Below are 288,358 nucleotides of genomic sequence, written 5' to 3' on the forward strand. Positions count from 1 at the left end.
GACCCCAGCTGAATCCTGGAATAATTCTCTGCTTAACTCTACTTGATCCCTAGGTTATCTCATTCTGTCACCCCAAACTAAAATCCTAGGTTTATCTCCCGTAAATACCAAGTCTGCTCTTTGTATCATCTTTACTTGATAAATGATGACGTTATAGTTTTTGATTTCTCAGTCACAAACTTATATTGCTGATACAAGCCCAAAAGTAAACCCTACCAGATTCAGCTCTTGAATATTTAAAATCCAAACATCCCCTGTTTTTGTTTTTCTTTTCTGTCTATTTTCCAGTCCAAGCTACTTCTGTTTCCCAGAAATTCTTTTTGCCTACTCTGTTCCTAGTCTCTTTTCCTCACACTTAGCTGAAAGACTCTTGGAAGTGGACTATGCTACACCTTAGCTCAGGGTCTTCCTTCTGTCTCTTTTAGTTAGAACAAAATAAAACAAAAAGACCAACCAATCAAAAACAAAAAACAAAATCAACAACAACCACAAACTCCCTGTGGGGCCACATGATTTTCCCAACCACTAATCACTTTGTCTCTGACAGTTTTTAAAGCGATTCTACCCTTCTCGAGTTCTCTGAATCAGGTTTCTGTCTTCATTCTTTAAATGTGCTCCGTGGGCTTTGCATCTGTGTTTTTTTTTCCTGAGTGTGTGTCCAGAGTTGATACCCTGGACAACTTCTTTGTTTTCTTTAGGCCTTTGCTCAAATCTATTATCAGAGTCGCTCCCCTGTTCCATCTATCCTAACCATGACTCTTCCACAGCATTCTCTTCTCAATTCCTATCAGCCTCTCTGCAAAGCAGCTGTTTTTAATGTTTTAAAATATTTGTGATTATAATATCATTAAGACATTTCTTCCCGAAACCTGGGAGGACAGCTATACCCCAGGCCACTAGTAGCCAGAGATCATCTTGAAGTCTATGGTGCTGGGCTGTCAGCCACCTTTATGGGGGTATACAGTGGTGAAGTTGGAGAGAGAAAAGCCGAAAGGTTTATATGTTGGGGAGAGAGGCAGGTCTTCAGAGTCCATGGCTGTGATGAAACCGCTGATGTGGTTGGCTTGCTTGCAACCCAGGGCCTGTGCTGCTATCAGGATCCAAGGTAATGTCTGGCTCAGACTATGTTTGGGTCCATTGCCCTGCTAAACCTGGACTCCGTGTTAATGTCAGTGGCTCCTGTCGCCACTGAGGGCTGTGCAGAGACCCACAGTCTAGGCTGACACCTGAGGCCATGTTGGTGTTTGAGGGTCATGCTGCCCCCCCCCCCCCAGGACCCTACAGATCTGAGTGGCCTGTGCTGTCACCCAGGGTCATGATGTCTTCTGGGTCTGTGGCCCTGCCACAGCTTGGGTCTGTGTTGATGTCCATGACTCTTATTATCACTGAAAACAGAGAGGATAGGGCTATACAGAGATGTCCCTGCAATCACCCCACACTTGGCTTCAGCTGTAGGCAGAACTGACTCTACCCATCACTAACCATAGCACTCTGGAGACCAGGCCCTGTACCTCACCTGGGCAGCACAGTCAAGCTGACTTTGTTTGCAGGGGTGCAGGTGACTGGTCCTGCAGGTGGGTGTGAGAGCAGGAGACCCGACCTTATGACCTTATGACCCTACCCCTTTCCCTGCACTCTGCCTTCTTCCCTGTGGTAGCTTGGGTGAGAGAAAAATGCACTCCCTGCTTGCTGCCTGCTGAGGTTGGGAGAGCTGACCTGGGGTCCACATGAACCAAGATCTGGTCCTATACCCCATCAACTGCAGCATTCAGAACAATGGTCCCTGGGCCTCACCTGGACAAAACAGTAGAGTTGGCCCTGGGGGCTTGGAAGCAGGAGAACTGGTTCCTCTCCTTGCTGCCTGCTGTAGCGGGTGTGCTAGCCAGGACAAGGCTGGAGAGCTGGCCCTTGTGCTGTAGATGAAGGAAAGCTGGCAGGGTGACCACCCCCATGCAATAATCAGGGCTACAAGTTGGCTCACCCCAACATTCACCTCATACATGAACTGCTGGAGCGTGTGGAGGAGCCGGATCTGCACATCCAGAACTGCAGGCTCTCCATGACACAGGGCAACAACAAGATGAGAGCCCAGCAACAAGGGTGGAGCAGAAGCCAGAGGCCAATGACTCTGCAACGAACACTAAAAAGCAGCGTTCTTTGGGCCAAAGTGTGTACTGTGTGGTCCGCCATGTCACACCGCAACTGCCACATTGAGACTTTTTTCTCTCTTTCTCATTTTTCATATTTTTAGTTTGTTTTGATTTTAAATTTTATTTTATTGGGAGGGAGACATTGCCAGGTAACAGGATAGATATGAAGGGAGTATCAAATGAGATAAGGATGTATGATGTAAAATTCACAAAGATTCAATAAAAAATATGAAATAAAAGCAAATGCTTACATATAAAAATATTTAATTAATGTAAATATAACAAAAATGGTAGATTAGTAATTAGGAAAAAAGACATTTCTTCCCTGTCTACAGACCCTCTCTTCTCTCTTGCAAATTCATGGCCTCTTTTACATTGTTATTGTATGTATATATATATATATATATATATATATATATATATATGTGTGTGTGTGTGTGTGTGTGTGTGTGTGTATTTATAGATCAATGTAACCTGCTCAGTCTGTGTAATTAATGTTACTAGTATGTGTGTATTCAGGGCCGAACATTTGGTATTGGATAGCTAGTTGGTTTGATCTTCCCTGGGGACTATTATTTCTCAGGCTCTCAGCATTAGCTGCCTGCAGTTCTTTGTGTAGGGCATGATCAGTTCTCGGGTTTTGATTGTATAGGACCCCAGAAGGTGGCTTGCCTCTATCTTTTTTGACTTAGATATGAATGCATTGCCTTGGTAAGATCTTTTTGAATTATTGGTGAGATTATTATTGCTAATTATTTAATCACAGTCACTAATAGAAATAGACATTTTATTCCTACATGTGATGGTCCAAAAAAGTACTTTCCTCTTCCTTCTATTGATTTTAAAAACTATGTATTCTGAGAGGGGTTCAACACTCGGTAGGGTTACATGAGTTAGCATATGTGTGTGAAGGCCACACACATAAATCATATGTCTGCCTCAATTACTCTCTACCTGATTTTTACGCTCAGAGTCTCTCACTTAATTTATATTTCACTGGTTTGGTTATATAAGGCTCATGGATCTGCCTGCCTTCACTGCCTCAGCACTGAGATGACAGACATATACTACCACCCTAGGTTCTTTCTGTGTGGTTACTGGAGATCAAACTCAGGTCCTCATGCTTGCATGGCAGGTACTTTTCTGACTAAGACACCCCACTAGCTGTCTTCTACACAATAAAAATTTTCCTTACCTTGTAGTCTAGCCTTGTCTCAAAATAACAATCTTCTCAGACTGGCCTCAAACTTTGCTTATAGGCATGTACCACCAGGCTTGTATAGAAAAAATACTTTCCTTGACTTGAAGAGGCTGAATCACGTATATATTGAAGATTAATGGGGTTCACAAGCTTTCTATGTAGAAATGCCTGATATCAGCTTACTTTTCCAATACCACTCTATTCCCGAATATAACCATTTCTAGTCACCTTGCCATGCTGGGCTTATTCAGTGCCTCCTTGCTTCACATGGCTATGATGGGCTCCATCATTTGAAGCAGTTTGCCTAATAGATGTCCATACATGAGTCTGGGAATTGCTGTGCTATCCTGGGGAAGGCAATGAATTAATAGTTCATGGACTCAAGCATCAGCTCTTCCACATACTCTGTGACTTTAGGCAGCTTCTTAAGTCAGTCTAGACTCAGTTCCTTCATTCATAAGACAAACAGAGCAACGTGGGTCAAGATCAAAAGATGGATGGAAACGACTGGTCTATAAAATTCTTGAAAACTTCCAGAGATCACACCTTACTTTTCTTTTCTTCAACCACACGCCAATTACAGTCCTTCTTGCTCACTCTTTCAGGGAATTGTTGCAGGAGTATTCCCTGAAGGATAACCTTTCCTATTTAACTTTAGAGACCATATAAGTTGTTTAGGCCAAGGAAATGAGGACAAAGAAATAAGTTAATGAATCGAAAAAATCTGGTTTATCATATCATTCTGAACCAAGGGGTCATGGCAACCAAAGGAAAGTGCCTATTATCATTGATCCAAGAGCAAAGACTACACAGAGCAGACTACACCTGACCCACGAAGGGCATGCACTATGAGAGAACAATGTGCTTCCAGTTTTTTAGGTCACAGGGGCTTGTGGGATGTTTATTATCACAGCTTGATCTCACGTACTTTGACTGATATTCACCATCTACCCTCTTCCACTTACAAACAGAAAAGAACCATCTAGCCTATTTCGGTGAAAGAAAAGATTAAAAAACCATGCTTACTTAGAACCTATTACGGAAAAGGCTCTTTGTGAGTTATTAAAATTATTTATAGGTGCTATCTGCCCTAGAAGAGATCACAGTCCATTATCTCAGCATATGTTGTGATAAATTATCTTTGTCCTACTCACACAAGGGAAGCTGTTCTCTGACCCGGAACCATGCAGGAGATGTCACAAAATGTCCTTGTGCCTAAAGGGTGGGGAGTGAAGAGGAAATTTCTCATTGCTTCCCCACCATATTCTGCATACGTCCCAGAGTGACTAGCTCACAGCAGTGCCTGTTATTGTGGAAGGAAAAAAAGCAATCCCACAGCTATTTTAGTTTTCCTAATGGAAAAAACTATATGTGCAGATGAAAGAGTCATTAGAGAAATAAGTCTTAGCTTTTCTATAAAAGCATCCAAAATGGGCCGCATGTCTTGGCCAGTCCATCAGCCTGTGAAGGTGTACATTAACCCACAGCACCTCTAATGAAAATATACCTTACGTTCAAAGGCTTTTCCCTAGGAAGTAGCCAAAGCAAAAGATGGTGAGCCAGAAAAGACTCCTGAACTTGAGTGAATGTTTTGGCTCCATTTCTACTGTAGTTGGTTCCAATGACAGGTAAAGGTCCTGAGGCTCAAGGTCCCTGGGTACTTTATACAACCTCTGCTTTCTCACCTCCTTGTCTCAGTAATCTAGTTCCGGGTCCGTCTCAGGTTCTCCCCCACTACTTTCTCTTTCATTTCTGGTATTATATTATAATTGCACCATTTCTTCCTCCAAACCCTCCTATGGACACTTCCTTGTTCTCTTGCAAATTTTTGGCCTCTTTGTCATTGTTACATGCGTATGCATATGAATTCCTGGTTCTGTTTTATTATGTACCTTTCTGTCTCTAATCATTCCCACTTAACATTTTTTTCCAAATAAAATTTTAAATCACAGTGATATATATACATACATACGTATGTATACACAATATAATAGAACTTACCATAATAATAATTTTTAAATATATAGATCAGTGCTATAATATTTGTATTGTTGTGATGCCAGTTTCCCAACCCTTTTTCATCTTGAGAAACAAGAACTCTGTATCTCTTAATCAAAAATATTCCATCTATTCCCCCCCCCCCAGTTCCTGAAAACTGCCATTTTTACTGTTTGTTTCTATAAGTTAGACTGAACCCGATACATCATAGATGTGAACTTATGCAGTATTTGACCTTTGGTGGCAGGGTTATTCCACTGAACCACATGTCTTCGAAGACTGTGTCTTCTTGTAGTGTTTGGCTGAATTTCCCTTTTGGCTGAATGCTATTCCAGTCTACAAATATACAATGCCTTGTTGCTCCAGTTATGGGTTTGAATATCTTCTACCTTTCAGATTCTGAGCATAATGACACTATAGAAATGAATATGCTATTCTCAATATTGACTATGTTTAAAATCTCAACCCAAGATCAAATGGTTGCAACTGGGCTGGAATCCAGCTGCAGAGAATGGAAGGAGGCTGAAACACTTGCTCAGTACTAGAATTTAGGTGGATCTCCCAAATTCAGAACTCAAATCAAAAACATTTTAATAGCTGTTTAAAATGCCATAAACACATACAAAAATTTAATCATATGTAAAATATTAAAAATTTAAAGATATAGTGCATAGTATCATGTGAAGAGGTATATTTGAAATGGATGGAAAATAAATGAAATCAGAGATACTAATCCTGCCTTTATATAAAATTTGCCATTTTTGCTTTTCAAAACGATTTCAAAACAATAAACTGAAAAGTTATTATTTTTCTTGATAACTGAGCCTGGATATCTTCCTAGGGATTAAACTCAAGATTTAGAAATGGTAAGTAAGATTGCCACCACTGCTCTAAGCTCAAAATCCCATGATTCTTGAGCTTTCGGATAACTCACCAAAGGAAGCAACACTTGATTTTAGTTCTTTGCTCCCCTCTCTCCAGTACCTCCTCTATCAACAGGATCCCTATTTTGTGTTTGCACTCCCCACTGGCTTTTTAAAATCAGATCAGACCAAGTTGTACTGCTACCAGTATCATCTTTCTAAAGAGGGAGCAAGAAAACTTCAACCCCAATTCTCATCAACACATCCCGCAACTCAGCCAAATATATCAATCATTCTTTGGAATGCCCCCTCCCAACTTTTGTGCAAATCAACATTTGGCCAAATTAGTTTTGTAGGTCTTCAGCAGAACACATTTAAAAGACATGACTTGAGAATGCCTAGGGAAATGTACAGCGTGAACTGTTGTATACTGATATTACAATATATAGCATGGATGTCTGAAGTAGATAGAGCATGCATTATTTTCGTATTTGAGAAAGAAATCATCTTTTCACATAAGTGTGCCAGGGTAGCATCTCACGCAGTGCATCCAGGGAAATGCCTAGACAGTGTTGGGGAAAGAGGTCTCGATAAAGGCTGTTACAGAAGATGCACACAGTTTGTGAAGAGGTAAATTGATACTAGGCATGCTGACACAACCTAAAAAAATGGTGTCACAACAGCAAGTTGAAAATAGCTCACTTGCCACTCTAAGGGAGGAAAGTTTACGTTGCATGGTTTATCATTCCCCTGTTGTTTCATGCTAACATGAAGCTTCACGTAGGAAAAATGGGAGCTCTTGTTCACTACCTTAATATAGTTGCTAGACTGCTATTGACAGAAAAAATAGCATTTTGCTAATTTCATTTTAACTTTCATGAAATCATCATTCTGAGCTGAAAGGTAGGGTCAAAGTTGGCTTAACAAGAAGGTAGGGTAAATGAATTGGAATTGATTAACTCGAAGACAAGGGAAAAGGCTTCTCTCTTAGAATATAATGGTGAAATCCATTTCTCTGGCGGAGGCAAAGCAGGAGTTTCTTTTTATTAGATATTGACAGCTCAACAGTCTTAAAGACATCCCATTACGCAAAGTAGACAACGTTTATTGGTTGCTTTCTGTCTGCCAGAGTCTGTGCTAAGCACTTATGTGGATTATCATTTTTAATACTTAAGTTAGTTTCATTAGACAGGAACTATAATTACTCCTATTTTCTACAAAAGGAAACTAGGTTCAGAAAGGTTAAGTCACTTACCAACTAACAGATAGAGTTGAGGGTCTAAAGTCAGGCAACCTGGATTCAAAGTCAACTAGTGGCTCAGCTTGAAGAGAAAGAAGGGAAGAAAGGAAGATAAGAACCTAGGGAGGGATAGGAGAGAGAGGAATGAATGATAGTCAGAACATAGGAAGTAAGATTAATCTGCTTGTTAATTATTTTATGTTATAAAATAAGCCTTCCCTGGATAGCCCAGGCTGGATATAAGATTAGAGCACTGGACTGAAATCTCAAGGTCCAAATCAGGAGCAGGAGAGAGAGCACGAGCAAGGAACTCATGACCGCGAGGGGTGCACCCACACACTGAGACAATGGGGAAGTTCTATTGGGAACTCACCAAGGCCAGCTGGCCTGGGTCTGAAAAAGCATGGGATAAAACCGGACTCGCTGAACACAGCGGACAATGAGGACTGCTGAGAACTCAAGAACAGTGGCACTGGGTTTTGATCCTACTGCACGTACTGGCTTTGTGGGAGCCTAGGCTGTTTGGATGCTCACCTTACTAGACCTGGAAGGAGGTGGGAGATCCTTGGACATCCCACTGGGCAGGGAACCCTGATTGCTCTTAGGGCTGATGAGGGAGGGAGACTTGATTGGGGGAGGAGGAGGGAAATGGGAGGCGGTGGCGGGGAGGAAGCAGAAATCTTTAATAAATAAATAAATAAATAAATTTTTTTAAAAAAGGGAAAAAAAGGAATAAGGGAATTCTAGGCATGCTGGCTGTGACAATCTTACATCATTCCAACTCCAAGGGATGAAATATCATCCAGAAATGTTTGCATCCACAGTCACTTTGTGCTTCCCACGCCAACTTTGTATCTTATTAATAAAAGAAAGAGTAAGCAATGCAGCAAGATGGAAAATATTTTAGTGTCTAAGCCAAAGAAGAATTTCTCAGATTGCTCCTGCAAAGGAGACACCTTCTATGAGACTGATCTACCAGAGCTATAAGACAGAAGAAAGTTTGATGGGTTTGGTTTCGGATATTTTGCTGCTAGTTTGTGGCCATGCTTGGCAAAACCTATTGTGATACTATGTAGCAACTATCAGAGTGACTAAGGAACAGGCAAAAATTTTGAGTTGATGAAGTTTCACACCAGTCTGCTATGTTAAAATAGGGGTATGAACCCCAACTCTAACCAAGTTAGTATATTCTAATGATGGGAAGTTCTGAAAATCATGTTGGTTGTCAGCTTTATTTCATCAGCCTTTTAATCTGCTTCACCCCTTCGTGTGTGTGTATGTCTGTGTATCTTCATTCATGTGTCTGTATATGTATCTCTGTGTGTACATCTTTCTCTGTTTATGTGTGTGTGTGTGATCATGTGTGTATTGTGTGTGTGTATGTGTGAGTCCAGGCATGTGTGTGTAAACCCATGCATGTGTATATATGTATGTACATGTGTCAGTGTATGTAGTTCACAGGTTTTTTTTTTTAAGACTTTTTATTCCTGATACAGTGTAGCTGTGAAGTGAGTTTTGAGTTCTAGCTCTGTTATGTATTACTGGCGAAACATTAATAAAATTATCTAGCTTTTCTGGAATCTACTTGAAATTAGTGCCGAATATAATATTAATGATGAATACACACACACACACACACACACACACATTGGTTTTTAGAGATAGGGTTTCTCTGTAGCTTTGAAGTCTATCCTGAAACTAGCTCTTGCAGGCCAGGCTGGCCTCGAATTCACAGAAATCTGGCTGCCTCTGCCTCCTGACTGCTGGGATTAATGGCATGAACCACCTCCACCTGATTAGTTATCACATATTTCTAAGTGAAGAAATGTTCTCAAGGCTGTCAGAACTTAAGAAGTGATAGAGTTGAGATGGGTGCATCTTACTTAATTTCTTCCTTTAAGGCTGAGTCTTGCCGTGTAGCCTTGGAAGACCTTGCGCTCTCAATCTGATGTCTCGGCCTACTGAGGGTTGAGATTACAGGTCTGCACTGCCATGCCAGTTTGAAGGTTTTACCTTAATAATTATGATGATGGTGAAGAAGATGATGATAAAGAGCACATGCTTTACAAAGACATTGGGAGAATTCAATCAGGTAAACATGGAGATCACTTAGTGTAATGTCTCGTTAAAGATAGTCTTGAAGTAGAAACTTTTCCTATACTGTATGCTAACCATCATTTCTTATGTATAATTACAAGAATACAATATGAAATTACAAACATATGAATGCAGATTAGAAAAGCTTGGGGGAACTCAGATTACTCTAAATTGCCTTTTAGACGCATTTCTTTTTATCTTAAGCACATAGAATCTCATTGTCAAAGGCATTTCAAAAATAAATTTATATTTATTCCAAGGGATTCTCATAAAATATTTGGGTTGATACTCCAGCTTACCCATGAATCATATTTTTACATTTTACAAATAGTGCATGCTCCAATACACACTTTTATGCCAATGCTGTAATTAATCAGGCAAAAAATGAGTATTCTATTTCCTAATGATGAATTTCTGCCTGGAAAAAAAAAAACCTTGCCAAGATTTTAGCATATCTATACGGCTGATTTTGTCAAAATGTACAATCCTGAACTCTAACTTTAAGCTTTATTTGCTACAAAAAATAATAGTAAAATGTTTAAGTTTTTTTAAAATTTGCTTTAGGAAGTTTTATTTTTATGTAAGCACCATGGAATAATGATGGGTGACACAGAAACAAAAGGGCAGGGAATGCCAAGCATTGCAAATGTGTTTGGGAAAGACAGGTTAAGCTGCTACGAATTTTAATTTACTACAATCTGAGAAATGCATTTAACTTAAGACTTTAGAAGAAGGTAAATGATTTTGTTATGTGAAATGTGTGAAATAAAATACAGACCTCATGCAATAATGAAATGCTTATAAAGTCTGTGTTGTATGTGCTTTGTTCTGTGCTCAGAATTTTCAGGATGTATACATTAGGAAACACACAGTTTTTTCTTGATTTTGTGTTTGCTCTGTTGGGATTTTAATAAGTTGTTATTGTTTTGCCTTCGGAACTAAGAATAAGAACAACAATCTGTGAAACTATAGACCATAAAATTAGTGACAGATACCAAACATCAGCTAAAAGGGAAGGTCAGCTTTTCTGCAAAGAACAGGTTTGGCTATAGCAAATTTGCATCTCTTCAGATATTTAAAGAACAATGTGGCTATGAAAATAGGGAAGAAGACACTGAGATTTCCAACTGTATGACATGGCTTATGTAGAGCATTCCCCATTTGGCAGAACAAAATCTTAGGGGGAGATGTTCCAAAGTCTGCATAGCTGAGGCCTTGAAACCTCAGTACTAGAAGCCTCTGCATCATAGCTGATTTTTCCTTATTGTGAAGCTTCTCAAACCTGTCATTAGAACAAGTATTGCCATGGAATTACCAACACATAAACACACACAAGCTGCTATACACACACACATACATATGCATACACATACACCCATAGAGCACGCCTATACACAGCTACACACACAGACAGACGGACAGACTGACACACATGCACACACATGCGCACACACACACACACACACACACACACACACACACACGGCTATCTCACTGTCATTAAATCCACACAGTAAGCTCCTTATGAGTAGTCATTATGTTTGTTTTAATATAAGCAGAGAGTAAATACACGTGGAATACCGTGTTGTTTCAACAATATCCTTTTGTTTAATTGCTTCAACAATTCTAATAGTTATAACCTCTCCCTCCTCATCATCACATAAATATATACAGCCCAAGTGTCTTCTCTTCCTTACATTTTTTTTTCGGTTTTACAAAAACAACTCCAAGCCGGGCGGTGGTGGCGCACGCCTTTAATCCCAGCACTCGGGAGGCAGAGGCAGGCGGATCTCTGTGAGTTCGAGACCAGCCTGGTCTACAAGAGCTAGTTCCAGGACAGGCTCCAAAACCACAGAGAAACCCTGTCTCGAACCCCCCCCCCCAAAAAAAAAAAACAACTCCATCTATGATAATTTAGGTTCACAATTCAGCCCATCTGTAAATATCTCATCCCCTCAAACCCAAGGAACATTATCAAACCTGACAAAGTTTAATTACACTAGTCAGCAGGAAAATAGAGGAGCAGCTTGACACTAGGTCTTTATGGAAGTGTTCCGTCTTAGAGAGCATTCCTTTTCTAATCACTTTCCAGACAGCATATTAATAGAATCTCTCTGAAGTTGTTCTGCAGAACATTCTAGCTCCTGGAGCTTGGACCTTTCACAACTCTGCCGATCTAGTTCCTATCCTCACAGTACTGGAATGAAGGCAAGTCTTTTAGATCTATGATTTGCCTGAGATAATAGTTTAGAATCCATCTTTCTCTCCATGAGCATTTTCTTAATACTCTTAATAGTTTCTTAATACCTACTGCGCATATTACTTATTTCTTCACATAATCAAGTGGGGTTTTCTTAGACTGTCTGGTGCGAGAATGTCTTCATTGCCATTCAGTTAATTAGACAGTGAGTATCTGTGTTGTCCAGATCACTTTTTCTCATTATTAGGAGAACTCAAGGAGTAGAAAAAATGCAGTCACTGAGCAAGGTAATCACTTCTTCAACTTAAGCAAGGCTGAGTTATTGGATATGTAAAATTGAAGTATAGATATTAAAATTCACTGTATTTTCCCAGAAGTATAGTTAAGCCTCTGATGGACACTTCCATAGGAACTGCAACCCATCGCATACACTTCTTCCCACCTATATGGGCTGTGGGGTGGAAATCCAACAGCATTTCATTCAGTTTCTAAATGAATTTCCATGGATAACTTCCCCGGGAGCTTGAGCAAGAAGCAGGGGAAGCAGAGAAAGAAGAAAGAGCTTCACAGTGATGTTAGATCTTGAGGGAAAATGGGCAGAGGATATGCAATGTAAAGGGGCTATCTTTCTTGGAAAGTTAGGCACAGGCACTTTTGACATGCTTCCTAGACACTTTCTCAATTGTCTAAATGAGCTTACCTAACTTGGATTTTTAAATCTTTGTGTTCAAGCATTTTCTTTCTTCCATATTTCCCCCATTCTTCCTCCCTCCTTCCCCTTTTCTTCCTTCCTCCTTTCCTTTCTTCCTTTCTCCCTTCCTTTCTTTTATATTTTCTTTTATATTTTTAGTTTTGAGACTAGCTAATTTCATTATTTTTGTATACTGATGTTATCTCCAAATCGTCTTTCTATGTTTTCATAACCAATTATTTCACAAGTCCTACAATTTATCCAACTTAAGCCTCTCCTGATTTCTCATGGGGAAAATTATATTGCCATACCAAAAAAAATTGATTTGGCACCATGTATTTGTGAAATTCTTTCTTTGATGATGAAATGGTTATATCAGAGAAAGACTCAAACAAATAAGTCTCTCATCATTAATTAACACCTATCCAATTATTTATCTATTAGTGTGATAAGCAAGAAACTGGCTCATTTTGCTAGCCAAATTCTATCTTTTCTCAGATTCTTATTTCTTGTCTCTCTCCCTTTCTTTCCCTCCCATCTCCTCCTCTTTTACTTTTCTATTATTTCCCATTGCCCTTTCTAAAACAATAATAGAATTTATGTTTTCATTAAAAACATATGCGTTTTGAAGCAGGTGACTTCTCCTCCAATAGTCTCAGTTCCCCACAGTAACAGAATGAGATTTGTACTATCAACTATGCAAGTTGTGGTGCTGGTTACAGTACATGGCCTTTACAAAATAAAAATTATCAAAAAGAAAGTTTAAACATCTGGTACATAGTCACTACTCTGAAAGCTTTCTATTCCATGATTTTTAAGTGTTTAACTATAGTAGTGGTGGCCATATAGGAACATTAAGTAGGAAAGGAAAAGATCTTTTCTGTAAGCCTATACTCTCAAGGTATGCTTGCTACAATTCCCAATAAAACCTATACATAGAAGGCATGGCTGTCCTTTAGTGATTTCTCTGCTTTAAAGCAGATGTCCACTGTGAAGTATGATGTACATATCAAGTGGACATGCAGTCTGAGTCCAAGTAATGAAAGCAAAATTAAACAGCGCATTCCCAAGAGCACATTCCCTGCAGCAGAGACACAACTTCCCAGGCTCCCAGCTTAGCTTGTCCAGAGTGCTCCCTTTCTGAAGATTCCATCCGTAAGTCCCAGCGTTTTTCCCCCTGGGGTGGAGAAAAATGAATAGAATCACTCTTGTTCAGCCTTTAGGCATTTGAACAAAGTGAGCTTATCTCCCTAGTGCAATCACTTCTGCAAACTCTACCACCTAAAACAATTTTCCATGTGATTCACATTCTAGAAACTTCTCTATTGTGAATTTCAACATGATTCCAGGATTGCAAACTTTAACACATACCATGGAAAATGAAAAGAGCATTGAGTAAAGACCAGAATTGTATATTTATCAATGAGTCAAACCATCTAATAGTTTGTCTTGAAAGTAACCAGGTTACTTGGTATATGAGTTAGTAAAATATCAAGAAATATAATGCATATGTGTAAATTATGCATGTCTCTTTCTCCCTCTCTTCCTCTTTATGTGTGTTGTGTTTGTGTCTGTCAGTATCTCTGTCCGTCTCTTCCTATTCCTCCTTTCCTCTCTCCTGCAACACAAGGCCTTTGACCATAGTTCCTGATTTATATTTTTGTTTGGAAAATCAAATTAACCTACATATAGCCTGATTTGTACCATGCCTGGCCAGTGTAGGAATTAAAAATATTAGCTATTATTATTTTATCACAACACATCTTGTTTCATGGCTATGATAGATACTATATATATATATATATATATATATATATATATATATATCAATAAATAGCCCTTACCCTTCAAGAAGTAAGAATTTGGGAAGAAAAAAAATGTTGAAAATGATGGCTCAGGGTCTCTATCTCTAAAGTATAGGGTGTTTAAAGCACATAGAACAGATTTTAAATCTGTACTGGTGCCCTAAGAAGGGGAACAGAAAAGAATAACAGGTCAATATTTCTTGAGGCTAAGACACATGAACCCATTTTTAGAGAATACATAAGACTGAGTCAGAAAACGATGGGAAAACTTGTTCTAAGCTAGAAGAACAGGCTGTGCAAGGGTAACAGTGCTACAGCTGGTGAGTCTTTGTAGAAAGATACAACTTAGTAGATTTCCTTGCATCTGGATTTAGAATTATGACATCATAAGATAAGATGTTTTCATTTTACAAAACATTACCAACTCATCAAATTAGATACTGCTCGGTTTGCTTTTAAGAAAGATCAAGCAATGCAGGAGTAAGATGGTCCAGCATGGTTACTCAAGTTCCACAGTACCTGGACTCTAAGCACACAGCTTCTCACCTGGAGTTGTAGCTCCTCCATCAGCATCATGAATGTGAAAATGTTTTGCTTTTCCCTTACAGGACATGATTAGGATGCTGCTGCCCCTTCTGCAGAGGATGCTTTCTACTTATAATGTAATATTTAAGACAGACTTTGGCCCAGAGAAACATAAATGTTCCTGAAGCCATCTTGTTAAAAAAAAAAAAGCAAAATAAAGATGTTTATCATGAGCAAGCAATTACTGGAAGCTGGGCCTGGGGATGGGCAACAGTGTTGGCTGTGGACTGGCTGCTATTTCTGGCTCCACTTCTGCTTTGAAATCTGAACTCTTTTTACACAATAGTCTAGTTAACATTTTTTTATTATTACCAGACCTTTGGCAAATACATGAACTTTTAACTTAAAATATGTCTCACTTCATTTTATACATCTTCCATATCCAAACAGTTTTATCTGATGATTGGTTATTTTGTAGGACATATTCCAACTTTTGCTTCCATGAGTCATCTGGTTTAAGGAAATTAGACATCCTGGGGTGCTGTTCCCCCTTCCTTAGTTGACATAAGCAAAGCTGAAGAAGCATAGTGTTTCAGACTACACATACACATGGCGAATGTTGCTTTATTTGATAAATATTTCTTACTCATCAAGGACTGTTGTCACTTAGTGTACCTGATGACTGCATGCCTCAGAAGAAAGAACTAGAACTACAATTTGGAACAGCTAGTGAATTCTGCCTTTACTATTTGCCCTGTGTATTCTACACCAAAACTTAATTTGAAGAGCTGACAAGACACATGAGATTTAATGTTCTCCCTTTTCTCTCTTTTCATTAATCTTTAGAATTCATATTTTCAATAACTTTTTGGTAATATTGATAAAAATATATTCATTTAATAAGTCCTATATATCTGCATGTTTGAAAGAAACTAATAAAGTACTAATATTAACAGTTACTGGCTTTTAGATGTGTTGTAGGAGGCCACTTGTTCATTTTCTGGCCGCCTAGACTCCTGAAAAAACTACACAGAGGCTGTATTAATTAAATCACTGCTTGGTCCATTAGCTTTATCTTCTTATTTTCTAACTCTTGCATATTAATTTAACCCAACTCCATTACTCTGTGTATTGCCACATGGCAGTGGCTTACTGGCAAACTTTTGACATATCTGTCTCTAGCAGTGGCTCCATGGCTTCTCTCTAACTCTTTCTTCTTTCTCCCTGCATTCAGTTTAGTTTTCCTGCCTATCTCTATTCCCTGCACAGGCCCAAGACAGTTTCTTTATTAGCCAATGATATTCACAGCATACAGAGGGGAATCCCACATCACCTCCTTGTTTTTGTTTAAATAAAAAGGAAGGTTTTAACTTTAACATAGTAAAATTACATATAACAAAACAGGTATCAAGCAAGAATTACAGTTACTATATTTATATCAACTTTGTCTTTTATCATAACTAAGGAAAACTATACTTTTAACTATTCTTCAACTCCATCAAAGACTCCAGAGGATATAATATTACCTAAATAAACAGATAGTACATTGTAAGCAACTTCCAAAACTCTAGAATTGACAGAGAATTGACATTTCACTGCCTGGATGGTCACCCAGAGTTCTTTTGTACCACTGGGGCATCCATCTTAAGCCCAACAGGTTCATAGCATCCAGCAGACTTTTCCATGAAGAAGGAAATTTCAAAGACGGTTCTGCCCATATTGGCAGTTTGTCAGTCACTTTCTTCTGTGTTATGCAGAATGCCTGGCAGTCTCTTTCATGAAGCAGGAACCTCGAAGGATTGTCTTACCTTTAGACAAGTTCAACAGTCATTTCTCTGTGGGTCCTGCATATCCAGTTCACACAGCATACCATCAGGAAGTCCAGGCAGGAACAGTTTTTCTGACCGAATGACTAACCAATGCCATAAGGAGCATCTTTGGTGCCCATCTTCCTCTTGAAGTAGATTGGTGCTGCCAGGATCATACGTGTCTCATTGTCATAAAAAGTCACCAATTCTTAAAACACTTTAAATGTCATATTCTGTGGTTTTTGAAATATCTGAAGAATCCCTATTCATCTGAAATACATCTTTGTGAAACTAGAAATATCTAATTAACATGACAACAAGCTTGACTATTATAGATGATTATCTATTAACCTCTATTTCTTAATTATACATTGCATTTTTTAAACAATCATTTATGGAATTTAGGTGTATTTCTCTCCAAACTGCCTCCTGCTTTTTGTTAAGTGAAGTAATTTTTTGAGGGGTGTTCAAAGTGACCTTTCAGGAGTTCTTGGTCCATCAAACCACATTAGTCTGGAAGGATTCCACAGGTTCTCTTCCTCTGTAGAAACAAAAGAAGAACCTCTTTTCCAAAGAAACCTATCCTTAGACCATATTTTGAAATCAAGATGCCTTTAGAGTATATATTCTGGTTTAGTTTCACAGTCTGTACAATGAAATGTCTCTCTGTACTTAGTTCAAAAAATTCAAAGACTCTCTGTGTATATTCCATCTTTACATGGCTTATTATTTTTGCTCCTTTTAATCTATGTACTCTGTCACTTTAAAAACTGTGCCTTTTTAGAAAACCATTTACTTGTTTTTATAAATGTTTATATTCTTTATCTTTTCTCTCCCAAGCCTATATACAGTTATCTAACACTGTGACACATTTAGAGGTCTTTTTAGTTGAATCTGTCTTTATTGTGTATTTGTAATTATTTTCCAACCAGAAGTGCTTCTCAAAATGCTAAATGTTTCTTAAGAATCTAAGCAGTGGCATTGCTAGGGCAAACAAGGTCCTGCCTGCTTGCTCCGCCCAGTCCAACATGGCAGAGTTGTTCATTGCCTCTGAAAGTCATGCTCATAGTCCCATTTTTAGGCACACAGACAGTCTATGTTGTCATTAAGCAAGTTGTGGCACTCTGTTCACAAACCCCATTTAAATGCTCCATAGCTGGACCTCCCAAAAGAGCCACAGCCATTCATGCTGGCGAACCAGGAAGCCATTGTTTTGAAACCGTGTGTTTTTTGTTTGTTTGTTTTTGTGTTTTGTCTTGTTACCACTGAATCAGAAAGACCTCTCTTAAAAGAGCTGTAGCAAGCCACCAGCTAAAAAAAAATGCAGCTAAACTTTGTCTTGCTTTGTGTGTGTGTGTGTGTGTGTCTAGAATTCCTTTCCAAGCTTTCTCAGGCTTTACATGGATGTAGTTGACCACATTGGTGCACCAACAAATGAACTTATAATTTAGATGTCTTTCCATAGACATACATGAGATCTTCAGCATAAGGGATTATTATATACATATAGAAGAATGAATTATCAGAGAAGTGAGAGTCTTTGTGGAGAAGGGGATATTTTTCCAAACTGTCTTACCTCATGTCTCCATGCTGTATTAGAGTAGGGACAGAAAGGAAGCAAGAAAGAATTGAGAGAGAAAGGAGTAGGGAAAAGCATTCATTGAGAATTTGGAATGTTTAAACCACAGCCAATTTATTTTTTTAAGTAACAACAATTCTCAGAAGACATTATCAACTTAGAGCTGCAGAAGTCAGAGGCTTCCAGGTCAGTTAAGTAAGGAGCACAAACTGAGCTCAAGCCTGAGCTTGTTTGATTTTCAAGTCCATGTTCTATGTCAGTGGAGTTTGCCCTAAAATTAACCGGAGCAGAGAGAGCAAAATGTGACTGAGCATTGCATGGACATATTAAGTAAGAAATATCACAGGTGATGAACCTTGGATGCTGTGACTATCAACAAGCTAGTGATAAAAGGCTGGTATTGTGACAATATAGGACCATGTGACTTCAGCACAGAGCTCTAGGATACCTGAATATCTATGGTATTTTTCCATCATAAAAACTGTCTCACAGACTTCTTTGATTGTGTCCCAGAATAGTTCCAACAGATATGAAATCAATATTTATATCCTTTGGAGATAGCTTTCAGAAATCATTCTTGTGTTGGTCATAATCAGTAATCATGGACTTTTAGAAGTAAGCTGACACATTGAAATCTTTGGAGCAAATCTACATATTTTAGGAAAAAAAATCAGAGAGAAAACGGGGATCATACAAATTCCAGAATCTATATCTCTTGTGTCAGATATAAAGACTCTGAATTTTTAGCGAGTTAAATATGAGGAAACTCTCTGTCACCAGAAGAAGGTCTCTGAGCACCCTCTTGTCCAAAATACTCTCATACAGCCCCAAGCTTTAGAAACTTATGACAAATTCTTATTCCCATATTCCCACAACTGGTTATCATTCATATTTCTGCTAGTCAGAAAAGTGTACCTTTTTCAATTATTTAGTTAGTCCTAGGAAAATGAGTCACAGTATATATTTTGCTCTCAATGCTACAACTACTACAATATGAAGACTTGACTCCATTTCAAAAACGCATCCAAAATTATCTTCTCGATTCTGAGTCTTTAGTCTAAATTGTAGGGTCTCATCTGCTTAAGTGACAAGTCCTGAGCTCTGTATCAACAGAAGAACAATGAAAACAACAAAACCGATCCAATGAGTGCTACTACATGTGGATACACATTGGTATTCTTTTCATAATATACAGAACTCTGGGTTGTGGATCTCTGCATTCTATACTGAAGCTTATTAAGCAGAGTTTTATTGATCAATTTTTATGTTACTAAATACTCATCAAATTCCATTTTACCTAAAAGGTTTTGTACAACCTATTGCTAGTATATGAAATATTCTTTTTTACATGTATCCCCGGTCTTCTGGACACTATAATGTTTTCCCACATCAACTTCCCTTCCCCATGTCAATTAGATTCACAGTCACATTGCCTTTAGGACCTGAGCAACTAAACATTCTTTCATAATTCACCAATCGACCAGCTGTTGGCTGACTTTGAGTGAAAATTTCCAGTGCTGTGAAATTTCCCCTTACCTACAAAGTGTCCACAATACTATGTAAGCTAATAGAAGCACATGAGTAAAAATGTTTATGCATTAAATAATAATACTAACATGTTTTTATTGGTCAGGACATAACTTTCTAGTAAAGAGCTTGCTGAGCATTTCTGGAGACTTGGAGTTCTTTCGGTGCTCTTTAATTTTACAAGGAGCCCAGAAGCCTGTACAATGAGGACCAATCATGTTTTACATCTTACAAGTAAGGAGACTGTCAATCAGAATAGACAGACCGTTCCAGAATATTGTTTCTTGGAAGAAAGCCCTCAAGGCACCTTTGGTCTCAAACTACTCCGGTTTTTGGAACATCTTGTGTTACAAGGAAACACCACTATTATTAGCCCTTGAGCCAGAGATGCTGGAAGAGGGAAATGTGTTCAACAACTAGATCAAATATGGAAATATTCACCTGATATCTTAAGCAGATTCACCCACCTTAAGTTTAGAACATTAAGGAAGATTAAGGATGATTTCTGCCTTTCCTTTCCCAGTCCTGAGTGAAAGGTCATGAAAATTGAAGCTCAGATCTCTATGGAGCCCTGTTGTCCAAATTGTAGGCTATTTGCAAAGCATGCCAGTTCCAAACTGGAGTACATTTCCAGTAGTTCTCCTGGAGAGCAAACACATTTAAATTCTTCTATTCAGGAGTTTTAAAAGGGATGTAAATGAATGCACATATGAACATGGAAATAGTCTTCTGTGAGGTGTTTCAATAAACCACTTTCCCAGTCCATACAGCAAAAAAAGTGAAGTCAGAAAGCAGTAGCAGTTGCAATTATGTGTCCTGTATACTTAATGTTAGGAAATTCATACACCCTAGGAAAGTCGTCTGCATCCCATCATTTTGTAAATTGGATTATCTTTGAGAAAGCGCCGAAGGAGGTAGCTATTTTAACTATCTTCTGAAAGAAACCTTTGGTAAATTGAAGGCTCAGGTTTTTTTGTAATGCGAATAATTGGCATCATTAAATTCACTTTGTAAACAAGGGACACTTGCACCGTGTTTAGATTCAAGCAGATGATCCATCTGCTTTAGGGTTGGGTACTCATTCATTCAGCTAGCATTATTCATGCATTTACTATTCATGAATTCAGTCTACAAATATTTACTGAATGCCTACCATATGCCCAGTACTGTGCTAGATGCTCAAGTTATAGGATTGAACAAGGGAGAATATGTATTTTGCCCTCCTGAAGCTTGTATCTTAGTAGGGTGAGACAACCAACAAAAATGATTCAGTAAAATACACAATGCTATTTCTTGCAGATATATTCATTATGGACAGCGATAAATTTGTCAGAATGGATAGGAAATGATGGTCAGTGGTGATGGGAGTCATGAGTGCTGATGCTGATGAGAGTCAGAGGAATCCCTATTAAGAGGGCAAGGTGACAAGGTAAGCACAGAGAAACTAATCTAGAAAAGAAATTCTAGATAGATAAAATACATGCAATGGAAACACATGTCTTGAATTTGGATTACTTTTCCTTAAATAATAGCAAAGAGATAAATAGATACTCAATGTTCAAGGGGTCTCTACAAGGTAAGCAAGAGTTGCTCATTTACACATAAAAGAAAAAGGATGCTCTTGTGATAATGTTATTCGTAGCATCCTGTGGAGGTCAGGTAATTAGGTTCTTTCACACCCAAAGATTCAAACATAACATGGAAAGGAACCATTTCCACATACACCTCCATGCCCTTCCTTACAGCTTCCTTCTTGTTGTTACAATTTCACTGTTTCTTTTTCAAAAAAATTTTCAAAATTATCTGGGTGGGTTGATGTTGGATTCCCTTTTGTATGCTTGGTTTTGTATTACTGATTAATAAAGGACTGCCTTGGACCTATAACAGGGCAGAACTTAGATAAGCAGGGAAAACTAAGCTGAATGCTGGGAGAAAGGAGGCAGAGTCAGAGGGAAGCCAGGGAGCTGCCATGGGAGACAGACGCCCTGAGACTTTGTTGGTAGGCCATGACCTCATGGCAATACACAGATGACTAGAAATGGGTTAAATTAATATGTAAGAGTTAGCCAATAAGAAGCTAGAGCTAATGGGCCAACAAGCAGTGATTTAATTAATACAGTTTCTGTGTGGTTATTTCAGGTCTGAGCTGCAGAGCAGCTGGGAACCAACAAAGGGGTCTCCACATGTGTGTATGTGTGGGGGGGTCAAAGGACAGCCTGAAGAAGTAGAAGTCAGGGTTCTAGCTTGACTCCATGTGAATCTGGGGGAACTAAACTTGGGTTCACATGCTTGGTGGAAAACTCCATCCATATGGAGCCATTGCAATGCCTCTCTTCTGTTTCTTCTGCTCTTTCTTCTCTGCTTTTTTTCCCCATCTGTTTATCATCTACTCTTCAATTAATTTATTTATGTATGAGGCAATGTGCCTCGGAATTTGAAAGATGACCTCCACCTTGAGAATATGCAACAAAGTTAATTTCTCTTTCTTCTTCTTCTTCTTCTTCTTCTTCTTCTTCTTCTTCTTCTTCTTCTTCTTCTTCTTCTTCTTCTTCTTCTTCTTCTTCTTCTTCTTCTTCTTCATATCAAGACTGAAGTTCATCACAGCCTTCTCCACTGAAAGGTCACACATCCGAAGACAGTAGTGCCAGCTCTTCTGTTTGTCAACTATTGTCAACTGGTCATTACATGTCCTTTCATCTCACAATTCTCTCATCTGTAAAATAGACATGATAATATAGGCTTTGAAAGAGTGTCTAGAGGATTGTTAGTTTTATACATAAATGTTTCTGGAATATAAAACAGGCTGAATAAAACCTAGTGGTTATTATTATTACTTTATTAAAATGCTTGACTTCTTCATTTCGATCATGAACCATTCAGAAATAGTATCTCATTCAAAAATATTCTCTGGTTTGTTTTCTTTTTTATGTGTCAGACACCGAGAGAGCTGTTAGAAATGGTTATAGATATTAGTCATAAGGGTATCATCAGTTCCCTTAAGGAAATTTACAGTCTAGGTGAGAAGGGAGTGATTAAAATATTGCTGATAGACTCTTGAAGAAATTTCCTATGAGGAGATGCCTGCATTCTGAGTTAGCTTAAGGTGGTGAGCCTCTTGCTCCTAGTGGCAGAAATGGGAAATGCATCTCTGAGATGCTCTCTCTCTCTCTCTGTGTGTGTGTGTGTGTGTGTGTGTGTATGTGAATGTGTGTTTCGACTACATATATATGTGTGAAAGTGTCAGATCTTGGAGATAAAGATAGTTGTGAGCAACCATGCAGGTGCTGGGAATTGAACTTGGGTCCCTTGGAAGAACAACCATGACCTTAACCACTGAACAATCTCTCCAGCCTGATGCTTTGCTTTTAATGAGGAGGAAGAAATTTTTAATTCCAAAACTTCAGCTTTGTAAAATTCTCCATCATCATCTCAGAGTTCAACTTGGACAAACTTTCATCTACAACTATGAGACCTGAGGGTTGGAGAATGGGGATGGCCCATCCAATTGTGATTTGAAGAATGTGTGTCAGGTGTAGGATGGACCCAGACCCTTTTTGCTCCTGATATTGTCACTGCAAACTGTAGTTTGACTACAGCTTTCAACAGTCATAATATTCTAGGATGAGATTCATATTTCTAATTCTAACAATTAAAATCTGTAATTACAACAGGAGTTCTTATTCAGATCAATGAAGATATGGTAAACAAATCTAATAATTAATAATAATATCCTATAGTTCCTATTTGTTGAGTCTCTGTTCCAGGCACAACACTTATTGTTTTGAAATGGGAAGATACTGAATCGCCACAGTAGTTGAGGTATAGGCAATTATCCCATTTGATAGATCTAGGAACTGCATTTGGGAGCAGATAAGCACTTGCTAAAAATGATTCAGCCACTGAGTGATTGCTGTACAGTTAGTTGTTATTGTTCTCTGGAAGAAGATCTTAAAGACTTAGGGTGAAAGATCTTATCCTCCTGGCAATTTCATTAAATTCAGGAAGGAAACAATTCAATAGCTTCAGGAAGCCCCTGAAACTGGCCAGATTCACTCGGCTCCTCCTTTGCCAAGTTTATATAATCAGCCTTGACTGCTGAGAGATCCTCTCAGACAAACCAGGCAGCCTGGAAGTGACACTTGGATCTAACTGTAAGTCCTACAGTGTGCCTCAGAGTTTTTTTTTTTTTTTTTTGCAAGCCATGCCAGGGTGGTCTTTTGGTCGTAGAGATAGTTCTAAGCTACTTCTGCTTCTGTAACTAAACTCAATAAACTCTCACTATTTAACCAAGTTGGGCTTTGCCTTGCTTGGTCTTGAAGGAATTGGTGCTTATTCAAGTGTTTCCAGGAAAAATGAGACACAACAGGGCAGAAAAGGGATTCAAACAGAGATCAAAGATGCATGACTTTCTTTTTTTGTTTGTTTGTTCCTTTCTTCTTTCATTCCTTCTTTTCATCCTCCCTCTCTCCCTTCCTTCTTTTCTTTCTTCCTCTCCCCTCCCATTTCTCTATTTTTTTAGAATTGACTCATAATGGTTTTCTCATTTGATATTTCTCTGTGTGCCTTCTCTGCTTGGGGAAGGCATATCTGAAAGCTAAATCACTTTGAGGAAATCTGGCCCTTGCTTAAATTTTTGCCTCACTTTTAAGGCCATTTACCAACAGGTATCTCTAGAGCAAGAGGTTTGTAGAAGGTCTGGGGAGCCTGAGGCTTCTGACTGGAAATAAAAAATAGCAATGCAGGCCCTAGCTATCTTCAGAGTCTGAGGAGAGACACATCACATCAAAGGGACCAAGTCCCTTTGATGAAGAGAAGGCAGGAAATTATCTGTCCTGCTCCAAGGAGGGACAGAGACTAGAAGAGGTTCATTTGGGGTTCCACGGGGGTCTGGAGTGGAAGGCACAGGCAACCTTGAACCCGAATTTCCTCTCTTGAAAAGCAAGGTAAAAGCAAGGAAGATAAGCAGCAGAACTCGGTTACTGCTCACAGAACTTGGTGACGTCCTTCTCTTTTATCTTCTTATTCTTTTCCTTTCGCAATCTCAACTGAAATCACACATTACTCCACCCAAGTGCTTAATATGGATTTCTATGACAGATCCTAACATAGTCACAAAAAAAGAGAAAAGTTCCCCTCCCTGAAATGCAAACTCTGAGCTGTGTAGGTGTGCCTAACAGACAAGGAGCTAAGTGAACTAGAGTGCCTGTGTCTAGGTCCTAGGAATTAATCACTTAGGAGACTTGGTGGGGGGGGGGGAGAGACTAGCTTGCTTTAACATTTGTAAGACTCTCTAATGCAGCTGCCAAGACAAAACTTGCCAAACAGACCTACGACGATCTTCCATAAGAACCAAACTTGAAAAAACAGGTTTCCACAGTAGCAGATTCTGGTTTGTAACCTCACACTCAGGTAACCACTGATCTGTTGTCTGTAAACTTGCATTTTTTTTTTTGAGACCTTGCATATCAGTGGAATCATGCTGTTTATCGTATGGTTTGCGACTTTTACCATTCACATGCCGGTCTTGGTATGACACGTTTCCTCTGATTTTGAGTAGAAAGAATCCTTGGCATAGAATTATGTAAAGAGAGTTCACTTCTACTATCCACAATACAACTTTGTTTTTAAATCTCGATGATGCTATCATTCGTGAAGCAGATAGTCTAAAGAATAATTGTTACTTGATGAATTCTGAGCAGAAAGCAGATGGCAATTTTCGGCTAGCCTGAGATATACATACATACCTCCAAGTTCCTGAGACTTTCCTTATTGGTGACCTACTCCTTACTGGCTCTGAGTCTCTCTCTAGCAAGTGGTTACACTGGTGCCAGCTGTAGGTTTCTTTTGTTCCCTTCATGCCTACGTGGAAAGGATGCAAAAATCCAGGCAAAGGTTGGTAGCTATTCAGAGCCATATTGAAGTAAATATTAGGGCGAGTCGGACACTTTTCGCTCTGCCCGCCCAGTAACATCACTCACACGTGGAAATGATTAGATAGAAGCCTCTATGTTCTTTTATTGTGTGGACTTCCGGGGGCGGTTTGGAACCTGCCCAAAGTTTTAGAGCATAGTGCAGACTTCAGATGAAAAGACAGTGCCAAAGAGACAAGAAGAAAGCAAAACCTAGCCTAATAGCCTAAAGAACTTAGGTCCCTGAGCCAACAGGAGCAGGCAGAAGCTTGCTCTCTCCAGAGAAGCACTTGAAGGCCGCCTGTGCAGCAACTGCTATCAGCCCGGTGTTGTGGCAGCGGCGGTGGGCGGCCTGGCACTTTGGGCACGATCGAGGGAAGTGGAGGAATCAGTGAAGTGGGAGCTGGAAGCTTAGCGCCCCCTTTCCCCAAAGGAAGAGTGGGCAGTTTTAAGGCCAAGTCCACATGGAGTGACAGATGCTTCCTTTCCCAGCAGGATGGTGACTGGGGTAGTGGGGTGACCACATCCAGTGTCGCGAGGACCCAGAGATGCTGGGTAAAACGCAAGCATAGCGCAGATATTCCTGCAGTCTTGCCCGCCCATTGGTTCCTGGTCACCTTTCCCGGAGCCCAAGGGAAACCAATGAATCTGTGAGAGTTCTGGGTCCCCAGGGCTGGTGACTAAGAGCTGGGGTTCATCTACCATCTGCTCTCCCTAGGTCCTCAAGAGTCCTCCTCCCCTTGCGCTTTGGATATAAGCATTCTCTTCTTTCGTTGGTCTCTTTCCTTCTAACTTCTGGTTCCTGTTACTCCAGCTTTTCCCTTGTGTCTTTATTTATTTTATTGTTCTTTTCCCGGGGGTTGCTACTGCCACGCCACCACGACCCTCTATAAGATTCCTTTTCAACCTCCATCCACTGGGAACCATCACCTTCCAGACTGGAAACTTGTCCTAACCCAAGGTCCACATTGAGGCAGGGATCCTTAAACCACATTCACAGTGCGCGTCTCCACACAGCTCTAGGAATGACGAGCTCCCCCCCCCCCCCCCCCGCCTAGTCCCTGCCGTTTTTTTTCGGAAGATGCATACCTCCAGAATGGGCTGGAAGTGGGTTGGGGTCTCTCTCGCTGTAGTGTGTCCTTGTGGTAAAGGGATAAACACGAGTCTGAGTGTGGGTGCCGGCAGGACAATTCTTTACATAGGCCCATCCACTAGCCGAATGGCATTATCTCTGGGGATTTTGGGGGATTCTGCAGTGACCAGTGGGGGAGGCAGAGGCAACAAGTGAAACTAAGGGGCGGGGGTTGGGGTAGGAACGTTGCTTGTACCTGGCTGGGCAGAAACCAAGGAACAGTCCCGGCAGGACTGACCCTAAGGAAGCTCTCCACGAGTACACGCCAAAGCTTTCCATGTAGGGTAGAATAAAATTGAGAAAAAAATAGAGATTGAGTTTTTCCGAATGCTTCTTTGCAGTGTCTTCACTGCTCTCCCAGAAAACCGACTTCTCAAAGGATAGGTGCTGGGGTTCTGAAGGCACGCAAGGGGGTGGCTGGGCAGGAGCGGTTAACGTGGAGAGATTTTCAGAGGGCGGAGTGCTAACAGATAAAGAGTAGAATGCACTCCCTAAATCCCGATTGCCTCCCCTACTCGGGCAATGCCTTCCATTCAATCCACCCTCCAGTCGGCCCTAGCTAGCCCATTTGGAGCGGATTTCAGGAAAAGAGGAAAATGGGGGCTCCCAAGCCCTCTCCAGCTTCCCTCTGTCGTCCTTTCTGATTGGCTGTGTATCCCTCGAGCCCAACTTCAGTCGCTTCAGACTCTGTCTGAGCCCCCAAAGAAGACCAAGCACTGCGACCCGGGGCAGAAGGAGCGGCCACCTATCCTGGGGTTTGGCATCTCGCGGGCCCCTGGAGGGAGGGGCCCGGACAGGGTCGGCCCCGTCGCCTGCTCCAGGCCCAATTCTCCACGTCTCGGTTCCTCTCCGCCCCCTCCCTCTCCTTCCCTCCCAACGGCGGCCTCCCTCCTCCCTCTCCCCCCCCCCCCACCCGCCTGCCTGCCCGCCACCTCCCCCCGGTTTCTCATTCCTGCCACTAGCGCGCTCCGCGGCTCTTTCCGCGGCCGCCGCCAGCTGAGGGGAGCGTCGCGGGCCGAGGAGCAGATGCCGCGGGGGCCGCTCACAGCCGCCGCCGACTTGTGAATGGGACTCAGACTGGGGCTGACACCACTGCGCTCACCCAGTGCCAGGGACCGCCGGCCGGGAGGTCGCATTCGCCCGCAAGGGCCCCAGGTGAGGCGCTCTGCGAGTCTCTAGCCCGTGTCTAGATGGGGCTTCTCGGAGTAGGCAGAAAGAGGAAATAATCGCTACGGAAGGGGGAGGCTGGTGGTTGATGGAGATCACTAATGGAAAGAGGGAGGGCTTGGGGGGGGGTGTTAAAAGAATATTTGTTTTTAAAATCAGAAAAGAAAAAAAGAGAAGGCAGCCAGCTGTGGGCGCGGGCAGAGCAGGGGTTTGAGGCGCCAGATGTGCACTCCCCCGCTCTTTGATGCGTTCCCCACTCCGGGGGGTTTTGCACCAAGGCTTTGGCATAGGGGATTTGCTCTGGTTTGGGGCAAGGGACTGCAGAGCTGAGCTCTGGACACGCAGACTGCTCTGGTCATGTCTCTAAGGAAAGTCGACCCCTGTGCGGTGCCGCCCGCCAGCGCAGTGCCTGTTCCCCAGACTGGATCGCTCTCTGTAGGGTTCTTAGGTGGTCCTCAAGCACCTCCGTAGAGACCTACCCAGGACGCAGTCCTGGTAAAGAGAGCGCGGGGGAAGCCCAGAAGAAAGCAAGCGGCCGGGAGGGGAGAGGCAATTGGCCGCACTTTGATAGCGTGGGTCTGGGTCTTCCGACTGCGGCTACGAGGCCGGCATCATCAACCCTCGAGTCAGCGTCTCCTCGGGGGCTCCGCTCGCCCTCCTAAGCTCCTAGCGGTGTAGTGGGTGGTCTGTGGGCGGCTCAGACTCTAGCTGGGCTCCGGCTTGGGCTAGAGGAAGCTTTCCAGGGTCAATGTTAACTTTGAGAGTCAAACCTTCCCCGAAAGCCTGCGCCTCCTCTCGGAGCGCTTCAAGCCTCCCTAGCTTCCGCACGCTCGCCTCCCTCCCTGCGCTTGGCCTCCGAGCCGCCTTGCAGGGAGGGCCAGGAGCGGCGGGAACGGGGTGGCCGCGGGGGCATCCTTCCCTTTCGCTCCCACCCAGGCTCTCCTTGGCAGGGTCTTCTCGATCTGGGATGCAAAGAGTCCCTGAAGAAAGTGGGACCCAGGAGGCCTCGGGTCCAGCTCCCTGTTCTCTTTCTTGCCAAAGCCGGGTTTTGGCCAAGGCTCCTCGCTCCTGCCTTCCGCGGGTGAAAGGTTCCCTAGATGTTCGAAGAAGCCCTGTTGCTTTTGGTGATAAATGCAGCAGGAATTTCACAGGCTATGGCACGCTATGAAGAAATTGCATCTTCTAATTATTTAACGGTGCCATTTCTGCACTAAGAAGGGTCGTCCCTAAGGACTGGGAGTGGGTTGGTTAATGAAAGCCTGGAACTGCAGGAGGGTAGAGATTTGTCTAAAGGCTCTCCTTCGGTTTCTTCTCCAAGAAGTCTTTTACGATGGCTCCTAAATCTTTTCCTATTTTCCTCCGATCATTCTTAGCTGTGTACTAGGAAGCAGTAAGTTTTCGGTTTAAGCTCAGAGAGCAATGATAATCAATCTGGCCAGAGGCTAAATCAATTTCCTGATTGCTAGGGCTTGCAGCGGGGGTTTTGCGGGGTGTCTGGATTTTCCGGGAGACCGGCATACAGATGTTCTCAGGACCGAGGATCCCTTGGAGGCACGTCAGCGTATTAGCCAGGTTCAGCCCAGTGCCAGGGCCTCTAAGACTAGCAGAGGAAAAAGAAGGGACTGACCTTGATTTCAATAATGTTGGAATTGTGTTTTCCTAAGAACAAGGAGACAGAAGTCCTCCGGAACCAAGACAGAGATGCTCAACCCTGGTTTCAGGCAGCCTGCTTCTTTTCTAGTAGAACAAAGGAATAAAAGTTACAAAACAAAGGACATAGCTGTGGCCAGTACTAGAGTGACTCTGAAGCCACAGGCATGTTAAGTTCCTTAAACAATCTCTAGCTCTCAAGTTTTAGGGTTGGCCAGTCAGGCCCTGGAATTCGAACCCTCTGTGCAAAAACGTCTATCCTGCCCAGTACAGAGGAATGCAAGCTGTTCTCAATGGAGGGAGATCAGGCACAGGCGTCCAAAGACCAGAAAACTTTGCTGGGTGAAAATGGGCTTTGCATCTTGCTTTCAGAGGCATTAAATCTTAACATGTTGAAGTACTTCGAGTCTATACTTTTATTTTTAGTAATAACCAATGGTTACTGTCATTATTCATTATTTTAATTGTTAGTTCAAAGTCTGCCTATACTTATCAGGTTATCATATGGAGAGAGAGAGAGAGAGAGAGAGAGAACATTCTCCACCCCTGCCGGTAGGGGATGAACAAATGAACAAATAAATGTTTAGGGAGGATGGAAATGGGATAATCTGGCTGGACTTGCAGATTTGTTCAAGGTGGGTTTGTTGCATGCTAGGAAAAAAAGAAGAAAGAAAGAAAGAAAGAAAGAAAGAAAGAAAGAAAGAAAGAAAGAAAGAAAGAAAGAAAGAAAGCGTTTGAGAAATCATTCTTGTGGAAGCATTGGGCCATCTTGATAACACTCCGGGAACTTCCATTATGTTCAGAACGCTTATCAGTGCACTACAGCAAATTACTTGAAACTTAAATTCTATTTTCAATTAAGATGCAATCTTTTGTTAATTTGAAAAAAATTAAGTTACAGCTCTATTTTATTTTTATGGCACAGAACTCGTATTTCCCCATTTACTTTGGTGGCCTCAGAATGTTTATTTGTGGGAGGAGGGTGCAGAGTTGGAGAGCTGTGTCATCATTTGGGGGAATATGGGTCAATTTCATGCCCCTTTAATGCACAACCCTTTGTAATTCATGGCTTTTCTTTCACTTTGAATAAAATTACATGGCTGCTTTGTCAGGATTCAGGTTTGGCGACCCTCATACGGGAATCACCATGACATTGACGTCATGGCTTGATTTACAATGCCAAAACTATACTTCCATGAGCTTTGTGTGTCTTGAAACCTTATCCAGGAATGCCAATAGCTGAGGAAAAGCACTCGGTTCACGTAAACATTGATCTGTTGTATGTAAATCTGTTTTTTTTTCTTCTGAATCATCCAAAAAAGGTCCACAAATCTGATTTTAATCTGCATCCCCAATCCTTTTGTGTTGGAAGTTCAAAATGCATGCTAAGTTTATTTGAGCTTATTTTCAACATTGACTTTTATGTTACTTTGATTATAGGCCTACCTATTTATTGGCTAATAACAAAATACACTCCATGTAGTTGAGAGAAGGCATTGAACATTTCTGTTTCACAATCAAGACTGCAGAACTGCTACAAATTTCCAAGTATTCCCGTAGAAATATACGTTCACTTTATGTGTTCACTATTCACTGATTTTAATGCATTAAAAAAGTCTCTCTTTTACCAAACTGGTCGTTATTCCATCAGAAGTTGGTTAATTTGTCAAGAACTTTCATTCTTTATTTAGAATTTGAAGTAGTCAACATTCCTATTTCAAAGTGGATGCTTCAGAAATACATCAAGTTATCTAGCTTTTATAATATTTGAAGGTAAATTTTAATGGAAAAGGAAATAAAATCCACAGGTTTGTTGGGGAAAAAGAAGAGGAAGAAAAGCAGGAGGAAGTTGGAAATGGTGTGGTTTCCCCGTATGAATTTACTGGTACATCAGAGTTCCTGTGATGGTCATCTAAAGTTTCCTCTCTGACCAAGAAATTCTAAAGAAAACAGTAGAGGATGATAATTAAGCATATCTGTGCTATAATTTTACACTGACATTGTGAGCCTTCTACATCTCTGGAAATGGACTCTTTTGCGGAAGATTGCACTTTTGGCCACTAGAGGGCAATGGTGACCTTCTCCAATTTTTTACTTTGGGCCTCTGCTTTTGAGGGGCACCATGAAAAGCAGTTTTGTTGCTAGCCTAGTCTGCACCTCTGCAGAGAGGCCAGATTCCCATTTCTGTGGCTCAGGCTCCTGAGCTGTGCAGGAACATCTTTCGAGGTGGAGGATCTGTTTCCGGCAGTCTCTCCTTTTCACTTTACACCATGTTAGAAAGTTGGGGAATTCTGTGATCTGAGATTGTCTGAGTCAAACCCGAGTGGGGGTTGGGCAGAGGATAAATAAAGTTAGCTCTTAGTGAGGCAGCTATCTGCCAGATAGATAGGTGGAATGATAGGTGATAGATGATGTTTTTAGTTTAGTTAGTTTGTTTGTTTTATTTTGTGATAGGAGGATAGTTTTGATTTGGGGAGAGGGTAGAATGAATTAGAGGTGGGGGAGGGGGAAGGAGAGAAGTATCCCGAGACCTCTGCAATAACATTTCCTCTCTTTCAAGAGGTCTGAACGATATTTGCAAGGCATTTGCAATTTGCCAAAAAAAAAAATTATAAAGAACTACAGTTTAATTTTCAGTAAACACTTTGAAGTGTTGAGTTTTAATATAGCAGCAATAGTTTACACCTACCTTTAAATCATTTCTGATATTGCTGTATAAAACCTAACTTTAGCATGGAGTAAAATTTAATTCAAGTTTGGTCCTCAGTCATTGAAATTTTAATCATTGAGGTTTTTTTTTTTTTTTGTCTTTCCTCAGTGATATGGAAATTGTGGTTTATGATTAAATGGCATATTTCAGACAGCATAAATTTATGTTTGTTACTGTTTGATGGTGTCATTAAGAAAGTTCAGAAGAACTGAAAGAACAAATGCTATGCTATAATTAAGAGGAAAGCTCTATTAAAAGTAAGTTCTATCTTAAGTGGATACTTGTCTTTTTTTTTTTTTTTAAACTGAATAGAGCTGCCTCCCTGGTGGCTCAGCAGTAGAGTTCTGTGCAGCTCTGAGCTGGGCTGGAATCTGTGGACATTTGATGAAGCAGGAATCAATGCTAATGGATTATGGGAGGGACGATTAAGTCACTCAGTGGAAAGTAAGATGAAGTGTTTTACAAACTGATGTTCACTCACGACCAGAGTGTGGATTTAACTTTTCTTAAAAGGCACTCTGACACTCGAAGGCCTGGTGAGCAATGCACATTAGAACTGTAGACGAAACTTTATTGTCCTTTAGTTTGGTTTGGGGACATTTGTGGAGATCTGGGATACTCTCAGGGAGCAAGTGTTGGTCCCCTCAGTTCACGGTTTCAGCTCAGGCAGAGAATCTGATATCTTGGGATGTTAAACGAGAAAGGAATCTAAGAGAGAAGAGAAAGGGAAGAAAACTGAGAGAGTATGAGAGAGAGAGAAATGGTGCCATTTCTCACGGCAGGCCAGGCACAGGTCTCTATAGTGCTGTCTCCTGTTTTCTCAATTTCCCCAGGTCCCCAGGTTGGAGGCTTGAGGGCTGAGCATGGACATTGCTGCAAATGGCTCTACTGGCCGCAGTGAGCAGCAAATAGAGACTTACTCTGGCTTCTGTAACTCTGCACTTCTTAAACAACACTTGTGAATGAAAACTGCTTTCTTATTAGATTGTCCATGCTGCTGCAGATGGTAGAAGCCTTTACTTCCTCACCTGGTCCATTCCACTGGAATGATTTTTTTTTTTAATGAGAGGTGATATTAAATTCACCTCTCCCTGTTCAGTTCCTTTATATGGAATGGCTTTAGGCCCAGTGACAGCCTCAGTGTAATGGTGACCTAATTGTCAGAGCAGGCTGAGTGGTAGAAGGCTCCTCCCTAGTCCTAATATTAGACACATAGGGATATTTTCCCAGCTCTCATTGGGTTCCACCAGTGAAGGAAGACTCTGAATAGAGATCCGCTTATTAACACTGGATTCTCCTTCTCTGAGTAAGTTTGGTGTGATCAGAACTGATGCTCAAACTGCTGTGAACTTTGGGAACATTCTACCCATGGGCATGGTTGTGGATCAGTTAGGCTGGTTCTTATTATCACTGAAGCTCGGACCACTTATTTAAACCTGGTGGTAGCCTTGCTCTGCAGCATGGCTCCGCGGAGGACAAAGGATATGAGCTTAGGCATGCATGTGCAAGGTTAAACCTGACCTTATTGAAGATTCTTTTATTCATCATGGAGTTTTCCAGTCATCTCTTAAAGCACATTTATTCGTGTATTTTATGTGTATTAATCTTTCCCCTGCATGCATGTGCGTGCCTGGCACTCATGGGGGGCAGAAGAAGGCAGGGGGTTATGTGGAATTGGAGTTGCAGACAGTTGTGAGCTGCTGTAGGGGTTCTGGAAACAGAGCCCTGGCTCTCTGTAAAACAGCAATTGTTGTTAACCACTTAACCATCCCTCCGGGCCTTTTCTAATAATTTTGACTTTAAAATATAGCATTAAATATTGTTTCTTTTGATTAATCGTTTTTTTTTTTCATCTCCATATACACCCTTCATGGAGAGTACATTACCTGATGTTGCTTTCACCCACTGTGGTCAGCACTTCCAGTACTCTGTATTTAAAGCTCCTTTGTATTTGGAAAACTGGAGAAGACTAACCAAAAATTATGCTAAGGTTCAGCTGCCTCTTCTGTAAAAACAGACCTCGTAATAATACCTGTGGCCTGGGATTGCTATAAAGGTAAAATCAAGTTGAGCCTGGTGCCTAGTGACTCACCAATAAACTCTGAAGCTACTGAGTGCAAAAAAAAAAAAAAATAGATCTGGGGACTCTGGAGACTTCAGCCAGTTAAGGAGTGCTTGCTGAATAGAGAGAAGGACCTGAGTTCAATCCCTGAAACACATTTAAAAGCCAGAGGCATGAACTTTTAATCCCAGTGCGTGGGAGGTAGAAACAGGCCAATCTTTGGGGCTCACTGGTCAGCCAGGTGAGCTTATTAGTGAGTTCCAGGTCCAAGGAGAAAACTCATCTCAAAAACCAAGATAGATGACAGCTGAGGAAAAGTATCTAAAGTTTTCTGTGGCCTTCACAGGCATGCGCAAATGCATGCTCAGGCTCAGCCCTTTGCATTGAGTCTTATAGACTAACTATGTCAGCCAGCAGCTCCTCCTTCAAATAATGTAAATCTTTGTTCTAGACTGGGGCATTTCTCTGTAAGTGATGGAGTGTTTGTTAGGGCCTTCCTCTCTTTGAATGATTTCATGTGCTTAGCTGATCCATTCTTCATCCATTTAGAATTTTCAGGAGGCAGTGGAGATTTTCGAGATGGTTAGCGCTTCCAGGAAGCACCTGCCTCTTTGGTACATTTGTGAATTTTGTTTCCACTGTTCATCTCATATATGGGTGGCTGTGGGAAGTTACCCCAAAGTAACATCTTCCTGGGAAAGCCGCCGGCGCTTGTGATGGGGAGATATCCATCAGGGGTCTGCTTTCGTGTAAAAATGGCTCATTACTATTCCAGACAGGCTTAAAAGATAATTAGTCTCTTGATAAATTGTCTCAATTTCAAGACTGTTCCTGTTTGTTTTTCAGGTAAATGTAGTTTGGGATTTCAAGGGGTTTGAGCAGTGACAATTTTAACTCCTGAAGAGACAGCAGCTGAAGAAGCCTGTGCCCCACCCAGTAGTTTCTGTCTCTTATGGTCCCAGACAAAAACAGTGAAAAAGAAAATCCCAGGTGTCTCACTCTCCTCACAACCCTTATTGGTTTCCCACCTGTTTTTACACCCTTTATCGCAGCCAGCCTGGGCATCGCAAGCTCCTGGGCCCTCCATTTTCCATCTGCAGCCTACTTGAGGCACCTGTTCTTGCCCCAAGCTTGTATTCTCTCTTGGTTTTTTTTTTTTTTTTTTTTTTTTTTTTTTTTTTTTTTTTTTTTTTTTTCTGCCAAAGAACAAGAATAGATAATGTATTCACCTGGTACCATGGATAGCAGAGAAAGCCAACTTTCTGAGATCCTACTATGTGTCATGTGCTGACCCTATTCCTCTATCCTTCTATACAGCCTCTGGAGGAGCAGGGATGCTAATCAAACAGTCAGATAGATAGATTGCTCTCAGGGAAACTCAAGACACTTGAGGGTGAGTTTGCAAACCTACTCTGAGTTAATGCTCAGCAGTTGTCTACTATGTGGGATGTGTGTCATATGCCTGGGCCTTCCTAGCAATTAGGGGCAGAGTATTATGACAGAAAATATGAGCTAATCATGTGACTCTAGAGCCCTGCACCATCATCCCAAATCTTATTTACAAGAGGAGCTCCTGAGAGCTACTGCTTAAACTCTTCTCAGTAGGGTTTCTTTTTGTCAATGATCCCACAAACACCTTAAATGGCTCAATGGATGGCAGCCTGTTAACCACCTCTCAGGGAACCTGGGAAGCAGCAGATGATTCGTTAACTTTGTTCATTAAAATGTTCTGTCTAATGCAGGGCAAACTAAGTGCTTCCTTGTGTAGCTTCCCCCAAAGACTTACACTTTGTGTCCCAGGGTATTTTTCATCTTTCTTGACAGCCCTACAGATATCAGAAACTGACTTTTCATAACTTTGGATGTCCAGAATTTATTGAACACTAAGCCATTAGGGCATTATGCTAAAAGGATTCCAAGTACTCTCAGACTTTCTACTCATAAACACACTGGGAATGATGGTCAGCCTCTCACAAGGAGTGAACACATTTCTGTCCAGTGTTCTACAACAGATAACAAGCAAATCTGGGATGCAGATCCAGACACCAGGCACCAAAGTTTGGCTATCATGTTGGAATGTTCCTAACATCCAGTGTCTAACCAAACTGATGAAAATAGGTTCTGCTGTGTTCATTTCCCATCTTCTTCCACCACCTCACTCCTGAAATTTGACAAAAGGGATGCAGCAAACTGCATTCTGATCACTGGGGCTGAGTGGGTGGATTATTTATTGTAATGTGGGCTGAAGATTTGGTTTTATTAAATACAACTCTTAAAAATCAGATGTATGAAATCAGCACAGAAAGCATACACTATTCCAGTGAGCCTTCCTGTAGACATGAGGTTCTAGCATCAGGAGAATCCAAAATCGCATAGTTACACCTGAGAACATAGTAGTACCCCTACTGCCATTGAACTGAGCTGTCTTTGCCCTTAAAATAATCTCTTTTCATTATCTACTAGCAAATGTCAAGTTCATTTAGACAAAACCACATGCATAGGCACACGTATGTGTGCACATGCACACACACAGATATTGCATGTGTGTGTATTTAATTTAAAAATAAGTTTAGTACGGGTACTTATGATCTGTTGCTTTAAAACATTGTTTAATTCAAGGCTGTGTAAAGATACAGCCTGTCACCTCCTTGGACAGTTAAGATGTGAGACTTTTTATGACTCTTATGTGGGAGTTTATAGTCAGTTTGATACGCTATTTGATAATCTCTTGTACTTGGTTTTGGCCTTTAGCTCTTTCCTGCTGTGTAGTGATTTTCCCAGGATGTATCCTTTCCACATTTCTACTGAAGGCAAATTGAGAATGTTGCTTGTGGCATTCAGCTTTGTAGCACTAACACATTGTATCAAGGGTGATTTGTTTATAAAGAGAAACTGTGACCACAATTTTAATCCATGATGGATTGGTTCTTTTGGTTTGTCTGTTAGCAAGACAGCCAAAGATGATGGGAGTGAATCGTGATGTTGTGTGTGTGTGTGTGTATTTGTGTGTGTGTGTGTGTGTGAAATCTCTTACTTTATTATCAGGAAGCAAAAATAATGAAAAAAGAGATCTGGGTCAGATAGTCCCTTCAAGGGTACATCCCCAGTGATAGTAAAACCTCTCATTAGGCCCCACTACCCCAAGTTTAAGTTTCTTTTATCTCCCGAGAGCACCCATACTAGGGAAAGTCTTTAACACTTGTGCATTGAGGGTATATGCAAGATCCAAACTGTGACAGTGCTATTAATTTACCTACCAGAAACCCAGCAATGCCCTTTGTAAGGAGTTGTCTTGAGAAGAATTCTGTCACCAGAGGTTGTGAGTTAAACATAGAGCTGTGGTAAAGTTACAAAAGGACTTTTCTTAGTGAGTTGACATTATCTGTACTGCAGAGAGTACTCAGTCTCCTATAAAAGTTGAGGTTGAAGCAGTCAGTGATGCAGAAGACAGGGAGACAGTAGCCCAGTGGGCTAAACTGCTCTTCAGTATCGAGAGGGAGGGGGAATGGTGTGGGGGGAGGAGAAGAGGAGTGGGGATAGGGGGAGGGGACTGGGGGGAGGGGGCAATATTTGGGAGGAGGGGAGGGAAATGGGAAACGGGGAGAAGGTGGAAATTTTAATTAAAAAAAGAATAAAAAAGAAAAAAAAAAAGAAAGGAGACTTCACCCTCCATAAGCAAAGAAGGCTTTCAGAAGGTAGGATGGAATCCAACCCCTGCATGTTAGATAAGGACCTCGAGGCCATCTAGACTAAAGAACTGTGCCAGTAGGTGGTCTAGTTTCTGGTATCACACCACAGTGATGATGTGGTACCCCTGCTGATGTACAGCTCTTTGTTCCTTTAAGAATACCATTGGCACATTGACATACGCAACTATTAGAAATACTTACTTAGGCTGAGCCAAACTCACTCCTCGAAGGTTATGTTATTTGAATTTTGGTGTCATAGAATAAAAGTAATTCTCTCTCCCCACTGTGACTATTTCTTTTTTATCTTCCAGGATGGTTTCTTCCATTTGCCACACGTCCAGATTACACACCCCATTCATTTTTCCCTCCAAACTTCTTCACAGAGAAGGACTGTAGACTGAAATTCGGGCAGCTAGACTGTAGATTATCAACTCCCTTCTATACACTTTTTTATTGCAGCCCGAGGCTACATTACATTAGCTTTTATTGCCAGTCACATCACCCAGAGGACTGGCACCACACTTTATTTGTTTATTTGTTTTTCCTTATGTGTTGCTGTTAAGTCACATTTCCCCACCTGTCCCTGTGCACATAAGACATGATAAGGCACCTTCTGCATATTATAGGCACTAAAACCAAGCTGCCTTGCTTCAAATCCTGGCCCTGAGACCTACCAGCTGCACAAGTGTCTTATTCTCTTTCCTTTCTTCCTCTGACTCTCTCTCTCTCTCTCTCTCTCTCTCTCTCTCTCTCTCTCCCTCCCTCCCTCTCCCTCTCTCTCCCTTCCTCTTCCTCCCTCTCCCTCTCTCTATTTCTTTCTTTCTCTCTCTCTTTCTTTCTTTCTTTCTTTCTTTCTTTCTTTCTTTCTTTCTTTCTTTCTCTTTCTTTCTCTCTTTCTTTCATTTTCATCTCAGTTTCTCTAACACGTAGTGATATTCACTATCAGGTGACTCTGACATGAAATTATATTAATATGAAAAATCTTTATGCAGCGCGTGGAGTACAAGTATATTACAGTCTTTTTGTATTCCGTATTGTTACATATTTTCCACTGAAGTGTTGCACCAAATATTTTTAAATTTAAATCATTATTCTGTTATACAGACATATGTCATCCCTGTTAATCTCATTCTCTGGGTTGGTTTACCAACATCTCTTGGCAAAAACAGGCTAAAGGGACAAAAATAGCGATACCCAGATGCAAACAGGATTAGAGTCATGTTCAGTCATTCACAGTTTCAGTGTGAGTGATCCAGCATCCCCGAAGAACACCTCCTGTCTGCAACGCCTTCCTCGTATGCACATTTATCTCTTTGTTTCCTTGATCTTCTATTCGGTCACAGAATCACTCCTCTGTGTTTGGAAAATAGACTCCCGTAAAATAGTCCTATAAAAAGAAATTTCCTTCTAGTAAGTGTCTTAAAGGACCAGAAAGTGCTTTTACTAGTTTCTGTGGAAGCCAGAGCAACAACTCAGCCCCAGATTCTCAGTGTTTTAAACTTGTGTTCCATATATTGTGTGTGCACATATACAGAGAAAGAGAGGGAGAGAGAAAAAGAGGAGATGGGGGGCAGGGAGGGTAAGAGAGGAGAGGAGTGTTTTTATTGCTTTCAACTGAGCAATCTGAGATGCTTCTTTTCCTCATAATTTTTTTTTCTTTTTGCAAGACTCTTGTGAGGAAGGAGTCCACTGCAATACCTAGTTTGGGTGTTTGGAGTTTGTCTTCTGCAGAAAGGCTGCATAGAATGTTACGGTACAGATTGGAACCCAAAGAAACTTCGTTAAACATTAGCTTGATTTAGGTCGAGTGTCAGTGCGGTAGGCAGTATCAAATATTAGGACTTTCACAGAGCCGCTTGATATAGTTCAGCATAAAAAAAAATTATTTCCAGGGATGCCCACAGGGCATTCCTGTATGGCAAATATTGTCCTGTATAGGATGAGGAAATTATGAGGAAAAAAAATGGTCCACAGATTTGAGCCCTGTAAGCCATTGCAAAAATTCTCAAAGTTAGAAAAGATGAGGATTCTGTGGTATTGGTGAGTGTATGAAAGTAGCCCATCATCTGAATAGACGAGTTACTCTAATACATCTCAGCTCCTGGGCTGAGGAGTCTGCATACCTCTTGGTAGTATGACAGCCTCTAATTTGGCGCTAAAATCCTGACAGTTTTGAGTGCATGAACCTGGATGAGTGTAAGAGAGAGGCAGGACACACAGTTCTCAAATGTGCTCCATACTATTGGCACTCAGTCATATATATATATATATATGAACTGAAGCCTCTGTAGTGTATCTTATGAGTTAACTATTGAACCATATGAGTTTTTTTTTTTTTTTTTGTAAGAGCATTCTTTGTCTGAAACTAAACTTCCTAGGTTCAGACTCTTGGAGCCATACATTTCATTTCCTATGCATTCTTTTTGTATGGTCACAGCGGGGGGGAACACAGATCTGGACCACGGACTAAGGAGGCCTGGGTAAATCTAAGTGAGGCTACATGGGAAGCCATGTCAGCAGTTACTAGTTTTTCATGGTCTATGGATATTTAAAAAAAGCATAGTTTGGGACTGGAGATATGAATAAGCTCTTCAGAGTATGTGATGCTCTTGCAAAGGATTAAGATTAGTTCCCAGACTCCACACAACAGCTCCCAACTATCTGTTACTCCAGGTCCACAGGATTCGATGTCCTCTTTTGGCTATTGTGTATATACATATAGAAGGAAAAACACTCATATGGTATAAAAATAGTAAAAGCTTAGATAGTTAAAGGTTTTAAAATGAGACATCTTTGACTGCAGGGGCAGAGCTACTTTAGGCTTCAACGCCAAAAATAAAACAAAACAAAAACAAGTTAAGGTCCATTTATGGGAAGAATTTTAATTCACAATGTTTTCCCTAAAATACATGAATAGGAAACAGATTTGTCTTACATCACTCTCCTATAGATACATTGTAAATAGACACAGCTGTGGTCTAAGACCTAGGTTTTATTTTCACTATTATTTTTTAGAGTCCTGAACGGCGCTCTGTAAATCAAGCATCACTTTTAGAATTATCTTAGAGAAAAAAATAACAGTTTAGCTCTTAACACCAGGCACACTTTCCTTCAAAGTAATGCACTGTTGATTCTTGGGAGTGTCAGTCAGGACTACATCCTGTCAGAGAGACCATGTGTTTGAAACAAATGATGGAGCATATCACAAAGAATCATTTCTGAAGCCCTCTCCCAATCACCCCACTTCCTTCCATACCTGCATTGCAAGCCTGGGATGTAATTTACACTCGTGGAAAAATAAGCCTCATGTTCTTTTCTTACTAGATGCATGCCCTCCGTCCCATGTCTCACAAATGGACAAACATCACCTGTCAGCAACTTCGTGGCCAATTGCTGACAAATATTTTTCCTAATAGGCTGCCCTCAGGCTCAGTCCCTCCAGGCAAACAGAAAAGGATTTGCTGATAAATAGCTGTGTGACCATGGAAAGCCAACTGACCTCAGCTTTTTCATCCATAAAGTGGCATTTTGGGGCTTTTCAGCTGTAAAATAACCTGGATCTCAAGTCTTTGTCCAGAAATCATTTGACATCGTGCTTGCCAATTCTCCCATCTTAAAATTCTAGAGGAGGAGACATACAGAGGAGAACAGCAGAAAATTAATGCTCAGGTGTCCTTAGTCCGAGCTTAGTACCCTTTGTGCAAGCTGTCCTTGAATACCAGCTTCGAGGCTTTGGGCATTGTTTTCCACGTCCTGCGAAAGTTTCACAGGTTGTAAGGCAGAAGAGTGTCCAGTGTTTTTCTTATGTGATTTCTGTACCAGAATGGACAAAAGCTAATAGGAAGAATGAAAACTCTAGGGGGTGAAGTCTGCATGAGGAGGAGGTGGTGCAGATGCTGCACCTTGACTGAGGCCTCATTGTAACAGCTACAATGAACACACTGTGCTCAGCACTTTCCACGAATTATCTCCATCCATCTTTAGCACAACATCAATGAGGTGGAAACTCTAATTACCTCCATTTATAAAAGGTGGAGAGTAAGATTAGGGATGGCCAAATCACTTTTCTCAGCGTTATGTCGTTGAAAAGTGGAGAGACATAACTTTGAGGACAGCCTTCCTGTGTTTTGTGTTGTTCTGCTACAGTCAGAAGATTTAAGCTACTTCCAATGGTTGATTCATGAGACGATCTACTAATTGTTCAAGGATAGATATGAATGTCTTGACTGAGTACCTGAAACTGAGCCTCCTATAATTAATCTCGTTTTCTCCTGTTAGGCCTATAACAAAAGCCTGCGATGGCACACAGACAATCTCCGAGGATTTGAATTCAGGACAGAAATTATCTGGGAAACTTTTCCCGTGATATTCCTACTCTGTCTAGGATTGATGGATTCTTGGCTCAATCCCCACTCAGGGTGATTTAAAGATGACACAGAGTGTCATGTTTTCTGAGATGTGTTCACACAACCTAAATATTTTAAAAAGAAGTGTTAGACAGTAAGAAGTTGTGTTTCCAAGATCTATACTCTCTCCTGAAGTTGGGCTGCTGTCCAGCCTTTTTGTAATGAAGGGAGGATGCCACCAAGAGTGTCACATCACAGTATGCATTTCATACTCAGCGTTTACAGCGTACATTTATGAGCTGTTGAAGGAAGACAGATGCACCATCAGTAGCTTCTCTCTACTCCTTGTGATAGGATGCATGTGAAGGATGAGAAGAAATTCACACTCCAGGGGTTGTGGTACATTTTACCACAGAGAAAACTCATCAATGGATTCAAATACATAATCTAAATTGGATTTCAGGAGTACATCATGAAGTACCCAAACTGACATTTCAATAAATCATTTCAAAACAAATGTAATTGCCAACACACGGTAGCGATCTGCATCAGTTAACAAAGTTCCTCAGGTGTCTATGCTTTGTGTTTTGATCTACTGTAATCTTATGTTCTTGGGTCTTTTCTGTTTATATACCACTGGTTGTATCTTTTAGCAAGCTATTTTCAGATAACTCACTGTGTACAAGGAGTTTCTCAGCTTGCCTCAGTCCACATTTCTTTTATAAAAGACTAGATTGGAAAGACCGAGGAAAAACCTGAAAATTAGTAGCCCAACTCTGATGAAAATGTATAGACAGACAGAAGTTTTCATGACTTGCTTGACAAGAGGCTTTGTTCCTATCTAGCTTGTGGGCATCATATTTTTATTTGGTCAAAAAAGCTAAGTGAATGGCAGGTCATTGAACACTCAAGAATTTAATTCTCAGCCTTGCATGGAGCCTCCAAAATGTGTTGCCAAACCCACTTAAGTGAATAGTGTTTGAAATAAAGAAAAGACAAGATTTATGGGTAAGAATATGAGCTAATTAAATACATGGAAATGGTATTAGTCCTGTAGAAATGCTTGTTTGTTGCTGAGACTATCTATACTTTTTAGGTATTGGTCTTCCCGATTTTACACTTGCACAGGAAACCATTTAAACCATATTATTTTTTTCAGAAGATGGTTTTAGAAGATTGCTCCCCTTGGTGCACACTTTCTTGCATAGGGCTGATTCAAATTTAGAACCAAGTCGTTTTGGGAACAGTGGAGGCTCTTCCTTTCAAGGCTCAGCTGTTATTACTACCAGGGAACAGTGAGGATGCCATTCATATGACCTCAAATGTGAGAAAATATGCTAATCTGCCTTTAATTTCTGCATCAAACTGAATAGAAACTAATTTGTCAAAATAATTATGTCTTCAGAGGTGCCAGGTTGGATTGCTATGGATATTTGACTGTTGCCCTGTGAGGGGCCCCGGAGTTGTAGGGTGTACAGATGGAGGTCTTCTAGGCTGCTGATTCCCATTATACCCTCTATGACACTCTTAGGGAGTATTTCTGGCTGCAGGCTTATTGCAGCTGAGAGATTTCCTTAAATATCCCTCTGTATCTAGTTCTCTCTCTGCTTAATCCCCAGTGACTGCAATGCTCTTTAGAAGAGAAAACAAAACAAAACCCACCAACCTTTACAAAAATCTCAGAATTCTTAGGGCACGTATGCTTTTCTTCATACAAAAATCCTGTGAATTGATTCTGGAGCTATAAAGGTAAATCTAGAAATCTAAAGTGATTTGGAAGGGAGACCTGGGAAGACCCAATACACTTGTTATAATGAACATGCAGGAACCAGGGCCAGTAGCCATAGCTAACGGTTCTCTATAGGTTAATTGGGAATATTTCGTCTCTAACATATTGATCCTTATCAAGATCACTATTAACACATCAGCGTTTACAAAGTTGATTTTTGTCCCTTCTCATATTTTGGGGATGGCTTTTTTTGTTTGGGTTTCTGGATCAGAACAGTTTAAATTTCATATCCCTTTGGAACAATAATAGTGATAGAACACACATTCTTCTTTGATCTTGGCTCTACGCTCCATCTTCTCATTCAGTTTTTTAGAATGTGAGAGTCTCATCTACATTTACAGCAATGATCAAAGGTTCAAGTGACAAAGGGGATTTTGATGAATTGTAGTCAGTTTCATTACTCCCATCTCTATCTATGGTATGGCACTCTGAGTACAGTTCAGGTTACAGCTGGGTAACAGAGCTCCCTCATCTATACAACTAGACAGTAGGAACTACCAGGGGTCAAGTGTGCAGTGAATACTTGTGTTGATTTTCTGTGGTTATGATAAAATATTTGAGAAATACACACGAAAGAGGTTTCTTTGGGCTAATGGTTTCGAAGGTTTTAGTTTGTAGTCATATTGTTCCTAGGTTGGCGGTGCTACAGAATGGTCAAGGAGAACATCGTGAACAGCGTTGTTCATCTAATTGCAGCTGGGAGGCATAGAGAATGCAGAAGAGGGTTGAAGGATAAGGCATAGACAGCCAGGATTCACTTCCTACAGCTAGATCCCAACCTGTAAGCTTCCATCCCTTGCCTATAGCCCATCTAATTGTGAAACAATTAGTGGATTCAGCCAATGATAAGATCAAAGCCCTCATAATTCACTCAGTTCCCCCAAGTCACCTCTCAGAACAGTGATGCACTGAGGATTAAGACTTCAATACATGACTTTTTGGAAGAATTTCAGATTCAAACAGTACTTGACAAATGCTAGTTGCAATACTGTGGAAGTATATAATATTTCCGTCCGATGGAGAAGTGGAGTAACAACAGATTTCTGTTTCCACCCTGAGGTGCGTGGTTGGAGTGGCTCTATGGAATTGCTACTGAGTTCCAGGGTGGTAGCATATTTGCCCCTTGCCTTGAGCTTCACTGATGTTCACTATGGAGCTGCTCCTTCCACATCACACTGTCACTTAGATTTAGGAGAAGCTTCTTGTCACCTCTGACCCTTTGATGCTTTACATCAGAAAGACATTGACATCTATAATGCTTCCTTCTCCACATGAAGCACATTTGCATAATGTTGAGGATGTGAAGAACTCAATTTTCTCTACCAGTTCCTTTGTTTTTGAGCTTTTATGTGATTGTAATTGAAATTTCAGGAGAAATCTTCAACTTAGTGCTTCCGACAGAACTGTAATGCAAGACATTAATGGAAATCACATAATTTAAGATTTTCTAGCAACCAGATTTTTTAAAAAAAAGAAAGGTAAAGAGTGGTGTTCGTTTGTACATATGTATAATTAATTACAGATATGTACATATGTTAATTTGTACATATGTTTAAATGTACATAAATAGTCATCTTAATTTGTATATCTATGGGCATTGATAAAATGTTATAATACAACATATAACAAAATACATTTTGTGCATTTAGGGTTAAGAACATGATTATTTCTTACTGCAGCTTAGACATAGGGCATGTTCTTGAAATTTATAACTCATCTCAGTTTGGTCTATACACATTTTAAATGCTCTATAGCTACATGCATTTTGTGGAAACTGTGCAAGTGTGTGCAGAACTCGGCTCTTCAAAGAACAACACTATTGGTGAAGGAGATGCTCTGTTGAACACCTTGTCACGTTATCTTATTTCACAGTCAAAGCTTCTCTATACTCCTACCCATATCATTCAGATAAGGTAATAAAAACCTCAGATACCTTAAATAAGCTTCTCTAGTGTGCTCATTATTATAAGTGAGTAAGATGCAGAACTTGAATCTATGCTGAAACATTTTGTTTCTCTGTCAAACATCGTTTCTACACCACTACAGCCATTCAAGAAAAAAGAGGAAGAAAATGATGACATGGTGACAACAGTACCAACATTAATGTAGCAACTCAGCTAGCATAGGATATTAATAAATTAATAACATGTTCTTAGACATTTATCATCATATACTATAGTTTATTCATATTTCCTATGCCATTATGACTGAAATGAATCTCGGTTTGCCAATTTCATAGCTAGCTAGGAAGGAAGAAAATGAAATAACCCAATAAAATAAGCCACTCCCAATGGTGCCAAGTTTGTTTAAGAAATCAGAGTCACATGACGAGAGCATTGCCATGGAACATCTCAACTGCCAACAGTAGTAGGGAATGCTGTAGTACTTTGACCATGTAAATAACTACTATTTATTCATTTTGGTTCTATAACTGAAACATAGATTTATGTCATGGAGGCACAGTACTTCTATTCTGTTTATCCTGGAGATGAGGCAGCCAGATTTGGAGTTTCAACTCTACTTCCAAAATACCTCAGGAGTGGGACGCATGTTAGCATTTACTGGCAGATGAGAGCTTGCATGGGGCTTTACTACTGTCTCAAAATTTCAAGCAAGCGGCTTCTTGATGATTTAAATCATGATGGTTGACTCTGAAGAAGAAATAAGTCAAAAACATGTTTCAAAGGACAGTCTTGCTGTACCTTTGTTCATGGCTCCATTGTCTCATATTTGCTTATGTCACGTTGACGAAGGGGTAGTAATTTTGCTCAGCCCAGAGTCAGTGTATACAGATCTTTACTAAAATGCATGAATAAAATAAAGTTCTCATGTTTATTTTGAGGGAACAAACAAGTACAAAAGACACCGACAAGTGGAGAATACAATAGCAAGTGGTGCTAAACATGGGCGTAATGCACGGTTGGGGTATGCATCAGTGAGTGCACAGCATGTGCAAATGAGAGCCACCATTTTCCTGAGCCCTAGGACCAAGGCAAAGACAACAGGGATTACTTACTATTGCTGGAACGTACTAAAAGATAAGCGGAGAAGGGAGAATTTGGGAAAAAAAGAAGGAAAATTCAAAACTGGGATAAACAAAAGAGTAAAAGTAAGAACAGCAAAGGAGGGCAAGATATTAGTATCATGGCTGACATTTTCATGAATTTTATCCCCCACAATTGTCCTGGGAGGAGGAAAGGACCAGGAGAAACATCACATTCATAGAGATGTCAAGGTTGTGCTTGACTTCCTTTTAGTTGCTTCAATCCATCCTGGCAGGGAAGGCCTATTTTGCACCCACATATCAGGAGAGAGACAGATATCTGTCTCTTTAGGTTAAAAAGGTCAAAGATGATGAGAACGAGGCTTGTGTAAAGAAATGTTTGGAATGAAGAAAATATTAGACTGTAACTCCATTGAATAATGAATATCAGTTCTGAGGCAATGCCTGAAAGAAAACACCTCATACATATTTGAGGGATTTCTTTGAGGAAGAATGTTATTTAACCTCCAATTCTCTCTCATAGATATATGTCTATGTCTATATCTATATCTGTGGACTAAATGTGAGTCTCTGGATGAGAAATTTATAGTAAATCTGCACTGTTCTTTTGAAAAGAGATATGAGCTCTAAGCAGAAGGCCATGGAATTGTTTTCAGAGGGCATTAAGCGTAGCAGTCATTGCTTCATCTTGGGCATCACAAATAAACGCCATTTTGGTGGGGCTTGACTCTGACTGTTCTTTGACTCCAATTTCCTTAAATTAATAGATTTTCAACTTTTCCCTTTTTTAGGATGATAAATATTTTCTTAGCATGTTAGTCAGCCTCACATTTTCACAACGAAGTGCCTGCCACTGGATGCTTCTAAAATAGAGTTTTCTTTCGGCTCAGAGTATAGGTGATCAAATGCAACTCAAATGGTCTCATATTTTAGGCTTCCATCAAACACAGCATGTCTTATGATATGACATGACATGTGTTGACCGAGTTTTCTGTCCTGCCCAGTTCCCGCAGTCTTTAAGTCCCAAAGAAATTACACAGAGGTCTACATTAACTATAAACTGATTGGCCCATTAGCTCAAGCTTTTTATTAACTCTTATAATGTATATTAGCCCATTATTTTTGTCTATGTTAGCCACATGGCTCAGTACCTGTTTCAGCGAGGTAGTCACATCTTGCTTCTTCTGTGGCTGGGGTCACACTGACAACTAGGAATTACTTCTTCCCAGAATTCTCCTGTTCTCATTGACCCACCTCTACTTCCTGACTGGTTGTCCCACCTATACTTCCTGCCTGGCTACTGGCCAATTAACATTTATTTAAAATATAATTGATAGAATATAAACCATTGTCCCACACCAGACATGTCTACTCAGGAAGAGGAAGAAGGGGAGGAGAAAGAAAGGGAGAAAGAGAAAAAAGCAGTCATGTCCCAGTCCCTTTTAAGGGCAGGTTTACAATGACCTAAGGATCTATAGCAGGTCCCTCCTCCTAGGGACCACAATTTCAAATATATATACATGCCAAGTACCCAGATTTTAGATGCAAACCTTTGCGCAATGTCTATTTCTGCCTTAACATTTATATTTTCTAAACTGTCTTGTCTCCTATTCTATTATTCACTGTTACTCTATTTAAGTAGAGTTTCTTAGTGCCTTTTTCTTAGCGTTTTCTCCAGGAATCCTTTCATCCCATATGATAACTCTTCCATTTCTGGCACTGTCAGTTATGCTATTGGCTAATGCTCTGGCTATCAACCTTTACTTATGATCATTTCTTGTCGTCTGTATTCTAATAACGTCAATATCATCTACCCAGTTATTCACTCAGAAAAAAGGCACAAGCTGAAATTCCGTCTTTGAAACCTCATTTTGCATCTATTACAAGCTACTATTAGTTTTTGTTTCTAAAACTATTTTCAGAGTTTATGCATGTTACTAATTCTAGTGCCATCCTAAAGCTCCAGTCCACTGTTTTCCCTCTGAGATTCCCACTTATTCTTCTAGTTGCTCTCCTTGTCTTTGACGCTCAATTCTACTCCACCCTCCTCCATGTGAGTGTCATGTGATGGCAGGTCACATCACCAGTTTATCCATGTTTAGTACAAGGCAGACTATACTGGTCATGGGTTACATAATCATAATGCATAAAGATGTATATTTGGACTTATAATTGAATATTTAAAACTTGGTCCTGCCTCGGGGAGGAGTGGATACAGGATTGAAGCTTAAATTGGTTGAGCTCTGTCTTCCCAAACCTCTGTCTTTGTAGATCCCCATCATTTGCACACATAGACATCTTCTTACTTCTGCTTCCGGTCAGATATTGACTCCAAACATTATTACTCATGGGAGGTCATCCCTATTTGACAAAACAATGACACAATGGTTACTGAACATCTTCCAACAAACCTTTTGTGCTCATTGATCATCAAAGCAAGCAAAGACTAACCATGTATCTCTTCCAATAAACTCCAAAGACATGACATTGCCTTATTGAGTTCCATCTTTGAGAATTATTGTGAAGGTCCCAGCTTCAGTTGTGTATTCTGCCTTACAGTGAATAGTGGGATTTGGACAGAAAACAAATCTCACTAACCACACAGATGTTCTTATATTGTTGGGTGGGTAGATAGATGAGTGGCTATATTAATTAATTTTTGTCTTCTCTACATGTTCCCTGCATCCTAACTACCCTGTGGAATTCATTATAATACAGCTTTCTGAGTGCCAAACCTCCCTCCATATTTTGGATGCTGTAAATTCTGAATTAGCATACTTAACTCACAGTCCATAATATCAACTTTAGAAAATGGATGAAATGCATTTTTGGTTGATTGAAAGAATGATAAATATGCACATGGATAAGTCACTGAGAAAATAGGTGGTCATAAGATATTTTTGCATTGATGTCCAATATATTGAATACTAATATATCAAAGATCTAAAAGTGACTTTGAGGGCCATTTTATTTTTTGTGTCTCATTTTTACATTGATTTAGGAGGGACTGTTTAGAGGAATACATTAACCTCTAGTCTCACAGCATAATCGTGGCAGAGTCAAGCATACAACTTTAGCAGTTTGGGCTTTCTTTTATAGACTAGAGTCTCTCAATGCCATCCAGTCATGAGTGCTAGAACTGCAGTTTGCTCCACTATGCACAGCGGCACTAAGAGGTTTAAGTCCTTGTGAGCTACAACCTCTATTACACCTCTTCTTGTCTCAACAAATGTCCGTGGGATAATTAATGAAATGCCATAAGAGATGCTAAACCTCTGACTCTTCATAACACAGACAAATGAAGAGATACTGACAATGGTCATACTATACAAGCATAAGATACAAGAGGGGTACCTCTCTTGCTATAGATCCAACACTTGCTTTATATTCTTGGTTTTGTTTTCTGGGTTTTTTTGTTACTATTTTTATAGATATCTACTAGACTTAATTTGCAGAGACACCTGAAGCCTTCTTTGTGTTGGTCTTTTGTGTCCCAGTACTCAGGGGACTTAAGGACAAAAAACGGAAAGGGATATGGTGGCAGTAGCTGCAGGCTGTTGATTACTAAGCTCTCCACTAGTTGTAGTCTCTGAGATACCATATGGGGAGTGTTTGTCCTTCCTCTCATCACTCTACCGAGTCTCATAGATAACCTTGCCTAGTTAGTGTCTAGGGATAATCTCTATACTACTTTAAGTTGAGCAATCAAGCTGTTGTTCAAGAATATGGGAAAACAACTGTCTTTTTTTTTTTAATCCCATACACTAGTTATCATTAACTGACAGCTTGACACAGGCTAAAATCACCTGGCAATGGAGTCTCAATTGAGGGATTTCTTATATCAGATCTTAGAGTATCTTAAAATTGTATACCTACTGTGCATGGCACCATTTCCTGGGCATGTGTCCTGGGCTGTATAAGAAATTTAGCCAAGTATGAGAGTGTGGTAAGCCAGCAAACAGCATTCCCTATAGGCTCTGCTTTAAGTTTCTACTTGAGTCTGTATCCCTGACTTCTTCCAATGGACAACTGCAAGCTCAAAGCTGAAATAAACCATTTAGTCCCTAAGTTAATTTTTGTTAGACTCTTTTATCATAGAAGAAAGAAAACTAAAATGCATTTGTAGTGCAGACAGCCTGTACAATCTCTACTAGCAGGGTTCATTACTATAACAAAATACATGAGTCAGACTACATTTTAAAAATTATAGGTAATTTGGGCTTATATTTGTGGATGGATATGTCAAAAATAACAATATATAGGCTATGTATAAGGCTTTCTTTGTTTGTGTCTCATCATCGTGAGGACACTTTTGTTTCTCTAGGGCAGTATGATAACTCACCTTTTTACAATGCTGCCAGATATCAGTCATGAGGATTTAACCTAAACACTAGTCTTTTAAAATCACTTTCTAGAGACCCTTCTCGAGAGTATATAGTTGGGTTAATCTTCTGCTTAATACTGGACTGAATTTGTATGGTTGTCTCTCTCTCTCTCTCTCTCTCTCTCTCTCTCTCTCGTTTGCTCACTTGCTTTTGCTCTCTTATTTTGGTGATGCTATTATTCTTGCAGGGTTCTGTTACTTCAATTAAGTCACACAGGAATCTAGTTTCCAAACCCATATTCTGATTTCTTGTGATTTTTAAAATATGTATAATTTTTTTTTTCTGAAAATCTCACTTGTGACTGAGAGAAGGAACTGTCAGAGATTTTCACATGGGGGGGGGTGATGATACAACTCTGTTTTTTGTTATAGAGCTGACGACATGGTATTTCTTAGGAAAATACATAGACTAGTTCTGGAGCTTTGGTTTTCTGTACGCATGTTATATTTTCGATTTTCAGAACAACAAAAAGCAAATCCTACTCAAAACAATTCTACCTGTAGAGTAATGGAAGTTTTTCCACTAGAAGATGTTTAGAAAGATCTAGAAACATTTTTTAAATATTAAAATTTGGGAAAGGATGCTGTTGGCATCTGGTGAATAGAAGCCAGGGGTTCTGCTAAATGTTCACTGCATAGGATATTCCTCCCTCTGAAATAGTCTAGCTGAAAGTATCCACACTGCTGAGGTTGGGAACCACTGCCTACAGTATGAGAATTAATCTTGAAGATTGATTGCAAAGAAACCATGACAAGACAGAATCATATATATCTGCATTTGCATTTGAGGAATCTGAGGCTAATATATCACACAGGTAAGAGTGCAGGTTCTTATGAAACCCAAACCATTAGTATTTACAGTAAATATCTTATTTTGTTTATTATTACTTCTGCAGTACAAAATAATACTTTGAAAGCTCATGATGATGTTTTTTTCATAGCTGAGTGTGTGTCTGTCTCTGTGTGTGTGTGTGAGAGAGAGAGAGAGAGAGAGAAGGAGAGAGAAAGAGAGAGACAGAGACAGACACAGAGAGAAACAGAGAGAGAGAGAGAGTAAAACAACCAGAAAATGGTTGTAACCAGAAACTTTATAAAGATATTCACACGATCTCCTTCAATAATGCCTTTATTGAAACATAATAATAGACAATTGTGTATTACTTTTTGCCCAGAGCTTGTCAAAAAAATATTGCAACCTGGAAGCATTGCATTGTAGTTATTGAACTAGCTGAAATTTGACCTTTGGATACAGGTAAGGAAACAGCTGTCATTCATGGCAGTTAAAATGTGCTCCTGGATGCTGACAAGAGACTGGAAATCCTCTTTTTATTATATCGAGTTGGAAATCTGATGATATTTCCATTTGAAAACAATCCCTCCACACTGTATTAGTAATAGTTCTAATAAGAAACAAACTAACAGTGTGTGTGTGCATAATATACATATATTTACACAGACTTAATCAACTGTATGTCTAAGCAAGTCCAAGTGAAGCTGCTGTAAAAAAAATGCTAAGACTAGATTATTTATAACAGAAACTTGATGATCACAGTTCTTATGACAATAAATTCTAGTAGCATGGTGTTGAGGGTTTGGTGTTCACTAAAGGCCTGTTATTCAAAGTGATGCCACATATAGCGGAAGATAGACACAGATGCCCACAGGTCTCTTGAAAGTACACTAACCAGAGGACAGATCCTTTAGAAACTCACTCCTTTCCCAATGGTCTTGTGTTGAATATTGTCAAGGTCCAGCCTCGATGGGTTTCGAAGTTCCAGCTTAGGGGCGTGTGGATTAGAAATGTCAGGAGACATAACAGAGATACAGAGACACAGAATCGACCTGGAAGGGCAATTGGTGAATACTGAATTCACCTGAGTTTATTTTCCATATGCTTATATACCCCAATCCGAAAGGGGAGTAAGCAAAAGATTGCTTTAAAATATACAAAGAATAAACAAGACAGTTGACTCTTCAATATCTGAAGCATCAAACAACTATTCCCCGAGTTAAATATTCTGTTGTTTAGGCAGGACATAGAGCTACCACACCTTAGGACAAGTATCCTGTAGAAATCCATTCCCTGGGTCAAACCTCCTGTCATATTCTTTGAAGGGGAAGGAATATGCCAGAACTCTCTGACCTTTGTTTAAGGTGGAATGGACCCACTTCTGTGGTTCCCACAGAATAACACTGCATTACAGAACATGTTTCAACCTAAAAACGTTGATGAGACTAGTCTCAAATCTGAAGTGGAGCTATATAGGCATGACAGAGGGACAATGGAGGACAATAGAAACATTATCTCAAGGGAGAGCGCAGTTCTGCTCATGCTATTTATTTATTTATTTATTTATTTATTTATTTATTTATTTTGTCAGGTTCAGAACCATTCAGATCCCCTAAGGTAATTTTTCTTAAAGTAGATTGGGACTGCTATTTATAATACTTAACTTGGTGTTCAATTATAACATTGAGATTGATAACTTAGGCGAGTTAATAAATAAGCTGGGCCATGCCCCCAGGTGGAGACATAGATCAGTGAAGAGTGCCTGCCTAGCATACACAATATCTCAGGTTCAATTCTCAGCACAAAATAGCTGGCCATTTCACACATTTAACCACCTCCTACTTCTGACATCAATTGGTTTCAGATGGTAAGACTGGGGTATCAAAATCTATAAGAAGAAAGGGATTCAAAACACACCGTTTCCATATTCATCCCTGATTGTTTTTTTTTTTTGTTTGTTTTGTTTTTTTTTTTTTCCTGTTTGGAGAAGGCATCCATTACCAGATACATGATTCTGTCTTCAACCTCTCTTTGGTGTCACTCAGAGCCCCAATGAGGCAAAATGGAAAGCGGGAGGTATGAGGAAGGTATAAGAACACAGAAAAAGGAATAGAGCTATTGGAAAGGAAGCAAGAATATTAGTTCACTGGTTTGTAGATTTTGGTAAAGTTTATCCAACCTGAGAGTTGCTATGGCAGTGTGTTGTCAAGTTAGATATAGACATATGTACATAGAGTTATGAGAACACACATAGCTACTTTGTTGAGCATGCATTCATCCATCAATGTATGTAATATGTAATAGCCACAGTGCTTAGTCCTGGATACACAGACAGAAACAATCGTAGCCCAACTTTCAAGTGTTAATAGTTGGAAATGCAATACCCTTCACTGGGTGATTTTGTTCTGATGTGTGCCATAATTAAGACATTTGAAAACATATAAAAGCCTCATGAAAGGTTAAATAATTGAACTCACAATTATTTAGCTCTAAATTTATCTTCCAGATGTGTATTTATTGGATAGACTTTCAGCTAAGTCTGGCTGAGCAAGAAATTGCTATTGGACTTTAACTAAATCTGGGCTGGGCTCCCAGGAGAAAGGAGATTGGATTTTCAGCAGCTGGGATGTGAAAAGTCCAGCCACGGAGGTCTATATACTTGTCTGTTTATTTACAGTCTTCTCTGCTCTGCAAAGGACTTGAAGGAGCTTTCATAAATAGCTGCAACGAGCTGAGACTTCAACAAATGGACATTTTACAGAAGTCAGCATGAGGGTAAAGGAAGTAAAAGTGAAGTTGAAAGATGAACCGAAGACCTCCACTGGAAAGCGCACCTTTATTTATGATACAGAACAGTATTTCCTAGTATCCAGAGCAACCGAAAAAGCAGCAATAGGAAAAGTGCTACCACCAAGTAAAATGCATTCTTTTTCAGGTGAACGCTTGATTGCTTAATGACCGATGCCAGGGAGCTTCCCCAAAGAGCCTTATAAAGAGATCAGCACCGACGGTGAGGACTGAAGGATAACCAGAAACCTCCATATGAATTTATTTAATTCACACAGAGACCAGCATAGCAGTCTACTTCCATCTCAGAAACCATATGAGAGTGTCTCTGATTGTGGTTTGAAAGAACTTATGCAATCCCGGCCTCTCCCATCTTCCTCTCCATATTCCTTTAACCCACTGCCTTGTAGCCACCTCTCAGGAGAGAAGGACCTGACTACATATAGAGGAGCAGAAGCGGGGAAAAGAGGCAGACATCCCCAAGGGAACTTCCACAGCATTCTGAGTCTGATGATCTCAAATCTGCCTTGACCTTTTGCACACCTTTTGCCCATCTCTTCTTGTAATTATAGACAAGGCATTTCCAGTTGTGCCCACACAGGGGTAGATCTCCATGCAGCTAAAAATCTCCGAGTCTCAGACATAAATAGTGAGGAGAGGCAGTGTCTGTATTCAGGGGGGTTTTGATGTGTGGAGCCTTCCCCTGAATTCGTCAAACAAAGAAAATTTTCCAAAAATAATATTGAACTCTTTGTGACTTTTTGACAAAAAACACATCACATTCCCATATAAATACCTTGAACAAAATGTTCTTTTCGTTTTATTTTTTTTCTTTCTTCTGTAAAGCGTAAAGGCTATTCTCCTAGGAAATGTTTCTCAAGTGAAAGAGAAGCCTTGGCTTCCCAGGGTAGAATCATGGTTAAGGAACCTGGGCATGAGTGTGGGAAAAAAACCTGCAGTGTGTGCTGAGTTACAACAGGAAATATATTCCTAAACTGAGTAAGTGGACACCTGGGTTTGCACTTGTCTGTGGCATGCTCTGAGGTGTTTCCAGAAAGGAACAGTGGGTTTCCCATCTTGTTCATTTTGCTATAAAAATAGTGTATGGATACAATATCAGACTTGATAGGGGTTGGATAGTGCCCCTTGCAGCCTGGAAGAGAGTTTCTCTCAGTTGGCTCAGATCACTCTATTACTGGGCTCAGTGGCTCAGAAATGGTCACTAGTTGATGGGTATTGGGAGAACTCTAGTCTATGATCCTAGAGATTTTTAGATTATTATTTAGATTTTGTCATTTTCACCTGAACATTAGCAAGTAATTTCCCCTCCTGGGACACCTGCTTATACATATTTTTAGGTGATGACCTCTCTTTATAGTGTGACCTTGAAGCCCTTGCATTTCTGAGGGGCTTCCTCTAACCATGGGGTGGAGGTAAGCCAGTGGACAGCACAAATACCATCTGTGACCCTGCATTTTGTGGAAACTGGCAAAGAATTAGCTAGGGAAGGACTATCTTAGATGGTGACATTTGTCCTGAAGGGAAAGAATAGACTCAGCAAACAAAATGCAAGCGTAGTGACTACATCTAAATAACAGACTCTTGGAAGATTCTGCTACAGGATGCTATGGTTTGAGCTACCTGTGCATCATTGCCAAACCATAGGAACCTGCATTTAAAAGAGGAAGTTTTTTCCTTATGTAAATAAGTCCTAGCAAGAGCAGACAGAATTGATTTAGCAAGCAATTCCTCTGCCCTAAATTCTTTATGGAATGTGTCAAGGCATAAATAAAGGAAAATAAATAGTGGAGAACCTTAGCAACTTCAGCAAAAACCTAATTTCTGTAGTTAAAACTTAAGATGGAGTTTGATACACAATTTTCAACATTTGTTAATCAGTGTAGTGAATATTTGTTGAGCATCTACTATGCACCAGAATTGACTTCAGTGTGATTAACTGACAAGAATTTTCCTCTAACAAGGTTTAATTGTTATTAATATACATATAAATAATATAATATATATTATACATATATATCATTAACCTCTAAATTAATTATATTCATCAATTATATATAATATACTATAATATATATAATATATTTCTCTCCCTATTGTTGTAACAAAGGTGATCTGAAGGGATGCATGTACTCAGAGACATTGTCAGACCATGAAGCGTTCAAAATAAAACACAGAAATACTAAGGATAAATGTTTAGGTAATAAAAAGCTACCAATATTAATGTGAAATAATGACATTTCTACAGGCATTTTATTACAACCTTGTCACAATAGTCTGAAATTAACACTAAATAAATGGCTTCAAAAATATTTTAAAAGTAGGTAATGTGGTGGTGAGAGGGTTCAGTGGGTATATATGCGTTCATTCCAGCTCTGCAAACCAGCCACCTAAATTTCATCTCTACAATTTACATAAATTTGGGAGAACTGTCTCCACAATGCTATACTCTGATTTTCTCATATGGGCCAGGGAATGTGTCTGTATGTGTCCACTTGCCCCCCCCACCGAAGCACACACATGCACATACACAAATGACAATGATGATGACAATAAAGTTTAATAAACTTTAAAAAAATGAAGTGCTCCACCTGGCGGTGGTGGCGCACAACTTTTATTCCAGCACTGGGGAAGCAGAGGCAGGTGGATCTCTGTGAGTTTGAGGCCAGAGTGGTCTACAAAGCTAGTTCCAATACAGGTAGGGCTGTTAAACAGAGAAACCCTGTCTCCAAAAACCAAAACCAAACAAAAATCAATGAAGTACCTGTCTTAGTTTGAGTTCTATTGCTGTAGTAAAGACCACGGCCAAAGCAACTTGGGGAAGATGGGATTTCTTTGGCTTATTCGTCCATGTCACTCACATTCTATCATTGAGGGAAGCCGGGACAGGAAACCTGGAGGCAGGCACTGAAACAGAGTCCAACTTTCTGGCTTTCTTTCTTTGCCATGCTCAGTCAGCTTTCCTATACAATGCTAGACCACCTGTACATGGATTGCTCCTTCCCACCGTGGGCTGGACTCTTTCACATCAGCCCCCAGGTGTTAATCAAGAAAATTCCCCACAGACTTGCCCACAGGCCAATCTGAGTGAGGTATTCTCTCAACCAAGTTTCCCTCTTTCAAGATTACCCATGTTTGTGTCAATTTGATAAAATGTTAATCAGCACAGTGTCCGAAGTATGCTTATGTCCTTAAAAGGGAAAGAAAAGAAATAAAAAGAAAGCTGAGATATCAAGGGGGCAGTGAGGCAAATTACATATATTATTATAATCAATGATTCATTTACTGGGTTTAATAAAAATCTAAATGGGGACATGATTAAATAAAATTGTAAATGGTTGCTGGGCAGTGGTGGCACACGCCTTTAATTCCAACACTTGGGAGGCAGAGGCAGGCAGATCTCTGTGAGTTTCGAGGCCAACCTGGTCTACAAAAGTTAGTTTTAGGACAGGCTCCAAAGCTACAGAAAACCCTGTCTCAACCACCACCCCTGCCACAAAAATATCTTAAGTGTTATCTTAAGAGTAAGTGATTGAATTATCTATACAATCTGACTCTATCCACACATGGCCAAATACCATCAGAACTGTGTAGTGCTAATGATATGCCTGGTTTCTGGTTTTGTTTTATATTTTAATTTACTTTATAAGCCATTTATCTATTCATTGCTACATATTAGTGTTCATATCAGTGTTCCAACATAATTGAAATCGCTCCAATACTAGGGTAACCGGAAAGGAATAGAAAATCATTCTTTTACATTTCCAGTTATTTCGATACTTGAGACTAGTCAGTCATAAGACCACAGAAAAATAAACTATGACTTGGATTATAAAAAGATTTTAACTTGAGGCATTTGTGATACTGCCTCCATTTTTCTCTTCATATTAAAAGGAAAAAAGAATCAAAAGCATACATGAATTTAGAAAATCTAGTTTTATTGTGTTTCCATATGCATCCCTAAGAAAGCTGGGAAGAAGATGGCAGAATAATCGTAAGTGAAAAGAACGTTAGTTATGAACATGAGGATAAGCATCCCAAACTGTTCAAAGCACATAGTCACACAGTTGACTTATAGGTCCATGAGGTGCAATCCAGATACACATATGGAAAATAAGGCTAAAATAAAAAGAGTTTGGTCACACCAAATCTTACCTTATGATCATTAGTGATGATCAAGACAGAATAAGGAACCAATCTTTCTGTTCAGTTGGAATGTACAGCATATTTTCGTGATTTCGAGTGTAGAACCTTCAAATAAATTTATTTATTTATTTTTTTTTTGCAAACAGAAACACGATGTCATCAAGGGAGTAATGAACCCACTGTCATCATGCGAAACTCACGATCTAGGTTTAAGCTTTGCTTTTTCATGAAAACTCAGAACATGTCAGGCTTCAGAATAGAAATGTTTATCTCCATATCTGAATTTTAAAATTCGTTGTGCATATGTTCTGTGATTTAAAAGTCACAGTCTTTTCCATTTTTCTCATTCGATTGCAAATTGCAATCGCACCATGTCATCAAAAAGTTATTGAGTGACAACTTATGGGGAGCCAAAAAGTTTCCTGTAATTTGCATATATTTTCCACATTCAGAATGTTGGCGATTAAGTTTTTTTCCCCTGTGTTCACTTAAAATAATATATTATTATTGAAAATAAATATAATAATAAATGTGAAATGTTGGCTGTAACGGCATATGCTAAACATTTTCACAGTGCGACACAGCATATGCTTAGTTCTTCATTAAGAGATTTTTAAAATAACTCGTATTTAGCAAGAATACATTATCTTTTATTCAGAATTAATTATATGCTGTTTTGTGTACCATAATTTAAAGTGCTACCCACTTCTAATATGTAATACCCAGAAGAAACTATGGTTACAATTCATTAGAATTGGCTTCTTTCCTTGGCAATTTTAGTAGCATAATGAACACATAGTGCTGAAATGCTATTTGTTACTTGAATCAAAAGTTACATGAAGTGCTGATAGCTAAGAGTTACAAATCCTTTATTACTTTTTAAACACAGCATGCCTCGGGAGAATGGGAGAAGTCATGAGAGTAATTCTTGCATAATTAGTCACTTTCCCATTCTTTGACGGTTTTTAGAGTGTGTTTTCACAGGCCCTATTGGAATTTGTGGGGAGAACATTGAAAAGACATTTTATATTATTCAACCACGAAATGGCTTCAAATTATTCGCTCAGTTGAGACATATACTTTTGTTTTGCTTTTGTTTATCTTGTGGGGGCTTGTTTTGCAAGCAAACTCTTACTTTGAGTTTAAATATTTAGTAAATCTGGCCTACCTATCTTAAAATGAACTCACCTTCTTCAGAAAGCAACCTGGACTATTTCTGTTGTATGCTTGGAATTTTATCACATTGGACTTGAATTATTATTTTTACTTTTACCATGAAAAAAAGCAATGCCCATTGTAGTCATAGAGACGTACCTCTTGACTAAGAACCTGTGGTTTGGAGTCCAGGATTTTGACCTGCTGTTTGAGCTCTGTGAAATGGCCTCGGTTCTCCATTTTAATTGAAGATCAACACTTTTGTTAAGAGGGGGCTAAAGTGTGCCCTCAACAACACAGGGTGAACATCATTATTGGGATAGAGGCAGATAATAAGGAAAAACAAAATTTATAAATATAGTTCTAAATTCTATGTTGTCATCTTGAATAATTTTTGAATGAGAAATGACAGAATTTGCTAATAGTACTGATGTGATCTGGCTGGAAGCAAGGGGAAAGTGCTAAGTCTCATTGGAGAGGAAAAGGATCAGCGTTAGGGGGCTTTTGACTGTTTGTCTTGACTCTAAGGGCACACAGACCATTTATCTTATTTGGTATCCAGCTTTCTGTACTCTAGGGAACACCTAAAGATGGAGATGGGACTGTAAAGTTTATCCAGATGATTTTTATGCCTCATAAACTTTATTCTGATGAAGCTGACAAAATAATTCACCATATTTTTATTTATTAAACATACATATAAAGATATTTCTTCTTTCAAGGAAATCTTTAAATAGTAATAGTTCACTTATACAACTTCAACCTGAGAAGATAATGTATATTATCAATGAAATATTTTTAACAATCTAGTTTGTTTTGACCCCTATGTGTTCAACATATCAGTTAATTATTATTATTTCAATCTAAGGCAAGTATAGACATCTTTTCTATGCTTAAAATGACCACCCCTAGTGCTCCCTTTTAAAGGATTCAACAACAGTTAAATGATACTCCTTTTCCTAGCTAGGAGAACCAAGTTAAGTAGTATTGATAAAATTTATTAACATTGAAGGTTCACAATTACAATAATGAGGATTAACTCTGTTGCAATGCAAAATGATTGACAAGCGATTCATTTAATGTAATTCAATAGTTTGACTAACTCTTCCGCTTTACATCAAGTCAATCATGATTTTATAATTTAGATTATTTTTTAGCAACATTCATTTATTTGACAAGAGCAGGATTTGCTTACCATTGCAGCACAAGGTTGGCAACTTGAATCAGAAGCTAGCATTTCCTGCTTCTTCCCTTCTTAGCGTTTGAACCTGAGTTCAGGCCCAGGAAGTGAATATATTCCCTCTAACCCATTCACTCAATTGTATATTCCTGTGAGCTGTACCAAACATTTCTCATACAAAGTCACTTGCATATCTGCCACAGCCGCTTATACTTCATTATTCCTAAGTAAAAGCAAAAAGAACACAACTAAATTTTTTGAATTCAGAAAAAAAGAGAAAGTGATTATGACGTTGAAATTGCATGGACTTTGTTACTTCCATTGCTGAAAGCAGCAACACGTCTGTCAAGTGCAAAACTTCATAGTTCTGATGACCCAGCACGCGTCTTTTGGGACATTTACCATTCACACCTTTCTCTGAAACCTTTCCTAAATCAAAAGATTCAGAATGTGTGGGTCTAGGCTTCTCTTTCATCTCAAATGCTATCATTTTTTTCTAATCTAAAATTCACTCTGAAGGTCCTAAAGTAAAATGTTTGATTTAGATTTCCCATGAAAGAAAATTTAGTGCGTTTTGTGATTTTTCTTTTCCCTCACTGCTGTGGACTAAGAACATATAATAGCATTGGGTCTTCAATCTCTAGATGTCACTTTCTGAAGCTTTCTGAGTGAGGGCTGCAGACCTTTTGTCTTCTGTATATTAGAGCTTGTCTTTGTTTTATTGGACGTGTCTGTGGACCACCTGATTTAACCGCGTTTGCGACAATGATTCAAAGGAAGTTTATAGAACATAGATCTGTGTCCTTGGGGATAGTCTTCGAGAAACTATCTTCCTGCCATGATTTCGCATGATTATGGGGGTCCCTACCTTAAGAAGTGGTGGTCTTGGTCCTTTTCATCTGCAGAAGAAAGCTTTCCCCCAGTATTTAATTCTTCATTTCATAGGAAATAGCTTTCTTTAGACACTGGCATATTCATACATGATAATCAGAACATTTCAGCTCAGTAACGAAGTATCTGAGAAAATAATGGTTTACAGAAGGAAGGGTTTAAGATGAGAAAACGTTTCAGCTTATGGTGGGTAAATCAGGAGCACCATCGTGGAAGGGTGTGGCAGAGGAATGCTGGTTTTCTTGTGACAGCCAGGAAGCAAAAATACAACAAGGAACGAGGTGACCAATGTAAGATATTTCCCTAAGAAAATGTCCCCCATTTTGCATCTACTACTTCACATTAGTTCATTCAGTTTTCATTCCACCAGTTAATCTGTTGTCTAAAGCAAAGACCTCATGATTGCAATGCTTTCCTCTGACGGGAGCTACTATCAACGAACACACCTTTGAGGGATACATCATACTCAAGTCACAGCACAAAAGGTGGATATACATTCTAATTTCACGGCACCAGTAGAATGGACTTAGATGGGATTGTTTGACGATGCACTTCCTGGATCAACAGCAACCATGTTTTCTGGGAGTAGGACTTTGGGACACTTTTAGAGTTTATGAACGCGGAGAGATCTGGCACTTAATAAAAGGAATCCCATACTAGCTCAGAACTAAGAAATATACATGTATTAATAGATAAAACTTACAAATCAGGATTCTCTGCATGAACGATGGATAAAGATGAGATCCAAACAAACCGAACCAGCAAAACCGGGGTCCAAGGGGAAAGGCAGGGAGGAAGAGGGCCGGATGTGCTTCCGCATCCAGGTAAATAGTCTATGAGGCCACGCCCCAGTAGGTGGGTAGTTGTTAGCTATACACCTTCCGGCAGCAAGTTCATCTTCTGATTTTGGAAGTCATGAACACTTGGTGTCATCATTAAATTTTAGGAAGAAGAAGTACAGCTCAGTGGCAAAGAACTTGCCTAGCATATGGAGAGATTTGGGTGCAATCTCTAACATCATGAAAAGAATATAAATCAGACAACTGAAGATTTTTGATGTTTGGAAACCACTGGTGGAAAGTATAATTTTGAGGCCTTCAGAGCTAGCAGCAAGCCTTCATTTGTTAAGCTGTCTACCTCATCAGTGTCTGCTAAAGATGAGGCGGTACCTTCTTCCATGCCACAATTTCTGTTAGAGAATCTCCCTGAATTTATACCCTTGTGAGAAATTTTAGAATCAATGTTGCAAGCAAATACTGCCTTTAAAAACAGGCAATGGCTCTTCTCAGAGGAGGTAATGGCTTGTTCTCCTAAAAGCAGCATCAAAATAGCACGACAAGACCTGTTGGACCTTAAATTAGATGACAGGTTTCTATGCTAAACCTAATAGAGTTGAATCTTGGTTTTGACATTTACCAGCTGTGTAGCTTTTAGGAAAGTTAAAGAATATCCAGGCACCTTATTTTTTTATACCTTAAAAGGAATAATGATGGTACCTTTCTCTCACACGGCAATTTTGATCATCCAACAAGACAACAAATGGAAATGCTTTTAAGGACCCGGTAATCAGCAAAGCCTAAAAGAATTTTATAAGACATGCAACCATAGATAGGCCTTGCCATAGGTTCACCCTGGCTTTCCTCATTCTAAATGGGAAGGACATGTGCTATCTAAAAGACGATGAATTTCAACAACGAAATGGAACAGAGTGTATCTCAGTAAGACCAGAGCCTAAGACGTTTCTATGAAGGTTAGAGGGTTTGCTGCCAACAGCCTCTTGCAGAAAATACAGCCACTCAGATGACTTACATAGGAGGCACACTGAATTAGTATAGGGGCTTAGGCTCTCTGACTTCAGGGACCCTGTTTTTATAATTCTATCATGCAACTCAGACTCAGGTGACTTTGTCTCCTGATCTCTAAACATAAGCAACACGGGTAGAAAAGGTTAAGGCTGATTTCTTCAGTATCATTAGAAAAATAGGGAAGAAAAATGATGTATTTATATGAATTATTAATAAGGATTTTTTAAAAGATTTTATTTATTTATTCTTAACCGCTGGGCTGGAGAGATGGCTCATCGGTTAAGAGTATTAATAAGGATTTTGTAATTCTGTACCAATTATCAATTAATATTTAGCCAAAGAGAAAAGAGAAAGCTTTATATTTTTTAGAATTTTAGCTATGCTTCATTATATAGTCGTATCTTTAAACTATTGTTGCAGTTTGTTTTTCTGTTACTGGGATAAACATCGTGGCCAAAAGCCATGTGACAAGAAAATGGTTTGAAGTCCATGGAAAGAAGACAAAAGCTCAAGGCAGGAACCTAGAGACAGTAATTGAAGCAGAGATCACATACGATTGCTGCTTACACGGTTTGTTTCCCAACTCATGTTGGCTTCCTTTCTATGTATTCCAGACCCACATGCCTAAGGATGGAACCACCCACAGTAGGCTGGTTCCTTCCACATTAATTTGCAATCTAGAGAATTCCTACAGACAATGCACAAAGGCTGGTTTGATGGAGGTGATTTTTCAGCTGAGAGCCCCTTCTTCCAGGTATGTACAGTTGACAACAAAGAGTAGCAATTGTAACTATCATTTTGTTAGATACAGATTATGGAAGGCACTTAGAAAATTCTTTAACTAGATGACTTACTACCAGGCAGACACCTTCAAGACATTATCATCTTGCCTGTCCATCAGGGACACCTTTTCTGATAACTTCTATCTGTACAAAAGTTCCTGTTCTCTTTAAATATGCAGTGATCATCTTTTCATTGTCCATGAAGTTTTTCTCGATGCTATAGCTCAGAATGTTCATTTTCATCTTCAAGTATATATTTTTAATTTAGCTTAATCTACAGGTACTCTCATTTCCCCCTCTCACTGAAGAAATACTATTGCATATCCTGTCATCCAAGGTTCCTCACATTCAGTGTTAGAGACATTTTGAGCAGGTCATCTCTACACCCTGAAGGACTATCCTGTACATTGTGAAATAATTACCGGCTTCTCTCTTCTCTGCCCATTTGACTCTAGTATTGCTTCTTCCCTAGTTGTGACTATCTAAAGCAGCTGTATACACTTTTAGTATCTCCTAAGAAAGAAAATTGGTTCCACTTAAGAACATTCATTACCTATTGTCCCTCTTGTCCTCTTAATTTTCAGAAAGTTAAATCACAAAACTGAGTCTTAGTTTATATCCATTTATTTATTTAATATTTATTCATTGATACGACTAATTCTTAGGTGGCTTTGGGGAATTTATACTAGAAGCACAAAATGCTGGTCCTTTCTCTTGTTGTCATGTAACCACACGATATGCCTGCCGCTTAGAGCCTTTGTAAGGAGATCTTTCCAATTTTATCCTTCCCCTGTCCCTCATTTGTCAGAAAATGTTTGTCAGCAAAACATTTGATCTGTCAACTAGTAATCGGGATGGTTTGAATAGAAAACCTAAGAGTTCTTGAAGCGTAAGAGCAACTCCTGAGGCTCTCATGGGGAAGAATGCAGAACACTGGGCTTCTTACTTGAATTATCCAGTGTCCACTTTTCAGAATTTACCTTGGAGCCCAAGTTTGTTTTACTCCCAAGTCTCTGTTTTCTCTAAGACAATACACTGGTAGTTCAAATTTAGCTAGTATGGATGCAAGGCACAGAGAGAGAGAACTTTGTTTTCCTTCATTAGTCAGTGTAAGGGAAAGGGCTGGATGCAGACTATATTGTTGACTATGGCGAATGTCAAGCTGAGCCTGGTGAGTGTAGAAGGAGTGTTGACTGGATGGAGAGATAGGACATGACAGACAGACTTGTCTACACTCCTCTGATAAGGCGGTTCTTCCTTCAGAGCTGAGAAAAGTATGTTCAAATGGCAAAGTTGGGGAGAGCTGACTACTAGGTTTAAGAAACGCAAAGGAAATTGATTCTGTTATTAGCTTGTGCTATGATCTCCTTACTCCCTGGAAGAGCTCAGATATTGCATGGCACTTGCCCTCTTCAACTCTTCCCACTCCTGTACTATGAAGCTTACTAGTTTACCCAGGCTTTCCAGATTCCTCTTTAGCACCTAGGGAGGAATGACCTGAGCCGAGCTGCACATTTGGTCAGATATCGCATTGCCACAGGCAAGAATTTAGCCATTTCCAAACCTGAAACCAAATCTGTAGAAAAGATGCGGTTGGGCAAGGGGCTCTGTGGTTCATTCTTGGGTTGGTGAACTCCTGACGATAGCCTCTGGGTGGAACTTCATCAGGAGGGAGGGTGAAATTATATGTAGTGTGAACTTTGATTGACATAGGGAGTAGAGAGCCTAGGGCAGCATAGAAAGCAACAGGACCAGTCCCATTCAGGGACTCCTCTCTATGCAGGCGTGTGATGTAGAGTCTGCACGATATTTTCTTGAAGGCATTCTCTGCTGACATCACAAGTTTACAGCACAGGTTGATTTCAGGACACATCAATATGTGGTCCTGTACGGCTACTGGAAAGCTTTATTTTATTTCCCAGAGGAAAAGCTTTTGAGTCACGTGATGTCACTATTGTTTGCCCAAGACAAAAAAAAAAAAATAATCCTCATGTTTCCTCTGGGTTGTTGGAAGCTTTGCTATGGACAGCTAGCAATGCTGTTTCAGAGACCGGTAAAGTAAGTTAGAATTTTAATGGACACAATTACATAGACATGGGTACCAGATGCTACCTACTTATTCTATGTAAGTTAGCATTTACTTGCTATTGCACTGGTTGACTTGTCCAGTGAATACCTTTAATTTTTTATACCAATCTCTGAAACAAATGCTTTAACTATTATAGAGAAATATTTAAATACTAAAGATAATCTACATACACATATATGCAATATTCTGTCATGATACTAATTAAAATGAACATTTGAGCAATACTTTCTATCCTCTTTTATTAAACATGATGAATTATACTAACTGAAAATTAGAATATAATTGCATTACTTGGCCCTTTCCCTTTTGTCTTCCAAGATGCCCCTCCCTCCAACCCTCACGTGTCTCTCTCTCTCTTTTTCTCTTTCTCTCTCTCTCTTTCTCTCTTTCTTTTTTTCTCCCTCTTTCCTTTCTTCTTTGCCTTCTTCCTTCTTCCTCCTCCCCTCCGCCTTTTTTTCTTACTATTTTTTTCTGTGCTTATTACATTGACAAGAAAAGGGTTGTAAAACTGCAAAGTGCTTTTCATTATACTTCTGGAGATACAATAATTAAAACATCATTTCTGGGAAATATTCTTCAATGCGTGCACAGAATTTTAAAGCCCTACCTCTTTTGACCCAGCAATTTCTCTTCTTAGCATCTGTTCCAAAAGAATGAGCAGGAATGAGGACAGAGATTAATGTACAAAACATTTGCCTCATTGTTACTTATAATAGCAAAATTTAAAACTATCCATAGCCAAATAGTAAGGAGTTGAATGGTTTTATCGTTTGTTGTTCATCCTGAAAGGCAATTAAACAACCATTAGAAGCAGGCTTCCAAAAGATTGCTAAGTACTGGTCATGAAAATGCCCAGGGTACATATTTAGTCAGGTACAATAGAAGGAGAAAAATCTCAATTGTGTGTTTTTTTTTTAAGTAAGTAAAAAGTAGTGGAAAGAAATGTGTGTTTTCTCATTTATTCATTTTATTTTCTAAAATTTTGACACTAAGTGTGCATTAATAGGCAATGAGAGCAATATGGATAAATAAAATCTAAAAATCTTGTTGACACAAAAAGCACAATGTTAGATGAGAGATGTAAACTGAGAAAAGAGAGGTTTCCAGGCATTCAATCTATTAATTCTTTAAACGAAAAAGAAACAGGGTGAAGAGATGGGTAAGGGTTAAAGAATCCACATGTGATTTCCCCAAAAGACAAGGAAGATAGTTGTTTCAAAACCTTTGGGTGAATAGGTTGTGCAGGTGACATCAGCGTAAACACACCTGAATGGCTCAAGCAATGGGGTTTATCAGCTGTGGCTGTGGTATGGACTTTGCAGTGCCTAGGACTGAATTGAATCAAGGAAGGCAGAGAAGCACAGCCTGTGAAACGTTTTGTTTTCCAGCCATGCTAAGGGGTTTAAGGGGAAAAGAAGTGTAATAAAAAAGACTAGAAGACTCATTATAGAACGGTGATTAGAAAACCCATACTCAGACATATACTTATCTAGGCACACATTGCATAAGAGTACAGGCAAGGTACAGGAGAAATTTTATTATTAAATTAAAAGGAATACCATACATTATATATATATATATATATGCTAATAACATCCTTAAAACATCTTGATAAGGAGACAAAGTTGTTTAGTAGTTTCATACTTGCCTAATGTGCTCAAGGCAACAAGAATAAACACACAGAGAGAGAGAGAGAGAGAACATCAAAGACTTTTCTGCTCAGAAAAATCCAAAGACAATAATGTTCTAAAAAATAATATACTTAAAATACTATTTCCTCATGCATATGAGCTTTTTTTTCTACCCTTGAAGGCTTTCTTTGGTTAAATGCTTAGGTTGGAGAGATTTTCTGACAAAATATGCTTTGGTAAAGTATTCCCTTCCACTGGTATTTTGTCGGGAATCACACTTCAATCCAAATACCATGCAGCTAGAGATCTATTACTGCATCCTTTGTATCCCGGCACCTGGGATACAGTTAATTACTAATTGTTTCCTGAGTGGAATATGCAACATCTCATCATGTAAAAGGTTTTGTCAAAATTCCTGAGTTGACTTTCTAATTTTCATTATGACCCAGGCAACTCCCTCACTAGTGTAAGAATCAGTCCGTGCATATTTGACAGGGGTCACGCCACGTCTCATACCCAAATTGAAGTGGATTTTGACAGTGCTGCTCAGCTTAATGGCAGCAGCAGCTGAGTCACACCTTGTTTAACGTCAGGCAGCCCACAGTCCTGGGTTGTAGGTTAGCCTCTGTTTTATGTTCTCTACACAACACTACTCCTGCTTCCCACCCCATTTCTTTTTCTCCCTCATAAAATGAGGATATGGTTCACTCAGGGCTGCTGGTTCCAGGAACCTATACCAGGGATCTTTCTTTTCACCCTGCCTCTTAAATTACTGTGAAGTTGATTAGCAAGCCTCGCTTGATCAATACTTGATGACTTATGCATGAAAATATCTCCTACAATATGATCCTTATAGTGTGATCTGGAATATATGTCACTCTGTAACATTTCTGGAAAGTTCAGAGGAAAATTCATAATAGAAAAGAGTTGCACTATATATTAAAGCAAAAGACTCTCTAGTGGGAACGGCATGTCACTAAGTCTCTTCTTTGATGCTGTCATCAGGGTAATAGGAATTAAGCTACAAGGAACATACATATTAGACTTCAAGTGGAATAGGATGTGAGAGGTTGAAGTGAAGTCAATTCATAGACATTTATTCACTAGTATCGAAATTGTTTTTCTCTACATGGAAACAGCAATGTGAGAAACTGTAAAAGCTTATGAACAAACATAGTCACATGTTTAGTTTTCTGTTTTATTCGCAGTGCCAGAGAAAATTCTTTGGTATTTCTGTGTTGTCAAAATATAAGTAATCTCCAGTAGAATGAAGAAATAATGCCATCCTGACTTTCTGAACTAATGAATGTCATGGGATGCAGTGAGCAAGTGCTAGTGAATTTGACTCTAGCCCAAGAAAGAGAGCAAGGACCCAGTTGCTACCTTCTGTCTCTGGTATGCAAATTACATCTCAGTGTTTCCACATCCATGTAGTGTCAACCACACAGGTAGCATGCAGATGTGTCTGTGGATCACAGAGAAAAAAGTGTGGGTCATCATTAATATGAACAGGCAGGGGAGATACTGCAGTATCTTTTTAGGTGAACGAAACAGCGTACTCTAGACAGATTCCCTCAAATAATTGTGAAATCTGTTGTTGCTGAGTTCTGTAGATGTGCAATAACTTAATAGCTGATTTTTAAAAAATTCCTTCCTTTAAACATACTGTGATGGAGTATCTGAAACGCATATGAGGTTCTTTTTTACAAAATTGCATAATTCAAAAAAATTAATTCATTGACTATGAGCAACATGCTAAGACGTTAGGTAGATGAGATGAAACATTTGCTGATTTTATTTTTCTTTTTCCTTTTTCTCAACTGCCACTGTGTTGTTCATTGGTGTCACCTTTGTAGTTAGATAAGGCAATATAATTTCCATTGGTTTTAACTATTTTCTTCCTGTTAAAATTTCATTTGTTCTGCCACATGTACCTTACAACAGAGTATTTATTTTTACGAGTTAAGAAAAGAAGTTAAAGGCATTGTAGGTTTCTACAAGGAGAGATCTATATGTAATCATCTATAAAAATACCCGTATCATTTTTTTCCTTCAATAAGGAATCTGACTTTTAGGGAGATGAAGCGGTTTTCAGGTGCTCCTATGTTAGCACGGTGGAGCCGGAACTTAGATGCACTAGTGTCTCTATGATTCTGCAACCTTTGCTTGAAGGATTTGCAGAAGGATAAAAGCCAATAGGACCCACCCCCTTTTTAAAAATAATCCGATGCAATGAAGAGTGTAGAAAGGGTATGTGCCCAAGCAAACCTCAGCTCTGTTTATTGTCAGATGATGTCCTACATAGCTTTCGAAGAGTCACCCCATCTTAGATCCCCATTACCCCTCAGACCAGAGCTTTCTTTCCAAGTGTTTATAGGATTAGAAATTTTATGGCCCCAAAATGAGCTGGATTGGGGAAGGGTGTTATTCCATCTCCCATCTCTTTCTCCAGTCTCCATTTTCCTAGACTGGGCTGGGAGGTTATGTTAACTGGAGTGGTCTCTCAGAGAGCTTGTAAGAAGAGACTTCCTCTCTGCCTTATCTGCATCCTTGGGAAACAGAAAATAAAAAGAGAAGACCACCATGCTTTTTAAAGTGGGAATGCAGGGACTGGGAGAGGAGCTTGTAGGAGACGAATCAAAGAAAATTGTCTTGAATTGGTATAAATGAAACCTGGGTTTAACAAGTGCTAGGGCAGGGAAGTAAGATTTGTGATTCTCATACTAAAATGCAATTACCACACACTGAAGGATCTACCACTCCTTGGCAAACTCCAGGGAGCTACAGGTGTAAAGCTCTGTTTTAATGTGGGGCCAAGTACTTACAGCTTCTGCTTCTCCGTGAAGGTAAAGCACTAGGGTGTCTGTTAATGTTGCTGTTTTCAGGCCATACATCATTTGCCCAAAATAACTGGTTCCCTGTATCAGGCCATACCCCCAAATCAAGATTTATTGTTTTCTAGCTAGCATGCATGACAGACTGTATAAAAACCACTTTTCTGTCTTACAGCTGAGATGGTTGTTCAGAAAAGGTGGTCAGTTCCTTAGGGTCAGCCTTTGGGAGAGGGCTGGGCTGGTGGCCCTGATACTGTCTTGTGTGTTTACTGCCTTTACAGAGTGCTTGCAGCCTCCTGGAAGCATCAGGCAATGCCTGTTTCATCCAAGGAGATAAATCTTCAGGGTTGGATTGCCTGTCAGAGGTAGAGTCTCCTGAAACACTCTTTTGGCTGTCCTGTGAAAGCCAGTGATTCACGGCTCCTTGCCAAGGGATCATCATAAATCCTGTTTAGACAGAGAAATCCCTAATGAAAGAAGGGGTCTTTGCAGTGGCCCACAGCCTTGAACAACCACATCAAGGAGAGGACTGTTTGTAACAATGCTTGAGTGGAGGCTGAGAACTTGATTGCATGGGCAGGGACACAGATGGTCTTATAAGTAGGGTAGCACGGGATCATTCAAGAAGCCACTGTCCCACGTGGGTTCTTCTAATCCTCCCTCCTTTTTTTTTTTTTTTTTGAAATGAAAAATATCAACTAATGCTCTGTTCTGAATTGTGAAAATTAAACATGTGCTGCCAGTCATTTCTTTCCATCCTTATTTTCTGTCTCTTTTTTTTTTTATTCTGGCCAGCAGGCCATGCTGGTAACGATCACGACAAGATGGGGTGTGGAGACGCATATGGAGCCACAGGGTTTTTCTTTTTAGGAAGTCAGCCAGGTCAGATCTTCCTAGATCGAATCCATCATGTGTAGTAGGATTCAGTTATGGGCCGGAGGGAGTTCAATTTCAGGGGGAACGCAACATATGTGTGCACGTGTGTGTGCTAAGGACGACTCCCTATCCTTTGTAGTGTATTTTCAGATATACGGGTTTTAATATAAAATATTAACCACTTCTACTTTAGGTTGGAAAATTGCTTAATGTTACCGTGTTCTGACAATGTTTACAGAACTTTGTACAAAAATTAGGAAGCATTAGTCAGGTGTTTCATTTCTGTGAAAGTCATTCAATTTGCTTTTCTTGACTCTGCTTGCCCTATCTCTTATGACCATCTTTCCTCTTTCTGCTTCTGTGTTTCTTTCCCATGCAAATATCACCATCTGGGAAAGGGCTAGGACTTGGGAAAGGCTTCCCTGAATGTTACAGAATGCAACTCCTGGGTGCCTTTTGAGAGATTTTTTGGAGGAACTAATGTCATGCTCTTACATATGAGCTATTTCGCAGCAATAATTTTACAGAGTATTCAGTACTGGGGTCACATTCCAGGCTGGAGAAATAAAACCAAGCAATACGTTTTAGAGAGGCTTAGCCACTCGTCTGGTATTGTGTGGCAAACATGTAATGGAGCCTCATCTGCACTTCAACTCTTGTTATTCCTGCAGCTTTCCAGAAGGGCAGGGAAAGGCTTTTAGTTCAGGGGTATGGAATGAGAGCATGTTTCATTGTTTCGTTTCTCTCCCCAGCCACTCCTTCCCTTTAGAGACTCCCTGCTCTGATAATGTAAACTGATGCACAGAGCCTCCTCTGTGGCCTTCCTTCCTCTGATTCTGCAGCCAGGTGAAGAGAAAAGGGGGGGGGGAGTTAAAGAAACTTCCCAAAGGGCGTTTGCCAGCCATCAGTGGGTATTTGCTTTATTCTATTTGCTTGATTTAGAACAAGACAAAACAGTAAATGCTCCCACCTCTGGGTCTAAGTACTTAAGCCCAGATTTAACAACAGTGGTTCTATGAATAATGAAAGAGTTTGCACCTTGTCAGGAACCAGCCCTGACATCAAAGAGGCACCAGAAGTTCCAGGGAAAACTTCCTCCCAGCACTGAAGCTTCCTGCAAGGCCTTACTCTCTTGGACCAGGAGCTTGCTTACTGTCTCCTGGGGGGTTATCAGCTAGGAAGGACCTCTGATTTCTTCCTAGACCTCCTAGGGTAGAATTGGTTTAAAAAGGTCCTCCGGTAAACTGCACATCAAAGTAACAGAAGCATCTCTCAGAAGAAGAGGGGTTATGAAGCACATTCATCAGCCTAAACAATATGGGAAAATTTTACACATACGTATTTAGTAGACATACATACACATACTCTTAATCATCTTCCATCTTTGCCCTTCAGAACCCTTATGGGAGAAGGCAAGAGAAACTGGTGGGGTTGTGGGAGCATTTCCTTTCTTGTTTTCTTTAAATCCTCTTAATTGAGCCGGGTGGTGGTGGCGCATGCCTTTAATCCCAGCACTCGAGAGGCAGAGGCAGGCAGAACTCTGTGAGTTCGAGACCAGCCTGGTCTACAAGAGCTAGTTCCAGGACAGGTTCCAAAACCATAGAGAGACCCTGTCTCGAAAAACCAAAAAAAAAAAAAAAAAAAAAAAAAAAAAAAATCCTCTTAATTGTCAACCAGTGGTAATGTGCCTTGTCACACTCATTTTAAGCTGCCTCTCTACCCATGGTTAGAATTTCAATAACTGGGTAGACCCAAAGAACTTAGTGTGCTAACCTAAATTTGAAGGCCCAAGGTCAGCTCAGTCACACAAGGATGGGGCAGTAATCTAGGAAGGTGGGAAGCATTATGGAGCTTTATATGAGTACACCTCATCAGCCAACTGAGTTTCACAGGACAGCCTAAGGGATGGAGAACTACTTAGTCTCTGTTTCCTAGATAGGGATACGGAGGTGTTTCTGTGGTTATCCAGTGAGCAATTTAAGGAGGGATTCAAACTCTGCAGCTTACTCCAAAGCTCATCCTTCCTCTAGAGTTCTTAATGATCTACAATCTACAACGGACTTGCGTCAAACGAACTTAATCATATTCAAAATTCTAAAGCAAACATAGATTTTTTTCTTTCTGTATTAGAAGCCAACTACCTTGCTATTCTGAATATTGCCTTCTGATATTTTTAAGTTAAAATATTCTTCAAAATAATAAAAGGAGAGCAATGCTTAATGGGATCTCTGTAATTTTTGACAGCCACTCTCCTCATCACTGAGTCGAGGGTGGGGGGAGATGGGGCCTTCTTTAGTGTGAGGAATATAGTTATTTCCAGTCCTGGCTCCTGAGGCCCCATGACTTCCATGAGCTGGAGTCCTGTGCGCCAGGTGGGCCCCACACGCTGTCACACTAGTGTCTGCTTCTCATCTGCCTCTTCTGCAGCGGGCTACTGCTCTGCTCTCTCTGGCTTGTGTCTGTGCGGGACTCATTAGCAGTGGGTATGTGTCTCACACAGTGGTTCATTCACAAGACTGCTAGCCAGTGCCAGGAGCTGGGACTGCCTCTTAAGCCATTCTGGGAGGCTGCTATACAGAACAAAGCGAGGCTGAGTCCTCTCACAGCCTTATGGTCCTCCATTTCCCCATGTGAGCTCCCAGAGAAACAAGCTTCTGGAATACTCATCCCCGTAGCTGGAGCCTGCCTGACCCTCTAGGATGACTGTAAGTGGCCAACTTCTGCTTGTGACCTCGTGATGGTAGAGGGAGTAGGCACTGGATTTATCAGGTCTGGCCTTCCCATCTGCTAGCCGATGTGCAGGTGCCAGTCACCCTGCCCAGCACAGGCAGTTCGGATATGGAACAGTGGCTTGTAGATCCTGGCAGAGGGACCGGCTTTTGCAAGCTTTAGTTTGGCATTGCTATTTTATTTCTGCCCCACTAGTGTCATTGCAGCTGCCGGCTCAGGCTCAGCATCATTTCACTACTTCTGTCCCTTCTACTTGGGGCATGATTGTCTTTTGAGTCAGTCTGTTTTAATTCTCCCCCATCACTGCCGCCAGAGCTGTGACTGGGCTGGCCAGGATCGTGGATCTGTGTCTTAGGAACTTCAGAAAGTTTGTTCTGGCCTGTCTGTGAGAGAGATGGTGCGGACTGGGTGCCATTGCCAGATTGCAGAGTCTGGGACACGTGCTCGGGGCCCTGTTTCCACCTTCTGTCTTCGGTTGCCTCCTCATTAAATCTTTCTGGGCCTGTGGAGTTGACTAGCAATTGGTTTCTGACCTAGTTGCAGGGAGCCGCTCTGTAACCCTTTGCTCATCGCGTCAAATGGATCTTAGTGTTTTGTTCTTTGTGATTCAAAGAGGGCTTTGCCATTTAATTGTCACATTAGTCCCCCTGTGAGTGTGTGTAGGTGGATGTGTATATAAGTATAATGTGATCATGGAAGAATATGCCTGCGCTTAGACAACAGGGGTGGGGCTTGGGATCCAGCTTCCTAAATGAAGCTGGCATTTTATGTTGCTGTGTCTCTGTGCAGAACAGTTGACAGACGCTCTGGTTTCTGAGCTCACCCTCCCAGCATTTTCCACAGAGAGCACTTTCCTTTGAGCACTGGTTCTCACAGTCCCCCCCCCCCCCCCCGTGCACACCCTTCCCCCAACCCTTGATTTCAACTCTGTTTGCCAGTCTTCTGCCAAAGGGCACTAGGGAGTTTCCTCAAAGGATCTTTCGGGATTTCTGTTTAATGAATGAAGATTTCAGAGGACTGCCTGCCGCTCTACTTGGGTCCCTTTCTAGGCACTGCTGAGCCGTGTGTGACTCACCTATTTGGCTTTTGTTTATGCTGAGCTCACCAAGCAAATATGAGTTTGGTTTGTTTGGCATATCCCAGCATCTGGGACCCTTCGTCATCATTTTTGTCATGTATTGTGAAAACTCCTCTCTCCAAACAAGCTGGATAAAGCAACAACCGAATTGTCTTTTTCCATATTAAGTTAATCATATATCTAATTGGCAGTCAACATCCTAATTAGTATGAGTTCATCAGAATTAGTGTTTGTTTTCCTTTAAGCATGACCTAAAACAAGACCTGGGAGGAGGAAAGTGAAGGATATTCAGCCTCACCAGGTGTTGCTAATTGTAATAACTTTCTTTTTTCCATCTCTGTTTGAGCTGAAAAGCTATCAAGAGTCCATTGTGTGTTTACGGTGGAACTCTGTGCCTTTAGTTTTACATTATTATATACCATGCATCTTGAATAATGCGCCAAGCAACTCTGTGAGTTAGACCATACAGAAGAAGACTCACATGGGGATGTTAAGGTGGAGATTCAACTGATTTGAAATGATGCCCGCACACACCTCCCAGAGAAGCACATGTTCTGATAAAACAGGCAGTGGTTTCAGCCTAGACTGGACTCCCCAGCATCCTCATGGCTATATTTCACTGACTAATACTCTCTCTATCCTCCCTTTTCTATGTTGCTCTACCGCTATTGGCTTTTAAGTGTTGTGACCATGTCTCAAGGTCTTTCTATGTTCCACAGCTTCTGGTTTAGTCTGGTTTATTCTTGGGTAAAAATGAGTCTGTTGCCCCATAGAATAAAAGAGCTTCAAATTTTGAAAGAATTTCAGCTTACTCACCTACTAATTGTGAAATATAAGAGGACTGAGGATCCAAATGGTAAACGGTTTGCACCTGGACTTGAATTCAGTCACCCCTGTCTATTCACTGATTGGATCGGTTATTATGTATTTCCTAGTTTATTCTGAGACTAGGTTGTTCTTATGTGTTTCCTTTGGCAATGCTATCCAGGCTGCAGAAAGTGCAGCTAAAATTAGGTACAATACAAGCTCATTAGGGATACGGGTCCAGTATTATCCATCAATGTGTTCTTCACCCTCAGTACAGCCTCACCCACACCAGAGATGGTCAGATAGATGGACGAATGTATTGGATGGAATGATGGGCCCTCCAGGAACATTCTTTTCTTGCTCTCATCATTAGTTTCATACTTGCTGACCTCCCTTCCTGGATTCTCCAAACACCAGAGAGTATTTTAGACTCAAATTGATGCTATCAATATTTAATTTGACACTTCGATGATTCAGGCATTTAGTGTTATAAACTATTTTCCTGTTTCTATTTTGGAATAAATTGGCTTGCTCTTTTGGCAGCTGTAGGTGGAACGTTTCTTTCTGGCCGTTGGAGAAAGTGGTAGGAAGGGTTTAAATCCCCAGCAACTTAGTTCACTCTGGCTGTGGCCAATTTAAGGATTCACCCTGAAAGAGAATTAGGCCATGTTGCACACCGAGGTTGAGATCATGTAAGCTTACACCATTGTACACCAAGTCCTTTGACAGATAGTAACTTTTGCATTGAGGAAGAGGAAGAACAAGCAAAATCACATCACATTTTACTCATGGTGACTCGAAAAATATCTTTTCCTTCTGGTATAAATCTTAGGGATGACTTTAAGTAAGTGTCATTTGAGTAGAGAGTTTTATGCCGTAGTGAACTATATCAAAGTAGCCCAGAGTATTTTCTATTTTACTTTCCAATTCACAGGAATTCCAAGGTGGGAAAGGCTTGTTATTTCATGCAGTGTGTGGGCAGCACTTTAGTTACATGCTCGTTTATTGGAAAAAGGAACTTCTAATATTATGAGGATATGACAATATAATTCTCTTTGGCCATTTGGGTGGTGTAGAATGGGACTATTAAAGAACCACTTCATTTATGGAGTGCTTAGCATCACATCAGTTACTTCACTCTGACTCAGACTGCCAAAGCTTTGAAGTTTCACTTCTGTAATGAAAAAAAAAATCCTTGAAATATGCATAGGGAAAATTTAGAAATAGTCAATATCAGGATGTTATTGTTCTTTTACCCATATTTTATAATTCAAATAATTGTGATAACTTTGTACCCAAGAAGCTTCCATGGTTTCTAGAAGGATTTCTTGTTCCTGAAAGTGAATGGCATTTCAGCTGGGAGTCAGAACAATTCATGCAATACAGAATAAAACTATTTAAAAAATACCCTTGCCTTCAAAGTATCTTTCCCAAAAACAAGTTGGAAAGAAGATCACCAATTACATTAAGTGCGTTTGCTTACTACCAGGTCAGATCTGTAAAGATTTGTCCTTTAATGAGGTGGCAGGATGTTAGGCTAAGAGTCTGAGAGGGGGTAAGGTAATGAGCTGGCTTCTATGGGAGGGTGGAGAAACTTTTATTAACTAAGTTTGCATCATAATTTGGCATGGATCTGAAGAGTCTTCTTAGACCACTACAAATAGACAGTCTTTTAGATCACTCATGCCATTATTTTCCCCTCGCCTTTTCTTTAGTGATTTTATTTTAGCAGCCTTTTTTTTTTTAATTTTGAAGTTCTTAACTGAGACCATCTATAGAAAAAGCAACATCTAGGTGGTCGCCCAGATAGGTGTGTTTTTCACGTACTTCTTATAAGAGTTCAACAGGCAGGGAGGCAACTCAGATGGCTTAACAAGTAAAGATGCTCACTTCCAAACTTCATGGTCGATGCTCAGTCGCCAGGACTCACATGATTGGAGGGAAGAAGTGACTTGCAAACGTTGTTCTCTGATTTCCACATACACAGTGCATGCTGTGGAATGTGTATGCTCACTCCCCGACCTCCCACCCCCACACACTAATATAGAAGATTTTATCATGCACAACAGTTATGAATGTCTGTCCACCAAAAGACATAATAAAAACACAGCCAACAAAGGCAAGCAACATGGAGCCTTCGCACAATGTACTATAGATTGACATGATTGCCAGTGAAAGCCAACCATGACAAAGCATGCTGAGTTAAACAAAACCAAAAGCCTAGCTAAAAGTGAAAAACAAACAAGATTACAGTAATAAAAAAGATTTTAACCCAAAATGCTAACATCTAAAAGCCATAATGAAGAGAGTTTTTATGGATTAAACAGGAGGACAAAGAGATGGGAACCCCTGCTGTCTCTACCCCACCATTGCCTTGCAATAACCTCTGGTATACCTCTGGATTACCCAGGCTTTTCCAGGATCCATTTTAAAATCACTGTATTATATCAGTGAGTTGTCATTTGGCTCAGATTTATGACATCTCTCAAGCTTAAAGACTTGGTCTCTGTGTTTGTGTTTTGCAGCAAACACAGAGAGTTATGCAGTATATGTTACAGGAGCAAGAAGTAACATATAGCACAGATTCTCTAGTCATCATAACTCCAAAGGGATAAGGTAACTTGCAAGTGTTTGGGTTCACAAGGACATATTCAAGGACAGAAGGTCTTATTGGCTGAGAGTAGTTACTGTGGGTAGGAGCTATTGACTCTCATAGAACCATAGTCACTGTGTAACACATGCTTGCTGGGCATGTGTGCCTTGGTGTAAATGGGTCTTCAAAAAGAAACCACAATCCACTCTCTTTCAAAAAGCTTTCACAGGTTCTATGTGTCCTCAATCACCTTCTAATTCTTCTCTGTTCACATGTTTGAGGAAGACCCTGGAGGAAAAGTAACCTTCTGTGATTCCTCTGGGAAATCATTAGTGTCGGCACTAATGATCAAGAAATGCTCTTAGGCAGAATGAATGGTCTACATGGATGATACCTTTGAGCGGGGCTTGTGCATGTGAGTTTGTGTGTGATCACATAAATTATGAGGGTGTTGTACTGAGTTGGTATCTTAAAGAACTAAGATTTCATGAAGAAGGGGAGGCTTCCTATACCTAGTAAAAGCAATGGAAGAACCCAGGAAATAAGTGGGTTTCTGGAAGAGTCTGGTCCAGGCTAACTGCAAGGTCAGCTGAGACTCACTTGGGAAGAGTCTCTCTGAGAGCAATGTGCACTGGGTGTCAACAACAGGAGCCCTGGAGGAAGACTCCCCAGGTGTGAGTTCCTCTCAATATGTGCCTGGATTAAATCACCTTGTGTATCTTAGATCTCTCCACTTTCAAATAGGGACAATTATTGTGGCATTCTATTAAAACGACATTTCCCTCAAATCAGGGTGTATAAAATAGAAGACTTAAAATAGGGCGTAGGAAATAAGAGACTTTGGTGTTTTGAAATTTGGAATAGTGTGTGAAAGCCTATAGCTCATGTGAGGGTGTAGCAGCTATACCAGGATGAACTTTGTTCTTGTGTCTTTCTGGCAGCAATATCATGTTCTGTGTTCTTTTTATCTCCCCTCACCGGAGATCAACTCCATGTCCTCGTGTGCCAATAATGTGCTAGGTGCCATGATTCTGTCCTTGAGGATGAGCTTGCTTTCATACTACTTGAAGAGAAATGGCATAAATAAAACAGTGACACCAGCATCTAGAATAGCTGTAATCGGACGACTGGAACTGGTCGTGTATGGTTTTGTCCCCTTGAGTGAGTGATAAAGCTCTTGAAACTGCATGGCGTTTGCTGAGAACAAGCTATGCATTAAAACCTGATTCCAAATTATTTAATGCTGCCATTTATCCCTTTATAGCATCCTATTATATAAAACACAATCATTTTTGGTAGCAAAGGTGCAGGATACGTAGTCTTAAATTCATTTTAGAATAAAACAGGACATGAATAAATGTGCAAGATTAGTGTTAAGGAAAGGAAAGCATGGGGCTAATTCTGGGCTCTGTAATTTTCAATTTCTAGTTTCTTCCTCATGAAGACCTACTTTTTGGGAGTTCTTAGACTATGCTTTCTCCCTGTCACTAGGTCAGAAATGACATTGTCTCTGCTTATGCAGATTTTTTTTTTTCTTAGAAGAGGACTGCCATTCTTTCCAGTGGTCCCTTTAGACACCTCATCTGGCTTGTGATGCTAATGTGGCTAAGGTACAGAGATTTGGGATGCAAGAAGCACAATCTATAATCACTGAGCTAGTTGCAGGCTCTGCCCCTCATATACTCACTTTCCATACCTCATTTTCTATCCCTCCAAAATAAATGAAGAATGATAGACAGATCAATGTTCCCCAACTCTACAATCATTCTGTTTCCCTTATTATTTACTCAATAGGTATTTTCATTCACTCTCCTTTTATTAAATATTTTTGGAGATAATTATATTGCTCTCATTTATGGGAAACTAGTAATTCTTGTCATAAAAATGAGGCAACCAAAAAATGAGATATAATTAAAGAAGAACAATGTAGCTGAATCCATTTGAGCCCCAGGCTACCTTCTCTCTTTGCCACAAAAGAGAAGTCTTTGGGAACCACTGCAAATAGATTCTTTCTTCAGACATCAGAATTCAAAGAAGAGTGAAGGTAACTCTGAAAGTCTTGGATAGCTGTCATTTAATGCCAGCAATAACTGCTATTTGTTGAACCCCTACTGAGTAAGTCATTGTGCTAGTTTATTTTATAGACTCTGTATCAGAACAATTATTTGTGATAAAATCAATTAATATTTAGTAAGCAATGTTTCCCTACAAACAAGAATATAATTTATAGACTCATCTCCTTTGCCTCAGCATAGGTCTATGAAGCTTATGGTACCTGTTTGGCTGGTAAAGAGAGTGAGGACCAAGTCTCAGGACTGGTGAGCCATAGAGTCCCAAATGAGAACCTTTCTGTGTTTCTTGTTGAGATCTATCTGTCACTATCAAAGCTTGGTCCCTTCATTGTTTCCCACTTACTTTAAATATAACTACCTACCACCTTGCCCTCACGGTCTTTGCATATGCCATATCCCTTATAGATCATCTCATTTGTGTTATTGGGAGTGGATCATGAACCCCCATGACTAATATTGAATCCTAGCGAGACCCAACTTGTAAGAACACTTATTCTGCTGGTGAAAATGAATTACTTTCAGCCAGGACAGCTGAAGGTAATTGAGTAGGAGGGATCCTTGCTTTCTATCTTATTTGCTGTGGTATCTAGTGTCAAATTAACTTGATAATTTACTGGATAAGGGAACCAGTTTAAGCGTTTCCAAATATTAGGAATCAAATTATGAGTAGCATTTCACTGTGTATGTACACATTTACATATAAATTATCCATCAATCTAACATCTATATATCAAAGATCCATCTCAGACAGTTACAAGCATCGAAGACAAGAGCACATTAAGGAAAACTGACTTAAATCCAGCCTAACTCTTTCAGCTAAAGATGTAAGATAGAACGCGGAGTGAGCGTTGTAGTAGAAGGGTTTTGAGAAGCTTCTAGCCTCTGTCGTAAGCAGAGCTCCTTCATGTATGAGCAGGATTTTTTTCTCTGTCATTCTTACCAAGAGGAGAATCCCAACCCTGTCTGATGACATAACACAGCTCTACACAACTGCTGAGTGTGTTTTCTTTTTCCTTCTTCCTTCTCAATTTTTGACATTATATTCATAATAGTAGGTACCACTTTTAACCAAACAAGAGTTATAAAAGAAGAAAATGTCCTGTGGATTTTTGAGAATGCCTTGGCATATATGCAAGTACCTTGGAAGCAACTCTTGGGGAACCAACCTAGGTAATAGTTCCTATGAGAATAGCAGACACTTGACATTGTCAAGTGGCTCTTCCAGGCACCTTCAAGTGCAGCAAATGTATTCATACCATTGAAGGATGCTGTTCCACTAGTACAGTACAGGAGACCACAGCTGAAACACTTTAGCATTCCTGCTAAGCAGTCCATCCTGAGTAAATCTAGTGTACTTAATGAGCTAAAAGGAAGACACAGAGCCCCCTCTAAATTCCTTCCCTGACTCATATTACCCTTCAGTGCACAATTCATATTTGTGTCTAAAGAAAATGACATGCCTTTATTCACTAAAACCCCTTCAGAAGTATAGGTGCCTTTATAGGAACATGGAGTCAGGAATTCTCTGCCCCTTTATCAGCTAATCTGTTCAGATTCTCTTCACTATCATTTAGATTGGGTCTTTGTCAACCTGATAAACAATATCCAGGAAAACAAACAAGCTTTTTTTTTTTATTAACCGCTGTGAATTTATAGACAGTTGGGGTTCTCAAAGCATTTATCTTTGCAACATCTTAGAAATGTTGACTAACAAGATAGCTTTTTGCTTTTTACAATCTATTCATTTTTATTTGAGAGGGAGTGAAGGCTAGAAGGCAACTTTGGGAGTTGGTTCTTTTTGTTACCATGTGGATTTGGGGGAACGAGCTCAGATCACGAGGCTTAGCAGCAAGCAGTTTTACTTGCTGAGCAATTTCTCATCAGCCGCTATCCAGTTTCTCAGTATGAAAGGATAGTCCCACTTCATTCTAAAAATCTTTATTGTATTTCTTTCTGAGCATCGTGTCTCCAAGGGGGACCTCCCTCCTGATTTAAGTTGGTCACATTGCTATAAATGTCACAATCTCCCTGTCCTCTGATAAGAAAATAGTAACAGTCTGTGACAGGGAGGAAACACTGCAGCGGGAGTGTACCACAATGAATCTGTGACCGTAATCTTTGGCATCTACCTGATGAAAAGTTTGCAGATAATTTTATATCTTGATTGTATGGAGGTTGCCTATATCTGATCAAATGTTAGAGACATTGCCTCTGCTCTTGGGTGTGGTTAAAAGTTGGTTCTTTACTGTACTTTGTAGGGTTGCTTGTCAGGCCACTTTCTCTGTGTTTTACAGCTGCCTGGCAAACTAATAGAGTTCTTCCTCACTTTTCAAAATAACATCAGTAGACTACTTCCTCGAATAATAGCTCTAATTTATATATAAAGGACAAAGTTGGCTTGAGCAGTTAAATGAGTAGAATGAAACAGCCTGTGTCTGAATCCTAGATTCACTGTGTTTTGGCACTGTGATTGATGGGGACTTCATACATCCTCTTTGTACTTCAATTTCCTAGCCATGAAATAGAGGAAACATAGTACCTGACTACAAGAATATTATAAGAAAATGCGCACAAATATCACACACACACACACACACACACACACACACACACACACACTCGTGTGCAGTGAAGTACTTAGTACTTAGCCCAGCATTTAAGGAATTGAAACTGCTTAATGAATGTTCACAATGTTCAGTGCTTTTTTGGATTAAGCGGGGTCTAAGCAACTCATACCTAAAATTTCAGAGAAATTTTATGCCACCTATTTATGACTGTGATCATATAGTAAATCCTCACAGATGCTGAGAAGCTACACTTGGCAAGTGAAGCACTTGGGAGATATCACTCACACTTTTCCAAAACTCAATATTGGCACAAATATATGCATCTAATGCCAATCAGAAATTACCTGTTATTTGTGCCACTTTTTTGATAATAACCATATTTTGACAAATGATAACCTCTGTATATGATTTTAATTATTTTAGGAGACAGTCCAAAGAGTGCAATGTTCCATTATCAAGGCTGAGTAATTTGAGTTAAGTGAACACATCATTATAGCCCTTGAAGACTATTCAAAGTTATCCCTGTCATTAAGTACGTAAGTGGGCAATACTTTTAGTCACACACACATATGTGCATACATGTAAACACATTTTTTACTCTCTCACTCTCTTTTTTTCTCTACTGTCATTCATCAGCTAGTGCAGTAAGTGAGCCCTAAAGAAGGTAGAAGCCTACTGACCACAGAAAATAAAAAATGACTATAAGATCAATTGCAATCTTTAGGTAGCTCATAGCTTCTTTGGGTACAAAGTTATAAAGGGCAGATAGCCTCAATTATGAAGAGTTTTCCCTTGAGAAAACCCGAAAGCCATAGGGTATAGTAAGGGTTTCCAAAAGGGTATGCTAAGGGGATCCTGGAGCTCTCTGAGTTAACACGAGGAAACAAGATGAAGATCTAGGGATGTTCTACCAACAGTGAACAGAGTTTAGATGAAAGAATGACATGCTCAGAAAGGCACAGAGGCTATCAGCTGCCAAGTCATTGAACACCAGGACTGCCCATGCAGAAAGTGCTGTGGGCAGGTGAGGCTGAGACAGACACAGGAATGAATAGGCTGTGTTAATGAATGTGGACATCTCCCAATCTGATAAGAAACCAATGAACCATTGAATGGAGGCTTCCGAGATGGCGAAGAGTACTTGCTGCTCTTGTGGTGGACCCTTGTTTGGTTTCCAGTATATCAGAAAGCTCACAGCCATCTGTAACTCAAGTCCCAAGAGAATTAAAGCCCCCTCTGACTTCTTCAGGCACCTGCATACATGTAGAACAAATATAGACAACTAGGCATATACACATGCACATAAAATAAATAATTCTCAACAAAAGAAATCACTGGGTATTTTAACATTTTCACATACACACACACACACACACACATATATATTTAGATTTAGTGTTATTTGTGTGTGTGTGTATGCGCACACATTGTATTTCTAGTTAGTGGCTTCTCTTAAGAAGGAAGTGTCTGTTTTGCTGATTGTATTTTCAAGATATTTCCTTTATGAAAGATATGCAAATTAGCAAGGTAAAATAAAACAAACTATTAAAAAAGTAAGTGGTGTTGCAGAAGACATGATCATGTACATATGTTCGCCTTGTTCACATAGGTAATTCCCCCATTCAGTCTTATTAATAAGCTGTATGGGTGACTTAAACATTTTCCTTAAGTTTGATTATTTTACTTGTTGGCTTTTTGCATTGGAAAAAAATACTAGCTTATCAGCGTAATAATAAAATATACTGCCTTAGATAAAGGGTTTTACTTTTATTATATTGCAAGTTCCTCAGGTTATATAACTACAGGAATAGGTTCAGTTTTGTATACAGCTTTACGGTGGTTATCCTTAAACTGAGCATGATGCTTACTTATTGTGGCTGCAGTTTCTTCTTCTTCTTCTTCTTCTTCTTCTTCTTCTTCTTCTTCTTCTTCTTCTTCTTCTTCTTCTTCTTCTTCTTCTTCTTCTTCTTCTTCTTCTTCTTCTCCTCCTCCTCCTCCTCCTCCTCCTCCTCCTCCTCCTCTTCTTCTTCTCCTTCTCCTTCTCCTTCTTCTCCTTCTCCTTCTCCTCCTTCTTCCTCCTCTCTCCACCCCAATTTCAAGGTTATCAGGATGGAGTAAAAAGGGCAGGGCCTTTGGGATCAGGAAAACCTAGATTGGACTTTTCATTGAGCTAATTTGTCTGGTTATCTTGGGCAAGTTATTGGCCTTTCTGAACTCTGTCTCGTTTCTCTCATGTGAAGTTGGTGTGAGATTAGATAAATCCTTCTGAGGCTTGTTGGACGTATTAATTAAAAATAAATGCAAAAAAATAAATAATAAAAAAATAAATGCATGCATGAAACACACTTGTCCAAGGCAATAATATCAGGAATCTGTAGTGGTGGTAGAATGATACAGGATTGTTGATATGCAATTGTAATATGATAAAGAGAGAAAGTGAAAATGTAATTTGGGCAAGAAACTGTAATAATACGCAGAGGAGCAGGAGCTACCTCCTTTGCTCGAATACTGTTTGTTTATTCATTTCTCAAAGATATCACAAAGTCTGCGAATATTTATTTTGTCCTGCTCCCAATAGCCCTTCTAATAGGGAATTATTTGGGTACAACGAAAGACATTTGTAAATGCGGCTGATAAGACTGCCATTGGACAAGGAGTGTTTTGTTTGACACAAGAATTCTATTATCCCTGGCTTCAGTTGTCAAGTGCCCAGGGAACCCAGAATTTATGGTAGCCGCACAATGGGCCTTTCAGGACCCAGCAAAAGAGCTGTGAGATCCTGCTCCATGGCTTTTCAGGGCTTCTAATCTTTTTATCGGGCCAGGACAATGCTGGATTCAGCTGCTGCCTGAGCCTCCTGACTGTCTATTGGCCATCAGGTATTGTGCGGTAATTACCATGGCGACAATGGACTCTCTTCTACACCGTCCATCAGACCTTTAGAAAACAGCAAAGGTTGTCACTCTGTATTAGGTGCATCTAAAGGCATGGCTTACTTAGGAAAATGACTAAAGGGACATAAAGATAGTCACGTTAAAAGATGCATTTAAAAGAGTGCTGTGTCAAATCCATTTGGAGCCTAGAAACTTTTTGTGTTTGGCTTCTTGTAGTTGCAATTACTTTGGGGGCATCATCCCTGATTCTATAGGAGAGGAACAAGCCTAGAGTACATCAGGGGGACATAAACCATGGATTTCTGGAAGTCCCTATTATACACACATGGGAGCAGAGGTCCAAGCTCAGCCAATGAACATCACGGCACATCTTTAAGAGTCTTTGATTCTTAGTTTCCTCATATGAAAAAAAATGGCAATGCTGATGTTCACAGATGGATGTTAGTTGCATGCTGTATGATTGCAAATGTTCTATATGATTTCAAATGTTCTATATGATTGCTGACATGTCTACAGATAAGCTTCATGAGAAAGCAAACATACAATGAAATTTCAAACAACCATAACCACTGTAAAATCAAAATGCATATCTATCTTTTTTATAATCACAGCTCATGATTATTAGCTGAGCTTTTCAATTTATTTTTACTTACTACTCTTCATGATAATCCTCCAAAATTGTTATTATCTACATTTTATCTAGAGAATAGGGCCCTAGACAGTTATTACTTACCCAAACTCAATCTAGTTTTGCACAGGCAAAACCTGAACTTTAAGTCATATTTTCTCACAGTGCTTTTCCCTTTCTTCTAAAAATTCATAATTGACTGGCTTATCTTATAAAATATGCTTCACCATATGGTTTGGGGACTTTGGCAATAACAAGAAAAAAAAAACACCCAGTGGTGATTATTAATGGCGCTTAATCATCACTTTGACAATGTTGAGAACATGTAACACTCTAGAAAGCCGTAAGTTCCCATCTGTAGATGCCCAGAGTGTGCTGCACTTATTGAGCCCCTTCTGCTGCTTGCTGAGCAAGAAAACCACAGAGCAGGATCGGCCACGTGCCTCTACTCATTGCTTCTCGACCATAGTAAAGCGTAGTCCCAGCAGCTGCTTCACAAATCTGTGTTTTAACCGCTTTAGAGTGATGATATACAAAAGCTTACTCATCTTTTATTTTGATTGACTCTGCTCCCAACCATCTTCAGTTCGTTGCTGCATGCATACAGCAAATGTAGAAAGTATCTTTGCACGCACAACAGGAGCAGACATTGTTTGTTCTGCAAAGTGACTCCGATGCTGGGGCTCTTAGAACTTAGGAGGAGTGGACTTGTGGCAACTTAGTCCAGTCCTGCTATTTCCGTGATGCATGCACCTGGGGATTCATTACCAAGTCCCAGTTTCTGTATCTGTAAAATGGGGTCGCACTACAATCTTTCTTGTCTGTCTTGCTCCCCTCTGTTATTTTTCTGTCAGCACAGAGGCTGTGCTTTAATCTGTAATTACTGTTCCCGCAGGCATCAGCTATGTCACTGTCATCAAATGTAGCTTTTAATTAAATCTCGATTGTTCTATTTATCAATAAGACTCGGGAGTCAAAGGCTGGGTTGAAAACCTGCTAGCTCAAAGAGGTAGGGTAATAACTAGCTGGCCTAATCTCTTTGTCAGCATTTCCAAAAGAGTGTCCTTCTGCTCTGCCAAAACAAAAACAACCCATGCTACACGAAGTCCCTCCTTAGGACTTCCTGTGTGTCTCTCCATCATCTTATAGACATCCTCTGACTCTCTATGATTACTTTATATCAATGAGTTTGAGATGGAGGAAGGAGAGAGATGAGAGCAAAGGAAGAGATATTTTGACTGAGGGAATCATTATGGGGTTAGCAAGAAACCTGGCACCAGAGAAATTTCCAAGAACTCACACGTCTGACTCCAGCTAAGACCCTAAGCGATAGAAGAGAGGGTGTCCAAACTATCATTGCCCTGTTGTCAGACTGATGAATATCTTAAATATCACCATAGAACCTTCATCCAGCAACTGATGGAAACAGAGGCAGAGACCTGCACTGGAGCACTGGACTGAGCTCTCAACGTCCAGATGAATAGTGGGAAGAGTGAGAATAAGAGCAAAGAGGTCAAGAACATGATGGTTACACCCACTGAAACAACTTACCTAAGCTAATGGGAGCCCACCAACTCCAGCTGGAAAGGGAAGAAAACAGCATAGGACCAAACTAGTCCCTCTGAATGTGGGTGACTGTGGGGCCACTTGCAGTGGCACCAGGATCGATCCCTACTGCTTGTAATGGCTTTTGGGGAACCTATTCTCTTTGGATGTATACCTTGCTCAGCCTAGATATAGCATGGAGGGCCTTCAACTTTCCCCAAAGCAATGTGCCTTACCCTCTCTGAGGAGTGGATGGGGATGGCATGGGGGGTTTAGATGGAGGGAAGAGGAGGAGGGGAGGGAATGGGAACTGTGATTGATATGTAAAATAAAAAAGATTGTTTGTTTTCTTTTAAAATAAATAAATAAATATCTAAATAAAATTTTATAAACAAACAAAACAAAAAACAGAAAAGCAAACAAAGAAGTCTATTCACACATGGTAATCTATAAGTCAAGGCATTAGTTTTAGGTATCTGGAAAATAAAGACATGATTGTGTGTAAACCAAACCTTCACCCTATTATTACCTTATCCAGCCAGCCAGCCATTATTTTTTGAGACAGAATCTCATGTTGAAACCAAGGCTGTATCAAGCTCATTACCTTCTAACCCAGACATCTCAGTGTAGGAATCAAAGGTCCGTACATCTATATTTAGTTGAGTGGTCTTCATTTCGATATGTATGCATAGTGTTTTTCTCTTTACACTTCATGCTTGTAGCAATTCAGTCTTTTTGTTCCTGATTTCTTTGTCTCTCGGGTAATACAAGCCATTTATTGCCTGTGTTCCTAAGAGCTTTAGTCCGGTGGGTGTTCATGCATGGAAGTGAAAGGGACTGCTAGACCACAGGGTGGCTGCACAGAAAGGTGACACCATTGACTCCTAGACTTGGCACATGAAAGAGGAACATCTTAGAGCAAGTAGGGTATGAATGAGACAAGGCTGATTTCATGACAACAGAAGGCAACACGTGATTCTAGGTCTTGAGGCCATTGGTGTGTACAAAATGACAGAAAATGGACATTTTAACATGAAGGCTTTCATAGAAGGCAAAGGTGTAAAGTAAACTCTGATAGCCTTTTCAGACCCTGAAACACTACTAAAATCTCAAGTAACAGTATAGAGCACTTGTATTTAACATGGCATAGTTAGAGGGCAACCCTTTCCCCTGTGCTCACAGCTCCTCATTAACAAAGTTTTGGAATTAACAGAACTCTAAATACATAAACAATGTTTTTTTTTTTTTCCATAACTCTTCTGTGATCCTTGGATGAAAAGCTTTTTTCATGTGGAACAGCCTGAAAGGTGAAGAATCAAGCCAAAGAGAAAGTTCTGAAGTGGTTTTGGTAGATGAGCTAAATAAAGTTTTACAGACAGTGCTAGCCACAGAGTGCACTTATAGCATTATTATTCTAGACAAAAGGAACAAGAGCTTGAGTATTTGTCTGGTTTTTTTTTGGATTTTTGAGACAGGGTTTCTCTGTAGCTTTTGGTTCCTGTCCTGGACTAGCTCTTGTAGACCAGGCTGGCCTCGAACTCATAGAGATCCTCCTGCCCCTGCCTCCTGAGTGCTGGGATTAAAGGCGTGTGCTACCACTGCCCGGCTTGTCTGGTATAGTCTGACCCTGACTTTCTTTTTATTGGCTGTGATACTCTGCAATAGTTTTACTTCACTGAGTTGGGCAGGGGGATGCCAACAGTGATTCCTCAGATAAAGAGGATGTATCACAGATAATTTAGAAAAACACCTTTTTCATGTGGTTTATAACTGTATATTTTAGTAATCTATTTGTCATTAACATCCTATTCAGAAATGTTTTAACTATAACAGTTGGTAATTAACATGCACAGGTCTGAGAGTTGTGTGAACACACGTGGACACTGCTTCCCTGGGTGTCTATCAGTTCATGAAATTGGATAGGTGATATTACATAAAGGTTCGAAAAGATCAAAAGTTAAAATTGACATCTTTCTTCACGTGTGTCTGGGACACATAGAGATAAGAAGGTGGTGTGTGTGTCTGTGTATGTGTGTGTGTGTGTGTATGTATCTCCCTCTCTCTATTTGTCTATGTTGACTGCTCCATGAAGAGCAACATAAATAAGGCATACTTACCTCAGAATCTGGAGAATAAGTAGTTCAAGATTAAGGCACTAGTAGATCTGGTTCTCTGGCTTTGTGGATACTCATCTTTTTACTTTTCACTGCTTCCTCATGTAGTAGAAATATAGACACAGAAGACACACACACACACACAGAGAGAGAGAGAGAGCGAGAGAGAGAGAAAGGACATGCCATGCAATCTTACTTTACATGGATGCTAGTCTCACCACGGGAGCCCTACTTGCACCTAAATATCTCTCAAAGGAGTCCCCAACCTGCAAACACTATTTCATTGATTTGGGGACAGTCACATACTTTCAACCTACAAGATTTTACTCTGTCTTCCAATTCATGTCCTTTTCACATGCAAATATAATCATTCCATTTGAGCAGCTCCTTATATCTGATTTGTATTAACACTAATTATATATTTTTATTGAAATGGATTTTTTTCATACAATATATTCTGATTACCATTTCTTTTCCCTCAACTCTTTCCAGATCCTTTCTATTTCCCCACCCACCCAAATCTACACCCTTTCCTTCTCTCTCATCAGAATTTAAAGAAGCATTAAAAAACAAAACAAAAAAAAAAAAAACCATAAAATGAAACCAGATGAACCAGAATAGGAAAACACAAAGAAAAACAGAAGTAAAAGAGCCCAAAGAAAAGCTCAAGGAAAGCATATAGATACAGTAACACAGAAACAGAGAAATGTTTTCATACCCACATCCAGAAATCCAATAAAAACACAAAACCAGAAACCACAATGTATACTCAAAGGGCATATGAGGCAAAACAACAATAATAACAACAAAATCTTTGATATAGCATTACAGAAAAGAACCTCCCCAAATGCCGTTGTGTTCCTTTTTTTTCTCGGCCATATACTGCTAGGCACTCAGCCTAGCCTCAGAAAAGGCTTGTGTTCCAAATGAGAATTCATTTGTGAGTGGTTATCAATTGGAGATAACTTCTGGATTGAAGGTAGGGACTAATGTCCACTTCCACTTTCAGAGAGGGGACCCATCTATCACAGACCTGTGCAATTGCTATTCATGTTGTCGCAGTCTCTGTGAGTTCAGTGTGGGTGGGTCCGTCTGTATTTTGAAGGCCTTTTTTTCTTGGCATCCTCATGTTCTCTGGCTCTTATAATGTTTCTAACTTACCTTCCTCAGGGTTCCCTGAATCGTAAGTAGTGACAGGAGTGGTGGAGGAAAATTAGTCTTGAAGCCAAATCCTGTGTAACTATAATTTTTAGACCCAAATAAATTATTGTGCTTCCATGATATGATGTTGGGAGGCATAGGATCGATGAAGTAAGAGTGATGAGCCCCAAGCAAGTCTACACCTTAGAGGGCAAACCAATACTGATGGAGGGTCAAGAAAAACTGGCTTCAGTTTGAAAGCTCTGTTTTTTAGATCAGCAAAGACCTCTCCCCTGGGGTTCACTTAATGTCAGTTCATTGGTTATGTAAGTCTGGTTGAGATTTAGATCCTGAGATCTAAAGATGTGATTTATTGGTGGCAACATATTTGCTGCCTGGCTAATATGCGCCTCCTGGTTGCATCATCAGCTCCATGTTGTATGAATGCCTCCATGTATGTTCAGGATAAGTCCAGGACTGCCTGTTCTTGGCACCCTGAGAATCTTACACAGTATGACAAATTTACTGTTCTTGTTGATATCTTCTCTCAAGCAATGTGCTAGGAGCACAGTTTTGAAGACTTACCATTCATCTGCCTTCTTTCCGTGAGGATTTTTCTTTGTTTTGTCTGTTATATTTTGTTTGAATGTGTTGTACTAAGGAGATATTATATAGAGAAAGGGAAATTAGACTTTGAAATAAGCATAGTACAACAAATAGCTAATAAAGATTTTGATTGAGGGCCTCATGCAAACTGAGTTGGTCACAGAATGCCGACATCCTGGAGCTGAAGGTCATTCAAGAACATCTGTAGGCTGCAGTCTGAGGGATGCTCTGCCAGTCAGCATCTTCGTGTGCTCAGTGCCTCAGTTTTTAAAGACGACAGCTGTTTAAACACTCCATATACTTTTCTCCATTCATTCAACTAATATATGAACAGCTGCTCTGGGATGGGGAAAGTGTTGAACACTTCAGTAGATACAAAGTTCAATCAGACTAACATCTAGGCAGAACACAGCTCCTCCCACACAGAAAATCCAGATTTTTGTTGTAGTGAAGAGGAAATGCAAGCCTGATAAGGACTGGAATGCTGCTCAGCCCTGTGCTCTCATCTTCTTGAAGGGGAACGGCTATCTCCAACACCGGCTGTTCCTTGTTGTTCTTGAGTAGACCATCCCATGAGGACCAGTCTCCTCCAGAAAGCTGTTTCTCAATTTAGGAAGGAATGCATGCCTTTGGAGCAGAGTACACATTAATAAGAAAATTGTCCCTGAATGCTTTCAATCTCTCCTGCAGGGGTTATTGCTATTTCTAGAGCAAGTGGATGTGACCTTCACAGCACAAGCACTTGGCCAGTCCCCCAGATTCACCTTGTTATCAAAGTACTAAACACAGATGCGGTTAATCACACTGTCCTGGTAGTTCTAAATGTACAAGTTTCCCCAGTTTTCCATACAACTGTAATAGCTTACTTATATTTTCTTTGTATGCCTAGGCTATTTTCTTTGAAGAGAAAAGTCTAACTTATGCCACTGTCTATCCCCAATATAAAGTCTTGGGGCATTTTAGTCATTTCTATTGCATCTATATTACTAATGATGCTTCTCTTCGGTATCTTTTCTTTCAGAAATCACTGTGCTTTTGGCTTTGTGGACCTGTGAAGACATTCATTTCTCCTGTTAACTGTTGAATGACCAATCAGATGGGTGGAGTATGTTATAGGAATTGGCAGCAAGTGTCCAATGGGTGAAGAAGGTAAGATGGGCCAGCAGTACCGAGGGAATCTCAGGTTACTATGTCTGTGAAGGTGGGAGTTATGTCTACCAGTTACAGCCCTTATGTCTGGCTCGAGCTGGGATTTCACTAACCCTGAAGTGGAATTTTAGAGGGAGAGAAATTTGTCTCTTTGGCTTTAAGAAGGCAACTTTTCAATATTGTTTTGGTTGGCTTCTGCTTGTTGTGTACCTGTGAGGTGCCAATCTGCAGAGGACAAACTTTGATTGAATCTGGTATGGAAGAAAGGAGAAAAACTACAGGCAGTAATTCTGCAAAGAGGACATGTCCGGACAGACTGATTAAGATGATTGTTGTGCTGCATTTATGTCCTTTTTGTCTTTTGAGAGGAATTTTAAGATTAAAAACAAGGTGGCTTATATTCTGCAAAAAAAAAATAGAGAGAGAGTAGAAACAAGGGAAGAAAGAAAGAAAGAAAGAAAGAAAGAAAGAAAGAAAGAAAGAAAGAAAGAAAGAAAGAAAAAGGAATTAGTTAGGAGACTGCAATGTTTATACCTCAAAAGCTCAAAAGCCAGGGCAGCTCAGTCATGAGCCAGGACGTCTGATTTTAATGCTAGGCCCAACTCTGCTGTTCTCTGACTGAATGCCTTTAAGCTAATAAGCTCTTTCTTGAGACAATACAGTGATTAGATCCTGAGTCTCTGGCAGTTCTTAAGATTTATACATTTCCAGATCTAGTTACCTTCATCATCTCCATTCAGTGGTGGCTGACACCCTTTCCACAGGACATTTATGTTGGTTAGAAATTTGTATTTCAGATATGGTCTCACTTGGTAGTCCTGAGTGGCCTGAAACTCGCTGTGCAGACCAGGTTGGCCTCACACTCATGAAGATTCACCTCTGTCTTCTGAGAACTGGGATCAAAGGTGTGCGCCACTGTACCTGGATTCCAGATAGAAAATATAACTTTAATTCTTTTGCCATGATTAGTTACCTTCTGGGATTCTAGATCTATCTATCAAACTGTCTGTGTCCACTGTGGAGACCTACATATTCCAGGAAGTATATGCATACAGGCTAAATGCAAGTCACATATTTTCCTCTAATCCTTCACAGTTCCGTGGGAGAACAACTGTTTAGCCAGATTAGACACACAGGACATGTCTGTATGTCTTTCGGTCCTTATCTCTTACAGTAACTGATTCTAGTAGATTCCTAAACATATTAGTTTCAATTACTCCTCAATGATTTTTTGTTCATTTATTCCAACAGACACTGTCCAACGCAAGGGGAATTCTTCCCTAATATTACTGATCTTTGGCCTCCCTAGCTATCTTTCTTCATCAATTCCAGAAGTGTTCCATCTTCCATACACACCTTGAGAAGTGTTTCTAAGTCCCTGTATTATGCTGTTCTTCTGGTTCATCCCTTTAGAGACAGAACTATGAATTAATTATCAGCTTCTTAAGAGACTTCCAGAATTCTTTAATAAGAAAGCCACCTTTTCACTGGCCAGAGCACATCTCTGCCACCCTTTCTGCACACCCACTCTTTGTTATAAGCCTCCCCCCATCCAGGAGCTATCCATAAGGAAACAGACTCATTTCCCCCAAACAATAACATTGCTCTTCTTTTTATTATATCTATCTTCGACCTCATTTTCCCTAAAAAGAGATTTGTTTGCTTGTTTGCTTTCATTTTTTATTCCCTAAGATCAAATCATCGTTGTTTCTCAGACAATCCTTCAGTGGCCAGGGATTACCCCATCCATAGTAATCTCACATCAGGTCACAGCTGGTAGTATACAAAACACTTTTCTAGTCACTGTGATCAAACAGAAACATCTCACAGGAGGAAAGACTTCCTTTGACTGGCTCATTGTTTTGGGAAACCGAGTTCACTGGGGTTAGGAGGGTGGAGTGTAGAACATGTCCTTCACAGTACAGATGAATGAGATGTATTCAAAGAGGAACTGGGGATTACTGAAATCAGCTAACTGGCATTGCATGCTTGCACTGTGTCAGAAGCACGCTGTCTTTAGAGGTATCACTCCCTTAATCCTTCCTTTGTGCACCAGCTATTATTATTATTTAAAATTTTTAAATGAGAAAACTCGACCTAACAGAGGATAAGCTGCCCATGGCAATATGCTGCACGTCTTTATCTTTTTAGTTCTCATCAATGGAACTTCTGACTTTTTCTATAGCTGTGCCTTTGGCCAACCTCTGTCTGCCTTTCCTCTAAAGGATCTGCTAGATTATGGGCAAAAACATTTCCTCCACATAAGACTCCTTCCTAGTTTAGTCCTCCGAAACTATTGTTTAAAAGACAGTCATCTAGCCACTGTGTGTGCAATGTATAAGTCTTTGGAGATTTTCAGGATTTTTTTTTTTTGTCTCATATATTAATGAGAGTCTGTTTTAGGAGAGACTTTCCATTTGAGAAATGTTCAAACTTTCCCCCCCCCTCATGCTCTGGTTAACAGTTGATAGGGAAACAAAAACACAAACAAAACCACAGTGTGTAAAAGACTCAGCAGAGGAACCTAAGTTGCACCTCCTTGCCAAGCACCAACCTGACTGGGAAACTACAAGGCTGACATGGGCTGCCCAGGTGCTGGCATCTTCCATGTTCTTTTGCTCTGATGCCTGGTTCTGCAGGTGGCCCTCATTCCTCTGTGGTTACACCTGTGAATGCTGATCATTTTGTTTTTGCCAAGGCTGATGGGCCTCTTCATTTTACCAGCCCTCTGAATTCTTCAGTAGGGTGCACTAATGACATTTTCCATTTTTCCAGATAGTGGGTGTAGCAGCAGGCTGCTTGTTTGTCCCAACCACCCAGAACCAAAATAACCAAACAGAAACTATATTATTTAAAACACCGCTTGGCCCATTAGGTCTAACTTCTTCTTCTTCTTCTTCTTCTTCTTCTTCTTCTTCTTCTTCTTCTTCTTCTTCTTCTTCTTCTTCTTCTTCTTCTCTTTTTTCGATTTTCGAGACAGGGTTTCTCTGTAGGTTTTGGTTCCTGTCCTGGAACTAGCTCTTGTAGACCAGGCTGGCCTCGAACTCACAGAGATCTGCCTGCCTCTGCCTCCCGAGTGCTGGGATTAAAGGCATGCGCCATCACCGCCCGGCTAGGTCTAACTTCTTATTGGCTAACTCTTACAACTTAATTTAACCCATTTCTAGTAATCTGTATATGACCACGTAGCTGTGGCTTACAGGCAAGATTCTAACTGGCATCTGTCTTTGATGGGGTTCCAAGGCTTGTCTCTGACTTTGCTTCCTTTCTCCCAGCATTCAGTTCCAATTTCCCCACCTACCTAAGTTCTGGCCTACTATAGGTCCAAAGCAGTTTCTTTATTCATTAATGGTAATCACAGCATACAGAGGGAAATCCCACATCAAGTGGGGACAGGTAGCCTGAGGTACTAATGAAGCAACCAAAAGTGAAAATCTGGCTTTGTGGGAGCGTAGCCTGTTTGGATGCTCACCTTCCTGGACCTAGATAGAAGTGGGAGGACCTTGGTCTTCCTGTAGAGCAGGGAATTTGGACTGCTCTTCAGTATCGAGAGGGAGGGGGAGTGGACTAGGGGGAGGAGAAGTGGAGTGGGGATAGGGGGAGGGGAGCGGGGGGAGGGGCAATATGTGGGAGGAGGGGGAGGGAAATGGGAAACGGGGAGCAGTTGGAAATTTTAATTAAAAAAGAATAAAAAAAAGTGAAAATCTGCTAGGTTGTTTTTCCTCCTAAAGGTTAAAAACAGCCTTTTCTTTGGGACTTCCCATGACTCTTTTAATCCAAGGAGAGGAAACAAAATATACTTATGCTTCCAGAAAAATCACTGAAACCAAGGAGCCTGCTACTCACAAGTTCCTAAAAAGTTAAAAAACACCACCACCACCACAACAACAAAAAGCCATGACACAAATGGAATAGACTCTTGGGCTTTTCAAGACAGAGTTCTGATTTTAAGAAAAAGACATTTACATCCCAGGGGAGAAAACAGCTTGTCAAAGCTCATCTTCTAGGAAGAACAAAACAAGACAAATAACGAGCTGGACTCGACTTAGTGTCTTAACTTTGGTGGCTCAGAAGAATCTAGAAGTGTGTCCATTGCTTTTCTACTGATTGCTAGTACGTGAGGATTTTAGCGTTTCTTGAGCAGGGCCCTGTGATTTGCCACAACCACAGGTAGAGATGAAAATGATATTTTCCCTCTTGAAATGATGCTTGCATCCAAGGAGATCTGTGTGATGTACTCAGATCCAAGCAGCAAGGAAAGAGGAGAGACTTTCAGCACACTGTAGAGACAGGGGGCAGAGGAACAGCTCTTAGCTCAACCTCTTGGGAAATTTCCTGGAGCTTTCACTTCCATCCCAGCCTATGTGTAACTCAGGTAGTCATTGCAGCTCACCAGAGGAATTCCCCAGGCAGCTGCAGGATAGATGTCAGCCCTGCAACCTTGCTGGGTATTTAATAGAGCATTGGGGTCTGCAAATGAATGTTTAGGAGGAGCAAAAGGGAAATGCCCTTTCCAGAAGAAGAGGACAAGAGCACTGACACCCTACTGAGCAATGATCAGCAGGGACTTCAGGTCACAGGTCACCCAATTATTTCTCATTTGCATAGAAGTCAATTCCAGAAAGCTGCTTGGAGGGCAGCTCACTTGCGCTGCCAAACCCACGGACTCTGAATTGTCAGTGACAGCTCTAAGTGCTGGCAGCCTGCTCCTGTGTCTTATGTGCCTGCTGGGGCTGTCGGTGAATGCACATTTCCTATTTCAGGATGTAGGCCACCGTGGAGAAGGAGGCCAGGTTTCTGTCTGGAGTCGGTGTCACTGGGATCATAAACAGACACTTCATTCACTTGTGGACCACATACTGCAGCTCTTTGCTCTGTGTAATGTGACAGCCACTCCCCGATTCAAGGATGGATTGCACGACACTCTTAGGGGCTTGGTGAAGTGAATATCGAATATCTCATCCCTCATTGAATGCCAGTCTGAAGGATGAGCTTACACCAAAGTGCAGGTGCTTTGTCTTGCTTTATTTAACTCACAACACACAAAAGGACCATTTTTAACAATAACTGGGTGGTGTTTATTGATCATTGTTATAAGGCAGGATCAGTCTTACATCAGTCTTTGCAGTTATTATCTTGCTTGATGTCATCAAAACTTTGACAGATGTCTTAGGGGCTCTCATAAATGAGGATACTGAGGTCCACAGTAGCTAAAGAACTTGCAGAGAGCCTCATAACTGACCTTGGATCGGTTGTATCGCTGTCCCTGTGCACCTCGGTATGGTATTTCAAAGTCATCAGTATGCCTCTTCTAAGTCAATTGCACCTTGCTTATCAGTCTCAATCAACTTGTGTGGGAGGAAGTTTGAGGGTAATACTTATTGCAATTATTTTGGGATAGTCATGTTTCAAAACTCCATCATGGATTTAAAAGTTTTCCATTTTGGCACAGTGGGTTTTAGCACCAATATGGTTCTTGGGAGGGGGAGTTGTTATTCATCAACCAAATCACAGATGAGACCCAGTTTTTTTTTTTTTTTTTTTTTTTTTTAATCTCGAACTAGGTACTAAGCCTGACATTAAAAAAAAAAAAAATCAGTGTTCACACAATGAAGCTAAAATTGTACCTGTAAAGAGCCTTGCCCTGAATTCTGTTGATGAAGTAGGGGTGATAGGCATGGAACCAAGACACAGTCACATCTATAAATGCTTCACACAGAAGGGCTAACTCTGCTAGACAAACTCAGGAGAGGCTTTGCTGGATTTAGAGTTGAGCATGGGTAAGTTTGACCAGAACGAAATGAGGAATTGCTTGCCAGGTAAAGGGACTGCTGCTATAGATGCTCAGTTAGCCTTGGTCATCAGTAAAATACGCCATAAATTGCTTATGTATAAACAAATAAGATGATTGAATAAAGGTGATTTAAAATCAAGATGGAAAACTTGATGTTCAGGAAAACTTGTCCATTATGTGTGTTTTAATTTCCATCCCTGTACACTGCCACTACATTTGGTTTGATACATGACTGTCCAGAGACTTTCTAAGCAGTCACTGGGACATACATTAAAATAATCTTTTATGTTCATGGAGGCACCCAACTGCTGTCTTCTGCATACTGTTCTATATCACAGTTAAAATAAAAATGATTCTTTCTTCTTTTAATTGTACTTGTTTGGGTTAAAGCATTACTGTTTGTTTTTATTATTTTATTTTATTTTGAGGCAGGGTTTCTCTGTATATCTCTAACTGTCCAGGAACTTGCTTTGTAGAACAAACATCTGTTTGCTTTTAAAATATTTCAAACCTAAGGAAGAATTTATAAAAAACAAAACAAAACAAAACAAAACAAAAATAATACAAGAAACCATCATGAAACTTTTACCTAGAGTCACTGACTTATGAAAGTCATTTGGTTGTATTCTATGTAGTGGTTTTATGAACCATCACCCTAAATCAGGATAAGGACTGTGTACCTTATGTAGTCAACAAGTGAATGAAGTGTCTGTTTATGATCCCAGTGACATTGACTTCAGAAGCCTGGCGTCCTTCTCCATGGTGGCCTACATCCTGTTTCCTTGCTCTTACAGAAAGAAATAATCTGATGCACTGGCAAATAAGAGCATATTTCTTGACCTGTTAAAAGTAGCTTATCCACCCTGAGAATACAGATGAACAGAGAAGATGATGGTTTCGTACCTTGATCTTTGGGGAAGAATTTGAGCCTGACTTAATTGATCATCAAGGGCAACCACTTGGGAATGAGGGTATGTTTCCTGTTCGCTGTGCTTGTATTGCGTGCTTACTGGTACAGAGAAGCAACAGAGAGTTCAATTGAAACCCAATCTCTTCCATTTCCGACAAGCAGTCATTTAGATGGCATTATCTTTTCTGTTCTGCTTGTCAGAGTCAATACGGCATTTTCAAGGCTGGTGTAGGTTTCCCTCCTTTGAAAGATCAAAGCATCTGAGCATTGCTCGAGTTATCTGTGTACTTCCTTTATATGTTACATAGCAAGGGATAGTGTGCATGCAAGGTAAGAGAAACTCTGACTACAGGGGCAGGCAGGAAGCAGTCTCAAAAGCCAATGTGACAGGGTTTTGTAGCCATGTGATTTAGATATAAAAGGATTATTCTCAGGTCCTCATTCATTGTTTCTCTCAGCCAACAAGTCCTGAAAGCCTTCAGGGCACACTCTTTCATGATCTTTACCAAGATACAGTTTTGTGTTTTTTTTTTTTTTTTTTCCAAGTGGCATCCTCTCAGGAGATGAAAGTGAGACAAAAAGAAATATCTCAGTTGAAAAAGCAATTGAATCTGAGCACAGTAGGGTGAGATTTCAAAGAATAATTTCCTAGACATCCATTAACTAACTCATTTATACATTAGAAACACATGTATTGGCTACTTACTCAAGCTATTTACGTGAGCACCTGCCAACAAACTCATGATGCTTCCTATGATAAGGGAACTCATAAACCTAAGCAGGTATCCTTTGTTACCTTCTTGGTCTAACTGTTCCTTTAGGGTGGGACCTATATGACATTTCAGCTGTCCCTAGATAGTTTCAGAAAGAAATCAAGCCTTTGCTCATCTGTCCTCCCTGGTATCACATGGTTCCTAAGCCACAAGATTATCTGTCCCTCCAGAGGCTGCTAACCCAGATTACCCTATGCCCTTCAGAGAACTCAGAGCTCAAGGCAACGAGAGAAGAAAAGACAGGGAAAGAAAGGTAACAAGCCATATTAAACCTGCCACCAATTTTTTGTGTCTGTGGAGGATTCAGAAGGTTACAGTAAGACACCTGGCAGATGCCTCCATTTGGAAGCTTTAGAGAAATTTTGAAGGGGCCAGTGAGTTCACCCTTTTGAGAGGCTCTGAATTTTAGTCTCCGAAAACCATGCCAAATGCTGTTAGGTTGCCATAGTAACAGTTCCTATACTTTTTATTTCACAGAAAAAGCATTTAAAAAATACTGGTTGCATACATGCAAAGCCTCACCAAATCAGTCTGGGAGATTTTCCTGGCATCATACTTCTACCCACTACAGATATCATGCTGGATCTCTTGACACTCCTAACCACATTTCCTAATTTGTACTTAGTAAACAGACCTATGATATGGGATTCTCTTTTGTGTGCTGTGAATACCATTGGTGAATAAAGGACTGCTTTGAGCCTAGAGCAGAGCAGAGCAGAGAGAGCTAGGCAGGGAAAACTAAACTGAATGTAGGGAGGAATAAAAAGAAGTTAGAGAGAAAAAATGAGATGAACGCCCGAACTTTAGCTGGTAAGTCACAGTCACATGGTGATAAACAGATGAATAACAATGGGTTAAATTAATATGTAAGAGTTAGCCAATAAGAAGCTAGAGCTAATGGACCAAGCAGTGATTTAAATAATATGGTTTCTGTGTGATTATTCCAGGTCTAAGCGGACAGGAACAAGCAAGCAGCCTCCTTCTCCAACAGACCTAGGCATGTCCCTATGTAGTAGATTGCTTTTCTAGCATGCACAAAGCCCTGGATTTAATCTCCAGAATTATAATTCCCCCCAAAAAGATTAGAAAAGATCTAAAAAGACTCATATTCATTGGCCTAAGTCAGTTGTATTATTCTTGAGCAATGGAAGACAAAACATGTGGCTTGAACAGTTTAATTCTCTGCAATGCTTGAGGTTGTACCCCTTTCCTGGCATGAGCCTTCACACCACTGAAACACAGGGCTAGCCAGAATGGCTGATGGCTCAGGATCTAATAACATTAATTCATGTTTTTTCTTTTTGGTATATATCCACTGAACTGAAATGTGGTTTTTGTAGTATTCTATGCCTCTTAGCAAGTGTTTTGGCTGTCTTGTCCTTTGAAGGAAGGTTAATAGAAACCTCCTATTTCCTGGGTTTTTCTCATTGTATAATAGGATAAATGTTGCATCCAAGAGATCAGTAGCAGTGTTGGGATGACCTTGCCTTACTCTAACCCTATATGAGGGTACACACCGGAGTCTGGGTTAAGGGTGTCATGGACTGGAGCAGGAGAACAGAATATGAGATATTCAGAAGGGTTTGGATATGTGGGACTGACCTGCCAATGGAAATCATTGCCCAAGGTCAGAAATTGAAAAGATGTTATGGAACAGAAACAGATTTAAATTTAAAGTCCAGAAATATTGAATAAAGGTAGGGAGTAGTTTTTCTCGTAATTCTTTTAGTAACAATGTAAAACCATGTAATGGGATTATAGCTGAATGAGAATCAAGTCAGATGTTAACTGTGCTGGCTGCTCATTTCCCCCTTTCTATCATTACTTTTTGCCCCATCCATTAGATAGAGGGCCCATTGCTGTTCAATGGCGCATCCACTTCTTTACTCAGGGACTCTGCTGTTAGCAGCCTTGAAAGTCTCCTTGTATAAGTAGCGCTTCCTAATTGTTTCAGTATTGACATAAATGTCCCAACTTGAGAGGATCTCTCTGACTTCACAAAAAAAGCCACAGCCTATACTCGTTATACTACTCTTCCATATTTTTTCATTTCATCTAATCACTCAATAAGATTATCATTATTGATGAATATGTTTGTTTCCTATCACTGTTAATAATTCTGTTGTTCAAGTCACTTGTGCCATTGACAGCCCTCAAAGTTCTACATGCCTGACCTAGTCAGTGTTCTGAGGGCCAAGAGCAATGTGATCCACACCAGTTAGCTTTCTAAATACTTCTAGATTGAACAACAGAGCAAACAATTTTATTTTAATGTTTCCTGTATATGTGTACAGGATTAAGTGGCTGTATTGGTTCACTAAAGAAAGGACCTAGAGCTTGGACTCATCTGCATTTCTGGGTTGAACAGAATCTTGGGATATTTCTGAATTCTTCCTGGATCATCAGTCAGATGTGAATGGCAGCCAGTCCTGGAACACCCCATGCCTGGGATGCCAAGGGTTGCATAATTGTTTCCCTCTGTATGTATTTGTGCATTAACACTGGCCTTTTGGACTTTCCTGACCTATGTCCCCGCAGGAAAGATTACATCTGTAATATACTGTGGGAAATTGGGGCTGACATGTGGTATGGAGCCCAAAGTGGTTTCACTTGAACAAACAGAGAATAATAACCATGCACTTAAATGCCGGAGTAGGTATCAATCAGAAGAATGTTCCTATAATCCATGTTTATAAAGCCTGTTAGCGTGAATTTTTGAAATAGCACTTATACCACTTTATTCTTGACAAATGGTGTTTGTAGCCATTGAGATATTTTATTTCAATTACGTGCCAGTGTTACAGAGAGAATTCTAACAATAGCCAGGCATAAGCCATTTTTATTGTATTCCTATCACTATTTCGGTTGTTAAACTCAACTGGACAGTTCATTAAGATGAAAAATTAACAACACATGTTAGGGGAAAATAATCATGGACCATGACAGCTTGTGGAGGCTTGCCTGTTCAGGAATGCAGACAGATGACAAACATACCGGTCTTTGGGAGAAATGACATGGGCCTATTTCTCCTAACTCATGTGTTTACCAAGCTTGTGTTTAAGGCTATGGGATAAAATAGATATGATCATTGCCAATCAAGAATATTAAAAAGCTAGAGGGACTTCTATTGTCAACTGCTGGGCATCCAAGAAAGGTATATGAGTACTTCAAATATTTTTTTATTATTTATGATTTTCGTGTACAGGGACCCTCATATGTGAGAAGAAGGGGATCAGATACCCTGCAGCTAGCATGCAGGGAGTTGTGCTCCGTCTGACATGAGTATTGGGATAGCAGTTTGGATTTTCTGTAGCAGGGATTTCTCTTAACCACTGAGCACTTCCATTGGCATTTAAATTGTATTTTAATATATAAAGCTTGCCTGGGGATCAGGAGACTAAAATAGCCACACTGGTCAGCCTTACAGCCGGGCAGTAGTGGCACACACCTTTAATCCCAGTAGTCACATCAGTTGCCATAGAAACTGGGCGGCACATGCCTGTAGTCCCAAATTTGCATTGCTTTAATCCCAGAACTAGAGAGATTATAAAATGGGAGGATACAAATCTCGGACACAGTCTCATTCTGAGATTTCTGGAGGTAAGATTGTGCTTTCAGGCTGAAGTGGAGGTAAGAGCCAGTGACTGGCTGCTTTGCTTTTGTGACCTTCAGGTTGAACCCCAGTTTCTCTGCCAGAGTTTTTATTAATTGTGCTTCAACTGAGCACTGTTTGTAACGCACATATATACACATCCCATTGTTGGAAGAAGGACCGCTTGTTCGGTCCCAGCTAGCTTAAACCTAAAATAATCACACAGAAGCTATATTATTTAAAACACTGCTTGGTCCCTTAGCTCTAGCTTCTTATTGGCTAACTTTTACATATTAATTTAACCCATTTATATTAATCTGTGTATCTCTACATGGCGGTGGCTTACCGACAAAGTTTCAGCATGTCTGTGTCTGGCGGTGGTTCTATAGCTTTTCTCTGACTCTGCCTGCCTTCCTCCTTCCATGCAATAGGCCAAGCCAGTTCTTTATTCATTAATGAATAAAAGCAACACATAGAGAAGGACTTCCCACACCATTCTGTCACTTCAGAATAATTTTCTGTGGACTTTAGAGAAGATTCTTAGACCTAGAAGCATAAAGCAATGTTGATTAGCAATATATGTTTCTAAAACAGAAGCCTATATGTTTCTAAAACTGTTATGATGCCTTGCTTTTGAGGGACAGAGACAAATTATAGAATTACATGGTGAGGGATTCATGCATTATTTTGTGAGTACTAGCAAAGACTTTACTTTCAAAAGGCAAATTTTGTGACATTTGAATATTATTTTAATCTGCAATTTTAAAGTAGGTTATACACCATACATATAAACTATGGCAAATTTTGTGACATATTCAGAGAGTTGGGCTAAGTTAATAGAGCCTGAAAGAATACAGACGTTTAACAGAGGATTTCAAATCCTTCATGTTGTAATATGGGGAAACATATATCCATTCTGTAGGTAAGGAGCCAAGTACAAGATAACAGCAACCTGCCCAAAATGCTTCAAATCTGGGACCTCATCTCTAGCCTTGATTACTACAATGTTCAAATTCTTCTTACTTTATCCCATTGGTTCCAAGAAAATACACCCTGGAATGTAGGAATAAGATAGATGGGATCAACAACCATTAAAATTTATTCCTGCAGAAAGTTCTAAGCTTTGGAAAGCCCCATTTCTTCATTTTGCTCATCTTTTCTTAGAGTACCACTTTCATTTCATGTACCCCTTGTATACGTACCTGCAGAGTTAAGGCATTACTGAGCTGCACAGGGATAAAGAGGAAGAGACATTATCTGCTTTGTTTTAGCCTGTGTAGTGGATACTGGGTTGTCTTTCCCAGATATCAGGTATCTCCTTTGCACTTCCGCCTCCCTTTTCAGCACCATCTCTCTCTAAACTGTTCTATGCCTCTTATATCCCTGATGCAAGAGAAATTTTTATGTGAAACCCTAGAGATGTGGGACTCATGAACCTTTAGAAAGAAGGGTTAGCATGAGAGGGCCTGTCTATTAACTGTCAAAGCGAGTGCTGCCTGTTTTCTCCTTTGTAGAAAGGGAAGACACTTGCTTTCATTGTAACATGCATGTCTAGATTAAAGCCACTTAAGTCATTATCTCCCCTGCATTCACGAGAGAGCTTTGATGTCATTCCCACTCTCTTAACTTCAATAAGGGTCAGGTTCTCATCCTGCCAAACAGGATGAGGATCTGACTCATGATTTGTAAACAGTGCTGCGGATCCCTTTCTTTAAAAGGGGCATTTTCTTCCCCTGCACACAGAGCAACAGCAGCATCACCAGGTTTCGGTTGAGAAGTCAGGATGCATTAACCTAAGCAGTAAGATCAGAACAAAAGCTCAGTTTGTGATCGGCTAGAGCTCAGTGGAGGCAGTCCCTGCTGGTTAGCTGCATTCAAGAAGCATAAATATAATTAGGTCTTCCAGAATGAAAAGATACTGGGACTTAACAAATGGAAATTTTAAGGAGTAAACGGCCTCTTTCCCCATTTCTCTGCAGTTTGGTTAGCTTTGAAGGAACTAATGAAATAGCTATCTATCTATGGATCCGTTGTTCCTTCATCACTGGCTAAAGAATTGGGACTTGCTGCAATAGGTCCTGATAATCTTGAAACATTTTCCCACCACTGATGGGCTCTTACCTGGAGTAATGACACCTGGATTCCCATCTTTAACTCAATGGGCTACTGATTGGATAAATCTAATACTTAAGTCATTGGGGTTTTGTAACTGTTAGAGGGAGCTTATCTCTGATATACCTAGGTCAATGCTTGCCAAAGGGAAGCCTCCCTGAACTAGAGCAAAGGGATAGTTATGGCAAGATTTAGGTGTCAAAACCATATGAGATCCGGGTGTTTACAACTTTAGGATTATGTAGTCAATGGTTGGAGTGACATATGGAATCTAGGTCACATCTGGGTTTTGGAGCATGTGTAGGAGCTTTCGCAGTTCATGCTGGTGGTGTAAGCCAGGTTCCCCCATGGATTTCTGACTGTAATTGCTGGATGCCATGGGCTAAATCTTTACTTTGCAGAAGGAAGGTCTATGAAAATGTTCCACAGTCTTCAGAAGCAGCAGGATGTGTGGGACTGAAGGTGAGTCAGGAAAAGAGATGGTGGACTTTCACTGGAATTTTACACATGCTTCTTACTTTGTGACTTTGAATCGATGTCTGGGAGCCACACTTTCTTTTTGCATGAAGAGAAAGGAATGGAAAGCAGTGATGACTTTCACCAGTTGGCAGGACTGAGGACAGAACTGCAGGTTTGGCACCATGAAAGAAACTGTATTGTTTTCTCCTTCCCCAAAGTAATATAGTACTAGGCATAAGAGAAGGAGCTGTGGAAATATTTTATATTCATTAAGTCAATTAATTTGTGACTTCAGCCAAGTAATATCACCCCATGGGGATTCTATTGCTTTGTTTTCCAAAAGATTGTCTTTCTGCATCCGAGGCTGTAAGGAAATACCACGTGTTAGGGCTCAATACACTAAAAATTTTATCTTACTGTTTGAAAAATTATAATTCATATAGAATGTGTTCTCAGGGCTAAGACCATAGAGAAGAATCCATCACCTCGAGCTTGCCCTTTGTGTATCTCAGCTGTTTCCTTTCTCCTTTGGATCATGGTCTCTTTCTTCCTCTACCTTCAGAGAGAACACTATGACCCCCATAACTTCCTTCTGACCTCAAACCTCCTACTTTCCTCCTCTAAGTATTTGTTTGATGGCACTGAATACACCAAATCAATCTAGATTAATTCCCTTTCTCAAGATTTATTACTTATTTTCTGAGGCAAGATTTTACAGTGTGGCTCAGGCTGGCCTCAAACTCACTATCCTCTAGTCTCAGCCCCCAAGTGCTGAGATTACAGGAATGAACTACCATCAAAACCCTCAAGTCAACTTTATTGGTAAAAAACCCTTTGATATATAAGAGCATATTTTCAAAAATTCTTTTTTTTGTTTGTTTCTTTAGCTTTTTCTTTATTCTCCTGTTCATCTTTATTTTTCTCTACACTTTTCCTGATATTTCCTTCTCTCATCCTTGATGCTTTTCTTCTAACTCACTTTATTTTTTGCCTTATGGCTTACATATCCCAGTAGAATCTCTCAAGTAATATAAAAATTACAATGTGGCTGCATCCTATTTTTAAATTATTCAAGTAAATAATTACAATGAATAAAAGTAAAAAACTGCATGTTTTTCATATCTTTTACATGATTAAACATTTTATATATTATAGGTGAAAAACATGTTGTTCCAGAACCCCACATACATTCATGTCCAAGTAACTCATTATAGATTATTAGAGAGTAAACAATCAGGCCTCAACCAGTTCTTTGACTGGCAGGATGGATTTGGGATGAGGTATCCTTGGGCTAGTACTATTATTTCTATCATGGGAACACAAATCACACCAACTTGTTGGACAGTTGCAAGGATCAGAGGAGCTATTGTAAGCAAAACATCCATCCAGGTTGCCCAGCACATAGCAACAACTCAGAAAAGAACTTGGGATTATTGATGACGACACCCGCTTATACAGATGTTGTGGTCAGACAGATCTCTACACCTTTTTGCTCTGACATCACTTACTGTTCAGTAATGGCTGGAGGTCATTTTAATCCGGAAGGGAAGCTGGCTGGCAGAAAGGGTATTGTTTGATGGAAACTCCTTTCACCGATTATCTTGGCCAAGCATTGCCTCTTGTTTGAGCCTTGGCTTTTATTCGTAAACTCAGACAAGTCAATGGGGGATGGGGGTTGCCTCTGGGGTTTTGTGTTCCCCTGAAAAAAAGATCTATGAACTATAGTAAGTCATACCTAGGGAATCAATGGATGTGTGGTTGCTGTTATGGTAGGTTAACTGGCTTCTACTACAAAATACTGACAGTAGCGCAGCAGAAGAAAGAAAAAGACTTTTATTCTTGGCAGCCACTGGTAGAGTTACTAATGAGGCTTCTCAATCATGAGTATTTCTTTTTCAAGAGTAAGCAATGCCATGTAAGAAAGGCTAGCTTTGGTCCTTTTTTTCTATTTTTTTGTTTGATAGAATGGGTCAGTAGTACAGCTGAGGATATGAATTCAGGTTTCTAAGGCTAAGGTTAAAGCTGAATTTTTTTATTAGACAAAAATATATTCTCAATAGATAAATGATTAAATAGGCAAAATGTGAAAAGAGGAAGAAGCTCAGTGAGACTTCAAAGAAATGCTGCATACATCCCTTTATTTAATTCCTACCACTCTGCTCATTGTGGGGATGGGGAACAGAAAGAAATATTCAATTATTTGCCTAGTACTCTGAAGCTGGTGACAAAAGAAGAGCTTGAAGTGATACTTCATATCCAAATAGGGATTTTTTTTTTAGATCTTCAGTAGGGAACCTGACTTCACCAAGTTGTCATGTTGCTGTCTAACAGGATGACACACATATCAGGTCCTAGGATGGAACTCAGTTGGCCACTTAATGTCTCTATTTTCTCCCTGACCAATGCCCAATGTCACAGTGTATTTTGTTTCAGTATTTTCTTTTTAAAACATCTTCATCTATGCTGTAATCTTAGCTCTGCTGCTGTCTTACTTGCTTCAAGTCCTTTCTTTCTAGTTGCTTTAAATCAAGAGATTCTTGATTTACAGAGCAATTGATAAAGTCAAAGTAGCATGGCGATTAAAGAGGCTGAACAGACTAGGCCATTTGTGGGAATCCAATTATTGAAAACAAAACCTTTGCAAAGAAAACCAGCCCACAAATTATAATTCCAGAAAACCTAGACAACAGTGAGGAGCCTAAGAGAGACATTCATGGATCTAATCTGCATGGTAGTAGAAAAAGATAAGATCTCCTGAGTAAATTGGGAGCATGGGGACCTTGGAAGAGGGTTGAAGGGGAGGGAAGAAGCAGGTAGGGGTGTAGCGAAAAATGTAGAGCTCAGCAAAATCAAAAAAGAAAGAAAAAAACAAAACAAAACTTTTAAGATCAATTGATCAGGGCCACAGTTACATGACTTTGGGTGAGTTATAAAAAATTTGAAGTTTCAATGTCTAGATGTGAAAAACATGAGTAAACCCCATAAAACAGTGAGCACATTGATGAAAGGAGTGTGTTGAGCACTTTGCAGAACTCTGAACTTCAAGTAAGAACTTCATGTCTGCCAGTCACTCTCATCGCTGGCTTTGTCATTCGGCACATCAAGGACACTGAGAGCTAGTCTCTGTGGGAGGTGCCCTTACTTCCCTGAGAAGGGATTTCCAGCATCAGCTCTATTATCAAATAACAACTGTCTACTTACTAGAATCTGAGCACTAAAGACTAGATCTGGCTTATTATTCACTCCATTGATTAAACGAGGAGAAACACAATCCTCACCTTGGTCATTCATTTCATGTATAAAATGGTCAAATGTTCATAAATGTCCTTTGTCAATTACCAAGTACACTAGAACATGTTATATTGTCTTAATTGTTCTGCTAAAGGTATTTCATAAATAGTGTGGATACGACTGGCATTCCTAAAGCATTTGTATCTTGTTAGGCATGTACGTATAAACCCTTAGCAGATGGGCTGCTAATGCAGCCTTCTAATTTCAGCATTAGAACCTCTCATTATGATCTGCTTCTAACAATGGCTTTCGAGTGGATGCTGTGGATGCTAGCAGGCCATAGGTCACAATAGTTAGTTATGACATCCTGTAGTTCTGCTGTGTTTGGACTCCAACTATTGATCTACTTTGTGACTTAGCCTAATCGCCAACATCTTCTGGATTTCATTTCCTCATTTTCAAAAATAAAGGTAGAAATACCAACCTCATTGAGAACCTGAGGAGAGTAAACAAGATAGCAACCACAGAGCCAGAGGATATTCCTTAGTGTAAGGGACTGGAAAACCTCCCAACTGCAGCCGAATGCTTTACTGTGACTGACAGATAATCTCTCCTCTCTTGTCAGGCCACTCAGTAAAGCACTAATTAGAGTTTGTGCTCTCGCCTTTAGTTGGGTTCCCAGGAGCCCAAGGTCACAGCCATCTGAGTTCTGCTTCTCCACTTGCTGTCCTTCACTGGCTTTTTGAATGTCAGGCTCTCTAGGTCAGTTCCAACGTAGTGAGATTTCTGCAGATTCCAATGCTTCTTCTTGGCAAATTGAGAAATGGGAAGAGAATGAGAACAGAAGAAATGGAGGAAAACAGATAACTATTACAATCAGTATGCACATTCATACCCCATAAATGACAAAGGACTAGACAGCTCCCTGTAGCCCAGCTAAATCCTAATCCAAGCAGCTAGGATAATAATGAAAAAAACTGAACATCATTAAATTTGGAGGCTAAGACACTGATGCAGAGAATTACAGAAGATGGTTATTTATTGAGCATTTATTATATGCAATAGCTACTATCGTGTTATAAAACCGCTTCATTTCATAATTATAATAAAATCATAATTTCAGTTTCCATACGGGGGACTCATGATAAGGAATAACAAAGTAGGCTCCTGGTCAGACTGCAGGGAGCCAGTGGTCAGTGCGCAGGATAACTGGGAGACGAGGTATCCCTCCTCAGAGCACTAGGCTCTTCTCCAGTCTTACTCAGCCTGCAATTTGTTCTTCCCTGTTTGTATTAGTATCTTGGGGTTGCCATAGTAACAAAATACCACATAGTCATGGCTTAAACAACCGAAACTTACCGTCCCTCAGTTCTGCTGGAAGTATCAGGTCAAAGGATAGGCAGAATTGGTTTCTTCTGTGGGCTATGAGGAAGAATGGGTTCATGCCTTCCCCTTCATTTCCAGAATCTTCTCACTTGTCTTTGTTTGTAACTAATTATTTCCTGGTGCCTGTTCCTTCTTTATTTTTTCTTTTTTCCCCATTTTAAGAAAAACTATCTTTTCTCATTTTACATGTTAAATCCATTTCCCACTCCCTACCTTCCTCCTGTTCTTTCCATATTCTCCCCCCCACCTGCCTTCCCACCCCCCATCCACTCCTCAGAGAGTATAAGGTTTCCTATGGGACTCAACAAAGTATAGCATATTCCTTTAAGGCAGGACCAAGGCCCTCCTCACTATATCTAGACTGAGCGAGGTATCCTTCCAGAAAGAATGGGTTCCCAAAAGTCAGAACAAGCAGTAGAAATAAATCCTGGACTCACTGTTAGTGGTCACACAGTCTGCCCCAGCCAAATAACTGTCAGCCATATTCGGAGGGCCTAATTTGGTCCTATGTTGATTCCCTCGCTGTCTGGCTAGAGTTGGAAGACTTCTATTGACTCAGGCAAGCTGTTTCAGTGGGTATCCCCATCATGGCCTTGACCTCTTTACTCACATTCTCACTGCTCCCACTCTTCAACTGGACTTTGAGAGCTCAGCCCAATGATCTGCTGTGGTTCTCTGCCTCTGCTTTCATCAGTTGCTGCATGTAGGTTCTATGATGACACTGAAGGTAGCCATCAATCTAGGCAAATTCAGGCATTCACTCCACAAGTGTTTAAGGTCTTATCTGGGGTCATCCTTGTGGATTCCTGGCAATTTCTCTAGTACTAGGTTTCTTGTTAGGTCCATAATGGCTCACTAAATCAAGATATCCCCTTCCTTGTTCATTGTCTCTGTTCTTCCCCCACCTTGACCATCCTGTTTCCTCCAGTTCCTCTCCCCCTCCTCTTCTCTTTCTACCTTTCCTTCTCTCCCCATCTCACATTCCCGATTTTCTCAGGAGATCTAGTCTATTTCCCCTTCCCCAGTGAATCTATGTATATTTCTCTTAGGGTTCTCCTTGTTACTTAGCTTCTTTGGGGTTGTGGACTATAGGGTCCTTATCCTTTGCTTTACAGCTAATGTTCACCTGTGAGTGTGTACATACCATGTTCATCTATTTAAGTCTGGGTTACCTCACTCAGGCTGGGATTTTCCAGTTCCATCCATTTGTATGCAAATTTCAGGAAGTCATTGTTTTTTGCTGAGTAGTACCCCATTGTGTAAAAGTACCACATATTCATTATTTTCATTTTTCAGTTGAGGGAGATCTAGGTTGTTTCCAGGTTCTGGCTATTATGAATAATGCTGCTATGAACATAGTTGAACATATATACTTGTAGTATGGTTGAACATCCTTTGGGTATATGTCCAAGAGTGGTATTACTGCATCTTGCATTAGGTTGATATTCAATTTTCTGAGAAAACACCATACTGATATCCAGAGTGATTATAAAATTTTGCATTCTCACCAGCAATGGAGGAGTGTCCCCCTTATTCTGCATCCACTCCAACATAAGCTGTTATTGAAGGTTTTTGAACGTAGCCATTCTGACAGGTGTAAGATGGTATCTCAGAGTTGTTTTGATTTGCATTTCACCAAGGGCTAATGCTGTGCAATGCGCCCCCGTCTGCGCTCTATGCGCTAGAATCCAGTCGCAAGCTTGGCGCAAGGGGCTGGAGGTTGAGAACACAAACACACACAAAGACAGAGAGACACACGGAACTCGAATCACTGGTACAAAAGCCCTCTTTAAGAGCACCATGGAGGCTTAAATACACAGCCTTCAATGGTCCACAGGTGAAAATCCCATCCTCTAGGTAAGGCACAGCTTTTAGTAACTTCAATTAGAAGGCTCTAGACAGGGAAGAGCAGCTGAAGGCCAGGAATCAATTGGTCCCAAAAGGCTAAGGATGTTAGACATTTCCTTAAGTGTTTTTCATTCATTTGAGATTCTTCTGTTGGGAATTCTCTGTTTAGATCTGTACTCCATTTTTCGTAATCTTGGATTATTTGATATTTTGATGTCTAATTTCTTGAATTCTTTATTGGAGATCAGCCCTCTGTCTGATGTGGGGTCGATGAAGATCTTTGCTGATATGAGATTATCTGTTGCCTGTGGGTTTTTTTTTTTTGTGTGTGGGGGGGTCTAGTTAGCTTCTTTGGGTTGGAGTTTTCCTTCTAGTACTTCTGTAAGGCTGGATTTGTTAATAGGTGTTGTTAAAATTTAGTTTTGTCATGGAATATCTTTTCTCCATTGATGGTGATTGAAATCTTTGCTGGGTTTGCCCTTTCCTCCATTTCTTTAAGGGATTTTTTCATTTCCTCTTTAAGGATCTCTATCATTTTCATAAAATTGTATTTAAGATCATTTTCTGTTTCTTCTTCTGTCTTAGGATGATTGGGTCTTCCTATTGTATCAACACTGGGTTCCGGTGTTACCATGTTGATTTTCAGGTTGTTGAATGAATTTTTGCATTAGTGCCTACCTATCTCTTCCTCCAGTTGGTGCCTGCAGTGTCTTTTCCTCTTGGTGCAATCCCTGCAGCTGCTGTCTGTGTCTTATGAAGCTGTTCTTAGTCTACTCTGTGCAGACGCTGTTTGTGTCCCAGGGAGTTGCTGAGGTATCTCTTGGCTCACTCTCTTGATTAGCTCTTTTGCTCTGTTCTGTGCAGTTGCAGCTTCTGAGATCACAGGGATGGGTGCATTTGAGGTGGAGTGGGCCTTGTAGCTTACAGGGTCCAATGGATGGGGGGTGCTGTTGGAGCAGACTACTTGCAGGAAGCTTGCCTGCTGCCTGGCTAGTGAAGCTGAGGCAGGTGAGGGAGGGGCCTGGAGTTTTGCGCTGGTATGGAAGGCCTAGAGAGTGGGGTGCCCAGATGGCTTACTGATCACCCCCTTTTGATCAAGTCTGTAAAGTTGCAGCCTGTGGTTCAGAGTTCCTCTGAGGTCTAAGAGGATCCAGTTCCTCCTTTCTATTTGCCATTAGTCATATTAGATTCTTTTACTGACAAATTTAATAATTTATCTTGTCTCAACCATGTGCAAAGACACTTTGTTCAAATAAGTTCATATTTATGGTATCAGGAGTTAGGACATCAAAGTCTTTTGGAATGACAAAACTGACATTGTAATATCATTCAATCTTATTTCTATATATTCCTTTCAGGCACTAATGTGTATGAATTTATATCTTTTGTTTTGTTGCATGATCATTCATCAAACCCCCACTGAAGTGTGCTTCCTTGTATCCTACTATGCTCTTGATAGAGGTAAGATGACAAACCCAGTACCTCTGACTTCATCTTTATGAAGAATCTCATGTTGATCATAGTGCCAGGGCCAGACTTTCCATCACTCACACCAAATGGCTTATCTAAGGAGAAAAGGGGGTTCACCTTAAGTTTTCTGAATAAATCTCAAGAGAACACCCAGGAGCCCAATATTAATATTTGACGGCTCTTCTTTACATGCTCATTGTTGTGAATTCTGTGTGACTTTGCAAAGTTCTTGTCACTCTACATGTGGCTTTGGGAGTTTCAAGGCAAGGTGTCATTCCAGGCCTCTTCGACCACGCCTCACGAGCAGAATGGGCTTTACCAGGGCGTTATCACTTATTAGACGGAAGAGTGATTAGCCTCTGCTCTGTTTCATTAAGCCTTACTTAATGGGCAAGCGTTTCTTTTAACAGGCTCGCTGTCACTTCAACAGTTATTTAATGCAGTTCATTTCACAGCAGGGGGAAAAGAAAGAGAGGAGGGAAAAAAATCCTCATTTGCTCCAACTCGATTGGTTTGAGGAAAAGCGTGGCTGCCTCAAAGATGCCTAATTACTGCTGTGATCATTTGCTTATTCTCTACTTAGTCCCAGCATCCTTATTGAAACGCTAATCAGGCTCAGGTCTCACCCCTTGATGAATGATTTTGGAAAAACTTGATATTCGTCATCTTAGTTGGGAGCGTCGGCATGCAAGTCTAATGCCACTGAGACTGAATGGGAGGATAACTAATGCCCTTAATTTTGCAAAGAGGCCCATGATTTGATACATACAGCACAGATCAGGGGAAATCAGAATGAAATTAATTTCCTTCTTTGCATAGGCATCACCTCTGTTATAGCAAGAGACACTTTTCTTTGGATGCTTTTGCTAGAGATTTAGAGAATGAACGCTTGGCATAGGTGTGTGGGCTTATTTCTGTCACTGGGGTCAAATTCAGGTCAGAAGTTGGGGAACTTAAAGTTTTCTAATTCTATGTGTCAAGGAAGGAATAACAATTGCTCTCTCACAAGACTGCAAGGATTAAATATAATTCATGCTTCTGTCTCAAGGTCTAACAAGGCTGATGTACAATAGAATGCTCATTCTTCTAAAGTGTTCTCTGTTCCTGCACTAGATCTTAAAAGGTAAAGACAGAAATATTTTGCTAACTTCAAACAGTCAAAGACACATCCTTAGTTTAAGATGCTGATGCTGTCCAAATGGACATTGGATGAAATAGGGCATCAAATTAATTTGACCCAGGGACCTAAACATGATGGACATTTGCCTTTTTTCTGCATGCTTATCTGACTTACTTCATCTTTGCCAGCTCCAGAATAGTTATTTCTTCACTTATATTCAACAAACAGATAGAGTTATTATTATTTCATTTATCACTCATTCTCCCTGTGTGTTTTTCACTGCCTGTCCACCTACATTGCCTTACCCCTTTCCTGTTGCTTGAATATTCAGTACTTGTAGCTTATAGGCCTGAATTCAGGTGGTCACCCAGACACAGGATCTATTTTCAGTGTTTTATGTATTTGATCATGTTGTTTCCTCTGCCTGGAGAACTATCCCTTACAATATTTGGTTTCTTCACATATGTCAGAATTCAAACATCCTTGTTTGCCCAGTAAGCGCTGTTTGATTAGCTGCCTGTTAGCAGCCTGGTTTGTCTGACCCTCCTCTGATCCCTGCATCAGCCTCATCAGAGCACTCTTTCACATTGCATTTGCAGTTATCTAACTTCTGGTCTGCTTCCCAGCCTACACCACCATATCATCTTCTAATTTTCTAGTTCCCATCATGAGATTGCCCCCTCTGCTCTTCTCTCTATCCCCCTATTTCCCCCTTCTCTCTTTCACCTTACAATACCAGGTCCCCAACCCAACAGCCCAAACCTTAGGGATGAATACATTTCTGCCATGTTGAAGTACCTGTGAATAGATATCTATGAGTGTTGTTTCTTGAAAGGACCTCAGAAGTTGCTCTCCAATCCAGTATGGACAATGCTCCTAATGTGATATGAATGATCTTGACTCCGGGATTACAGCGTCAGTTGTTTTCTGAAAACTGGTGTCAACTGAGAGGATGAAAGAAAGCCCCCAACTCCTCTGCCAATTAGCATCAAAGATAATCCTTCCATCCTCTCGTCTTTTACATCGCAGGTCACCTGTCAATAGGAAGGGCTTTTCTGCTTTCTTTAGGGAAATCAGAGTCCAACTCAAGTTCTCTGTCCTCAGATTGATAAATGCAAAAAGTTCCCAGACAGTTAGTTTTTCTTCAAATGTGATCTCGTCTGTATTGTGTGGCAGCCTCTTTGGGGATGACACAGAGCATCTTCAGTTCATAGAGATGAGAGTTGGAAAGAAACTGACTTGGAGATTTAGAATTATTGTGATTTGGAGCTTGAAGGTTGGTTTATCTGGCTCCACTCATTGTTTTAATTTCCAATAGGGTTACAAGAAAAAATATAGAATACCAGTTAAGATTGAATTTCATGTTGACAGCAGTGATAATTTTTCAGTATAAATCCCAAAAACTGTATGGATATCAAGGAACAAAAACATAAAGGAAACTTTTCTAGTGCAGGAATTAAATTGTACTACCTGCATTTAATTTTCTAAATCCGAATCTCTGTTTCCCGTGCATGTCGATAACTTAAACGTTATCATCAGAGAGTCTTTTTTTTGTTTGTTTGTTTGTTTTTCTTTTGTTTTTTCGAGACAGGGTTTCTCTGTGGTTTTGGAGCCTGTCCTGGAACTAGCTCTGTAGACCAGGCTGGTCTCGAACTCCCAGAGATCCGCCTGCCTCTGCCTCCCGAGTGCTGGAATTAAAGGTGTGCGCCATCACCGCCTGCCTCAGAGAGTCTTGAAATAGCAGATACGATATAGTGTTGAACTATTGTATAGCTGGGCTTTCTGAGTCCCCTGCCACTATTTTCTGTTAAAGTCTTGTGATCAGGGGGAGGGGTTTTGGAACCCATGACAAAATGATCTTTGCAAATTGGTGATGATTATTGCTAGAATACCTAGAAGTCTTTTTTTTTATTATCATTTTAGTAAAGTTAGTCAACACTTAACACTTGACATTTTAACATGGTCCCCAACTCTAGAGAAATGAGTCATGTTCAAGTAGCTGGATCAAGAATATTTGTGACAGTTTTCTCAATTAGTAGTGCTGCAAAGGTCAGGAAAATTTGCTTTGAGCATAATATATTTTTATGTGTAATACTTGAAATTTTGTTGTGTAGACACTGAACAAGATACAAAGGAACTCTACTGTGCAGATGCAAAACCACACTGTAGAACAAGGAGAAATATTATTGGGGATGTTCGTCTTTGGCCCCATATGCGGTGGACAATCTCACCATAAAATTTTTGAGTTCCTCAGGCTCACCATCTAGCTGATTTAAATCCTTCAGTAACTGGTAAAGGGAAGAATTATTATTACTCTTCTGCAACTGCAATGTCTCCCCTTGGAGCTCTCCTTGTTGCGGCATGGCTTTAGAGGAGAAAGAAAATCACAGCCTCATAGGAATGCATTTATTATTCTTTGTAGAACTTGATTTTCATCTTTTCTCGTTTGTAGTCGCAAACTTCAGTGCCAGTGCCACTTCTTAATTTACATTTGATTGAAGAAGATTTTTCTCCTTTAAAATATGCTTAAGAGCTTTTCTGCTGTGTTTTCTCCTCCTCCCAGGAACATTTATTTTCTTTGACCCTTGGTTAGATATTGTCATACTTCACTGAGAGTTTTCTCAGAGTGACACCTCTGGCCCTCCATGTCAAGAAGCCTATGCTCTGCTCACTATATGGCAATTTGTGTAACACTTAAACCTTACTTATGCAGGAGAAAGGTTTTATTTAAGTATATTTTGCTGGCATAGAATTGTTTTATCATGATAGAAACTCAAGTAGGTTTACCTTTTTAAACTATTTGTAGGATTGCTTACTATAGATGTGTATTGTACAACAGATCTCCAGAAATAAACTCATTTTGCTCAACTGACATTTATATCTGTTGATTAATGAATTAGTGAGTTCCTCTTTCCCCCTCCTATCTCCACATAACAGTTACGGTTAACATTATTAATTTCAGTCTTTTAAATTCTTCATACAAATGTGACCATGTGGAATTTGTCTTCTTTTGATTGTACTATTTCATTCTATGCCATGGCTTGAAGTTTTTTTCCATGTTGTTGCATATTATACAAAAAGATCTCAAAACTTAACTAAGCACTAAGGGCTGGGCATTTGTTGCTGTGGTTATATGAACTAGAAGATACTAACAGAAGAAAGGCACTTATACCGAACAACAGGGGAAATCTCAGTTCATCCTGTACCATACAAAGTGTCATTCAATAGCATCTTAAAATGATTCAGCCATAGAGCCAGCTGCAGAGTGTAGGGAATGGAAAGTCAGTGAGGCGTGGGCATATGCATCTTGGAAGGGTGGTGGTGGTACTCTATGTGCTATAGTAACTATAAAACTATAAACACTCTTAAGATTCTTACAATCTTTAGTCTGGTTCATCCATAGAATGCCAATTGGGGATGGTGCACTGACATAGCAGTCATATAGACATAAGCAAGACACAACTTCTCTCTTCTATCTTCTCAATGTAGATACATGTGAGGCCCCAAGCCACAGGCAGATTCTAGGTATTACTCAAGCAGACCTTAAGTTCTCTAAGCATTTAAACTGGGTTCTCAGAAGAGCAAGGGGTCACCATGATGACCAGATAATTGGTTTCCAATGAACCATGGCATGAATTTGTGATTCGAGAGCCGTCGTCGAAGAGAGATGGGGTAGGGAATAGCAGAATGTCATCCTTCCATTTCACCCAGAAAGCTTCTACCTATGTTTTCTGTATCTAGGTCCTTTGTGATGTTTCATCCTGTTTGTTCACATCCTGTGATGTTTCAAACCGTGATGTTTCATCACAGTTAATCCTGACTGTATCTTCACTTGTCTTAGTAATAATATGTGATACTAATTTGATCAGCTAACTTTCTCTGGACCCGTTAGTCATTTTCTTTGGATCAATGCTAATTGATACAACTAACTTTCAGGTACTTATGTCCTCTTCTCCCTGAGAGAACAATCTATATTAGTCTATGTTAGAGGGATTTAAATCCCAGAGACATTTTACAGCTATCTAGGAATAGAAAAGATGAAGGATACCTTGATATTACACAAAGTCAGTACAATTTAAATGTTTAGATTGAGAAGCAGTGGGAGCCTATAAACCATGTGACCAAGCTATATTTTAATGGTTTCCATTTTAGACAGGCTTCATTTGGAAGGGTGCACGTTTCTATCATGGATACTTTGCCAGGAACGCAGCCGGTCCAGATAGGCAATTCATGATTTATTGATCTTTCGCAATCTGCTTCTTGCTTGATTGGGATCACTGTGACTCGACGGAACTTTCCCTTAGGAAGTGTTGCCAAAGGGCATTTTCTAACCAGCGGTGTCATAGATTGTAAATTTATTTTTTAGAAGATGCAATTGGTCAGTAGGCTGTAAGACCTCTAAACCCAAGGCCAAATCCACATCTGGCCACATATGTTTTTTCTTGGGAGACATTAGGCTGCTAACACCACTCAACTCTTTTGTGAACAACATGCTCAATCTCTAGGATAATGCCATCTCACAGAACTGTTTCCTGTTAGGTGGGCTCCATTTGCTAAAAGGCACTTACCATCTGGCTGACTTCCTACAGTTTCTTGCACTGCTTGGATCTGTTACTTATTAGCACATTCTTAGGAGACTTAGGCAGTGAGGGATGCGCAGCAAGATTTTATTCTAATGTGAAAATGGTCCAGGAAAAGAGTTTTTTAAAAAAGTCCTGCTTTATTCATTTAAAACTGTTGCAAGGATTGGATTAAGAGGGAAAACATATGTGGTATAATGAAGGATTCTTCTAAGCCACTATGGGCATTGCTGGGATGGAGAATATAAAATTCTGTAGGAGAACATCTATGAGCTAAGAATTCCAGGAACCCATGAGCTCTTTGGACACAAAGAATATGTTTCATCACAATTTTGGACTTTACTATTTCAGAAATTCCATTCTCCGCCAACATTTCTTAAATGGTTATAATGTACTAAACGAGCTAGCTGAATTCTGAGTACCTACTAGAGGAGAACTTTAGGAGTATTGCAATAGAATATATCCTTGCAAAACACCAAAGGATGATGAGCAAGGTGTTCTGAGTGGACCAAGTATAGCTTCAAATCCATTTTGGGTACTAGGTAACCAACTGAAAACAAATTAAAGTCTGCTATGCCCTTGTTTCTTTATCTGGACAATAGAAACAATGACACTATGATGATAGAGATGCTGTAGAGAAACTGATGAGTCAGAATGGAAGCAAAGCACATGTCACATCCCCTGTTTCATAGAAGAAATGCAGCAAAAAGAAACTGATTGGGAGATAATGCTCTAGCAGGCTCTTCTATAAGGTCAGGAAAATGATCCGCAATGGCCATACTTTGGGTTTTGAATAAGTAGGTGTACTGAGTGTGTAGAAATCAAAAGTGACAGAACAGATAACAGGTAGATAGACAGAGTAGACTGCTAGGAAAACATTAACAGAACTGATAGAGAATCTGGCAGAGACTGGGCTGTTTTGATTGGAAGAGCAAGTAATTAACACTATCAAACCGAGGACTTACAGACAGAAAAATACATTAATATTAAAAATTACACAAGATACATCATAGCTGAATTACTGAAAATCAGAATGAAATATCATGTCCAGAGAAAAAGAGGTTAAATGCTGTCCAGTGTCTCATGAGAAAAATTTGAGGCCAGAGACAGCAGAATAATATCCTTAGAGACCTGAAGAGTAAAAGAGCTGCCAATTCTGAATTTTTTTATTCAGGGAAAATACCCTTCTCAAATAAAGATGTTTTCAGTTAATGGAAATTAAGAAAGTACATTGCCAGCCAACTTTGTAATATGAGGAGTGTGAAGAGAAATCAGGCCGAAGGACATAAAGCCAGCTGGAAATCTGGAAGCTTCAGAAAAAAGGGCCACATGAGCAGAGGGGGCTGGGTGGACAAATGACAAGACCATATTGGTGCCTTAATTTCTTTAAGATATAAAGACTATTTATCACAAAAGTTGTAACCTTAGCTAGATGATTATATAAAGACAACACCAGTGATTGTTATTGTAAAAAAAAAAAAAGAAAGGTATCAAACATTTCAACAAATCAATGCTCTTATAAGGCTTTTAAACTTTTCATGTAAAGTTGGGGAAGATGATGTATTTTCTAATAAACCTCTGGGTGTAGGTCAAAGAAAAAGAAAGCAGATTCACAGTATTGTTATACAATGGTCCTTTCTTAGAAAATAATTGAGTCTGGCCAGTGAATATTCTGTGGGGATTTGCATGAAAAAGACTTGGGGTGGGGGAAGGAGACAGGTAGAAGGTAAATGTTGCATAATGTTTATATTATATTCATTAAAATGTTTTATGTTAGATAGAAAAATAAAACAACAATTAAAACAGAAGTATTATAAAGAAGGAACACACACGTGCACCTGCACACACACACACACACACACACACACACACAGCGCTCTGGACAAGATACCTTACGTCAACTTCCCATCAGCTTTGCTTCTTCCCATGATAGCTTCATTCTTATCTCACATCACGGAAATCTTGAACGGTCCAGATTTTCTGCAGAGAGCCTTGTGATTTGGGTCTCCTTAGAGCCCGTGACTCATATGCGACAGTTTTCCTATTGGAATCATACCTCCACCCTGTGGCCACCACACAACATCTCACCAGGAGGAACTGAGGTCAGCGTCCTAGTCCTCTGATGGGAGCACAATAGTATCCATGGATTCTGGGACAAAGAGAAAGGAAGTGTGTAGCTATGATAGGGACCTATATGCAGTATCTAGATTTTATATTTTTATCGGAGAAAAATGAAAAACACACCCATCTGTCCTGGAATAATAACAGATAATTTATATTTATCCACAATCCAAATTGCTGAAGATTAGAAGTCAAAGCCTTTAAAATTAGCTGAAGATGTCCAAGGTGTCACAGCTGTCAGCTTTTTTTACCCTCATTCACACCTACATAACCCACATTATGCTTTTATAAAAGCTTCTTCACCCATTATCTTACTCGAATATGAAATTAACTAGAGAGAAAGGGAGGTCAGACAACTTTCATCTCGCTCTTCATCCGAGAAAACAGGCTGGCTGGAGGCAAGTGAGTTGTCAGTTGTCAGTGCTGCTACCCTCTCCGGAGTGGAGGCCTCCTGCTTATGCCAGGAGATTATGGGCACTGAAGCAGAAATTTCTTAACCTGCTGAGACACGGAACCCACTAGGTATCAAGATATCATAAATGCTTTCGCTTTACTTTATTTTTTTTTATAATAAAGCAGAGATGGTTTTCAATAAGAAATTTTACTTGAATCTAGCCTTCCACACTCCGAGGAATGTGCAGGGACTCAGCTCAGGCATCTCCACATATTGAAGTGTTTCCTACCTAGGTTTTTCTGATGATTCGCTTTGGTGAGTTCCCCAAGGAACAAAGACCTTTATTTCACTACATAAAGACTGGTGTTTGGGGACACGACAGTGAGTTAGTGGCATATCTTAGTGATCTAATAAAGCTTTGTTTGTGTACCTTCATTCACCAAACAAACATTACCTGTTTCAGAGGGTAATTCTCACATCTAAGACAAAGATCGACTAATAAGACAGTTTGCAGGGACTTAGTACCTAAATAAAATGACTGAACACTGATTTAAATGGAACTAGTATATTAAGACATAATACTAAGGCTTACATTAAAATTCAAGATCTATAGACAATGAAATCCCCTTGCCTTGCATCTTTCAAAAATACTATATTCTGGATTTAATTTAGTGTTTGTTTGACTTAGGCTATGGCAAGGAATTTCATTGATTACTCAGGCAATTCTAGTGTTAAGTCAGGGTTGAGAGTAAAATGCCTAGATATTCAGTTCCATGAAAGCAAAATTGGTCAAAATTGGTTTGTTCTATTGTCCTTTGTATAAGTATGAAGGAATACAACGAGGAGCTGGTCATCACCTAACTTTATGAAAAATGTAATGTACCCTACATGTTTTTGTGGGGCCAGAAATCTGTTGAAATATCCAATTTGAATATATTAATGGAAAGCATGATCCAAAGGAAAGAAAGTTGTCACTTCTACCCAGGGGAAAAGTAAGGAAGAATGTTCCTTTGCAATAGTTATTGCAGCAATACATTAAAAATAAGGCATACACATTTTTTGCCAGAAATGTGTTTAGAACAATAGATTATTCTTCTAGGTAATCGAAATTCATGTCAGTAATTCTCAGTGGTATTAACCTAAAAATATCGAAAATGTAATTAAATGATCATACCTTTTGAAGACCCACTAAAAACTCTTGACATTGACTCTGAAAGTCCTGTCTGTCCTGTGCTAGGCTCACATTTCAGCAAATACTCTATAAACATAGGGGGTACTGGTGAGTTTTGCTGCATCCCATTGCTTTTTTTCTGTCATGCCTTAAAAAATTATCCCATATTTTTCATGATAAATGGCATTAATTTACTGGAAAAAAATGGGTTTTAAAGGTTGGATTTGTTGAAACAACAATGAGATATTTATGAAACTTTCTTATAACAAACGGGTGAGACCTCCTTTGTAATATATGTGGGCATATAAAAGAACCATTTAAGTATGTCCCAGGGTTTATTTAGACTGCTCGGAGCACTATGGGGTGGTCCAGACCGGAACATTGAGAAAGAGATCTCTGAAACAGCCCACCCACACTCTGGTGAAAATCAGGCCTTTGGTAATTGGAAGCAGCTTGACTACATTCCTCACTCTTTAAGGCCATCCACACACTGGTTCAGCTGGAATGATGCCTGGGATCTCAATGGGCAGGGTCACGGAATATACTTCCCTGACAGAAGTTCTGGTTCCGGACACTAGTGACTTCAGGCACTCCCTTCTCTGATTGTAGTGGTCAGTTTGCAAGACTTCATCAAGTCCTCATAAGCGATGAAGACCAGCTTCACACAGCCATCCCTCTCACCGTTTCTCTATCAGAAAACCGACTGTCGGAGTGAGAGGATCACTCTTAGGTTACTTAGGGGTAGATTTCTCTTTATGAATCCAAGTTTCTTGTTTCCATAGAAATGACATGCACAGAAAACTACATTTAAGGCAGGAGACATCTATGCTATGAAAACTGTGTTTCATCTCCTGATATTTTCTCTTCCTCATGAAGTGGGGAGTCCAGGTTTTGTTCACTTAATCTAGTATTAAATGTTACTTATCACCTCTATGGTTCAGTATCTTCTCTTGTCTAATGAAATGGGGGGAAAAGTTAATAGTTGAAAGTCGCTTATCATCTGATTCTTAAGTTTCAGAAATTAACAATGTAACAAAATCTCCCAACCTGAAACACAGAAGTTTACATTTGTGATACTTACTCCCTGAAGAACTTGGGGGAGTGCAGTGGTTTTAGAAGATCAAAGAGTTTAAAAGCCTGTGTTCTTGCTCCCAGTCCAGCCCTTCTACTGAGGCTTCCACATCCTCCCCCGTCTACTTCCTCAGTGCCTTTTCTTGGATATGTGAGTTCCATCTGAATGTTTTCTAGAAAACTTCTCCACCTATTAGCACAGCCTTATGTTTCTGGTTCTTACTTGGCGTATTTTCAACACCAGGAAGTCTTTCATTTACCTAACTTATTCTAGCAAGTGTTTCCTTCTGCTTGTGGCTACTCAGTTCTCTCACCTGTAACTTAAATATGAAATACACACCAACCCAAAAACAAAATAGTGAAACTAAGCAGAAACCAAATAAAATAGTTTATTGTTTATATTTTGAATACATACTGCAATTATCTCATGGATAATTAAAATAATTATCCATACATACTACAATTATACATGCTACAATTATCTGATGGATAATTAAAAAGTTTTTTTTTCTGAAAATTCAAATTTACCTATGTGACTTCGGTTACAGTTTCTGTAGCTATTGCTGGTCTGCCTTATCTTAATCATCTCCCACATGTTAGTCATTACGCTCAACTATGCCTGTGTTGGCTCCTTGTTTCTGTTCACACAGAGAGATGAGTTCTTGGAATCTTTTGGCACAGGTACTCTACTGCATCGGGGCTTCTAGATTATATTCTGTTGTCAATTTTCTTTGTTATTTCTTTGGTACGAGATCGTCGTCTGCATACGAGCAATGGGGAGCAAAGGTCCCCCTTGCCTTCACAGACTGCATTTTGTGTTTACCAGATGATGAGTGACAAGCACAGCACTCTTGTCATATCATTTCTTTTTTCTTTCCTTTCCTTTTTTTTTTTTTGAAACCTTGCTTTCCCCTGTTGTAACTGGTCTGACAATGTTTACCGTTTTTAATATGCTGGCCTGAAGATCCACTGGTGCTGATTCACATATTGTCTCGCTCCTTCTGACACCCGACATTATGCTCAGGTTTGCCACACCTGAGGAATCTTAGTTCCACTTCTCCAACATTCCTCTGAGAAGTTGGCAAGCTGACAGCAGTTGCTGATTCCTCTGTGCTTTGTGTACAGCATTGTCTGTGCTGATCTTTCATTTACTACTTAGACCATAGACTACACTATTTGAGGAAATCTAAGGGTCAGAAATATACTGATGACTGTGTACTTTCAAGGCCCTATCCTGAATGAATGAAGGGATAAACAAAGATCACATTCTACAAATTTTCTATTGGAGATAAAGAGGGAAGTTTGTACCTACGCCTTTCATGTCACAGATGGCAAGACATTAAGCTAAGTATCTGCTTATCCTTGTCACTTTGCGCCAAAGAAAAGTTGAATGTGAAATCCACTTCTTTCCACACATTACTAGGTTGCCCTTATTTACAGTTCGAGTCAGCACTGTTCACAGTGTTGCTTCCTGTATGCGTTGGTGTAATTTATTTATATTAATGACTAACATTTAGAAAATACTACACTGAGAACGACTGTCTTAAGAATCAGATGGAGCATGAGTAATCTATGTTCTTTGTAGACATTGAACTCAATCATCGTACTGCTGGTGTGATTGAATTATTGTGAGACATGAGGTCTTAGCTTAACTTCCCAAGAAACCTCATGACCATGAGACCCCCAAAGTAAGATATATCAAGTTACGCTGAAAAGGCAATGGAGTGCCGCATAGCAAGGCTTCCCCCACTGTCCAGTATTACTAAAATTAGATGGTTTAGAAGGATGAAGCTGCTACCACTACTTCTACTTAATTTCATGGAATCTGTAAGGAAATTAACCAGATTTCAGGCCACGATTTGAATATTTTACAGGTTATCAAGTGACATTCCTGCTTCCAAAATTGTGCTTTCGTAGTTTGTTAGGTATCTGGAAGGAAAGAGTGAGACTTATCTTTGAGCCTTGATAGAAATTTCATTCAAGTTTAGAAAATGTCTTCATTGTTGTTGATTTGATATTTGATTTTGGCATTGGACAATGAGTCAATGTATGCCATGATTTTTTTTATAGCATCCACTGTATGCTTTGCACCTGAAAGAAGTGGTTATTCCAAACTTAGACGTTACTGCACATGCAGAAATCTGAGATAGAGAATTATGTTTCAACAATTCTTGTAATACTTCTCTCTCCCTTCTCTATGATTTTCACAGACAAGGCATAACTCCTGTGATTTGATTTGAAAGGAGAGACCAGCTCTGCACTGAGTGATGAGATCTGAGCCGGGGAATAAAATATTCTTGAATTAATTTGCATAATAGAACTCGATTGGTTACAAAGCTGTGTTTGTTGAAGGAGAGACCAGAGTCCCTGCTCTCACCCACAAGGGAACATTGCAGATACAAAAATAGGATTTCGAGCTCTAGTGGGAACCTTGATAATATTCTTAGCGTAATGATAACCTGTCTTTATCTGTAAACTAGCTAGCTAGAAATAAAAAGAATGGGTCAGTGTGTCTGATCCCTCCAGCTCTGTGGGGGAGGAGAAGCTGAAAACCAAATTTGCTTGCTTTTTGCTAAGCGTTTTTGTCTTTCATTCTCTACCCGATAACAATTTCCAGCAGGAGTCCAAATATACTTAAACACCCATATATGTCATTTTCTTTTATGGAGACAAAAGCAGGCACAGCAGGAGTGTTTTATGCTCAAGGCGCAGTCACTTATGACGGACTATCTGCTCTCCAGATAGAAGGGTGAGCCTTCCACTTAGAACTGGCGATTTTGCAAATCCATTTTCCTGTCATGTTATTACTCCTGTGACTTTCAACAACATTTATTTTTCCCTCGAAGCAACATGCTCCCATCATAAAATAAAGTCTTCTTATGTGTGTTAGTAGAACCCCAAAGCTTATACATCCTGGCTAGCTGCTGGAAAGTACTTCAGTGGAAAGATTGCTCCAGAACTGCCTTTGGGGGTCATTATTGATACTAATTAGAGCATTGATATATTTCCCTAATTATTACCCATGTCAAGGTCTCGCTAGGAATGCAGCCTCCCATTAATTTTTGTGTGAGCTTCGTGCTATGTTTCTATTGAATTCATCAATCCGTTCCTGAGATGCTCCAGGTCATTCTTAGAAAAATCCCAGAATTAGATAAACCAAACTCCTTAAATGCAAAATTTAAGGCCTGTCTTTAAATTTTTTGAGATAGAAATTTAAGGATAAAGAAAGAAAGATTAGCCACACTAGATTGTATACTTGGTGGCGACAACTTATCGCCTCTTGTCCATTTTTACTAGGGCGACTTTCATGAGGTGCTTTCTCTTTCACTTTTCAGTTTGACTAATTCTTTATTATTATTTTTATCATGGTCTATGTACTCACCTCAGGATCCCTAATCCTAAATTATTCTCATGATAGGGTAATTTTGAAGATATGGAGGGATCTTTCTGGGTTTGATTTTATATATTCTCTCAAGAGATGCTGAATCAGGTAAGGGGAGGAATCCATATCTGACCCTTCTGAGAATCATCATCCCTCAGGGTCCAATCCTTTCTTTCCCTTTGACTGTCTCTGAAACCTTAGAAAAATGACTTCATCTTTTTGTATTCTAGTTCACATGCATATGTAATGGAGATTACAGTACTATTGTCATTTGTAAGGTTCTTGTGCTTAGTTAACTCATGAAAAGTCCTAGGTTTAGGCAGATAACATAAACAAGTGCTAGGTAATTTGTTTATCATAGTCTAGTTATTACCACACAGTCGATTCCAGTCAATGTGAACTACATCTTGCATTCTGATAAGTCCTAGATTATTCTTTTCATTTTTAAAATCACTTGACAAACAGAAAAAAGAAGAGAAACTTCACTTGTTCAATATAGATATTGAAGAGCTGGGTTCAACTCTTAGTCTAGCTATCATCAGAACCCTACAGGAGTACAATTTGTGTTTAATTTGTCTGGATCTCAATGTTCATATCTTTTAAAACAGATTATTCATAGTCCCCATTAATAGGATTAACATGTTAATCAATAGGTGACTTAATAATTGTGATTTCTTTAGAAAGTAGGCTAATGAAAAAAGAGTTTCTTCAATAGATTTTTATTCTAAAGTGAATAAATGACTTAAAATCGACCTTATATAATTTAAGGATTAATTATCAAGATAACTAATACATTGTATTTGTTCATATAAATGATTAAAAATCATGAGACCAATTAGTTACTTTTAAAAGATTAGTTTTGCAATTGTTTCCAACCTAGAATTTATAATACTATCTTTTTATAAAAAGAGTAAGGCCAATTGTTTATTGGTCACATTGAACCTCTTACTCATTAGCATGAAACTAGCATTAAAAAAAACTTTTTTTATAAAGTGGAAAAGTTGTCATGTAGTTTCAGCACTTTGGTGTCAGAAATAATTGTGCTTTACAGCAAAATGGCAGCCAAAAAAAAGGAGATGCAGAAATATCAACTTTAATTAAACCCTTTCTTTCAAATACACTTCACTGTTTATATGCCGGAATAATTTATCACCTCATGAATGAACACTAAATACTTGACACAAAACGGGCAGGGACCTTGCACCATGTGTTCTTTCTTTTCTCTTTCTAGAATCTCCACATGGGCAGCAGTAAGTCTGAAGTTCAAGTGTCTGCATGAACTCACGCATTGAGCTGTTAGGAATGCCCTCTTTGAGCTTAGTTCTGAGACAGGTGTAGTAAATATGACCTCGATTATTAAGAGGCTACCAGCCTGTCAAGGATGCAGAATCTGAATCAGAAGAAATACCTTCCATAATCTTTCATTAACACCCTAACCATTTACAAGAAGAGGGAAGCCACTGATAGACAATTTCATTCAAGACTTTCATTTCACCAACTGGAAGGCAAAGTCTTACAGAAGGGAACTGAAGTGGTTCAAGGACAAATTAGTAATGGAATCTTGTTTCTGCAGTTGTTCCCCGGTGTTCTCACTGCTGCTTCCTATTGCCTCACTTTAAGATCTCCTTCCTGCTGATGGAAATTTCTGTGGTTTCCCATGTAGTGCCCTGGGCTTGCTATAAGCAGCATTTGGTGGATTATTAAAGTGATGAGTGTTGGGGCTGGGGAGATGGTTCCGTGGTTAGGAACACTTGCCATTCTTGCAGAGGACCTTAGTTGGGTTGCCAGTTCTCATTTCCAGAAGCTCACAGCCACCCAGTGCTCTAGCTTCAGGGGATCTGAAGGCTTCTGGCCTTTGTGAGCATCCGAACTCATGTGCACCATTGCAACACACACACACACACAAACACACACACACAAACACAGAGAGAGAGAGAGAGAGAGAGAGAGAGAGAGAGAGAGAGAGAGAGAGGACGAAAGAGTTAAAAACAATATATTTAACTGAAGAACTTTATGCATTCTGATGCATACAATGCAAAACAACAAATGCTAAAGGCTTCAACTCCTATTCTTTGAGAAGAAAGTAGAGCAATACTATTGTACAGTTTTATGTGGCTCATAGCAGAAACCTTTAACTTTGTGTCTGCAGCCTTTATAGTTATTGTCTTGGCATATGACAAAGAACCCAAAAGCTTGGATAGGCCAAGTCAAAGACTACCAAGGGAAACAGGATTTACTCTGTGAAAAGGTGTTCTAGCAGCCCACTTATATCCTAGATGACTAAGCCAAATGACTACATTGTCCCCTGAAACACTTATTTTTTCTTTCCTTTTGGAGTACCTCACTAGTCTCCTTTTGTCTTCTCCATGAACAATAAACAGTGACAGACTTGCTTTTTTGTTACTATGGGAAAAGAGGAAGAATCTCAGGTCCTACTCAATGTTTGTCCCTGGGTAGTAGAGTAATAGAGTTTAAGTATTTAAAGTTTAAGTTTAAGTAATATCTTAAACCTATGCTCTGGATGCCATCAAGAAAGAGCAGATAATTTTATATGAGGAAGCACGAGTTTTAAGAAAAAGGAGTAAGCATGAATGTTACATAAATAGGAAGTTATTTCTCATACCGTAGTACTAAAACTCAAAAAAAAAAGAAGTCTAGGAACTTGAGAGATTGTAGGTTAGATATATACAAGGAATTGGAAAGAAAACTTGGCCAATGGCTCCTTCTTACTGCTGATGAATAGTAGCATGATGGTTGGGTTTTGGTTTGACGACAGGTCCTGTTACAGGTTTCTTATTCAATTTTTCTTCTTGTGTTTGGAGAGAAGTTGGAAAGCATCTTATATAAAACTGTCCAGCAAGAGAGGATGCTGAGCTGATAAGGGAGATTTCAGACCATAAAAAAGCAAATTGATGCTGTAGCCTTAATTGACTTCTATAGATTTCCCCTGTGAGTGAATGAGAATTGACCTATTAGTTGACATTGTAGTGTTAATTGATCGCTATAACTTTAATTAATTGATCCACAATGCTCAATAAAGGTTTGACCTTTTAAATACTTTTCATTTTAATTATAGCATCTTGCTAGGTAGGGCTGGCCTGGAATTTACTATGGAGCTCAGATTAGATCAAGCTCGCGTCAAACTTGTTTTTTTAAATTTATTCTTCCCTTATATATCCTAAATTCAGTTTCCCCTCCCTAGCCTCTTCCCAGTTCCCACCTCCACTTCTACTTGCCCAGATCCACTCCTCCTCTGCTTCCCCCAAGAAAAGGGTAGGACTCCCCTCCCTGGGATATCAACCAAACATGGCATATCAAGTTACACTAAGACTAGGTACATCACCTCATACTAAGTTAGTCCAAGGCAACCCAGTATGAAAAGAAGGGTCACAAAAAGCTTATAAAAGAGTCAGAGACAGCCCCTGCTCTCACTGTTAGTTAGGAATCCCACAAGAACACCAAGTTCTATGACCATATCATATATGCAGAGAACCTGTTTCAGAACCATGCAGGCTCCCAGATAGTCAGTCCAGTCTCTATGAGATACTATGAGCTGTGTTTAGTTGATTCTGTTGTGTCGTCCTTAACCCCTCTGGCTCCTACAGTACTTCATCCCATTCTACCACAGGATTCCTTGAGCTGTGCCTAAGTGGGTATCAGCTGCTGCTCCCATCAGGGGATGAATTAAGCCTCTCATGACTGTCAGGCTAGGTTCTGGTCTACTAGTATAGCAGAGTATTAGGAATCATTTCATTGTTTTTTTTTTTTTTTTGGCCAGTCATGTTTGGTCCTATCTTAGGTTTTGGGTTATCCAAAACCTGGTTCCTGGCTCTCCAGGCAGTGTCAGGCATGGACTACCTCTGGTGGCATGAGTCTCAAGCTGGACCAGTCATTGGTTGGTCATTTCCACAAGTTCTGCGCCACCCTTACCCCAGCATGCCTTGCAAACAGGACAGATTTTAGGTTAAAGGTTTTGTGGCTAGGTTGTTGTCCCGATCCCTCCAGTGGAAGCCTTACCTGGTTACAGAAGAATGCCAGTTCAGCGTCTTTATCTCCATAACTAAGGCTTTGACTAGATTCACCCTCATAGATTCCAGGGAGTTTCTATTGCACTAAGTTTCTACCTTACCCCTGAAATACCCACCCCAATTCCAGTTGTCTCTTCCAGTATTATCTTCCCCTAACCCCACTCCATCCCTCCTGTTCTGTCTCTATCCAACCCTAGTTCACCAGAGATCTATATTTTCCCTACACTGAGAGATTAATATGTCCCCACTGTAGACCTACTTGTTACATAGCCTCTCTGAGTCTGTGAATTGTAGCATGATCTTCCTTAACTTTACTACAAATATCCACTTATAAGTGAGTACATACTGTGTTTGTCTTTCTTAACCTCACTCAGGATGATCTTTTTCCTAGTTCTATCCACTTGCTTGCAAATTTCTTGATGTTATTTTTTTTCAACACCCGAGTATTACTCCACTGGGCAAATGTACATTTTCTTTATCTATTCTTCGGTTAAGGGACCTACAGGTTATTTTTAGTTTCTGGCTGTTATTAATAAAGCTGCTATGAACATAGTTGCACATGTGTCTTTGTGATAGGATGGAATATCCTTTGGGTATATACCCAGAAGTGACATTGTTGGGTCTTGAGGTAGATTGAGTCCCAATACTCTGAAAACCACATGCTGATTTCCAAAGTTTACAGTCCCAGCAGCAATGGAGGAGTGTTCTTCTTGCTCCACATGCATGCCACTATGAGCTTTTACTTGTGTTTTTGATCTTAGCCATTCTGACAGATTAATGATGGAATCTCAAATTAATTTTGGTTTGCATTTCTCCAAGGGCTAGGATCTTAAACATTTCTTTAAGTGTTTCTTATCCATTTGAGATTCCTCTATAAAGAGTTCTCTTTAGATCTGTACACCACTTCTAAATTTAACCAGTTGAATTTTGACAACCAGGTTCTTGAGTTCTTTATATAGTCTGGATATTAGTCCTCTGTCAGATGTAAATTGGTGAAAATCTTTTCCTATTCTGTAGGCTGCTGTTTTAGCCTGTTGACAGTGTCCTTTCCTTTACAGAAGCTTTTCAGTTTCGTGCGGTTACATTTATTGGTTGTGGTTCTTAGTCTCTTTGTTATTAGTGTTCTATTCATGAAGTAGTCTCCTGTGCCAATGTGTACAAGGCTATTTCCCACTTCCTGTTCTATCAGATTCAGTGTATCTGTATTTTTTTTGTTGTTGTTGTTGAGGTCTTTGATACATTTGGAATTGAGGTTTATACAAGACAATAGATATTGATCTATTTGCATTCTTCTGCCTGCTGACATCCAATTAGACCAGCACCTTTGGTTGATGATGCTTTTCTTTTTCCTTGTGTATTTCAGGCCTTTTTTTTTTTTAATCAAAAAATTGGTGTCCTTGGGTGTGTAGATTTGTCTGGATCTTTGATTCAGTTTCACATCTCAACCTGTCTGTTTTTATGCCAATGCCACGAGGGTTTTTCTAGTTTTACAATATCTCTGTAGTACAGTTTGAAAACAGGGATGGTGATACCTCCAGGAGTTCTTTTATTGTACAGGTTGCTTTGACTATCCTGACATTTTTGTGTTTCTACATGAAGTTGTGGGCAGGATATGGTGATGAAGGGAGGGGTCTGTTGGGGAAAGCTGGGTAGGCACTGAGGAGTGATGGAGGTCTGTGGGTGGGGTCTTACCTGGGGTTGTGAGTACCAGCAGGACCTCTGGTAGAGACTCAAACTTCTTAAACTTGGAGTGATCCTTCCGATTCTGTCCACTGAGTGCTGGGTTGCAGATATGAACCCCCTCACCTTGTTCATTTAATTCTGCCTTGATTACTTTCATTACGAGTGTCCTCCCTTCCATCGCAAAGTCTGTGACATAACTTCCTTATATTTTCCGTCTGTGCTAAAGTCTTGCTATATTCTATGGTTGGCCACAGGCAATGGTTGGGGAAGTCTGGTGGTTTTTCTCATGGTAGTCTATCTTCCCTATTCTTAACACAGTAGCTTTCCCTTCAGTATTCAACGTAGCCATCAATCCTCTAAGAAGTCACCCTTAACTGAGCCAGTCTCTGACATTCTCACTATGGATACTGTGATACTCTGCTGGGATTCCTTAATATTCTTAGTTGCTCTAGCACATGAACATAGCCAAGCACAGTTATGATAAATTAATTATTGACAACTTTTTGTGTGTCAGGCACTGTTAGGAGCCTTATATTCACGTTTCAGTTGATATTTGCAGCAAACTTTCAGTGAATTCTATTCTTACCTCCATTTCCTAAGTGAGCTAGCTGGGTTCAGAGAAAGCAGTCAGCTTTCCCAGAGCTGACAGGGGATATACTGACATTCATGCCAACATTTTTGCTAACTGGGAGTGGTGATGAAGGCTGCACCTAACCCAACATCTCTCTGCTTGCAGAAGCTGACTGGGGAACTGGGCAGCCCTGACGTGATGTCCTCAGCGAGTGAAGATATTCCATTCCAGAGGAGGTCTACTTGACACATCTGGGAGGCCTCTGTCTGAAAGACTGCCACTCTGGTGGCGTAAGGAGTGATAGCTGCATTCTCCTGTGCCTACCACATAACCAAAAATGAAGGAGAACTACTGTTTACAAGCTGCCCTGGTGTGCCTGAGCATGCTATACCACAGCCAGGCGTTGGCCCTGGAGAGACGAAACCACCTGCGGCCCCCATTCCACGGACACCATGAGAAGGGCAAAGAGGGCCAGGTGCTGCAGCGCTCCAAGAGAGGCTGGGTCTGGAACCAGTTCTTTGTGATAGAAGAGTACACTGGGCCTGACCCTGTGCTTGTGGGCAGGGTAAGGTTGTTTGCATTCGATATGGATGTATCTGTACGTGTTTATTATCAGATAATGCTGAGCAAAAATAAAAATAAAAAGCAGGCAACCAGACAAAAGCGAGACACAATAAACCAAAAACCATCTAACAAAAGCCAAGTTAGAAAGCATTAACAACTGGCTACCACTAAAAAAATTAATGATATTGTATAAATATCCTTTCAGCATTTTCCAATCATTCATAGACTTAACCACATTGAGAAGGCTTCTAATATTCACTTCTTACACCATAAGAACTCAATTTGTAAAAATTGTTTTGTAGTCTGTTGAAAGCAACACTGCTTTAATTTACTGAGCCATTCTTCAGAACGGAGAAATTTCTTTGATTGTATCCTAACCCCAACTTGCCTGACCCCATTTGAATGTTCTCATGTCTCCCTGTGTCCTTTCATCGTAACTTTCTTTCCTGTTTTACCTCTGCCCGTCTCTTTAATCAGATTTCATTCTACTTTGTGTAAGGGATTTGATTACCTTTGAACCCTCAGGTCTTGGTACTAAACCCAAACACACGGCTATGAATGAGTGTGTGCCATTACAATAGGAGTGATTTTATCCTCATTGTCTTCGGGTACAGTTACACAACAGCTAGATTTGTACTTCTCCTCAGGGTCTGCATTTGTTATGCCACCCCATCGAAAATATAAATGTAGAGAGTCCAAATTACATTTGTCAAATAGACCTTCTACTACTTATTAATATACAATACGTGGCTCTTTTAGATGATACTGACATTAGTTATTAGGAGACAGGCATTTTCACATACGCAAATTGAGTCTGCACTGTGTGGAGAAGTGGTGATAGGCAGAGGATAAATCAGTTGAAAGCAATAACTGACCTCAAATAATCGAGGGAACGGAGTCACCCATGCATTCAATTAAAAAAGAAAGAAAAACTCCAGGTAGAATGAGAAGGGTCATAAAATTCATTTTAATCATTATGAATTTATGTCCTTAACACTTATGAAAACTAGAGGCAAGTATCTAGTAACTTCTAGCCTGAAAGTTAAGTAGAATTGGTTCAACATAGAGGAAGAAATGTAAGCACAGATGATAAAGAAACACACCTCTGAACACCAAGGATGCCAATGAAGTTGTCTTATTTGTCCTTTTTTTATGAAAACAGCAATCTGATTTTTATACTCTGTGAAAGTGCATGATAATCTCAACATAATTTAGAACTGGGAATATGGTTTTTAGAAATATACTAAATAATTTTACTCATGTATACATAAAGTGAAAAATGCAAAGAGATATTCTTGATAAAATGGAAATACAGGAAAATAATTGACATGCAGGCTCCCTAGGCTGATGTGTGGTGCTAGTCTACAGGACGAGAAAGGAAAAATACAGCCCAGAAAAGCCGGGCAAAATAGCTCGAACAATGTGCAAAACTGGGCAAGAATTGCCCTGGGAAAATGACCTGTGCTTAGTCGCTGTCTTAGTGTGGGGCAGCATGTGTTGAGGCTTGAAGTTTGCAGAGAAGACAGGACTTAGTGAGTCTGATGAGTTTTCTTCTCTCTGGATCTAGCAAATGTTGTATTACAAGGGAGAAGCACAGCAAAAAAGAAGGGAAGGGAAAACCTGGCATCGACCTCTGTCTGATCTTGAAAATTTAGGCTCATAAAAGGAGTCTTGGTTAGATAGAGCATGTGTATGTGTGTGTGCATGTGTCTGTGTGCGTGCGTGTGTGCATGTGTGTGTGTGTGTGTGTGTGCGTGTGTGTGATGAGCAGCTGGATCTGGGAAATCTTTTCTTTTCCTTTTGAAATAGTCTTGAGATGGATCTCCTTTAAATAGGAGGAATAGGTGATTTTTTCTCTAACAACCTTTGAATGGTGACATTCAAGGTTGAATGCTTTAAAATTTCCTGAAAAGGTAGAATTTGGCAAAACAAAAAGACTTAGAGTTTTCATGTCAGAAATTCAGCCTGTGTCATGCTGCTCTGTGCAAAGAGAGAAGTCATCAGTCTTGGGCGTCAGGAACTGGCTGTGCGTGCCTCGGCAACTGGACCCTTGATAGCTCTTGCTGTGTTCCCAAACCGCTTTTGTGTGGAACCTAATAAATAGTATTGTCAGTATAATAGATTATCTTTGTGAGAGAGTAAAACTAGTGAAGGCTTACCAGACTTTTAAGTGTTGGAGAGCGTGGAAACAAAGTAGAAACATGACGAACAGAATGCACACCAAAATTTCAGGTATTTGTCTAATTATAAAATTCATCTCTTTTTTCTTATGTAATGCATGGAGACCCCTAGAAACTTTCAGTATATTGACATTCATATTTATTTCTTTGTTCCTCATTCATGGGGCTGAACCTCTAACTTTTGATATTTGTAAAGCAGAGGAATAAAAAGAAAAGAACAATCGTAGAGAGGTAGCAGAGGGGAGCACAGACCTTGAAGAAAACAGCACGAAGGTTGGGCAATTCTATTTGCCCACTAAAGTCCATCAAATAACTTCAGATAGCCAGCCTCTTAAGAAATACATTAGCCACATTCCATTGAAATGGTGGGTTGTTTTGAGTAACAAGTTTTGAAGTAAACTCTGTTTGCTCTCCCTGCTCCAGAAGTTGTGGAGTCCACAACCTAAGTGGTCTTGTGTTCACCTCTGAGCTGAAATGTTTGCTATTTCACTAAAAGACTACAAATAAATTAGATATCTTTTGGGAAATTAAAATGGCACAAACATTTTAAAAAGTAGTATACTAAGCTTAGTTTTGTTTTTCTTTTGTGAACCTCATGCAAGCTGTTTAAGACATAGTTTGATAATAATAATAATAGAAATTCTGCTGAAATAAGAAAGTGATATTAGTATTCAAAGTAAATCAATTAATATTAAATGATAATGAGTAATAGTTTCTGTTGTTGTGAATGCTAAATTTTTTGCTGAAATTCTATGTGAAACAGCTTTTTAAAATCTCTTAGCTATTTTTCTAATACTATAAGACAATGTAAAGTAACATTTATATTTTTCTACAAGAGGAGATAATGAAGGCAAAGGAACTCATAAATCATGAGGATTTAAAGGGAATAGAAGGAGTTTATTGCTGTGAGAAAATTAGTGAGGTCTGCTCTGAATCACAGGACAGAATTGAGTAGAGCTGGTAGCAAAGATGACTATCGTAACAGTGGATTCTTGACATGCCAGTATAAAAATTGTCTCTAGGCTCTCTGGAAAATATCAAAAATCCAACCATATTGGAGATTATTTCAAGGCTCTGAGGGCTACATGTCTACCCTCCTGTTACACCATCCTTTGTGGTCATAGGAGACTCGTCTCAGAAGATAAGAGACCCAGATGGTAGACCCTGACTACTAGGCATATGATCTGTAGAAGTCTGATTAGCTGAATTGCCTGTAGTTGCGAAAAACTGGACAATATAAACATCTTTTGAGGAGGATCTGTGGAAGAAATGACAGTAATATCAAGTGGAATGTCATGAGGAAATCTTTTGAATCTTGATGGTGAATGAGCTACAGAAGTTGCAGTTAGAGGAAGCCACAAGAATAGCATGTAATCTTTGGCCCAGTATTATGGGAAGTTAATCCAGGAACACTTGGGAATCTGTGAAGATCAGCTTATATATGTATAGACTTGAATAAATAACTCATAAAGGGGTCATAAGAAACTGGTAAAAATTGTGATTTCTAGTTAGAGAAAGTGAAGGAACAGGAGTAAAATTTGAGAGAAAGATACTATATAAATCCATGCTTACATCTGCTCAAAGTATATGCATGTATTTCTTTCAAAATGTGTACATATATATTTTGTACGTATGCATATAATATATGGAAGAAGAAGAAAAGAGAGAGGGAAGGACATTAAATCTCAGAATTAAAATTTCTTTATATGTTAGCCTCATCATTACCTATCTTAATGACCTTGGTCATGGTAGTTATCTAAGACTGGATTTTGACATTCAGAAAATGATGGTGAAAATGACTTGCTCCCGTGATATATGTATGACTGTATGTATGTGCACATATATGTGCATAATGTAGCAATCAGCCTGTGAATTTTTATTGTGTTCCTTATGAAATTACAAGTCCTGTTTTCTCTTTTTCTAGCTTCATTCTGATATTGACTCTGGTGATGGGAACATTAAATACATTCTCTCAGGTGAAGGAGCCGGAACCATTTTTGTGATTGATGACAAATCAGGGAACATTCATGCCACGAAGACACTAGACCGAGAAGAGAGAGCCCAGTATACCCTGATGGCTCAGGCGGTGGACAGGGACACCAACAGGCCACTGGAACCACCATCAGAATTCATTGTCAAGGTCCAGGACATTAATGACAACCCTCCGGAGTTTCTGCATGAAACCTATCATGCCAATGTGCCTGAGAGGTCCAATGTGGGTATGTAAGTTGGGGTTACCTGCTCCTCTTCTAGCTGGTGTCTTTGCAGGTGGGCAGGCTGGTTCCTGTCCTCCAAGCTCAGAGCCAGAGACTATGTTGCACCTTTATTGCATCTTAACAAGGAAAAATTATTTAATCGAATTTTTTCTTTTATTAAAAATAGCTATCTTTCTTACATAACATATCCTGATTATGGTTTCTTCTTCCTCTACTCCTCCTAGTTCATTCCTGCATCTCCTCCCATCTCGAGCCTCCCTCTTTCCGTCTCTCAGTAGAAAACAAACTGCTAAGGGATATTGATTGAAGAAAACATAGAAAGATAGAACAAAAACTAATGCATCAGAATAGGACCAAAGAAAGAAACAGAAGGGAAAGTGCCCAAGAAACAGAGAGTACAAGAAACAGATATAGATACAGAAACTTGGATTTTCAAATGTTCATAATAGACTTGGAGGTTGTAAAGTCAACAGATATTAAGAGTCAATGGGGAAAGAATATGACTCAGTTTAGCAAATCCTGACTCGGAGTGTCAGCTAAGTCATGTGGCACCGCTTAACATCTTTTCTTCCTTTGTAGAATGGGAGTAACGATTCCCCATCTTCAAAGAGTATTGATAAAATGCATCCAGTCACTAGGGCATATTGATGTCCATTAAGTAACAGCAATGACAATGTTTGTTGCTTGTGGGATTTGCATTAACTGATTGTGTCTGTACCCTATCTTGTTTAACTTGGCCATGATTAAACTTTGCAAAGCAGTGGATCTAGTTACCCACGAATAAATGAGAAACAAAAGCAGAAGCAGTTTGCCTAATTTAACCAAGGTCGTTGTGCAACTTAGTTCATGCAGCATGCGTCATCTGATGCAATACACTTAAAAGACACACTGCTTCTCTCAAAGATGGAATTCTAATTGTTTCTTCAAGCAGTTGCCCTCAGGTATCACTTTCACTTGAATTTCCAGAATGTGCATGGTTATCAGCATGGTTATGTTTTGAGGCAGTCTGATCCATTAAGCTTGAGTGAATCTAAAGACAACCAGGGATTTTTTTTTCATTTTACAAATGAGAATAACAAACATTGAATATGAGGATTAGCTTACTCAAGAGAATCAACTGTGACGTCGGAAGTTTAAGGTTCTTTCAGTCTCTGTGTGGAGCCTATTGTGCTCATTCATCTCTTCCCTCCTTCCCATCACCCATCACCTTTTCTTGTGTTGTCTGCTGTTTATTCTACCCTCACATGCAAATTCTAATGAGAAGCAGACTTGAGGAAGTGGGGATAGCTAGGCATGCAAACTGATAACCCATTGGACTTAGAGTTCTCTTCAGGGGACACTTTGTGTCTTGGACAGTGCCCAGATTTTCTACTATACCACATGAAGACTATTGTCTTTGTTGTCAGACGATTATGTGATCCTGCCTCCTTTGCATACCTTCATAAATTATCATTTTATCAACTAGTCAATGATACAATGAGGTTCATGTTTACAATGATGGTTAAGTAAATATATAAAATAGAAAAGTTGACAATTACTTAGAAAATTATAGAATTAAATGAAATCATAAAAGTAACTTTTTTATTAATAATAAATAAATAAATAAATAAATAAATAAATAGTAACTTCTTTGGGCATGCCATGACATTTTTATGTTAATCTCCATTTTCGAGAATATTTCCTGGCTTGTCAGGGGTAGTTCAAAAATGACAGTGGTATAAAAAAAACTGATTTTGAAAAGAGAATTTAGAAGATTGATATTTTTCTTATATTTCTCATGGAAGTCACAGTAAACCCTGTGAAGTAGGGGATGGCTTTCTTTAAGCTGTATAGAGGGGTTCTGTACACTGACAGGAGGAACCCTGCTTCTGCTGACAGAATCAGAGAAGGAACTTGGGTTTTACTATTGCTAGATCTGGATTAGACTCCTGACTCTAACCGTAAATAACTTTGAAAGAGATTTCAAAATGTCGTATCTCTCATACCCAAGTAAAAATGATGCAAAAATGCCTAGCGGAGGAATGTTGGCACATCACATGGAATTTAGTACAAACACTGCTTGGCAGAGATAAACTGAATTATTGCTTCTTCTGTCTTCCCATCTTCTCTCTCTCTTCTCTGAACCTCAACATGCTATTGCCCAGATTTCTACTGTGACAATGGAGCTTTCAAAGAAAAAAAAAAAAAAAGATACCATCTTCCTATTATACCTGATTTCCATTTCTTCTGACCTAGGAATTGTCTTTTAGATCTCATTGACTGTTCACTGATGGTTTCTATTGCATAGCTACCAGACCCAACAAAGATGATAAAATGCAATTTTTGAGTCAGTAAGGAACAGCATTCCATATACTATTTATATCCATAAATTAATTACAATTTAGTATTAGAAGTAACTTTATTAAAGGCAAAACAACAATAAAATAATGTATTTGTTGTTACAGATGGGAGAGTGCACTCTGTCCTTTCATGAAAAGCAATTAATTGTTAATTATATTTATTACACTCTCTGAGATTTTTATTTAATTATCTGATACATTGAATATTTCTATCACATAGTTCTAAAATGTTTGACAATTATGTTTATATTATTATTTTAACTATCCACCCAGACAGAAGGCACTGTGGTTATAGAAAGTTTAGTTTTAAACGATGATAATTAAAAGAAAAACAAAGAGAATGAGAAAAAGGAAGAAGAAATTCAGGGTAGTGTTTTGCTCTTGGGCTGTAGGAAATTAATATCATATTAACTAATCCTGGGCCTCTCTTCAGGACTTAATATTAAATTAAACCCTGTAAACACTAATGCAATTTGAAAAGTTTAGCGGGTGTTGCTAATTACTTTGTTTCCCTTTTTAGGAACATCAGTAATCCAAGTGACAGCCTCCGATGCAGACGACCCCACTTATGGAAATAGTGCCAAGTTAGTGTACAGTATTCTTGAAGGACAACCTTACTTCTCAGTGGAGGCCCAGACAGGTAGAGTGGATTGCATTATCATTGTGAGTCATGACACATTTTAACTAAGGAGTCCATGCCTGTTCACTTCATTGCTTTGACTTGAAAATTTCTTAAAGTTGAGAGAAATATAAGGGACAATCTGGAGGGTTAGCATGAGGGCCAAAACGCCTATGTACATGTTGGGTATATGACTGGTTGGAGCAAAACCCAATTATGAGCTCCTCAGCTCATAATAATAAATATTTAATAATTCATCTTGTGAGTTGGAAGTGTCTTAAACTGTGGTTTTATGAAAAGGACCCCAAAGGTGATTCAAAGAAGTTAACTTTCAAACCATCCTTGGAAGACCTCTGGATAAACCCAATACTGTCAGGTGTAATGGTTAATGTTCTTGTTGCAGGAAGATTCAGCACATTTCCAATCTTCCTTTGTGTGCAATAGGTTTCCAATGGAAGATACAAAATAAGAGTAAACTAACAAAGTGAACCAGTATACAATACAAACTTAAACTTATGTTGTGCTTCATTTATAACAAATGTGATTCTCCACAAGAGTAAACACTATAATTCAACAAAATTGCTCTTCCGCAGTATTATAACAAGGACATTTTCTTTCTCCATTTTATGTTCTGTATTTTTGGAAGAGTTTCTCATACAATTTTCAGCTTTTACATATTGTTTTCTAATTTGGTACTGTCTTTTTTTTTATTTGCTTGATTAGTTCCTGCCTATCTATGCATTAATTTACTTTTTACCACCTTGTTCCAAACAGCAACTTGAGGAGTTAAAGTTTATGATTTCATATAGTCATTTGCCATTAGTCTTTCAGTAGAGGAAGGGATTCATGGCCGGGCGGTGGTGGCGCACGCCTTTAATCCCAGCACTTGGGAGGCAGAGGCAGGTGGATCTCTGTGAGTTTGAGACCAGCCTGGTCTACAAGAGCTAGTTCCAAAACCACAGAGAAACCCTGTCTCGAAAAACCAAAAAAAAAAAAAAAAAAAAAAAAGAATAAGGGATTCATCTAGACTTTTGGAGATGCTAAAAACTCCAATCTTTGCTTGAGGAAGCAAGGGTAGTAACTGCTGAATGAAAACCTACAAAACCATCTAATAGATGAAAAAAATGAGGTCTTGCGAGTTATTGAGGTCTCAGGAGGCTATTGCAAAGAAACAAGCTAACACTGGCGCTTGGGATAGCACAGCAAAGACCAACACTTTCTCTTTGTTTATATTTATGCTAAAAATACTACCTTATTCATTGAGTATAAACACTTCCATGTGATCCCTAGAGATGTCAGTAAGCATAGTTTTCATAGAAATCATGTTTCAATGTACAGGGGTCATAAATAATTTAACCATTAATTTATTATGTTTGTCAGTGACAGGTGCAAGCTTTGTTCATCTTCTAACTCATCAGTTCACTTATTAAAAATTGATATCAGGATTTTAATATATTGAATAAAATTTATGACTCCTTTTTAAATTGTGTATGGATTGTAGAAATGTTTCTAATAATTTCATGTAGGACTAGATTCCTGAAGGCTTTTGCTAGAAGTCCAGAAGCATAGATTCAGTTATGGAGAGACATACAATAGGCATTTGTCATTTCAGTGTTCAGGAAGAGATTGCTCCTTGCATGAATACTGAAAAACAAAACTAATTAACATCATGTAAGTATTCTTATTATTTGCTTGAAAATACATAGATGCCTTGGGCATGACTACTTTCCGTTACAATTGTCATGTTCAACTGACTTTCTTTTGAGCAAACAGACTCATTTATGTATCTTAACTACCCAGAATCTAAAATATTTTCCTTGTGGAAATTTTGTCATGAATGAAGTTCTGTAATTTTGTATTGCTAACCTGGCAGGTATCATCAGAACAGCCCTTCCCAATATGGACAGAGAAGCCAAGGAGGAGTACCATGTGGTGATCCAGGCCAAGGACATGGGTGGACACATGGGCGGGCTCTCAGGGACAACCAAAGTGACGATCACTCTGACTGATGTCAATGACAACCCACCAAAGTTTCCACAGAGTAAGTAGTTGGAGTTGGTCTTTGCGCTTTACCATGCACAGCCAGATCCTCATGTTTCCATTCACTCTGATTTTACTGAGCTTTCAAAAAGAAAAGTCTAGAAAACCAAGAACAATTTTCATCATTCGTGCAAAAAAACTAAAACATGGTAACAATTTAATCACACACAAAACAAAGTTAAATGGTATAGAGATATTGAGGAGAAAAGAAGGCACTAAAAGATCTGTAACTCTGGAGACAGAAAAGTCTGTGTTTTCTGGTATTTTAATTACTAGGTTATTAGTCATGTAAGGTGGGAACCAATTTACCTTTCTCTGCTCCGGTATCCACATTACTATCCTGCATGTTATCTGTACATTGACCTGTTGTTTATTGTTTCATAGCAAACTGTTCCAAATCATAGTGATTTAAAAGAATAATTTATCAGTGTGCTAACTTTTCAATTTATGCAGAGCTTAGGAGAGATTGCTGCTCTGTTTTCATTCCAGCATCCACTGCTGACAGCTCTCTGTGGCTGAAAAGCCCCACTTCTAAGATTACTTACAAGACTGGCACATTGAGATTGACTTTTGCTTCCTCTCCACATGAGCCTTCCTGTGACTGAGTTCTGATCACAAGAACTCCAAGACCCCAGGAACCATTTGCTTTGCCTTTTTTGAATTGACTTCAGAAGTCACGTGGCTTTCTCACTGTACTCATAAACCTGCCAAAATTTCAGTGCGGTTCATCCAGACCTCAACTTTCCTATGGAAGGACCATAAGATAATGTTAAAGAAGAGGCTTGTGGGATGAGAGATATTCATGTCTGTTTTTAGAAAATGACATTTTAGTATATAAGTAAAATATAATTGTTATTGTTTGGATTAACCCAGGTAGTGCTGATTCTTGTGGTATCTGAAATATTGACAGTATTTTTTTTAGCCATTGTTGTTTTCATTATTGCACAAAACTTATGATATTGTTGAGGAAATATAAAGAAGAATAAAGGAATAAAGAGATGGCTCAATAGTTAAGAATATCTGCTGCTTTTTCAGAAGACCAATATTGGTGGCTCCTAAACGCCTGTAATTCAGCTCTAGGAGATCTGTTGCCCTCTTCTGGTCTCTGCTCAACCTGCACTCTTGTGCACAGAGCCACAAGACACAGACCTATACATAATTGAAAATAAGAAAAAAAATCTTTAAAATTAAATTTTTATTATTTTAAATTATGTGCTTATGAGTATGTATATGAGGGTTAAGTTTATCTGTGAAAGTGCCCTCAGAAGCCAGAGCTGTCAAATTTCTATGGAGCCATAATTACAAGTGTTTTTAAGCTACTTGGTTTGGGTGCTGGGAACCAAACTCTGGTACACATGATGAGAAGCATAAACTCTTAACCATGAGCCATCTCATCAGCACGAAATAAGATAACTCTTTAGATAAAACTATGTTGAAATATTGAAGTAAATAATAGCCTCTAATTTCACCATCATTTAATTACTAGTCACTGATATTATAAATATCTAACAAAAGCCTATGTTTTAAAGGTTAAAAAGTGACTTCTATGTAAGTACAATGAGTGGCCTAAGAAATTTCCAAAGCCAGACTTTAACACACATTTGTGCGTGTGCAAAGGTGAATACAGAGTTATAACATAATCATAATCACTCTGTGATTTCTAGTAATTAAAAAGTAGTCACAATGAGAATCCTTTGGAGTCTCTTTCTGCGGAGGATTTGAGGTCAGTTGCTAGCACTCATATCAGGTAGCCCACAATCACCTGTTGCTCCAGATGCAGAGGACCTGACACTCTCTCTGGCCTGTGCAAGCACATCCCTACACACATGATGTACACTAAGAGAGACACATGCACATACATATGAACAATCTTAAGAATATAAATAAACCAAAAGAAGGCAATCAAGTAGGACAATTAAATAGATCCCTTGGTTATTCAAAGGATTCCAAAGATAACAATCTATAAAATAGAGATATCAAAGGAGTGGATTATGAGACACATATTAGCTTTAGAGGATCCCAAACGACATGGGGGAACCTTGATCTCCCTGTTCAGACTGAAATTTAGACAACTGTAAAAAGACTGAGGCTCATATACAACAGTGTCAAAGTTGCATGTTTCATTCTGTAAAAAGGAAATGAAAGGGGCTAAACAACATTATTCATGGGTAGCCATTAATGTCCCTTCTTATAAGAAGTCATTAGATAATTATGTCTGTAGGTTCCGGTATAAGTGTTTCCACAGCCATGGACTTGAATGGCATTTCGAGGAAATCACATGATAGCAGCTCTTCAGCTCTTCTAAACATTTATAAACTTTTGTAATTACTACAAAATACTTCGATTTTTTCCTTTAATGTGAAAAAAATGTAAGATTAAGTTGAAAATCGGTACAATATAAGCACACACACACCAAAAAAAAAAACAAAAAAAAAAAAAACAAAAAAAAAAACCAAAAAAAAAAAAACCACAGCACTGCAATGGATAGATGTAGCCAACACCACTGGGCTGAGCCCTGAAAGGTAGGGTTCCACCACTCTTCAGTGTCTGAAACAGACTGCTTTTCAAAGTGTCACTCATACAAAGGTGCTAGATCTCACTACTCTACTGAATACTGTCTGGTGGTTTCTTTAAGGGAAACAACACCTTGTCTATTTTCTGAAATGCCTTTTCAAACATCACCTACCTACTTTGCTCCTGTAACAGAGGTCCAACTCTCACTTTTGTCTTTACTATTCTGTCCACTTTCAGAATCTTCTCACCTGAGGTTCTCTGACATTGATTGTTCCTGGCCCTGTGATTTATTCTGCACATATATTCATACACGTGTCTAGCTCAGTTCCTTCAGTCGAGTGCATATTTTTTCTAAAGGAAGTCTTCAATCCTTACCTGTCCCGTGTTAATCCAGGTCTCCTTTTCACGCATACATACTTAACAGTGATATGTGTTCAGTGATATATACATCTGCATAGAAAAAAATTATCTCACACTTCTGTTGGGACTAATTGAGTCCTGGCTTTCAGCAGCTCTTCCCTGTCTAGAGCCTTCTAATTGAAGTTACTAGAAGCTTGCCTAACTTAGAGGATCAGAGGATAGGATTTTCACCTGTTGGCCATTGACTGCAGGGTATTTAAGCCTCCATGGTGCTATTAAAGAAGGGCTTTTGGTACCAGTGATTGAAGGTCTGTGTGTCGGTCTGTCTCTGTGTGTGTTTCCTCAACCTCCAACCCCTTGCCCGAAGCTCGCGAATGGGGTCTAGCGCATAGAGCGCAGACCAGGGCCGCAGTGCGCAGCACACTTCCATATGCACACTCACTCATATACAGCATGGTCATACACTTAATTTCCTGTCCACTCGTGTAACTTAAACCCTTCTTCACACACACACACAAGCACCCCCTCACACTTTTTACCCTTTATCACTTACTATACAATATTTCTTAGCCTATAACATCACACTATGTATACATACATTTTATTTTCTTTATCTTGTACATCTATTAAGGGAAGAATCATGATGCTCTTTTTATTACTGAGGTTCAGAGCTAAAGGAGTGCATGATAGCCTTTACATTCTTGATAAATATAAATATGAAATGTGGCATCATTTACATTTCTGATTACTATAGATGTAAGTATGGAGAGAGTAGATTATCTAGAAGCTTCTAGAGAATTCCATGCTTGACTTAGTAGGAAGCATGTGGAGTAAGATGAAATAGAAATATAACAGTAAAAAGAAAAGGGATATTCTTGAAAGATAAGTTTTGCATTTGTCTCTAAAGTAAATGTGAAGTGCTGGAATTCTTTTCAAGATGGGGTCATTTTTTTTCTGTTTCTGATTCCATGAACAATTAGTAGTGGAAAACCTTGGAATTAATCCGTGGGATATCATGAAAAAGCAAAAGGAAGACTCAGCTGCTCACATATGTGGAGTCTTGCATAGTTCTCCATCACTCTTTTCCTTCCTTTCACAGATCAGGTGACCCCATCACCTCCCCCAGGACCCCAATATTGTTTTATCATCCTGTAAAGAAACACATTCTTCTAGCAAGCAGGTCATCTGGGACCCTCTTCCCGTCCATCCGCTTCTCTTCTGTGTTCTACCAATAGAAAGTTCAATTTTAAACCCTTTGAGAAATTTACTGGAATTCAATGAAATCTGAAGTCTTACAGCTGCCAAATAAAAAGGAAAATAAAAGTAGATGTCTTCTTCTTTCAGGCGTGTACCAGATGTCTATTTCAGAAGCAGCTGTCCCGGGGGAGGAAGTAGGAAGAGTGAAGGCTAAGGATCCAGACATTGGAGAAAACGGCTTAGTCACGTACAATATCGTTGATGGAGACGGCGCAGAACTGTTTGAAATCACAACGGACTATGAGACACAGGAAGGTGTGGTGAAGCTGAAAAAGGTAGGTTAGAGGAGTCAGACATGCCAGTCAGGTGATCTGTGTTACCCAGGCAACCTGCAGAAGACAGGGGACTGATGGGTAAGAAATGCACCTATGAAAGACTGAGGAATGACCTCATCAATTTGCAGTCGAGGACTGAACTCTAAGGAGCTAAGAGAAGTCTTTTTCATACAGATACTGTGGAAGGTGCTGGCAAAATAGCAGATTATACCCATCTGAAGTGGCTGACTTGTTCTCCTGTGTTTTGGCAAAATTATTTGGTAGGAGAAAAGAAGACTTGATAACCCTGGATTTTTGGAAAGCCATTCTAATTTCCTGGAGGTCTGCCTGCCTAAGTCAACTAATTTAGACTGTACAGTGGTCTTATTTTAAACACCCCTAGTTCACTGGACCGTGGGATGTCCCTTTAAATTTTAACCAATCTCCCTTCCTCTTTTCCTTCCTGAACTTGAAGTAACAATAATGATTCTTCCTCCTTATGCACTTAAACCACTAACAGAAACAAAACATATCTCTTCTCTGTATTGATTAAACACTAGAGCTTACTGCTTCATTTGGTTTGGTTTTATATAAATCTCATATCTATTCAATACTGATTATTGGGCAGATATAACCCACCTCTCATTCATTTTTAACACAAGCATGTCATATGAAATAGATTGTTCCAATGTTCAATAATCCCTCAACTTAATTTTGAAATTGAGACTCAGACAAACTCAGTGACAGTCCCGTAAATACACGCAGAATTCAAATATAGACAGCACGGGAGCAATGTCTCTCTTAAGACATTTTGGAAGTAACTGAGCCAGAAAGTCAGATAAGATTCACTATAAAGTGAAGAAACAATTACAGTACATTCTAAAGCAGTTCCCTCCTGATTTACCACTTGAGAAATCAACACCTCTCCATCATCGCAGTGCATGGAGCATTAAATGTGAATTGGCAGAGGGTATTACCTTGGTTTTTAATAAAGCATTCATTTGCTACTGGGTTTTATAGCATGAATGTTAAGTTTCTTGGTGTGAAAGAAAAGATTGGATGGTAACATTGAGAAAAAATTAAATTGAAGAGTCAATAAAGAGACGTAGGTGGAGAGGAGGAGAAGGGGACCCTGGGAGACATTTTCAGCAGGGAGAACATGGGTGACTGACCTTTCCCTGGGACACAATGCATATTGGGTAGGTGAAAATACACAGGGAACAGAAAACTAAGGAAAGAAGGTGGCTGTACTGAGACAGCAATAAACTCTCAGGTGGGAACTAAGGTAGAGCTCAGATATTTGCAACAGTTTCCACTCCTGACTATGAATTTCATGACCAAAGACGTCTATCAGCCATGAGAGGACGGAGAGCTGTTCTTTCTGGTGCCTCTTTAAAAAAAAAAGTAGCTCTGTGAACTGTGTGTAGCTGTCAAATTTCTTCGTTAATTAATATTACTATCGCCCCTGCATGCAACTGACACACGAACGTTGACATCAGCGATTCCTGTCTCCCATCCTTTGCTGTTCAAGTAATTGGATGGTTGGTTATGCGAAGGTTGTCACCTGTTTTGAGTGTATTCAGGGCATAAACACATACTGTTCTCTAAAATCCTGAAACATTTAAATCACTCCCATGAAACTCATCCATGGCAAATGAAATCTCTGCATATGATTAATCTGTGCACTTTCCCCCAATTCACTGTTTATTATAGGCAGCGGAATAAGCTCTTACAAAACACTGACATTTGAATTTAAAACAATGTAGGCTGTTATTTAATTTGGAAGAGAAGATTTACCTTAATTGGCACCACAAAATTCCAAATGCCCACCAGGAAAAAGCAATCAAATGTAAAATTAGTAGACTAAAAATATGGGTCCTTTTGGAAGACATATAAGATTATAAAGACATGTGGAAAGATCAAAGAAATATTTTTGCATTTTAGAGATTTTCATTGATATGACATTTTCATTCACTTCTTGATTCACTTGTTTATTTTCTACTGAGTTTATCAGTTCTAATTATTTGTCAGTTAGGCTTTGGTAAAAGCTGGGAATCTAAAATTTAGGAGATTGACTGCTAGCCACAGGGAATCACAGATTAACAGGAGAGTTCAGTAAAAATCTGGTTATGATGAAAGGAGTTTCCTCAGCCCTGACAATATTGATATTTTAGACTTGATGAATCTTGGTTGTAGAAGAATGTTCTATACAATTCAGGGTACTTTACGGAACATGGACCTCTTCCTGTATAGGTTAATAGGCATATACTTTCCATTACCACACTGTGTGGATAATGGTTGAAAATATTGTTCTGGTCCTTACCAAATACCTGTGGAGTGACTGGGAGCAAAATCAGTCCTTATCTGAAAACTCAATTATGGTAAAAAAAAAAAAAAGTGTGTGTTTCCATCTCTATGGGTCAGGAATGGCTCCTAGATGAATGCATCGTGAGCTGATTCCTGGCAGTCGAATGTTGCTTTCCCTGATTGACAAGGAGGAAATAAGGCAGGAACAGAGATCAGGAAAGACTGGTTTCAAAGAAAATGGAACTGCAAGTCATTTAGTCTTTAGAATGGAATGACACTGTAGGACCAGTTGAAAATCTGTTGTTGTGATAAAAAGGAGAGATTTCAGACAGCTGAAGGCAGCATAAAACTAATGAAGGAGAAGATGCTTGAGGTTTTGGGGAGCTACCTCCAGTCATGTTTGGAAGGAAGGGAATGTATTTTAGGACTACTGCTCATACCATCAAGAATACATTGTAAAGTCATTCTTAGGTATCTGACAGACTTCAAAGATTTGTTTTTAAAATTCTTTCCAAAATAATGTTTGAAGAGCTCTGATCCAGGTTCAGAGTTCCATGGCAAAGAAGAAAAAAAACTATTCTGAGTATTTAACCCCTCTTTGTGCAGTTGTATGCAGAACAATGTAAAATACAGATCAGCCTTTAAGTGACTTGGTGCTGCTAGGAAGAAAAATCCACTCATTTGCAAGTACCTTTGGTCAGTTAGAAATTTCACCCACTTGAAACAAACGCCTGCACAGCATCTAAAGTTTTTATTTAAAACCAAATGAACTTGTGAGGTAGTGTGCGAACCACAATAGATGATATTTGAAGCATTCCTTGTTCTAATCAATGTTATGTCTGTTTTTAAATTTTCCTTTGGTCTGTGTATTTGTACACATAACTGTGGATATATAACATTTGCTTGCTTCCAGTCACAGGGTGATCTGATTTGTTAACTTAATGTCACGTCGTAAACACTTTACATGCTGTTATATAGCACACATAATCATTTTTAATGACAACAGTACATCCCATTCTATCTATGGACTGTGATTTCCTTAATAAAATCTCACAGTTGGATTTTCTGTGCTATCTGTGCATTTCTCCAGATTAGATATAACCTTCAATTGTAGCTAACAAATATTATGCATTTTCAATATTGTTTATTTGTATTTTTTGTTGAATAAATCCCTCAGGGAGAATTTTCAGAGGTAAGGATTAGTAAGCTGGGGTGGGCATTAAGGATTTTATGGCTTATGCAGTGTGTTGCCTCATTTAGTTTTATTTCAACTATTCATAGCGTGAGTATAAATGTCCACATGGGGGAACTACCTCAAATCCTGTTTGGAAGGAGAAAGGAAAATTATTGTCAGTAAATGCTTAAATGTTATCCAGTCATTAACCCTGCTGTCCATTCAGAAAAATGATTGACACATGTGACTATATGGTGCATCCATTCCTAGTTATAGAGAGACAAAAATCAACAAGGTTCAATAGATTCCTTGAAGCTGCTTCCCTTTCAGTAGGAAAGGGGAACTATGAGACGACACACCACTATTTGGGACTCTTGAGCAGGACTTCACAAGGCATTGATGCTGGGCTTGCTTCCAGAGTACTTAGCAGGTTCTCACAAGAGTGGAAAAGATGTTCTAGACAAACCATTGAAATTCCTGGAGATCAAAGCATAGAATGATCTAGATGAAACCAGTTGGTTAGAATGCAGCATGACCACATGTTGCTCAAGATAAACAGGGCTTTCTAGTGGTAACCCGTCTCTGGGTTTTAGGCATATACCTCCATCAAGTTCAAAAAAGGTTTTGCTCTAGGAATATTAGCAGACAGAAATTTCACCTTTTCTGATTACACATCACCTGATCTCAGAATGAATCATATTCCAATGTGTGATTCAGTCTAGTCATTACAGAGATTTCTGAGAAATTGCAGCAGCCTTATATCGACAATCTGTAAACATAATTTACTTCTGCTTCTCAATGCACATACAAGGATCTAGGAACTATTGGGTCCCATCTGGAAAGACAGACTGTTGGAGAATTAGAGGACATGTTAGGCAGTAGGAAAAAGGAGTGGTCCTTGATTGCACGGAGATGGGGGTGGGAGGTAACAGAATCAAGGATGTTTAATATACATAAGCTTTTTGAAATGATGATGGTCTTGGGTCTGGAGCAGTGCAGAACTAGGTCAGTCGAAGCTTTGTGATTGTATGTCCATTCAGAATAAGTATTTACTAGACAAATGACAACTGCACAGAAGGCAGATGCCAGCCTTAAAAGATCAAGCTTATTACAAATATTTGTTAGCTCTGCCTCATTGGCATACTGCTTAGAAAGATGTTTCTCAGAGTCTACGGCTTATATTTGTGCCATAACTTTGCTTTTCACCTTCCCCACTTTTTGTATTTCTTATTCAGAAGTAAAGGGCACTCGCCATCAATCTCCCTGTGACTGTCTATTCAAATGCTGCCTTCAAGTTCATTTGCTTACTTGTGATATGCACTACTTATACTTGTTGTTCTATAAATGGACCAATTTGTCACTTATGTGTTCTGACCAAAAGGCAGGACTGTCTTCAGTGTCAATTATTTTTCCCTAAGAAAAGTAACCTAATACTGAATGGACTCAGAACAAAGCTATGATATTACATTTTACGTAGAAAGCAGTAAACATCTTTTCAAAGGAAGATTGGGGAGCACAACAGACACATTAAAAAATAGCTCTGAGATGTTCAGGAAGACAAAGTTATGTCAGTATGTAAGTAGGACTGGAGACTTTTCTCAGTGGTTAGAGCACTTGCTGCACAAAGACTAGCCATGTAGATATGCATTCAGATGCTCTGAACCAATAAGAAAATGGGTTAGTGGAATAGTCTGCTTGCAATTCTACTGCTATGAAAGAAGAGACAGGGGATCTTGGAGCAGGCTAGCTAGCTACACTAGTGGTGTAGTGTAAGTGAGCTCTGAGTTCAGTTGAGCGATCTTTTGTGCATGTCCATGTATAAAGTGGAAGAAGATGGAGGAAGATTTCATGTCAGCTTGAAAGCCATGAACACACAAGTAAAAATTAAAAAAAAGAGAGAAAAAGTAAATCAGTGTTAATTAACAGTTCCACCTACCAAAATATGTCTATAAACTATGATAAATAATTGAATGTATGTGCTGGTAAGACCGCATCCTTTGGGAAATGTGACTTAGTCAAAACTTAACCAATGAAATGAGGCTATCAGTATGAAGAAGCTAGGATATTGTGTGTGTTTATGTAGCAGACAGTATGAGGCAGTTGTTAAACAAGATGTACCTTTGCCTTTGGGCTAGGAAATAATATGTCCTTTTATTACCAGACTTGTAGCACTTTACAGAATGGTCACCAAATGCCTTCTTGGTGGCTGTAGAGAATGAGGTTGACGTTATGTATGGTTGCACCTTTGTATTTGCCGTGTTCTTTGTATCATGAACAACCGTGCATCATGTTTCAGCAAATGATTGTTCTGAATTTCTGACCATATGGATATTTAATCAGCGTAGATTTTCCCTCTCTTTGAGAAGCTGTTTGCTTCACTCAGTGAACCAATTAGGTCTTTATCTGTCAAAGAACTGGTTCTCAATCTTCTCTTCATTCTTACCAGCCTGTAGATTTTGAAACCAAAAGAGCATATAGCTTGAAGGTAGAGGCTGCCAATGTACATATTGATCCGAAGTTCATCAGCAATGGACCTTTCAAGGACACTGTGACGGTCAAGATTGCAGTAGAAGATGCTGATGAGCCTCCCATGTTCTTGGCCCCAAGTTATATCCATGAAGTCCAAGAAAATGCAGCTGCTGGCACTGTGGTTGGGAGAGTACATGCCAAAGACCCGGATGCTGCCAACAGTCCGATAAGGTACACATAGATTTATCTTTAGAACATATACAGGAAACTTTAGGGTCAGAAAGTTTGGGGAGAGTCTTACAGGCACCATAACATTCCATCTCAAAGCTGTATCAAGGTTCAATCAATTTCAAATTAAGTTATGATTTACCAAATATGAGTCCATTTCATTTCTGCTACTATCTTTTTGACTAGGCTTCAAGCTACATTAGTTAGTTCTTTCTGAAATACATTCCTAATGTATACTAGCTGATTTAAACATTAGCCAGGTCTACATGCCTTCTGAAACTGGGATACAGTATCAATAACTACTATGAAATAATTATAGTCATTATCTTTATTTAGTATCTCCTTAAGCATCACTGGCTTTCGTGGGTGTGGTAAATCCATGATCCAATTTATTTTCTCACCATTGTTATATAAACTATAGTCTCTTAAATGATCAAAAAAATGGGGTTCTGCAAGATGAAATGAAAAGAATGGAATAATTTGTGGGCTGTAACGAGTCACAGGGAGGTTCTACTCCCTGCTGGACACCCTTCAAAGGTAACAGAATGACCATCACATGACTGTATTTCTGACACTCAACAAAAATATGCTGCATCTACATCTCCTTCCCACCATTAACAGGCCTTATTGAGTCATGAGCCTGATTGCCAAGAGGGCATTGTAATCTAGAGACTGAGGGGGGATTGGAACCATAGATGAAAGACATTCATAGAGTGCGGATGTGAAGTTGTGTGAATTCCAGTTCCACAGAATTGTCCTTTCCATAGCTGCCCCTCTATTTTATTTCTTCCATCTACCTCCTCAGGATCTCTCTGCCTCCAGGCTCCCAGACATCATAGTGTTATTAATCCTGTAGCCAAAATGACTGCTATAAAATGCACATCCAAATATCATATGATTGAAAAACAGCCAAACTCTTTCTTCTCACCCTCACATGGTCTGTCTTCAAACTGAAGTCTCAGCTTTCCGAGTTGCAGTGTTGTGATTATGTCTATCTCAAATGGGGCTGGCTGGGTTAGTCTCATCATCTGAGCTTCAAATCCAGACTCCTTGTTCTCTTATCCTTCCCTTTTTCTCTCTTTACTCAAATCCATCCTTTCCTCCTATCCTTTATTGTTTATTTCCCTATGAAAAATTTCCATTTTGTAAAGTATAGTATACATCCTTTCAAAGCATACTAGTATTGAGTTTCAGTCAAGTAATCTAAATGCAACATGGGGATAGTTGAGAACTGAATTTTTCCAATTGGTACCTTTTCGATAATCAATACCATTGTAGATTATACTTAAAATTATTTTTATTGCCAAATAATATTTTACTGTATGAATACACAGAATCTTCTTTATCTACATGTCACTTGTATGGACATTCATGTCATTTAAAGTGTTGGATTTTACAGATACAGCTTCTGATTACACTGGTCCACAATTCTTTGCATACATGTATGGCCTTTCTTTTGGCTATATAACTAGAATTAGAATTGCTTAATCACATAGCAACTCTGAGTTTAAATTTCTGAGCAGCTGCCAAGTATTTTTTTTCCACACAATATCTGCAACATTTTTCAATAGTGTCAGCAATGTGGCTTAAATGTTTTGATTCTAGACATCTTAATAAAGTGCAAATCACATGTCATGTTTGTTTCACTGATAGGTAGTAGTAGGAAGTACTCATAAAGACATCCACTCAAGCAGTCTGCATCTTCTAGAGGAAATAGGAACACCTGTTTAAATCCTTTTCCATTATACAATTGCATTAACCATTATTTTGTTGTTGAATAGTAAGAGTCCATTAAATATTCTGACTGCCTTCGACTTACAAACATTTTCTCTCCTCTAAATTTTCTTGACTTTGTCTTTCGAGATGAACCTGCTTTCAGTTATGACTAATCACACTATTTTCCTCCTTGGTGGCTTTCACTTTAATTGTTAGATATAAGAAATTGTGGCTTTTTTTTTTTTTTTTGATTTTTTAAGACAGGGTTTCTCCGTAGCTTTTAGTTCCTGTCCTGGAACTAGCTCTTGTAGACTAGGCTGGCCTAGAACTCACAGAGATCCACCTGCCTCTGCCTCCCGAGTGCTGGGATTAAAGGCGTGTGCCGCCCGGCTAATTGTGGCGTATTTTAAACAAACTCAAAAATATTCCACCTGTATTTCTTTTGAAGTAATTTTATGGTTTTAGATTTGTACTTAAATTTTTAATTAGTTTCAAATTGATGGCTCTGTGTGTTATCGGGGAGAAGCTCATCACATTACCTTGCTTGTGGACATCCACATTCAGGATTAACAATTTGAGATAATTTATATGTGTGCCTATTTTTATGCCAGTGTCACACAGTTTTGATGAATGTAACTTTAGAAGAAGTTTTGAAATGAGCAACTTTGGTTCTTTCACTATGTTTATAAATTGTTTTTATAAAATAGACATAGTAGCTTTAATTGTGATTGTTCATGAATGCTTCCATGCTTCAAAAGCAGAGTTGGTTTTGAAAGAGACTCCGCATCATATATAGTGTAAAATATTGAGTAGCTACCTCTTGCCATTGGCTGTTTGCTAACCCATGTTCTGGGTAACCACTGAATTCTCCCACTAAATGTCATGCATGGCCATAGTGGACAACTGCTTTCTGACTATATAAATTAATATGCTTGGTTTGCCTTTAGAAACTCAGATTCTTATGTCTGGAAGAAATGACAATTCCCTCCAGCACTTATCCAACAAACCTGCATTGAGTACTCACTGGGAATCCCCAATATATCTAAATAACCTACAGAAAAACATGATGAGAGATTTCTATAGTTTAAAAAAATGCAAACAAACAACAACTATGCAAAAATTGCTAGGGACTAAGATCTAGAGTGATAAAATGGGACATCTAATGTTCTTCTCTGACCTCTACACTCCACATAGTATCCATTCATATACACCACACACACTTAAAAACACACGAAACATACTAAATTGAAAACAAAACAAAACAAACAAAAACCAAGCAAAACCTCACACACACTCACAGTGACGGATGTGGTAGAGTGTGTTTATAATCCTAGCATCCCACCTAGCCTACTTAGTGAACTTAAAGCAAGGGAGAAATCTTGTCTCTAAAAACAAGATGGACAGCTATTGAGAAATGACACCCAACATTGTCCTCTGGCCCCTGCATTCAGGTGTACACATGAGGACATCCACATATGTGAGCTCATGCACATGTGTATGTATATTCTTAAGATGGTCAGTATTGAAAATAGCTTAGAAAATGAAAATTGCAAGTTAAATTTCCCCTTGCCACAGTTAGAATGACCATTGTCTTCCAGTCAACAAAAGCAAAAAAGGAAAATGCTAGCACAGAAATAAAGGGAAAGAATCATTCACTGTCGATAAGAATGTAGATTCGTATATTCATTCTATAATATAGTATTCAGGATTCAAAAATCAAGAGAACTACTATAGTGAAATAAGCCAGTGGAACAACCAACTAACCAACCAAAGCAAAGGATAGCAAATAATACTTGATTGATCTCACTCATGTGAAGAACCTGCAATCTCAAACAAATTTTGTGTAAAGTGGTGATTGCAGACACCGAGTAGACTAGAAGGTGTGGGAACATGAAGAGAGTTTGCTAAAGGGATTAAGCATTGCAGTGAGGTAGAGTAAACTCTACTGTGTTGGTGCACAGGAATATGACTGTGACTAACATTAATCTGAGCACTTTGCTATATATCTTGAAAAGAGATTGAACATTTGTAACGTAAAAAAATGAAAAGGTTAAGATGATGAAATGCTGATGAATTTCATTTGAAAATTACACAATGTCAACATTTACTGAGGCACCATCAAAACCATACATACCTACAATTCTTACATAAAAAGTCAGATCAAGTCTCTGCAAAGCTGCAGCAACAGAAAAAATCTGAAACCATGAGGATATAAATACGAAGAAATTTACAATAGGTCATGGAATATGTACAATTCACAAAAGAAAATAGGAACTCAGGGTGTAGCTCACTTGGTACAATTTATGCCTAGCGTACACAAGGCCCTGGGTTTGATCTGCAGAAGAGCGTAAAGGTGTGGACAAAGAGGTGGGGACCTGTAATCCCAGTGCTCCAAAGGTGGGGATGGCAGCTAAAGCATTAGATATCCAAGGTCACCCTTGGTTACCTATTAAGTTTGAGCCCATTCTGGGATGTATGACATTCCTTTACCCCATGTTCAAAAAGGAAAAAGAAAATCACAACAGGAGAGAAGATTATGTATTGCATTTTACAATATTATTACTGATGAGAGATACCATTTTTGAATGCTTTCTTAGAATCAAAACAATATGTTTAAGGCAGCTTTTCTGAATCTTCATATATCACATTGAGAGTATGACTGCTTCAGGAATATGTTGATGGAAATACTGTGCTCATGGTGATAATATGACTTGCTTAACAGCTCACGCGACACCTTTGGATACTGGATTTTAACCCGGATCTATTTTAACTTCCATCTACTCTTTCAGATATAGGCAATTGGTAACAAAAGTGTTTCTTAAGAAACATCTGACTATTCTGTTCTTTTGGTAAAAGAATCTTCTTTTGTAATGACAGGAGACCTTTCCTTTGCCTCTAACTGCTTTAAGATGTCAATAGTTATGACTCTATACAAGTTACTTTTGACCTAGAATACCAAGGCATGTTGGGGACTTTTTAGAACAACAGTATAAAGACACATAGAGCAATTACCTATTTCCCCTGCACTTTATTGCTTCCAGGGATCCAAATCTGCAATCCATTTATTTGGGTCATATTCAGTGGTAGCTGTTCCATGCATGCAGGCAATTTGCAAGTCTATTAATTATCCACAGATTCCCAATAACCAAGTAGAGCCAAGATCCTACCCTAACCATGTGCATATACAACACACTTTATTGACTGAACCATCTCACAGAAATCACCAAAACTCTGAGCCTCTTTCATATTTAGATCTCTCTTCTCAGATTCTATATAGCATTTAAGACATTTTTGGTTAGGATTTTATTTTTTGTTTGCTTGTCTTTTCTTTTTTAACTGAAACCTTCTCTCTCCCTCCTTGCTTTCTTTCACATTCACTCCTTCCTGCCTGCTAATTGGTGTCTTATTTAAGTATTCGATCACCTTTCAAGCACTGGAGGTTCCCTAGGGTTCAGTGTTTGACTTTGGATTCTCTCTGTATCCACTCCCCTGTAGGATTTTCACTCATGCTATGATTGAATTGTGTTGATCTCTCACATTCTTTGTGTATAGTCTGATTTTTCTTTTGATTCTAACTCTGAATTTATGAGAGTAAATGTTGTTAATTTTTATACTTTATTGGTTTTTCTTCACTGGCTTATTTATTCTTCCTTCAGATATTTGCGGGCAGAGATAGGCATATATAGATCAGTGATAGAGAGCTTGACAAGCATCAACAATGTCTTGACTTCTGGTTTCAGTGCTGTAAAAACGCAACACTGTGTTTGCTGTGCCTTATTTAAAATCAGAAAGTGGGGCACAGGTGCATCTTAGTAAAGTAGTTACTTGGGAAGCATGGTGATCTGAGTCTGATCCCAAGAATCCACATGAGAATGCTGGTTATGGTGGATCACGCCTGAAGAAGAGACAAGTGGATCCTGGGAGATTTCTGGTCACGAGCCTAGCTTACTTGGAGAGCTCAAGTCTGGTGACAAACTCTTGTCCCCTAAAGTGTGGCATGTAGTTCTTGAATACCAAGAGCTAAAGTTTTCCTGCAGACTCTAAATGCACATGTACATGTAAGTATCTTCCTGTAGGCACTGGTATCTCTATATACACAAATGCAACACCAGTACCAGCACTAGCACCAGCTCCCTCATCTCACTCAAACAGCTAATTATCTCTTCCTTTCAGAGAATTAAACCTTTACTCTCTTAACATTGCAACCTATTCCTAGTTGAACTTCAACCTCTATTACCTGCTAAATTAACTTAATTTTGTGTTTCCAACAGGCCCCTCTCAGAGAGTTAGGTCAGAAACTTTGAAAACTCTCCTAGCCATCCCAGATATTTATATCTTGACTGACTCCTACTGCTATTCCTCTCATCACATAGTGTTCAAATCCTCTAGCATTTCAGTAGCTATTTCTGCTATTTTGAAAACTACATCAAATATCAAATTCTGAAATTTTCTGTGCTCTCGCTCTTTTATTTTGGATCTTTCTTTTTCTATACTACCTGAATGATCACTCAGTTGTTCTGATTTCACTTGTTTGCTTCTTTGCTTAAAGGTCTTCTATGGTTTCTCATTGGCTTCATGATGAAGGTTACCCTCTGACATTCAAAAACTTTCATATTTTCTCCTCAATACAACAGCAGCAGGAGCAAAAACATAAAATAGCAGCTCCTCTGGGTTGCATTGCTTCATGTGGGTGAGGTATGAGGATGCTTCATTTAATTCTCACATATAATATCAAGTTAGGGACAATTGCTATTCTAGTGTAAAGATAAATATGCTGAAGTTAAGTAATTTTGTAAACGGTGACTGCTCATTCGTTTCCTGACTGCTCAGACCCATATAATCACATAAAAACTATATTAACTGCAACACTGTTCAGCCAAAAATTCAGACATATTCCTAGCTAGCTCTTAAATCTTGAATTAACACATTTCTATTAATCTATGTAATGGCCCAAGGCTGTGGCTACTGGTAAGGATCCAGTGTCTGTCTCCTTAGGCAGTTACATGGCCTCTTACTGACTCTGCCTACTTTCTCTCTATGTCTCTGTTTGGATTTCCCACTTGGCTTTGCTCTGCTAAGCCATTGGCCTGAAACAGCTTTATTCATAAGCCAATAAAAGCAACACATACACATAAGGACTTCCCATATCGTAATTTTAAGTGGCTTTTAAAAAATATTTTCATTTAGATTATGTGCAATGGGGCATGACTGGATCTAAGATTTTACAAAATCCAGATTTGTGGACCATTTTTATGTCTTTAAAATTATGTCTTGCCTGGTCTTCTGCCTTATTGTATATGTGCCATCAGGTTACTTAAATAGGAAACTGCCTTATGCCAGGAAACAAGTCTTTTGTTATTGTACATAAAATTATCTGCTGAGGGCTCAGTTGTAGAGCTTTAACTGGCTTTGATGAAATGCAAGACCAAGTTGAAGTCCACCTCCAGGAAAAAAGGGAAACTACTCATTTTTCATAAGGAGCCATAGAATCAAAGTTCATCAGGCATCACCTCATGTATTGAATATTATAAAGTGCTGTTCCATGAGTGACTGTCTGAGATAGGAAGATCTGACCGGCAACATTGGTTCCTCAGAGACGAGACATATACCATTTGCAAATCCCTTCCTGTAGAATTTTAGTATAGTAGGCTCTTTGATATCCTGAATCCTTGCTAACTCTGATATTCTTATATTTTTAACCACCACTGATGACTTAAAACACACATATTCTGTGTATCTCACACCTGATCATACCTGAATAAAGACTTCTTTATAACATTCTGAGACTCCTTTTGTCTTTGTCTGAAAGAGACAAATTCTGAGTGAGTAGGATTTGATAAAACCTTTGTACTTTACTGTGAAGCTCAGCACAACCAGGAAGGTATGAAGAGGATGATGTATAGGTAACTGCTGAGCCTTGTTTGTGTTTGCACCTTGGAATTCAGAACCAAATTACCTCTTGGTCTCTATAGTTACATAAAACAAAACAAAAACCATGCAAGATATAACAAACTCTTTAAATGTGGAACATAGCGATGTATAGAGCTATAAATTATCTTTAATGATGACTTTAGACAACCTTGAAACTATTTAATATTTCATATTCCAAAATTTGGCAAAGGTTTGATACATTTGTGACTTTCTGAGTATTTGGGAGTAATGCAAACTCACTCCCCAAATGCAATTTCATAAATATTCAGACGGTGGGTGATCATAGTAAATATGGAGAAATATGCAACACATTATTATACTTCTCAATCAAATATGCTAAACAGCATTTTCATTCATTGTACCTAATAAAGAAGTCCAATGTACCAAAATGATTTCTATAAAATATTCATGTGTAAAGTTTGAAAAATAAATTTGATTAAAAAGAAAACATAAGTCATGAAATCAGTTGAAAAAAAAGTTGCTTTAAATATAAAATGGAGAAAATATGCGAATATTGAACTGCTCTGAATGTCTTGGTCTAATTGCCTCATTTGCATTCTGCTTAGGTATTCAATTGATCGTCATACTGACCTCGACAGGTTTTTCACGATTAATCCAGAGGATGGTTTTATTAAAACCACAAAACCTCTAGATAGAGAGGAAACTGCCTGGCTCAACATCTCTGTCTTTGCAGCAGAAATTCGTAAGTATTTTCCTGAGGACTTTGATTTGTCATTACTAAATATTAATTCTTCTGACTCTAGTCTATAAAACAAAATTGCTGAGATTGTTTTGTTTGTTCGTTTGTTTCAGACTGCTTACTCTGTTTATTGAAAATATATTTTATCTCACAAAATATATCTTGAGTACCTTTCCCCTTCTTTTACTACTCTCGGTCCTTCACCTCCCCTCCCACTGGGATCTACCCCCACTCATTAGAAAACAAATGGGCTTCTAAGGGATAATATTAAAATAAAATATAGTAAGATAAGACAAATACTAGGTCACCTGAATTGAACCAAACAAATCAACAGAAGAGAAAGAGTCCCAGAGAAGGCAACAGGTATCTACTAATTCACACACTCAGGAATCCCATAAAATCACCAAACTGGAAGTCATAATAAATTCAGACCCCTGTAGTGCAGGCCTAATGCAGACCTCAGCGGTCTTGTGGATGCTGTGTCAGTCTCTTTGAGTTCATGTGAACTTTCAGGTTGATTTAGAGGGCCTCATTGTCTTGGTGCCTTCCAAACCCCTCTGCTTCTTACACTCGCTTCTGCCTCTTCTTCTGCAGGGGTCCCTGAGCCTTGAAGGGATGGATTTGATGCAGACATACCTTTTAGCGATCAATATCCCAAGGTCTCTCACTCTCTGCACAATGCCTGACTGTGGGTCTCTGTCCCATCTCCTGCAGGACGAAATTTCTCTCATGACGGTTGAGCAAGGCACTAATCTAGGACATGGCAGAATGTCATTAGGAGTCATTTTGCTGTTACATTTTCTTTCTTTCTTTCTTTCTTTCTTTCTTTCTTTCTTTCTTTCTTTCTTCCTTCCTTCCTTCCTTCCTTCCTTCCTTCCTTCCTTCCTTCCTTCCTTTCTTTTTATAACCGTAGTATTTGGTTTTATCCTAGCTCACTGGGGTTGTTGTTGTTGTTCATCTTATTATTATTACTACTACTATGGTTTATTCTTTTAAATTTTACTTTTAGTTCTCCATGTAGAACAGTTATAGCCAAGTAGAAATGTTTTCATTTCTTTGGAAGATTTGTGGGCACACTCATTAAGATGGTTTATTAGTCAGGGTTCTCTAGAGTAACAGAATGTACAGAATTAATCTCTCTATACATATAGGAAAGGAATTCATTAGGATGACTTATAGGCTGTGATCCCACTACTACAGCAATAGCTGCCTATGAGTGGAAGGCTCAAGAATCCGGTAGTTGTGAGGTCCACAAAGCTGGATGTCTCATTTGGTGTACAGTGTACGCTGAAATTCTGAAGCTGTAGACTCTAATGCCGGTGAAGGATTGAATTTACTAGTGAAGGTTGTAGCAGGCAGGCAATGAGAAAGAGCACTTTCTTCTTTTATGCCCTTTATTTAGGTCACCAGCAATCTGTGTCTAGATTAAAGATGCATCTTTCCACTCAGAAGATCTGGATTAAAAATTTTTATTTCACCTTAAGTGCCTTCCCACTTCAAAAGATTTAATTAAGAAAAAAAATCCACACAAGTGTGGCCAATCATTTGGGTTTTAGTTAACTCCAGTCGTAGCCAATTTGACAACTAAGAATTGCCATCGCAGATGCCTTATATCTTCTATCAGCTTAAGACTTATGATCATCATGTTAAACCTCAAACAATAGCCAGTCAAAACTTGAGGTACTTTGCGTAGGTATTAACCAGTAATTCTTGAATATGACCATTTATCAGGCTCTCTCGACACATCTTATAGCTGGTATTTTATAACAATGATTCTTGGTCCCATCTTGGGAGCCTCTGATTCAGTACATCTGCACTAGAGTCCAATCATTTCTATGAGCAGCAAACGACCAGGTGAGTCTGAAGCAATACCTGGGATCCCACTTTGGGAATCATGATAATCAACTACTTTCCAGCAGTCCCAGGTTCTATTAGCAACCTTTAGAATTATTCTCAGCTAAAGTAAGAAAATGGTTTAGTATTTCCTGGTTTAGGCATGACATTTATTCTAGGAATCCTTCCATAGAATTTCACACACTTCTGATCTGAGATAACTTTTGTGCCAAAAATGTATGTGTTGGTTTTTTTTTTTTTCCCTCCCAGCTCTGTAAGAAGTACTCAGGAGAATAATTTAAAGGGAAGAGCAATTTAGTTGTGCCCAAAGATTCAGAGTTTTATCACAGGGTTCCCTTGCTGCATCCCTAAGGACCTAAAAACAGAGCACTGTGGTGAGCAATATGCTACAGAGCAAAGATGCTCATGTCTTGGTAGACATGAAACATGCCCCAAGGGCTTCATGTCTCTAGCTTGGCCATACTCATTACTTTTCATAATTTTCTCCAAATTACCACAATATTACAAAATCATCAATAAATACTTAATTACATCACAATTTTCTGAATTGAATCACTCTCCAAAACACATGAATTGTGAACTAACTCCTAAAGATATGAATGTGTCTAAGCATTTCCTAGATAAATCATAGATATATGTTTCTTAGAATTTCATTCATATATAGGTAGAAGAAGCTTTTGCTCACTCTGAGAATTAACATGGGCCATTATATATTCTTACTTGTTAATTTTTTTACTGTCTGAATTCTCTTTTTCCAGACAACAGACATCAGGAAGCCAAAGTACCAGTGGCCATCCGGATCCTAGATGTCAATGACAATGCTCCTAAATTTGCTGACCATTATGAAGGCTTTATCTGTGAGAGTGATCAAACCAAGCCACTCTCCAACCAAGTAAGGCTGGCTCCCTGTCTCCTGGCCAGAAGCAATGTATTTGAGAGTTTGTTTTTGTGATCGTCCAAAATTTGTACTCATCCAAAATTTTTTGGTGCATTAATCCTGCTTTGACGCGATGTTAAAATCAGAGGTTTTAGCCTGTTAGAAATTTTTGCATAAGTGCTATGCCAATGTCATCATGATTTATTTATGAGCCACCTTTCTCTTTCAGCCAATAGTCACAGTTAGTGCGGATGACCAGGACGACACAGCCAATGGACCAAGATTCATCTTCAGCCTACCCCCTGAAATCATTCACAACCCAAATTTCACAGTCAGAGACAACAGAGGTTTGTACTAAGATTTCTATGCATTCAGAGAAGTAGAAATGGAAAACAAAGGCTTTTCATAACACACAACACAAATATTTTCACTAATCTAATAATGCCTTCCTGTTGAAGAATAAACAAGGAATAATAATGCCACTTCTGTTTTGACACACGGATTCATTTGATACATATGAATAAGTGAGGCTAATTTTATTTTCCTCTGTGTGTGTGTGTGTGTGTGTATGTGTTGGCTTTGATATTCATGAAGCAGCATGAAAACCAAGTGGGAATGCTTACAGGGTCAATATGCAAACAACTCCATTTATCTAATTTTTAAAAAAGATTGATAAACCCTTCGGGGAAGCATGGCTTTATGAATATTGATATCAAGTAAAGCATTAAAAGAGCTTAGTTCAACTATGTAAGGCAGCATAATCTTTCACACACAGGCTTTCCCTCCAAACATAGTTGCAATGTAATGTGACTGGGAGCAACACTCCATATCTAAAAGTGCTGACAGTGGTATTGCCAGAAGGGGTTAAAATGAAGCAATGTTTGTTCATTGCAAAAGAAAATATGACAGTATTCAATGTAATTCTTGATTCTCATTCTGTCAGTCAGAGAGGTTACAGACTTGCCGGTTGTCACGAGATGCTTTGATTGAGGAAACCTGATGTGGCACACTACCTAGAAAAAGTTAGTGGCAGAGTAAGAAGTTGAGAGTAAGTGATCGTTTTGGTTAACAGACCATAGTACTATGTCTGAGCATTTCTTCTCAGTGGAAATTCTGTATGTAAATCTGTAACAATGTCAGCCTATGAAATGCGGAGACCAATGAACCATCCAGAACGGGAGACAGAGGTAGGCCTTCAATACATGGATGTTTTAATAGCCCCCTGTTATGTAAGTCTGTTTCCTTCTTCAAGACTGAAAAAAAGCCTAGGGACAGAGGTCTCAAATTAATGCAAGATCACTGTTACTCCCCATCACTCTTATGATTGCCATCAATACCCTCATGCCAGCAGTTATGATCTGAGCATCATGTTGAGATTCCTCTTCTACTCTGTTCTTTTACTTTTCATTATATCACAAGCAGTCGTCATTCTTACCATTTCCATTTGACAAGTAGGAAAGTGAAGCACAAAACCATTAAATAATTTGCAAATTATTATCAACCATGCAAATAGAAAGTAGAGTTGAGTTTAAACCAAGTGGTCAAGCCTGATATTACTGTTTTAACTTCGTGGGCTGATAATAAAGTGGAGCAATATTCTTTATGTTATTGGATCTGGAGGGGATGGGATTTGACATATTTTAATATTTCTTGAACTGACTAGAACATTTAATTATGGGACTTATAAATTAAGCATATATCAGAATGAGACTATGAGGGAAAATGCCTGAGGTATTGTGACAGGGGCTTTTCTCTCTCAATACATTGCTTTCTCAAAAACAGGCAAATCCTCTGCAGAGATATGTGTTTTAAAGAAACCTTACTGGAAAGCTAGGGTTCATTTTAAAATGGCCCTTATCATTTCAAAAATAGCAACAACTCTACTTTTCATCCTTTTATCTTGTCCTTAAACTTCACCTTGTTGGCTTTATGTGTAGGAGTGAGCTCCTTCAGGAATAATTGAACCAGACCTGGGATACAAGCGTATAATCTCCTCTGTTCTGAAGGATGTATCAGGACGATTGCAAATTCAAGGACTTCCTAAACCCACAAAGTGGGTTCAAGGAAAGCTTGCACAACTTAGCAAGATCCTGTCTCAAAAACAAAGTTAACTAAAAGGACTCAAGATGTAGGTGATAGCTAGAGTGTTTTCTTAGTATGCAAGAACCACTAAGTTCAAATATTCAATCAGTAGTGTAGGAGGGAGGGAGGGAGGGAGGGAGGGAGGGAGGGAGGGAAGGAGGGAGGGAGGGAGGAAAGGAGGGAGGGAGAGAAGAAGGGAGGGAGGGAAGGAGGAAGAGAGGGGGAGAGGAAGGAAGGAGAGAGAGCAAGTGGGGGTAGCAACTAGGGTAGGCAGAAGTTTTCAGCCAAGGGCACATACCTTCAGTTGGTACAGAGATTAATATAGTAACTTTCTTTTGTAATGTTTCTCCAGTATAGGAGACCAGGAGTGCGGGTGAGAAGTTAATCAAGGTGTACTTAGCTAAGTTGAGAAAGGTCTGCATAAAGATTTCATAAGGCTTTCTGAGGTATTTGTGTGTCTTTATTTTAGCACAAGGGAATCCTGCCACAATAGTTAGATGTTTCCATCTTCCCAAGTTAGTTCCCAGTACTAGTTCGAATTGATAGCTTGGGTTTTATTTTTTCTTCACATTTTGCAATGTTAATATTAGTTTAACTTTTACTTGCCTTTGTCAGTAGTAAGGAGATTTGATTGGCTGTTCAGAAAACTCTGGTTGTGCTCTTATTTGTTACCTGTGTGTTGGTATAATCACCAATTTACCTTTGAAGTCTAATGCTTTGCTCTCTTCCTATCAAGATCTGTATTACAGCTTGCCTCCTGCAAACAGCAGGCTGTCCTAGGCTTCACTGAACAGGCCAGCTTCATCTTCATCACCTGCTCAGTTGTTTTTTTTTTTTAAATGTGAAATCATATTTTGTCTCCATTAACCTCTGTAAACACTGCACTGTGGCATATTGTTCTCGGGAGGTTTATAAGTATTTTATTTTACCACGGTACTTTGTGGATGCCATCTATAATTTCATGGAGATTATATTACCACTGATGAGCCAGCCAACTACACAATCCATCTTCCCTACCTTCTCTTTTAGGAGACTAATCCTACTGTTGAGCTATACTTTTGCAGAGAATTGCTACTTCTTAAGAAAAATGACTTTATTAACTATGGCAAACAGTTAATGAAAACTCCCATGTTTAGTGCTATTACAGAAGCTCAAAGCAAACACAGTCCTATAATTATCATTTAATAGAGTTACTTTCTGCTGGCTCCTAAAAGTAATTACATATTGAAGTAATCCAAAAGGAATAATCACATTCCACATCCTATTAATAGCCTACTGAGTTACCAAATTTCTCGGCAGAGACTATTTTCCATAAAAAACAGGAGATAATGGTGTAGATCATGCTGAGGAAAAAGTATCAAGTCGGTTTCTCCTTGAGTATTTACTTCCATTATGCCGTGTAAATAATCGCTATTGTGTTTGTCAAAAGCCATCCTAAGCATCTTTAGACAAATAAAAGGAAAACCCTCTTAGCACAACTCAGCCTTTTATTTCATGCCATCTTACTTCATCACAGAGTCCCAGCTTCAAAGCTGCATCAGTAGGTATAAAGAAAGTAGAACCCTGGGTGGCTCTTCAACATATAAGCCCATCTTGAGCTATTAATATCAGAATGGCAATGTTTGGGCAGATAGAGCGCCAGTCCCCTGAATCCACTGAGATGCATTTACTTTGAAAATACCAGACTTAGTACATCTTTGAAAACACAAGGAATGAATAATGGGTAAGAGAAGTTCAAGGGTGGAAAATGACAGCGAATAATCCTTCTCATTTAGCCAGTTCCTCACTGGCTTATAAAATCTTTGCAGGACCATTGTCACCCACTTCTTCAAGGAGCCCATAAGGATGTGTTTTATGTTTTTACACAATTTTAAATGAGGGAAGAACATGAACTGTCCAAAAGCAGTGATCTGTCCAAGGTCATACTCCCAGTCAGTCATGAAATTGAGTCTATATATTTGGAAGTTATTTCTTAGTGATTGTGGCATGCTGAAAAGCGTATAGAAAAGTGCAGTATCTTCAGTTAAATCTGTTCTATCTTTGTTTACTGCAGAGTCAAATAAGAACACTCCACAGAGAGGAAAATTTGTGGTTCTGTTCATCAGTCGAGTTTTCAGGGAATGAACAAAGAGAAAATGAAAAACGACTTTGATTTCCATTTCAATCATAGCCATAATAATTGTTGTAAAATATATTTACAAACGATTGTATGATCTTTTTCTATTGCATAATTAATTTATAGCCCTTGTAGGAAAATTAGAAAACACAAGCAGCCGAAATAAGATTAAAATAATAAAAATAACATGGTATACCCTAAAAACAAACACTGTTGTTTTTTTATTCCCTTCCAGCTGTTTTCTTTTCTTAATTTTTTAATGAAAAGCAACGTAAACACTGCATCAGTTTTCTACTCAGCATGTGATAAGCATTGGTCTGCATAAGAACACTGATGCTAGTGCCTTCTAGCTAGGATCCTTTTCACTAAAGGGCAACATTTGGTTGTTATTTTTAAGGTCATTGCTTTTACACACCTTTTGCCAATTATGTGATTAACTCTTTTAGGATGAGTTCTCAGAATGGAGTCAGTACACCAAAAGCTTTTTTGTTGTTATCTTTTTCTATTTTCCTTTTATTACAAATGGATTTTTTTCATATAATGTACTTTGATTTCTCTCTAATAGGCCAAGTGTTCACTGGAAGTGTTTCACCGATTTCTGAAAGCCTCAGGAAATTCACTTCATTCTCACATTCTCACACCCCCACCACCCCCACTAAGCTCACATAACTTCATCTTAGCCTTCAGAATTCTAATTTCTTTTATCATCTGCAATTTTATTTAAACTTCCATAATTTCTTGTTTTTATTCCTTTTAAAATTTGGTTTATTTTTTTTCTTTCTTTTTTTTTTTTTCGCTTATGTATGTGGTGGGGTCGGGTAGATGCATGTAAAAGTGCATTTTGCCTGCTAAGGCCGCAGAGGCCAGAGGTACAGGTGGTTAAAAGCTTCCTTATGTGGTGCTGAGAATCCAACTTCTCTCCTCCCTCTGCAAGAGTAGCACATGCTCTTCCTCTGAGCTTTCTCTCCAGCCCCTTTGCTGAGTTCTTAGAAACTGGCCATTCACAGTCTTTTCCCATGTGTTAAATAATCAATTCCTAATTTTACAGTTGAGTTTAAATCTCAACTCTTGGCAATGTTAACCTTTAACCTGACCTTTCTATGCAGACATCCTGATGTCTCAACATTTTTGATTTTGATTATGTCATTTTCATTATAAACAGAGTACATTTTCCTCTCATATTATCCCTAGCAATGGTTTTCTCACCAAAATCAATAATGTTATTCACCTATCAATTATTTTCTTCTTTTTTGTGTATCAGCTTTAAATTTCAGTCTTTTATCAATGGATATTATGTAACCTTTCATTTTTTAGTCTTTTTGAAATTACCACTTATATTGGCCATGTTCAAGAACGTTTACAACCAGTTATTATCTCCTATATTATATGTGGTAGAAATCTAGTTTTTATTTTTTCTATTCTTTTGATTAACTCCACTGCACATGTATTGTTTTCCTTAGTGGTTGAATGGACACACATACCAATGTATATTTTGAACATATTCTTTTTAAGCTTCCTCTGATTACTGTCTTAACTAATTGGCTTAAACTCTTTAAGTGGCTTCCATGTGTCTAAATGTTGGTATTCCAGTATTCATGGACTCTATTCTTGTGTTTGTTTATGAAATGTTTTTAGTATATTATTTTATGCACTTTACACCCATTCAGAGTGGAAAAAAATTTAAACAGATGTCACAGAAGACTTTAGCACAAGAAATGTAACAAACTGTAACTATTAATATTCTGTTAATGTGAACATACAATACACACATTGATACCTCATAGGTGGGTGCTTGAATCATATAGCTACACACAGGCAATTATTGCTACCATGTTTCCTTTGGTATCCTTTTAAATATTGTAGATTCTACAACATAATTTCTCCAGAAGTGTACGACTTTTTTTTTTTCTTCTGGGAGTCATTGCAGCCACCACAGTCCTGAATCATCTTTTACATTAGTAATATAAAGGTCATCTTATTTAGAATTTGCCTCATTGCAGTAGCCATGCCCACAACTCAACAGCACACATTTTACACCCACTTCAGAACCTCACCCAATAGTCATATACACAGAGATACATACAATTACAGCCATGCACACACAGATGCACACACCTACAGTTATACATACACAGATTCACACAATAGGCATATACAGGCACATCCACGCATACCAAATAATCAAATAAGAAACATGTCATTGTTGGATTTTTTTCCTTTTTGCTCTTTGTCCTTTAGGGGCCCTCCACCCAGCTCCCAAATAAATACATGAAGACTTATTCTTACTTGGGAATGCCCAACCTTAGCTTGGCTACCTTTTCTTAAATTAAATGGTCTCATCTTTACCTTTTGCCTCTGGGTTTTTACCTTTCTCTATTCTCTGCACCTTTCTTTACTTCTTACTCTGTGTCTGACTGTGTGACTGTGTGGCTGGCCCATGGAGTCCTTCTCCCCTTCCTTTTTCACTTCTCTCTTCTCCTTCTATTTATTCTCTTTGCATGTCAGCCACACTATCCCTCTCCTGACTATGTATTGGACTTTCAGCTCTTTATTAGGCCAATCAGGTGTTTTAAACAGGCAAAGTAACACATTTTCAGAGAGCTTTTAAAAAGCAGCATAAAAGAATGCAACATACCTTTGCATCCTTAAACAAATGCTTCATAGCATAAATGAATGCAACATATCTTAAAATGACATTTCACAATATAGTGTAGAAACACATGAAATCATTTCTTCTACCAACACACAGAATACTACAGATATACAGACATCAACAAAACAGTGAATGAAACGAAGTCCTGAACTCTGTGTTTTGTGGAGACCACAAGCATTAAACAGTATATTAATTTGTATTTAAACAACACTGGGTTGTTTAAATAAAAATTAATCACAGGTAGAGAAAGAGACCCTAGTATATCTAAAAGGGCAAGAAAGTAAAAATATATATGGCTAATAACTTCATCTTTGAACACGTGGAATCTAAGTTGCTTAAATCCATTTATTGAACACTACAGAGCTTGCAAATATTATTTTTAGCTTTGAATATTTATGTTACTCAGATTGACAATGAGAAGCTAATTAATACACCAAATTAAAGCAAATTATTAAAAATCTACAAACTTAAATAAGTGTAAAATTAATTATGTGAAGCTAAACTTTATATTAATGTTTATATGATTGTAGATTATACTGATTTCTGAAATTATTAAAATTGAAAACTTCTCAAGGACTGTTTGGTCACATACATCCTCTCCATATGTTAGAACTGTTGCCTGTCCTTGGGAAGCTGGAGCCTAGTAGAAAGTAAATAAATATTTTCCTGTTAGTGACTTGAAAATGAACTTTCTTAATATATGGAAGAGTTTTTACTAAAATGGATGGATGTTTTTTGTCTTTTTTGTCCCTAGGGGTGTGATGAATTGGTAAAACAGGTAAATTTGAGTAAGAAGGAAGGAAAATATCTGCCTAAGAGCAAGGCCTACTTTAAACTTTCCCAAATATGTAATGGTCTCATGAACAGATGCTCAGACTAAAGCTTCTAAAAGGACTTATAAATAGCCAGAGTGCTTCAGCTGGTCATGAAATGAGGGCTCTTTACCTGCAGAGACTAGAAAGGCAGAGAATCAAGAGGGGCAAGGAGAAACTTCCCTCTGATGTCAATGTGGACACAGCAGAATATTCTAGCCCATTTCTGCCATGCTTTCTTTAATCACATTTTCAAATGCAGGAGCTATGCCCATTTCTGGCAATATGTTTTAGGATAATGGAAGACTTGATATACAGTGAAGCCACATATCAAGGGCTATTTCTCACCAGAATTGTCCATTTTAGTGTCGCATTTTATCTATCTCCCATTGGGCTACATCATCATAACATTTATATAAGCATCCCAACCAGGTGCCGTGGAGACCATCATCATTAGTAAACTTTGAATTTTGTTAGTATAAAATGAAAAACTGTGAAGTTAAAAGCAGCATGCAATTAGGAGTCCATGTTTTAGACATAAAACGTTGAAACCTGAATTTACTTCCTCCATTTATAGAAACACTGCAATCTGTGCATGTCATATACCAGTAATTAATGGCAACATTTGCAAAGTTTTGCCTAAGTGGGAAAAAAAGTATAACTGATTACCTACCTGCATCCAGAGTTGGAAATATTGAGATTCAGGATGATAATCAGAGCTGGAAAAACATCTCTTATCCCGGAGAAATACATAACCTAGACCAGAAGCATAAACTAGTGCCTTATTTATGGAGTAGAAACACTTCCATGCAGGCAGTTGCTTTAGAAGCTTTAGTGACATTTCCAAGAATTCACATTCCTCTCCTTGCCAACGTGTTTCTCTTTCTCATTAGTCTCCTACTTTAAGGGGAGAATTTCCAGAAAAGAATTAATATTCTCCTAGTGTCATCAACAGGCCAACATTACATGGAGCACTTTTGTGAATGAAAGCAGACTTACTTCTAAATATATTAATTTCTTGTTTAAATCAAATAACACATATAGAGTCGATTCAAGGTGTAAAGTACTCCTATTTGATCCTTAAGACTTAGTGGTTTTTCTCTTTAATGACTTTGCATGGGTAGGAAAAGGATCTATGAAGTCTCAAAATAGAACATTTAAAATAAAGCAATATTCAGTTTTTATGATTCTTCCTAGCTGCCATGTTGAAATTTATCCTTCTCTGTAAATACGCCCACACTTACCCTCTTCTTTATTTTCATAAATCCAAACTAAGGGAACCCTCAAAGACACAGCGTGAGTGGCCAGCTACTTAGAATAATTTAGACGAAAAGTGGAAATAATCATTTTTTACAATGAGTCCATGTTCCCAGAAAGGAGTTGTGCTATTGTTTTTAATTCATTTCGTTTCCCATTAGTGCTTTTAGAACCGATTTGCATTTATCCCTGACCATATTGACTGTTACTGCCCATGTTCTGAATGAATCACAAGAATTACCATCATAGGGTCTGATGCTAGTGCTCAGACTATTCATCTGGAAAAAGCTCCTCCTACTCCTGTGGGAGGTGCGACAATGTGGACTTGGAAAATATATTTAATGAATTTAAAGCAGCTTAGATTATTTAAGCGTTAGGTCAGATTGGTAGACAAGTCTCATTTCTATAACCTTAACCCCTCATTAAGGCCCGTGGATGGACTTGGTTCTGGGTGTTAACTTTTTGGTTGGCAGATACTGTGAGTCCTCTGGAATACCAACCAATCAAGAGAACAATCAGTGGAGTATATTACATCATTTGGTTTCAGTAACTACTCCATGTCTCATGCGGGGTATGAGAAGATTTCCTTGTTTTCCTTGTTTTAAAGATGAGCAAGCTAGTCCATTTCCTTTCTACCCCTAGAACTGATCCTAATCTCTGTTCGCATAAACATCCTTTACTAGAAAAAATTTTAAAAGAAGTTTCAGATATCCTGCTGCCATGTCATTCAGAGATTGGACCTGATTCAGTCACCCTGGAATTCTGAGGAGATTTTCTGTAATAATTTCAGTGTCTCTGAGAACAGCTGGTTTTCCAGAAGATGACTCATTTGGATTCACATATTGCTGGTGTTTACAGAACTAGGTTACACACCAGTGTTTGAATTTCTTCCACTCTTGTGTAGACGCCTGACTGCTGTGATCTGAAAGAGCCAGCTTGCATGGATAACTGGTTGAAAAATAGATCGCAAATTATGGTTTCAAAAAGTTTATGAAAAGAGAAAGAAAAAATTGCTCGGTTCACATTATCTTCAGCCATGAGATCATCGTACCAGAGTAGACCCTGCATAGCTATGCTAAATCAGGGTTCACTGGGGATTTCACCCAGATTATATTTCATTTGATCAAAACATTTAATCCATTTGCTTATGTTTAGGAATTTTTAATATTTATTTTATTCATAAATCCATAATGCTATTTCCAGTAGTTAGCATGGAATAAAAAGTGTGAATTTTTGGACACAGAAAAGTAGAAAAGACACAATATCTTTAAATAATTTTTGATAGGCACATACATTTAATTATGAAGTAAGGCATAGTAGTGAAACCCTGAACAGAAGAACATCAGGAGACTATTTTTTCTTTGGCTAGTTTACGTTTCACACTATTTTATGTAGCATATATACATTTTCTCCAATAATAAAAGCACAATTTATCAATCACATGAAAGCCAGATAATGAAAAAATGAGAGGCATAGCTGTTCTGCTATGTCTTGGTTGAGATTGGCAATGCAAGGTGGAGGAACCATAATCATAAAGATCACCAAAACCAGTGAGTAAATATAAGCTTACCTTTATCCCTACTCAGAATTGATTGCTCCACCTTATATGAGACCAGATCTACCAAACAGGCCAAGTAAAATAAATTGCATTTTTCTTTTGTCTAAAATGCAGCAATTTATTTCAAGATTTTTGGATTTTTTCCTACTAAAGGAACAGATTTATGATCCTATCAACCTAATATAAGTTTGCCAGCTAGGTGACTTTACTGTTGGCTGGAGCATTCACTTAGCTATAAATTATTGCTTCTTAACCTAAAAAGGGACTGGCCATACCAGCATATCAGGTTCTTATGCAATTTTCATGGAGCACATTAAATTTCTACTCCTTTTAAAAACAAACTAATATTTTCCTCACATAGGAATATATCCTCCATTGGATTTTTGTCTGTAGAGCGAGCATGATGAGGAAACCTTGGGGAATAACAGCTATAAAACATAGAGAAATATGAGGGCCAATATCTGGATTTGGTTAGACTTTTTTCAGGATCTAGTTACAGTATTTGCTCAACAAATATTTGTTAAATGTCTGCTGTACATCGGACGGTAAAGAGCCAGAGATGAATCAGATAAAATCCCTCAGTCTCCTGAAATTCTCAATCTCATTGAGATCAATGTGGTTATGTCAACAAATCAAGAGATGTGTAGAATATGTGCTTCTGTAGAAATAGGAATATACAGTGTGAAGATTCACAATGGACAGGGGTAAGAGAGACATTCAGGAGGCATCCTTAAGAGATGACTTTGAGATATATTTTTGAGCCAGGAGAAGTCTAGCTGTCATGATAGAAAATAATTATTTAATGTGAGAATGGATTAGAAGAATACAGAAGAAAGGTGCAATGAGTACTTTGAACAGAAATGAGTTCTCGACATTGGGCTGAACTGGTTCATTTGGGTCAACAGGATTTCTTAACCCAGAAAACACAATTAAGTCTAGGTAAAGAAAACACAAGGTTCTGCTTTGTACTTTTGGGCTGTGTAATGTGGGTAATAGAGAGAATAATTGTTATTGGGTGATATGTTTAATGCCTTAGTTTCTGAGGCTTGTTTGAGTTTGAAAGAATAAGAATGAGCTGCAAGGTTAATCAAGTATTTCCACTTTCCTAAAGATACCTTCCTGTGGTTTACGAGTGGGTTATGATTTGGGTGTGGAAGGATGTTGAATTTCCTTAATAAATACAAACACAAACTAACAAAGGACAAACCCTAAAAAGTCAATTTCTTTAGTTTGTTTCAAAATGAAGAGATGATTCCATCATCCTTTCATGCTATATCCATGGCTCCTGAAAATATCTAGAAGAATTAACAAGCAAGAAACGTTCTAACTTTTGCTTTGGTAACACACAACATGTCTTCAAAACTGGAAAGCTGCGAGCAACTGTGATTAGTATGGTCCTATGATGAAAATACACCGTCTCTCTTCTTCAAACAGATAACACTGCAGGGGTATATGCCCGACGTGGAGGGTTCAGTCGACAGAAGCAGGATTTCTACCTCCTGCCCATCGTGATCAGTGATGGTGGCATCCCACCCATGAGTAGCACCAATACCCTCACCATCAAGGTCTGTGGGTGTGACGTGAATGGGGGACTGCTGTCCTGTAATGCCGAGGCCTACATCCTGAAAACCGGCCTGAGCACTGGTGCCCTTATCGCCATCCTTGCCTGCATTGTCATTCTTCTGGGTAAGGATTTCCCTGCTATATGGTACAATCAGTACAGATCCTTCAAATGATGTATCCAGTACAGGATGGCTATAAAGACTGTACCATGTTCATTCACAGAGTTTAAAACAAACCACAAGGTGTGACGACTCTCATGAATTCTATTGCATAATAGGTAGAACATGGGAACAGACACATTTTGCAGAAAGAGTCTAAGGAAGGTCATGATGATCATTTTAGCTTGTGTCCCAGGACTGTAGGGCAGGTTGCATCTCTAAGATGGAGGGACATGGGAGACAGTTGTTGTAGCTAAAGAGTTTAGGCAGAAACCTGTTATCGGAGGGAGGCTTTCTCTAAATAAAAAAGCAGATAGATGAATAAATAATAAAAATGGATGGAGAAAGACTTGGGGAAATGGAACAGAAAGAATAGTCGCTGCTATGATGGACTGATGAAGGAAGAAGAGAAAACTCAGCCAGCAGAAGCTGGGCTCTGACCCAGCTAATTATCTCTAATTATCTGCAATGGCTATCTGCATTCTTCAGCTTTTGGTGATGCCTACCTCCTGCCCATCGTGATCAGGTTTTTCCTGTTGTTCCTGGTAGCCCTCATCAGCTGCTCATGCCCTAACATTTCAGAACCAATAAGTATTATGATAAAAGTTTCAAATCCAGGAAGTTTAACATCATTTTATATGCTTTCCATTGAAAGAATTAATAGGACCACTTCCATAAAAAATTGGGAGGGAAGTTGGTTCAATAGTTACTGAGTGTTGTCTGGGACTCAGACCCTATGGGAAACCGTGAGAGATAGAAAATATGTGCTCAAAGTCTCTATGTTGGATGAATTCATAGCTTCTCGAGGAAAGAATTCATAGTCAAATAGAGGCACACAGTAGATTTTATAATTGGGACATGAGGTTCTATAGACATAGGTTAGAGAATGCCTAACATTGCCCAAGAACACCAGGCACAACATATTCCTATAGAATGTGCATAAATTCTGCAAGCAGAGTTTAGCAGCTAAGGAAAGAGGCTGGATTGAATGGGTGTTTCAGACAAGATGAAAGACTTTCTCAGGACTTAATACTGGGTTGAATTAGATGCATAAATGAAAATACAGTAATAAATACTATGATTTCATGGTGCAGAAGTCTATCTCATGTCTGTTACGGGATACCAAGAAATGTTCCCTAAATGAATGACAAAGACGAAAACACAAACACAAGTAAACAGCAGCAACAACAACAACAACAAAAAAACCCCACTAAACTAAACAAACAAAAAAAATGTGAAAAGGAGTGTTTCGGGATGATGACTATGCTACAGATAAGTCATGGGGCTTTGGCAACATTGTGAAATCTGTGTGACATGCAGTTTCTCATCCTCAAATCTCAGAACTGTGTGAACTCAAAGAAGCCTTCAATCCATTTGCCAAATGCTTCTGCAAACCTTGTTTTCATTCCTGCTGAAAGTGTGGGAGAGTCTTCCAACAAAAGATTGTTGGAACTTCCTGATAAGAGTGGGGAGGACACAGAATCGATAAAGAATTAAGAAGGGTCTAGAGCTCTGTACAAATGATTGCTCGATCTCACAAGCAAGTGCCCAAGCCTAATGGAATTCCTTTCTTTCCCAGAAATGACAGGATGTCTTCACCTGTGCTTTTAATTGACACTGTTTTTATGTTCAAATAGGTAGTATATTTTTCTTTCTTAGAGTTTTTATAGCTGTCCTCTTTCCCGTTCTCTATAATAAGGTTTACTCTGTTTATAGAGTACAACCTTTGGACAGGAGGCTTTTTTTTTTTCTCTCAGAAAGTTTAAGTTCTGAATTCTCTGAATGTTCTATTCCTAATTTGGGCAGAAAACAGCTATACTCATTGGCCCGAAGAAAAATGTACACATTTGCATGTAGAAAAATGAAACAATAATCCTCACTGATTCTTAAGAGGACAGTCAAATAGCACTGGAACTAACCTCTAAAACATTCAAGATAATTCCAACCTGTCAGGTCACAGGGCAAGGGGTGAATATAGATAGAGGTCAGTTTGGAGCTCTTAGTGAGTTCTGGAAAGTGATAATTTTTTCACCATTCCAGGTTCTGAAGCAGAGCCCCTCTGGGAAGAGTCACCAGGGAGGCTGGGCTTAGTCTTTGCTGACTTTCTTTTTCTTTCCCTACAGTCATTGTTGTATTATTTGTGACTTTGAGGAGGCAAAAGAAAGAACCACTCATTGTGTTTGAGGAAGAGGATGTCCGTGAGAACATCATAACTTATGACGATGAAGGGGGTGGTGAGGAAGACACGGAAGCCTTCGACATTGCCACCTTGCAGAATCCTGATGGTATTAATGGATTTATTCCTCGCAAAGACATCAAACCTGAGTATCAGTACATGCCTAGACCTGGGCTGCGACCGGCACCCAACAGTGTGGATGTAGATGACTTCATCAACACAAGAATACAGGAGGCAGATAATGACCCCACAGCCCCTCCCTATGACTCCATCCAAATCTATGGTTATGAGGGCAGGGGTTCTGTGGCTGGATCCCTGAGCTCCTTAGAGTCTGCCACTACAGATTCAGACCTGGACTACGACTATCTACAGAACTGGGGACCTCGCTTTAAGAAACTAGCAGACTTGTATGGCTCCAAAGACACTTTTGATGACGACTCTTAACAATAATGATACAAATTTGGCCTTAAGAACTGTGTCTGGCGTTCTCAAGAATCTAGAAGATGTGTAAACAGGTATTTTTTTAAAACAAGGAAAGGCTCATTTAAAACAAGCAGAGTTTTACAGAGAGGAAACATTTAATAAAACTGCAAGGACATCAAAGTGGTAAATACTGTGAAGTACCTTTTCCCACTAAAAAAAGCAAATATTGAAGTTGTTTATCAGCTTCATTAGAGAAAAACCACTTGGCACACACAATATTTAAATGAAGGAAAAGTCTACGGTGAACTTACAATGAAGGGAAATCGTCTATGTGTTCTGAACATCTAAGTCTCTCTTATTTTATTTTTTAATTTGTCAAAGAAGCTTCCACAAAATTAGAAAGGACAACAGTTCTGAGCTGTAATTTCGCCTTAAACTATGGACACTCTATCTGTAGTGCATTTTTAAACTTGAAATATATAATATCCAGCCAGCTTAAACCCATACAATGTATGTACAATACAATGTACAATTATGTCTCTTGAGCATCAATCTTGTTACTGCTGATTCTTGTAAATCTTTTTGCTTCTACTTTCATCCTAAACTAATACGTGCCAGATATAACTGTCTTGTTTCAGTGAGGAGCACCCTATTTCTATGTCATTTTTAATGTATCTATTTGTACAATTTTAAAGTTCTTATTTTAGTATACATACAAATATCAGTATTCTGACATGTACGGAAATGTTACAGCATCACACTTATATTTTATGAACATTGTACTGTTGCTTTAATATGAGCTTCAATATAAGAAGCAACCTTTGAAATAAAAAAAGATTCTTTTTTAATTCTGGGTTTGATTCTTAACATTGAAAAAAGGGTTTCTAATGATCCATTTATATTTCTAATTTAATTGTGATCTTTTAATAACCCTATTTATGATCTGTTATAGTCTGCTGCTTTGTTTATTTAAATCAAATATGTTCGAGTTTTTTAAGATAAGATTCTGTAACTTCATGTAAATTATTTTTTGTACGTTCTGGTTTTACATCCTGGCTTTTCCTCAAGTATAACTTCTGAAGAAAGACATTAGGGATCTAGACTAGCTTATGATTAGCCTATCATTTTTACAAAGTGTTATATAATATGCATTTAACCTGTGAACTCATAGTTATGAGAGACAAATTTAGGAGGATTGTCAGACCTCTTGATGTTCTAGATATAGACTTGATACCCTACCTTGAGCATTGTAGAGTTGGAAAAATGAATAGTCAAAACTGACACTATTCTGGCTTCCTTTATGTAAATTTTATTAGGATAAAGTAAGATGACTGGCAGTTGAAAGTGCTCATTTTTCCTCCTGTAATTTTATTTTGTCTTAAGATAAGCTGAAATTTCAAGTCTTCATGAGTGAAAGGGCAATTTCCTTAGAGACCTTTATTTTAGAAGATGCTTTGGGCCGTGTGCTCGCAATGAGATCAGGGACCATGTTGAACATTGAAGGCTGGTGCCATTTGTTCTGTGCTATTTCACAGTCATCTGCAGTCACCTAGTTTCCTGGGGATTGGAACTTCTGTGAAGGACTTTTCACTTGTACAGTGGACCAAAGGTCCAGACAAAGCAATACTTGGGGAGACAATACATAGAAGCACACTGCAAACCCTTCTCCTTTGGTTGAAACCCATGGCACACTCTTTTTCTTGGATTGTGGATGGTTTTGATTATCTTTTTTTTTTTTTTACTTTACTGTAGTTATTTCATGACTCCCTGTTATATACTATTTTTTATAGCACAGTCAAAATACATAGAAAAAAAGTGATTTTTCTGGTGCGCTCACTCCTTGTTTACTTTGCATTGAAATCAAATCAGTTGAATATAATTTAATGGGATAAACTCACTGGACACTGCCACCTTGGAATCTTTTATCCCAGGAAGAAATGTGTATTTTCAGTACTTGTGTAATTGCTGGTTGTGTTCATTTTTTTTAGATAGACTTTGTAATCCAAAGAATATTTTGCAAGGTTTATGAAGATCTCCAATTGAATTTGAAATGACTGAACAACTCTAAAGGAAAACGAATATCACTTACTCAGCTGCAAGTCATCCCATACCCACCATGATCCGTTTTACGTATGTAGGAATGTAGTCAGACCAGAGATGACAACTACATTTTCACATTTTTATGTCAAAGATTTTTTTTTAGGATTGTCTACTTTTTGATAATTTAAAAAAAAAAACTTGCTTTTCTTTTTCTTTCTCCTTTTTCTTTTCTTTTTTTGCTTTAAGGCTCTTAATGTTGTAGAACCCTCTTAGAAGCTTGGAAATAAAATGTCTTTCCCAACTCATGGAATCCTTTTTCATTTGGAATACGTTGCCTTGAAAGCAATCTTAATCTGAAGCGGCCCTTCCTTATTTGGATACAAAACAATCACAGCTTTAAGAGATCGGCACACACATACACGGAAAGGAATGCTGCTCTGTTCTACCTGTCCTTGCACAATGGGTATGGTATTGTTTATGTCCACCATTAATTCATTCATTCACCAATTTACGGATGCATTCATTCACCCAAATCTAATTTTGGATACCCTGCAGTAGCTACTTCAAGCTGTAAATTAATCCTTGCTACCATCTTTTCCATTGTTTATTCTTGCCAATTATAGACCAAAGTACCTTCTTTATTGTCTTCTATTCACCTGTTTAATGCTTTGATCACCCGAGGTGGGTGATCCATTCATTGCTGACGGATGCAATGTATGATGGGATATACAGTAAGAGATGATAAGACAGAATGTACATTCATTATAGCTGTTATGGGCAGAGATCCTGAGGATGATGTGGGAATATAAAAGCAGATTATCTACATCTATTGGGGAACATTCTAATGGTATTTAGATTCATAATGCCCAGGGAATACAGCTCTCTAAGTCAGGTGGAATCTGGTATAGAGTGTTTGAAATTGCTCTTGGGTCTTTTTGTTAGACACTTCCCTACTTTATTAGTATCCTTACAGTTCAGTCAAAAGAGACACAGAGCAATTGGGCTGCTGAAGGAATAGTTGTCACACGTTATGGGACAAGCACGTCAGGAGAGATGAGAAGCATACACGTCCCGAAACAGGACTTATATCTTTAGGAAGGTCAAAATACTATACAATGGGATTGTGGAATTCTGTTCATTACAGAATGGAGGAGAGGAAAGAGCCTCTTCTGCTCAAGCACTGCTAGGCAGATCTATGCTACTGTTGGCTGTGGCATGTAAGACTTACTTTTTACTCTTGTTTTTTTCTTCATAGAGAAGCTACAGTGTCATTTTGTGGAAATAACTCAGATCACTGGGCTACATAACTTAAATGCCCTTTTTGTTTTCCCAAAAGTTTTAGATGAATTTTGATTCATTTGCTTTATTGTTTTATGAGGCTGAGACTCTGTAAATCTCTTCCCTTTTGCCTTAGTCCATCATTTTGTCAATACTTGGTGAAGCAACCACACTGACTACTCTTTAGGTCGTTTATAGATAAAATGTGCTCCTCTTTACATGGTCAGTTAATGGTCAGTTTCCTGAGCATCAGTGGCCAATCATTGAAATTATTTTCCTTAAGCCCTTTATTCCTTGGGCTCTCTGGCCATCTATGAGAATGTGTGAAGAAGGCAGGGTTCTTGCTTTATTGTCATGAAAGAAAAATAAATATTTGCTATGGATGAGAGCACACCATTATGAGTTGAAAATTCCTTTTCTGAAAAATTTGGTCTATTCTGACCTTGATACCTGAGATTGTTCTGAAAAGAAAAGAGATTGGAAGAAAGAAGTTGAGTTAAATTTAGGGAGTCATTTGAATTACAGATGTTGTGAGAGCTAGGTTAGTAACAAGCAGGAACTTTAAAGCACAAGTGTGTAGCACTAGCTGGAGAAGCAGGGAGTGTGCACAGCTTGAGGAAATATTAAGAGGACACTCAAACTCAGCATTTTCTTCTAATCAGCTTTTCATAGTCTCTCCCAACTTTAGAAGAACATTTCAATTAGGATAGGGTCCTCTTGTTTTTAAGAGCAATGCAGATTTCACTTTTATTAGGATAGTTAATACATATATAATTGACTTTGCATATAAAAGACTTTGAAAATTAGAATGGGGTTATGACATTATGTGTTGCTTTTTCCTTAATATTAGAGAAACTTTTGAAGTCTCTTATTCTATGGAAGTCATGTAGTAACATGTAAACACATACCTTCTTTCTGTAGAACCTGAAAGCGTGTGCTAAAATGATGGACATTGCAGTTTAAAGGCTAAATATGTTCCCAAAATTATAACAGAATTGACGTAAAGTTTGCATAGGAAAGAGTTCAGCTCTCTCACATTAAATAGGAGTCACATCCTCTAAATTTAGGCTGAAGAAGTCACTGGAAATGGATGTTCCTAGGGGTCGGTAGGTTAACTAACGTATTGAGAATGAGAACTTGGAAGGGGATGGAGACTTGCTCTCATTCATTTGCTTCGTTTATTACATGTAGTTTGAGAATATACTGGCATTGAACCTCAGAGGACTCAGCTGTCTTCTAGGTCCAAAGTGGCTTAGGAGGCAAAATTGCGATTTGTATTGCTAGAAATTCTATCTGTAAAATTTAAAAATCAAATAGAAAGCAGAACAGTTAGACAGCCTATAGGTGTTCATATTGTGTTTCGTAGAAAAGTCTGATGGTTCACATTTTTATGGAATTGAAATATATAAAAGCAAAGAAATTTCCTCACCAAAGGTCCTACAAGTTTTTGGTGGGGAAGAGAACACTTGCAGTCCATTTTCTTAGGTGGAAAGTCTTTGTCTCCTATGGCTGAAGAATTACTCCATTGTTTGTAATAACCTTCAGAAAGTATTGGTCAACACTGGGATTTCTCTGACTAGTTCAGAGGCAAAACACATTAGGCTCAGGATTCACAGAGTTCAATTCTTTAGCAAAAGTTTAAATACACTCTATCCCATAGCAGATGTGATTGACTTTCAATCCTATCTATTAAAAAAACATCCCGACATAATACCTTGGTGACTTCAGGTACGTATCTTGATCTGTCTGAACTTCATTTCTCCAAATGTATGATATAAATAACAGTATCTAGTTGGTCAGGAGTGGTAAAAAACAAAATTAGCAACCCCCTGTCTCTTGATCCACTAAGAATTCCCAGGATTCACTAGAAGGTGGAAGTTGTCTTATAAATGTCTTTATTATTTTCTCACCTCAGGCTCTTGAACAGTGAGAGGGAAGATTCACTCCTTGGGCATCTAGTTTCCCCCATCTTTATAAATCAATTCATTCCCACTTTTTTCTTGCTCCTGAATCTAAACAGGTAACAGATGTCTGTCTTGACACAATCATAGATCGGTTTGGACAGAGAACTGACTGACAGTGCTCCTATACTAAAAGATAAAAAGAAAGCAACAAAATAATTACATTTCAGTTGCTACATGGAATTTTGTGTAAACTAAGTAGCATAATACTGGAAAAAAAAGATATAAAATAGCTTTGAGTATTTTTTCAGACGATAGATTCACATGTCTATGAAATATATATCTATACACATATGCACACGTGTATGCGTGTGTGTGTGTGTGTGCATTGATTCTATCCTTTCTGTGAAGTAACATTAAAAAAGATTCGGAGAGGAGGTATTTATTTTGCTCAGTTTCAGAGGTCAGTTTATGGCATGGAGGATGTGGTATAACAAAATAATTTGTGTCACAGCAGTAAGAAACCATAGCAGGAGCCACAACATGAAAGGATCAGGGAAAGACAGAGTCCCATAATCTACTTCTTTCATCAATGCTCTACATGACATAGTCTCACCCCTTCCCAGTAGGATACTTTATGTCCATATTTGCCAGTAGATGTATCCATCCAGGAAGTCAGAGCCTTCATGTTAGAATATATAAGAAAATACACACACAGACAAATGAATTGGTGGGTTTCCCTAACCCCATTCATGCATATTTTAATCCACTGAAATTGACAATCACAATTACTCAGGGCAATTGGATGAGAACTATGTATCAACTGATATTTGAAATTTGATTGCACTTGTCAAGAACTGCACATAGTTTGACAACTCCAACATAAGTAATTTCATGTTTGATATATTTTTGCTTCATTGTTCAAGTAATGGTTCTGGCTTTTATTAGACACATAACTCTTCTCTAAAAATATTTAGATTTTAAGACATATAATTAAAATACTATTTTCATTACAAGTCTAATGAGTTTAACTATGATACTTCTATCATTTCTACACTGGGAAATTTCTAATTATTGCATGCTTTGTCGACATTGTCTCCCTTCCCCTTACTATAAAGCAGTTTTAAACTATGACTAGCAAACGATTTTTTCTCATGATTTAGTAAAGAGATGGTCAGTTTGATAATACCACCTAAGGACATACTTAAGGGTATCAAGAACTGCTAGTGTGCTCTTATGGAATACCATTTAACTTTGATTTGAATTTAAGTTTTTAGATTATTAGTGCAGAATAGATATTGAGCAAATATTAGAGACAGAAACTCAGAGATGGGAAAATTAAGGGGAATAGGAAATAAGGTAGCCATTTCATTTACTGTGTAGAACAGCATTCGAAGCTACTAGAATGGCACACCGATAGTTTGTACAGGTGATTGTCCTTTTTTCCAACACTCACATTTTATTAGTACCATTATGGTCTCATGAAATTCTGTGATACAGAACTGAAGAGTACACACAGAGTAAAATATTGTACTGAACAGATCTGTGAAATCTGAAGGATTCACAAACACTTAACTGTTCACAATTTTTGTGAGTCATCTTATATCTACAGGTACAATAGGGTGATATAATCTGTTTGTGAAATGCTTTCAAGAATTTAAAAGAACATTGACCTAGAATAGAAAATGAAAACAAATGTGTAACTTACTGCATAAATGAATGACTGTATTGCTTCATTATGATATGGGAATTCTGCTGCTGTAAACCAGATCTATCTAGTATTGGAAAAGGGTTAGAAGAAAGTCTCAGATGCAAAGATGAATTGTGGGGCCTTTGGTATGAGATTCTGATCTGATAGTTATAAGGAAGGAAGATGGAGCCTGTCATTTGTTGGGGAGGATGGTCGCTCCAAGAGTTCTCTTGGCTCAGCAATACTCTCTAATCCCATAGTCTAGAAATCTATCTCCATGAAAGAGTGAACTGTGGCACCACTGGGCTGCAGTGGTTTTTAAGTCTGAGATGTGTCTGTTGTAACACTGACTATTGGAAAGAAGCAGCAGTAAGTGACATTTTAAACAGAAAGCTATAGTTCCCTTATATTATTAAGCATAAGTGGAGATTTTACAGTGTGCCAGTCACATCTCCCTTCACAAGGTCTATCTCTGTCCCCTAGACCATGCCAGAGTTGTGTTGTAGATGGAAGTTTCTTTCCTGCCTAGTCACACAGCTGTTCAGTCCCAAAAACACACACAGAGGCTTATATTAGTTATAAATTGTTTGGACTATTGCTAAGACTTATCACTACCTAGCTCTTACAACTTAAAATAACCCATAATTCTTACTTATGGTTAGTCATATGGCTTGGTACTTTTTCTCAGTAAGCCATTCTCATCTTCTTCTTCTGTGTTGTCTGGTGACTGACTCTCTGCCTTTTCTCTTCCCAGAATTCTCTTAGTCTGGTCTCTCTGCATATACTTCCTTCCCAGCTACTGGCAAATCAGAAATTTATTAAACCAATACAACTGACAAAATTTTACAGTGTACAAGAGCATTATCCCACAACATTTCTCCCTTTTTCTTTAAAAAAAGAAGAACTATGACTCTAATCTCATTTGTTTAGCTTTTTTTCGAGACCATTATATATAAAAACTTGTACCACACTGAACAAAGACAAACATCCATGACTTATTTTGGAGGAATGTTAACATAGTTTTCTAGACTACTTCCTGCTGGTTTGGGACACAGAAAATCTTATAGGGACACAAAAAAAATTTAGTATTATCACCAGTTCCTAACTGGAGTATTTTGTGAGATTTGATCATCTCAGCAAAAATTCCTGAAGCTGTTTTAGATGCAGAAATCAGAAGAAAATGTAACAGAGGTGCTCTGAATCATTGGATCATCTGGGGCATCCCTTCCCACTGAAGATTTTTCAGGGGATCTTCCTTGATTAAACCTTAATTTTCTTAACCAAGAATGAATCCACAGCCTTTCATTTCCTGAGGAAACAAAAGAAAACTTCTTCTCCATAATAACATACATTTTGATTTAAATTTTGAAGTCAAGACATTTTCAAAATGTATAGGTTCGATTAATCCAGCAGAATTTATAGTCAAATGTCTTTAGAAGCTGTTGCTCCTTCCTCAGCAGTCAAACAATTCAAAGACAACACAATAGCATACAGTATTCAGATTCTCTGTGTATTTTCCATCTTTATGTGGCTTTTTAAAAACAATATTTTTTTATTTTTAATTTTTGGTTTTGTGAGACAGGATTTCTCTGTGTATCTTTGCCTATCTTGGATATCACTCTTTAGACCAGGCTGGCCTCAAACTCACAGAGAACCACCACATTCAGCTACTCTATTCCTTTTTTAAAGGATTTTATCTAGTCCTTTTCCTTCTCTCTCCCAAACCTACACATATTTTTAAATGTACTGTTAACCTTTTAGAGGCTTTTTATTCCCCCATTGGAATCTGACTTTATTGTATATATCTATATTTTTCTTAACACATGAGTCTTTAATCTGTTAAGCAGCATGGCTAGTATTAAAGCTATAGCTTTGGCACTTGGTTTCATCCCATTCCTTATCTTCCTGAGAGTCTAGCTACATAGTGGAGGTACAGGTGGGAGTCATATTCATTGACACAACTATGTGGAGTTTCTAGGCCCATGCCACCACCAAGAAGCATGACACTGGGTTCTTGTAAACACCATTTAAGTTCTTGGTGACAGGGCCTCTTAAAAGAGATGTGACATTTTTGTCACTAATTCTGCATCAGGAAGCCTCTCTTCTAGGGTCTTTGCTTCAGTTTGCCTCTAGCACACAGAGCCCAACTGAGAAAATGCAGCTATAAAGAAGCCATGCTTAATTCTGTTCTTTTCTGTCTAGAATCTTTTCCCAAGCTCTCTCTGGTTTTATTTGGATGTAGTTGCCAAACATTGGGTGCCATTTGGTAAATGGAAGTTCTTGTCCCACCTGGTCCCACAGCTGTTCAGTCCCAAAGCAACACACAGAGGTTTAAATTAATTATAAACTGGCCTCTTGCTCAGGCTTATCACTAACTAGCTCTTGCCTCTTAAATTAATCCATAATTTATAACTATGTTTAGTCATATGGTTTGATACCTTTTCTCATTAAGCCATTATCATCTTACTTTCTCTGCATCTGGGTAAAGAATGTGTCTCTGCCTTTCCTTTTATCAGAATTCTCTTAGTCTGGTAGCCCCACCTATACTCCCTGCCTGGCTACTGACCAATCATCATTTTATTAAACCAATATGAGTGACAAATCTTTACATTGTACAAGAGCATTATCTACATTTTTATCACATTTCTATCTCTAGATCTTCCTATCATTAGTATTTTTTCACCATCATTCTTTTGTAGACACAAAGTAAGATGATTGAAATCAGGGGCAAAGATATTGTTTTCAAAATGTATCTCAGGGCCTTGAATGCTGTAACTGCTCATAATTAATCCTTGGTGGTGTGGACATGTTGGTAAAAGTTTTGTAGTTTCTTCTGATTGGTTAAGTCAAAAATTGATACTATGTGCCTAACCATTATAAAACAGTGTTTTCACAAAGGAGTGAAGAATTAACAGCTAAAATCTTCAGCAACAAATGTGTCCAGAAAGAATCCAATATCATTATTTTCCTCTATATTTATAAAAGTTTCCATCCACAAACATAATAGCACATTTTCTTTTATTTGTTTAGTTACAATCTAAATACATATAGATCAAGTAAATATTGTGCCTGTTACTTTATCATGTTATGGGAAAGAAGAATACTGATGAATTCAAGTGGGTCTTTAGAATTTGGACAAACTCAGGCTGCTGGACCAGGATGTATTAGTTATTTTATTAACACTGTAGTAAAATACTTGACAGAAACAACTTACGGGAGGAATTACTCATTTTGACTTAAAATTTCAAAGGGTTCTGTCCCTAGTTTGATGAATCTATGTGCCAGATAAGATGATCATGGCTGCAAGAGTCTGCAGCACGGAATGATCATAAACAAAACAGAGATAGTGTCTCAAAGAGAACAGGTATAATTTGCTCATAATAACACCCTTCCAGTGATCTTTCTCAAGTTAGGTACCACTTCCCAAAGTATGCAGAACCTTCTATAATGACATCACAAATTGGGCCCAAATCCTTAAAGCAGAAGCTTCTGGAAGACATTTCATATTTAAGCTGTAACAGTCTGTTGCTGTGGGAGGGAACTATGATTCTGGAAAGCAAGCAAAGTTGATTCAGGAGAATGAAGGAATGGATGGAATCTAGAAAGAAAGTTCAGATGCTCTACTGTGGCCTCAATGTCAGTTTTAGAAATCTTGAACCATGAAGGTTTCTCTCAGTCTTTGAGACAGTTCCTCACAGTAGGGATTTTTTTAATAGCTTCTCATGTCCAAAATCAGGCATGCCTTTCACCTCCTGTCCAATGTTGATCTCCTTGAATGTCACCTTCTTAAAAAGACCTCTGTTGATCATGTCTACTAAATATTAGAGTTTTTTTCTGAGAGTTTTTCTAGAATCTTGCATTTTCTTTAATTAGTATTAACTCAGACTGATAGTATAATTGTTATTTATATATTTACTTGAATACATGCACATGTATAACACACACATACACACACACATCATGCCACCTCACAACATACTGAACATTTTACTGGGAGAGTACCTTGCTTTGTACTTCTCTATACAAAAATGCAAGAATGTAAAACCATACCTGGTACTTATTGTCATCCTAATAAATAAGCACTTAACAAGTGAATGAATAATAATAAGCATTATCAAAATCTGACTCTTAAGCTTTCATTGCATGATTTGAGTATTTTCCGATAACTTCGTATTTTATCCCTCTTAATACTAATTAATACCTTAATACAAAATGTGGATCAAGAAAGAACAGTTGAGTTGTATCCCATTCTAGAGAATCTATAGGAAAGCAAACTGATCAGCTTGTGTTAATCCCTTCCGAGAGTTTCTGTTCCAGCTTTTTCGGGGTCCAAAGAGCAGTTACTAGAAATCAAGATAGTTTCCGTGCTGCACAAATGTCTGTAGATGAAGGGAAAGTAGATATCTGACATGGCAAAGAGTTCTCACATACAGATTTGCTCAGGGTCCAAATATTTTTAAACAAAAGAGAATTTCACATACCTATTCTAATTCTAATATTCTAGCAATATTGACTTCCTTGCCATGAAGTTTCCTTCTGGTCAGTGTGATGGACACTGCTTTAATTTTGATGTATTATGGAATCCATAATTTACACAAATAAAGCTAAATCATACTAGTCATTGTGATAAATATTGAACATCTGGTTTTACCTGTGGTTGGATGATATTTATGTAAGTCACACCCTAAATCAAATGAACAATTTATTTATGGCCTACTGTAGTCTAAATATTTGGTAATTTTTAAATTCTAAGTGAACTCTCTTTAAATGGCTCATTGTTTTATGTAAGATTCATGATGTTATAGATTTTATAGATATTATTTCTATTATGGTATTCCTGGAAAGGTAATTTTTTATTTTACAATTTTTGCAATTATGTGTTACTTTGTATAGGGGTGGTACATGCATGTAAGGGCTCATTTGTGGAGGTCAAAAGACAACTTTTAGAAATCACATCTCTTCTACTGTGTGAATTCAAGGTGACTGAACTAAGGTTGTCACATCTTTGGCAAGCACCATTATCTTCTGAACCGTCTTGCCAGCTCATGATTTTGGCATTGAAAATGGTCTCATGTATCTCAGACTAGTATTAGACTCACTATATAGTGGATGATTATTTTGAAACCTTGATCTTGCTGCATTTGCCTCCCAAGTGCTAAGATTGTATGTGTGTGCAATTATGCCCAAAGAAGTTCTGAGGATATAAAAATATCATAACAGCACCTATTCCTGTTTATTTTTCCACTGGAGACTGGTTGTACCAGGATAATTATTATGGGTGTTGCTAATGTCCATGGTCACCAGTTGTTTTATTTCCCCCTGAGATAATCTCATGTTCATAGTTTTAGAATAACTTTACATAGTGCTACTTTAATTCCACAAACAGATCCATTACAGTGAATATATAATATAGCTATAATACTATATTGGTAGTCTACTTGGATTCTGATGACAGAAGTAAAGAAGAAAAGGGGACAAAAACTTTGATCTCCTTAATCTTCTAAAATCTTTTCCACTCTTTACCTCTTTAAAGTTAGTGGTGACTTAAAAACATAGCCTTAAACCTCTCTTCTGGAATCTATAAATATTAGAAATAAGAGGCAAATGTGTTCATATTGTTCATGTAGTTTCATATTCTTTACATTATTTTCAAGATATGTACATGTTGAATATTAAAAATCAATACTTTCTGCTCTTATTGAATCATTATCTAACTATATACTATGTGGAGGATTGCTGTATTACAAAATTTCCAAATGTGTTTCTCAAAAACTTTGAGCTTATGACAAGCTGAATGCTGGTGAGGGCACAAGGAAAATAGCAGTAACAAAGTGGACCACATTCCTGCCTTCTGGAGAATTCAGCTCTAGAGGGACTGTCCAGCTGGAAAATGAAGTACTAACAGAGGAATATAACTAAAACCTGCAATTACAGAGGACATAGCAGTGAGCCATTATAATTAGAATGGAAATCAGTCTGCTCCTTTCCGGTGTTATACATAGCATTTAAATTAATATATATGTACACATTGCAGAGACTTTGTCTTTAATTATTTCCTTGGATTGGTTCCAAGAATTGAGTCTGAGAAGAAGAACTGGGAATCAGCATACAAACCTCATCTTTTGGATTTTGAACATTTTTATTTCTTGAATAAAAAGTTTTTTTTTTTTTTCAATTAGTTTCTGGTGGCAAAGCATCTGTCTCCCAGTGTCATGGTGACGTCATACATTTGCTCTTTCTATTTTTGAAGTATAATAGTTTATTTATTGGACTTGCAGTGAAATGCCATGTTTCTCTTTTTTATTAATGTCCTGCAGTTGTCTTCAAACTGACACTACCTTTCATGTCCTCTGGCACTGTTAGATTTTTTTTTTAATCCCAGGTTTAAGAGACTTACTTCTTGCATAGTATTGTGAAGATGATGTATTATTTGATGAAGGTGTTTTCTTGTTTTATGTTTGAGAATAATTCTGTACTGTTGATAACAGACACCAAAATACTATTCACAAAATATTTGTAGTACTTTCTTTTCGATTTCTCCATTGTTTTAATATTAAATATATCGAATTAATATTATGTACTATGACATGAGAGGCCGGGTCTTCTCATTTAATATTCCAACCAATGCATCTCACTTGTTGAAGATATTTAGGGTAGACCACGCTGCCAAAGGAACAAATGAGTACCTAGCACAACCATCAGAGAGGCTTCATCCAGCAACTAAGTGGAGCAATGTGGAGACCCATGGACAAACATTAAGAGGAGTTTGGGGAATCCCATGGAAGTGGCAAAAGAAGAACTGTAGAATTCAGAGGGATCAAAATTGATTTTCAAAATGTTCACTAACTCCTCATTCCTAAAACCATCCCTATTGATCATAGCATGTTGCTGCCCAACAGTTTCCCATGAGATTTCAAACTTCCATCTGGGAGGAAAACTTGGTGAGACACAGAATGTTAAAAGGGAGTTGAAACAACAGATGTTATACGTGAAGGTGAAAGAGTCAATTACAAAGGAAAGCTCAATGACCTGAAGAAAATCAACAACACAATGTATTTGGAAAGTCACTAAAACTGACCAGATTCACCAGAATCCTCCCTCCCTTGTGTATGTAAGTTCTAAGGGCTGCTGACAGCTACTGCTGGACTGGTTGAACTGACTAGGAGAAAAGAAGTAGAGACCACTCTAACTTCCTGGAAGAAGCAGAAAACAGCCAAGCTGCCTAGAAGAGGCTCAGGTCAACCTGTAAAGGACACCCTCTACCCTATTGAGCTGCATGTAGTATAGGCTGCCTCTTTCCTAAGTTGTCATCCATGCTAGGGTGGGCATTAGTGACATAACTGTTTTTAAGTCATTTCTTCTCCAGTAATTCCTTACCCATATTCTTGTAAGCAACCCCCCAAAATCCACTGGTTAGCTAAGTTGGACTATGCAGTATCTGTATATTTTTCTGCCATCAGTTTCCTATGTGGGGTGAGTAAGTATTTATTTACAACTCTTCAGGAGTGCCAAATAACATATGTATTAGAGATACATTTCTTTTTTGCAGTTTTAATTTAATTTTTATTGGGGTCAGAGAAAGGACTTTGTGTGATTTCAATTTTGTGAATCTTTGCAACTATTTTTAAGGATCAAAAATTGCTCTATGTTCGCCAACCTTGCACAAGTGTGCAGGAATATGCTTACATCATTGGTTGGATTTTCAACTAATGCCAATTTAACTACATTAGAAGAAGATATTCAAGTATCTGTATTCTTACTTACCAATTTTCTCTTTAGTAATTTTTAAAAAATCAATTACCTTGAAAAATCTATTGAGATGTCTAATTATAATTCCAGATTTCTCTATTTTTTCTTTTATCTCTATTCATTTTTGCCTCACGTATTTGAAATGCTATTATTGGGTGCATATTTTTAGGATAGTTACCTTGTCTTATCTCTGGTAATTGTCTATGCTCTCCAGTGTAATTTTCCTAATGTTAATGTCATCAGTTCTTTCTTAGTTTGTACTGCATACCAACTTGCAGGGTTTTCCATTCTTTAACTTTTAAATTAGTCCCTTGACACTGCAACAGGCATGAGTATTGTTCTTTTTATGGCAATCTGAAAAAGTCACCATTCTAAATTCAGAGAATTATGATCATTAATTCTTGATTTCTTTTGTCTTTGGTATTACTCTGTATATACTTAAAATGAAGATTCTGAAAGCTCTTGTATCTATTTGCATATGTATGTGTCTTTAATTTTAATAATTGAAAATTAAGTATGCATTAATCAATTACTTTCATAATAAGAATGAAAATCCTATTACAGTTCATATTGAAATATTTGCATTTAGGAAAGTTCACAAGGTATCTTATGTCATTATTATACTAAGAATATAACTTGAAGTTCATAGGAAAGCCTGCTTCATATAGATGCAAAAATGCCTCTCAGAGACAAGCAATACACAGAGAAGAAGACTCTCTTATGAGACAATCAACTCAATATTCTCCTCTTATAAAAATTTCTTCAGGTCATTCTTGCCAAAATCTAACTTTGGGTCAGCTTCCTCAGCATTGCACCCCTCTCTGCCTTAGATGAGGTGAAAGTAGAACATTAAATGTCTTTCTACTCACTCACATTGCCCCTTTATTAGATTGAAGACCTTGGAGCACTCCATCCTACATGGGTGTTTCCATCAAGTCACTTCCAACAGGACTTAGAGAGCCTGTAAAGAAGAGGCAGAGAGAGTTTAAGGTCAGAGGAGATGGGAAACACCAAGGAAACAAGACCATTTTAAAACAGCAGGATGCAGGCACAGATGAAATCACAGAGACTGTGGCAGAATGCAGAGGACCTGCGCAGGTCTGGGCCAAATGTGATCCGTGCTCTGAGAAAAAAACAGACATATACCACTCCTTATTTCTAACCCAGAAACTGTCTCCAGTTGATAACTGCCAGCAAAAGAAAATTTATTTTTCTCCAGTGAAGTTTCCCTGGGTATACAAAACGACCCTTAAGAGCAGGCCACAAACCCAGCTGTAGATGGCCAACACAAGATTAACTCAGTGCTTTTTCTTTGGAGGTTCTTGGTATCATGTTTGTCAGGGATTATTTAAGAATTATTGGCCTTTTGTCCTATATTTATGGCTAAAAACCAATTATGAGTGAGTACATCCCATGTTCATCTTTTTGGGTGTGGGTTACCTCACTCAGGATAGTGTTTTCTATTTCCATAACTAAATATGGTGGACAATGAGGGCTGCTGAGAAGCCAAGGACAATGGCACTGGGTTTTGATCCTACTGCATGTACTGGCTTTGTGGGAGCCTAGCCTGTTTGGATGCTCACCTTCCTAGACCTGGATGGAGGGGGGAGGACCTTGGACTGCCCACAGGGCAGGGAACCCTGACTGCTTTTTGGACTGGAGAGGGAGGGGGAGGGGAGTGGCGTGTAGGGAGTGGGGGGAGGTGGAGGGAAAAGGTAGGTGGGGAGGAGGCAGAAATTTTTAATAAAAAAAATAAAAAAATAAAACAAATAAAAAAACTAAGTTAGAAAACAAATAAAACTAAGGTCATGATAGTAATCTTGGCAATAATTCAGAGATAGAAACACCTTAATGTTTTGATGGTAGGAGTGTAAATTGGTATATTTGTTTAGAACAGGAAGCTTATAATTCAACTAGAGGTGACGGTAAGAGGTAGGAGAGACCCGCCCACGGCATTGTGGAGACACAGAAGAAACTGTCCTGTTTGCCCTGGTTCTTCTTGATATGTACGTGAATGTGGCAGTGTGTACCAGAGACTTGTGTTTTGTTGTTGTTGCTCTTTTGTTTGTTTGTTGTTTTGTTTTTAGCACAGCTAGAAATCAATTTGGCAGTAGGTATCAGGAGTCAAATTGTTGCAAGCACCACAGTGCTGCTGCTATCCAACCAAAGAATTGATCCAAAAGTGAAAGAATCCCGGCCTGTTTCCCTTTATAAGAGTGGCCAGTGAAGTCCCAGGTGTATTAAGGACCCAAGCATGTAATGTGATGGCAGCTATTGTGGCATTATCCTTATCATGGATTGGTATGCAGCTATTAAGAGGAATTAACCCAAAAGATTTGCTAACATAGTGACATAGGAAATGCTTGTGACATGTTTGTAAATTGTGTGTGTGTGTGTGGGGGGGGCTTACACATGTGCAGTTGAATTGTAGCTTACATTTTAACACTTATCTCATGTGTATGTTTGCATGTTCCTGGCTAGAGTGAGTGTTTATATATCATCCATGTGGAAGACTTCATGTATTAGATAAATAATATTCAGATTTGTACACTCATCTCTGTTGTATATCTATCACCTATGTATCTGTGTGCCTACCATCTTTGTGTCTAGCTACCTACCTACTTATCTACCTATTAATAGTCTTTCTGATCATTATCTCTTTAAGTTATAGAACATAATGCTTTGATAGATTTGTAAATAAATATACATTACATTCATACATTTAGAAACTCATAACTATCTTTGTTTCTATATAGCAATAACAGTCAAACTCTATTCTCTTAAATTTTGAAGACGTGAGTTTAATACTGGGGACTGTCATGAAAGGAGAAAGAGGGGAATGGCTCCACAAAGTTGTCTTTCTGAACTCCACGTACACAATGTGGCACACATATACTCCTTGGTAATAAAACAAAAAGTTAACATTGAGCAAAATAGGAGAATTAACCAGATATATATTTGAATATATACAAATCTGAACTACACTTTACGTAGAGATTATTCTGGAAAACTTGCACAAGACTTTTAATATGACATTAAAATTTTATCTTTATAGTAACTATTTTCTGATCACATTTATAGACTGATAAGAATAAAGGGAGAGATAATATTTTCCTCCCTTTTATGGCTACACAATGACTTTAGATTTTCCAAACATTTATCAAAATGCCCAGTTATCAAAAAACAAATATGAAAACATTGGCATCTATATACATAATGAAGTTTAAAAATCTTAAGAGTTAAATGTCAAGGACTATAAAATAGACTTCTCTGGAAGTATTGTAGTAACTGCAATTCCAAAGTTCATATAAATGGGATGATAGCTGAACTCCATTGTCTCTTATGACCTTGTTAATAGTACTATTAAAACAAAGAACTTCTCAGCGCAAAGGAAGTCTGTAAGATATGTTTGCCGAAGAAAATAAACTCTCCATGAGAAAGGACATTTCAGTAAATGTTATATAGCCAGTGTTACTTATTATAACGTATTCTGTTAGAAAATAGGAATGTATACTTTTACCAGATACAGGAAAATTTAGGTTAGATAGAATACTAAAAACCCAAGTACTTATTTTCCTCAGTGTATCAAAGAATGCACCAAACCCATTTTATGAAAATACCACTTTATCTTGCAAAGAGATTATAATATAAAAGTACTGACTGTTTATGTTCTCTGGCAGAATGTAATTGGTTAATGAGCTTTCATTTTCAGGAGGTATTGCTTATTTTTATTGTTACAAAGGAGAAAATTTGAAACCTAATTTCAAATTGGTTTTGCCTTTAAGGTCTTATATTTACAATGCTTAGTCACTTGGTCTTCTGATGATTTTTAGTCAACAGTAACATAGTTATGCTGTTGACTTTAATCTTAGAGATTTAATTCTCACATGTTCCTTAAAACAGTATGCCTACAAGTTTTATATTTAATTACTAAAATGATACTAATGGCCGAAAAGGAAGACTTTGAGGAACATATGTAATTGAGGGAGAAAGAAAACAAAAAAATTAATTCATGTACTAAATAGAGAACTGTTAAAAATAAATTTAGCAAAAGACCTCTGACCTTAAAGAATTCTGGTTTGTTCGGGGGAGGGGGAGGGAAATGGGAGGCGGTGGCGGGGAAGAGGCAGAAATCTTTAAGAAATAAATAAATAAATTTAAAAAAAAAGAATTCTGGTTTTGTAGAACAAGAATTCTAATTATTTTCATATTTAAAATATCATCATCATCATCATCATCAACAACAACAACATCATCACTATCAGTTATGTATATAGTATATGTTGTAGGCACCTTACGTAGCATACCCTTATTCAGTCTCATTCATTCTTTCAAAAGATTTGTTAGGCTTACACTTCAACATTTCTATTATTTATCTTTGAAGGAAGACAAAACAGGAATTAAGACAGGGCATGAACCTGAAAGCAGGAACTGATGTAGAAGCCATGGAGGGATGCTGTTTACTAGCTTGCTCGACCTGCTTTCCTACAGAACTAGGACCATAAACCCAGGGGTAGCACCCCCTACAATGGGCTGGGCCGTTCCACATTGATCAATAATTAAGAAAATATTCTATAGGATGGACTACAACCTGATCTTATTGAGACATTTTCCAAGTCAAGGCTTTCTTCTCTCAGATGACATTTGACATAAAAACAGCCAGCCCAACTGATCTCTTATAAAAATAATATACAAACACATCAATGTTAAACCACAATCTTCCCTCTCTTGTTTATAAAGACAATATAAAAAATTACAAATTTAAGAAGTTCTACACTCTTAGAAATTCAAAAAGTTTTAATAAATGTGATCTGTTTTTAAAATTTCTAAGGATGAAGCCAGCTAAGACTCCTCCTAGCAATAGTAGATTACAACCTGAACTGCATCCTGAGATCAGATTGCTGACTAACCCAATTATCATCAGAGAGCTATTGGAAACAGATGCAGAGGGGAACCTGCTGAAGAAAGCGAGGAAGTATTGTAGGATCTAGAGTGTTTAAGGACATCACAAGGGAATGAACAGAAATAAGCATGACTCGTAGGAAATCATGTAGTCAGAACCAACAACCAGGGAGCCTACATGGTACCCATTTAGGCCCTCTCTCTATATATGCGACCCATGTGTAGCTTGATCTACTTCTGGAACTTCTAACATGGGAACAGGGTATGTCCCTAACACTTTGGCTGGCTCTTGGGAACCCATTCCTCATACTGAGTTGCCTTGGCCAGCTTTAACACAAGAGGAGGTGCTTAGTCTTACTGCATTTGATGTTTCATGCTTTGTTGAAATCCATGGGAGGCCTGTCTTTTTCTGTACAGAAACAGAAGGATTGGATTGAGAGGAGTAAAGGGGAATTGGGAGGGGCGACTGGAAGAAGAGGAGGGAGAGGAAACTAAAATTTGTATACAAAATAAATAAATAAAAAACAAAATAGTATCTACTCTTTTTTGAAATTGAAAGTCTCCATAGAGAACCAAAATATTTCCTAAAATTTTGAAGTCTCTCAACTCCTGTAAAATAAATAAAAAATAATAAATTAAGTATCTTTCTACTTAAATAGGAAAGTAGCAGGGAATAGTCACAACCTAAACAAAGCACAACCAAACTCCAACAGTGTAAATAACTCAATATACAATATCTGGGATTTTTTTTATTGAGGCTCTCTCCTCTCAGACGACTATAGCTTGTGTCAAGTTGTAATGCAACTAACTGGCCAGCACAGACTTGTGTGATCATAGACTATGTCCTTCTATCTTGTGTGTACATTACAGAGGAGGCTTCTCAGGTGCAGTCTCCTTTCCAATGGTCACACTTTTTTTTTCTGGTAAAAAGTGAAACAGATGAGGACTTTCTTATAATTTCTCATTCCACTTTTCCCTTCAAGGCAGTTCTTCCAAGGCCTGAAGATTCTTTAATAGCCCCTGCCTCATGTAGTTTCTGCCAGATTTAAATAACACAAATAAATCTGGAGACTAATCTTTAACATAAGGTAGAATCAGTCAAGAGCCAAATTATGTCAGCATGCTTCTCTATATGACTGGTTCTATCCAGACACCTCTGTGTAACGTCCTGGACACATGCTTTCACAAAAGTGATGTCCAGAATGCATTCCCCATCTTGATAAAATCCATGAGCCCAAGTGAGTCTTTTTCTTTATGTTGCCTCTGTTTAGTATTTTGTGATAGTGATGGGAAAAATAATTAGTGCAGACAATAAACAGAGCAGAGATTATCAAGTATATAAGATATGGAGAGAGCTTAACTGTACAGGGAATTTTCTTAAATATTGATTAAGGTGGTAGCTGTATAATTATTTGTAATTGGTAAGCTCAGACCAAGGCAACAAAAAGTACAAATATTAAAGTGTGGGGCAGAGACCTCCATAGAAAACATGGAACTTTTGGCATTAAGAAGCAAGAGCATCAAGATCTCCTGCTATTGCCACAGTGGTGTCCTTGGTGCCGATACAGAATTCCAGAAGTTGTGGTCTTGGCTACTTGGCAAAGCTATATGTGTTTAACATAGGGTGGGCCTCCTGCCAATGCTAGGCAGCTTTTCAAGCTGCCAAAAAGTATGTCTCCACTCCTATTAATTCCATTAAGAACAAGCCAATGACTTTAGTTTGGATTCCTGATTGAACTATAAACTGTGCTCCATCTGCTTGGTGGTATAAGCACCAGATAGGTCAACAGTTCCTGGAAAGAGTTTGTGCAAATGCTAAAACTAACAGAATGGGAAGCTGAAGATATTGGCATCGAAGATCTGGCCAGTAGAAAAGTCACCTTCAGGCTGAATGTGAAAGGGAACTTTTTGCTGATGGGTTCAGTTCTCTGCATCTATGTAGCCTTTGTGGACATTACAGAAATGTGAATTTATTTTGTAACTCTGCTTTAGTCAGACCTCAGCCAATCATTGTTGAAGAAGCATTCCTGATACAGAAAGTGGAGGAAGCTAATTTTACAGGGGAACAGGTAATCCCACATCTTAGTTGCTACCTCATCTATATTTAAACAAGTTTATCACTCTGATAAAACTGGGAACATTGGAAGCACTTTCACTAACAGTTTCAGGGGTGTGGTTCCAGCTGTCCAGAGCAGAACTGATGCTGCCTTTGCCTGGTAAAATTCTATGTTGATATAGTTCAAAAAAGAGCATGCATTACCAATGTGGTCCTTTGGGACACATAGGGTATAAAATATATAAAATAAAAGAGACGAATGTGAGGCTGAAAAGAAATAACATTCTTGGGGTCAGATGTCAAGACTTTTTTTTGAGGAGAGTTGAAGAAAGAAGTAATGGAGTGGTTACACAGTGGAAGGAAAAATGACGGAAAATAATATTCTAAGCATGCACTGCAATCCACACCCATGATAGGTCAGAGAGAACCTGGCTTAGCAGATGACGGGGCTTATTCAAATTTTGTGAAATTGATGTCCTTTTCTTGTTTCGGTTTAGATTTTACCAAAGGTCTGAGCTTGGGTCACAACACTGATAAATACTGTCAATCATTTTATGTGAAGGGACTTTCAAAAACCCTCCTCCTGCATTTATCTCTCTTCTACCATCACTGACTTTAAAGTCTACTACAGAGACACAGTAATAAAAATAGCTTGTTATTGGCATAAAAACAGACATGTAGATCAATGGAATTGAATAGAAGTCCCCATGGCATTAATCCATACACCTATGAACACCTGTTTTATTGACAATAAAGCTAAAATATTGTAATGGGAAAAAAGCATTTTCAACAAATGGTGTTGTCATAACTGGATGTCAACATGTAGAGCTTGCAAATAGATTCATAACTCTATCCATGCACAAAACCCAACTCCAAGTGGCTCACAGACCTCAACATAAATCCAATTACATTGAACAATTACATAGACATCAAAATACAAAATAATCCAATCAAAAACTGGGGTGGAGAAATAAATATAAAATTCTCACGGAAGATTATCAAATGACCAAGAGACATTTACGAAATTGCTCAACATCCTTAATCTTCAAGGAAATGCAAATCAAAACAACACTGAGATACCGTCTTACACCAGTCAAAATGGCTAAGAGAAAAATACTGAAGACAGTTTATGTTGAGGGGGATGTGGAGTAAGGGGAACACTCCTCCACTGCTAGTGGAAGTGCAAACTTGTACAGCTACTTTGGAAATCAGTATAGTGGTTTCTCAGCAAATTGGTAATCAATTTACCTCTAGACCCAGTGGTAACACTCTTATTCAAAAGATGCTCAATCATAGCACAAGAACATTGGTCAACAATGTTCATAGCAGCATTATTCCTAATAGCCAGAACCTGGAAACAACCTAGATGTCCCTCAACCAAAGAATGGATAAAGAAATGTGGTACATTTACACAATGGAGTATTATTCAGCTTTAAGAAAAACAATGAAATCATGAAGTTTGCCAGCAAATGGATAGAAATAGAAAATAAAAACTTCCTGAGTGAGGTAACCCAGATTCAGAAAGACAAGCATGCTATAGACTCATTCATAAGTAGATATTAGATGTAAAGCAAAGGATAACCAGACTATAATCCACGCTACAGAAAAGATAGGCAAAAAGGAGGACCCTGGGAAGGGGAATTAGATATGATTTCCTAGGCAATTTGGTAACGACAGAGAGGAGGCATAGAGTGGAGAGATGGGAAATGAGAGCATGAGGGAATGGGATGGGCAAGTCTGGGAAGGGGCAGAATAGGAGGGCAATGAATGATGTCTTGTTAGAGTGAACCATGATGGGTTTAGGGAGAAACCTTGTGCATGGGAAATTTCCAGGCATCCACAACAATGATCCCAGCTAAGAATCTTAGCAATAGAGGAGATGATGCATGAATTGGCTTTTCCCTGTAATCAGATTTGTGATTAAACCAACTGTCATCATAGAGCCTTCTTCCAGTAACTGATGGAACCAGATACAGAGCTTCACAATCAAGCACTACATCAAGTTCCAGGAATCTAGCTTAAGAGAGGGAGGTGGTAATACATGACCAAGAGATGTCAAGATCATGAAGGGGAAATCTACAGAGACAGCTTAACCAAGCTCTTAAACTTAAAACTATTGAGACCCTGCTCAAAATTTGCTCTTGGTCACAACTTTTGTTTTTATCTTCCTGTAAAAACAAATTCAGTTGAAGGTGCTGATCAAATTTGAATGACTCCTTGCCCTCATACACTGAAGCAGAACCTTGCATGCATAGCATAAAAATTAAAACATGATTATTTCTTTACTCCCACCACATTACCAAATATGCTCTGCCTTTGTTCCCAGTGGTAACAAGCAAGTCCTTGTCTATTGCTTGAGTACCAGCCTCTGAAGGTGAGGGCACTTGTGTTTCTTATAAATTTCCCATGAAGGTGGTAATGTACTTTTCATGTGACAGATGCTCAGTACATGTATACTTATTGATAATTATACTTAGTAAAATTTCCCCTTACAGAGTTCTTCTAAAAGGGCATAAAGGGACAGAAAGTAGAAAGAGATGAAGGTCTCTCACCTGTGCAGAAGGATTAAGGTCCATCTTCCTGATTTATGAACTTGTAATCTTATGCTAGGTGGCCAGGGGTATGTGAGATACAGTTATTGGAAGAATTAGAATACCAATCAACATAAACCATGAGAAAAGGACCACCTAAGGCACACTCATGTTTAAATATAGACTGTGGGAGTTTATGAAATCTTACAGAAATGTTTTGCTGGCGTAGTAGAAGGCAAGTAGAAAGATAAGGTTCTGAGACTGCCACAAAATAGCTCAAATGGTTGTTTGTGGGACACTAAATCATATGTGTGCCAAAAGAGAGGTCAGACAAGCTAACAGTGGTGTGGTAGATAGATCAAGAACAAAGTTTTTATTGAACAATTCAGTTTTCTTTTTTGTGCTATGCAGCTTGTCAGCACCTGATGAATTATAGAAATCTGCGGGTTTATTGCATATTAAAATAGCCAGACTCTTTGTCCTGTGGGTGGGCTGTTGGAAGTGACCCTGAGAGAGAGGATGGGTCTTTCTGTCTGATGTTTTCTGTGTAGGCTGAAAAGCTTCAATGAGGTGACATGTATGGACTCAATACTGATAATGAAGGAAAATAAATGGAGATAAATGAGCCTTGTGTCTCTGCACATGACAGAAACTGGCATGAAGACAAAGTTGTTGAATGAAGTGTACTTTAGAATTTTATTGCAAATATTTTATTTTAAAGAAAAATGTTCTGATTCAAAGTACCTAGAATATTCATTGAAGTAGAAACAAAAGATGAAAGCAGTTGCTACAACTTTGCTATCAAACATCTCTCTGCCCTTCCCCAGGACATTTCTTTTTCTGTGTAACCTATTTTGTATGCAAGTTCTGCACTGCTATGATCATATTCCATGCACAATTCTGCACCTTGCATCTTTGTACTAATAATATATCATATGCATTTTTTATGTTACCAATTTTCCATAAGCACCATTTTAATGGCTGCATAACAGTTCATCATATGGATGTGTTATCATTTAATAATTTCTTTTATTATCTATTTAGTTTTTTATCATATAAACAAAATGGGAAACTGTGCAGTAATAAACATATTTCTGCAAATATATTTATACATATTTGTTTTCCCCTATGTCTTAGGTTATTTCATTTGGAGAGGTTTCTGGAATGGAATTGCTGAATCATAATAACCCTGTATGAGCAATTTTAAGACTCTTGATCTATTAATGCTAAATTGCTTTGCAAGACTGTTGCATCAATTTACATTCCTATGAAGCATATGTGAGTCCTTAGGAAGATAAATACTAAGGCATAGAGAAAGAGAGGATGCCAGAGCATCCAGGTAAGAATTAATGAAATGAACTGCAGGTTATCTTGCAAGCGGTGAATGGAAATAATAAAACTGCTCCAATATTCTACAATTAGCAAGCATTCCCGGAATACTTCTGAGTAGAAAGTGATTTCTTGTTATCACCCTCTACCATGATATCTCCTTGCCTGGGCTCTCCCACATCACTTCTATTAAAATGGGAAAGTTGGAAGAATACCTTACAGATAGTTTTCTAGTATCCGGTTCCTAATCCCTCTTGTTAGTCTAGTTTGGTTCACATAAATATCTTATGCCCCGGTTCATCAAAGATGCTCACACAAGGTTTGTTGCATTTGATGTTCATGGGAAAAGAGCACAGAGAATATGCAGAGAGGAGGCTAAAGGAACGTGAGTTAAGAATCAATATCAGTACCGGGTAGCAAGATGAAGTAGGAATCGAGTTTGCTGTGTTAAATCTTGTTTCCTCTCTGGCGATGAGTTTGAAACAATCACCTCTGTGTGGCTTTTGAAGCAATTCACAAGAAGAGTGCAAAAAGAGTTGATATTACAAGGAACAGATGAGGCTGCGGCCTTGCATTTAGAATGCATGGATATACATCTTGGCTCCTCCCAGTTTTAGACAGGTATTGTTATGTGTGTGTGCTATGAGAGGATCATGGGAAGGTACAGGAGCATAGCTAGACACCTAAATATGAGAGGCTGTTTCCTAAAAATAATAGGCATCCAGCTGTCAATGATCCTGAGATGAGTTCACAATTTATAGAAAAACAAACTAAAACAAGACAAATAAATAAAACGTGGAGAGGATCTTTTCTCCTTGCTACATAGCCATGCTTTTGATTTGGGTCCCAAAGAGGCCATGCACCTTGTTAGGATGAAACCTTTAACACAGTTTAGTATGCACCAAATGCCATGGTTCTGAAATCCCCTCTACAGATCTAAGGAGAATAGATTATCATAGGACTTATAGAAAGGAAGGCTGTTTAGAGCCACCATATTGGCCTAGCTTAGTGTCATCCACCGATAGAAACTGAGCAGATGTCAGCAAAACAAGAAGACACAGAAAGAACACTACTGGATCTGCTTCTGAAGCAGAAGTTTGATACCTGTGAGGATACAGTGCCTGGAGACATTAGTGTGGCCAACATTCAACCACATAGTATTGGAAGGGCTGTTGTGTTCCAAAGCACATTATCTGCCACCCACCAGGGACAAGATAGTCTACTCTGTTCAGGTTTTCCTTTTCTTCTGTTGGAGGATTTCTGTGTGAATACAGGCTCAGTAATTCTTTATGGACATCTCAAAGATTCTCTGCATAAGCAAACATTTATTATGTGGAGAGAATATTCATATATAAATTACATTAGATGTTGAGTATTAAATCCCAGCCCAGGAAAAAAGACTTGACTATCTTTATAAAAAGTTTTTAAAAAGAAACCTTAAGAGGGGAGAAATTGATCCGAAAATCTTAGAGAGGGAGAAATTGACCCCTTGTTCCTTGTCACACAAAGCAAAATGTGGAACCAATGAACTAAGATGTTAGAAACAAAGAGATGCGCAAGACCTAAACACATTTGCAAATAAACATGAGAGCATTTGTCAAACTGTTTACTAAAAAAAAGCATTTGGCTGGGAGTGATCTAATCTGATTAATTAAAACAATCTGTTTTTGGTTAATAATGATTTTATGTATTAACTGATAGTTAAATATGTTTAAGAGTAACTCAAATTGTCTTGGAATGAAAACACAGAGGACAACTTAGAAAACAAATATATTTTTTAGAAAGAACAATATTTCTTTAATAATAAAATTTTAAGTTAGTATTCAAAGTAATTGGTTTTATTTCAAAATTTATTTGCATGTATGTAATTATAATCAGCCATTTTTAATCTTCCTAATTCTTCCCCAGTTCTTCTATTCCCCTTTTTAAAAAGTCTCCCCTTCTTAAGAATTCCATGCAAATTTTAAGCATGTGTGGAAAGAGAGGCTACAGTTCCTTTAGGGATCAAATGGACCTATGGGAATAAAGATTCGAAAACTTGAAGGTAAAAGGAAACTGAAATGGTACACAATGCCCCCAAAATCAACAAAGAGAATCATGGTATCATCTACTCTCTAGCTCACGGGGCTGAGGGTTTTAAGTGTAGTACCAAGACTTATTTTAGATAAAACTATCAAATTAAAGTAAATGAGGTAAATATATACAAAAATGTAAGACTCGTTTACAAAATTGTCATTACAGTGTGACTTGGGCAGTTTATAACCAGATGGACTGTCCTTCTATCAGGAGACTCTCCTCCATCTCTGCATGCATAAATGTCAACATCCTCTGTTAGGTTCAAAATGAGAGATGCATTATTTCCTGGTAAGCAAAAGCCTTCTATTTCTATGTCCATTACATACTTCATTACAACCGTTTCTCTGGGAAAATCAGCATCTCCTCTGGAGGTCCTCAATTTAGTATTTATCTGTATAGTGAGTCTTTAGTAAACAAGGCCAAATGAAAGCAGGGCTTTTTTTTTTTTTTGTAATTTCAAAGCACTCTTCAACATTTCAGTGCAAGTGATGCATTGGGGATGAAAGCTTCATTTGCAGATTTATACCACAGTGGGATTACCTTTGTCCCCTTCAACATGATATTTGGTAGCCCTGTGAATCAAGCTGAAAGTAAGTAGCCCCACTGGTGAGCTTTGATTGACACACTCCATCTATTTTGGGCAAAGTTCTGTGCTCAGCATGGGGATGGCTGAATCAATAGAACACGAAAGGCTCAAACCCATCTTGGAGATGTTTGAATGCCCAAATGGAAATGTTGACCTTTTCTTGCTGCAAACCCAGTCCTCCATTTAATGAAGTTGCAGCTACAAAGAAAAGCGCATGGTCAGCTGGAGTCAGGAAATGATTTGGTACTGATTGGATGCTGATCGTACCTGACATCAAATCCTCTTCCCAAGTTCTGTTATTCTAAGTTCTCCTTGGAGAGCAGAACTTTGGCCTAGACTCTCCTTCCTCTCTCAAGAAGACCCAAGAGAAATGAGATTTTTGTAAGCACTGTCGGGACAAGTCGCTTCCTTGTTCTCACAGAGATTCAAAGGCAGATTAAACCAGACACTGAAAAGCTATAACCTGAGAGGTAGCAGAGGAATGAGAGAATAAGGATTTTTAAAGTTCCGGCTTCCTGTCATTTACTGAGAAATAGAAAGCTGACATGTGTCAAGGGCACAGTGATGTTAGGAATGAATGTTGAGGGTACAACTCTTCCTCAGTGGTGGTTCAGGCATTTCTCAGTGAAGGGAAAATCAGATTTCCTAGACATTCTTCTTTGTTGAGGATTTGGTCCATTAAATGTGATGCATATGGAGGTTGGGGAGACAGCTCAGCCACTAAGTATTTGATACATAGACATGAAGACTTGAGCTTAGCTCCCCAGCATCAGCATAGCCATATTGGGAGAAGCTGGGACAGGGAATTCGCTAATTGCTCTTGCAAGACTGTCTAATTGAACTGGAGAGTTTCAGGTTTGATGAGTTACTATTTCAAAATATTAAGGTGGGAAGCCAATAAGGAAACCACCCACTGTCAACTTCTGGCACACACCTGGGCAGACATATGCTTGTGTCTATGTACATACCCAAACAGAAGAGAAAACAAAGGAAAGCGGACATCTGAATTTTGCATTTTACTCAATGGGAAGAACTTCCCCTCAGTTTCTCTGAGCTGCAGCTAAGCAAATTTGAGAGTACTCGCATAGCAGCCTAAAGTCATGGAGGATAGGTGTTGACTGAGTTTTCTGTCCCACCCGGTCCCACAACCACACAGCCCCCAAAATACAGAGATCTACATTAATTATAAACTGATTGGCCTAGTAATTCAGGCTTCTTATTAACTCTTTGTTACATCTTAAATTAGTCCATAATTCTTGTCTGTGTTAGCCATATGGCTTAGTAGCTTTATCAGTGAGGTACTCTTACCTTGTTGCCTCTGCATCTGAGTGACAACTGCAGACTGACTGTTTCCTCTTCCCAGAATTCTCCTGTTCTCATTGCCCCACTTATATTTCCTGCCTGGTTGCCCCACCTCTAGTTTCTGCCTGGTCTCCCTGCCTATACTTCCTGCCTGGCTCCTGGCCAATCAGCGTTTTATTAAAATACAAGTGACAAATCTTTACAAAGTATAAGACCATTGTCCCACAGCAGATAGGAAAGTGGAACTTAGCTTGGGGAATACTGGTGTTTTGTTCTGTAAATGCCTGGCAGACCAGAGGACTCAAATAACAGGAGGAGACATCTTTAAAGGGACACTCTTCAGTTCATCTTCACAGAGGTCTCAGATATATCCACCCAAAAATATGTTTCTTTACTATCATAAAGAAATTAAAGATGCTAACAATTATTAGTGCATGAATATAGTTGATTCAGTTGATGAAAATTAATTCTATCACCGGTATGCTAGCTAGGACTTTAGAAGCATTCTTCCCTTAAGGAGTGTGCATGTGGACTGAATGTGGTACCCTGTATACAACACTTTGCAGAGTCTCTCACACAAGGAAACATTCAGCTTCAAATTTAGTTCTCTGCTTAGAAGTAATTCAGCTGTATCTGAGCACTGCTTCACCTAGAAATCTGATTAAAATTTAAATATGTATCCTGCTCCAAGGTGTCCACCTCAAATGTCTCAGGAAAGAGAACTTTTAATAAGTATCCGTGCTTACACTGGTGATATGCTGACATTTAAAAGCAATAATATTTGAATTGAGCAAGGAGAAAGGCTGGCACCCCAACGTGACTGCCCTGAATAATCACCGCGGCCCTTTACTTGTTCACAAGGCAAGATTATCCACCAAGATCAGGGTGGCACCATTTCCTTTGTTTAGCGACAAAGTCTAAATCCAGTGCTAGTCATTGATACACAATTGTCCTGCCTCCCCAATATCACTGGCAGAAAATAGAAGCTAAAAACGTGTTTCTCCACGATTCTTACACCCCTGATTGGTAAGAAGTGTCTCTTAAAGAAACAACACTAATAACTAAGTCCTGAGCAAAAATGATAATGATTATCAATATTGCTTTAATCTCTAAGGAGTTACTATCTCATGAATTTCCCATGTTTAACATGAACAGAAAGGAATCATGTATGCATAACACCCCTCTTGTTCGCAAATAAATACACTCATTTTATTTAATCTCATTAAAAGAAAATAACCCTGTAATAGATTAATTTTAGAATATAATACAACCACACATAAAATATAAGGTAATAACTTAAAGAATTAGAAGATACCAGCCCTTTTCGATGTAAAAAGATGTTATGTAGTGGCAGAAATTAAGACAGCATGGTACTTTTGGAGAATTAGACAGGTAGATCAATGAGATCGAAGGGGAAACCCATTTTGTGTATTTATTCATATGACTTCAAAGTTTTATTGTGTAATTGGTGGGAAAGAGTCATTTTACAGATGGCATTTTTAAAATTAGCTAATCTTTGAGGGAATGAAATTCTCAATAACTTCTCCACATCTACAAAACAATATAAATCCCTGATGGATAAAGAATAGAAACACATGTGTGCATGTATATATTTTAAAAAGAATTAACATTCTGGAATACTTGGAGGCGAATATATTTGCAAGCTTTAATATTTATTATTTATACAATTTTATATTTCATAAAATAAAACACCTCTCTACAGTCAAATAAAACACGAACAGCAGCAACAAGCAGGAAAAATAAGCAACTTTTTTGAAATTCTCACAAAGGTAGTCATGTGTAAATTTCTTATGACCCAGTGCATCTCAAATAATACATACATTGAAATGAAAGATGTTTGGGCAAGGGAAAGCAAGTGGCATTCAGAAGAACAGAAATGGATAATGTTTTTATAATCACCAAAGACAGAAAAATGTAATATGTTGGTGAATTTCTTTTGTGATAAACTCTTAAATTCAGAATCATTTTGGAAAGATTGTTTGAAATATCAAGAGCCAGAAAAATATTCTAGTCCTTTGAAGCAATAATCAAAAACCTCAAGTCAAAGATGATATTCAATGAATTAAAATTCTAAGAATGCTAACAGTCCCCTGGATGTAATCTGAAACTTGAGCAGAAAATCAAGGGTAGCATGGGAACCAGAGTGGAACGCCTTCCTGTTTACATGCAGCTCAGTCAAACCCTTAGTGGAGCAGCTTCCAAAGAAAGCACTGCAAACGTCTGCACTCAGAGGTGCTCAGGTTAGGGAGAGGCCCCTCGAACCTGAAATGATGTGACCTAAGGATTTTCTGCTCTGTCTCCACATCACTACTGACTGGACATGCTAAGAAACTATCACAACCTAGGTGGATGCATGCCAGGAACATCTGAATCAGTATTTCTTGGTCCAGGCCCAGGCTCCCATAAACTTTAAAATTACTCCAAGAAGGGCAGAAGATGGATCATTTGCTAGAGTCTTCTCCCTGAAATGCTGAGGACCTGATTTTGGATTCTCAGAATATACACAAATCCAGGAACCAGTGATCTGTCTTGAGACCCAGCGTGCTTGGTATATGAGTAGACGACAGGAGGTCCTTGGAGCTGATTATCTAGATGACCTATCTGCAGCAGTAAACCTCAGGTTCAGTAAGATACTGTTTCAAAAATGAAGGTAGAAAATATTAAAGCAATTTACCTGACATTGACCTCTGTCCCGCACACATACAGGCACACACACAACTAGCCCACAGTGCTGCATGAATATGTCCTCTTTCTCACAGAAACATACCATATAGACACACACCAACCCACACATGCCCCCAAGAAACTCTCATGTGCACGAAGTTTGAGGTCTATTGCAGTTTGCTTTGTCTGCGAATTTGTTGCAAACCTGCTGAAGCAAAGTCTAGATGAGATTTGTCTGTGACTGCACATGGGAGGCATGTTCTTAGTCGTCAATTGATATAGGAAGCCTTGCCTACCCTTGGAGCGCCATTCCTAGTCAGATGGATCTAAGCTGTTTAAGAAAGCTAATTGAGAAAGCTAGAGGGAGGAAGCCAATAAACATCATTCCTTAGTTTGTTTCTGCTTCAAGGCCTGCCTTTAGTTCCTGCTATTTATTTATTTATTTATTTATTTATTTATTTATTTATTTATTTATGCCTCCGTGATGAACTGTGTTATCTGTAAGCAACATTAAACCTTTTCTCCTCAAGTTATGTTTGGTCATAGTGTTTACCATAGCAGCAGAAGAGCAACCTAGAAAACTACCTCGTGTCTGAAAAATATTTAACACTGGTAACTTTTTATGGATTCCCCGGAATACAAAGGAATAAAAGGGTTACACCACACCCCTTTCCTTCGCATGCTTTATCGTCTTTCCAACTCCTTCCCCTCTTCTTTCCTTTCCTCCTTTCTTCTCTCTTCCCCTGCATTCTTCTCCCTTCTTTCTTTCATTCCCTCTTTTCTCCTTTGCCCTTGCTCCTAAACTAGAATACACACAAAACAAGACTTGCTTATGGTCCTGGAAATTTAAATAATGAAAAAGTGTTTACCTAAGTATTCCTTTTTTAATTTGCTTTATATTTATAGCCTTTCTTTAGTATTTTATTTAGACACTATAGTTTTAAATTGTATAATTTCCTCATCATAAAAGTTAATTCATATACACATTGTATTTTAAACAACAAAAAATGCAAAACACAGAATCACCTGAAATTTTACAACTAGAAGAGAGAGTTTCAGTTTCTTGGTGATTTTGGCTTTCCTCCATTCACTCCTGCATGAACTTGTGGGTATATACGCACAATTACAACTTTACTCTTCAAAAATTTTAGCTGTGTGTTTTCCAGGATCTATGATGTAGGACACCCTGTGTTCTGTCCCTAGTGATGGATGAAAGTAACAGCTTATTTCTTTGATTAGACTCCATATTCTTATTTTTCACATTAAAAAGAAACCCAATAAATAAAATTAATTGTTTTGAATACCACTATGTGTTGTAAGCTAGCATAAAAAAATCGTGATTCTTCTGCATCAGTCTCCAAACTTTTGGAAACAACTTTATGTTTAATGTTTTAATAATGTGGGGAGGGATTATGTATTTGACTGGCATATATATATACATATATATATATATCTACATATATATATGCTACATATAAGCATTAATAATAACATTTAGTTGTATATGTCCCCACAGAGGCTATAAAGCCTCAATTAAGATGTTAAGCATTCTTAGCACAATACTTGCCATCTTACTTATGTAATTTAAATAAATAATTATTTGTTATTGATTTGTTTTTAAATATTTTAATCTAAATTAAAATTTTCCTTCATGTTCTTCTTCTTCTATAGTATTTACAAAAGCATGTTTCTTAAAATCTTACCAGAACTTGATAACCTGTCTTTATTCATTTATTAACTTATTAATTAATTCTCATTTGCTGAGCTGAGATTCCGGCATATTTGTATTAATTTTATTAACTACGATTACTAGGGAAGCTAAGACTGAAGCACAAATCTAATGGTCAATTTGCTTTGCTATTGTGCTCAGAGTTAAATTTTCTCTCAACCATGCCATTCCATTTTGCAAACGCTTAATTTCTCACCTTTTCTAGCAAGAATTCAGACTTTGTCTTCACAATAAAAACAAAAGCCCGGGGCACTCAGTTGTAACTTTAGAAAGAGAGGCAGCAGTCTATGAAGTGCTCTCCTCCCCCAGCATTACTTCCCAGAGGTGTTGGTGTGGGATCATGACCAGTCAACCAACTGATAAATTATATATAATCAGTCACAGACTCAAGAGACATTGCCCTTTTTGTTGCTACAACTCATTTTTATTGAAAATCACCTGATCAAATCAATCCTTCCTTTCATTCTTTGCATACTTTATTTGCCATATATAAGAGAATGTTCTATGAGGTTCTTTTTAGGAAAGTTCTATTAGTAAAACTTAGTTATCTGCCTAACTATAAAAATTGCCCTGCTTCATTGACATTGGTCTGTGACACTGATGAATTTTTCAATAAGCTGGAAACTCCTTTGTGTAGAAAATACACTGTTTTGATTATTCAAAGTACATACTGCATAAGTGAATGTATGAAAAGATGTTACCCATAATTACAGTCCTATGACAGCAAAGTTAAAGAGTCAGTATTTCCTTCTACTGAAGAATGAGCAAACTCAACCAAACAGACAAAACTTTGCAATGAAGAAGGACGCTTAAAAGAAATCCCACACTAGCTCAGAATTGAGTATAATAAAGGGTTATTTATTTAGGCAGAGACTCACAGATCACAGTCCTCTGCTGGAACGGGGAACAGCAACCAAATCCTGCAGTCAGAAAAGAGGCCGGATGTATGCTTTACATCAGCATATATAGTATAAGATGTCATGCCCAAGTGGGCAGGTAACTTAAAGGCTACTAGCATTAGGAATTCCTACAGCATTGCAAAGTTGATACCTAGGAACTATTAGAATATACCATGATCAAAACCTTATTTGTGCATAAGAGGATCACTATATTTGTGTAGTACACTCCAAAAACATGGGTGGATGGATGGATGAATGAATAGGTGATAGATTCATAAATATTTTCAATAGCATCTGTATGCATCTGTATCAACATATACTTATACCAATACATACTCAATGTGGGTTCATACAAGCTTTGGGAAAGACTGGTTCAAATGAACTTTAAGTAGTGCTAAGCTTCTACCGTGCCCTACTTTATCCCAACACTCATTTCTCTGACCTCTGAGGCACCCATATTCCGAGGAGTCTAGGCAGATTTCAAGGATGTCCATCCAAGACCATCTTGATATTTTAAGCTGAAATTGGCAAAGTCCAGACTGAAGTATGTTGGGAAGAAGGGCTGTGATTGAGACACTGATGCGGTAAAATACTAGAGACGTCTCATTGCTCCCATTTTGCAAGTTTCTCTTCCTATCTGGGCCAATGAATGAAGAACTCTCTACAGTTAGAATATGCACCATAGAGAATATTTATTTTTCTAACTTTGGAAACTTAGAACTTCACCTTCTCCAAAGGACCACTATGCTTATGATCCTTTATTCTGAGTGAATAGTCCAAAAGACTGGTGATCCACTGCAGTTCATTCCCTGATAAATAAAGCCATAACATTCTGGAGCAAATTCCCAGGCATTCTCTGCCTCCCTTATCGGTGGGTAATTTCAGTTGTCTCCTGTCTCCTTCACAACATCTGTCTTGTCTCTTTCTTGCCTACCATAGACTCTCACTGTCTTCTTGCCCTTTGCAGGCTGACACACTGCCCCAGAGGAAACCATGTCTTGTGTTTCTGGGCAGCTTTCCCAATGTGTCTGACCTTGATCTCTTTTCTTTCAAGAAGCGTTCTCTGGCATCCTCCATTGGGCTCTTATCTCTCCCATCCATACGTGGGTGTCAGGATGGCTCAGAGCATCATTAATCAAGCCCCCTGTTCTGACATCAGCTCATTAGGATCTCCCGGGTGCCTTGAGTGCTTATGGGCGTCTGGGCAGACCGCACTGGGTGGCTTTTATCCACAGAATCACCCTTTATCAGCAAGTTGATTGATGGAAAAATGGGGAATTAAACATTTATGCATGGAAGACCAGAGAGAAACAGGAAGAAGGGAGTTTTAAGGGCATGTGTTTGCAAGAGGTGTGTTCTTCTTATCAGCACTGTGGTTTCTCTAATGTCCATCTGTCTCATCTCTATAAGCCTGTAAGGAAAATCACCTCATTGGAGGAGCAGCTCCAGGGCTAACCAATCTTATTCTTTGGACCCTGTTACTTCCTCATTCAAAGAGCTAAAATTACTTATGACCAATTACTCTGCCTTTTAGGTTTGTCATAATGATACTCATCCCAGATCATTTTATGGGACTTTCTCCCACCATAACTCCTGGAAAATCTCCCTTTTTCTAGGATAGCTGAGGATCTACTACTTAAATGTATAGATTGATTATGTGAGTAGAATGAGGAGGATAGCCCACTTTGTCTTATTGTTTCCTGTCGTCATTAAGTGGTCAAACTCATTATAGGCCAGATTGGGACTGGAAGAGGAAACTGTCATCTCAAAGGAAGTGTGGAATTTCTTACAAAACTGCACCTACCAAAGCACACACACTCTCCAGGACTAGTGGGCTTCATTTTTTTTTTTAACTGGTTTTAAGTGTGAGAAACATCCATAGTAAGAATGAGAGGAAGATCAATGATTTTCATATGACCTGCTGCATTCTAAACTTTTGGGAGCTTTTTAATGCATTCTTGACATCTTCAACCTTTCTCCTGATAATACTTCTGCATTGTTCTCAAGGGGTATGTTCAGCTTGGATCTCCTACTTAACAGGAGGTGATTTCTTCACAGGATGGACCAAATGTCCCCATTAAGGAATATATATATATATATATTTTTTTCTAAAATAAAGAAAAGGTTTTGCTTCTATTTCTCAACTATCTAACATGTGTGGATTTACATTACCTAATTCCTCTGGGTTCTAAACTGATAGAAAAACTTATTTGTAAACTTGAGTAGATGCAATGTTATAAATAAAATTATAAATTGCATAGAAATTAAAATGTTTTTTGGTAATTACTGTGTTGTAAAATTTTCTAATGAGAGGGTAGTATTTTCAGCATACTGTAAGGGGAGGAAATTTGTAGGACTTATTGAAGCAACACTCTGATTTTTATGGTTCATGAAAACAGGCTTTGAGTTCTGTTGAAATAAATTTTAAATCCGGTAAAATCTCCAAACCTCTAGACTTGCTACCTCCTTAAAAATATAGAAGATGGTATACTAATTTTTACCAAAACTAATGCCAATAGATCCTAGAATGATAGAAATGAGTCACTGATAGTGTCTGATAAATTATTGAATGAAGATATTCTGTTTTACTTCTCTTCATAATGCCATAACCAAATATCATGTAATAGGAAGTTTATAAACAGCAGAAATCTATCACGTACTTCTGGGGCTGGAAAGTTTAAGTTCAGGGCATATTCATTGTTTGCGAGAGTCATGTTCTGGGATGGTGCCCGGGATCTTCATATGGTGTTCTTACATGATGAGAAGAGGAATAAACTCATTACGGCCTCTGCTATGAAAGCACCAATCTCATTCTTGATAGCTTTACCCTCCCTGCTATACTTCTTCAGAACTAAATTCTTAATGTCTCTATAAAAACCACATCATAAGAATGTACTCATTAATACCACACCTTAGTTTAAATGGGGGCGTGTGTAAACACTTAAGGAACTGATTCAAAGAACAAACAACATAGGCATAGGCCCTATGCTATCATGAGATATTCGGCTCAGATTTTATCCAGACTTCTTTGCATTTTCACAGCTTTTGGAAGAGGGTGCTGTTTTTTATGAATCATTTTGTATTTGCAGGAAATATCAGATTTTCAAGCACAGGTTTGTGCTTTGTGCCTCATGCCTTCCTTTAATCTGTTGTAAAATAATTCTTTAGAGTATCCTTGGGCTGTCGTAGTAGAATTCATTCTAAAAAATATTAACAACAAACCTCAGTGACCTCAGTAATTCTTCAGTCTGTGAGCTATTTTCTTTTATATCTTGCTTTTTTGAAGGAAAACCTTATTAATCACATATGGGGCATGTATACACATTATAGAATTAGTTTTGTTGCATTGTAATTGTCAATTTATGAGTCTTCCTACCCACTGAGAAGAGAAATCATGCCTTAATCATTTTTGAATAACAAATGCTTGGGATGGTTTGTATATGGAGGGCATATGCATATAGGTGAATGAATAAATGGGTTAATGAATGAATTAGTTATCAAATGGGTTTACAAATAAATTCTAACTTTTTAATTTAAATCTCAGAGTCATAGTTTGGCTGTAAGTATAGGGAACATTAGACAAAAAAAAATAGTGCAATGGCCAAATCTACCATTTTACATTAGAAAGAAATATTTTAGCCTATAAAGAAGTAATTATAGGTATGTATGGTAACCTTATTTAATACAATATACATCACAAAAAAAAGAGCACAATTCAGAAGGTTTCTCCTCAGTGCTAACCAATCACCTAAAGCACAACTAAACAGAGTGTAGGTAATGCGGGACAGCTGTGTTTCTGGAACTTCGGCTCTCTCTAGCAATGAGTATCACCTTTCTCGGAAAGTACATCTACAGCATTACTGTAGGTTCCCTAGAGACCTTCCCCTGCTCACACACATGAATTATGAAGGGTGTGCTTCATTCTGTTGTCAGATGAGCTAGCAGTTATCCATTTTGGTCTTAGTGAAAATAACTTTAGTGTGTGATCTCATATACAAGTAGGTACTTATATTGGGCTTTCCTCTATCTCAACCTATCAAACCGCATCCCTTAGAGATTTCTACTTGGGTTTTTAATGTATCAGCTAAGGCTGCAGTTATCACGTGGCATGGAGATTTTATCTCCTCAGTCTGTCTTCAGTCATAATATATTTACTTGTTCTTACAACATATCAATACTACCCATATATACATGACGGTGTTGTGTTAACAATTCTCTTTTTTGGGCAGTTCTGAGATTTGCGATACATTTAGAAGTAATCTCTTTAAAGTTCTAAATTCATAGGGATGGGTACAGATAACAGGAATGAGCAAGAGATTGTTTTCCTTGCATACAATGGAATATTCTGCTTCAGAATCATAAATGTAATTCATTTAGGGTCAAATGAAATAGGTGATGATCTTGACTATCCTCCTCAACTCCAGTATTCAATCTTACCAATGTCTCTAATTCTTACATGGCCTGGTACATGTGTTAAGTAAAAAAATAAGTATTGTCCCAGTTGTCATGTCAGTGAAGGTTGTAACCTAAGTCATGAGTCTCAGACATCCTATACACCATATACATTATAGAATTGCCTCTCAGGATGGTTCCCTCCACTTGTATCGCTCATTCTTTTTAGAATTGGCTACTGAACTGTGATTACATTCTTTGAATTTATGTTTCATCTCACAGTGTAGTGTATCCTTTATGTTATATGCTTCTCGCTGATCTCTCCAGTCACAGCCCTGTCTTTCTGGCCTGTGGACTGTAAATTTTCACAGAAAAGTATGGGCAAGATGATATTACATAACAGAATTAACTCTTGAGGACTCTTGACTGGCAAGATAACAATGGTGATGGTACTCAGCTGAAAGTAACTGGAAGAGTAATTGAATCCATGCACACATGTGGTTATAAGTTTGTATGCCTGTCTCAGGTAAGGAGAGAGTAGACAGAGGACAGACCATAAAAGAGGGGCGATGCGCACATTGAAAGCTCCGAGCAAAGCAGTGTCACCAGAATATGCCTAAAGTATATTGACTGCTTATTATATACTTAATGAATGAAAAAACTCAACATTCCGTCTTTGGCCAAACTTTTGAGTTGTAGCTATTCTTATTTTGAACAGGAAGGAATGAAGCATCAGAGTGATAAGACCAAACAAATATTCCTCTCAGACTGTTAGATCTGATGGTTGAACAAGCTTTGTACAGAGGAAATGCTCCAATCTCACTGTGAGTCAGAAAAGAAGCAAAAAGAAGAATTCACACTGTATTTGTATCTTTTAAAAATGTTCTTAACTATTTAGTCTAGTTTTCTTCCAAATTGTACGGCAAACCTCGCAAAGAGTCACAGTTAAACTAAATCAAGTAGGGTTGCTGTGATTTACAGGGATAAAGAACTTAAGACTAGAAGAATATTCCATTCATGCAATGAAGTACCAGGCAGCTATTTAGAAAATGATGACAAAAAGATCATTTAACGTTGAAAAATGTGCTCTTTTTGTTGTCGAATGACACAGGCGAGCTAGACAGCAGTATGCATGGTTCAACTGCACATTTGTGAATCAGCAGACATTGCTCCCACAACCAGAAATGAAAGTTATGCTTTCTGAGTTTCAAAATTCAAAGTAAACTCCTTTTACACATGGACCTAAAACAAGCCAAGGCATCCAATTATACTAGCTATCTATTGACTGTCTCCCCTCGGAGACATTTGGATAGCAGTCATTATTTTCTGACATTTTATTCCCACAACTTAGCACGAAGGCTGTCAGCCTCTACATTTGCAAAAAAAAAAAATGCATGTTGTTTAATTATGTGACTACATAATGTGTGGCCGTGTGTGTTTACAAGTGTGCACTGGAGGCATCATCATTTGTAGTTTTCTTTCCTCAAGTTCTTAGACTCTGAAATATCAGAGATCTGTGTACTCTCAAATCTACAGTTTGAAAAATGTGCATATCTGATAATTATTTTCCTTTTTAGTAGGTTCAATAAATTAATTCAAGTGTTTAAAATAGCTGAGAATACCTATCATCCTTCCACTTCAGAGAGTAAGCCTTGCTACAGCTATGCCAATCTGGACACCACCAGAGAATATATTCCATGGATTTGAAGATTAGTGGTCACCCTCTTCTCTTGCTTCCCACATGTAAGGGCTGCATCCCCAGAACTCCCAGCAATTATCATTCAGAGTTGTTTTGCTCCATGGAACCCTGTCATTGCCCTTTTCCTAGCCTATTCCTTAAACATCTATTTTTCACATCATCCTCTCCTCCCACTGCTGCTAAGTGAAAAATTTGATTCTCCTATAAATAGCCAGGAAAAGATCCCCTTAAAAAGATGTATGAAGTTCAAAGCATTGAAAAAACTGTAAAGATAGGACAACTTACAGTAGAGACACAGGAGAGAATAGGGTTGAGAGACCAAAAATGAACTATGGGAGGTTATATATACATTAATTATGTAGTGTTACAAAGACCACACATGCATGTGATATAGTTGTGATCACTCAGTCACACACACACACACACACACACACACACACTCACAGAAAAGAGATTGTGTGATGAAAAGAGGATAGAGAAATAGAGAGGGGGGAAGGAGGGAAGGAGAGGGAGGGAAGCAGGGAGAATGCAAGTATGTGTCAACTGATGGTAAGAATTATAAAAGATTTGGGTTAGTTAGGGAAAAAGAAATAATTGAATGTAAACTAAAACAAACAAAAATGAGATTAGTGTCCGATGAAATCTCCAAGGCTATCAAGATCAGTTCTGATGAATCAAAACAATCAAAATAAACAACAAAAGTTAAGGGCAGGCAAAGCCTTTTTGCATCTACCAAATTTATTGTGAAAGAGATACCCTTCTCCTGAAATCCATTTTGGGCCTGTAATATCCCTCAAGCAGTCTAAATAAAAGCAATCTCAGCAAGCTGAATTTGGGAACAGCTTGTTTCTGAGAAACTCTTTGGTCCCCTTCATCCCTTCAATCCACCATCTTGGACCACACACACAGTTCTTGTTCTTGACCTCAAAGTGTACAGGAAGACCATGCACACTGTGTTCTTGAGTTTGTGAGAAAGTAAATAAGATTGAGGACTCTTATTAATACAAAGGAGATATTTAATCCTCAACAAATTTTCAAGTTAACAAACCAACATCAGGTTTTCTTTCAGGAGATCCCCTTCTCTTTAATTGCTGGCTTGTTCCTAAACTAAATCTATGCTCTTCATCGAGGGTGCTGCAGCTGCTTCCGTGTTTGTTTCTTTTAGAGTAAACCATTAGCTTGTCATTTTACATCTCTAAAAATGCTGTGATTGCCACAAAAATATTAAATAGTAGAAAATTGAAGGATAATTAGTGCCCAAACTAAGTATTTCCAGAGATATTTTTCACTGTGGACTAACAGTGTGATACTCTGATTAATGATATCATAAACAGATTTTCATAAATATCATGACCCCTTCTGTGTACTTTTTTATTTTGTACTTTCTATAAGCTTAACATTATACAATTTCATGTCATTGAAAGGTTTTTTTTCATAGGGGATATTTTGGTTTTGTTCATTTATTAATGTTTTCCTTGAATTGTAGGAAGTTAAAGCCTACCAGGCTGAGAGAAGCCAACCTGGAGTCTTCCTGGTGCTGCCAGAGGACCTGTTCATGACAAGCCCATGAGGACTGACAACATCATGTCAAGGGATTGGAATGCTTGGGTGCTGGGAAGGTATATGCTTTTCCCCCACACCCTCCCCAGTGTTAAATAAATGAGTCTGCTGTATGCCTTCTAGCTGACTCCTGGTATCTGAGATGTTGACACTGGGCCTTCTCATTCTCTCCCCCAAGGAAGACCTTAGGGCCTGCAACTTTGATGGTACTATAGATAATGATCATTAAAACCTAGAAGAAAACCTTCATCTTTAACTTTTATTCCTAGATGTTCTTGTCACTCCTCTATTTATAAAATCACACGGAACTAAAGTAGTCAAAGACTATTTATTTTCCTTGGCTAATCCTTATTTTACCTGATCATGATTCACATATAATCATAGATTAATACTGAGTACAATCTGACACATTGTACAGTGCTATAGTCATCATCTTAATGTGTAAAAATGATTTGTTAAAAGTGGATGGACATCAAAGCATTGTTTTGTTAGGTTTCTGATCTTTCTTCCCCCAAATGATGGATAAACTCTGTGAAGAAAGCATGTTTTTTTAAGACTTGTAAAGAAACCCAGGATTGGAATCTACAACAAGCAGTCTAAACCAAGATGCTACATTTTAAAGAGTCGCTGGGCAAATGAAGAAAATTCAAAGAGGTCTAATAATTAGGGTAAAATATCAGTGACATTTTCCTGGATTGAGAGTTGTGTCTTGCTAACAATTTCCTTTTGGTTTTTCTCTCAGTACCCCATGAGTCCCAGACCATGATGCTGAATTCTGAAATAGAATCAACCAGCAGACAGCGCTAGCCTATCATTTGTGTAAATTATGCATTCATTCATATATTCATTTTCATTGTATCTGGTGCAGCGTAGTTGCTAAATGCTCATAGAAAAGTTAATTAAAACAGCTTTTTACATATTATATTTTTCAATTAAGAGGCAATCCACTAAGCCAATCAAGTACAGGTTATTATAGCATTTGAAAGGTGACTTAAAAATATAATAGACTAGAATTAAGAAACTGTAATTTGCTTAAAAGGGCCAGCTTCTGTTCAAAGTGTCAACCTGCAAATTGGCACGATCTCTAGGACCTTCACTGTCCCTGTATCTAACTAATGAATTAAAATATATTAAGAAGGCAATTTGGAAATACAACTCTGGATTTGTCCCACATTATTAAAGCCTGGATGAGTCATAGACATTATGTTGACTTGCTAGTAATTTGCTCTGCCCTTGATATACATGGAAATTGGGAAGAACTAACATTCTGCTTTTGGGAAAGAAGGATATGGCAAGGTGAGGCTTTGTCTACCTCCTGTCTGTCCCAGCTGGTAGATCCCTGGGTATACCCAGACATGGACACTCATCCTATTCTGGAGTATTCTCCTGACAGAATCTTGCGGTAGGAAAACTTCCATTAGGTTGGAGCTGTGGATGTCATTAAAAAGGAACATGATTAGCATTGACTGTGGGCAACAAAGGTCAGCCAGGAGCCTGCCTTTTCCATTACTGTTCCTTTTTATATCCATCTAATCATTTCAAGTCCCAATGAGTCTTTTGTGTGTGGGATTCCTGCTTTAAATGTTGTAATACATCAAGCCAGGGTTCATCTCCAGAAATGTGCTTTGAAGGCTGTTCCAATTTTGCTGCCGTAAATTTATTATTTTAAGAAAATGCTGTGACATACAGTATTTTAGTATCTAAAATATGCAGGAGGGCTTTAACTCGAAGGGCATAGAAAAGAAGGGAGGATGAGCAATAGCCTTCATCAACTGCTTGAAGCTGGACTATTTGACATGGCCACTTCTAAAGTGGAGGATCCCATAATATCAACACAGTAGGAGAACACATCTTTTTTCGTGTCATTCCCACTCGCCAGGCTAGTATTGATACAGCAGCTTTGTAAACCCCAATAGATGCGTGCTCATTCATTTCTCCTTAACAGCAAAACCAATGTCAGTTTTATCATCACTGGCATGTTCCCATCTTGCTGTCTGGCAATGAACACCCGGAGTCCTCAGGCTTGATCCAAGACCCAACTTATCAGAGAAACAGAAAATAGCAGGTAATTATCTGTGTCTTTCATTAGGTTTCCAAGATCTAAATCTAAATTCATTAAGCTCTGGCCAAGGCAGTGAGTAGGAGACTGTCAGTGTCTTAGGAAGAAAATTTCAGTCATAAACAGCTTGGGTCCTATTTTTCTGGTCATGTACTCAGATAATATTATGGACTTTGTTTTACAGTGATCATTTATAGGAACAGATGTTGCCTCATGATGAGTAGACAAATCAGTGCGATAGAATTGCAAGTTGCAGCTTTCTTTTTTTCAATCTTCTTTTCTCTAAAGTTCTTGATAATTTGCTGGTTCCATCAAAACAACAACAACAACAACAACCACAACCACAACAACTTTGAAGAAGAGGCTAGGTCCCTCTGTCTGTACTCTTTCCTATGTACAGGATTTTGCACCGTTGTCTGTATCCCACTTTGTGATGCTAGAAACCTGCTTCATGCTCCACAAAAGAAGTTTTTTTCTCTTCTCCCTAGAAGCCACAAAGGATGAAAATGCTTGATAATTGCTCTGACATTCTACAAGCATACTTTAATTGCAATTATTTGCGTATTTAGTTAACATTTTTTAGCAACTTCTTTAGCTCAGGTTTAGAAGCAATCTCTTGCTCTCTAAATCAACATCACCATTCTCAGTCAACTCGAGAGAGAGACAGGTATTTTCTCAGATTTCTCCATCCTCGTTTGAAGTCTAGCCAACTTCCTCCTTTTCCAGACATGGTTTTCCTTTCATGCATAACATCTTTTTTGGTACCACTAATAATGATAAACCTTAAGCATGACAGAGTGTTTAAAATGTATAGAATGCCTTTTGTCAAACCATCTATATGACTATAACCAATTTTAAGAGGCTCAATAGGTCTCCTTTAAAAATATTTTTGTATTCCATATGTTAGAGCTAAAAATTGTGTGTACTCTAGAGGCTTGTTGTGATTTTATAGGCAGGAAACACTTAGAGTTATGTTTTCAATAAGAGCAAGTGATGAGATTATTATTATTGTCATGTAGTCAATGAAATGTCTATTTTTCTGAAGGACTAAGCCAGCCCTTCAGTGGTTTTGACTAGTGACAACTGAATGGAATGAAAATGGACTCTTTCACCATAGAAAGACGGTGTAGGTCTACAACCCAGAAGATATTGGGAAAGTTAGATGGATGATTGAATGTTTTACTGATTAGTATAGGATAAGAACATTTATGCTTTGATTTAGAGGAGGCAAGATTTTGAAATTGACTACACTGTTCATATGAGATGAAGGAAGCACCATATTCCCAGGATTATAGCTAGTACATTGGATCATATATAAATCAGGTGAAGATATAATAAACTATAAAAAAAACCACTGTCAGTAATAAATGGCATTTCCCCCATTTGAAAGTGCAAGCACAACTTTCTGTTAAAGGAGTTAAGTGTGAAATCTCCAGGCATCTCCCAGAGCTCAAATACCTCCCTGACTAATCCGTGCTTTGTAGATGAGTCTAAAGGTAAGAGAGTGAGTTGTCTTAATATCAGCCAGAATGAAATTTAAAAATCCACGTGGGAGTCTAGGTGACTTGTATGGATCAGAGAGTGTGTGACCTTTGTTCTTTTGAGATTCCACAGAGTGTGTATAGACTCTGGCGTTCATGACCCATCGTATGTTGTTTCTCATCTTCACAGCCTCTTGTGTGTATACTACCATGCCAAATTCTGTTCCTAACCCAAGGCTCCATCTGCCCATTAGGACATCATAACTGACATTACTTGCTTCATGCAACTCCTTTGGCACTTCGGCAGCCTTTGCAAAAGTGTGTTTTACCAGGTTGGGACATGAGTGTTACAGTTTCAATAAATTTTACTTGCACTGTTTTCCTTTGGATAATCCCTTTGATAAATAAATTAAACCTTACCCCATTTCTCAGATTACGATAGCCAGATCATGACAGCTGACAGCTTATAAGGCTTTAGATTCAATAAAGAGGCAAAGAGAAGATTTATCACCCAGCTGTCATGAACAGACATGCTCCTTTTCATTAGCTGGTGGCAGGCCATATATTGAAATTACAACCTGTCATCTCCCCTGATGACCTTTGAGCTATTGATCCTTGTACTTTTCTTAAATGAATATTCCATCTGCAGAACATGGACCTGCCAATTCCAGAGATCAATACCATCCTTTTTGGTGGTCATTACAGGAACTTGTGATGTTACCCTCAAATAGATCCCTGAGTCAGGAGGAAGCAATTCATTCTGTCTAGTACAAACAGACCTCAGCATTCTTGTTGAAAAATGCAGCAGTCTCAAAGAGTCACTTTCTCTAATGAGCAGTCTTATTGAGAAAGATGCTATACTCCAGGGGAGTTTGAGTCAGTCACTTGTAGTCATTAAATGCTTCTCCTTTATTCTTCATTTTATTACACATCCACTGTGTGTCAGTCTCAGTACTAGGTATAAATACTATAAACACTAATGATATAAATGTTGGTGATAGGCAACTTAGCTAAAATATACAAAATATATATTATGTACATATGCATACATGCATATCTATGCTAGAAGCATTGATTTGCAGAAGTCACATGAATATCAATAACTACCAAATAACTAAAAGTGCCTTGTGTAAGAAAATAATAGATACAGCTAATATGTTGTGAGAATTAGAAGAGGGAAGAAATTGTCAGTTTTCTTTTGTATATGTCAGTCAGAGTTCGACATGTGGAGTAGGCTTGAGAAAATGTAAATGAGGAAGCAGAACCTATTGAAAAGAGAGAAGAGCTATAAACAGTATGTCTATGAACAACAGAAGGTTATATTCAAGATGCATGAAGGGTGTAAATGTATTTTACTTGTTTTCATTTTGCCAGCACTGTCTGTCTGTTATGTCTGATATGTGGTTACTGGTATGTGTTTTCTGAAGGTTGAATGAATGACTGTGACTATGGATAGCGTGTTAGTTTAAGTGAGAATGGTTCCATTAGGCTCCTGTATTTGAATGCTTGGTCTCACTTGGTAGGCGGTTTAGGGACAATTAGGAGGTATGGCCTTGTAGAAGGTGTGTCACTTGGGGTAATCTTTGAGGTTTTAAAGGCCCATGCAGGAGCCCAACCACTTTCTGTTTTCTGCCTACTGATAAGGATGATAAGGATGAAAGCCTGTCTCCCTTCCTCCATGTTTCCTACCATGATGATCATGGACTCACCCTCTGATACTGTAACAAGCCCCCAATTAAAGGTTTCCCTTTATTAGTTGCCTTGCTCATGGTAATCTCTTCAGAGTGTTAAAGCAGTAACTAAAATAGATAAATTAAAAAAAATCTTAGGGACACTTAATTCTCTATAATCTGCATGTTAGGAATAATAAAAGCTTCAAACCAGGATATGAGGTACAGATGGTGCAGATGCAGATGATACTGATGCAGATGCAGGTATAGGCAGATATAGGTATAGAAAGATAGACACATGCATTTTTTTCTCCTCTAATACAATGTGTTCTTGGAATTTTGATAAACACTTTACTAGTGGCTGACCTTCAAATACTTAGCTACTCAGGATAGTGATATGGGTCAGTGTTTAAGATCACGTATGTCACTTTTCTCAATCTGTACATTTTGTATTTTTCCTTGCTCAGCTTGCTCCTTTTCATTATAAATCTTCATTAGCAATACCACTAATAACCACACAACAGTCTATACTAGGCTGCTTTGAAATTTACTATGTCACTGGAATTAATCCAAAATCTTCATTTTAGCTTCAGACAGACTCTTCAGGCAATCAAACAAAGCAACCACATTTTTCAAACAAAACAAAACAAAACAAACAAACAAAAAAACCCAAACACACACACACAAAAAAAAAAAAACCAAATCATGAGCAAACTCTACAGGAGTAGGTCTGAGCCAGCTCCTAGGCCAGATCAGGCTTGAGATAGTGAATTCCACAGGAGCAGGACTGAGCCACAACCTGGGTCAGAGTGGGCCTGGGACAGCCAAATTCCACAGGAGCAGAACTGAGTCAACTACCTGAGTGAGAATGAGTTTGAGGCCACAAAGTCCATAGGAGTAGAACTGAGCCAGAAACCTAGGCCAGAGCAGGCTTGAGGCAGTGAACTCCACATAAGCAGGCTGGGCCATGACCAGGGCATGACCAGGGCAGGCTTGAGGTGGCAAGCTAGAAGAAAGCAGGACTAAGCCAGCTACCTAGGCATGAGAGGGCCTGAGACAGCCAGTTCCGCAGGAGTGGGAGCAGATCCAGACAAGGGACATTTGTGGAAGCAGGACTGAGTCAGTGACCTAGGTCAGAGCAGACCTGAGACAGCAAATTCGACGGGAGCAGGCACAGGGGAGCAGCTGCTGAGTGAGTGGGCCAGAGTAAAAGACCTCTGTGGGTCTGGGCATGAGTCTGAGACCTTTGAGGCAGGACCCCTGTGGGTCTAAGCTTGAATCTGGAACCTCCTAGAAACTAGGCCTGAGCCAAGACCTCTGTTGGTCTGGGCATGAATCTGGTACCTCCAAGCGAGTAAGCAGGAAGCAGAGACCTTAGCAGGTCCAGGTGTGAGTCTTGGGCCTCTGAGGGAGTAGGCCTGAGCTAGGACCTCTGCAGTTCTGGGCATTGGTCTGGGAAGTCCAAAGGAGTAGGCAGGAACCAGAAACCTTTGAGGGTCCAGGTATGAGTCTGGGACCCCTGAAGGAGTAGACCTGAGCCAGGTCCTATGCAGTCCCAGCGCACCCAAGTCTGGGACCTCTGAGGGAATGGATCGGAGCCAGAGACTTTTGCAGGATCAAACCCAAGACAGGGACCTTTGCAGGAGTGGATCCAGACCAGGAACATTTACAGAAACAGGTCTGAGCCAGCAACCTTAGCCAGAGCAGGCATGAGACAGAAAATTCCACAGGAGTGCAGAAAACCCTGGGAACACTGAGCAATCTCCAGGGACATTGAGTCAGTGGGGTGACTGGAACTGTGGCACTGACTGCACCACAAGGAGCAACCATCTGAGCCTTGGATCCACTGGCACCTGGAAGATTTATCACCAGAGTCACAGACAGCCCCAACTACACCAATTAGAGGAAAAGATGGGTACACAAGATAAGATAGGATAGCCAAAACAATCCTGGATAATAAAAACCCAGGGTAGCCAAAACAACACTGAAAGAACATCTGGAGGCATCACAATCCCTGACTTCAAACACTACTACAGAGCTACAGTACTGAAAACAGCTTGGTATCAGCATAAAAACAGACAGAAGGACAATGGAACCTAATCAGAGACCCAGATATTAATTCACACACACACACCTTCAAGCACCTGATTTTTTACAAAGAAGCAAAAAAATCAAATTAAAAAAAAAAGCATATTTAACAAGTGGTGCTGGCATAACTGGATATCAACATGTAGAAGAATGAAAATAGATCCATATCTATCACCATGCACAAAACTCAAGTCCAAATGGATTAAAGACCTCAACATAAAGCCAGTCACACTGAACCTCATAGAAGAGAAAGTGGAAAGTACACTTGAATGCATTGTCACAGGGGACCACTCCCCAAATATAACCCAGCAGCACAGACACTGAGAGAAACAATTAATAAATGGGAACTTCTGAAGCTGAAAAGCTTCTGTAAAACAAAGAACAAGGTCAACAAGACAAAACAAAAGCCTACAGAATGAGAAAAATTGTTACCAACCCCACATCAGGTAGAGGTCTGATCTCCAAAATATACAAAGAACTCCAGAATGGTCATTAAAAGAGCAAATAATCCAATAAAAATGGAATACAGACCTAAACAGATAACTCTCAACAGATGAATATCAAATGGCTGAAAGACACTTAAGGAAATGCTCAACATCCTTTGCCACTAGAGAAATGCAAATGAAAACAACTCTGAGATTCCATCTTACAACTGTAAAAATGGCTAAGATCAAAAAACACTGATGATGACTTATGCTGGAGAGGTTGTGGGGTAAACGGAACACTCCTGCACTGCTGCTGAAAGTATAACCTGGTACAGCCCCTTTGGATATCAGTATGACAAAATCTCAGAAAATTAGGAAACAACATTTCTCAAGACCCAGCAATACCTTTTGGGTATATACCCAAAGGATGCTCAATTGTGCCACAAGGACATGTGCTCAGTTATGTTCATAGCAGCATTGTTTGTCATAACCAGAACACGAAACAACCTAAATGTCTCTCGACCAAAGAGTAGATAAGGAAAATGTGGTACATTTACACAATGGAATACTACAGCAGAAAAAAATAAGGACATCTTGAAATTTGCACACAAATGGATGGAGCTAGAAAACATCATTTTGAGTGAAGTAACCCAGACCCAGAAAGGCAATTATCATATGTACTCACTCATAAGTGGTTTTTAAACATAAAGCAAAGAAAACCAACCTACAAATTACAATCCTAGCACACCTAGACAACAATGAGGACCCCAAGAGAGACATACATGGATCTAATCTACATGGGAAGTAGAAAAAGACAAGATCTCCTGAGTAAATTGGGAACATGTGTACTGTGGGAGAGGGTTGAATGCGAGGAGAGAGGCAGGAAAGGGAGCAGAGAAAACTGTAGAGCTCAATAATAATCAATAAAAAAGATTATATATGTCTCTTTCATATGACCTGAGTTTGTTTCATAATTCCCAAATTAGGTAGCTCACAGTAGCCTGAAACACCACCTGCAGGACATACGATACCCTTCTCTTAAATCTATAAGTCCTTGCTGTCCTGTGCATATACTTCTACACAGAATTACTATGAGAAGAAAATGAATCTTAATTAGAGAAAGAGATGCACAACACTTGAATACTAAGCATATTCCATCAATTTAAGACATATTCTAGGACTCTCTCTTGTTCCACTGAAAGGAAGTTTCTCTGGGGTTAGCAGCTTCTAAGGGATAAACTATTTCCAAACTACAAATCTGACACGTGGATCTCCCTGTCTTGGAAGAGGTTTATTCTCTTTTGGTTCTCAAGTCTGAAATTTTGTTTCTGATGCCATCAGAGCTTGTCAGCATGCATGCACTGTCCTGTTTGGCAAGCTGTAGATGAATGTGACTAGAAGCCAGTCAGAGGGCAGCACCATGGCTGGGGTATCAGTGTTGGATCTGTGTTCTCACGAAACTACTCCAGTGGAGGTGATGCTTGAGCAAGGCATGTGGTTCTTCATAAAAGCTCAGGGATTTGATAAAAAGGCATGATAATGGTAAAAGATTTGAATGTCTGTAAGAATGTTAGAGGATTATTTCTGTCTTCTTGGAAATCTGTCTCAAGTTTTCCTAAAGAATAATGACTTTGCTTTTTGTTCATGATGAGGAATAGTGAGTTTGAAGTTAGATATTTTCAGCAACTTTAATAATCTTCCTGTCTTTCCCTCTGTTTCTTTTCCTTCTTTCCTAGAGTTTCTGTGTTGATTTTTATAATAGGTTGTCTTTAATCCTTGTTTTTATAGTCAGGCAACACCACATAGGTCGAGAAGACAGATTCAAGTGTATTCTGCCCCAGGGTTTTTATCAACCTAATTCTATGAACCCTAAAGAACTAGAGGGCTGTGTAGTAGTCTGCACACACTCCAGAGGGTGCATCTAGTGCAGACATAGAACATAGTCATTGTGAAGTCACCGTGGCATAGAAGCAGAACAGTAAAGGCACAGACCTTGATTAGAGGCACCAAAGAAGGGCAATAGATGAAGCAGTATTTGACAGCCTGTGCAGGAGTGCACTGAGTGCAGGAGGAGCAAGTTCCTAAAAAAGGTGTCTAGAATCGGGAGTCCTACAAAACCTGAGATGAGGAGAGAACTGGCCAGGCATGTTGGCTATGCCTTAAATCCCTGCGTTCTGAAGGTAGAGTCAGTCTTCTGTGAGTATGAATCCCCCACCCACAATCTACACGATGGGTTCTACACGAAAGTGCAGGTGGGACTTTTGAAATGTTTGGGCTCACCTTCCATGTCACCAAGTTTGTGTCTCATCATCAACTTTGACAAATACAACTGTGTGCATTTCTATAAACAGCAATTGTGACAAAAGGCAATATTTTCAGGTAAGGAATCTGATGGAAGTTAGACAGAGTCAATGTCAGGCCTCTACATAGTATTAAACTATCTACAGGCTCAGGTGTGAAGGCAAGAAATGAAGTCTGGTGGGATCCTGGAAGTAGACTTTAAAATGTCACTTAAATTATAGCACTGAGCGTCAAGCCCAAGCCAAACCTTACCTGCTTTGTTTTGCTCTTTCAGCCAAACCTTCAGCAATGCCCCCAGCAAGAAGCTTTGGTCACTTCTTCAGTTATAAAAGAAGGCTGAGGCATGGAAAGGGTTTCTCACACAAGGTCACACAATGTCAAGCAAGGTGATTTTGCCGCCATGTCAAATGTAGCTAACAAATGCCAGCTCCTGCATCACAGTATAGCAAGCTGCTCCCTTCTGGTGCAGACAGCAAGGGGTGTTAGAGTAGGAGCACAGGAGCTGCAGGCACGGAAAACCATGAGCATGAAATGCTTCTGGCCTTGCAGGCTGCGTGGTGCCGCTCTGAGTGCGAAGAGAACCAATGGCACACACTGAAAACAGTGTCTTCAAGAATGAGAAGATTCGCAGAGTGAATAATGTCTAACACTCAGACCCCGAAGAAGGCTCCCCCAAAATGGTTGTATATTAAAGGAGTCAGTAAATGATGAATGAATCAATGGGTGAATTCATTCATTCAGCAGTTTTTGAAGTTATGAAACCTCATTATTAATGCACATGATGTATTATGTCTGTTGCAGTCTTTAAGGAATTGCCCAGATCAATATACTCCTTGCCTCATTCGCACAAAGCTTTCCATGAAAATGAATATGAGGAAATCATGCCTCTCTCTGCTCTTGTTCCCCATTCTCATCTCCAAACAGCTCCTCTTAAAGGGCCCACATATCTTTGCTTCTAAACCAAAATCTTCCATGAATTAGAATATTTTTTTTCTTTAATACAGGACAGGGAAAATGAAGCTTTGCGGTGGCCACTTAATTCAAAGGGCATTATTTTTAGCCTTGCAAAGGACCAGTGGCAAGAAAACAATTAGGATCTTTTGTCAAGTTAATTAAATTTTACTAAGTGTAGTAATCTCAGTGGGCTTCCTCCACCAGAGGTAAAACTAATTAAAACGCAAATTCGTCCTAGTCTAATAAGGAGCTCTAACTTGGGCAGCCGAGGAATGTTGTGCATACTGAGAGATATTCAAAACTAATTTATAACGAGATGAGGGCAAACCCTTAAATGGCTCAGTTCTTTTGAAGGCTCACTTGAGAACACCAATAAGTATGTTAAATTGGAAGCGGCCACTTAAGGAAAAGAAAACCGACTGGCAGCTGGCAAGGTTTGATGAATGTAGAAGAAAAACAGAGCCAGTCTAGACATGTGAGAATGGCTATGCCCGTGGAAATGAGCGATCCAGATTTTTATATTAAAAAAAAAAGCCATTTTTTTCCCCAGTTTGTTTTCCTTCACTAACTTCTTCGAGTGCTGGCTGCACCAATTGCAATTGTTTTTCTCGGAGTAGTCCTTACTTAAGACCATTGAAGGAAAATTCATCATATTTTAGAAATTCTAGAAAGCTGGATATTAAGATGACACACCAAAAGGGCTCTGTGTTAATCCTTCCCTAAGAACTATCGACACCAATTTCAAACGCCATGTAAATGTGTACACATTACAAATCTGCAGTTAGAGAATTCCAAAGGACTGTTGACTCAAAATAGGCATCATTTATGAGAAATTGATCACACATTAATTGACACTTTTTGCTCACCCATGGACTGAAAGTGGCCCTTGTATGTGGACATCTTTCCTGAGACGTCATCACACCCTGTGGCCTGGCTCTGGTTATGATATACTCCCATTGTCTTTGGCATGTTATCCTCATTCTGTTCTCATCATCAAATCAAATAGTTTTCCCCTGTTATCACCACCTTTAACCAGATTTGACATTTTAGCCACCAGACCCTTCCAACCCATTCACCCTTGTTTCTGTCTGAAATGCTGCTATTATTCAGAAAAGGCTACAGGAAATATACAGGGCTGAAGTGTTTTTTTGAGGAGGGGCTTTTTGTCTTGCTTTCCCTTCCCTAGATATACTAATGTGTTAAATGAAAAGTGGGTGTATTATATTTGTGTATTTATAATACTTCTGAGATATTAACTTTTCCTGCATTGCTTCAATGATTGTTTAATATAAAAGCGTATGTGTACTTTATAACGTTTAGGAAAAACAGTTAAAAAGGAAGGAGAAAGCTGAACATTAACCACAAAGGATTACATTCTTTTTTATTTTATTGTTTTCTGCCCCTTACAGAGAAATTCACAGAAGAGTCAGTGCCAATCTTTATCATTTACTACACTCACTTGAGCCATTTTCTACATAACTCATAAGCACATATTTCACAAGCAATTCAATGTGGTGGGAAAAATAGGGAGCTTTTAATTTGACACGTCTTTTCTTAACGGTCAGTTCTATCTCTTATTATCTATGTAATGCTAAGTGATACTTTGCATAATTATTTCAATGTAAGCTTTTTGTCTGTTAGAAATGATAATGATTATTATAAGCTCAATTGAAATTATAAAGGATAAAGGAATATATTTGGCTAATGTTTAAACTGTGTCCAGCTATAGAATTTATTTCTGGTATTATTTGCACAATGCTTTATGTTTCCACAATATTGTATTATGCAGATGTTTCACAACTAACTTAAATTTATTATTGAAATTATCAATAGGGTCATTTACACTTTAGTTTACTAAGATCATTATTTCTAAAGTGACTATAATCATATTCATATTAACAATGTTTAGAAACATAAATATAATGTTTGTCTTCGTTTCAGCCATTCAGCAGAGAGCTGGTCTCTTATCTCACCAGTTATTTTGGTAACATTAGCAAGAAAGATGTCAACTAACAACTTTTACTGCTAGTGAAGTCACCCAGCCCTTCCAGATGGCTTGTGGTCCTACTTTCTACCCAAACTCACTTTCCTTCCATCAGAGTGGGCCATATAACTGTGGAGGAAATGACCTTGCAGCTGAAAAAAAATGTTTTTTCAAGGTTTTGATTAACTTCTCTCAGTCATTCATTATGAGTCTTAATTCTTCACTGTAATTAGGATCGGGAGAGGGAAAGTGAGGGAGAAAGAGAGAGAGAGAGAGAGAGAGAGAGAGAGAGAGAGAGAGAGAGAGAGAGAGATAGTAGATAGATGATAGATCAAATTAACATTCTGAAAGCTTGCCTGAACAAGCAGTTAGAGATTTCAGCTCATATGTGGTGTATTTAATCATGGTATTTTGGCTATGGATGGATGAGAATGTCCAACCTATTAAGAAACAACTGAAAAGTGAACACACTTCAACACCTTTGGAAAATATAAGGAACAAAATATTTCTTTTGACTCTCCAGTGACAGTGTTCCCCAAACCTCACTAAGATGCTGCTCTGCTTTAAGGTCATGGGACTATGGAATAAAGGCTAAATGATGGTATCTAAAGGAGCCAAGCTACTCAGAAACAGATGCACCAATAAAATACTGTGAACCAACAAATGCTTTGGGAAGTAAACACAAAAAAGCAATGGAAAAAGAGAATAAGGACTGACCTGGGAACGATGCTCTCTCAAACTGACTCTTTAGTATTAGTATTGAGTACACGTGTCTAAGCTGGTGAGGAACACCTCGTAGTAGGCAATAGTCGGTATCTAGTCCTATGGTTTGATTGGATGAAGTTCAAATCAGGTGAGATGAAAGAGGAAACTGAAGAAAGGAAGAAACAGTTCACAAGAGATAGATTAAATATAACTCTATGGAATTTTAATTTTATCACCCATATGCTAGAGAATCATTGAAGATTTTGGTGGACTTTGACTTTCCATTCAAGGTTTTTGATTTCCAGAACCTGCTCTCTGAGTAATGAGAGACTCTGAAGAAGATAAAATCAGGTTACCCAGCAAACCTAAGGAGAGCGCTGGTATTGCATGCATTGAATTTGGTGGAAAAGTCACCCGACTTGCAATGAAATAAGTGAGAGAGCTGAATGTAAATGCAAGGGTATATTTTCTTCTTAGAATGTTGCACAATGGGAAGATCCCTTTGGTGACTGCCATCATGGCCTTTTAATAATTGCAGGGCAATAAGCTAATTGCTGTGTTTTATCTTCTTCCTACATAGTGCTCCAAACTGAATGAATAACTGGAAGCATTAATTTAGAGACATGAACAAACAAAACCACCATCCACCAGAAAGAAAACAATAGAAGCCGTATTGTTGGGACTTCAAACTTTTCTGTTTTTCTTCACTAAACTCAGAGTTCCTTCTCTTTGTGCGTATAATTGAATTATATCCATTGAAAACCATTGCAGCAGAGTCCTGCCCGAAGTCAAGGTTCTAATTTACTCCACATTCCCACTATGGGAGTCTATGTTCTTGTTATTTGGTGATACTTTTTAATACTCAGTTTCCACCCATGGTTTCTGATGTTTGGGGTTCAATGCCAGTGACCTAATCTTTGTTATGTTAGATACACTCAGTCTTTATAATTCTGTAGGCGCTGCTGAGTGCAGTTGGTTTTAATCCTATTGATCCACTCTTATCTCTTTTCATAACAAATATTTTATGAGCGTTTGTTAAAATCTAAGATAGTATAGAATGTTTACATTCATAATTAAAAAAATCAATGTCCCAATTGGAATATAGAAGAGAAGCTGAAGATAGTACACCTTAATAACTATTTCATCAGAGGTTAAGAATTCTGGTAGGACATGCCAAGAAGTTGTAATGTACTAGTAGGTTGAACCTATATTTGTATAATTAGTCACTGTGAGTTGGATTGCTAAAATTGTAGAATGAAACAGATGTACTTGACTGGAAACCTGAATGCCAGCAGGTTGATTTCTGTGAGTGGTATGATTTTCCAAAAAGTAAGCAATGTTTGGCATCAGTTTCAATGCTACTATCTTTTTTTAGTTTACAAAATAGTTGTATTCCTGATTCCCAAAGTCTGCAGTATACTTTCAAACAATGAAACAAATCCCACTTCATGTGCAAAAGGAACCTCAATCCAGGCCATAGATGATGATTAAGTATTGAAATATACTAAAGTAGCTAACACAGTTGCATGTCACATAGAATGCAAGCTGATTTTTAATTTATAAATGGATTCTGTATTAATGTACATGTTCATAAGCTGGTATTGTCTAATGGAGACCAAAACTCCTACCTGGTTCAAAAAATGTTTGTCAATTCTTCAAGAGCTGAATTTCATAAATTATTTAATATTACACATTTAAAACATGTTTGCTTAAGGGCTACTATTATGGTTGGATTATGTTGTACAAACTCATATATCACATTTCTCATCTTAAGGACATGAAAATGTGTCTATACTCAGAGACAGGGTCTCTAATGATGTAATTAGCTAAAATGAGGTCATCAGGATAATCATTAATCAAGTATGAAAAATGACTTGACAATAAAAAATTATGAGAAATTTTTATGTTTGTATAGTTACTACTAAATGTACAATCTTTTAAAAATGTTGTTTCTTTTTTACATATTTTACATTTTCTCTTTCCCTGAACACAACATTCTATCTCCATTATTTCTACAGGATAATATACTCATCTTCAAGTGACAAAACGGAAGACACTGAGCCCTGAGATTGTATGGTTTTTGCTATTTCTATTTTGATAGATAATTCATCAGAATCACACATGGGTTACTCAACTTCAGCAAACTTGGATCCTTCCAGAACATCATTTACTATGCCTCCTATGCCTCATAAAAATGTGTTGATGTCAAGTAACACACATACTCTATCACAAGAAGTTTTCCTTTGCCTCTTAGTACCAAATAATTGAAGATATAGAAACACAAGCATCTTCAATAAGGAGAAATCCTTCTAAAAGCAACACGTTTCTACCTTCCATTCCGAGGTCGTTACATCATGTAGATGACAACACAGACTTTAGAAAATTTCATGCCATTTTTATTACTATTATTTTGTAATCTTAATTCAAAGGATATCGTCCAGGTAATCTTGTGTCCAAAGGAGAGCATGAATTTTACCACATTCTGGTTGTTTTGGAGAATTGACTCAGTCTTTCCCCCAATAGTAGGGGACATAGGAATGTATCACCAGCAGAGTAAAGCCCACACCAATAAGACTTTTCTCTGTCACACACTCTCAATTCTGTGAATATTAATGGAATTTTGTTGTTTTTTTATTTGTTGTATGTTGGCTATTTAAATACATCTGCTATTTTTTGCCTGAAATATGACCACTTGAAGAGGGGTCAGTTGTAAGTCACAGACATAGGCAGTATGTGTTTAAGGATCAGATTTGGGCAAAGCTGTACAGAAGAGAAGGCAAGATGCGGAGATATCAATAATTTTGTATGCCATTGCATTCAGGGTTGTGTGGTCGCAACTATTTATTAATTTATTCATTTTAATTCATGTTTGATAACTTCCTAGTTTCAGTATGAACAGCATGTTTTGATCCACTGTTCTCAGGTAATCTGCAAAGCCAAGATGTCATTAAGATTTATGGTTGCCTTGTAAGTGTGAGAAAGAATGCTAATGAGAACATCATTGATGCAAAGTATTGATGAACGAACAAGTGAAACAGATAAAAGCACAAGTTAGCTATCTTTTGCTCTCATGGTAATACCCCAACTCTATAATGTAACTGGGTTTCTGTTGCTTCACTTGTAAAATGTCTATACTTATACACACACCTTGTAGGATTTTTTTGAAGTTTGAACAACTTTATAGAAATAAAGTTGCTGGATAAGTGTCTAAAAAGAATAAATGTTGATATACTATACCTGTCAAAGGGTGTTTTGACAGTAATAATTATTGACAGTAATAATTATTGAGTTATTATTGCTTTCCAAGGATATTTTGTTCACTGGAGAGAAGGAGCAAGATAAAGTTGGTGTTTCAGAAAAATGTTGAGATTAGATGATGCAAAATATCTTCCTACTCAGTCCAATGTTCAAATTGGCTTGACTGGAGCCAAAGCTGTACTCTTGGATAGGAGAATACTGAAACCCTTGAAGATCACTAAATCAAGTCTCAGCTGGAAATTTAGCCTGATCATATCCTGGCTGATAGTCTTTTGGAGAATCTCTGACTTCTCTGAATCTATTTTTCATCTTATATGTAAATGGTAACACTTTATGTGTTGCAAGACTTCTATAGATACACATTAAGGAAAACATTGAAGGAGCTAAGTCATAATTTAAAAAAAACTTCAAGAAAGTTTTTGCCCTTTTATTCAGTTCTACTTCGTCACTGGGGGTTGAATTTCTCTAATGCTTGCTTCTCCTTCCTTTTCCTTAGTACAGACCACTTATTCTTCAAGACTACAGTTTTGCTGGTAAGCCACGACCTCATGGTGATACACAGATTAATAAAAATGGGTTAAATAAACATGTTAGAGCTAGCCAATAAGAAGTTAGAGCTAATAGGTCAAGCAGTGATTTAATTTCTGTGTGATTATTTTGAGTCTGAGCTGCTGGGCGGTCAGGAAACAAGCGGTCCTTCCACTACAGGGCACACATCTAACTATGTCGGAGTGTAGATAATGGAAGGAAAGCTGCCTGAGAAAGAACCATCTCTCTTGTGGAACACTGGTTTGTTGTTTTGTGTTTAATTTATTCTCTAAAATTAACTCAAATGAACAGAGTATGCCAAGTGTTCTTTTTGGTTGATACTTCTGGATCTCTGTTGAGTGAACTAGGGTTGGTTCTTAAGGACTTCCCTAGAAAGAATACACATGACTTTTCAATCTTAGATTTAGTGCTTCTGGGCCTCCATTCATGACTGCTTTCTGTTTTCCCACCTTGTATGGGAGTTAGATAGAATGTGTTTGATCCAGTTGCTTCTCTCCTTGTGGTTGTGAACATTGCTAGTTAAAGGGCATTCTTTTCTAGGTGTCTGGGTTGCACAGAGCAGCTGGTGCCTTAACCGTACCACTTCATAAGATTCTGTGGCTCAGAAATGGTGAAGAGAGTGAGTGAGAGAGAAAGATACTCTGTGCAAAATTGGAGCACATAATTGGATTCCTACTTGCTTCCTGAATTATATGTTTCCCTTACATTAATCTCATCCTAAGTCATTCTTGCTCAGTGAATGAGATGGCTTGTTCAATGCTACAGCACTTGGAACAACATGAGTTTAACTACTATTTCAAGGAACTTATTTTCAGTTTATACTTTCTCCTTTCTATCCACCTGTAGATTTTAAAAGCCAGGAAAAACACAAATTACATGAACCACTTATTTTTCTGTATGTGCACCATGAGGCAGTCGAATTCCTAATGTTTAAAAAGCATAACAAGGAGGGATACTTTATCAAATAAGAGGAATGGCAACATGATCGAATAAGAATTCACTTCCCCTTTTGAAGATGGAAACTGCCAGGCAGATCCCAAGAGCAGACTGGAAATTGGTGTGCCAGAATAACCAGCCACATAATGCATGATCTATGAGACACAAACGGTCTTCTCAGTAGCTACTGGACTCTGCCATTGGCAGGCGAAGCTGAGTTAATTACACACCACATTTCTGTAGCTAAGTTGAGTTCTGGGTTCACAGACAGTCCCAGTTGGTAGCCATTTAGCAGCAAACCATTAGGCCAACACTTCATGTGACAAGAACGGGGTCAAATAGAGACTTCTAGTCAGTTACATCCAATAAAAGAAAAATGTAATCATTGAAGCAGAATTCCTCGGCGAGCTAGGAGGCACTTTCCTGCTCCCTACTTGGAATAACTCTAACACCTGGCTAACTCTAACACCTGACAAAGCACAACCCAGTCCTTTAAAGCCCCACTTTCATTCTTTTTTTTTTCTTTTTTCTGGACAGGGTTTCTCTGTAGCTTTGGAACCCTGTCCTGGAACTAGCTCTTGTAGACCAGGCTGGCCTCGAACTCACAGAGATCTGCCTGCCTCTGCCTGAGATTAAAGGTTATGCAATCACTGCCCCATTCAAAGTCACTTTCTAAGACCATGCAGATATTTCCAGTAGGTAGTGTCATCTTCCTACACCCGAGAAGAGATGGGGTCTGTTTGCAACCATGACTCATATGCATGAGTTATCGAAATACCCATTCAGAAAAAATTATAAAACATTAACAGATATGCCATGGGGATCAGGAGTGAGATTTCAGTTACTTGTGCATCTAGGGAACATTTTAAGAATAAATTTTAGGGGCTGGAGAGATGGCTCAGAGGTTAAGAGCATTGCCTGCTCTTCCAAAGGTCCTGAGTTCAATTCCCAGCAACCACATGGTGGCTCATAACCATCTGTAATGGGGTCTGGTGCCCTCTTCTGGCCTGCAGGCATACACACAGACAGCATATTGTATACATAATAAATAAATAAATATTAAAAGAAGAATAAATTTTAATGTTTATTTTTCTATTATTAGAGGAATTTTCTTTTTAAAGATTATAATATGATGACACCCCCTTGCAAAGGTGTTTATATCTGCCTAATAATGGAAAGTAGCAAGGTAGAAAAAAAAAACTACTCAAACTCCTCCCATTTTAAATCCTGATAACCCTCTTTATGATTCATGGTTTCCTTGCCTAGAAAGCAAAATAGAAGTTAACTTTTTTTTTACATTTTCCATATTCTTAAAGTTGAAAGAAATCTTTCATTCTTTATTATATTTTTATTATTTAAACAATTTTAAATTTAAATATATTTTAACCATACTCTTCCCTTCCCTGAAGTTCTTCCAGATCTTCTCTTCCTCCATCCAACTTTAACTAGTTTCTCAAAACATAAAAAAACAAGTATAACAACAACCTCCCTGAAGAAGACAAAAACTACACACACACACACACACACACACCAATATGAAGTAACAACAACAGCAATGAACACCACCAAACTGCAATCTAATAAAAGTACACACACAAAAATCTGTGGAGTCCATTAAGTTGTCAACTACTTCTAAACATGGGAACTGTCCTGGAGTGGATGATAACACGTACCCAACTGCACGCCATTGCAGAAAACTGATTTTCCCTCTCCTAGGAGGTATAAGTGACAGTTCAGTTGTTCACCTGTATCATGGTAGCTGGGTTTTCATTCATTCATTCATTCATTCATTACTTTAAAAGAAAAACATGCAATTGTTTATACTCCCCTTATTTAGAGGCTAATCATTAGTAGTTACCCTAGCTTCGATGTACTCTACTTCCTCATTAGAAACAAAACCATATAATGCTTAAGTTTGCAGTGAAATGTTTGCTGAGAAATAATTGAAATAACTTTCAGAGAATTGAAACCTGGTAGAATCAATCTCAGATGCTCATTCTGCCATGAAAGTCTATCACTCCCTTAAGCACTAAAGGTCTTCAATTATCTACACTTGACTTTGAAAGTACGTCGATTCCATGATCAGTTAGGATCTGCATCCCACCTGCGTTGCCTTCTCCACTCCCTCCATGCATCTGTCAATTTCTCTGGATCTTCTGCTCCTTTGTTCTAGAACTCTCTTACACACTTTACATATACATCCTAGTTAGTGACTGCTCACTTATCAGATCCCCACCACATTGATCTTTAATCTTTAACAAGCTGAAACTCTAACCAGTTTCTTGCCCGGCCCGCTTTCCATATTCAGACAGTTTTTATAGATGTATACTTTGGGTAATGTTGATATTTCCCATTTAGGTAATGAAAGGTTTTAGACAACTTAACATTCCTAATATATAACTCTGCCTTGGGTACAGAATGGGGCCTTACTGTTTTGCTTATTAAATGGATAGTGATATTCAGAATTTTGGTCCAGGTTGGGTGGGTCTATTTTAACTACGGTGTCCTGTATACTTTCTCAAGGTGTTATAGTGTGGCTTGAAATTGTGAAACTAGACTCAATGTCAAAAGATTGGACTAGGTCAAACTCTGTCACTCACTATGAGATTCTAACAAGACAGTCAAGACAAGAGCCTGGGTCTCTGTTGTATTCCTTTGGGAAGGATAATTACCGCTCTTCCTAGAGTTTTGAAAAGGACTAATGAAACCGTAAACTCTTAAAATATGAAAGCACCACAGGAATCTCAGGGATTGCTACTACTTTTCATTTCCTGAGGATAACTGTGACCCTGATTGGTTTATAAAAGCAATTCACATGGAGCACCCTGTTGGAGCAGGGACAATGATGATCCCATTAATATACTTATTGCCTGCCAGTTTTCTGAGTGCTGTAAGACCACTACAATCACCTGATAATTATGAAGTTATTTTCTCTAAGTTTCTCAGTATTTTAATTTACTTTAGTATTTCATTTAGATGTTTCCACCCCAAGCAAAAAAACACTTTACCATATAAGGGGTAGCTAACTGCCAAATGAAAGTTAAGAACAACATTTAAAGTAATGTAAAGTTTCTCTGCTCTATGAAAGAATAGTGTTATTTATTTACACAAAATTAAGTGTTTTCCTGTTGAGACTATCACCAGAATTAATGGATATATTCATAAACGATTTCTTGAGAATGTATGCATATATATATATATATATATATATATATATATATATATATATTTATCATGATCATTTCCATTCCCTATTTTATCTCTCCAGGCCAATGTCTTCTGGGCCCCTAACATGTCCCCTTTCCAATTTTATATTTTCTTTTTTCTTAAATCCACCCAGGCCATTTAGTGCTCTTTGTGTGTGTATTGGTCCATAACAAATAAACCTCTGTAAGGCCACATCCTTGAAGAAACTGACTCTGCCCCTACAAACATCCATCCATGAATAGAAAGGAGCTAGCCATGGTTTTCTTGAGTCCCTTTCATGTCATTAAAAGAACTTTTAGTGTAAGATACTATTACTTGTTTGCTTTTAGACAGTTTTATACATGCTACCGTGACTAACTTGAATGGGTATTGAAAAAGATGAATATCAGGCACTTTTATTTAAAAGCCACATTATATAACCACATATTTATACACATTTAAGAATATTAAATTTGGATTGAAAAATAAACATATGATACATCATGTCCTAGTAAAATATCAATCATACTAGTCCAATGCATTATAGTTCTCCACTTAAAAATGAAGAAGATGAGGGGTGGTATTTCTAGAATCAATTTCTATCATATTTCAGGTATACATATTTCCATTTGTGATTTTCACATTTCCTTCATTTATAACTTTACTGATTACTTCCATGCCTGAGAAATTGGCATCTAAATACCAACACCTGAGATTTTCCATTTCTAGATCCAGGCTCATATTTAGGTTTCCCATAAGAAAAAGCAGGATAGCCGGGCGGTGGTGGCGCACGCCTTTAATCCCAGCACTCGGGAGGCAGAGGCAGGCGGATCTCTGTGAGTTCGAGACCAGCCTGGTCTACAAGAGCTAGTTCCAGGACAGGCTCCCAAACCACAGAGAAACCCTGTCTCAAAAAACCAAAAAAAAAAAAAATAATAATAAAAATAAAAAAGAAAAGGCAGGATAAAACCAGCATCTTATATACATTCAACACTTGGCATGGTATTTGAGGCACAATAAAAAGCTGATCAATATTGCATCACTTAACTAAACATTTCATCACTCTCTGAAGACCCTATAAAGAATTGGAGACTATTTTAAATACTTTTTGTCCTTGTACTTCTGGATCCACTTTTAAAAAAATCATAATTTCTGCAGGTGACCTTTTGCTAAACTGTATTATTTGCTGGCAAGAAAAAGATTCAATTAAAAATTAAAGCTAGGCAAATTTCCCCTAGGATTCTGAGAGTTCCAGCTTTAGACAAGAGTATTGGTAAAAATGAATTTGTTCTCACCCTCAAACAATCCAGTTTTGGCCAATCTTCAAGAACTGAACTATGCCCCTTTGCTCGTGATTAGATACTTGACTTTTAAAATTTCTACTTTGAAATGCATAGTTCTGGTATTTAAAAAAGTTACAATGATCATTTGGGGATTTAGTAACGTTTTCATTTCATTAGAAAACATTTGAATGCATTTGAAGGTAGCTACTGTTTTATAAAAGGCTAGAGTCTTCTAAAATTACTTTGTGACCATTAGGATTTTAAAAGACCAATGTTCAGTTAATGTTTCTCAATATTTAGATATCTCGACATGGTTATTGCCATCATGTAATCTCTATGATCAAATTTTTTAGGTCTTTACATCATATGACCTCTACCTGCTTTTGGATTTTTATCACCACTAAGATAGTCCTGTTGACTGATTAAGTTCTATATGGTTCAGAGAACCAGAGACTTAAATCACTTTGAATCATGGGAGTCACAGTTCCCTTCATCCTCCTTTTCATTACTTGATGATTAGAGAAAAGTATTCCATAGTCCCCTTGATGACAAATAGTACAACCAGTTTCTGCATCATTCCTTACCTAAATTCTATTTCTAGACTGATTTCTCTGTGCCACCTCCTCTAAGATCCAAGACCCAAGAAATGTGTGATTCTTCTTTTCCTCGCTTTCTGACGTGCGGCCTGTGAGAAACAGCAGGTGTGATGTGTCAGGTGGTGGGTCCTGGAGTCTGTCTGTTGACCCATTAGCACACTCAAATGCCTGCTGCCTTCTGTAAGCTGGCACTTACTGCCTGTGCAGCTTTATTCTTAATTAGCCCACTACTTAAAATAGTTCTCCAGCTTCTGAATGAGGTTTTCTCAGCAGTTCTTTTCTCGGGTCTTTATCTTTAACAGTGCCCGGACACAGAGTGTTGAGGGAATCACATGTCAAGAAAGAATTACAGAGAGTACTCCATGTCTGAGAACTGATTTGTTTGTTATGGTTCTCCTCCTTAGAAGTTGGCAGAATGCTTATTGTGTTGGTATTTGTATACAAGATATAACTTTATGCTAAATTCTTCATTTATTTTTCAGTGATGCATGGACTGTACCTACCAAATGACAAGTTTCATTTTATATCCTAAGTCCAGTCTATTAGTAATAGCTACTGAAGCTGACAACAGTCCTTAAGCTAAACTTTGATGAACAGGGAAACACATTATTCACAACCAGGAATGCAGACAGAAGAAGATTCACATTTGCACTAGCAAATTATCATTTCATTTAACCACAAAATTTTGAAATTTAAAAACTGATATAAAGAGTATTTTTGTATAAATTTTATATCTCATATTAGCAGCACAAGTCTAAAATTTTCAATTCACTACCTCCAAGAAATAATTAAAGTCTGAAAAAATATATAAAAATCCATACCTTTGCCCACATTTCTTCTCTCCATTTTATCTCTCTCAAGGTTTATAGTCTTGTTTTGGAGACTAAGTACACAATGATGTTTCCCTGATAATGAGTCTGAGGTGCAACATCTGTCCATGGAATACATTGTGTCATCCTCCCACGAATAACAGATATTGTGATGTAGCTATGATTTGGATATAGTTTCAGTGTGTTCCCTAAAGTTTTGTGATTGATGCTTGGCCTTTGGTGTGCTGTAGAAGCACATAAAATAGAAGGTGAAATGAGGTTGTTAAGGTTTTTGTTTTTGGAATGAATGAATGAATGAATGCTGCTCTTGTGGGATGATTTAGTTCTCAAAAGAATAGTTTATCATAAAAAAGAATCAAACTAACTCATCCAGGTCCCTGGTTTCCTGTCTTGGATTGCCTGTGTGTCAGTTATTACTATCCATTCTGTGGTACGTCATGGGTCTACTCAATATTTGATGTTCCTCCTCTAAAATGGTGATCTAGATAAACATCTGTGCTGTATAGACTATCCGGTTCCTGATATATTGTTATAGCAATAAAAAATAAGAATGGCCAAAATCAAAAACACTGATGACAATGTATGCTGGAGAGGTTGTGGGGTAAAGGGAACACTCCTGCATTGCTGGAGGGAATGCAAGCTGGTACAGCCCCTTAGGAAGTCAGTGTGGCGATTTCTCAGAAAATTAGGAAATAATCTTCATTAAGATCCAGTAGTACCACTGTTGGGTATATATCCAAAGGATGCTCAATCATGCCACAAGGACATGTGCTCTGCTATGTTTTCAGCAGCATTGTTTGTCATAGCCAGAACCTGGAAACAACCTAAATTCTCCTCAACTGAAAAATGGAAAAGGAAAATGTGGTCCATTTACACAATGGAGTACTACACAGCAGAAAAAAATTAATGACATCTTGAAATTTACAGGCAAATGGATGGAGCTAGGAAACATTTTGAGTGAACTAACCCAGACCCAGAAAGACAATTATCACATGTACTCACTCATAAGTGGTTTTTAAACATAAAGCAAAGAAAATCAGCCCACAAATCACAATCACAGAGAACCTAGACAACAATGAGGACCCTAAGAGAGACATACATAGATCTAATATACATGGTAAGCAGAAAAAGACAAGGTCTCATGAATAAATTAGGAGCATGGGTACCTTGGGAGAGGGTTGAAGGGGAGGGGAGACTCAGGGATGGGAGCAGAGAAAAATATAGGGCTCAATAAAAATCAGTAAAAATAGGAAATGAACAAACATATGTTACTGCATCCTAGCATTGTTTCAAAGACTAACTGTATTAACTAAGTTATTATCAACAGTTTTTTGGCTATAAACATTAATATTATTGACACTGACTTCATTTTTACTACAGTGTAATAAATAGCTAGCTTTCATACCCTGAACTGGTATTTCTATTTGGACCAATAATAAGCTATTTCTTAAGGCAGAAAAAAACCTTTATTTTGTTTATTTATTCATTTAATTTGTTTTAAAATTTGTTACAAGGGCATAGCCTTTGCCGTTATTAAGAACAGGAGCAGCTGTGCTCATACACAGGTATGGTTTTAGTGGACTTCTCTCAATGCTGTGAATGTGCTCTTACCTATTACTTTATTTCAGAATTTACTAGAAGGCATGAAGAAGGGAAGATAATGCAGGAACATTGGTTTCTACCTTACTAGAACTTGTTTTTATGGTAGCACACTAGAACCACTGCTCCTACCCCACCCCAGCATCTCCACACTCAGGTGTTCAATTGATTATTGAATCTCATTATATTCCTTGTGTGCTCCATCGATACTCCCATTTTGATTTTAGAGTGACTATTCTATATCCATTGTCCTCCTTTTCCATAAATGGTCTATTTTGTCCTCTGTCAAAGTATAAGAGTGATATTGGTAAGGCACTCTGAGTCACATAAATGATAGGATTGTCTGTTGCTGACACTGGGCGGTGCATAAACCTCTTCAAACCTCTGGCCTTCTCTCATGTAACTGCATCTTGTCCTCAGATACAACTGTGTGGTTAGGTATAGAGAAATAAAAAGGTTGTTCGAATGCTTCTAACAGTTTAGGTGTAAGGATCCGAAGACAAATCCTGGTTTTAGATCTTGTACACTCCTGCCTGTCACACCTCAATTAAGGGCAAGAGAGGAAAAAGAAAACATTCTGAACGCATGTGCCACTAAATATGCCTAGTTAATGAGGAAGTGAAGGCAGGAGAAATTAATGCATCATAAGGTGTGGAAGATCTCTCCATGTTTCCTTATCCTTCTGACAATTTTTAATTTCCAATTCTTGTTTATCAGAATGTTTCTTCTGACTGTTAGAACAAATAAAAGGAAAAAGAAAAAAACTATTTGTGCAGCTTAATACAGAAGCATAATGTACAAATGCACTTCGGATGTTCTTACATGAAGAAATTAATGTTTGTCTACAATGTTGCATCAGAATTTGTTTTTACCAAGTGATTAAGTTTAGGAAGGAAGATTACTTTGCATGAATTTTGTTATTGTGTCTAAAATAATGACTTTTGTTATGTTTTATGAGCACAAGGCTCCATAAAAGCAATTCATATACATATGCAAATTTCTTGTATCAAAAATATATAATGCATCTTATATTGAAATTAGCAAAACTCATTTTTTTCTAACAAGAGAAAGACTTTCTCTACTTTCATCTGTGCATTTCTCACATTAACTATACATTTGTGTGTTCTGCAGCACTAGATCTAACTAAAGACAAGGTCAGTCAGTGTGGCAATTAAGTATTCAGAAAACCACTATACTTGATGCAGAAATAAGTTAGTGGTTGCTACTACTGATTAAAACACAAAGCCATATCACGTGCAATATATGTTTAATTAAACCAGGAATTTAGAAGTTCAAATTCCTGAATTATACTGTTCAGGCCAGAAACATGTCCTGTATATGTGCCCTAATGGAATACTGGTCCAAAATCTCAACTCTCCTTAAATGCTTACAACAAGAGATCACTTGTCGTTTTCTCCAGATCGTGTGTTTTAATGGCAGAAATAATTACAGGAAGTAAAGTAATATAGTCATTATTAAACATTTATTGAGGTCCAACTGCGTGGGAGTCACTGCTTCATTATGAAAATAACTTTCTCACCATAACATTTGAACTATAACCACACTTACTTGGCGTTTAAGTTTCTTAATGGATATAGGAAATTATAATTGTTAAGATTTTTTTTTTTTTACAATTCCCATGGAGGCCACAGCAGAGAGAAATGAAAAGATTAAAGTGATATTTTTTTGAAATTTAAGGATGGATACTCTGTTGAGTTTAGACCAATGACCAAATAACAAGATGACATGTTATGATTCTTCTAATTTTGTGCCTTTTGGATGTGATCTAAGGACCCTCAAAATCTGAGGTATCCAGAAATTTGAGATGGAAACCTAATGTTAATTAACTATCATGGTAACTGCTGGTATAAAATGGCTGATTTTATTGATGCTATGAGTTGAAAGTCTTTTTAGGTATATAACTGCATTGCAATATTGCAGAGATTTATATATACATACGTACACATGCACAATACACATACACACAATACCCATATACACATCTCACACATCCTCACTCTCAGCACTTTCAGTAATAGACTTGTGTCTCTCATGTCTTATTGGAGGCTACCCATTTCCTTTGTAAGTGGTTTTCAACCAAGTGTCTTGAATACACAGTCTTTTGTCATTTGCTAATATACAGAGGCAGGTACAGATGGCATGCATATGAGTCAGGTGACTCTTGTAAAGTAGTTATTAACTAACAGGGGAAAGAGAGAAGTAGTTCGTTTTCTCCCTGTGTGACGATGAAATATGAATTTGTTGTTGCCAGGAAACATCCCTTCAGTTATATGAAGAAAAAACCATGGCTGAAGCAGGATAAAATTGTGATGCCAGGTAAATATGAAGTTGAGATACACCTATAAAGCAAGAAGAGAGCTGGATGGGAGGAAGAAAGAAAGAACAAATGAGAGAAAAGAAAAAAGATAAAGAGAAGAAAGAGAAGACAGAGGAGCAGGATAAAGAGAATGAGGAAGAAGAGAAAGAAGTTGCTAAGACATGACTTTAGTGTTTGCTTTATATCCAAGAATACCAATGAATGCATTCGTCCATTATTTTAACTTGAAAATTATAGTACTATTATTATTTTAAAGAATGTCAATCTTAAATGCCTTGAACTGCTTAACTGAGTGTAGTTAATTACTGCATTTGTCAAAGTGTTCACACTGCTGTTATCTTCTTGTTCGTGGAAAAAATATGAACAAAGAAAGGAAAAGTGTCATATTCATTTAGACGTGTTTTTAGATAAAATGATTTAGGATCTCGAGCCTTAAACTGACAAGGACAAAACCAACCACAAGTGATGGACTCAGCCTTTGGAGTGCTCTTATTATATCACTAAGTTCCTACTCTAAAGCATTTGACTCTTTAAAACCCCATGAGAAACTAAATCTTAATTCTTGTAACTTTATGATGAATCTAAGTAAATAAGTTTGGGATCAATCAGTTTTTTAAAAAAAACAGACATAGGTTAGTAATATTTGATGTTATGCGGCAAATATTCTTTTAGAGTCTAGTACTTTTAGAGACATTTGAGTTCTTTCTACTTCACTTCAACTAAATATGCCCATGTGTTTTGTCTTGTTTCAAGCCATATACCCACTATGGTGCAGCTGGGGATATGGTCTTTGAATCATTTCTGGTTTTATGTGCAATCTGTGGTAATGCTGACACCCACATTCCCTTTATGTCTTAAAATATGTGAAGTAAAATAGTATTACATTGATTTCCTCCCTCTTTACTCCCTCCAGCAACTCCCATCTACTCTCCCTTGATCCCTCCTTTAACCTTCTCAAATCGATAGCCTTTTTCTTTGACTTTTATTGTTTGTACATTTATGCATGTGTATGCATGTATATTTATATATGCACATATGCATGCATATGCACATATACATATAAATAAATAAAACCTACTGAGACATTTTTGTTGAATGAATATATATACATATATATGTATATATAATATACATATATATGTATATATAATATACATAATTTAAAAGCTGACCACTTTGTATTCACTTTTGTCTTCTTCTCTTTATAGCTTTCAAACCTAAAATTATGTATGATACCTGCTTCTTATTTTTATATCCCGAAACTTTAGCTTTTTTTATGATATAAATTTACTCAGAACTCAGATTGGGAGAGGTATGTCAGCACATTCTTTTTATAAGTATACCTGGTAGTCCACATGTACCCAATGACTTTGAAAAGAAAATATATGAATCTCAATGTCTGCCCAGTGAGCCAGGTTGTAATGGAGACAATGAAGAAATCCGAAAAGTTCATAGAGGTTACTGAAAGCATACGTCCCATAGTCTCTACCCAAGTGGGCATATGGGGAATTGTGAAAGCAGGTGAATTGTAGTCCAATGGTCTTTCACACTCAGACCCAGAGTTAGAAGCCAAAGATGAAATTTTGGAAGTTTGGCCATTAAACTTATGAGAATAAGATGGGCAATGACAAAGGGAAACTGAATTGGATTCAGAAGTCTCATATAGGTAGGAATAGTTTTTCCACTTGTAACTTAGACTAAGACAAATTTCATACTGTCTTGATTTCTGTAATGTAAGGTATATTTTTTCCAGATGCCTCATTACTTCTGACATGCAAGGGATTCCATGTATGACATTCTCGAGACTTGAGTCATCTTTTCATAATGATCTTGTGTATTTGAGACCTGGTGGAGGAAGGCATGCTCTTACATTCAGATCAAAGATGCCAGCGGCTGTCAGCCCTTTGCCTTTAAGATGAGTGACATTCTGGAGTAACTCCATTGGCTAACTCCAAATCTTGTGATTGATGCTCAAATTTCATGTGTTTAAAGCATTGCCTCCACACACTACAGTTCATTCATCCCTTCACCCTTCAACGAATGCTACTCCGGCTTAGTCATTTTGTTTCCTCCACTTGAAACACTAAAGTCTGACAAAGAAAAACTGTGCCCACCTCAGAGGAACTAAATAACTAATAACTGGCTCAAATATGCATCGTGGGAATACGTGCTATTAGGAACAGAAAGACTCACTGGAGCTAAAGCTGTTGTCCCTGAGGATGCTTACCCTTGTCCTTTGTATGAAAAAGAAGAAGGTCTGACCAAATGTCAGTCTGGAGACTCACAGATACTGTTAAGAGAGATAATCCAGTTATTTACTAACACATCAAGTATTACTGTATTCTAACATGAGATTATATTCTCTGAGGTGAATGAGGGTGAGAAGAGTTACCCAGGCTATTAAAGCCAGAGGCAGCAAATGAAGACTGATGAGAAGAGCCTTAATTTTCAGCAAGAGAAGGCAGATGAGACTGAAGAAGGATGCTTAAAAGAAATCTTATATATTGCAATGTATATTTCTACCTCTGATCAAGATACTTATACATTGTTTACATTTTGAGGTCATTATACTCATTTGTTGCACAGTTGTTTATTGTATAATATTCTAACATGAAGTCTTAGTTTTTAAGTTATATAGGTATTACAAATTATATATCAATAACCATCTATGTTTGGTCTAAACTCATAGTCTAAACTATAAGTCTAGACTAATCAGGTTCTTTAGATACATAGAGATTGTATTCTGCATAGATAGGTAATCTTCAACCACTTCAAAGAGCTGTAAAATATGGCATTTAAATAACTCCTCCTTTCTACTTTCATTTCACCTATAAGTTCCCATTCTCTAAATACATCCCCATCATTGCCTGTTTCTGATTTCCAGGCTTCTACATGAAACCCAAATTATACACAAAAACAAAATATTTGAAGTTAGGATCCACATATGAGAGAGGACATGAAACATTTCTTTTGTGGCCTAGTCTTTACTCATTCAAATTTTTAGTTCTAACCATTTGGATACAAATGTCATGACTTCATTTTTCTTTACAGTTTCATAAGATTCCATTGTATGTTTTACTGTGTTTTCATTATGTATTCATCAGTCAAAAAACTATCTGGGAGAATTGAATACCTAACTATTGTGAATACACAGGCACTGAACATCGATATGCAAATATCTTAATGGAAAGAGATAAAGCCACTTGGGTATATGCCCAAGAGTAGTGTAACTCAGCCATATGTAATTCTATTTGCTGATCTTTGAGAATGATGTCCAAAGTGACTGTACCAATTTACATCCCCAATACATGTGCATAAGTATTTTATTTCACCACATTTATCCCAGGACTTCTCATTTGTATTCCTGATAATGATTATTATAACTAGAAAGGTAAGATCTTACAGTAATTTTTATTTCTCTGGTGGCTAAGGATGTTGGACACTTGAAAGCACTAACTAGCCACATGAATTTCTTCTTTTGAAAAGCACCCAAATCAGTGCTGGTTATTCACATGACTCTTGGTTGCCTACTATAACTATATAGCAAGACCCTATAATAGAAGATAGCCTCATTTTGGACTCAGAACTGACCAGGAAACTTTCTGCCTGTTGGCGAGATTACTGTGCTAGAGCGTGATTCTCAATTTTTCTAACGCTGTGAGCCTTCACTTTATATAGTTCCTCATGTTGAAGTGATAACCCAATCATTGAAATATTTTTGTTGCCACTTCATAACTGTAATTTTGCTACTGTTATGAATTGTAATGTAAATATTATTTGAAATAAAGATTTGGCATAGGGTTATGTCCCACTGGTTGAGAACCACTGTGCTGGAAGTTTGCTAAGCAGGTCTTTGGGGGAGAAAAAAAATCAAAGACCTTACGTATTGCTGTCTTCTGAGTGCTACAAAGCTAGTTTCCTAGGCAAGGTATAGCCTCGGGATCAAAGGATGTAAGAACATTGTAGGAATGGCCATGGGGATGTGCCTCTTAATTGTAACTGCCCCAACTATGTGCTTCTAGCCCCCTCTGGAATCCCTGAATAAAATATTGCCAAATTCATGACTACTTTCTTGGCTGGAATTGATGTCCACTCCAGAGAAGGAAATTCATCTGGAACTGTAAATGTGATCCAAACTCCTAATATAGATGACATAGACCCAAGGGGAACCATTTGTTTTGCTTTGTTAAATGGACATGTTGTCAAACTGCTTTCTGAATGTTTATGCTTTTATGTATAGATTTGTGCTACTCTCAGCTTTGGGCGAGAAACACATACACTGTAAGGATGTTAGCACTGTAAATCAACAAATTTTGAGTATTCTTTGTCACTGCAGCAAATCCCAGCCCATTAACAGAAATAGTTGGAATATGTTTGTTATGAGGCTCTATGTGCATTATGTCATTTGAGTCTCAGGCTATTTAATATTCCCGTTTTCATGATAGAGAACTGTAAGCTTGCACAGTATTCTGAAGTGGAAAATAAAAATCTTTCAAGAGATGGGGCACAAGTTTAGCAAAGTTCTCTTGATTCCTCTTTTAGCTTGTTGTCTTTAATCATATCCTGTTCCATGAATGAGCTGAGTCCAAGCAGTTCCTGGGCTCTCTGGAAGTTACATTAATCCATTCAGGAGACTAAGTGCACTTACCGCAAAGAGAACATGAATTATTAAACATTATCCTAGTGACCTGGGAAGTTCATGCAAGGGGCCTTCCTTACACCCCGCTGTGATTTATTCATCCGTTAGGCCTCATCCAAAGCATGTTAGGACAAATATCACGTCGTGGATGTGGGTGAAATGCCTCCCAGCTGTCAGAGCAGCTACAAATGGGATCTGTGATGTCAGATTCTGGGGCAAAAAGGGTAGGTCAGCACATCCCTATTTATAGATGGCTAGGTCACGGGGTTGCTAGGCCTGGGTTCTGAACTGACTTATATGGGGCCACGTCCACACACATGTTTGAGTGGACTTGAGAATCAAGCAGTGTAAAACAGAAAACAACTGAGTAGGGGTAGATTAGGAGATGGAAAACTAAAGAAACGGTGAGGGATCTTTTCCAAATACAGATGAAAACAGCCAGAAGATGCAATCACCAATCCTATAGACATGGTTATGACGATCTTTTAAGTATCAATTTACTGTTAAGAAAATTGGACTGTGTATTTACATTTTAAATATTTCAATTAAGCTATGGTTCTGCTCTTTACTTTTCATAAAATGTATTTTTTTTTATACTCTATGTTACCTCAGAACAACCACTTCTCTTTCCCTCTCTCAAATGAGATACCATGAATGCTTGCCAGAAATATCAAGTTAATGCCCGAGCCAGCTCTAGTTCTGATTTATCTTCCACGTTCACTGGGAATAAAGGAGCCATACATTAAGGAACAAAATTCGTAGCTGTGGTATTTTTAACCTTGTCTTTTAAAACATTTGGCAGACGTCCAGGCCCTCCATATGTTCACGGTATTAAACTTTACCATAAAAGGAAGTAAAGAGTTACATTTGAAGAAAGCTGCTATTGTATGGTCTGAAAGTCTGACAGTTAAAAAAAATAATCAAGTCCAACTTGAAATAACAGACGTTCTATGATCCTGCTGAATGTTTAAATCTCACACAACAACATCCTGCTCTCCCTAGCACTGCAGATGCCATATTTCAGGAGCAGACACACTGAGCTTATGAGCCTGGGTTAATAAGGATGCATTCCGGAGTAGTGAGAACTGGGAAGGAAGGCTGTTGAGGAAGGGTCTGGGGACCAGCCCTAGTGTACACAGTCCTGTCTTCCCAGCAGAACTTTGCAGAAGTATGCATGACTGTTATGTAGGAAATATTTTCTTGGGCGAATACACATGAATATATGGACTGAAATAGAACGGCTATTCATATTTGTAAGTGGAATGAGTGTCTGTTTTTGTAATTAAAATCTCAGCAGTCAACAAGACAGCTCGGTGGTAAAGGTACTTACTGCCAGTCTTATAGCCCAAGATCAATCCCTGGATCTATATATCTACATGGTAGAAGGAGAAAACCATATCCACTAAGTTGTCTACTGACCTCCATGTTAGTGCAGATTTATCTTGGAAGCAAACAAATACACACAGACACATATCCCCCACACACATATGTGCAAACACAATGAAATTGTTTTAAAAGACAAATCTTTGTTTTATTAATGTTGTTTTTCAGTTCTTATATATTTTAGAGTTGATAGGACAAATACTGTTGCTCTGTTAATGTAACACAGTAATGAAAGAACTCATAATCATATTCCTTTTATAGATCAGTGCCTCCCTCTGACATCATCAAAGATGCTTCCTATTGTAGTAGGTGGAAATAACACAGAAGGCCACAATTGAACGCTGTGCAGAAAAATGAGAGACCTTGGTGCATTCAGTCCTAAATGGGATGTCTTCATTAATACTCATTCCTTACGACTCAAGGAGCTAGGTAGAGAGAAGGCAGAAAGATTGTAAGAGCCATGGAGAATGCCAAAGAAACAATGTCTTCTAGAGAAATAAAGGACTGATGTATATATGAACTCACAGATACTGACACAGGGTGCACAAGGCCTGCACAGGTTGAAGCCAGAAGGAGTCCCGGTGCTGAAAGGACTGGACACCATCTACCACCCATAACCAAAGAAAAGGTATCAACAATTGACCTCCTGCCTGCAAATGAAAATTAGTTTGGTCCAGTAAAGTCTTAGGTATAGTAACCTCATACACTGCTAGGCCTATGTTTAATTGTAGATAAACAACTCAAAATGAACTCAATAATAGTTTTGTAGACATTTTGTCTAAAATTGCTGTGTTTTGGACAATTTTATGTCTTGCTGGTCATTTCCTTGCATATTATTGTCTCAAGTTTTGTGTTTTGATGGGTTTTATTTCTGTGTATAATATGTATTTTTTTTTTATGTGTGTGTGTGTGTGTGTTTTAATTCTAATGTTTGGCTTGTTTGCCAACTTTTTGCTTTCAAAAATAAAGAAAACAAGGAGCATGGAGTTCGGTGGGTGAGGAAGTGGGAGGGACAAGACCAGAATTTAATATATGATTTTTTTCAATAAAAAGAGAATAAAAACAATATAATTTTTCCATGATATTGATATTTGAACTGAAGTAGCCATCTAGCAATCAATCTTTCAGGAATTCTAGACCTAACACTGGCCATGCAAGGACAAGAATGCTAGCATTTTACCAGTTTTATTTTCCTGGAGGGAAGTCTTGTGGGTCAGAGATGCTCCAAGAAGTCAATCACTAATCAGCCAAAGCAGCTTTGAACAAATTAATTCATTTAAAGAGAAGGAAATTTTGTTTAATTTTGTCTTTTCTAAGATATAACTCCACAATGTAACATAGTCAAACCATTAAAACTATCTTTCTGTAACTGGTTGCTTTTCTCCTGCCTTTCAGTTCCCGAATATCCACCCTGAGCCTTAATATTATTTATAATTGCTTGGCTGATGGCTCAGGCTTATTATTATCTAGCTCTTAAAACTTAAATCAACCAGTTTCAATTATTCCATATTTTACCATGAGGCTTGAGGCTTGTTACCTCACATCTTTCTTCCCAGACACTTCTGGTATCTCCTTTGACTCCCTGTATCCAATTTGGCTTTCCTGCTTAGCTATATTAAGCCCTGCCATAGGCTAAAGTTGCATCTTATTTAACCAATGGTATTAAAACATATTCACAGATTCAGAGGGGCATCCCACATCATCTCCCCTTTTCTGTTTAACTTAAAAAGAAGGCTTTAACATTTTAAAATTGCATATAACAAAACAGATATCAAACAAGAACTAGAGTTATAATATTTAGTTTATTTGAATTTGACAAAATTAAAGAAAACATTCTATCATCTAGACTGTATTTGTGAGTCTAAAGTTTTATGTCTAATTCACCTTTTTTATAACTAAGGAAAACTATAATGTAAGTATCTAGTTTTCAACTCTATCAAAGACTCCAGAAGGATATTATATTATCTAAATAAACAGGAAGTGCATTGTAACCAACTTCTAAATTCTAGAAATAAAAGAGACATCTGATACCCTGGATGGTCACCCAGATTTCTTCTGTAATGTTGGTATATCCATCTTCACACTACAAGCCCATAGTATCTGTCAAAATTTTCAATGAAGCAGGAAATTTGAATGACTGTCCAACCTATATTGGCAGCTTGTCATTCATCTTCCTCTGCATTCTGCAGAATATCCTGTAGCTTCACTTGTGAAGCAGGAACTCTGAAGGACCATCCCACCTTGTTTTGACAAAGTTATCAATAATTTTCTTATAGGTCCTGCATGTCCAGTTCATACAGCATAGAATTAAGATGTCTAAGCAAGCACAGTTTCTTGCCCAAATGGCTAGCCTTGCCACATTGAAAACAGGTTCCATAACTTGTTTAATGCTTTTTTAATGCCTACAATCCTCTTCATGTAATTGCTGGTGCCATGAGCCAACACATCTCACTGCCAAGAAATGTCTAAGTTCTTAAAACATGTCATATGCCATATACTTTAGGTCTTTCAAGTGTTTAAAGATTGTCTATCCATCTGAAATTTATCTCAGCATACCTAGAAAATCAAAATAATATAACTATAAGTTTGGCTGTTATAAATGACTATTAATTTGTACTTATTAACTAATCTAAACCAAAATCCATATCAATATAAAGTACTTTGAGATTCACAGTTGCATTTTGGATTAAAGTAGGTTCTACAATCTACCCCCTTTATCATAATAATGTACCTTTCCCTATCCTTTCTATATTGTATTCCCATTTCTTCTTTAGAAAGAGATTGACTATGACCACTAATCATTTATAACCAAGTCCTCTTAAGTGAAAGTCATCATTTATAAGCAATATTTTGGAAATTTGGACATAATTTTTTAGACTACTTGTGAGAAATTTGAACATAATTCTTAGACTACTTTATGTTGATTTTTGGGCCCTAATAATATTATGAGTAACCTGAGGAAATTTAGAATTATGGTTAAAGCATGGCTGTAGTAATATGTGAGACTGCATTGACTCGGAGCTCTTCTGGATAATGGATCACCTGGATCATCATTCCCATTGTAAACCTCTTATGGATCTTGATTGATCAAAACATATTAGCCTGAAATTAATGCATACCTTCTTATTTTCTGTGGAAACAAAAGCAGAATGTCTTTTCCAAAGCAGTATATCCTTAGATCCAAATTTTGAAGTCAAGATATCTTCACGTTGGTTTAGATTAGCAGCTCCCACAATCAAATGTCTCTCTGTAGTTAGCCCATTAGCAGTCAAAAAGTTCAAAGAAAGCACAATAATATACATAATACAGACTCTGTAGTTTCCATTTTCACATGACTTATTATAATTTTTGTTACTCTATTTTCTTTTTAACAATTCAATTTATTATCTTTAAATTATTCTATTAATCTTTGACTCTGTTTATTCTTTATCCCCCCTCTCTCTCTCAAGTCTATGCATATTTGTCAAAGACATTGTGACCTGTTTAGAGGCCTTTTCATCTGAATCTGTCTTTATTGTGTATCTATAATCACTTTTAACCAGGAGAGTTTTTAAAATGCTTAATAAGGTATGACTAGGTCCAAAACCATGGCTTTTCAACATGGCAGAAGTACCAATTTGCATCACGCTTATCCTCCAATGATGCCACTAGATAGTATGCAACTGGCATACAATCTTTTATTGTTTGTATGAACAATAGCTAAATCTGACACAAAGTGTGAACTGTTTGGTCTCTCTGTACTGAGGCCTGTCTAAGACTGCAGAAACATACCACGCCACTTAGCTCATGGTAACTGGTGGGCAGTTCCATTTTGTAGGCAGCTGTTGTGAAATGTAACTCTGCACTGTTGCTGTCATGAGACTGTGAAATTAGAAAGACCAGTATGGCTCTGTTTCTGTGTGCTTAGAACCTTTTTTAAAAAGCTTTCCCATGCCCTATAGAAATTCAAGAGCCCCATGTTGGTGCATTCCATAGCATCTTCCCTCCTTAAACTACCAAGAATTAAAGTTACAGCTGTGTACCCAACATACCGGGGGCTAAAACATGTATTTGAGAAATACTAGGAAAGCAAATGTAGATTAAATATAAAAACCAGAAAGGCAAGACAAAGTGATAGTGAAACGAAAGCATGAACTGTTTTCCTGATTCTTACTGAGGCCACATTTCAGATACAGCAAGTGAGTCAGATAAGTAAATAATTCAGTAGGCTGACAAATGCACAAAACACAAAGTTATACTCCAAATGTGATTCTGAAACAGAAAATAAACATTGCTAGAAAAGTGAATTAAACATAAATGAAGTCTATAATTTCTCTAAGGCTTTTGCCATTCTAACATATTGTTTTTTTAGTTATTTAATTTTGTAATTATAATGACATCATTTCGACATTTCCTCCTTCCAAATACTTCAATATTCCCTTCCTTGCTCTTTCAAATTCATGAATTCTTTATTCATTAATTGTTGTTATATACTTATGTGTATATACATATGCATATATTTTTTTAAAATATATAAATATAATCTGGTCAGTTTTTTTCTTGTGTGTTTCTTTTTCGAGCTTACCATTTGGCATTGGACAATAATTGCTATGCCATTTCCTGGGGAATACTCTTTCTTCCACTCAGGTGCCTTTAGATCTTTGTATAGGATTGAGGTTCCATGGAATTTACCTTTTCCCCTCAATGAGGAAAATATCTTTGTCACAGAAGATCATTATAGAAAATTTTAACCAATCGAAATGCAGAGTTATGGAGTCCAGTCTTAATGGATAAACCTACAAAACAAACTCCCACACTTACAACTAGTGGAACATTGTGGAAGAGAAGCCAGAAATATTGAAAGGACCAGAGAGTGATATTTTAACATTAGATGTTACATCCACAAACTCTGAATGAACATGACTGTCTAAACATTAACTAGTATCTTAAAGTAGTTAGCATTAAGAGAAAGAGAAGGGCATGGAAGAACATCTTACCACCTTTGTAACTTCTTATAAAATTGATAATTTCTCTAGATGCAAATTTTATGATTATAATTCAATGCAAGAATAAATACAGTAAAGTGGGAATGAGTAAAAATATCAACACTATGTAAAAATACAGATTTTGGCACTCTGTACCTGGAATAAAATATATCCTAACTGTATGGTCTTTAAATTCCTCACAAAATCAAAATCATTTGTATTTAAAGAAGCATTTGCTCCAAAAGAATATTTTGAAAATTTTCCTGTTGTTGTGGGATTTTTATAGATAGTTGATTTGTATCATTTACCAATTTCTTAAAATTTTTGATAAAAATTCTTATTGTCATTAAATAAAATAAACGGTAATTTACAGCTTAATGAAAGAATTTTCTATCTTTTAAATAATTCTTTTATATGAAAGTATTTCTTCAACATAATATTTTTGTTAATTCTTTGGGAATTTTATACAATACACCTATTCACATTTTTCCTATTTTTTCCAAATCTACTTTCTGAAAATTGAGCTCCCTTCCCCCAAAAACCCAAATATTAAAAAAACGTTAATTCCATTTTGTGTTTTCCATAAACTCATTGGAACATTGTCAAACTCTTAGTGGACATTCTCGTTAAGAAATCCGAGTTCTTCCCCCCTTCTACCCAAAGACATCCACTGTGAAAAGATACATTTCAGCATCTTTACCCATTTTTAAAACTTTTTTCAATAACTTCCTGTCTTTGCTATTTATTTTCTCTCACTCTCTTTTTTTTTAAAACGGGGGTTAACTTTGTCACAGAAGTGTCAAAATCTCTAATTCTCAAGTATGAATTTGCAGTTATCTACTCCACTGCAAAAGAAGCTTCCTTGCCCTTAACAGCAGGCAACAGCATAGATCATGCATATCAAAATGGTGTCTGGTAGAGAGGCCATCCTGATTTCCATGATTCAACCAGTAGGAGGAAAAGATTCCCACGAGCTAGTAAAAGAGTCAGAGACACACCTGCTCCCACTGTTTGCAGTCTTAAAAACTCACCAAGCTAACATCCATAACTTATATGCAGAGGACTTCTGTGCAGACCTGTGCAGGCCCCGTGCTTAGTGCTTTAGTTTCTGTGAGCCTGTTGGAGTGAGCCCTGCTTAGCTGATTCTCTGGGCCATGTTCTCCTGGTATCCTCTAACTTCTCCTGCTCTTACAATCCTTCTTCATCTTCCACAGGGTTCTTTATGCATAATATCTGGCTGTGGATTTTTCATCTGTTCCTAACTACTACTGGAGGAAGTCTCTCTGATGACGACTGGACAAGGTATCCATCTATGAGTATAGTAGAATATCATTAGGAAAATTCAACTCCTTTACTTTTGTGTATGTATCTTCATCTATATGCCCAAGTATGTGGCTTATTGGGGCTAGAAGAAGATGTTAGATTTCCCAAAGGTAGAAATACAGGCATTTGTGAGGAGCCTGACGTAAGTTCTGAGAAATGAAGTCATGTCCTCAAGAAAATCATATTAACCATTGAGTACTACTCCAACTCCCGGACAGTTTAAATAATAAAATTACGAAGTCCATTTACTATGAACTGTGTCGTCAGTATCAGCTTGTTTATCCATCTTTGGTTTTTATTTAGCTTTGGTATTTATTTCCTCTGTAGTAATAGTATCCTTTATTTAATTCTGCCTTTGTATGTTGTCATTCCTTCAGAATACGTCTTCCCTGTGGCTATAATAATATTGCTCATTCTTGGAAGCAAAATTAGGAGATCAATCAGCCTGTGGAGTTCTAAAATGAACCAGGTACTGAGCTGTGCAGTGGCCTGAGCCATGAGAAAGACAGGGACAATGGTAATGTGAAGTGGATGCTGTTCTTAGGTCAGAAGATCACACCCAGAAACTAACAGACAAAAGAGCTATATTGGCTACTCTAATCTGAAAAGAGTCAAAAATTGCCTCATTTCTTTTTCTATTCCTGCCTTATATCTTTTTCATACTGGTCTACATTTTTTCCATTATTTTATTGGCTTTATTTTCACTAAGACCGTCTGTGTGGCCAGAAATAAAAATGGACATGGAAGCTCTTTGCTTGTAAAATTAAGACAGCATTTTATTTTATTTATTTTATCCTTATGTGTTTGACTGTTTTGCCTACATGTATGTCTGTACACCACATATATATCTGGTGCTTTCAGATGTTAGATGAGGGTATTATATCCCTGGAACCAGTTGTTATGAGTCACCATTTGTGTTGTGGGAAACAAAGTGGGTATTTCAAAAGAGCTACCTTGGTTTTAAATGCAGAGCCATCTTTTTTCATCTCAGGGCCAGGGATCCACTCTGTTTATCTTCCTATATCTATCCCCTTTTCCATTTGTTTCTGCTCTTTACCTAGAATTCCCTCTTCTCTGAGCTCTCTACAGTAAGTCTTACATAAGAACAGTCATTGTTCTATCTTAGGACTGCCATGATTATCCTTTTGAATCAATCTTGATGTCTTCAGAAAAAGGCAATGGAGAGTCCTGATTATCTAGGCTGGAAGAACTTTCAGAATGCTGAATGACCATTGAACAGCCAACAATAAAGACCTCTATTAGGCTCATAGGTGAAAAATATAATACAGTGATACATTTGTCAGTTGCCAATTTTTCAAAGGAAAATATCAACATACTTGGTGAGATAGCTTTAAGGAAGCTAATATTCTTTCGTAATAATACCAGGAGACTCATAACTTTAACAGTCTGAGATTTCTTTGGGACAAATATCATTTCTGACATATTCAAACCTTTCTCATGAGAGGCATCCCACACCAGAAGTTTGGTTAGTCAGGGTTTCTTTTAAAGGAAGGCAGGAGTTTTAAATTTATAATCCCAATTTGTGGCTTTATTAGAAATCCCTAACCTTTATTTTTGCACCTGTTATGGGTTTAAAGAGAGATGAGTTGTAAAGTGCAGAATTCTGTACTTTACCTCCCTACCTCCAAGTTTCCTTTGTTATTAACATAATGCATCTGTCTTTTTACATTCACTACAAGTGCCGAATCAATATTGATACATTATTTAACATCGCTGGTTCACACTGGAATTTGTTTTTTGTTGAATAGTCTATTAGTTTTAACAAATCTATTATGTTATACATCCACTACTATGATATCACTCACAATAATTTATCTGTGTTCTTTGTATCCATTATTGCAAACCGTGACAACCAGTTTTGTTTTTTCCCAAAATGTCATGTAATTGAAATCAGACAGCATATAGCCCTTTTCACCTGGAGTATTTCACTTAGTAATTTAGTAGTTAAGATTTTTGCAGGTTGTGTTTTTATGATTAAAACATTAAGTTATCAAATTCACCTTAGTTCACATTCCCTCCACTCCAATTTTCCCCCATGCCCTCTCATCAATGTATCACTATTCTCACATAAGTTTATTTAATTTGTGTGTGTGTGTGCGCGCACGTGTGTGTGTGCATGTGTAAACTTACTGTGTCCAGTGTGTGCTTGGGTGTAGGGTCTTCTGGAGTATGGATAGCCTGTTGGGTGTTGCATCCCTAAAGAAAACTGTTTCTCCTTCCCCAGCAACCATCAATTTTCATTATCTCTTCAGTAAAGGATGAAACTTTTTAACTCTTTCTCTTATTCTTTTAATGGATGTAGATTTTGTTTTTCCTTCTTGTTAAGTGATATTACATTAAATTGGGATATAAACTACAATCTTCTTACCACTCACCTACTGAAGGCTATGTCAATTAATAGCATATTTTGATAATTGTGAAATGAATCTAGCATCAACATTTGTGTACATGTTTCTATGTGAGGATCTGCTTTTAACTCATTTGAGAAAATATTCTGGACCCTGACTGCTGGATTCAAATGGAAGCCCTTGACACATTTTGTAAGAAAGCTGCCAAATTATCTTCGAAAGAATGGTCACCACTTTGGATGCCCACCAACAATGAACAGAAGTTGTTTTTTTTGTTTGTTTGTTTGTTTTTGTGCTTTACATTATGCAAACATTTGGTGCTGTTGATGCTTGAGCTATTGGCCGTTTCAGTAGATGTGTAGGAGAAGAGGTGAGTACTCAAACAATTTCCTCTTCATATACCCAGAGATGGCACTTGCTACATCCTTGGGGCTTTGTTCTTTACTCACATTGTGCCAATACACCTTAAAGGTGATTGGGGTGAGCTATGTGTAATTTACAGAGATTACAATTTGCCAGTGTTTCTGAAAATCTCTGACTGCTATTGCTTTTCTTGTTTCAAAAGACCAAGATTTTGCCAAGAGAACTCCACTCCACATCACTAGGACTAAACTAAGTAATTTTTACTTAGGGGAATGGCTTTAAGATTCTGAACTTCCAATTTGTCATTTGTACAAAAAAATCTGGGAGGATTGGATGGAATGGCTGCCATGAAGGTTCAGGACAGAAAGTAGCAAAGGCAGCTGTTCAACCAACTGTTCTCTTCCTCCTCCCCCTGCTACTTCATGGTCACAGATTTCCATTCTTGTAGCTGATTGCTCCAATGCCTAATTCGCCTAATTCCAGGGCTGGAATAACCAGATCTGGTCCTCATTTCCTGTGTCTGCCAAGTTCATGTTATGTCTCAAAGCAACATGGCATGAATAAAAGGGTGATAGATAATCATGAAAATATGGAAAAGATGCTGCTTGAGGTTTTTTTTTTTTATGAGGTTAGTTCTGGGTTTAGCTGCTATCTCCACTTTTCCATTGACTGTTCTCTTTCTTTGTGTCCCTTTATCTATGTCACCCCTGCCATAATCGCTAACATAAAAGATCAGTTGAGACATCATATTTTAGTTCTGATACTTGATATGTTAATTTTCTTGATTTTGTTACAAAACAAAGAATGAGACAACCCAGCTTCTGGCCATATAATTTCTACAAACGCCTGTGTACACTTTAATCAAGATCATTGAATTTATACATTCCAATCAAGATTTTCTCTTTCTCCATCATGCTGTCTTGAAACACAGCATTCTGTTCTTCGACTAAAAAAAAAATATGCAGGGAGGGGAACAGAGGAAAAAAAGTAGAGCTAAATAAGAATGAAAAAAGGAAAGTACATCTGAATCCAGAATAAGTCACTTCCGTGCAAAAAGAAAGAAAGAAAGAAAGAAAGAAAGAAAGAAAGAAAGAAAGAAAGAAAGAAAGAAAGAAAGAAAGAAAGAAAGAAAGAAGGGAGAAAAGAAAGAAAGAAACAAGGAAAGAAACAAATAAAGAAAGAAACAAAGAAAAAAAGAGAGAAAATATGACTTCTCAGGAGCCAGAAGTCAGGCAAAGCAGTGCCTTCCTTTACTCCTGAAGATCATGTGTTTGTAATCCTGAGCTAAATCTAAATGTTAGGATCTTATCTCATAAAACACAAGTACCCTAAACAAAAAAGTAACATTTGGGGTGTCCTTTCATTATATTTCTTCACTGTATTGCACCTATTTTAATTTGAAAGAATGTGCTTTAAAATGAAAGTTTATACTTATTTATGACGAAATTCACTCTTTGGATATACACACCTTCATGCGTGTTGGCAGAAGCCTATATACTTAGAATATAAACAAACACATACAAACACAGTCAGAGAGAGAGAGAGAGAGAAAGAGAGAGAGAGAGAGAGCACTTGCTGATAGGTAAAAGTACTTCAGTTAAATATTGTTTATTTCATTTTACTTATTCTAAGATTTTATTATGAGAATTATCTTCCAATTATAGCCTCTCATATGGATGAAAAAGTACAATAAAATTATTTGTTCAAATTTCCATGAAATGTCACCTGTAAGATATCAATAGTCTTAAGATAATTCAAGAACTGTAGAGAATGAAAATTTCATAATGAAGAATATTATGTTAATTGCAAAAATCTGATAAAGACAATGGAACTATTTCTTGAATTCCCAAGAATTCCATCAGTAAAAACCAGAGACTCGGATTTGAAGGTCATGGCTTTGTCTGATTTATATTAGGAAAAAAAATAAATAATAACAATAAAAGTCTTTTAAAAAGGCCTTATGTATATCCCAGATGATCTTACTGTGGGGAGTCTTGGAAATTATTACAATGTTTGTAGAGTAGGACTTAAAGATATGGGGTATTTTTCCCTAGCACAGTATTCTATCAAATCATTTAGATAGCTAAGCCTGTATTGATCTCCATATTCTCAAATATGAAAACCAACTTGTCAGTGATAAAAAAGAAAGTGGCCAGAGACCTCCTAGGAATTTCCTGCTAGAAAAAAAGATTGCTCTTGGCTGTCCAAAAGCTCAGCATGTTAAACCACACTTTGAATTGGTCTTTCAGCAGATAATGAGGTGGTAACACAATACGGGGCTGTAACAGAAATGGATTGAGTGAAAAAGAATTTCTCAGGATATGAGCTGTGATATGTATACAAACCAGGCAGCAGTCATTAATAAAATGCATTCATTGGACACACTCTCAATCTATCTTCCCTATGCAGTTGGATGCTAGGATTTTTTTTTTTTTTTTTTTTTTTTTTTTTTTTTTTTTTTTTTTTTTTTAGCAAAGGATAACACATCAAACAACACATCTGTGTGGTTAATGAAGGTGTCAGACTAGAGTTGGGTTTTAAAATGGAAATCCTTGGCATACTGCAAAAGGGAGATAAGATACTTTTTTACGAATTGCAAGAACTTAAATACTTAGAATAGCTTTCACAGAATGTACTTTAGTTTTAATCATATCCAATCCTGCATGGTTTACAATGAATGAATGAGGAGAGGATGTATTTTACATTGCATAATTACAGATAAGCTATTTTGAAGTGAAGGGAAGAGATTCCACCCAATATTTCCCTCCCAGTTCTGTGTGTGTGCGCTTTTCATTTTCAATTAAGGGGGGTTTAATGCTAATGTCTTTTTACTTTTTCATTTTATAGATGAGAAAAATAGGTGTCTTACCCTCATCATCTCAATATAATTTATAACAACTCAGATTAGAATGCAAACAGTATTTTTGATATTAATTTAAAATTGTGTTAAGTGATAGGAGACATCCCAGACCTGTACAGTTAGGGCACAGAGACACTTGGAAATTTTTGTTTTGCCCTGAATGTAAAGAAAACAGAAGTTAGATGTGATTTAGATAGGAATAGTAATCAGGCAATAAGATGTTGAATTAAACTGTACTTTGAGTCTTGACATTCCTTGCCATGCCTTGATGATTGTCTCCTTCTTCTTCTTCTTCTTCTTCTTCTTCTTCTTCTTCTTCTTCTTCTTCTTCTTCTTCTTCTTCTTCTTCTTCTTCTTCTTCTTCTTCTTCTTCCTCCTCCTCTTCTTCTTCTCCTTCTCCTCTTCCTCCACCTCCTCCTCCTCCTCCCTCTTCTTGTCTTCTTTGCTTTTAGAATGAACATGCTTAATATTTGTCTGGAGTAAAGTCTCAGAGATTAAGAGTATTGGTTGTTCATCCAGAGGACCACACTGTGGTTGACAACCATCTGTAACTCCAGTTCCAGAGGAGCTGAGGCCCTCTTCTCGCCTTTGTTGGCACCAAACATAAATGTGGTGCACAGTCATACATGCAGACAAAACACACACACAAAGATATAATAATAAAATCCTTTAAAGGGAGAATGTATTCTTTTTCCATTATATATTTCAATTATAAATTTATTTTTTATTTTATAAGAGCTTACATTTAAGAGTCCACTGAGTATAACATCATTATTAAATACAGTGGACATAATGAGCTGAGCAAAATTGTCATTTCTCCCTTCTTCCTGATTGCAGATGCAATATGACCAGCTGCTTTAAATTGTTACTCTTGAGTTTCCCATGATTGTCATAACTATGAACTGCGAGCCAAAAGAAACCTTAATTTCTTAAGTTGTGTTTTTAAAGGTATTTTTATCACAGCAAAACCATGACAAAGATGATATAGGTAACCTAAAAATGAAAGATAAAAATAGACTTTTTGAAATAATTTACAATATCTTTATGACTTGGGAAATCAAAAATAATTTTGAAAAGAACATAAAAAAGATAAATGATAAATTGTGCAAAACACAACCTTTTTGAGAGATGGAGTTGGAGACTATACATGTGTGTGGGGTAATATTTAATCCAGAAAACATTTATGAGTATGATAATAAAGAATGCCTTATTCAATTCCAAAAATTTGGTGAATATATTAAAGAGATATTTATTTTAAAGATATTAAAACAGCCCTAAAACTTAATAAATCATTCTTAATAGATTAATGAGGAAATAAACCTTAAGACAAAAATGTGGCATTATTGTGCTTGTCTAAGTGTATAAAATGATGATGATACCAATGATAGAAATAATTGGAGTTCCACAACCTGATGCTTAGAATTTAGTTTGGTGAAATCCCTTCTGAAATATAAAAAAATAAAATATAACTGTTAAGCAGAACAAATGTACCTCGTGATCTTTGTTAAGATTCATAGACTTGCATTTTTTTTATAGAGCAATGGGATTTTAAAATAATTTCTATAACTATTGTCCTTGTACACACACACACACACACACACACACGTATTTTGTATTTTATTATGTATGTGTGGTTGTCACATATATTGTTATAATATATAGTATACTATAAAAAATTAAAAATAGTGCCATGAGTCATAGCACATGATATAGAAGGCAGTAGCTATTCTTTCACGTATATGAACACAGTTTTAAGTACTCTATCTTCAAAGAACATAACTTGCCCATTATAAAACATGCAACCCAGGCAATTCTAACTCAAGAGGATTCTTGGAACATATTGAGAGAAATTATATAAGTAGGCTTTCAACTCTGATATATTGAAGCTCAGTGTGCACCTAGTAGATCAAGAAATGAGAAAGTCATTAGGCCAACTTCAATGAGCTTGCTCACTTCAGAAGTTAGCATGCAGGGTATGTGGTCCTGATGCCAGCTGCAGAATTTGCTCATGTCAAAGTGGCCTGTCGTTCTTGGAATTTTCTCAATCTTATAAATTTATAGATATTTTGAAGTAGAGAGGGCGGAGGGGCAGCTTCCCAGTGAAGAATGTGAAATATGGGGTGTTTGGTGCAATATTAAGTTCACAGAAAAATCAAGTGGAGGAACTCTGCCATCCACCTGCTGCCTCCCCTGGGAACACTATCTTCTAGAAGGTAACATTTATGACATGGACACATCTGTACTGCTCAGTGTAGGTGTTTGACTCTAGTTTTTAAAATTTCTATTACAAATAATGGGTTTTGTTATGGCATTTTTCATACACATTTTGTTTGAATTAACCTACATTTTTCATGGCAGTATTTTAATTCTAAATTTATTAGTTTGGGTATAATTATTATATTTAATTATAATTAAATTGGGTATAATTTTTATATTATAATATAATATAATTATATTATAATTACTATACCTTTTATCTTATTTGTTTATTATTATTGTCCTTGTTCCACATTTTATATATGCATATATAGATCTTTTGTATTTTATTATATATATTGCTGTCATATATATTATTATAACATATAGTACAATACAAAATATTTAAAAATAGTGGCATGAATAATAAAAGCACATGACATGGAAGGCAGTAGTGGAGGGTCAGTTTTACTATTACAAACTAACAGGTAAAACCTCGTCTAGTTTTAACAAGAAGGTACTTATCACTCTGTGCTTGAAGGTGATGCCAGACAGGATATTTTTCACATGTCCATGACATTTTAGTCATCCTGTTTCTACATTTGCATTCAAACCAGAATCAAATGTTACTTCTAAAATGGTTTCTCTTAGGGCAAGGGGAACGCTTAGAAAGCACTGTTTCATGTAATATGGAGTTGCTTTGGCGAGGTCATAACCTGATTTGAACAGAAATCTTCCTATTGAGCGCGATTTCTGTGTGGGAACCCTACTTTCTTCTGGAATGTTGGAGCCTGCGACTCCCCGCCTACTGCTTGTAACTCTGTTGAAGGTGCTCCCGGATGACTCTTTCTGTGCATGGTGCTTGGTGAGACTCTAATGGAGTGGGCTATCTATCTGTCTGTTTGCCCTCTTCTGGGACACTCCCTTTGGTGAGACTCCATCAAGTTTACAGAATTCTTTTCTTCTTTCTGCACTGTTACTCATCCAGGTAGTGCTAAGGATGGTGGCTTCTCAAGGTACATACTCCAAGGCAGTGGTTTAGATGCATGTGACAGTTCAGCCTGTGCTAGGATGACAGTTTCTATGTGCATGACATATCTAGCCCCTTGTTGTTTCTTCATAAACAGATCAATCTCTCTCCAGCTCACTATTCTCAGAATCCTCATGCCCAGGAGAGTGAGAATTTCTTTGAAGCACACTGTGGACACTACCCCAGCCTGAGTCACATATGGTACAACAGAGCTCATATCTGATGTTTTTTCTAAAGTTCATACTTCCCACTACATTAAGTGTTACACATTCTGTGTGTTCAGATACATATATGATTGTATCTACCATTATAGTGTGATATGGAATAATCTCACTGTCCTAAAACTTTCTATTACCTACTTCTTTATCCTTGCCACCTTTCCTACCCACGGTAGGCAATTATCTTTTTACAGCATTCATAACTATGCCTTTCTGAAATATCATATAATTAGACTCATAATTTGTAGCCTTTGCAGAATGGCTTCTTTACTCTCAACACTATGCCTTTAAGTTTCCTATATGTCTCCTTGGTTTGTGATAGCTTATTTTTTAAATAATATTTTACTCGAAATAAATGTCACACTTTATCCATCCGTCCATTAAAGACATTTTGTTTGGTTTCAAAATTTGCCAGTCATAGTGAAGTAATTGTAGAAAGTTGTGTCTGGATGTCAGTTTTCAGTTCCTTCGGGCAAATATCAAGTAATGAGATTGCTGAGTTTCATAGTAATTGTATGCTTATTTTTACAGTTGTCCACTGCTTTCCAAATTGACTGTGGCAATTTTCTTCTGCAGCAGCCAGGGATGTGATGATATCATGCCCTTGCCAGGAACTTGTGTTTTCAGTTTAGAGTTTTGTCCGCTCATAGTAGAAGACAAATTTTACACTCAGAAAATTAATTTGAGGATATATCACAAGAAAAAATATGATTATCATAATATGAAAGCTCCTTTGCTCTCTCTAAGAATTGTTTTTTTAGGCATTCCATAGAATCCAACATATGTACATTCATATCACAAGGCTATCCACCACTAGAAAGGCCCCAGAAAGTGGGCTACTTTGTACAATTGGAATATCTATTCTGTTGATCACTCTGTAGTACAGCACTAATAGGGGGTACATTTCCTTTTCCTATTAATTCTCAAGAAAAAAAATCAGTGCCGACAACACCACTGAAGGGAGTCAGGAGGGAGTATTTATGTGTTGGTTTGTTTGTATGTATATGTAACAACATTGGTTAAAGAAGAGGAGGTCAGAGATTTGGGGTGTGGGTGTTTACATGGGAGGATATGAGGGAAGAGAAAGAGAAGAATTGTGTGTTCATATTTAATTAAATCAACAAAATCTTTAAACATATATTCTAGGAAAGAAAATATTTTATAGTCTTTGTTACATAACCCCTGGGAATGTTATTCCTTAATATGCACACCATTCATTCATAATTTCTGTTGTCATTCTATGATGACTCCACATCAGTTAACTATGCATTGGGCCAGTAGATAGATTTTCTGAGCCTGCATCTGTTGCCTAGACACTGTAAACTCTATCACTTTTCTCTCACTCAAAGAAAATTAAAAGACTTTGCATCTATAAGGAAATAATAATTTCTTTATGTTGCTCCTTCTCTTCTGTTCTGAACATTAGACCTGTCACATGCTTAAAGGCATCAAACTACTTAAGAGAAGCAAAAGACTATTCCCCAACACAGTCACAAGTACAGAATAACAGTGAAAATTAAGACAAATATCTATAGCTGGATTCTGAGCCACTTTCTTTAAAAAAAAATGGTTACACTGAGTTTCAAGAACTTATTTGAAATTAATTTTGTATACACAGTGCAGCTGGACTTCTGGCTTTTCCATGTCAGTAGCAATTATCACAAACTGTTGCAAATCATGATGCAATTACACCTTATTGGTAATTCAGATGTGAACCTGACAGAGGACGTATTCCCTGACTGGTACTTCATAAGCAAGCCTTGTGAACCAATGACTCTGAAACGTGTTGAAATAAACTGTAATTTCACTTGTGGTGTAATAACTTTGATATCCCCCCCATTAACATGCATTTTCATATAATGTTTATATGTAATCTCATGGTCATATCTCAGTCTTATGGGCACATATATCTGTGGATGGTCAGGAAGATGAATTTTCAATTTTGATATATAAAATATATATTACAACATGCTTCATAACTAGATCTGTTTGTCCTATGGGGACGGTAGATACTTAAAAGCCTGCTTTGTTCCATTTTGCTCAGTCTAACTTCACACAATTAGCTGACTTTCACCTTAGAGTAAGTTCAAACTAGACTAAAGGCTTTTAGTAAGAAGACCATAAGTTCAAAGCTCTATAGATATACACAAAGTCAGAACTGCAGATGTCCAAGCAAGCATCTTATGAAAAACATGCCAATTCTTTACTTTGCAGTCTTTTACCAAAAGACCTATGTCTCAAAGATTTTCACACTGGGCACTATACTTTGGTCCTTTGGTCCTGTAACCTTGGACACTTGTGTTACCATGGCAATGGCTCTGCTCCGAATCTTTCACCCTAGAAATGTGCTTTTGACTAATGAGAGGTAATGGTTATAATTTTTTTTTTTAATCACTTCAAGGTAACAGAAAGAAGAGCTTTTAGATTAGAGGAGAAGAAGTTAGGGAAGAAGCTTGGAAGAATTAGAAGTAGGACAGGAGTACTAGAATAGAAAGAGAACAGAAAGAGACTGAATCAGAAAAGCACACAGGGGAGATTCATTTGCCCTCATATATCCCTAGACCTTCGCTGACTTCTCTGAACCCTGAGAGGCACTTGGAGCTGGACCGCAAAGGCTCTTATTACTTCCAAACTTTTCTCACCTTCTCACAGCATTAATTCCAATACCAATCTGTCACAGTGTGCATCATAGATACCATGATATGGTATTGATGTTGATTAGGAACACAAATGTTTGTGTTGAGATTTGGACCCCAGAATATCCATGGAAGGAACTAATGTCATAGCTGAGGCAGGGAACTTACTGAGTAGTCTTTGGATCATAGGTGTTAGTGCTGGCCAGTTAAATTGAGTTACCATAAGAGGATGTTGCTATAAGATCCTAAGCCTCTGTGGAACCTGTGTGGGTATTTGTGTTTCCTGGCTTAAGATATGATGTGTCTGTTCATATATACTCACTGACCTATGATGGCTTTGTCAAAGCCTGCAATATGCTGTTTGAACATTCAGACTTTGAAACTGTCACCTAAATAAACATCTCTTTATAAGGCTATCTACCTCAGACATTTCCTTATAGTAGATGGTCAACTAATCTACTTTATCTCTGGTTAGCCATATGGAAGACACAAACTGTTATACACTTAACTAAATTGCTATAAATGACTATAAACAACTCTTTCTTTCCATATAGAAAGGTTCTTCAAGGATACATAGTTTTGTCCAAACTAGAAAGGAACATTCCAAGACTAGTCAAAAAATAATAGATGCCTAAAGGAGACAAAATTCTATCATCTGAGAGATTCACATAGAGATGGAATGAGCACACAGAGGAACACTGACAACAATATTTTTATATTTTAAAACATGAATTAGAAAAAAGATGAACTTCTAAGTACTTTAGTGCTATATCTAGGTTTTTTAATTCTATAGAAGGTCTGGTGAAATTTAAGCGGGATTCACTTCTTGGTTTCCTTTCTCTTACTGTGGTCTATATGAGTCACTTTTGGTGCATGGTCAGACCCTAAGATCCTATTGAAAACTGAGAAAGGTTGAATCTTCATTGCCCTTTTCCAATCGAAATATTCTCTTGACTTATAGCAAAATGGGAAGGGAATCATCAGAAAGATTTGAAAACAAACCAAATAAAATTTACTAGAGTATATAAGGGATTCCTTAAGCATTAGAATTGTCCTTAATTACTAATTCATGTATTCAGCATATGAACTGTGATATAATCACATGTTTAAATATGCAATCAGTTATCAACTTGATTATAATAACTTCTCTATATTAAAAGAGGTCTCCCTTCATTGCAATGTTGAGTAAATGTTAAATTAATCATGGACTCTTGCCAAATCTGCTTTCATAGGAAAAAAAAGCAAATAAATAAAAATCTTCTATAAGAGTGATTCATACTGTTTCTCTTCCAGCAGTAGTTTTGCAATTACTTCTTTGATTACCCAAGTGATAATATCAAGATGGATCTTAACCTTTCTGTTAGTCCTTTTTGGGCAACTGTACTTGGGGGGGGGGTGACCAATGATTTAATACTCCATGCAAAGGGGCAACCCTAAACACTGCCCCAGTTCTATAACAGACAGATGGGAATACAAGATAACAAGAGAGAAATCATGGCAAAAATTACTTTGCTTTGAATCCTCATGGTATGTAATCTTGAAAAAGTTAAGTTTTTTACATAGAGGTTTGTTATTTTCTTTTCAATGAGAAAAGACAAACGGAATACAAATTATCTGCAATATGTTACTAGCAGGGAGTGAAAAGGTATCTGGGCACTGTAAATAAGAAAACCCATTAAATTCCTATTGATTCAGAAACTTTTCGAATTCTTCAAAATTTCTCAAAGAAATTCTGTAACATCTCAAGGGGAAAGATTAGTGGGATTTGGAGGATAGGAGGAACTTTTATTGAATTGGGTCTATCAGTATCTTTTAGAGATGAGGAAGTGATTTTCCTAAGAAACTAAGTGATTGCCATTGTTATATAATAAAAATAGCAGGATCATACAGTGTTATTTTATAAACTGGTTTATACCATGAGTTATCTTGTATTTTTAGGTAATATTTGTTTAATGAACTATTTGGAATTAAAGACATTTTTACTGTGCCTTTATTTTAAAATCTTTCTTCAGTTCTACTGTCACTAGAGACTTTCTGATACTGCACAATTAGACTTATTTGAGTATACTTGGGAGAGAAAAGAATTATCTTGTCTCCATGGAATGAGGCTCTTCACTGTTAAGATGAGATTATTGAAGTAAGGAAATTTAATAATATATTTTGATGGTTGATCTGGGTATTCTGGGTGAGGGGATGATATAGAAACTGACTGATATGTATCTTATGAGAAACAGTGCAGAAGTTGTTGAAGACCTGACAAGGAATCTCTTTCTAAACAATGGATTCAAAGAAGGGCATGGAGGACACAAAGGTCCCTCATACAGTTCTTCTAACATCTGCACAATTGCCTGCTTCACGACAGACTAAAAGAAGAGGTGTGGTAAAATTAGAGCAACTCTACATTAATACTGCCATGATTCTTCCCCTTCCTCCATTCTAGTCTCCCACAGATAGTAATTGATAATGGTCTGGCAGTTTCCCTGTGGTCTTGAGTTAGCCCCCAATCGTGACTAGGAAAAGTAGCTATGGAATAGTTTAGCTAGCATTTCTGCTGAATACAGGGCGGTTAGATGAGCTATTCTTTATTCCCAAGAATTTCTTGGTTCCACAACAAACTTTATTTGATTTTCATCTAATCTCATTGTTTTCTTTGCCAAAAAAAATGGCTTATTCGTTTTTTATTCTTAAATAAGCCTCTCCTTTCTGTATAAATCTGCTTCATGATAAAATGACCCGTGAGAGTTGAGAAGACAAAGGAGAGATTAACATGAGGTATTATTACTGGGTCATTCTATATCTGGTGAAATAGATGGGATTCAGACAGCTTCCTCAACAAGGTGACAATCTAGTCTTGAAAACCTTTCTCATGATTATTTTTGAGACTATTCCATTGTATAGTAGAATAAAATAACCAATGAGATGCTATAAATATAAAGAGAATAGAGGTGGGTGGTTGTTACTGAGTGGTATTATACTCCTGTATTAGTTACTTTCCCCATTTCTTTACAAGAGGACTCAGAAACATTATTTCAAGGAAGGAGAGCTTTGTAGCTTTGTTTGTGATCATGGTTTGATACTGGAGAACTCATGGTGGGTACAGCACCAAACCCATCATCCCAGACACTTGAGTGAACTGAACTGGTTCACAGTTCAGTTGCGGGTACAGAGAAAAGAGAAGCTAGAAATGGGGCTATGTTTTAACTTTCGAGGCCTATTCCAGGTGACCTAAATCAGTGAGCTATGCCCTATATCATCTCCAAATATAACTAACAGCTGGGGACCAAGTGGTAAATCATAAAACTTTGTGGCATATTTCACTTTAACCATAACACCTTCTATTATATCATGTTTTTAAAAAAGTTAAAACAATGGAAATTCTGAGAGGCAGATCTCATTCTTTCTCACTCTTGCTCTCTCTCTCTCCCCCACCTCTAGTAGCTTATGAAATAGTCATGCTGCACATGGGAAAGAAGAAAAATGTGATCAGCAAGCTCTGTGTTGAAGAGTCAGAGTGGCTGCACATCAAAGAGTGTGGGATGCTCAACAGATTCAGTCCTCCTATGACCTAATTTAAATAGCCTGCGATCCTGACATATGGGATTGGGATAACTGAGTGAGAAGCATGCTTTAAGAAATTCTTCAGCTCAGGTTCTTCTAGCTTTTAAGCCTATGTAAGAAACTCTTCCATGACATTTCTTAAGAACCATTATTGTACCTCTGCAGAAATATAATGCAGATTAGATTTCTTATCTCTCAGGATAAGAAAACCAGTTCCTACCTACGTTTAAAAAGTCTCCATCAACACACATTTAATCAGAGTGTATGAAGACTCCTAAGTAAGTAAGGGGACCCTAGCAGAAGACATTCCAAAACCTAAAGGCCGAGTACCAGAAATGATCTGTGGAGAATTAATATGACTTTACTGTCAAACTATCAGCTCAAACTAAAGAGTCAGGGGAATAAGACTGGATAAAAGAGTATAAATCTGGGAAAGGCACCATTCAGGATTCAGAAGCATCTTAGAAACTTAGCAGATGTTATAGACTTGTTACCATGGCTTCTACATTCTTGAAAAAAATTATACCCACATAGAGATAGTTTGAAATGTCTATATTTTATAGCAGATGGTAGAAAGGGGATTTAAAATGCTATGAAACAAGATATAAAGAAGTAGTTACTTATATATATTTTATTTTCTATGCTAGAGAATATCCCCAGATCTTTGCAGATACTGAGGAATGATTACATTTAAATGAAGACAAAAGAAACACTTATTAATTTATTTTTTAGGTACACAACATTAATCTAGAATGTTAGGAATGGACTTGACTTTAAAGCTGAGGACTGATGAAAATAGAGATAGAAACAAAATTTAATATATTTATTCAAATAATAGTAGAAGGGACATAGTAATATAACCCATCTGATGAATCCTAATGACAAATTTGCAAGTGGTCTCTTAGCAAAATCCTTTATTTGAATTTCAAAACAAATTACTATACTTGCAACACACTGAAAGAATAAATGTCTAGATTTCAAGAGTGTAATAGCATGTAACAAGATGACAGATATGTTTGTAATAATTCCTCTACAACACTTTACAATGTTTTATTTGTATGTGTTTTAGTGATCTGGGATGATGGAAATGCTTAGATAGAAGAAAAAGGCTATAGCTACAGCTTAATACTGAGAAACACACACACACACACACACACACTAGCAATTGTCCTCTCTTTGAGAGTGAAGTCATTTGAAATAAAGTAATGGGTATAACCAAGACCAAAATTTCACTTACACTAGGCATTGAATCCCTGATATTTGGCCCTACCCAGTGGCCATTTTCACTGCCCTCTGATGTCTAATGGGATTCACTCACAGAAGATCCAGTATGACATATTATGGTTTTGAAATTTGATAAAAAAGGTTTTGGTAATGGAGAATGCCGAGTGGAAGACTTAAGTGTGTCAAAGCAAAACACCCTTCTCTTTCGGTTAATCAGATAAAAAGATGTAGATAATGGAGATGAACACCATTCTCAGAGAACCTTGATTGGCCACTGTGGCTCCTGTAGAAACTGAATGGGTCTTGAACCACAATCCTGAGCAATGCAACCATGAGGCGCCCCAGTTGCTGTGCTGGACACAGATTTTACAAGAGCAGATCAGTAAGGCTTTGTGGAATTTGACTATTGATTTGGTTAATGAACCCTTTTACTATACATAATAGTAACATGCAATGAAGGGGACATAGTTGACAATCAATGGGAATGGACTGAAAACTGTCACAATATGCATTTTGTCCTAAATGTAAATTAAACATCTCCACTTTTGTAGATTATTATTTGCAGATCTCTCTCTCTCTCTCTCTCTCTCTCTCTCTCTCTCTCTCACACACACACACACACACACATGCACACATACACACACACAGAGAATGTCCATGTATATTTAGTATCCTTTGCTTAACACTTTCATGGTGAAAGATTTCAGAGTAGATGTGAGGTATCAAAAACAGATCAAAGTCGATGCAGCAAGACAATAAATCAAAGAAGAACCCACAGAAAGAATTTCAAATGATTGAAAATTTCTGAAGCACAGTATAAAGAGAAAGCTATGAGATGGGGTCAGATGTGGAGGCAAGGAAGAAAGAATTGGATTTCATGAAATCTTATATATTTTGCTAAAATTCATCCTTTCACAAAAGAAGAGAAGCTAATCACAGGGCGATTATTTAGAGAGCTATTGCTTTAAACCGGGTCACAATCTGTGGGTACCTGATGAAATATAGGGGCAGAGAGAACAACTGAATGGGACTGAGAAATGCTAGAAAGATAATTCCACAAAATAGTGAGGAACATGAGTGCATAATAGGATCAGTCATGGGCTGTGGTTTATATGATATTTATTGTGATGATGAATGTAAGAAGAATTGATGGAGCAAATGTTCAATGAATAACCACTAGGTTAATTTTAAGTGGCTATTCAAATCTTGGTGGATATAGTAAGTCACTATGATACTAAGGCCTACCACTCTCAAAAGATATTTGTTCCTGATATTCTTTGGACCCATATCTTGATGTAGAGATACTTGGAAAGAAAGGTGTCTACCTCACCTTTAGATTAACTTTGATACTTTGTCTCTCATTCTAACCCCCCTCCCCACATACACAATTATGCATGAGCGAACATTTTTTTTTCTATGACTGGGAACATATTTTATAGCCTTATCACGAATTTTATAACATTTAGTGAAATAGAAATATATAGCAAGGGAAAAATTCAGAGTCCATGCATTCCATTTATAAGGAGACCCAGAAGTCTTCTTACAGTTAACGCAAATTTTCTGTGCATTTGAGCTTAATGAACTCTTTCAAATGCTGGCACCTGGACAGCTGTTCTCTCAATTAAAGGTCTCAGGCATACTTTTTCAAGTGAACTGAACTTTATAGACGTCACGACACAGAGAAGCTCATTTGATTAGAGGACTTCAGTGTTTTAGAATCACATGAAATTACAATCCCCCAATGCCTGCTGAGCTGTGTTTCTTTCCATTTTTGGCCCTACTTATAATCTTGTGTGTGTTATTTGAAGATAGTGGCCATCGACTCATCTATTTCAAAGTCACATATCTCTCATTTTGTGGTTATTGCCTCTTTTCAATTCTCAAGTTTATAATTCAAATTATTCATTCTTTTATTGATGCTTTATTTCTAGCATCTCCCTTTTGTCTTTTCAACAACTTAATTGAGATATATTCTATAATACTCATGCCCAGTTTAAGCTATTGTGCTGTGAGTTTTGATAAATATTCATATCTCTGTAAGGCAAAATATTGAGTGTTTCTAGTTGGGGCTACCATGAAAAGAGCTATTATAATTATATGTATGAAGCTTTTGTGTAACCATGTTTTCATATAAACACACAGGGGTAATGTTATGGGGTCATTCTTTTTTTTTAATGTAAAATCAAGATCAAAGCCCATGAAGTGATCTTTGCAAGTTACTTAACTTCTCCATCTAAGGTTTTCTTACCTTCAAAATGAAATAAACAACATAACCTAACAAAACCCTACCTCATTGATTCTGGTGAGTAGCTCACAGAATCTAAAAACTAAAAGAAAAGCATTTTTCACAATCTCTGACATAAAGAAAATGCTAAAATGCACAGCAAGAGCTCCAGAATGGCTCACAAAATGGGCTATCTGTAAAATGCTCTTTCAGAAAATAGGGCCTGGTCTCTGCATGAAACAATACCAAGAAGGCTTATGTTTTAAGAGACAGAGACCCACACTGGAGCACCCACCGTACTGAGCTCCCAAGGTCCTAATGAGGAGCAGAAGGAGGGAGAACATGTACAACGAAGTCAGGACCACGAGGGGTGCACCCACCCACTGAGACAGTGGGGCCTATCTATTGGGAGCTCACCAAGGCCTGCTGGACTGTGACTGAAAAAGCTTGGAATAAAACCGGACTCTCTGAACATGGCGGACAATGAGAGCTGACGAGAGGCCAAGGACAATGGCACGGGGTTTTGATCCTACTTCAGGTTCTGGCTTTGTGGGAGCCTAGACAGTTTGGATGTTCACCTTCCTAGATCTGGATGGAGGGGGGAGGACCTTGGACTTTCCACAGGGCAGGGAACCCTGACTGCTCCTGGGACTGGAGAGGGAGGAGAAGAGGAGTGGGGGGAGGGGGAGAGGGGCGGGAGGAGGGGGAGGGAAATGGGAGGCGGGGAGGAGGTGGAAAATTTTTTTTTTCAATAAAAAAAAAAGGGTTTGATAAAGTCTAGTACAGTAACAATTAAGATATGAGCCATACAGCTAGTGAAAGAACACAGATTCCAGATATAATTGGGGAATCTTTATAGATCTAACTAGGCCCTCTGAATATAGGTGACAATTATTTTGGGAAATATTTGGAGTCACTGGTACTGGGACCAGGATCTAAGTCTAATGTATGAACTGACTTTGTAACCCACTCTCTATGGAGAGAAACCTTGCTCAGACTAGGCAAGGGGCGAGTTGGGGAGAGAGGTTGATCCTGCCTCAAGGAAGTGATTGGCTCAGAGGTTAAGAGCACTGACTGCTCTTCCAGAGGTCCTGAGTTCAATTCCCAGCAACCACATGATGGCTCACAACCATCTTTAGTGAGATCTGATGCCCTCTACTGGCCTATAGGATATATGTAGGCAGAATACTGTATACATATAAATAAATAAGTCTTTAAAAAAAAAAAAGAAGGAAGTGATTGTACAGACTTAGTTGACTTCCCAGGTGAGGCCTCAACCTCTCTTCAGAGCAGATGGGGAATGGGGTGGGGGAAGTGTAGAAGGAGAAGCAGACCGCGTCCTGCTTGGTTAGCTTAACCCCCAAAATAACCACACGGAAATCTGTATTAATTAAATCACTGCCTGTTCCATTAACTCTGGCTAACTCTCACATCTTGATTCAACCCATTTCTAATAATCTGTATGTCACCACGAGGCCGTGGCCTAATGGGAAAGATTCAACATGTCTGACCTGGCAGCTTCATGCAGGTGGCTCTCTGCCTGCCTTCTTCCTCCCAGAATTCTGTTCTGTCTATTCTACCCACCTAAGGGCTGCCCTATCAAAGTCAGCTTCTTTATTCAACCAATGAAATCAAGGCAAATGCAGAAGGACCTCCTACACCAGGGAAGAGAGGGAGAAACAGAGAGGGGAAATTAGGTTTGGTATGTAATAAATGAATAAATAATAAATAAAATTTTAAAAGAAATGAGCCATACATTTTTGCATATGAAGAAAGGTTTACACCTCTAAGATGTGGCCCTCCCCAAAACCAAATCTTGTATTTGATACCCAATAAAAAGATCTTATATCACGGAACACTTTCTCAATTACTATAGTTGGAACAAAGTTCTGCACATCACCATGAAAACACCTTAATCAATATTAGTTTAGATTGCTTCAAGAGGTCAATCTCAGAATCACTTAAAAATTTTAAAAAAGCAAAGGAGTTTAACAGAGCCTGGTAATTATTACAGAGGCTCTGACCTCGTAAAATCGTTAGTTTGCATGCTGTCGTAAACAAGTTTTGTAAAGATGACTTTAAAAAAGAAATAGAGTTAAGGGTTACATTCTAAAGGCCACAGATTGGTACTTGCCCGATAAATGGGGGAGTGCATTAGAAGAAGGCTACTCAAAGCCACTGTGTTCATCAAGTAAGCAGTCCAAACCTTGTTAGTCCGATAACTTTACAGATGAGAAATGATCAGAGGGAGGGAATAAATGACAAACATAGATCATGAAGAAAAACAAAGAGTTGAAGGTTTCCTTCAAACAGTGAAACTCTGTGAATTAAGTAAATCCATACTTGATTTAACAAATCTATACTAGGGAAACTCAAAATTATCTTATATTTAGGCGCACAAGGTGTTTAATAGGTCTATTGGACCCTATCCAGGTAGCTGGTGTGTTAAATCCTGTCTGCACATATGGATTAACAAGGACATGGTTGTATTCAAAGGGGCAGAAGCTGTCTTTTCGGGGTCTGCGAAAGTAAGCAGTGGCTGACATTGTGTTTTCTAGTCTAAAGAAAATTTCCATTTTATTAACAGCATAATAAAGAGGGAAATTACCCATGAACAATTCTGCTGTGCTATAGCCTGGGGCTGCAGTGGTGGATAAAGTTAGGATCAGATCACCAGCAGCATCATTGTGTCAAAGCTGCAGAAATCACTTCAACACTTTGATACTAGACTTAAAGTGCAAAACAGTGGAAATAGCAAATGAGTCTCCCATTCTCTCTCTCTCTCTCTCTCTCTCTCTCTCTCTCTCTCTCTCTCATGTTGGTATTTGTGTATGTGTGTGTGTGTGTGTGGTACCTATAAACAGATGGAAAAGTCTATAAAGATCTGAGAATATAGTTCACATTCATTTATAGGTTTATTTATTCATTTTTCTTTACTATGGACTTCAAGATTGCAGAAATAGAAAGAACTTGCTATCGCTATAATTTAAGGTCCTTCTCCTCACATGCTGGAATCAATCATTAAGTGGAAATTGGCTTGCCGAGAGTTTGGAGTTTTTTTATGTTTTAAAATATCCCAATGTTACAATGTATCTCCCAGGCAAAAGTGTGTATTAAAATAACTTCCAGACACGCATATGGATACATCGAAATACTATGGTTTAATATTCATCTTGGAAAGTGGATATCCCAATTTTGACAAAATGTGCCAGACTGATGTGGCAGGTGACTGAAATATGCTATTTTCACCCTTAGGCAACTATTATTTCTAAAATCCTTAATGTTGTTCTCCCTGATAAAACTTTAATCTCAGAAAGGAAACTTGGTCAAGGTCACACAACTAGAATTAAAGTTTTTTTAAAAAAAAATCTCTGCATTGTTAACAATAAAAATTTTTGGGCTTTAATCCCAGCACTCTGGAGACAGAGGCAGGTGAATCTCTTTGAGTTTGAGGCAAGACTGGCTTACAGACCCAGTTACAGGACAGGTTCCAAAGCTTAAAAGAGAAACTGTCTCAAAATAAGAGACATGGATAGAGTGGGGAAGAGGAAAGGAAAGGGGGAGAAACAGAGAGACAGAGAAAGGCAACGAGAGAGGAGAGAGAGAGAGAGACAGAGAGACAGAGAGACAGAGAGAGACAGAGACAGAGACAGGGAGAGAGAAAGTATTCAATATTATCATATTCAGGAATATGTTTTCAGTATTTCAGTAGATGATATTGTCTCCAAAAATGTATGTGTCTCTTCCCAAACTTATTTCTTTCTGGTATTTTTAGACATTTTTATTTTTATGAACTGGAACCACATACACGTAACAATTTGACTTTTAAAATCTGAAATTGGAAGCAGTAAGCGAACTCAGTGAGTTTAAGATAAAGGGAATGGTGTTCTGGGGAAAGGAGGACAGAGGCTAAGGGGTAAGTTTGAGGTCAGGGAGTGAGGGGCAGATTTGATCAAAATACCTTTCATGATTATATCACATTCTCAAACAATAAAAATGAAACATGCCTCATCTTTAGCAATCATAGTCAATAGATTTTTCCTAATATGTAGAGAAAAGATGATAGTGTAGCTATTCTGGGAGAGGGGTTGTGGGAGGCAGTGAGGAACAGTGGAGGGATGGGAAACTCTGGTTAGGATCTACTGTATAAGAGAAGAATCTATTGCAACCTTTTGTTTTAAAAAAATAAATAATCAGTA

General features: G+C 38.3%; 1 protein-coding gene across 2 annotated transcripts; it reads left to right on the forward strand.

The window, feature by feature from the left end:
• Positions 1–27,692: 27,692 nt before the first annotated feature.
• Positions 27,693–184,871, forward strand: Cdh11 (cadherin 11). Of its 2 annotated transcripts, none has more exons than XM_057753538.1 (13): positions 27,693–27,880; positions 94,306–94,433; positions 136,295–136,694; positions 140,798–141,092; positions 143,949–144,068; positions 145,921–146,088; positions 150,306–150,493; positions 156,400–156,653; positions 164,864–165,000; positions 167,610–167,743; positions 167,958–168,075; positions 179,641–179,892; positions 182,051–184,871. In XM_057753538.1, the coding sequence occupies exons 3-13, from the start codon at positions 136,467–136,469 to the stop codon at positions 182,545–182,547; spliced, it is 2,391 nt and encodes a 796-aa protein (XP_057609521.1). In that variant the 5' UTR covers positions 27,693–27,880; positions 94,306–94,433; positions 136,295–136,466; the 3' UTR covers positions 182,548–184,871. The 2 variants fall into 2 exon arrangements, with proteins under 2 accessions (XP_057609521.1, XP_057609522.1); XM_057753539.1 differs by lacking the exon at positions 27,693–27,880 and adding an exon at positions 75,076–75,215.
• The last annotated feature ends 103,487 nt before the right edge of the window (positions 184,872–288,358 follow it).

The sequence above is a fragment of the Chionomys nivalis genome, chromosome 21 (assembly GCF_950005125.1).
Source record: "Chionomys nivalis chromosome 21, mChiNiv1.1, whole genome shotgun sequence".
In the NCBI taxonomy this organism is placed as follows: domain Eukaryota; kingdom Metazoa; phylum Chordata; class Mammalia; order Rodentia; family Cricetidae; genus Chionomys; species Chionomys nivalis.

Excerpts from the sequence above, each read along its gene's own strand:
- Cdh11 (XM_057753538.1), top strand. The coding sequence starts at position 136,467 with ATGAAGGAGAACTACTGTTTACAAGCTGCCCTGGTGTGCCTGAGCATG. Across the intron at positions 141,093-143,948 it reads GCCTGAGAGGTCCAATGTGG|GAACATCAGTAATCCAAGTG; the intron begins GTATGTAAGTTG and ends TTCCCTTTTTAG. Across the intron at positions 179,893-182,050 it reads CTGCATTGTCATTCTTCTGG|TCATTGTTGTATTATTTGTG; the intron begins GTAAGGATTTCC and ends CTTTCCCTACAG.